At 42.1% G+C, this 231,481-nt stretch overlaps 3 protein-coding genes and 1 long non-coding RNA gene across 10 annotated transcripts; 2 read left to right on the top strand and 2 right to left on the bottom strand.

Moving 5' to 3' along the window:
- Positions 1–17,664: 17,664 nt before the first annotated feature.
- On the top strand, positions 17,665–27,545 carry LOC118388251 (phosphatidylinositol 3-kinase regulatory subunit gamma-like). Its single transcript, XM_035777111.2, has 12 exons — positions 17,665–18,187; positions 18,485–18,686; positions 19,371–19,450; positions 20,828–20,933; positions 21,082–21,180; positions 21,356–21,536; positions 21,937–22,062; positions 22,162–22,304; positions 22,441–22,617; positions 22,819–22,890; positions 22,993–23,190; positions 25,152–27,545. The coding sequence occupies exons 1-12, from the start codon at positions 18,064–18,066 to the stop codon at positions 25,342–25,344; spliced, it is 1,701 nt and encodes a 566-aa protein (XP_035633004.1). The 5' UTR covers positions 17,665–18,063; the 3' UTR covers positions 25,345–27,545.
- Positions 27,546–32,744: 5,199 nt separating this feature from the next.
- On the top strand, positions 32,745–35,632 carry LOC118396633 (gamma-interferon-inducible lysosomal thiol reductase-like). The gene is made up of 5 exons (XM_052521378.1): positions 32,745–32,750; positions 34,178–34,397; positions 34,560–34,642; positions 34,940–35,092; positions 35,331–35,632. The coding sequence occupies exons 1-5, from the start codon at positions 32,745–32,747 to the stop codon at positions 35,430–35,432; spliced, it is 564 nt and encodes a 187-aa protein (XP_052377338.1). The 3' UTR covers positions 35,433–35,632.
- A 9,006-nt stretch (positions 35,633–44,638) lies between these two features.
- On the bottom strand, positions 44,639–222,502 carry LOC118388227 (cAMP-specific 3',5'-cyclic phosphodiesterase 4D-like). Of its 7 annotated transcripts, none has more exons than XM_052528059.1 (20): positions 222,301–222,502; positions 213,263–213,646; positions 212,856–213,016; positions 210,544–212,521; positions 206,890–206,958; positions 160,251–160,453; positions 79,504–79,695; positions 78,991–79,032; positions 78,338–78,374; positions 77,017–77,146; positions 75,222–75,334; positions 67,787–67,880; positions 60,511–60,683; positions 59,674–59,772; positions 59,328–59,492; positions 57,359–57,458; positions 57,015–57,169; positions 54,541–54,663; positions 46,581–46,763; positions 44,639–45,628 (listed from the first exon to the last, which is right to left on the bottom strand). In XM_052528059.1, exons 5-20 carry the CDS (start codon positions 206,908–206,910, stop codon positions 45,065–45,067), a joined length of 2,394 nt encoding a protein of 797 aa, XP_052384019.1. In that variant the 5' UTR covers positions 206,911–206,958; positions 210,544–212,521; positions 212,856–213,016; positions 213,263–213,646; positions 222,301–222,502; the 3' UTR covers positions 44,639–45,064. The 7 variants fall into 7 exon arrangements, 6 of the variants coding, with proteins under 6 accessions (XP_052384019.1, XP_035632958.1, XP_035632967.1 ...); XM_035777065.2 differs by lacking the exon at positions 222,301–222,502 and adding an exon at positions 216,735–217,906; XM_035777074.2 differs by lacking the exons at positions 78,991–79,032; positions 222,301–222,502 and adding an exon at positions 216,735–217,906.
- LOC127932453 (uncharacterized) lies at positions 163,259–167,484 on the bottom strand. The gene is made up of 2 exons (XR_008145385.1): positions 166,266–167,484; positions 163,259–165,786 (listed from the first exon to the last, which is right to left on the bottom strand). It is a non-coding gene; the product is annotated as an uncharacterized LOC127932453 (long non-coding RNA).
- Positions 222,503–231,481: the final 8,979 nt, after the last annotated feature.

Genomic DNA, 231,481 nt, shown 5'->3' with positions numbered 1-231,481 from the left:
AGTTGTCTCGTCACAGTTTCATTTCAATAACAACGTTTTAGTTTCTCAAAAACATTGTCACAAGGTTACAAAAATGACTGAGAAGCTCAGCTTAGTAGTAGTGGTGATCAGAAATCAGACATCCCCAAATGGGCGCTTTCCGACCTCACTACTTCAACATTAACAGGACAGAGAAACGAACCAGACACATGCTCATTGCTCACATGAGGTGTGATTCCAGACAGAGTTAAGCATGTGTGTAAATGGAACGTAATTCCCTTTGTATGCTGTTTTCTCTCAGTGCTTATTGTGAGCTTGAATTTAAGCATGAGAATAGCATGCTGTTCACCTGCTATTCGTTTTGAGTGGAGATCGAATACATCAAGGTGTGGCTGAAGTGTCTACATATACTGTACGCCGTTTTCTGACCTTGATTTAATTAATTCCCGAATAATTCCACCTCCTTTACGCGCAAGGAAGTCATGAATAAGGTATTGCGAACCAAATGGAAAAAACATCTATATTATTTTTTACGATAACAGCTATGTAAACTAGTAATCCGTTTGGATAAGGGAATTGTAAATATAAATGACACTTGTTTTAGATACATTTTACCTTTATAATCGCTGGAGACACATGTGAAACCAGTCATATGGCAGCAAACGCAAGCATATAAACGTATCAACTTTCCAATAGTAAAGTTTATGAAATACTGTGCCATTATGCAGCATTTAAATTGTACAGCCTTTTAGCTTGCAGGGATGGACACTCTCGAAACGTTTTAATTATCGGCTACCACGACTTTCCCTGTTTCCTATTTCTATCAAGGTATTGACTGTCAGTAGGCCTAATAACCACACATATCCAACTGCCAATTTACTTTTAGCCCGCTTCAGTTGGTTTAGCCTAGATTGTTATTTCATTTAATGACATTGTTTTCTTTACTTTCATGTGCTTCCTCTGTAAACTTCGTAACGGCCATGTGATTGTTGCCGATGATCATTAGTATCATATTTAAAAAAATACTTGTAGGCTAATTTAAATCACTTCGGAGCCGATCGCAGACCAAGCCGAGTTTGAACCCAACGCGTGTCGCAATACTTCGCTGTCATTACACAGTTCCAGGGTTTGTCCAGGCAATCGAGCAGGGTATAGAGCGGCAGGTTTGTCATATGCGGAAGATGTCATGTCTGAGATTTAACACTATTGCCAACACTATTGTCCCTATTATAATTAGATTTACGCTAATCTTCCAACATTAAGAACATTATTTGTGTGTTTTAGCATTCCTATTGAGACCAAGGACTCTTGCAACTCACAATTACACCAAAATCCCAATCACGGCATTATAGTGGCGCAGCGGTCTAAGGCGTCACTACAGAACCTGTTTCGATCCTGGGCGCACAATTGGCCCAGCGTCGTCCGGGTTAAAGGAGGGTTTGGCCAGGGTAGGCCGTCATTGTTAATAAGAATTTGTTAAGTGTTTTTTTTATACTGTTAAGTACATTTAAAAAATTAAAAAATACCCCAAGGGAAAACAACTATCACAAAGAACAACCACATTCCTCAGCAAAGAGGTCCTCAAACAACAGTCTTGTGCTGATGACGTCGCCATAGTCAAGGACTGGGAGAAACGGAGGAGAGGAGGTGAGTAGAGGAAACATGGAAACAAATGCGGCTGAAATGAGACATTCCTTCTCCACTAGCGAGTCATCAGGCAAATTAGTTCAGAAGGTAAGGGGCCAACGTCAAGAGACCAGGTTGCTCCCAAAGGAGGTGGTGGTGGCCATCTCCCTCTCCTGTAGGAGACAGCGAGACCGAGAGAAAGAGGCAGGGGTGGTGTATGATTTCAGAAAGCATTAGCAGTCGTCATCTGAGCCCCCGACCTCTCGTTAATAGGACTCTATCTTCATTTGAGTTCTCATCTACAGAATCATCAAAAATATCCACTTCTCCCAGAATGAGCTTGTGGTAGGTATTCCTGGTGTTGACTTCGTCTTGTGTCAGGTCACTCTTCTCAATCTTCTCTTCAGGTGGCAGAAGGCCATTCCTCCCTCCCTCTGACAACTCCACTGCATTGCCCAAAAGTCACATTTAAAGCACTAAATTATTTAAAATTCCATTACACAAAATAAAAGTGTGGAAGGTATTTGTATAGCAAGACAAAAAGTTCAGTCCAAAAATAGTATAAACTTCAATTTACTCAGACCTTGCAGCTGTAGGGACAGTGCCGCCAGAGTTCTAACTGCTCTTTGTAGGCTTCCCCAGTGCCTCTTCATCTCCTGCACCAGGATCCTCTCTTCCTCTTGCAGTCTGTTCACCAACATCAGTGGCGTGGCGAGAATCTGTCTCCTCACCACGCGCTCTCACCACTGGTGTCCCCCATGGCTCTGTTCTAGGCCCTCTCCTATTCTCGCTATACACCAAGTTACTTGGCTCTGTCATAACCTCACATGGTCTCTCCTATCATTGCTATGCAGACGACACACAATTAATCTTCTCCTTTCCCCCTTCTGATGACCAGGTGGCGAATCGCATCTCTGCATGTCTGGCAGACATATCAGTGTGGATGACGGATCACCACCTCAAGCTGAACCTCGGCAAGACGGAGCTGCTCTTCCTCCCGGGGAAGGACTGCCCATTCCATGATCTCGCCATCACGGTTGACAACTCCATTGTGTCCTCCTCCCAGAGCGCTAAGAACCTTGGCGTGATCCTGGACAACACCCTGTCGTTCTCAACTAACATCAAGGCGGTGGCCCGTTCCTGTAGGTTCATGCTCTACAACATCCGCAGAGTACGACCCTGCCTCACACAGGAAGCGGCGCAGGTCCTAATCCAGGCACTTGTCATCTCCCGTCTGGATTACTGCAACTCGCTGTTGGCTGGGCTCCCTGCCTGTGCCATTAAACCCCTACAACTCATCCAGAACGCCGCAGCCCGTCTGGTGTTCAACCTTCCCAAGTTCTCTCACGTCACCCCGCTCCTCCGCTCTCTCCACTGGCTTCCAGTTGAAGCTCGCATCCGCTACAAGACCATGGTGCTTGCCTACGGAGCTGTGAGGGGAACGGCACCTCAGTACCTCCAGCCTCTGATCAGGCCCTACACCCAAACAAGGGCACTGCGTTCATCCACCTCTGGCCTGCTCGCCTCCCTACCACTGAGGAAGTACAGTTCCCGCTCAGCCCAGTCAAAACTGTTCGCTGCTCTGGCCCCCCAATGGTGGAACAAACTCCCTCACGACGCCAGGACAGCGGAGTCAATCACCACCTTCCGGAGACACCTGAAACCCCACCTCTTTAAGGAATACCTAGGATAGGATAAAGTAATCCTTCTCACCCCCCCCCCTTAAAAGATTTAGATGCACTATTGTAAAGTGGCTGTTCCACTGGATGTCATAAGGTGAATGCACCAATTTGTAAGTCGCTCTGGATAAGAGCGTCTGCTAAATGACTTAAATGTAAATGTAAATGTAATCAGTCTGTAAAAGATTGCCTTTTTGATGGCAAGATGGCTGTTGCCTGTGAGATGTAAGCTCACAGAGGTATATAACAGAACAGCGATGATTGCAGCCTACGGTGAAGGTAAACATTCAATCACAATAGAAACCTTCTGCAATCATACACTTTCCGTTGTCAAGTCTCTCCCATGACCACACAAAGTTGTCAGTATTGAGCAGCTCATCCACTGCGGGGAGCCTAAACTTTGCCTGCTGCTCGTGAAGTTGAACAATGGCAGTTGTCAAGGCCTTGTCCTCAACTATTTTTATCCGAATCTGATGCCTCCTCTTGTTGCCGTCTGAATAAAAAGGGGTGATTAGACTGACTGGGGGCTCCCGAGTGGCGTAGCGGTCTAAGGAACTGCATCTCAGTGCTTGAGGTGTCACTACAGACCCTGGTTAGATTCCAGGCTGTATCACAACCGGCAGTGATTGAGAATCCCATAGGGCGGCACACAATTGGCCCAGCATCGTCCGGGTTTGGGTTTGGGCGGGGTAGGCCGTCATTGTAAATAAGAATTTGTTCTTAACTGACTTGCCTAGTTAAATAAAGGTTAATTAAATACGTAATAAATCAGATATATTACATTACTAAAAGTTATATAGCTACTGTAGAGGCACAAACAAAGAAAGTACAAATCAATTAACTCAGTTCGAAAGCATTTGTCATGCAGTTAGAACATTACACAAGGCATGCACAGTTGTGGCTCACAAGTTGATCTGTTGTTTATGGTCACGTAATTTCTCAGTTGAATGAAATGTTTAGCATTAGATCAATTGATAACATAGGTCATGCCTACATTTGATCATCAACATGGTCTGATGTGCATGACTAATGCATTTTCTTTCACAAATCAGTTTTACTGCTTGATTAATAATGTGTTTGAGGTCATATTGTTGTTGGGGCTTACCTGTCCAACGGTAGAGGTAGTGTTTCCTCTGTCTCACACTGTCAAGCCCCTCAGTCTTCTTCTGGAGATGCCGTGTCTGCCCTGTCTGACTATCCTGAAGTGTGGCTGTCAAACATAGAACAAGTTACAAACATGACTCCACTGACATCAACGCAATTCTGAGGTTGAGAGACAGAAACATTCCCTTTTCTTTCCTGCCCATTGGATTCTGGCTTGAAATATACTTATTCCTGTCACCATATTAGAACGTATTGATTACTTTACATGTATACGAAATGTACAGTTGAAGTTGGAAGTTTACATACATCTTAGCCAAATACACCTAAACTTTTTTTCACAATTCCTGACATTTAATCCTAGTAACAATTCCCTGTCTTACATCAGTTAGGAGCACCACTTTATTTTAAGAATGTGAAAGGTCAGAATAATAGCAGAGATAATTATTTCAGCTTTTATTTCTTTCATCACATTCCCAGTGGGTCAGAAGTTCACATACACTCAATTAGTATTTGGTAGCATTGCCTTTATATTGTTTAACTTGGGTCAAACGTTTAGGGTAGCCTTCCACAAGCTTCCCCATTAATCCTGACAGAGCTGGTGTAACTGAGTCAGGTTTGTAGGCCTCCTCACTCGCATATGCCTTTTCAGTTCTGCCTACAAATTTTCTATAGGATTGAGGTCAGGGCTTTGTGATGATCACTCCAATATATTTACTTTGTTGTCCTTAAGCCATTTTGCCACAACTTTGGAAGTATGCTTGGGGTCATTGTCCATTTGGAAGACCCATTTGCGACCAAGGTTTAACTTCCTGACTGATGTCTTGAGATGTTGCTTCAATATATCCACGTAATTTTCCTCTTCATGATGCCATCTATTTTGTGAAGTGCACCAGTCCCTCCTGCAGCAAAGCATCCCCACAACATGATGCTGCCACCCCTGTGCTTCACGGTTGGGATGGTGTTCTTCGGCTTGCAAGCCTCCCCTTTTTTCTCCAAACATAACGATGGTCATTAAGGCCAAACAGTCTGGCTTTTTTATGGCGATTTTGGAGCAGTGGCTTCTTCCTTGCTGAGCGGCCTTTCAGGTTATGCCGATATAGGACTCGTTTTACTGTGGACATATATACTTTTGTACCGGTTTCATCCAGCATCTTCACAAGGTCATTTGCTGTTGTTCTGGGATTGATTTGCACTTTTCCGCACCAAAGTACATTCATCTCTAGGAGACAGAACGCGTCTCCTTCCTGAGCGGTATGACGGCTGCGTGGTCCCATGGTGTTTATACTTGCACACTATTGTTTGTACAGAAGAATGTGGTACCTTCAGGCGTTTGGAAATTGCTTTTAAGGATGAACCAGACTTGTGGAGGTCTACAATTCTTTTTTGAGGTCTTGGCTGATTTAAAAAAAAAATCCCATGATGTCAAGCAAAGAGGCACTGAGTTTGAAGGTCGGCCTTGAAATACATCCACAGGTACACCTCCAATTGACTCAAATTATGTCAATTAGCCTATCAGAAGCTTCTAAAGCCATGACTTCATTTTCTGGAATTTTCCAAGCTGTTTAAAGGCACAGTCAACTTAGTGTATGTAAACTTCTGACCCACTGGAATTGTGATACAGTGAGTTAAGTGAAATAATCTGTCTGTAAACAATTGTTGGAAAAATTACTTGTAAATACCCATTCAATTGCTGGGAGATTATACATGGAGTGTGCGACTTTCTTTATTTTGCTAGTTTATTGGAAAAATTAGAAGTAGATGTTCTAGCCGACTTGCCAAAACTATAGTTTGTTATTAAAAATAAATTTGTGGAGTGGTTGAAAAACAAGTTTTAATGACTCCAACCTGAGTGTATGTAAACTTTCAACTTCAACTGTATATGTTGGGGGTCAATGAAGGATGAACAGGAACTTTGGGTATGGAAAGTTACTGAGTGAGACTATGGGAGGGTCAGAAAGTTCATATTCTGTTCAAACAGGTTATTGCTGAATATTAATATTTCTAAGGAAGGAGGCAAAGGGTAGCAGTTTGGTTTTACTTCCTGATAAGGCAGGCCAGTTGCTGTGGAACTAGGACAAGGAGGGATGTGAAACTCAACTCGAGATAAGGTTAGCAGTTGAAGAGAGAAGACATTGCTGGGAAGGGGCCATAGGGGCCCACCCCGAAAACCATCTGACTACAGTCCTATCCCATACACAAACACTTCCACCCCCATGAGGGTCCTAGACTTAGGTAGGCCATGACAATACCAGGAAACGGAACATATTGTGTTTCTGTCTAACAACAGGGAAGGAGTGTTTACCAAAGACATGCAAGGTGGCAACTCCGCCCAGTTTGAAGGTATAAATATATGCTTGTGGGTAGAATAAACTTGGTTTGAGTGTTTTCTGGTTGTCCGTTTCAGCTTTTGCTCTATTTGTTCAGAACCTAAGATACCTTCAGGCCACTGCTGGACCTCAGCAACCCACTCCTGAAGCACAGCGTGGTTGATGTCCAGCTCTGCCCGCTTTTCTTCAAGGAGGCTGGTTGTCTCTTTCAGTCTTTTGACATTCTGAAAAAAATTCAATTCAATTAAGGAATAACATTACGTGAAGCTTTTAACCAGAAGGGGACTAGGGTTCCAATTTTGGAACACCCCCCACGTTCAGCTGGAAGGTGGCGCATGGAACGCAAAAATATTCCTAAAAATATTTAACCTCCACACATTAACAAGTCCAATGGCTCAAATGAAAGATAAACACCTTGTTTATCTACCCAGCGAGTCAGATTTCTAAAATGTTTTACGGCGAAAACATAGCACATATTTATGTCAAACCACCACCGAAGACAGCTAATTTGCATAGCCAAGTTGAAAAAAATATGCAATCAACAAACGCAGGATTAAAAGAAAAATAATGCACTAACCTTTTGAAATCTTCATCAGATGGCAGTAATATAACATGTTACACAGTACATTTGTTTTTTTTCAATAATATGCTATATATATCCATAAATCTCTGTTTACAATGATGCATCGTTCAAAAAAATGCTACTCAAATGTCCTGAGAAATGACGATAGCTCCGGCAGATAACGTCAGCTAACAAGGAATACACATCATAAACTTTGACTAAATATGCATGTTCTACATATATATAGTTAGATACACTTCTTCTGAATGCAATCGCTGTGTTACATTTATTTTTAACGTTACAGGTTTCGTTCACTAGGCTATACTATGAGTCGGCGCTCAAAAAGTAGCATTATGGCTCCTCTATCTTGGAGTCCACATAAACCCAAATTTACCACATAAATATTCCCTTACCTTTGCTGTTCTTCCATCAGAAGACCTGGAAGGAATTATACTTACCAAAAACAGCGTTTAGTTTTGCAGTCTGTGTCTTTCGGTTCTCAAACACGACACATTTCGGTTGAAATGTAGCCAAAAGTCAAGTGGATGCGCACCAAAACGTCGAACTTACATATTATATGTCGACTAAACTTATCAAACTAAGTTCACAATCAAGCTTTAACATGTTATAAAGGTGTACAGCAATCGTGAGGACGAACAGAAACGCATGCATTGTATAATCGATCTTGGAAAAAAGACAGGACCGGAGCAGAGTGCGCATGAGAGTGACCTGTTTTTTCGCGTTTCGGCCCGCCAAAACTCTCGTGAGCGCGCGATTCTCACAATGTGAATCCCCATTGAAAGCTGAGATCGCGCTGACGACATAGAGACTGTTCCCAGACCTGTCGGTGCTTGGGCAGGGTGGGGGCGATGACGTCAAAGTTGGGCCAACTTTTCTGATGACAAGAGAGAGTTTGGGAGAATGACTGCCCTGAGAGTTCTGCTTTACATACAGACATAATTTAAACGGTTTTAGAAGCTTTAGAGTGTTTTCTATTCAATAATATTTTGTATTTGCATATATTAGCAACTTTTGACAAAAAAAAAAGTTATGTTTACTATGGGCACGCAATTACTCCAGTGGGGGCAGTAAACAGCCCTATCCCCAAGAGGTTTATGTCAAGTGAATCACACTAAAATATTTTACTTTAATGTATATAGTTTTCCTACATCAAGATGACTAATAGAATAATTAAAAGCTGAGCCAGGAATGCACACAGAAGATCAGACATGTAGAAATAGATAAACAAGAACAAACAAATAAATATTATGAAAGCACCCCCCCCCATCAAAGAAAACCCTTCATCTTCAGTCAGCTATCAGCTATTCTAATAATGTACTACCGTGTACCTAACCAATCAACATAAAGATTGCTATTACAGTCGTGTAAGATACAAAATATCAACATTACATCACATCATCGTAGCATCATCAGTTAAACTCAGAATGTGTGCAGCTTGACTAAAAAGTGTGTATTGCAGGAGATGCTATCAGATTTAATTTGAAACACCAAAACAATAAACACACACCGTGCTCCTGGAAGGTAAGGGACCACGCATCATCCTGATGAATTACGGTGGTTGGGGACAAGGGGCGATAAAACCCTTCAAACAGAGGACTCATGTTGTGCAAAACCTTGGTGCTATGGGTGGCTATGTCACATGCGGCACAGATACGATGCCTGGACAGGCTATCCTCACTGTTTCAATACTAACACTGGCCCAACACAGTACCTTCAGCAGAGAGCATGCTGTCCACCATTGCCTCAATCCTTTCTCCCAACTTTTGTCTGCCTCTCTGCCCAAGTCACCTTTGGGGTTACGTGACAATCTGGCCCCATGAAACTCCCCATCAGCTCCTGTAGGTCCTGCATCAGGGAGTCTTGTGGAGATGTAAAAAAAATGTGAATACAAAATTATGACAGAACTCATGAACAGAATAGCTTGGCTGTATTAAAAACATGTTAAAGTTAGCATGGTATTTGTTTGGCATTCTGTACCTGAATCTTGTGGGGATAGGTGCAGGAGCATGGTACTGCAGGAGTATGGGTACTGGTACTGGAAACTATTAAATAAAAATGGTGTTATATTTCTTCATCAACGCAACTTAAGTATAACTTAGTATAACTGTGTTGATTGGGTGATGAGATGAGAATCCACTCTGACAGATATTTCATGAAATTATGATATACATGTCCTGTACATCATTATATTAGATATGTCATTATATTACTTGTGCATAACTATGTGGTTTTAATGTACATTAGCAGTGGTTCTTCTTATTTTGAGAGTAATATCCTATTTTGAATCTATTTTCAATACATGCAACCTAAGAGGTTACAGTCAATCGGTCTGAGGATTTTAAAGTTTTATAGCACTACTTTGTATTGAAATGAAAGCCAGTGAGCCAGCAAATAAATTGGTCAGTATATTGCAACAGCATTCAGTAGTAGTTATAAATGTCCTAACAAGGTAGTCATGCTGCCTGACAGTTGAACGACACTAGCCTTGATGAGGCCCTTACTCTTTTTGGGGTTTGTTGTGTGTTGTGTGATTTCCTCAGGTTCAAGCGACCTGGCTTCATGCCTACCTCAGGTTAACACCCCCTCCTACCATTCGCTACTCTGATGAGCAGAAGTAGGACAGTGTATGATGCTCAAAAGCATGTCCTGTTCAGGCGTGAGGGATTTGTGATAGAGAAGCACAGGTTGTGTTTTCTGAACTGAGGGAGTAGTGTAACACTCCTAGCCATGATAAGTCTAAATCAGGTATGGCAATTTAGGGTTAAAACAAAAATGTGAAACTTCTGGGGGGGCCAGTAGAGAGGGTTGGGAAACACTGTTTTAGGGTCAGATGCCCCAGGATTAAGCTCAGTGGAGAGGGTTGGGAAACACTGTTTTAGGGTCAGATGCCCCAGGGTTAAGCTCAGTGGAGAGGGTTGGGAAACACTGTTTTAGGGTCAGATGCCCCAGGGTTAAGCTCAGTGGAGAGGGTTGGGAAACACTGTTTTAGGGTCAGATGCCCCAGGGTTAAGCTCAGTGGAGAGGGTTGGGAAACACTGTTTTAGGGTCAGATGCCCCAGGGTTAAGCTCTATTTAAGGCAGTATTCACCTGTTCCGGGAAGGTCCATGTCCTCCGCTGAGACTTTTGCTGACAATAATATAGAATTAACATGAGGCAGCCAGGACTGGCATATGTTATCTATTTACAAAAAATGGTTACACTTTACATGTGAAAACAAACACACAACTAAAAGGGCACATAACACTTACCATGGCTTGAGGCCTTCTTAGTCCAGGTCTCTGGTGAATTATGTTGCCTCTTCTGTCCCTATCTATCCATTGGACAGGGACAAGGCTTGTGGCAGGAGCAGGTGACTGTCGCTTTGCAGCTCGCTCTTTCTGATCCTAAAGTATTTATGCAACTCAAACATAGAATGGAAATATATCTGCGATTCAAATTACAACACAACAACTGTGGTATGTACCCACAATTCAACTGCCCTAAAAATATACTGTGGAAATGGGAAGAAATATCACTTATGTTGAAATTGTAATGCTGTGCGATAGCTTTCTCGAAGAGCCTCCTCAAATGCCACCCGTGCCGCATCCCGCTCTTTGCTCAAGCTCATTTCTCTATTTGGTGTGAACATAAACATTATTGTATGTTAACGTAGAAACATAAAAAAGTAACTAAACGTGTGATCATATACTGTGAGACAATCAAATATATATATATATATATATATATATATATAGTAGATTCACACATGATAGAAGTACATTGGTATACATTGTGGATGGTTGATTTTCATTATCGTGAGAACTGCGTTATATTGTGCAAAAGCAAAAGGCAAAGCCTCCATAGTTAACACTCAAATGTTTATTATTTATCTGCTTTAATTCACTCAGTTGTGAACAAAACTAGTATTATTATTTATGAACTAGATGTGTATTCATATTTACACAATTGACATACAGACAGCAAAAAGAGAATTACAGTTAACAGTTTAAAATGTGTAGATACGTGTAGCTATGTAATCATATTTATATGGGAGACACACAGGCCATAAATAAACTAGCTACACCATCAAATATCTAATTAAAAGGCCAAATAGATTATTCCGTTATATGTTATGTATTCAGTGCAGAGTAATTCTTTATTTTAAGTTGGGTGCGTTCGGTGTTCAACACAACCACAGGTATAATAAGAACGAACACAATGGTCAGTTCCGGTACAAATGATAAAACGTCAGTTTCGGAACTACGGAATCATGGGAGATTGAGTTTCACAGTCAGACACTTTTAATTCATGAAATAAATACCTCAATAATTTGCAAAAATGTATTTCCATGTGCTTACACAATTGATATTATTGTATTTTTATATAATTAATAACGCCGCGCAGCTAACCGGCGGGAACCAAAAAGCTAACGATAGCATACAAGATACTGTTGAGCGAAAAAATATCACTTCCTGCCTAGAAGTTGAACCAATATACGTAACTGATTGAAATAAATTACGTTTAGAAATATGCGGGCTGAAAAACAGAAAATACTAGATTATTTGTCACTTCTTGTCCAATAACTTACCTCGTTCTAGCTAGCTTCAAACAAATAAGCGGTTATGTTAATTTGTACTAATAACGCAAACTCAGGGTGCATCCAGTTTAAAGGGATTCGGAAGGGGTGTGCCCATTAGCAGCATCTGGTGTTGAGTTCGATGCATAAGTTTGCTTTTAGTACATAAAACATTGTGCTCATTTGTATATATAGTACATACTTAATGATACTGCGTTGTGAATACTATATGCGTTTGTACTTGCTTTTAACCAAAGCATCAAATCGTTACAGCTCTGATGTTTACAAACAATGTTATTCAATTCAAAATGTTAGCTAGATATTTCAACTCTGTATGGCAAGCGTGAATGTCTGACTGAAAACGTTTAATGGGCTAAATTACACATTCTGTTAATATATGACCCCAACCTGATCTGTTGTTGCAATTTCTATTCTATCACATTTCAGATTTAGATATAATAATTTATAACGATGAAGTTTGGATGTAGTGAACTCCCTTCAAAGTATCTTTAGTTAAGTAAACTATATTTTTCTTAACATGCTGAACAGTCCTCTCGCGCTTGTACGTAGTTTCAGTACCAGGAGATGATACAGCCTGACATGATACTCTCAATTGTGCATCTGTAAAGGTTTGTGAGGGTTTTAGATGACAAGCCAAATTTCGTCAGCCTCCCGAGGTTGAAGAGGCTCTGTTGCGCCTTCTTCACCACACTGTCTGTGTGGGTGGACCATTTCAGTTTGTCCGTGATGTGTACGCTGAGGAATTTAAAATCTCCAATATGGATAGGGGGTTGCTCCCTCCTCTGTTTCCTGAAGTCCACGGTAGCTTGCCGTTGCAAGCTAATTTGTCCTGGGATATAAACATTGGGTTGTTATTTTACCTGAAATACACAATGTCCTCTACTCTGACAAATAAATGTTAGTTTCTAGTTTTGTAAATTTCTTCATTGCCTTTTGTTTGGAATGCAGACTTACCTTATGAAGGTGCTTCAGGGTTATATGCGTGGTTCTCTTGCACGTGCTGAATAAATCTAATTCAAATGCTGAAAACCCACTTGCTGGCCAACAGATTTTCTCTTGGAGTTTTCAGTACATTTATATTGAGCCATCCCTTTAAATATTTTGTTGACAGAATCAATAGAATATATCGAGAGAACGGATTCAGAATATTTGGGATCAATGAATGAAAATCCATCTAAATATTCATATCTGTTGAAGCACCGTTACATTTTAAAAAAATACTCTAATATTTAAGTTTATGTTTATTTAAGTTTATGAAAGTATTTATTAAATCATACAAAACAGGTTTGGAGAGCCTTTATGCACGAAGAAAAACGGTGGTTTGATTCATTCTAAAAATGGCTACGTTCAGTTACTTGTAAATTAATAAATGCATTAAGCCCTAACAGCTCTGAGTGTGTGTTTCAATCCATCCATTGTTTTGATGTAATAAAAAGTGTTGGTGGAGCATGCGGCAAGCCATTGCTGCTCCTTGCAACATTGTAAATACAACATCATCTTGCTAATCTGATATTGAGTGGAATGTACTGTTGCCCAGCCCATATATTGCAGCAGTGCATTGTACCCTACACCATCATTTCAAACGGTAGGACATATGTCCTGTTAAAGCTTACTGGCTGAAGAAGGACAATAACGTAGGTTGCCTATTTAGAGCAGCTTATGATGTACTAGTTGTTTTACAAAAATGTATTGACGTCAATTGATATATTCATGGTATAAACAAAATATAGAATTTTACATTATAAAGTTCACAAACTATAGCCTACTAAGATAGACACCTGGCACAGTGCTGATTGATATAGGTTATGAGCAGTGGATTGGTCTGAACCACTTTAGTAGGCCTAATGAGTTATGAGAAAACAATCAGAAAGTGATGGGAATATTACATTTTGAAAAGCAAATACTTAAGATTGAATATGTAGGCAAATGCCGACGTCAGTGGACCTGTGTGAGGGATGTTATGAATAATTAGGGAGTTTTGAAGGGGCTGATACACTGTTGTACTGTTTAGGCCAAGCAGGGCTCCTGTTACCATTTGTAACAGGGAACAACTTATTATAGCTTATTATATTGCCAACTGACCTTCAAATAGGCTCTGCAATATAAGGCCATTTGGGATAATAAGCGCATCTTCATAGAAGAGTTTATTATAGGCCTATAATAGGCTAGATTAAAATACATACAGTTCCAGTCAAAAGTTCCAGACACACTTACTCATTTAATGGTTTTTCTTTATTTTGACTATTTTCTACACTGTAAAATAGTGAAGACATCAAAACTGTGAAATAACACATATGGAATCATGTAGTAACCAAAAAAGTGTTAAACAAATTAAAATATATTTTATATTTGAGATTCTTGAATGTAGCTACCTTGCCTTGAAGACAGCTTTGCACATTCTCAACCAGCTTTATGAGGTAGTCACCTGGAATGCAATTAACAGATGTGCCTTGTTAAAAGTCCATTTATGGAATTTCTTTCCTTCTTAATGCATTTGAGCCAATCAGTTGTGTTGTGACAAGGTAGGGGTGGTATACAGAAGATAACCTTGTTAGGTAAAAGACCAAGTCCATATTATGTCAAGAACAGCTCAAATAAGCAAAGAGAAACGAAAGTCCATCATTGCTTTAAGACATGAAGGACAGTCAATCCGGAAAACTTCAAGAACATTATACATTTCTTCAAGTGCAGTCGCAAAAGCCATCAAGCGCTACGGTGTAGTAGTTTTCATTGATTTTAAACAACATCAAGGCCTATCCAACAGCATTTATTTTTATTTATCTGTTATTTTACCAGGTAAGTTGACTGAGAACACGTTCTCATTTGCAGCAACGACCTGGGGAATAGTTAGAGGGTTGGGATTAATGAGCCAAATGTAAACTGGGGATTATTAGGTGACTGTGATGGTTTGAGGACCAGATTGGGAATTTAGCCAGGACACTCGAGATATATTTTTATTTAGACCAGAGGAAATAGTGACTCCTACTTTCCCTCCAACACCACTTCCAGCAGCCTCTGGTCTCCCATCCAGGAACTGACCAGGACCAACCCTGCTTAGCTTCAGAAGCAAGCCAGCAGTGGTATGTAGGGTGGTATGCTGCTGGCATCAAGCTGGGATGATTAGGCAAATTCATACCACCCTGCATCCCACTGCTGGCTTGCTTCTGAAGCTAAGCAGGGTTGGTCCTGGATGGGAGAACAGATGCTGCTGGAAGTGGTGTTGGAGGGCCAGTAGGAGGCATCCTTTCCTCTGGTCCCAAAAATATTCCAATGTCCCAGGGCAGTGATTGGGGACATTGCCCTGTGTAGGATGCGGTCTTTTGGAGGGGACGTTAAATGGGTGTCCTGACTCTTTGTGTTCACTAAAGATCCCATGACACTTATTGTAGGGGTGTTAACCCTGGTGTCGTGGCTAGATTCCAAATCTATCCCTCATACCATCATGGACACCTAATCATCCCAGCTTAGAAATAGCTCATTCATCCCTCACCTCTCACCTGTAACTATCCCCCAGGTTGTTCCTGTAAATGAGAATGTGTTCGCAGTCAACTCACTTTGGGGACGTTGGTAGAGGCCATTGAGAGAAAAGGTAAGATGGCTGTGTAATATCAGAACACTTGATTCTGGGGTGTTTTAGTACAAGGAATTTGCCAAGATAAATAGCAGCATTGCCCAGAAAATATGCCACATAGTGCTTTCAATTTGGCACGAATGTATCAGTTATCCATACTTACATGTAAAACCAATGCTTTGGTAGGGGATATTTTATGTATGACATGACATGTGTATACATATATTTATTTAGATTTTATGATCGACATCGATCCCAATGGTATAGAAACAGTGACTTTTGAAAGTGTTTATCAGCTAGGTGAGACGCTTGGGATTTGATAGGAATTCACCTTTCCGCTCACACCTCTACTCCTGAATACCAGTCAACCTTTCCTCCCGCCATCTGGTCAGACCCAGACTCAGCACTCCTAAAAGGGGCTCCTTGGCCTCTGGGTAGCATGTCAAAGGCCAGGTTAGCGTTGAAACATGCCGTGTTCCAGTTAGCGTCTTGCCCATGTGTTTTTAGCTCCGGGTGATGTATTTTGGATGTTTATATATGTGTTACTGACCCACTAATCCAGGCATGCCAGGAGAGAAGAGACTATTTCAGAAGGGTAAGTTAACTTGTGTGTGTGGTGTGTGTGTGAGAAACTCGTGCAGATTCGGAGTGTGAGACTCTGAATAGGCCACCTGGCTCCTTGGCTGCTGGCAGTCAGAGACAGAGCCTGAATGTTGGTAAGACCCACTTACATTAATCTTTTGCTGAGCTACAGAAGTTGGTATAGTTTGTTACCATGGTCGGATAGAGTCATCCATTCCAATGGGATAAAAAGGGATTTACTCCCAACCCTGTGACTTCAGTGATCTGTGCTGCTGTTCATACTATAGCCTTGCCTATTGAGTTCGGTTAAATAGGTTAAATTCCAACTTAACTCGAGGGTTATTAGCATGCTGCCCTTGTGTCTCCCACTCCTGGAGGATCCACTGCATGCGCTATTTATCTTTGCTCTATTTCGACAGTGGGCCAATAACACAGCCTGTGTTAGTGTAGAGAAATAGGCCAGCCTGTTTAAAAACCAGGCTCTGCTGTTCTCCCCTCTAAAGACAATCCAGGGATTTTCCTGCCGTTGAAGTACTTGGGTGCTCCCAATGAAATACTTTTTTCGGGTCATTACACATGTGCACCTTGTGTTAGGGACAATAAAAGGCCACAGATGTCTCAAGTTTTGAGGTAGCATGCAATTGGCATGCTGACTGCATGAATGTCCACCAGAGCTGTTTCCAGATAATTGAATGTTAATTTCTTTACCATAAGCATTGTTTTAGAGAATTTGGCAATACGTCCAACCGGCCTCACAATCACAGAACACGTGTAACCATGTCAGCCCAGGTCCTCCACATCTGGCTTCTTCATTTGCGGGCTCGTCTTGAGACAGCCGAAGAATTTCTGCACACACGGTCAGAAACCGTCTCAGGGAAGCTCATCTGCGTGCTCGTTGTCCTCACAAGGATCTTGACCTGACTACAGTTCAACGTCGTAACCGACTTCGGTGGGCAAATGCTCACCTTCGATAGCCACTGGCATGCTGAAGAAGTGTGCTCTTCACGGATGAATCCCGGTTTCAACTGTACCGGGAAGATGGCAGACAGCATTGAGCAACTTCACACAGCCAGTGAAGAGGAGTGGGACAACATTTCACAGGCCACATTCAACAGCCTGATCAACTCTATGTGAAGGAGGTGTCGCGCTGCATGAGGTAAATGGAGGTCAAACCAGATACTGACTGGTTTTCTGATCCACGACCTTAACTTTTTTTTTTTAAAGGTGTCTGTGACCAACAGATGCATATCTGTATTCCCTGTCATGTGAAATCCATAGATTAGGGCCCAATTCAGTTATTTCAATTGACTGATTTCCTCAGAGGAACTCAGTCAAATTGGCAGTACGATTGCATTAAATGCAATAGAATTGTCTCTACAAGTTCATGTTCCGATTGATATAAGTGTATATCTATAATTGCATGACAGTTTGTTTCGACTGGAGAAAGTGAACAGTGTGTGTTTTGTAAGATCTGTTTTACGTGGAGAGGCTGTTCCTAGAGTTCATGTGACCTGGGACTTGCTGCATGTGCAGACAGAACAGGTGTAAGCTAGACCCCCCCACCCACCCACCCACCCACACATACCTTTAACATGACACAGACAGATAGAACAACTCAGATTCTCCCCTCCTTGTGCTCACACATGCCAGACACTTTCCCCACAGTCTATCTGCTCAGATAGAGAGACGTCGGCCGAGCCAGGCAGGCCTTTTCAGACAGCTGTTGTTTGCTAGCTGAGGCGTGACAGAGCAGTAAACAGCACCCAGCCAGTCTGGTCTGCCTGCCTGTCGCAGCGGTGGAAGAGAAGGAGGACGTTATTTTAGGCACTCAGACACTGTCACCTGTCGTAGGACGAGTCTGGACACTGTCTCCCAGACAGCACACTTAGCCGCACCAGTAACACTTGCCACACCACAACAACACTCTCTGGAGACCTTACCACAGAACAGGAGAACCAGCGATGTACACAAACGGACTCTGCAGTGTCTGAATTAACGACTAAATTGGTCTTTTACAGAGATCTCTGGTCCTGAGATGGGCCAGTACGACACCCAGGCTCTCTCAGAGACCCTGATGGGATTCCTGCAGGACCTGCCATCCCCCGTCATCCCAAAGTCTATCTATCCCAGCCTGAAGACTACCCTGCAAGAGGAAGAAGGTAACAGCACCTTTAGCACTCACATGCTTCTTCATGTATCTCGTCAAGAACTGATGCAATGAGCATATTCTACTTGGTGGCCAACAAAGCTAAGAAAAACTATTTAAATGCCATCATTGAAGCACACTATCAGGACTGTCAAAAGAATTGTGTATATTTTGGAATCCCTTAGAAATGCAAAGCAAAATATGTTAATTTGGCATTGGATAGAAAATAATGTTGCTTACTTACCATTGTGTCTCACAGCCAAGCCACTAAGATTGTCACTCAATCTCCTTGTTGGTTCTTGTATCCAAGAGTTGTCTGTCTGGGAGACAGGCAGGCGTTTGCTGAAGGCTCTGGAGCCCCCGGCTGTGCCCCTGCCGAGTCTGCATTACCTGCTCAGACACCTGGACCGAGTGGGCCAGGGCTTGGCCCACAACGGCCAGAGCTCGGCCCACAACGGCCTGGACCCCCACACCCTCGCATTCCTCTTCAGCCCTCTTCTGCTCACCACTGGGTCAGTTTCACATTTAAACAAAAATACTGTACCTATGTTGGTCATAAAACTTTCAGACAAAATATTTGTTTTTACTTAAACTCAAATTTAGACTAATCTTGAAGGGGGATTAAAAACCTGCCATCTTCATATACGGCAGGTCCCTCTGCCACTTTCACGAGGGCTTTGTTGTGCCAGCGAGAGAGGGAGAGAGACACTGGCCAGCCCACAGACACAGAGAGGAAGAGAATGCATTAACAGTGCCAGCATCTTCTTGAGCGCATGCTGTTGTCAGTCTACAGAGTTCTGGCTGTAGGAATGGGCCTCAGATGGAGCCAGAAAGAGATTGAAGCCATAACACCTGTCTGTTCCATAACACTATTCTCTATAGTCAGCAGAGTATACGTCCCCTCAGCACCTTTCCAATGTCCCACATGTTAGTAACTGAAGTCCTATTATGGCACCCATCCATCTGGTACTAATGTAAAATATGAACCCCCCCACCCCCTTATCGCATTGAACAACTCTCGCTACCTTAATTCATTGTAATAGCAAAGCTTTCCACCGTCAAATCAAAATCAAATCCAATTTATTTACGTAGCCCTTGCTGATATCTCAAAGTCCTGTACAGAAACCCAGCCTAAAACCCCAAACAGCAACCGTCCTCTGAATGACTTACGTATGAGTGTATTTATTTGTGTCCAGGTCAGAAGAAGGTCATCAGGTTCAGGTGCTGGAGAGGCTGCTGGTGGAGAGGGCCTGGGAGCTGGACCAGATGTCATCAGGTAAACACACAAGCTCACAACAATTTAGCACACTCATTCAGCCTCACCAGGCTCGAATGTGACTCTCACCATATTACCGTAGAATATCTGAACAGCATGGGGTATTAGGTGAGAAGGACATCTCCAATACGAATCCCTATTGTAAAACTCGCTAAGGATATGACAGAGTGTTAACTTCAGATAGAATGATTATAGATGTTTTGTTGTTATATAAGGATGTGCTTTCCCATGCATCAAATTAAACTGAAACAGTAATTGACTCCACCAATGCAACAGACATAAGGGTAAAGATGTGTATTATCACATTTTCAATGTACCACATCAAAATAAATCAAAAGAATAAACCCCAATGAGTCGTGCACAACCCATGTCCAAAATTACTTCCTACCCGTAGTGCTCCAAAAACATTATACCATACATAAAGTCCCGAAGCGCCCCACCGTTGTAGTTACTCACTACTCGTTGATATTTCCTCACTGAAGTATAGCAGTTCCCAGCAGGTGTCCTCACAAGATCCACAGCAAGCACAGCTATCAATGCCGACAGTACTCCTTAGCAGCAACAGATATCCCCTGGAAACATGAACTCGTTAATCTTCCACAAGCAATTCCCTCCAGGTCTCGCACTATCCGAGGCTAACCTCGAGCTGTCAAATACCTCCACGACGCGACGGTAGCTTCAGCCTCCAAGTGTTTCTTCACAAAAATAATAATAACTCTTATCAAATCCGTATGTCCCTTCAAAACTCGTTAGAGATGGGTTTTGTTCTATTTTTTTAATCGTCTTTCATAGTGTAATGATCCTGGGTTCATAAGCGCTGAAATCGACCCTGCCGTCCGAGGATACTTTTGCGGTACAGTCGATAGCGCGCCGGACTTCGGGCTTGAAGGTCGAGTGTTCGAGACCTGCTCCCTGATGTTTCATTACATTGGTGTCAGAAGTGGGATCAGAAGTAGGTCGTTACAATAGTTTTTGTTCACCAACACTGATAATATCTCTACATTTCTCTGTCAATGTCTCTCCCTCTCTTTTTCAACGTCTCTTTTTCCCAGGCTTCCTGTTAACCAGGTCAACTCTATCATTGGTCACAGTTTAACAAGCTACCTTATTGATAAAAACTTAAACTTAAAAGTAAATCAGCCTATTCACTTGTACATTAAATAAATATTTATAAAAAATAAATGCATTAATGGCATTACAATTCAGGAGCAATTCAATCATCTTTTAAACCTAATACCAATTAATTATAACAAATAAACTCTATACTTGGTTTTAATAAGGTTATTACACTAAAAACCCATCTTTGCCTCCTGGGTAGGTTTTGATTGGATGTCCCACTGTATTTGTAACACCACCACCTATTGATTCCTTTGACAGCCCTAACTTCCAAGCCTTCCAAAACCAAAGCCATGGCCTCTTCTGTCATCAATGGGGATGGCAGCAAGATGGCTGATGCAGAGTGGTACTGGGGAGACATTTCCAGGTAAAATGTATAAATAATGGATATCCACACTTGGTTATTTACAGTTGAAACCACGATCTTCTGTTTCAAGAAGAAAATCTTGTCACTCGTCTTACTCAACCATCTTTAATTATATAATCATGCTATATATTTGTATACATTTTTCCAGAGATGAGGTGAATGACAAGATGAGAGACACACCAGATGGCACTTTCTTGGTCCGAGATGCCTCAAGCAAGGTGCAAGGAGAATATACATTGACTCTCAGGTAATAATGAAGTCTTTCTAAAAGTGACTATTTTGTCCCTCCTAAAATACACTCCAAGTTTGAGCTTGCCTAGTCACTCATTTGAAGTGCAATGGCATTTTACCACTTTGTATAGCTTCCAGAGTCTTTCATAGAACCTCAGTAATGTTGTACAACGTCTCGGGGACTTTTCTAGGAAAGGAGGAAACAACCAGCTGATCAAGATCTTCCACCAAGGAGGCAAGTACGGCTTCTCTGAGCCGCTGACCTTTGCTTCTGTGGTGGAACTCATCCTGTATTATCACCACGAGTCGCTGGCCCAGTACAACCCCAAGCTGGACTCACGGCTACTGTACCCAATCTCCAAATATCCGCAGGTAGGCTCATTCTGTTATTATTATTATTATAGTGTTCTGTATCCTGTTCTGAAGGGACTCAGTCTTGGTTTGGCTTCTGGGACATATCTTAATGGGACTCCTTGGTTTTTAAACGGAGATGTTATAAGAGATAAGGAATGTAGCCATCGAACAGCTCTCCGATGCTTTCTGGAAGGCCCTACAGTTCTTATGGCACATTGCGCAAAGGAAAATAACCCATGGCATTCCCAAGAGCACTTACGCTTGTTTGAAATGTCCCCAAACAATTCTGTTTAGGTGAGAACAGTTTGCTTGCTGCCCTTCTCTATTTGAAATGCACTGAGCCCATATTGAATGCACCTTATCTCAACATCTCAAGTGCTGTGGTCAGTTAGTGACTTGTGGTCTCTGCTGTTTCCAGGATCAGGTGGTAAAAGGGGACAGCGTGGAAGCAGTAGGAGAGCAACTGAAGGTGTACCACGAACACTGCCAGGAGACGAGCCAGGAATATGACGTCTTGTATGAAGAGTATACTCGCACCTCTCAGGTACATATCCAACACTTATGTTTTTCACTGTCCCATTTGGGTCTGGGCTCCATAGCATTTGAAATGAGCACAATATCGTCTGTTTTCCCTGTACATCAGGAGTTACAGATGAACCGCACGGCCATCGAGGCCTTCAACGAGACCATCAAGATCTTCGAGGAGCAGTGCGAGACCCAAGAAGGCTATAGCAAGGAGAACATTGACCAGTTCCTCAGGGAGGGAAACAGCAAAGATACTGAGAGGTATCCACAATGGCTTGCTCTAGGAATTTCCTGTTGTGATACAGGCTTTGAACGAGCCCTCTGATTGACTATCAAGCTGGTCGTGATCATGATTTTAAAGTGGGGGACCTAACAATGTTGCCGCTCCATCTCCCAGAATCCAAAGTAATTGGGATAAGCTGAAGTCGCGGGTGACTGAGATCCATGACAGGAAGAGGAAGCTAGGGCAGGACCTGAAGGAGCATGCGATGGACAACCGAGAGATCGATAAGAAGATGAGTAGCCTGAAAACGGACCTTGTGCAGCTGAAAAAGATTAGAGACCAGTACCTGGTGTAAGTTATACCCTTCTACCACACACACACACACACACACACACACACACACACACACACACACACACACACACACACACACACACACACACACACACACACACACACACACACACACACACACACACACACACACACACACACACACAGCAATATTTAGGAACATGGCAGTCCAACAGTTTGCTTGTGTTAACGTCCCAGGTGGCTCAATCAGAAGGGCACCAGACAGAAAAAGATTAACGAGTGGCTGGGGATCAAAAATGACATGGAAGGGTGAGTGAAACCAACGTGGCCTTTAGCCAGTTGTAATGTATTACCACGTATTATCATGTCGTATCGTGTATCGTATTGACACTGGTTTCCTCCCCATGTCAGCTGTTCCTCCCATCTACCTCCCAGCCTGTATTCTCTGGTGGATGAGGAGGAAGACCTGCCGCACCTCGACGAGCGCACTTGGTACGTGGGCGACATCACGCGCAGCCAAGCCGAGGAGTTGCTGAGGGGAAAGGGTGACGGCACTTTCCTGATCCGAGACAGCCAGTCCCAGAAGGGCTCCTACGCCTGCTCTGTAGTGTGAGTCCCGTTAGCCTGACCTGGGGTCTGCAAAGCCTTGTTAACACTGGCAGTTTGAAGTGACTCAAAAAAAAATTGCATATAAGGGCTGGGAATTTACGATACAATATTAACATGATAGTTAGGTGCTGATACGATATGTATTGCGATTCTCACAATTCTATATGTATTGTGATTCAATACTGTGATTTTATTGCAATACAATGTTACAAAATATTGCTTCTGCAGAGTGGCAAGAGAGAGCCATGAGCAAACAAGTTTAGCTCAGTCATGGAAATAAAAGTGCTGAAAACATATTGGGTCCCTATTTCAAAAGAAGATGGAGAACAGGCTATGAAGGAAGAATACTGGCATTTTGGTGCAGGTACAGAAAACTAGCGCAAACATAATATTGCGATATTGCCAAAACGATACGATATATCATCAAAAATAATATCCGATATGTAACTATTGATTTTTTTCCGCAATCAGTATTGCATATCCAATTTCAATCTGTTTTTATCCCCTTGCAGTCTGAACAGCCAAAAAGCACATGGAAACAAATATTTCAAACCACATTTCAAACCACCTTCGTAGGTGGTTTAAAATCAGATACCAATCTGATTCCTGGCCATGCAACTTGTGTCTGTACGGTCAAATCTAATTTATTTGCCCTTGTGTGGTTTTTAGACTGTTATTTGGCATATATTGTTGCTTGCTAGCTACTCTGTTGACAGTTTGACAATAACATGTGGTATCTAACTAGCTTGTTAATTGTTTACAAACAAATGAGTGAATGTGCTAGAAAGCTAAACATATACCTAGCTAGCTAGTTGACTGCTGTGGCTAGCCAAAAAGGACTTGTTTTGAAAGTTCATCTTATCCTTTGAGGCTTTACATGTTTTCTTACACTATCATTTTGAACATTCAAAGCAACTGGGAGACGTCCATGGCAGGCATTGTTGTCACCACCTTAGCTAGCTACATCATTTCTGAGTGATAGGAAGCACGAGCACCACCACCAATCAAACTACACCACTGCACACATACCCGTCATTAGGATTACATCTCGCATAGCCATGTCAACAAATGACTGCTGTCTGAACACACACAAATGCAATTTGGTCACTTGTAACTTGCTGTTTGACAGTCAGTATTCCAAAACAGATTTGAAAAACAAAACTGATTTGAGCATTAAGGCTTGCCGTGTGAACAAAAGGCTTTAGTGAACGCATAATGATTCGGGTTGGAATACGGCTAGACAGTTGGGTGGGGTTTAGCCAGATTTATCAGATGGTTTCCGGCCTCACCTGCCGAGATGCTGAAAATCTCAAATGCATAGGAAATATCGGGACCATCTAAAAACATGGTTGGCCAATCTTATCCTCAAAGGGCCGTTATGGGTGCAGGTTTTTGTTCCAGCAAGCAGTAACACAACTAATTCAGCTCGTCCAAACCTACGGGATTGCAGAACATTTGGGAATGGTATTTGGTATTTATTTATTTTGATCCAAAGCCGCGAATGAGTGCTGCAAAAAGCTTTGTGCTGCCAAATAGCCTACAAAATATGCCTAACCTAAACATACATTTAGTTGCCTAAATAAACCAGTACAGTTCATAAGTAAATTAATAAATAGCTCAGGCCTGGAAAACACTGTGGTAAATAAAGCAATTATTTTTGCGGGGGGAGGGAGAGAAACCAAAAGCATAAGCCAGCGTTCTACCTCCCCCTTGTGATAGTGTGGCGCAATGACAGAACGAGGCAATTTACCACAATCTGCCACCATCTACCACAAACACGGCCAGCGTAAGGAACCACTGTAGCAGGAACGTTTATGGCGTGTAGATCTTGATAGTAGTCCACTTCTGAGGTCTTGAAAAACATTTGACAATCTGTGGTTTTGGGGTGAAATATCACTTTTACTGCTGTGTTTCGGCTAACCAAAGGTTCTGTTCTTGACTTCACATATCTGTACATGCAGTGTGGACGGGGACATCAAGCACTGTGTGATATTCAAGACCTCCACGGGCTACGGCTTTGCCGAGCCCTACGACCTGTACAGCTCCCTGAGAGAGCTGGTGCTTCACTATAGACACACCTCCCTGGTCCAGCACAATGACTTGCTGAATGTAACTCTGGCATGTCCTGTCCTAACCCAGCAGCAACCCAGATGAGACGCAAGATAACCCGGACAGGGCCTGGCACACACAGAGGAAACACACAGAGGAAACACACAGAGGAAACACACAGAGGAAACACACAGAGGAAACACACAGTGGAAACACACAGAGGAAACACACAGAACTCATAAAGACCACAAACCATACAAGAAAACAAAAAAGCAACCGTCTTTCTGCGCGTTGGGTTTGAGAGGAGGGCGGAGTGGATTTTGACATGGAAGAGCACATTCACATGTTCTATTTTTTGTTAAATCTCTACAACACTACACCGTTTTTTGGAGAAACCAAAAAAAAGTAATTGCTGTAGATTCTTTTGAAATCGACTTTGAAATGTATTTCTTTATTTTTCTGTTACTTTTTTCTACAGTTAAAGAGGGGCTTTTTGCGAGAGGGTTTGATATTCAAGACATGGAGAACAAAAAGACCTGCCAGCGCTTTTCTGTTTACATTAAGCCTTGCTCACATTGTCCACTGTGGTAAAATGCTTAAAGGGATTCTCCCGTACTTTTGACTACTTTTTAGCCAGCAGTTCTGAAAGAAGCGCTCACAAGCCAAAATTGCGCACTACGTCTATGTGCACCACGTCATTCCTTTCTGTCTCGCTCATTTGCAACTTGCTAGCTGTTACTGACATGGCGAGGGGCTGAAGCTCATTGGTTGAACTCAAATTACTAGGGGGCTTGCACAGGAGGGGGAGGATTTTGGGGAAAATGGCGCAGCACAGCTTCCAGAAAAACAGTTGCTTTCAAACTAGGGATTTTGTGGCTAATTGAGGGAGAACAGTAATTATTAACTGTCAATGTTTTATTTCTTTACTTCAAGTACATATTACTACAAACACAAAATCCACAGCGTTGGGTAGCACACACACACAAAGAAAGCATTCTATCTGCTCTCTGTGTAACCTTTCATGCTTATGTGCCCTTTCACAGTAGAACATGGTGGAACACATGGTGGTGAAAGTGCCTTCTGTTCTAATCCTCTGTCTTCCATTATTTCTCTGTAAATCAGAGTCCGTGTGGATGCCTGGCCCCAATCAGATGCCAAGTGTTTTGTACAGCACTGTGTGTGAAACTGGAAATCTGAAATGGACCTCACTATTGATTGCCTTAGAGCAGATGGGCAACTCCCTCAGAGTTGTACCTGGCACTACTGCCACTGCCTGCTCAGAGTGCACACTTCTGGTTTCCCAGGTCTCAATCAGTTGCTGATTTAAAGGAAAGACACTATGAAGACGAAACTTGCCCACCCCTGCATTAGTGTGTGTATGATGGTGGTGTTGGAATTGTCCATGTTGAAAATTGATTTATGTTCACATTTTTCGAGTCGATCATTGGTAAATCTCGTCGGGGGGATGAGTTGCTTGCGGTTGACATTAGGTTATGTATGCTGTATGAACGGAGGTATTTGTCAGTCTCTCGTTAAGGTATAAGTAGCCTATTTCAATGATTCAAAACGCATTTTCCTTCATTGGATCATACCTGACACACTTTATGAATGCACTTATTTCTCAGGGCACAAGCTTCCAAATCTGTTTTGTGATGCTAACATACACAAGATATTCTTGTTAGATTTCGAACAAACTACTTTGACAAACTGATTAGTACTATGCAGCGAGTTCGGAGACCACTTGATGACGCCTCGTTATCGACATTGATAACCCTCACACTTGTCGTGCATGAATCAGACCTTTAAACAAAACTAGAGGAGGTATTGAGGTAGAAATCCAACGGCAGGGACACAGAAGGTCATAAATCATTAGCTTTTGCACGCAAGAATCTCACTTGATTTAGAGATCTTGTATGGTATTATTATCATGTTCTTAACCTAACCAGAAGCAGGAGTGACGGGGTTATTGGTGCTAGAAGTGGACGATGTCTTGTATATTATGATGACATTGCATTGGTGCATTTTATTGCCCACTATTAGGAGTGATTCTATTGCCCAGCATGTTGGGATTGGTGAAAATGTACGTTTCATAACTGTCAACATCGTTTGTTTTGTGTGTCATGTTAATCTGGTAAACCTGTTTCTTACGTGTATCTGGTAGTTAGGAGAAAAGGTCTCTCTGGAGAGAGATGACAGATGAATGGTCTGTGTACTATTTACTGAACATAGCATTTCAGCCAGAGTCCTGCTCAGTTTGGCTACCCTTCAGGTCAAAGGATCTTTGAAAACTGTGAGATTGCATTTTTTTTTGGCATGTGAGAGAGTAGTGTATGTAAATAGAGAGAGCAATCCAAAAACAGTTTCCGGTTGATTTTGAAATTGCACTTGCAGTGTAAGTCTATAATTGTTCTCCAACGTGTAGACTGTCTTTTCAACGTGAGCCAGGCTCAGAGGAATTGTTATATATTTCCCCTGGCCTTTTCTGTGTGCTTGGGCCCATATTGGAGATTATGACTATCGTCCATTGATTGCCCCACAGACTGTTATGACAGTGCAGCATAAAACACCAAACGCTTCTTCAGCTTGTGAGAGAAAGTGTGTGAGTGGGTAAATGTTTGAGGTTTGAGTCGGGAGGTTGCCTTGCCAATATTTATAATCTGGGACTGTATATGCACCACAAAGACATGAATATGTTTCAGGAGTTTTATTACAATTGGACTTGAACATGCTCATTTATTTATTTACAATAACCGGCTATGATAGGTCAGGAACACACCTCATCGTGGACATCTCATTCATTGTAAGACAAGGATGCTATCATTGAAGAGGCACTTTTAAGGGTCTGGTTGAAATGGGTTTTTATGAAAGGCCGTTTTAAACCCTGTGTTTCAGTGTTTTTGTTATTCGTTCATCATAACCTGAACAGATTTAATTGAAGAAGCTCATGTGCATTTTTGGGATCTTCTTTACATTTAATGTGTTTACAATCTCTAAATAAGCAAATAGATTAAAAAGACTGTTTTCTAACGATCTATTTGTCTGCTCAAAAGCTTATCTTGAGTGAAATTCTGTCGTAGTGTTTGTTGTATCTTGACTTTCAAATGTTTTTAAGACTGCTGGGTTTTTAACTTTTGCACTTGTGAAACTGTAATTTATACAACCTTGACATAGGTTGGAGTTAAGTACTTTGAAACATGGAAGAAAAAAAAAACATGGAAAAAAATGCACTTTAAAATGGGCTGTAAGCAACATTAGTCCAACTCTGTAAAATGGGCTGTAAGCAACATTAGTCCAACTCTGTAAAATGGACTGTAAGCAACATTAGTCCAACTCTGTAAAATGGGCTGTAAGCAACATTAGTCCAACTCTGTAAAATGGGCTGTAAGCAACATTAGTCCAACTCTGTAAAATGGACTGTAAGCAACATTTGTCCAACTCTGTAAAATGGGCTGTAAGCAACATTAGTCCAACTCTGTAAAATGGGCTGTAAGCAACATTAGTCCAACTCTGTAAAATGGACTGTAAGCAACATTAGTCCAACTCTGTAAAATGGGCTGTAAGCAACATTAGTCCAACTCTGTAAAATGGGCTGTAAGCAACATTAGTCCAACTCTGTAAAATGGACTGTAAGCAACATTAGTCCAACTCTGTAAAATGGACTGTAAGCAACATTAGTCCAACTCTGTAAAATGGGCTGTAAGCAACATTTGTCCAACTCTGTAAAATGGGCTGTAAGCAACATTAGTCCAACTCTGTAAAATGGGCTGTAAGCAACATTAGTCCAACTCTGTAAAATGGACTGTAAGCAACATTAGTCCAACTCTGTAAAATGGGCTGTAAGCAACATTAGTCCAACTCTGTAAAATGGGCTGTAAGCAACATTAGTCCAACTCTGTAAAATGGACTGTAAGCAACATTAGTCCAACTCTGTAAAATGGACTGTAAGCAACATTAGTCCAACTCTGTAAAATGGGCTGTAAGCAACATTAGTCCAACTCTGTAAAATGGACTGTAAGCAACATTAGTCCAACTCTGTAAAATGGACTGTAAACAACATTAGTCCAACTCTGTAAAATGGACTGTAAGCAACATTAGTCCAACTCTGTAAAATGGACTGTAAGCAACATTAGTCCAACTCTGTAAAATGGACTGTAAGCAACATTAGTCCAACTCTGTAAAATGGACTGTAAGCAACATTAGTCCAACTCTGTAAAATGGACTGTAAACAACATTAGTCCAACTCTGTAAAATGGACTGTAAGCAACATTAGTCCAACTCTGTAAAATGGACTGTAAGCAACATTAGTCCAACTCTGTAAAATGGACTGTAAGCAACATTAGTCCAACTCTGTAAAATGGACTGTAAGCAACATTAGTCCAACTCTGTAAAATGGACTGTAAAACATTAGTCCAACTCTGTAAAATGGGCTGTAAGCAACATTAGTCCAACTCTGTAAAATGGGCTGTAAGCAACATTAGTCCAACTCTGTAAAATGGACTGTAAGCAACATTTGTCCAACTCTGTAAAATGGGCTGTAAGCAACATTAGTCCAACTCTGTAAAATGGGCTGTAAGCAACATTAGTCCAACTCTGTAAAATGGACTGTAAGCAACATTAGTCCAACTCTGTAAAATGGGCTGTAAGCAACATTAGTCCAACTCTGTAAAATGGGCTGTAACAACATTAGTCCAACTCTGTAAAATGGACTGGCAACTTAGTCCAACTCTGTAAAATGGACTGTAACATTAGTCCAACTCTGTAAAATGGGCTGTAAGCAACATTTGTCCAACTCTGTAAAATGGGCTGTAAGCAACATTAGTCCAACTCTGTAAAATGGGCTGTAAGCAACATTTGTCCAACTCTGTAAAATGGGCTGTAACAACATTAGTCCAACTCTGTAAAATGGGCTGTAAGCAACATTAGTCCAACTCTGTAAAATGGACTGTAAGCAACATTAGTCCAACTCTGTAAAATGGGCTGTAAGCAACATTAGTCCAACTCTGTAAAATGGGCTGTAAGCAACATTAGTCCAACTCTGTAAAATGGACTGTAAGCAACATTAGTCCAACTCTGTAAAATGGACTGTAAGCAACATTAGTCCAACTCTGTAAAATGGGCTGTAAGCAACATTAGTCCAACTCTGTAAAATGGACTGTAAGCAACATTAGTCCAACTCTGTAAAATGGACTGTAAACAACATTAGTCCAACTCTGTAAAATGGACTGTAAGCAACATTAGTCCAACTCTGTAAAATGGACTGTAAGCAACATTAGTCCAACTCTGTAAAATGGACTGTAAGCAACATTAGTCCAACTCTGTAAAATGGACTGTAAGCAACATTAGTCCAACTCTGTAAAATGGACTGTAAGCAACATTAGTCCAACTCTGTAAAATGGACTGTAAGCAACATTAGTCCAACTCTGTAAAATGGACTGTAAACAACATGAGTCCAACTCTGTAAAATGGACTGTAAGCAACATTAGTCAAACTCTGTAAAATTGACTGTAAGCAACATTAGTCCAACTCTGTAAAATGGACTGTAAGCAACATTAGTCCAACTCTGTAAAATGGACTGTAAACAACATGAGTCCAACTCTGTAAAATGGACTGTAAGCAACATTAGTCAAACTCTGTAAAATTGACTGTAAGCAACATTAGTCCAACTCTGTAAAATGGACTGTAAACAACATTAGTCCAACTCTGTAAAATGGACTGTAAGCAACATTAGTCCAACTCTGTAAAATGGACTGTAAACAACATTAGTCCAACTCTGTAAAATGGACTGTAAGCAACATTAGTCCAACTCTGTAAAATGGACTGTAAGCAACATTAGTCCAATGTAAAATGGACTGTAAACAACATTAGTCCAACTCTGTAAAATGGGCTGTAAACAACATTAGTCCAACTCTGTAAAATGGACTGTAAGCAACATTAGTCCAACTCTGTAAAATGGGCTGTAAACAACATTAGTCCAACTCTGTAAAATGGACTGTAAGCAACATTAGTCCAACTCTGTAAAATGGACTGTAAGCAACATTAGTCCAACTCTGTAAAATGGGCTGTAAACAACATTAGTCCAACTCTGTAAAATGGACTGTAAGCAACATTAGTCCAACTCTGTAAAATGGGCTGTAAACAACATTAGTCCAACTCTGTAAAATGGACTGTAAGCAACATTAGTCCAACTCTGTAAAATGGACTGTAAGCAACATTAGTCCAATGTAAAATGGACTGTAAACAACATTAGTCCAACTCTGTAAAATGGGCTGTAAACAACATTAGTCCAACTCTGTAAAATGGACTGTAAGCAACATTAGTCCAACTCTGTAAAATGGGCTGTAAACAACATTAGTCCAACTCTGTAAAATGGGCTGTAAGCAACATTAGTCCAACTCTGTAAAATGGACTGTAAGCAACATTAGTCCAACTCTGTAAAATGGACTGTAAGCAATATTAGTCCAACTCTGTAAAATGGACTGTAAGCAACATTAGTCCAACTCTGTAAAATGGACTGTAAGCAACATTTGTCCAACTCTGTAAAATGGACTGTAAGCAACATTTGTCCAACTCTGTAAAATGGACTGTAAGCAACATTAGTCCAACTCTGTAAAATGGACTGTAAGCAACATTAGTCCAACTCTGTAAAATGGACTGTAAGCAACATTAGTCCAACTCTGTAAAATGGACTGTAAGCAACATTAGTCCAACTCTGTAAAATTGACTGTAAGCAACATTAGTCCAACTCTGTAACATGGGCTGTAAACAACATTAGTCCAACTCTGTAAAATGGGCTGTAAGCAACATTTGTCCAACTCTGTAAAATGGGCTATAAGCAACATTTGTCCAACTCTGTAAAATTGACTGTAAGCAACATTAGTCCAACTCTGTAAAATGGACTGTAAACAACATTAGTCCAACTCTGTAAAATTGTTATTGCATTACTTTCTGGCTGCACATAAACAATGGTATGTTTTCATGTTGTATTTGTTAGACTGGTAGTTTTGTATAGGCCTAAATTAACCATTTATTAAAAAGAGTATAGTTGTCAAAATACCTTTTTGTTGACATTTTTACTGACAGTTTTCTGAGAAAAGCAATCCCTTGCTCAGAATGCAATTGAGTGTAAACGTTGGGAGAATTGTGATATCTACTGTCAAAATGTGGTCAGGTGGTCTATGATGTTCCTCACTGTTGTCTTGGCAATTTTCTGTGAAGTTAGTCACTACTGATGATGGACTGCTTTATTTAGGTACTGCTTTGATGTTGTGACTGTATGTATGTTATTAATTATCTATTAGATAATTAATTAATCAATTAAGAAGGCTGTTACTCTGGCCTAAGTTTTACGTTTGTTCTTCTGCCTGTTTTGCCAACCAATTTGTCTCCAAGTAAAGAGAAGTGGTTGAAGAGATGATATGGCTGTTGTAATTGCTGTGGGATGTCCAATGAGAGAGTTTGGCTTCTCAAGTGGTCACAAAAATCCATCTCGTTAGCACATCCTGAGGATGATCGTAATCATTGGTGGGAGGAGCTCCAACCCACTGGCTTTTCAAATTGGTCAGCGTGTTGTCTGAGATAAGTGTCAAGGAAGGCTTTGGCTTCAGTACCTGTAAGCAACATGACGTTTGCACCTGTGTTTGTCATTCTTCTTCTGCTCTACTTTCAAGAAATCCCAAGGAAAGTCGAAGCCCAAACCGGCTAGTGAAGGGATCATCAAGGATGATCATCAAGTTTGAATAACTGCACTGAGACATTATTATAATGACAACTGCTGGGCTCAGTTTAGGTTTGTTTTATCAAATCTATTCAAGATTTTTTTTTTCTTGATTCTGTCTTGAAGTATTTCATCTGTCGCAGTTGAATGATTAAAGTGTCCTTTTCTACAAAAATCAAATGTCCTTTTTGTGTGTAATATCACCAGGCATTAAGACATTCTCCTGCAATTATATGTAAATGTCAGTGTATATCCCATATTCCCAAACATTGTTTCACAGGATTGTGGGTTCAGTTTAAATTGATGTTCAAAGAGTTCCTTGTCCATGATTGAATGAGTCATGCTTTCGAAATTGAGCACCAGAGGTCCTACATTTCGTGAGGGCATGTGACTGAAGCCAAATGTCAATGAGAGATGTGACGCCAACAAGCTGTTTTGTTTCGGTTCAAGTTATCCCTTAAATGTGTCTTCATGAGTATTTTAAAGCCCTCCATTTTACTATGATTTCTAAACATTCAACATGTAACTGGGGGTTGGAAGTTGTTTTGGTTCCCACAATATTCACTATCAGGTCAATTCCAGGCAAGTCATTATTTTCTCTAATTGAAACAGTAAGCCTGCCGTGTGTGAGAAGATACATTTCAAGATTATGTTATAATACTGTTATTGCATCAAATGGTTGTTTAATGCAACAGAACAGGTGGTTCTCAAAACACTTTAATCTATGTGTGTTCTACTGAGGATGGGCCTTTGGGAGATTTAACGCTGACAGAAGATTTACCATGTCTTTGGGTGATAAGCCAAACAAGACTGCATTCCATAGCATGAGTTAATGTTTCTGTACTGGGGGAACCAGGGGGGCTGGGGGCCAGACTGGTTTCTACACATTGACACATTACACAGTTTTTACAGCATGTACTGTTTGCTGTCAATTATTAGTATCTTTCATACAAATGTTATCCTTGTGACCCATTTCCATACATCTGTTTGTCATGAACATCCAGGAGGGACTTTGCTATAAAATACTGTGGTATAGTCCTGCTGGTTGGGCTCTCAATGAATCACCAATGGGGGGGCTAGTTGACAAGCTCCATTACTGCAGTAATTAAATATTAAAGTGGACTTGATTTTGAAGAAATGTAAGTCTCTCCTTTTGATTAGAATGATTCCACGACACGTGCTCTCCCTGAACATGTATCACACGTGTTCATGGATCCTGTCTAGGTTCAGAAGCAGTGTCTAGAGCTCAATGCCACCAGGCCCAACTTGGCGGTACCCCGAGTGGAGGTGACCCTGTACTATGAGAGCCTGTGTCCAGGCTGCAGGGCCTTCCTCACCCAGCAGCTCTTTCCCACCTGGGCCATGCTCCAAGACATCATGGACGTCAAATTGGTGCCCTACGGCAATGCACAGGTAGGCCTCTTCTCGAAGTGGAGAGCACTGGGTCAGGTTCAGTAGGGCACATTTTAAAAAGTGAAGTTCAGGTTGTACCTCCGTTTAGGCCTTTTGATGGATCCGTGTTCAGTTAGACTACTGAGTGAATAAGAACATTAGAGAAATCAACCGTAATCACAGAAGTGAATCTTGTGTTGTGTTAATGCTGCAGTCTTATTCCTGGTGTTCTTTCACGGGAGCTTCCCTCAGGGAATTCTCCCTTCACCTGTCAACATGGAGAACCAGAGTGTCATGGTAACACGATTGAGGTGCGCCTGCCAATCAAATGGCAAACTGCTTGTAACCTGAAATATTGTTCATTCATGATTTAATACCTTCCGCTTAGGCATGTTTTCTACATTCAGTGGGTCGGTACTCAGCATTCCAAGTCATTTACTGCATGGAATCTGCAGCTAACTTTCTTGATGCTGCCCAACCTGTGAGTATTGTACTGTTTTTAACTTAATGTTTTAGCTGTTGCATATTTCGTCATTCAAAATGCATTTGTGCACTTGTTTACATCAAGGGCTCTGGTTGCATTCTGTTCTCTAGTGCTTACAGCTGCACATCCCATCCATGATGTGGGACAGTGTAACGTCCTGTGTGAAGGGAGAGCTCGGCTTCAAACTGATGCATGAGAACGCCCTGAAGACCAAAGCTCTCAGTCCGGCCAAAACACACGTCCCCTGGGTGACTATTAATGGGGTAAGAAGACCGTTCCGGGACTGAAACTAGGTGCACAATGTAGATAACATGGCTATAGTACAACCAGGGGTGAGTATCTACTGGTTATCAACAATGGGGTTACCGAGTAATGTTTTTCTGAGCGGATACAGTGCTACTTAAAACTCTTAAGTGTATAGCCGGTCATGCAATTAAACACTGTGCCGATGTCAAGCCTGTACATTGACTTTCCACTTCCTCCTCCTTTGCTGCTTTGCAGGAATACACGGAGGACTTTCAGGACAAAGCAATGTCATCGCTTTTCAACTTGGTCTGCAAAATGTACAAGATGAGTAGCAGGGGGTTACTGGTCCTTGTTTGAGGTTTAATATGAATTACATTTAAAGTCATAAACTGTGGTCAACATGTACTTGGTCATGGGCTAGGCTAAAATGTAATGACCACCCATATTTGTCCACGGGGAGGTAAGCCCCCTGCCTGGACTGGGGCACAGAAGAAACTACTGTACTGAAACCAACAGTCATGTTTTTAAATATTTTGTTACAATATAAGTACCAGCTTCCCTGATTAACTTGAATGGTCTTTCAAAAACATCAGTTGCTGAACTGTATTTCATGAATTGAAAGATTAAAAAATATAAATATATTTTGTCAGTGTGTACAATACTGTGTTAAATAACTCCCTATGTATTGATAAATAAACCCAATGCTAACAAATTGAGGTTCATTGTTTTGTATGAACAGTTTGTAAATATCTTTCAAGCCTTCATCCAGAAAGCTTAACCCTCAAGCTACCAACATATTTGACATGCATCGATGACCAACTTGGGGTCATTTTGAAGCTATTGGAAAAAGCAACAATCATGGCAGAATATCAACTTCTTGTCAACATCATTAGACATGTAATGTTATCTGTGGAAAAACCTTTGACTTATTTTAAAATGAATTAGCATATTCTGGAGAACAATGTTCCTTTTATGTGCAGCTTTTTTCAAAAGTACAGGTAACATAGTGTCTAAATATGGTTTTGGGCCACCACAAGCCGCTAGAACAGCTTCAATGCGCCTTGAGGTAGATTCTACAAGTAATTCTATAGTTTGGTTGAAAATGCTATTTTAGGCGCTGCTCCAAAAAGTGTTATTGCATTGATCGGGTGACTGACACACCCTTTAAACAATGTATGGTCCTTTTGAGACCCCTCTTTCAAAGTCATAAATCTCTTTTTCTAGCAATGGCATCCAAAAGACTGGGCACAACCTAATTATTTTGCACACGTTTGTTAGCGTTTCTCCTTTGCCAAGATAATCCATCCACCTGACAGATGTGGCATATCAAGAAGCTGATATAACAGCATGATCATTACACAGGTTCACCTTGTGCTGGGGACAAGGCCATTCTAAAATGTTCCGTTTTGTCACAAAACACAATGCCACAGATGTCTTAAGCGTGATCATTGCACAGGTGCACCTTGTGTTGGGGACAATAAAAGGCCACAGATGTCTCAAGTTGAGAGGAATGTCCACCACAGCTGTAGCCAGAGAATTGAATGTTCATTTCTCTACCATAAACTGCCTCTAACGTCTTTTTTGAAAATTTGGCAGTATGTCCAACCGGCCTCTCAACCGCAGACCATGTGTAACCATGCCAGCACAGGACCTCATCTGCCTTCTTCACCTGCGGAATTGTCTTAGACCAGCCCCCCGGAAGTATTTCTGTCTTTAATAAAGCTCTTTAGTGGGGAAAAACTCCTGATTGACTGGGCCTTGCTCCCAAGTGGGTGGGCCTATGCTTCCCCAGGCCCACCCACGGCTGTGCCCATGCACAGTCATGTGAAATCCATAGATTGGGGCCAATCAATTGACTGATTTCCTTATGAACTCTAACTCAGTAAAATCGTTAATTGTTGAATGTTGCGTTTTATATTTTTGTTCAGTATAAGTGTTTCTAAAATCCTCGATGGGGAAAAATAATTGGAAACATTTCCTTGTTTGACCTCTAGATTTTATGGGTATTATGACTCATACTGTGGTTGGTTATTTGAAACAGCTGTATAGTGCTTGGGTAAAAAACAAAACCTGCCCCCAGGGTCGTGCCCCAGGACAGAGTTTGGGAAACCCTGCTCTTTAGAGCCCTAAATCTAGACCCAACCAAGATTTATTATATTGAAAAGATAGTTGAAGTGATCGCTCTAACATTGGAAAGGTCCTCAAAAATGGAAGGCAGGCAGGAGGAGGCGAGATCAGGTGGGACCAGTGGCGACTCGTCATTCAGGGCGTTTTGAGCGGCCTGTTTTGCTTGTTATTTTGCCATTAATACATGTCACATATCAGTTTGCGAACAATGTTTTAAAAAAAAAGTGAGTTCACAGGCAACTCCAAAATGCAGGTGTTTCAGCCTAGCTCAGTGCTTTGTGGTGGTGGGGCTAACCAGCAGAAATACAGAGCGTTGCACCTGATTGGCTCTGTTTTCTGTCACTCATGGGACAGTACGTCATCCCCAATTCTAAGGTTAGAGCTTTGAAATTTGATCCCTTTGGGTCCTGCCATTGAGTTATATTAGAAGTGCCCATCCAAAAAGGCTCAATGTCATTGGCCACAGAATGACATCAAATGAGTCGTTTGGAAGGAATCAGTGGCTAACTGCAAGCGTTGCAAAGAAACCACTAAAGTTAGTGGTTCCCACCATAGAAAACCACTAAAGTTAGTGGTTCCCACCATAAATCCAAAGAATGCCAGACTTTGACAAAGGACTGCTACGAGTCCAACAATGTAATGTATGCTGCTGCATAAATGATGTAATATGCAAGGGAGAAATGTATACTGTAGCTAAGTAATACTAAGTGTATGTTGGGCTACTAACAGCTTACTACACATGTGCCTCACGCAAATATGTTGGTCTATTTTCACCAATGCAGTATTGTAAACACACTGACTACTTGTTTTGTACAGCTTTGACAGTGCTACTGATAGAAATGGTGGTGCTTGGCTTGCACGTGCAAATTCAGCACACACAACATTCTATAATATAATTGTGTGTTTTACGTGTTAAATTAAAAGCCCTTTTAAAACACGAAAATAGTGTTATATGACGTGTATCTTTTTTGACACGCAAAGACCCAAACGACGTTCAATGTCCCTCACGCTAATAATTTGGTCTATTTCTCACCTCTTTAATTTCACCTGCTGTTCTAACTTGGTGGTGCACAAATAGCCTATAAACTGTTTTAGATAAATGTAATAATCGATGATTGTAAGAGCTTTCATTGTCTGTTTATATGCCCCATGTGTTTATCCCACGGTTCTGACGTGTACAGGGAGAACACTGTAAGAACAGCCCATGTTCTTAAGGATGGCCTCTTATCCGCGTGTCATCCCCCTATGCCATAGTTTGTACATCTCAATTGTCAGTATGTGTAGTGGTTTTGCTGACATTGCGTCCCACTTTTTTTGTTGTTTGCCCCATCAATATTTACATGCTAAAATGGCCACTGGGTGGGACCATTCTAGACAATAAGAGCATGCACAACTGCGATATAAAGTCTTCTTTTTTTTAAAGTTGCCGAAATACCATGCGTCTACTTATATCAGTGCATTCGTAACAAACTAACTATCCCGAATCGTCTACTTTATTCGATCAAAAAAAATCAACACGTAACAAATTAGCAATTGCATTTTTATCGTTGACCTCCATGCAAAAAAAATCTTCACTTCGTGGTCTTATTTTCGTGAACAGACTTGGGGCGTCGTAAACCCATGGCTTAATAATAAAAAATAATTAAAAAGGTCTGCTATGCAGTTGTCGGTTAACGCGGAGCGACACAAGCAGCAGTTCACGGTGAATGATCTCTGCACACGCAGGTACACTACCTTTAAAAGCTGCATTGCAAATAATATCCCGCGTTCAAATTGACATGTAGAATAAAGCTTGAATCAAAGATTAGGCCGGGATTCAATAAAACAGAAATGAACTATTTGCGCACAGACAGATTTAAGAATAGGCACAAAAAACGATCCATTTAATAGGCATACAGGTTTTCATATTTATTGGCATTTTCACTTTGAACAACTTGTACTCCAGAAACTTTGGGCTTTAAAAATGATAAACAAAACGAAGCAAATTCTCGAAACAAATATTGGAGCGATAGATGTATACATTTTGAAAGGTATTACTTGATTTTTTTTTAGGCTCCAGAAAAATGTATTGAAAGCTAGAATCCTTAATTGAAACAACAATGTAACTAAATAAATAAATAAAAAAAGGAATGGGCCTGGAGAAATGTACCCACACTCTAATTCATAGACTGAGCTATGGATGCAAGGGACTGACCCTCCACGCTATCAAAATTATAGTTTGAACCATGTTTTGAGGCTATACAGTGTTTGTTTACATTTACATTGTTTACAAACATCGGAGTAAAACAAGCTTATATTTGTGGTTCTGATGGGAATATATTAGTCCAAAAATGCATGTCACAACTACAGATTCTATCGTTAAGATCTCTTTTTACAGTACTTACATTTTGACAGACAAATATACTAGGAATAAATATCGGACTTGGAACAACATTGAGGATGAGGAGACGGACATAGAACAGAAGTACAACAGTAATGGCATGCCGTCGTGTGTCACTGTTTCAGAGCAAAGCAATACAAAGGGACCAAGGGAACAAATGATCACCATTCTAACTTCTCAGCCAACACGTTTAACACTGAATGGCACTGATTTATGTACGTTTTACCCTCAATACAGTTGAGCTCCTCCCCATCACAATTTAAGGTTCTTATTTCAGCTGTTTGCTTGTTCATGACCAAACAGCTGAGTGAATGGAATACTGTCAAAGTACAGTATGTATGAATACTAATGTACTCTTCTCCTGCCTTACCAGGAAAAAAGTAAGGGGAGTAAAGAGTAATAGAGAGTAAGAGTAAAGAGTAATACTTTGTAGTGTTAGTTCCCAGGCAAGTTAACCAAGCTGGAGCTGTTGAACTTTTTTGGAAGTACTGTTCATTTCAAATTTCACTGTCCTATCGCTTTAAAATGGGAGGTATTCTTATCACAGGAGGTTGGTTGCACCTTAATTGGGGAGGACGAGCTCGTGATAATGGTTGGAGCGGAATAAGTGGAATGGTATCAAACACATGGTTCCCATATGGTTTCCGTCATTCCATTCGCTCCGTTCCAGCCAGCATTATGAGCCGTCCTCTCCACAGCAGCCTCCACTGATTCTTCTCTATGTACAGTACCAGTCAAAAGTTTAGACACCTACTCATTCAAGGGTGTTTAATTGTACTATTTTCTACATTGTAGAATAATAGTGAAGACAAACTATTAACACATATGGAATCATGTAGCAACCTGGAATACATTTGAATTAACAGGTGTGCCTTGTTAAATGTTAACATGTGTAATTTCTTTCCTTCTTAATGCGTTTGTGACAAGGTAGGGGTTGTATACAGAAGATATCCCTATTTGATAAAAGACCAAGTCCATATTATGTCAAGAACAGCTCAAATAAGCAAAGAGAAACGAAAGTCCATCATTACTTTAAGACATGAATTCGGAAAATTTCAAGAACTTTGTTGGTTTTTGCGACTGCACTTGAAGAAACTATCAAGTGCGATGATGAAACTAGCTCTCATGAGGACCGCAACAGGAAAGGAAAACCCAGAGTTACCTCTGCTGCAGAGGATAAGTCCATTAGAGTTAACTGCACCTCAGATGGCAGGCCAAGTAAATGCTTCACAGAGTTCAAGTAACAGACACATCTCAACATCAACTGTTCAGAGGAGACTGTGTGAATCAGGCCTTCAAGGTCAAATTTCTGCAAAGAAACCACTACTAAAGGACACCAATAAGAAGAAGAGACTTGCTTGGGCCAAGAAACACAAGCAATGGACATTAGACCAGTGGAAATATGTGCTTTGGTCTGATGAGTCCAAATTTGAGATTTTTGATTCCAACTGCTGTGACATTGTGAGACACAGAGTAGGTGAACAGATGATCTCTGCATGTGTGGTTCCCACCGTGAAGCATGGAGGAGGTGTGATGGTGCTTTGCTGGTGACTCTGTCTGTGATTTATTTAGAATTCAAGGCACAAGTAACCAGCATGGCTACCACAGCATTCAGCGACACGCCATCCCATCTGGTTTGCGCTTAGTGTGACTATAATTTGTTTTTCAACAGGACAATGACTCAAAACACACATCTAGGCTGTGTAAGAGCTATTTGACCAAGGAGTTGCTGCATCAGATGACCTGGCATCCATAATCACCAGACCTCAACCCAGTTTGAGATGGTTTGGGATGAGTTGGACCGAAGAGTGAAGGAAAAGCAGCCAACAAGTGCTCAGAATATACAGTTGAAGTCAGAAGTTTACATAAACTTAGGTTGGAGTCATTAAAACTTATTTTTCAACAACTCCACAAACTTCTTAACAAACTAGAGTTTTGGCAAGTCGGTTAGGACATCTACTTTGTGCATGACAAGTAATTGTTCCAACAATTGTTTACAGACAGATTATTTCACTTATAACTCACTGTATCACAATTCCAGTGAGTCAGAAGTTTACATACACTAAGTTGACTGTGCCTTTAAACAGCTTGGAAAAGTTCCAGAAAATGAAGTCATGGCGTTTGAAGCTTCCGATAGGCTAATTGACATAAATTGACTGAATTGGAGGTGTACCTGTGGATGTATTTCAAGGCCTACCTTCAATCTCAGTGCCTCTTTGCTTGACATCATGGGAAAATCAAAAGAAATCAGCCAAGACCTCAGAAAAAAATTTGTGGACCTCCACAATATAACCTGAAATGCTTCTTAGCAAGGAAGAAGCCACTTCTCCAAACCCACCATAAAAATACTATGGTTTGCAATTGCACATGGGGACAAAGATTGCACTTATGGAGAAATCTTCCTGGGTCTGATGAAACAAAAATAGAACTGTTTGGCCATAATGACCATTGTTATGTTTGGCGGAAAATGGGGGAGGCTTGCAAGCCAAAGATCACCATCCTAACCGGTGGTGGCAACATCATGTTGTGGGGGTGCTTTGCTGCAGGAGGGACTGGTGCACTTCACAAAATAGATGGCTTCATGAGGAAGCAAAAGTATGTGGATATATTGAAGCAACATCTCAAGACATCAGTCAGGAAGTTAAAGCTTGGTCGCAAAATTGGTCTTTTACAAATGTACAATGACCCCAAGCATACTTCCAAAGTTGTGGCGAAATGGCTTAAGGTCAACAAAGTCATGGTATTGGAGTGGCCATCACAAAGCCCTGGCCTCAATCCCATAGCAAATGTGTGTGGGGAACTGAAAAAGCGTGTGCGAGAAAGGAGGCCAACAAACCTGACTCAGTTACACCAGCTCTGTTTGGAGGAATTGGCCAAACCACCCAACTTATTGTGGGATGCTTGTGGAAGGCTACCTGAAACATTTGACCCAAGTTAAGCAATTGAGTGTATGTAAACTTCTGACCCACTGGGAATGTGATGAAAGAAATAAAAGCTGAAATAAATCATTCTCTCTACTATTATTCTGACATTTCACATTAAAATAAAGTGGTGAACCCAACTGACCTAAGACAGGGAATTTTTTACAAGGATTAAATGTCAGGAATTGTGACAAACTGAGTTTAAATGTATTTGGTGTATGTAAACTTCCGACTTCAACTGTATATCTAGGAACTCCAAGACTGTTGGAAAAGCATTCCTCATGAAGCTGTTTGCGAGAATGCCAAGAGTGTACAAAGCTGTCATCAAGGCAAAGCTTGGATACTTTGAAGAATCTAAAATATATTTTTTAGTTACTACATGAATCCATATGTGTTCATAGTTTTGACGTCTTCGCTGTTATTCTACAATGTAGTAAATAGTAAAAAATAAAGAAAAACCCTTGAATGAGATGGTGTCCAAACTTTTGACTAGTACTGTACATCTGGGGTACAAGCATATTCTCCAACGTCTTACAATTCCTGTTGGTCCTTCCCTGTAGCATACTTGTTGAAAGTTATACAGCATTGGTGGAAAATGGATGTTTCAGTGTTTTGCTGTGGTCAATTGGCATTCACATACTGTAGATAAAAGCTGTATCCCTGTGAAGAGCAGAACATGAATCAACTTGACAAAATTGAATGAGGCATTTAAGTCGAAGCATTTACATCCAACGTATTAAGGTGCGACATTTTTCCCATGAAAAAAATTAGCATAATTCTAACAATTGATCAAATAACATGAATACAATCAACAGTTCAGAGAGAACATTGTGTTAAACCTTTCATAATGACTTAGGCTGGCAGATGCTTTGGTTCAAATTCCAAACACTTGTGGCACAATTTTCCCTATAAACTTGTTTCCCCTCAAGAACAAATTAAACAAGACATTAGGGGCTTATTCAGGCAAATTGGAAGTTATCAAATGTCAATACGGAAATTATTTTCTGTTGTGTTTTACAGGGAATCATATCATCTCTGTTCACTACATTTCTATCTGCAACTTTCAAAGCATCGCACCCTACTGGACAAAAACCCTTATTAGTCTACTCTGCGGCCCTGTCCAGAAACAACCCATAGCCCCTAGACACTTGTGGAGATCTGACAGGATTTCATAGGTTTAAGCTACAGTACATGACAATTTAACCACTCTGATAGGTTAGGTGGAATTATTACCACATTTATTACACCTATCCATTCCTCTCAGATCTACACAACCTTCAGTAAGCTGTCTAGTAGAATCATGGTTTGGCTCAAGCGCTTCAGAACTGAATTAATTTACAACAGAGATTGTAAAGTGCTACTGGATGGTGGAGGCACCCTGATAACTATGCTTACAAAGCACAGAGACAAACAGACATAATGAAGACATCCCAAATATATAAAAGAAAACAACCATTTCATATCATATTTAAAAATGTGACACAAACGTAAAACATGACCCCATAAAAAGAAATACAATGTTACGAATATGAGTGTAGTGGTGGTGTTTGTCTAGATTTAAAACAACCCAATCAACCACAGTACTTCAGGAAATGTTTAAATGCTTGACTTGTATAGAGTGGGGTCTGAAATTATTGACACCCTTGATAAAGAATAGCAATACTGACTGTATAAAATAAATAATAAAAATACTGAGCTATATTTTGTGCTAAAAAATGACTCCCCCTAAAAGGTAGGGGTCATAATTATTGACACCCCTAAAGATTTCCTGTTTGTTTCTTACTCCATACTTATTAACTTGCTTTCGTTCTCAAACTCTTCATTTAGATCAATAGAGGGCGCCAAACACATGTCAACCAGTTATGTATTTTTGTGTAACTTGAACCTCTTGAAGTTCTAAGAAACGTTTCTTGTCAGCGACAAAACTCGAAACAGGCAGTCTAGGTTAATTAAGGGGCACCCAAGAAGTCTGTGCTACATTAAAATCATTTCTCTCTACATACCCTGAGGTTTAAGTCACAATTATCTCACTATTCAGGTACATACTGGATTTGGTTAAACTTATCATTCACAGAACTCTCAGAAACTAAATCAAATATACTAGTTTATGCTTACTGAAATCAAACAAATGCAACAGTTCTAAGACCCTGTAAATTGATCACAATCCTTACAATATTCCATTGAATAGATCTATATTCCATCATTTTGAGGAAGACATTTTCTCAGTAGAATTCCTTGCTCCATCAGGAGACGTTGGTGAGACTGGTTAGCCATGTAATTAGTTCTACCTTTGATCAGCTAGACATATACAGCAGTCTGTTTCTGACACTTTACCCCTAGAATCAATTTACAGAAGGAGAAAAAAAGAGGATATAACGATACTTCTTGTTCTACAAGATTAAACGGAGGGAAAGTGGTCAGTGTAAAGGTGTCTTCAGTGTAAAGGGACTGTTGTCATTACAGACTGTTGTCAAAAAACCCACCCTGCACGTCCAATTGCTGCTGGGACCCACGAACCAAGGCAGGGACTGAATGAGGTGTTGGGTGGGCTAGGGTTGGTGTTACGTGCCAAGCCGTAGGTACGCTACACTATTGCCTTCCTGACCCAGTTCTCTGTCCATATCATCTCTGTCGTCCCCGTCCAGCCCGGGGCTCAACGTCCTGAGATGGCCGGGGCTCCTAACTGACATGGTGGTCAGACTGAGGGCCCGGCCAGGGTGAGGGGAGGGGGGCCGGTGTCTGGTGCTGCTGCTGCTGCTGGGCTCTGGGGATTGAGACAGGGCCGGGGTCTTCCTAGAAGTCTCTCCCTCCAGTGCCATCTCTTCCTCGGGTGAGCTCTCCAGGTCTGACTCGACGTCGCCCTCCTCCTCCTCCTCCTCCAGGGTGAGTTCAAACTGGAACTTGTCCCCTGTGGAGGTGCAGCAGCCCCCCGCCATGACCTCCAGGGCCCCTGGTCCCCCGTCAAGGTCCCTGTCCTCGAGGGTGGGTGAGGGGCTGCGCTGTATCATACTCTGGTACCACTCCCGGTTGTCCTCCAGCGTGTCCAGAATGTCCTGGGCGTCAGGGTGGACCAGGTCTGCCCACGTCTCCCACAGAGGGTGGACAATGTAGTCTATGAATCCCACCTGCAGGGGGGAGTAAATATGTGAGATGTAAATGCACAAAGACCCATACTTTTGAACTTTTGCTAAGACCATTGGTTTAAACCATTGGTCTCAAATGGCTAGTTGCTAGCTTTTCTCATAAACCATGCTGGCAAAATTTGCCACAATGCAATATCCAGCAACAAAATTCTTATCAGCCAATTAAAATTGTCTACGTAGTTGGATCTGATCCCAATACTTTCTCACTAAAGTATCCATTGAACTTTTAGCCAACTGTCTTAGCGAACTGTGACCCCAATCAGTCATAATGGTTTGGAAAAAATACAACCAGTTGACAAGACCTCCATCTTCAATTTATTTTTACGGTGGATGTAGCTAAAAATATAAACGCATAATCCCCGTAAAAGCACATGGATGTGTATGAAACGGTGAGCAAAAACTTGGAATTTGGTCATATATGCAGAAATGTGCCTTACTGCCTTTCGAACTTTGTGGAACATCAATAGCTTAGCCATGGAAGCATCATGTAAAATATATTGGAACACTCCACTTAACCAAGCAGTTGGATGGTTTAACAATCTCACTCTGGTGGTCAAATTGACCTGTTTAACAAATACAATTTCATGGTGGCTATACCGTTTAAGGTTTCCGGATCGAATTATCTGCTCAGCTGGCCGTCCCCAGCATCGTGGCAATTTTTGCCAGGTTGGCCTATGAGAAAATCTAACAGCTAGAAATGTAAGACCAATGATTTAAACCAATGGTTTTAGCAAAAGTTCACGAGTATGGCCCCACACTGTTTGATAGGTTCAAACAGACAGTATGACAATAACTTGTAAGCAACTGGGTCTGTTAAGCAGTGCCAAAGATCTGCGGGTGGGTTTGCAGATTTGCGTGAGTGAGAGAGCCTGCTCGCCTTCGCCTGCGTGCACACTACTTGTATGCTATGCACATGCGCTGTACATTACAGTACCTGGGTCTTCTCGACAGAGGCATTGTGTTTGTCACACATAGGGCTGATCTCCATGCCCTTGTCCCTCTCTCTGTCCCCCTGAGTGAAGAACTCCATCATGATGCGGTCCGTCCACTGGCGGTAGACGGCCAGTGGCTTGGTGGGGTTACTCAGGTCAGCACAGTGAACCATGTTCTGCAGGACCTTGAGACAAGCACAAAGGACCCCGTTAATCTATTGCTTTGATCTGTTCAGAATATCTTTTTAAATTACATATACACTACTTGTCAAAATTTTTAGAACACTTACATTGTAGAATACTAGGTATGACATCAAAACTGTGAAATAACACATATGGAATCATGTAATAACCAAAAAAGTGTTTTATATTTGAGATTCTTCAAATAGCCACACTTTGCCTTGATGACAGCTTTGCACACTCTTGGCATTCTCTCAACCAGCTTCATGGGGTAGTCACCTGGAATGCAATTAACAGATGTGTCTTGTTAAAAGTTAATTTGTCAAATTTCTTTCCTTAAAGCGTTTGAGCCAATCAGTTGTTGTGAAATGGTAGGGGGGAATACAGAAGATAGCCCTATTTGGTAAAAGACCAAGTCCATATTATGGCAAGAACCGCTCAAATAAGCAAAGAGAACCCATCATTACTTTAAGACATGAAGGTCGGTCAATACGGAACATTTCAAGAACTTTGAAAGTTTCTTCAATTGTAGTTGCAAAAACCATCAAGCGCTATGATGAAACTGGCTCTCCTGAGGACCGCAACAGGAATGGAAGACCCAGAGTTACGTCTGCTGCAGAGGATACGTTCATTAGAGTTAACTGCACCTCAGAATTTGTCCTCTGGTCTGGAGTCCATGTCTTTGTGAGAAGCGATGTGGGTCACCAGATGATCTCCGCATATGTATTTCCAACCATAAAGCATGGAGGAGGAGGTGTTATGATGTTGGGGTGCTTTGATGGTGACACTGTCTGTGATTTATTTAGAATTCAAGGCACACTTAACCAACATAGCTACAACAGCATTCTGCAGTGATACACCATTCCATCAGGTTTGGGCTAAGTGGGGCTTGTTTTTTTTGTGTTTAATTTGCTTTTCAACAGGACAATGACCCAACACACATCCAGGCTGTATAAGGGCTATTTTACCAAGAAGAAGAGCGATGGAGTGCTGCATCAGATTGACCTGGCATCCACAATCACCTGACCTCACCCCAATTGAGATGGTTTGGGATGAGTCAGACCGCAGAGTGAAGAAAAAGCAGCCAACAAGTGCTCAGCATATGTGGGAACTCCTTCAAGACTGTTGTAAAAGCATTACAGGTGAAGATGGTTGAGAGAATGATAAGAGTGTACAAAGCTGTAATCAAGGCAAAGGGTGGCAATTTGAAGAATCTCAAATATCAAATATACAGTGGTGGGAACAAGTATTTGATACACTGTCGATTTTGCAGGTTTTCCTACTTACAAAGCAAAAAAATACATTATTGTAATTTCGCTCATTACCTGTATTAACTGCACCTGTTTGAACTCGTTACCTGTATAAAAGACACCTGTCCACACACTCAATCAAACAGACTCCAACTTCTCCACAATGGCCAAGACCAGAGAGCTGTGTAAGGACATCAGGGTTCAAATTGTAGACCTGCACAAGGTTGGGATGGGCTACAGGACAATAGGCAAGCATCTTGGTGAGAGGGCAACAACTGTTGGCGCTATTATTAGAAAATGGAAGGAGTTCAAGATGACGGTCAATCACCCTCGGTCTGGGGCCCCATGCAAGAGCTCACCTTGTGGGGCATCAATGATCATGAGGAAGGTGAGGGATCAGCCCAGAACTACACGGCAGGACCTGGTCAATGACCAGAAGAGAGCTGGGACCACAGTCTCAAAGAAAACGATTAGTAACACACTACGCCGTCATGGATTAAAATCCTGCAGCGCACGCAAGGTCCCCCTGCTCAAGCCAGTCCAGGCCCATCTAAAGTTTGCCAATGACCATCTGGATGATCCAGAGGAGGAATGGGAGAAGGTCATGTGGTCTGGTGAGACAAAAATTTAGCTTTTTGGTCTAAACTCCACTCGCCGTGGTTGGAGGAAGAAGAAGGATGAATACAACCCCAAGAACATCATCCCAACCCAACCGTGAAGCATGGAGGTGGAAACATCATTCTTTGGGGATGCTTTTCTGCAAAGGGGACAGGACGACTGCACCGTATTGAGGGGAGGATGGATGGGGCCATGTATTGTGAGATCTTGGCCAACAACCTCCTTCCCTCAGTAAGAGCATTGAAGATGGGTCGTGGCTGGGTCTTCCAGCATGACAACGACCCGAAACACACAGCCAGGGCAACTAAGGAGTGGCTCCGTAAGAAGCATCTCAAGGTCCTGGAGTGGCCTAGCCAGTCTCCAGACCTGAACCCAATAGAAAATCTTTGGAGGGAGCTGAAAGTCCGTATTGCCCAGCGACAGCCCCAAAACCTGAAGGATCTGGAGAAGGTCTGTATGGAGGAGTGGGCCAAAATCTCTGCTGCAGTGTGTGCAAACCTGGTCAAGAACTACAGGAAACGTATGATCTCTGTAATTGCAAACAAAGGTTTCTGTACCAAATATTAAGTTCTGCTTTTCTGATGTATCAAATACTTATGTCATGCAATAAAATGCAAATTAATGACTTAAAAATCATACAATGTGATTTTCTGGATTTTAGTTTTAGATTCCATTCCACAGTTGAAGTGTACCTATGATAAAAAAAATTACAGACCTCTACATGCTTTGTAAGTAGGAAAACCTGCAAAATCGGCAGTGTATCAAATACTTGTTCTCTCCACTGTATATTGATTTGTTTAACACTTTTTTGGTTACTACATGATTCCACATGTGCTATTTCATAGATTTGATGTCTTCACTATTATTCTACAATGTAGAAAATAGTAAAAAGAAAGAAAAACCCTTGAATGAGTAGGTGTTCTAAAACTTTTGACTTTTGTCATTTCTACTTCAGGCATTTATGTAGAAACCTATATATATATATAGGTTTCTATATATATATATATGTGGACACCCCTTCAAATTAGTGGATTCGTCTATTTCAGCCACACCTTTTGCTGACAGGCATATAAAAGCGAGCACAGCCATGCAATCTCCATAGACAAACATTGTCAGTAGAATGGCCTTACTGAAGAGCTCAATGACTTTCAACGTGGCACCATCATAGGAGGACACCTTTCCAACAAGTCAGTTAGTCATATTTCTGCTCCGTTAGACCTGCACCGGTCAACTGTAAGTGTTGTTATTGTGAAGTGGAGACGTCTAGGAGCAACAATGGCTCAGCCGCAAAGTGGTAGGCAACACAACCTCACAGAACGGGACCGCCAAGGGCTGAAGCTCGCAGCGCATAAAAATTGTCTGTCCTTGGTTGGAACACACACTAATGTGTTCCAAACTGCCTCTTGAAGCAATGTCAGCACAAGAACTGTTCATCGGGAGCTTCATGAAATGGGTTTCCATTACCGAGCAGCAGCACATAAGCCTAAGATCACCATGTGCAATGGCACAAAGTGGTGTAAAGCTCGCCGCCATTGGAATTTGGTGCAGTGGAAACACGTTCTCTGGAGTGATGACTCACGTGTCAACATCTAGCACGCTACCTGCCCGAAAAGGAGTGCAAGCTTTCATCGTTGCCGTTTCTACAGAAGTGTTTGGCGATAGACTAGGAATGCCTTGAAGATCGACCAGTCATTCGTGATCGACCGGTTATCAAAGTTTGAGCTTTGAAATAAACTCAGCAAAAAAAGAAACGTCCCTTTTTCAGGACCCTGTCATTCAAAGATAATTCTTAAAAATCCAAATAACTTCACAGATCTTTATTGTAAAGGCTTTAAACACGGTTTCCCATGCTTGTTCAATATACCATAAACAATTAATGAACATGCACCTGGTCGTTAACATGAACATGCACATGGTCATTAAGACACTAACAGCTTACAGAGGTAGGCAATTAAGGTCACAGTGATGAAAACTTAGGACAGTAAAGAGGCCTTTCTACTGACTCTGAAAAACACCAAAAGAAAGATTCCCAGGGTCATCTGCGTGAACGTGCCATAGGCATGCTGCATGGAGGCATGAGGACTGCAGATGTGGTCAGGGCAATAAATTGTAATGTCCGTACTGTGAGATGCCTAAGACAGCGCTACAGGGAGACAGGACGGACAGCTGATCATCCTCTCAGTGGCAGACCATGTGTAACAACACCTGCACAGGATCAGTACATCTGAACATCACACCTGCGGGACAGGTACAGGATGGCAACAACAACTGCCCGAGTTACACCAGGATGCACAATCCTTCCATCAGTGCTCAGACTGTTCGCAATAGGCTGAGAGAGGCTGGACTGAGGGCTTGTAGGTCTGTTGTAAGGCAGGTCCTCACCAGACACCCCCGCAACAACGTTGCCTATGGTCACAAACCCACCGTCATTGGACTAGACAGGACTGGCGGTTTTGTCTTACATTACATTACATTTAAGTCATTTAGCAGACGCTCTTATCCAGAGCGACTTACAAATTGGTGCATTCACCTTATGACATCCAGTGGAACAGCCACTTTACAATAGTGCATCTAAATCTTTTAAGAGGGGGGGGGGTGAGAAGGATTACTTTATCCTATCCTAGGTATTCCTTAAAGAGGTGGGGTTTCAGGTGTCTCCGGAAGGTGGTGATTGACTCCGCTGTCCTGGCGTCGTGAGGGAGTGTGTTCCACCATTGGGGAGCCAGAGCAGCGAACAGTTTTGACTGGGCTGAGCGGGAACTGTACTTCCTCAGTGGTAGGGAGGCGAGCAGGCCAGAGGTGGATGAACGCAGTGCCCTTGTTTGGGTGTAGGGCCTGATCAGAGCCTGGAGGTACTGAGGTGCCGTTCCCCTCACAGCTCCGTAGGCAAGCACCATGGTCTTGTAGCGGATGCGAGCTTCAACTGGAAGCCAGTGGAGAGAGCGGAGGAGCGGGGTGACGTGAGAGAACTTGGGAAGGTTGAACACCAGACGGGCTGCGGCGTTCTGGATGAGTTGTAGGGGTTTAATGGCACAGGCAGGGAGCCCAGCCAACAGCGAGTTGCAGTAATCCAGACGGGAGATGACAAGTGCCTGGATTAGGACCTGCGCCGCTTCCTGTGTGAGGCAGGGTCGTACTCTGCGGATGTTGTAGAGCATGAACCTACAGGAACGGGCCACCGCCTTGATGTTAGTCTTACCAGGGGTGATGGTCGGATTTGCGTTTATCGTCGAAGGAATGAGCGTTACACCGAGGCCTGTACCCTGGAGCGAGATGGATTTGGAGGTGGAGGGTCCGTCATGGTCTGGGGGCAGTGTGTCACAGCATAATCAGACTGAGCTTGATGTCATTGCAGGCAATCCCAATGCTGTGCGTTTACAGGGAAGACATCCTCCTCCCTCATGTGGTACCCTTACTGCAGGCTCATATTGACATGACCCTCCAGCATGACAATGCCACCAGCTATACTGCTCATTCTGTGCATGATTTCCTGTAAGAAAGGAATGTCAGTGTTCTGCCATGGCCAGCGAAGAGCCCGGATCCCATTGAGCACGTCTGGGACCTGTTGGATCGGAGGGTGAGGGCTAGGGCCATTCCCCCCAGAAATGTCCGGGAACTTGCAGGTGCCTTGGTGGAAGTGTGGGGTAACATCTCACAGCAAGAACTGGCAAATCTGGTGCAGTCCATGAAGAGGAGATGCATTGCAGTACTTAATGCAGCTGGTGGCCACACCAGATACTGACTGTTACTTTTGATTTTGACACCCCCTTTATTCAGGGAAAACATTCCAGTTCTGTTAATCACATGTCTGTGGAACTTGTTCAGTTTTTGTCTCAGTTTTTGAATCTTGTTATGTTCATTGAAATACATGTTAAGTTTGCTGAAAATAAACACAGTTGACAGTGAGAGGACGTTTATTTTTTTGCTGAGTTTATAACATGGTCTGAGAATAACAATATTGGCGGGCCAGGCATATAGCCAATATGCTGTGATAATGTAGTAGACCTACCGCACAAACCTCATTCCTACAAAACTGTAGGTTAATGTTACATTTTTTAAGTCATGCGAAAGTGAACTGCATTGGGATCAGTTGTCACCAACCTTTTCTAAGTGATTGATAGTTGGTATTCAGCAGTCTTAAAAGTATGCCTTATTTACTTTGAAGAACTACTATAAAAGTGATTTTGTCAGACAGCATAGGCAGCAGGTCTATATAGATTATTTGATGACTTTGAATGAAATATTATATTAATTATTTGAGTAAAACTAATGTTGTATATGCAACAACTGAAATATTTTATTAAAGTAAAGTGAATAAATGATGGTTAATAAATGCTAAGTAGCAATGGGCAGCCACTACCATCATGGAACTTGTTTTAATTGTTTTATTCTGTGTTGTTGCAGCATTCAGCCCACATAAAGCATTGTGCAATTAATAAAAAAAATTAAAAACAACATTTTAAAAAACTTGGTGATATTATAATAATCTAACCAAAACCGAACCGAACTCAAAAATCAAAAATTGCTCAGCACTAGTCAGGGGCGGACTTAGTGATTTAGAGGCCCCATGCTGAGGCACCCCCATGTCTATTCAACAAAAGCCGGCTTTAAAAAGAGCCGGCTTTATTTAGGTGAATGGAGCAGAATGAAAAGCCTAACTGAAAACACTTGAAATGTCCTTCACGAGTAACGGTTTTGTATCACCACATACTGTAGAACAGGGGTGGTCAATCATTTTGTCTCGAGCCACATCGGGTTGTCAGAATTCAACAGCGGGCCGCACAATTTTTTTTCCAGATAGATTTGTTAGTCAAAAGAACATTTGCAGGCCATAAAAGGGCAGTTATTTTAAAACAGGCTTATACAGTGTCCTTTATCATTTCAACATACTTTCTATCTCATTTTAGGGATGCACTGATGTGGAAATTCTGGGGCCAATACCTGATGTGATATTTTCATTGGAATATCGACCTTTTTCTCCCCAATTTCGTGGTATCCAATTGGTAGTTACAGTCTTGTCTCATCGCTGCAACTTGGACTCGGTAGAGGCGAAGGTCGAGAGCCGTGTCCTCAGGATCACAACCCAACCAAGCCACACTGCTTCTTGACACAATGCCCACTTAACCCACTTAGCCAGCTGCACCAATGTGTCGGAGGAATCATCGTACACCTGGCGACCATGTCAGTGTGCACTACGCCCGGCCCGCCACAGGAGTCACTAGTGCATGACGGGACAAGGACATCCCTGCCGGCCAAACCCTTCCCTAACCCGGACGACGCTGGCCCAATTGTGTGCCTCCCCATGGGTCTCCCGGTCGCGGCCGGCTGCGACGGAGCCTGGACTCGAACCCAGACTCTCTAGTGGCACCGCTAGCACTGCGTTGCAGTGTCTTAGACCACTGCGCCACTCGGGAGGTCTACATTTGATGGCCTTTTTAACCATTCTAGCACATATACAAACTACAACCAATTTTCAGAAAATATGTTAAATTAGTTGAATATGAGAAAGGTGTACATTTTTATTTGCAAAAAAATGAGTGAAATGCATCGTAAAGTTATGCTAATGGAATGTTCGGGAAAATCTAATCATGGTAATAATGGGTGTAGAAAGAAAAGATATGCATTGGTTTTCAATTGTGCTTTTCTCACAGTCCCTTCTAATGTGTCCTTCCAGCTTAATGAGTTTAGTAGAGGAAAATAGAAAGAGTCTTAGCTTTCAGGAATTGGGTCATAACAGCTAATAGACCCAAGTGTTCAAAAGTTAAGATAACAGAGAAATGATGTATTATTAAACAAATTGATGCCAAGTTCAGAAGAACCCTAATGATATGAGGCCCTGGGCAATTGCCTGAGTTGCCTAATGGTAAGTCCACCACTGCCTGTGGCGTCTACTAATCTAGGAATGACCTCTGACCTGGATGCGGTCTGAGTAGTTGTCCAGCAGCAGCACTCCCAGACTGGTCACCTTCTTGGTCTCCACCATGGTCTTCAGGTCAGCCAGGAAGTTCATGTGCTTGGACATGTCAGTGGCCAACACCTGCAGAGGACAATACCCATTGATCACACTTACTTCAGTCACTAATTCCAATGGCTCAGTGGGTTAGAGCATGGTGCTGCACATCCAGGTTTGTGTTGTGGGTTTGATTCCCATATGGGCCACATGCTGAATATACCGAGTGTACAAAACATTAGGAACACCTTTCTAATATTGAGTTGCAGCCCCTTTTGGCCTCAGAACAGCCTCAATTTGTCAGGGCATCAAACCAAATCTTATTTGTCACATACACATGGTTAGCAGATGTGTAGCGAAATGCTTGTGCTTCTAGTTCCGACAATGCAGTAATATCTAACAAGTAATCTAACATAACAATTTCACAACTACCTTATACACACACAAGTGTAAAGGAATTAATGCACATAAAAATATGTGAATGAGTGATGGCCGAAAAGCATAGGCAAGATGCAGTAGATGGTATAGAGTACAGTATATACATATGAGATGAGTAATGTAGGGTATGTAAACATTATATAAAGTGGCATTGTTTAAAGTGGCTAGAAATACATGTATTACATCAAGATGGCAAGATGCAGTAGATGGTTTAGAGTACAGTATATACATATGAGATGAGTAATGTAAACATTATATAAAGAGGCATTGTTTAAAGTGGCTAGTGATACATTTATTACATATATTTTCCATTATTAAATGACTAGAGTTTAGTCAGTATGTTGGCAGCAGCCACTCAATGTTAGTGATGGCTGTTTAACAGTCTGATGGCCTTGAGATAGAAGCTGTTTTTCAGTCTCTCGGTCCCAGCTTTGATGCACCTGTACTGACCTCTCCTTCTGGCTGATAGCGGGGTGAACAGGCAATGGCTCAGGTGGTTGTTGTCCTTGATTATCTTTTTGGCCTTCCTGTGACATTGGGTGGTGTAGGTGTCCTGGAGGGCAGGTAGTTTGCTCCAGGTGATGCGTTGTGCAGACCTCACTACCCTCTGGAGAGCCTTATGGGCGGAGCAGTTGCCATACCAGGCGGTGATACAGTCCGACAGGATGCTCTCGATTGTGCATCTGTAAAAGTTTGCGAGTGTTTTTCGTGACAAGCTGAATTTCTTCAGCCTCCTGAGGTTGAAGAGGCGCTGCTGCGCCTTCTTCACCACGCTGTCTGTATGGGTGGACCATTTCAGTTTGTCCGTGATGTGTACGCCGAGGAACTTAAAACTTTCCATCCTCTCCACTACTGTCCCATCGATGTGGATAGGGGGCTGCTCCCTCTGCTTTTTCCTGAAGTCCATGATCATCTCCTTTGATTTGTTGACATTGAGTGTGAGGTTATTTTCCTGACACCGCACTCCGAGGGCCCTCACCTCCTCCCCGTAGGCCGTCTCGTCGTTGTTGGTAATCAAGCCTACCACTGTAGTGTCGTCTGCAAACTTGGGAATTGAGTTGGAGGCGTGCATGGCCACGCAGTCGTGGGTGAACAGGGAGTACAGGAGAGGGCTGAGAACGCACCCTTGTGGGGCCCCAGTGTTGAGGATCAGCGGGGTGGAGATGTTGTTACATACCCTCACCACCTGGGGGCGGCCCGTCAGGAAGTCCAGGACCCAGTTGCACAGGGCATGGTCGAGACCCAGGATCTCTCGAGCTTAATGACGAGTTTGGAGGGTACTATGGTGTTAAATGCTGAGCTGTAGTGATGAACAGCATTCTTACATAGGTATTCCTCTTGTCCAGATGTGTTAAGGCAGTGTGTAGTGTGATTGCGATTGCGTCTTCTGTGGACCTTTTGGGGCGGTAAGCAAATTGAAGTGGGTCTAGGGTGTCAGGTAGGGTGGAGGTGATATGGTCCTTGACTAGTCTCTCAAAGCACTTCATGATGACAGAAGTGAGTGCTATGGGGAGGGGTAGTCATTTAGCCCAGTTACCTTAGCTTTCTTGGGACCATGGTGGCCCTCTTGAAGCACTCAAACCGGTGTACCTGGCACCTACTGCCATACCCCGTTCAAAGGCCCTTAAATATTTTGTCTTGTCCATTCACCCTCTGACTGGCATACACAATCTATATCTCAAGGCATAAACATCCTTCTCTAACCTGTCTCCTCCTCTTCATCTATACTGATTGAAGTGGATTTAACAGGTGACATGAATAAGGGATCATATCTTTCACCTTGATTCACCTGGTCAGTCAATGTCATGGAACGAGTAAGTTCCTAATGTTTTGTGTGTGTTAAATGTACCGTTAAGTGACTTTGGGAAAAAGGTTTTGCTAAATGGCCATGTTATTATGATGTTAGCTAATTCATTATCATGTTTAACTATGATAACAGAGAGTTGTGTAGATATAATGTTATTTATATCTGATTCCAATTCATTCAGTCAGTGTCTCACCATGTCGATGACCATCTTCCTGAGGGACTGTCCCTGTTTCTTGCTGAGGCTCTGGAAGATGTCACAGTTGTCCTCCTGCAGCAGCTTGAAGCCCACGGCCAGGTGGTGGTTCTCCAGGACAGAGGCGTCGTTGTACATCAGAGCCAGCTCAGAGTCTACAGTAGGAACACCCACAACTATAGTAAAGCAACAACAATTCCAAGGCACTCCTGTATTCAGTGATGTAACGCCTTACAGATGCTATAATGTAGTCTTCACAGTAGTAGATCCAAGGCACATTTTGCGCCAAAAGACATATCCTTTATATCTAATCAGTGAGATTGCTAGTGAGGGATGGAACTGACTTGTGTTGATGAGGAACTGGTTGGACACTCCGGGGTGATCCACGTCATGTATGGCACTGCTAAACAGAGCAGCCATGATCTCCAGGTCAGTGAAGACAGCCTGAAAACAATCAACACACACTTTTGTGTTACTACTACTGTTAAGTGTATGTTAAGTGCCTAGTTAAATAAAGGTTAAAAAAAACAAGTGTTACTAAGTACACTGCTAAAAAAAATAAAGGGAACACTTAAACACAACACAATGTAACTCCAAGTCAATCACACTGTGAAATCAAACTGTTCACTTAGGAAGCAACACTCATTGACAATACATTTTACATGCTGTTGTGCAAATGGAATAGACCACAGGTGGAAATTATAGGCAATTAGCAAGACACCCCCAATAAAGGAGTGGTTCTGCAGGTGGTGACCACAGACCACTTCTCAGTTCCTATGCTTCCTGGCTGATGTTTTGGTCACTTTTGAATGCTGGCGGTGCTTTCACTCTAGTGGTAGCATGAGACGGAGTCTACAACCAACACAAGTGGCTCAGGTAGTGCAGCTCATCCAGGATGGCACATCAATGCGAGCTATGGCAAGAAGGTTTGCTGTGTCTGTCAGCGTAGTGTCCAGAGCATGGAGGCGCTACCAGGAGACAGGCCAGTACATCAGGAGACGTGGAGGAGGCCGTAGGAGGGCAACAACCCAGCAGCAGGACCGCTACCTCCGCCTTTGTGCAAGGAGGAGCAGGAGGAGCACTGTCAGAACCCTGCAAAATTACCTCTAGCAGGCCACAAATGTGCATGTGTCTGCTCAAAGGGTCAGAAACAGACTCCATGAGGGTGGTTTGAGGGCCCGACCTTCACAGGTGGGGGTTGTGCTTACAGCCCAACACAGTGCAGGATGTTTGGCATTTGTCAGAGAACACCAAGATTGGCAAATTCGCCACTGGCGCCCTGTGCTCTTCACAGATGAAAGCAGGTTCACACTGAGCACATGTGACAGACGTGACAGAGTCTGGAGACGCCGTGGAGAACCTTCTGCTGCCTGCAACATCCTCCAGCATGACCGGTTTGGCGGTGGGTAAGACATGGTGTGGGGTGGCATTTCTTTGGGGGGCCGCACAGCCCTCCATGTGTTCGCCAGAGGTAGCCTGACTGCCATTAGGTACCGAGATGAGATCCTCAGATCCCTTGTGTGACCATATGCTGGTGCGGTTGGCCCTGGGTTCCTCCTAATGGCAAGACAATGCTAGACCTCATGTGGCTGGAGTGTGTCAGCAGTTCCTGCAAGAGGAAGGCATTGATGCTATGGACTGCCCCGCCCGTTCCCCAGACCTGAATCCAATTGAGCACATCTGGGACATCATGTCTCGCTCCATCCACCAACTCCACGTTGCACCACAGACTGTCCAGGAGTTGGCGGATGCTTTAGTCCAGGTCTGGGAGGAGATCCCTCAGGAGACCATCCGCCACCTCATCAGGAGCATGCCCAGGCGTTGTAGGGAGGTCATACAGGCACGTGGAGGCCACACACACTACTGAGCCTCATTTTACCTTGTTTTAAGGACATTACCATTATCAAAGTTGGATCAGCCTGTAGTGTGGTTTTCCACTTTAATTTTGAGTGTGACTCCAAATCCAGACCTCCATGGGTTGATCAATTTGATTTCCATTGATCATTTTTGTGTGATTTTGTTGTCAGCACATTCAACTATGTCAAGAAAAAGGTATTTCATAAGAATATTTCATTCATTCAGATCTAGGATGTGTTATTTTAGTGTTCCCTTTATTTTTTTGAGCAGTGTATTTTTTTAACCTTATCTTTACTATTAAAACCATGAACAAATGCCTTCTCCCTCAATATGCATTGATAAAGTTGATGACATCCAAAGCCATGCACAGGGCAAGTCAACTAACTGGATTAGAATATAGAATATGGCTGAACATCAATCATCCTGTAATCTTCCTCATAATGGAGCGTCGCATACCTCCAGGGCAGGGGTGGAGAGGAGGATGTGAGTGGACTGTACCACGTCGGCAGCATGGATGTTGTTGTGGTAGGCCACGTCGGTGTGGTAGTGGTCCTCCAGGGTCATCATGAAGGTGACGAAGGTGTCGGCTGGGATCTTAAAGTTCTTCAGCAGCTCTCGCTCCTGAGTTTGGGGAGCAACAGAAACCAGGCTCACAGAAGAGTAAACCAAATACGTAAGAAACATAGGGGTAAAGTATTGCAGCGAATTTCGGGGTAGCCAAGACCGGGACTCAAACACTAAGAGATTCAAACGCCTCGGTGAGAATGCTAGAAAATGCTACAAAGTAATGGGATACTCATACCTGGAAAATGGAGTACATCACCACGGTCAAAGGCCGATTCCCAGAGTATTCAGCTATCTTGAAAATATCTAGACCCCATCTGTTGATGTCTTCAAATTCCTAGAATGACAACAACATTCAGTGAGAAAAAGTCTGGCATGGCAAAAATATTTGATTTATCTAACTTTTTTAACATGCATAGCAAAATACATGAAAATGGCACAAAAAAGTCTGACTTTTTCCAATTGCGATCCTCCAGAGGGCAGATGATGTGACGAGTGATAATGCTTTATAACACGTCACTGACGGCAGTAGATTGTAACGGCATTACATAAATGACATTAAAGGTCAAGCAATAAGCATTAAAGTACAGTAACTTATCCATTCTTCACTGTAACATGGGGTAAACAAACTCAGTCGCTACGCAATACCACTCATACATTACAGTATTCGACGCTGCTATATTGTTTATGACCATTATTATTATTACCATGGGTATTTATCCTGCTAACAGCGACTTTACATGTACATTCCTTCCTCATTCCCTCCAGTACCCCTGCACATTGAAATAACGCTACTGGCACTGCACTGACCTGTATAGTATATAACTGTTTCTTTATTACTATAGTTAGTACTGTTTTACACCTGATGTATCTTGTGCATGTGACAATAAAACTTGAGACGTAATGTGTTTTTCTTCACATATAGTAATACGGTCACTAAGCAGACGTTTTTATCCAAAGGTCTGTCATCCATGCGGGAAACAAACCATTAAGCTGCCAACACCATGCTCTAACCCACTGAGCTTGGAGTGTGTTTGTGTCCGTCTGTGTAAGTGTGTGTGTGCTTGGCACCCACCGTTGCCAGTAGACCCTCATGGAGGGTGGTGACCCCAAAGCGGGGGATCTGGGTAGGGGCAAGGCTGGGGCTGAGGGCAGGTTTCTTCACCGCAACAATCTGGGACATGGGCCTCTTCTTCTTGTCCTTGTCTTTAAGAGGCCCAGACATAATCTCCACATCTTGCTGCTTTTCTACAAACACACACACAGAGACAGAGACAAAGAGACAGAGAGAGAGAGAGTTTTCTTTCAACCAATATAGGGGGACACAGTTGATAATTGTTAATATTAATAACTATAGCTAATCTAATCTTTTTTCCATCACAAATCAGGTGAGCAATCAATTAGACTAGGAATACGGCTTTGACCGATAACTCTGCAGCAAATGTAATCTCTCAACCAAGAATGATTCCTGGTAGTCAGACAGTGACAAATATAACAAGCTCTATTTTCATGTCATCCGACCATAGCACCGCCTGGAGTTTGATAAATGGCATTGGCACTTGGATTGAAACCAATGCTATGGTTCGACAACATGAAAATAGAGCTCTTGTGGTGTGGAGTTGCTTACCAAGATGACATTGAATGTTCCTGAGTGGCCTAGTTACAGTTTTGACTTAACATTGGCTTGATAATCTATGGAAAGACTTGAAAATGGCTGTCTAGCAATGATCAACAACCAACTTGACAGATCTTGAACATTTTTTAGAGAATGATGTGCAAATATTTTACAATCGAGGTGTGCAAAGCTCTTAGAGACTTATCCAGAAAGACTCACAGCTGTAATCGCTGCCAAAGGTGATTCCAACATGAATTGACCCAGGGGTGTGAATACTTACGTAAATTAGATTTCTGTATTTTATTTTCAATACATTTGGAAACGTTTCTTAAAACACGTTTTCACTTTGTCATTATTAGGCATTGTGTGTAGAAGGGTGAGGAGGAAACCTATTTAATCAATTTTGAATTCAGGCTGTAACAACAAAATATGGAATAAGTCACGAGGTATGAATAATTTCTGTAGGCACTGTATAACAAAACATTATAGAGAACTATAAACTTTGGTGAGCATCCACAACAGCGGGCAGTTTATCATTGATTGTTCTGCAGTAGCCTACACCTGTCAATCAACTGATCAACGCATTCTAATGCAGGCTGTAGGCCTATTAATAATGTGGTAGCACAGACCATTCAGTGTGTGTTCATTGTCATAGTGACAACTGCAAATTGTCCTTCGATGTAAATGTAACGAAAAAATAATGTAGAAACTCGTATTTAAATGTAGCAATTTAACAACAAATGCTGTTGAGCCTATGTATTTTTTACATCATGTTATTGCTTGCCTCGTTGCTTAAGTGGTTGGAAGTGATTTCCATTTTTCGAATGATTGTCAATTTGTTTGAATCTTCTTTTTCACTGTGCTCATCTCTCTGTATATCCTGTGCAATCATTTGCAATGCATCAGTGCAATAATGTTATCATCACTGGCCAAAGATCCCACCAACGCGCACTCCTAAGATTTCCACAACAGTTAATTTGGCCTAGACCTATTTTACATTCAGCAATCAGCAGCCCTGCTTCTCTCCACAAAAAGGCTATTGGGCATAGTTTTAAATATATTATAGCTTTTGTAGCTTATAGCTTTTCCTGGGATTTCAAGAGAAGAGGAATAGCGGAGAGGCTTGCCTCCATAAAGCCAATTGCACACGGGAACGGCTGGAAGAGAAAAAGGCTGGAGCTGTGTAGCCGAAGTAAGAAGCTAAATATTAGCTAGATAGGCCATTCATTAGCTAGATACTAGGGCTATACATATTTACCTGTCAAAGAAAAACAGGTTGACAGATTATAAAATGGCAGATCAGTGTATTCATCCAGGCCGTGTTTTGCAGTCCCCGGGCACGCAAAGCTCCACTATTGATTAGGCCTACGTTTTTTAGACAATACCATTTTCTACCTAGGCTACAACACAGTGAAATGTGGGCTTTTTTTATTGTTATCAATTGAGTACACAAGTATTGTCTAGGGCTGTAAACTGCAGCTATGTAGGCTAATTTGAATAACCACTCAAACGTTCTGGTTTGAATGCTTCATGCCAAAATTACTGCATCCAGCCTAGGCCTGATTTTGCAACCATTTGGATCAGTTATGTATCTATTCTCTACAGTTTACAAGGTCCAGAAAGGTACATTAGCAGACTAATCATTCAAGCTAATGTAGTCTAGCTTTTCCTGGGACTCCAAGAGCTAAAGACGAATAGCTGCCTGTAGCTGAAAGGACCCATGAAGACAGACTACAGAAGTGTAGCCTAAATAAATTAGCAAAATATTAGGCCTAATATTACAGTGAATAGCCTTTACCCAAAGATTTTACACAGTGAAAGTTTTTTTTTTAATCAGATAACGAAATGACAAGTAGCCTGGGATAGGCTACTGTGTGCTCCCCTGTCTGAGCTCCCAGTCCGACTGGGACAAGAAAATTATCATTATCATACAATAATGCATTTTATCCGATTTTTTTCTAGTCAGTAAATCACTCTAGTCTAGGCTGTTAATTAACTGCATTGAATATGGCATTTCAATAATCATTTTGAATGCATGTTTCATTACGAAATAATAATAATTTCGCCTAGTCTTTTAGACAGTTTAGGTCTAAGGTCCAGAAGGGCACATTAGCAGGCCAGTCATAGTGCACATTTTGTCAGGATGTATCGTGCGTTAACATACACTATCTGAAAATAGGGCCTTCTCATACTGATATGCAAGTTTGTTGTGGATCATCATTCTCCCAATTCGTCCGATATCAGGCAAGTTTGCCGCTCGTTCTGCCTTCTCGCCTCGCGCTCCAGGAACCAATAATGCTTCTATTGAACAACTTTTTGATTGGTTGTTAATGTTTTATCGTCGGGGGGACAGGTGGATCACTCAGAAAATTATCCAAACGATAGCCATTGTTATCGTTCTCCACTCTTTTTGTAGTTATCGTTTAGTGTGAAAGCTCCTGTTCACTTGAATGAGAGTTGTCTTTGATTTGTATTTATTTCAAATGTTTTTATAACACAAAAAGATTGCTATTTTTCCATTCACTATAATGGGGGATCCTGTCTTCTGCTAACAATGCCTGCAGTACAGCGATCGGTCTTGAACTTCCGAGGCTGCAATGAGAGGGGGCAGTTGTGCTGCCACATTATTAGTTAAAGCATGCGTTAGTAAATTCACTCTGGCTATCTACTCTGATTTCAGAGCACTCTGTCTGCACTCTGAGCCTAACCACCTCTACTAGGACGAGTAAAATGGTCAGAGTGGTGTTTTCTCCTTTGTGTCTAAAAGTAGCTAGCAAGCTAGACAACTTTAGCCAGTTAGCTTAGGTGCCTGACTGCCATTGTAAGGTCAGAACGCTCGGATCAATAAGCTCTTAATTTACAAACTCCCAGAGCGTCCTCTGGCACTCCAGAGGGAATTTACGATCATACACGTCCTGATGCAAAAGGCAGCCTAATAATATTATGGTCTCCATGGCAATGCCACACAATGTGTCCAGTAATGCCAGGCTGACATGCTAATAGGCTAGAAGACATGCAGAACTAAATGTGCATATTTGTGTACTCTTATGCAGGGGCACAACTTTTATTATAAATGAGAATACAGTTGAAGTTGGAAGTTTACATACACGTTGGTTGGAGTCATTAAAACTAGTTTTTCAACCACTTCACAAATTTCTTGTTAACAAACTATAGTTTGGGCAAGTTGTTTAGAACATCTACTTTGTGCATGACAAGTAATTTTTCCAACAATTGTTTACAGACAGATTATTTCACTTATAACTCACTGTATCACAAGTCCAGTGGGTCAGAAGTTTACATACACTAAGTTAACTGTGCCTTTAAACAGCTTGGAAAATTCCAGAAAATTATGTCATGGCTTTAGAAGCTTCTGATAGGCTAATTGACATAATTTGAGTCAATTGGAGGTGTACCTGTAGATGTATTTCAAGGCCTACCTTCAAACTCAGTGTCTCTTTGCTTGACATCATGGGAAAATCAAAAGAAATCTAACATCTAACCATTACAATAACAGGGGAGGTGAGCATTTTTTGGGGGTATGATATTTGTGCAGTAGCATCCACATTCATGTAGAAGTGTTTAGAAACATATTATATTATTTACAATAAGTGACCACAAAATTACCCAAAAAAGGGTCATATTAGATTGTGTAGAAATTCAGGAAATGAGCTTTAAATGCCCCCAAAAACTGACAGAGCTCCAGAGTTCCCCCGGACCCCACACCAGGTTGTGTCCCCCCACTGTGCAACCTATGTTCACCCCCTGAATATGTTGGCCTGTTCAGTACTCCAACACATTATATCCTGTACATTAGGAAAGTGTTCAGACCCCTTCCCCTTTTCCACATTTTGTTACTTTACAGCTTTATTCTAAAATGGATCTAACAATTTTTTAAAACTTAATCTACACACAATACCCCATAATGAGAGCAACAACCTTTTTAGAATTATTTTTGCAAATGTATGTAACTGACAGTTAGACTTACAGGTTATGTCGTTGTCTTTTGTTTGAATTGTTTATGTGTCCGCTGTGCGGGGGAAATGATAATACAAGCGGAACTACGTAGCTAATACTGTTGTAACGGGGATCCTTATTGTAGCAACACACCTTTGGAGGGAAGGCAATCCTGCGCTGCGTTAGCTAAGTTTTCATGTCATTGGGTGTAGTTCATAATGGTTGAAGAGTGTATGTTAGGATGAAGTGTGAATTCATGCCAGGAATAATAAGTGTGAAGTTTAAAATAAGCAGCCAATGAGGTATTTGTTCCTTTATTCATGTGTTAATCTGAACCTGTTATAACGCCGGTTAAACTGTTATGTATAAGCACTTCAGAGTTATACCAAGCTAATAAGTCACTCGTAAGATAAGGTCGTAAGAGTGTGCTTAACTGTATTTTTCATTTACTTTATAGTTCTCACGGAAGGTGATAATTCTGACTAAAACTACAGAATAAAGCCGCCAGTTAAAATCAAGGAACGGTTGTGCTCGTGGTTACTGAAGGGAGCTACAATGTATTAAAAATAAAAAAACAGAAATCCCTTATTTACATAAGTATTCAGACCCTTTGCTATGAGACTTGACATTGAGCTCAAGTGCATCCTGTTTCCATTGATCATCCTTGATGCTTCTACAACTTGATTGGAGTCCACCTGTGGTAAATTAAATTGGTTGGACATGATTTGGAAAGGCACACACCTGTCTATATAAGGTCCCACAGCTGACAGTGCATGTCAAAGCAAAAACCAAGCCAAGAGGTCGAAGGAATTGTCAGTAGAACTCTGAGACTGTGTCAAGGCACAGATCTGAGGAAGGTTAACATAACATTTCTGCAGCATTGAAGGTCCCGAAGAACACAGTGGCCTCCAACATTCTTAAATGGAATAAGTTTGGAACCAATAAGACTCTTCCTAGAGATGGCCGCCCGGCCAAACTGAACAATCGGGGGGAGAAGGCCCTTGGTCACGGAGGTAACCAAGAACCCGATGGTCACTCTGACAGAGCTCCAGAGTTCCTCTGTGGAGATGGGAGAACCTTCCAGAAGTCCAACCTTCTCTGCAGCACTCCACCAATCAGGCCTTCATGGTAGAGTGGTCAGACAGAAGCCACTCCTCAGTAAAAGGCACAAAACAGCCCGCTTGGAGTTTTCCAAAAGCACCAGAAGGACTCTCAGACAATGAGAAACAAGATTCTCCGGTCTGATGAAACCAAGATTGAACTCTTTGGCCTGAATGCCAAGCGTCACGTCTGGAGGAGACCTGGCACCATCCCTACAGTGAAGCATGGTGGTGGCAGCATAATGCTGTGGGGATATTTATCAGTGGCAAGGACTGAGAGACTAGTCAGGATTGAGGGAAAGATGAACAAAGCAAATTACAGAGAGATCCTTGGTGAAAACCTGCTCCAGAGCACTCAAGACCTCAGACTGGGGCGAAGGTTCACCATCCAACAGGACCCTAATCACACAGCCAAGACAACGCAGTAGTGGCTTCGGGACAAGTCTATGAATGTCCTTGAGTGGCCCTGCCAGTGCCCGGACTTGAACCCGATCTAACGTCTCTGGAGAGACCTGAAAATATCCGTGCAGCGATGCTCCCCATATAACATGACAGAGTTTGAGAGGATCTACACAGAAGAATGGGACAAACTCCCAAAATACAGCTGTGACAAGCTTGTAGCATCATACCAAAGAAGACTCGAGGCTGTGAAAGGTGCTTCGCCTTGAAAGGTGCTTCAACAAATTACTGAGTAAAGGGTCTGAATACTTATGGGTGCCTGCTATCTCTATCTAGAGTGGTGCAGCAGTGCTAGGCATTGCATCTCAGTGCAAGTGGCGTCACTACAGTCCCTGGTTCGAATCCAGGCTGTATCACATCCGGCCGTGATTGGGAGTCCCATAGGGCGGCGCACAATTGGCCCAGCGTCGTCCGGGTTTGGCCAGGGTAGGCCGTCATTGTAAATACGAGTTTGTTCTTAAGTGTCTTGCCTAGTTAAATAAAAATCAAATCTAGAAGGGGGCGCTGAGTATGAGAGTGTATGTATGAATGTTTGTCCTTTATTTTACTGATCAGTATCCATATTTCTTCAACGTACAGTTATATGCATACTTTATTCACATTATTCTTAAGTATTTGCATGAATGTGAGATGAAATGTCATTATGTCGTTCTCTCTTTGTTGCCTCTCTCTCTTCCCTCATCACAGGTGACGAACTGCACCTGTGACCAGTGGGAATGGTATATAGTGGAGTGCTATGGGGTGGGGCTTCAAGTCTCCTGGTTCAAGGCCTGGGAGAACAGGAGTGAATGTGTCTCTGTGAGGAGGCCACTTGTACCATGTGTTTGTTATTTTCAGCCTGAGGGCCATGTATTTGTAATACATATTCCTTAACTTTGCATCAGACAAAGTCATCCTGCGATTCCTTTCATAGATATGGCCTGTCCGTGACAATTTCCTATGAATACCCTCTTCATAATGCATTCTAAGTGCATTTATAATACCTTATGAGCTATCCATAATAATGCACAACTCATGAACATCTTTGACTACATTTATAGAGCATTATGACCAAGGCTGTATAACGCCTTATAAAGCAAATAAATATTGTATTATGTAACAGAATTTGAGCAGGATGAATGCTTTACATCAATTCCTATTTGGCAGTAGGGTCAAAATAAATACCTTGCATGGCCATTTTAATGCCTGGTCAGGAGCCATTCAGGAGCGCTGTTGTCACTCACCTAGGAAAGTGTTGGCGATAAACTCTGAGACTTGGTTTCCTGACCGGCTGGTTTCTGACAACTGCGTGAGCTCTCTGTTCAGCATCCTTTTGAACTGGGGGACAAGATCAGACACCAGGCATCAGTAACACAAGTTCATACATGGACATACTGTACAGTGTGGAAAGTAGAAAATACCTCAGTAGAACAAGTGTAATGTGGATGACTGACTTATCTCTCTTTTTGCATAAACAATTTGTGAAATGATAAATTAATAAAACAAAATGAGAGTTCAAAATGGCCCCAAAAATATTTTTACATGATGTTTGGTGTGACTTTTTTACACCACACATTAAAGTGTCAGGAGTAACTAACAAGTAAATCAAATGACAGTAGTGATTTCCTTGATCACATCAAAATAAATGTGTGATATTAATAGACTAATAGTAGTCAAGTAATACACCATATCACTAGCAGACAGTGCAGCACCCAGTCCAGACAGAAAGAAGTGGAACATTATTTTTCAAACAGAGCAGTGTGGTTGCCATGGTGAATCATGGTACACAGAGGCAGCAGTGCTCAGTGAGTGGTTCATTGAGAGTGAGCGCAGGGCATTTGGGAAGGGAGGGTAGGGCACAACGTCTTCAGCTGTGCTCAGCCCGTTATGTAATCACGTGGGTACGAGATGGCGGAGCGCACAACGCCAGCCATACAAACCACCATATGGTCTTCTTAGGGCTGCAATCCCGTTAACGGGATTGATATGACAACAGCCAGTGAAAGTGCAGAGCGCCAAATTCAAACAACAGAAATCTCATAATTAAAATTCCTCACACATACATGTATCTTATACCATTTAAAGGTAATCTTGTTGTTAATCCCACCAAAGTGTTCAATTTCAAATAGGCTTTACAGCAAAAGCACCACAAACGATTATGTTAGGTCAGCGCCAAGCCACAGAAAAACACAGCCCTTTTTCCAGCCAAAGAGAGGAGTCACAAAAAGCAAAAATAGAGAAAATGAATCACTAACCTTTGATGATCTTCATCAGATGACAATCATAGGACTTCATGTTACAGGATACATGTATGTTTTGTTCGATAAAGTGCATATTTATATAAAAGAATCTCAGTATACATTGGCGCGTTATGTTCACTAGTTCCAAAAACATCCGGTGAGATTGCAGAGAGCCACGTCATTTTACAGAAATACTCATTATAAATGTTGATGAAAATACAATTGTTAGACATGGAAATATAGATACACTTCTCCTTAATGCAACCGCTGTATCAGATTTCAAAAAAGCTTTACGGAAAAAGCAAACCATGCAATAATCTGAGTACAGCTTTCAGACAACAAAGCAGCCAAAAAGATATCTGCCATATTGGGTAGTCAACACTAGTCATAAATAGCATTATAAATATTCACTTACCTTTGATGATCTTCATTCGAATGCACTCCCAGGAATTCAAGTTCCACATTAAACATTTGATTTGTTCAATAATGTCCATAATTTTTGTCCAAAGAGCTACTTTTGTTAGCACGTTTGGTAAACAAATCCAAAGTCATGAAGCGCGTTCCCTAGTTGCAGATGAAATGTCCAAAAGTTCTGTTACTGTCCGTAGAAACATGTCAAACGATGTATGGAATCAATCTTTAGGATGTTTTTAACATAAAACTTAAATAATATTCCAACCGGAGAATTCCTTTGTCTTCAGAAAACCAAAGGAACACAGCTACCTCTCATGGGAAATGCGCCTGACCATGCGTGACTGCTGGCAGACCTGACTCAAACCTCTCTCATTCGGTCCCACTTCACAGTAGAATCCTCAAACAAGTTTCTAAAGACGGGTGACATCTAGTGGAAGCCTTAGGAAGTGCAACATAACCAATATCCCACTGCGTATTCAATAGGGGCTGGGTTGAAAATCGACCAACCTCAGATTTCCCACTTCCTGTTTGGATTTCTTCTCAGGTGTTTGCCTGCCATATGAGTTCTGTTATATTCACAGACATCATTCAAACATATTTAGAAACAGAGTGTTTTCTATCCAATACTAATAATAATATGCATATATCGCAACTGGGACTGAGGAGCAGGCAGTTTACTCTGGACAAACATTGGCAGTAGAATGGCCCGTACTGAAAAGCTCAGTGACTTTCAACGTGGCACCGTCATAGGATGCCACCTTTCCAACAAGTCAGTTTGTCAAATTCCTGGTTTGTTAGGAGCTTTATGAAATGGGTTTCCGTGGCCGAGCAGCCGCACACAAGCCGAAGCTCGCCACGGGTAATGCCAAGCGTCGACGGAGTGTAAAGTCCACACAGCAATGGTCCAACATCGAGTGGAAAGCCTTCCCAGAAGAGTGGAGGCTGTTATAGCAGCAAAGGGGGAACCAACTCCATATGAATACCCATGATTTTGGAATCAGATGTTCAACGAGCAGGTGTCCACATACTTTTGTAGTGTACCATCTCACTGACATAATATGCTAAAACACAGATACATCCAAAAACATACTGTTCTACAGTGCACCAAATCACACTTATCGTTATACAGACCCATTAAGAAGTTTGCAATGCAATAACAGAAAATGAAATTCTGACACCCTTACACCTTGAGCCCACACACATTCCTGTGCACTCACCTGTATGAGTGTCCAAGACACAGAGAACAAAGTGAATTCGGCCAACCCAGTGGACACATGTTAAATCAAAAACAAAGACGAGTGAGCAGTAAAAACCAACTCGGATGAATAAAATCCAGTAGCAGATTCTATGGATCTACAGTTCTGTCACAACCTGACAGTCTGTAGGTCCGAGATTGAAAGAGGGGAAAAGATCTAACAGTGGTCAGCCAAAGACGAGGTGTGCCCGTAGCCCTGAGCTGAGTAAGGAGGACAGAGGGCACAGAGGGGACATGGGGAACGGGCGATGCAGAGCAAGAGGACAGACAGTCCAGCTAGGTGCAGGACACCAGAGCGCATGGCTGACTGCTGCTCCTTCATCCACCATCCCACTCTCGATGTAAATACAGAGACCGAGGGGAAGGAGTGAGAGATGGAGGGAGGGAGGGATGGGGAGAGTATGAGTGAGGAAAGTCTCTCCCTCCCTGTGTGTATCTCCCCTTGAACTGCCTACATGTGCGATGCCCCCTAGCCAATCAGCTACACAGGCTGGAGGGATGCGAGGGATATGATTGGTTGTGGGTGTAAAGGGGAGGGGAGTGTGAGAGGTGGAGGCTGAGAGAGAGGGGGATACATAATGCATCCAGGAGGAGTGGAGTGGAAAGAAGGGATGGGAATCCATGCGACTGGTTAACTCCTTCAATGGGAAGGATGGGCTCCATTCATGTGTTGGTGTGTGTTTGTGTCTGAATGGGAGGGCGTGTGCATCAGCCCAATGCTCTTTGTATGCCCAAATATTAAGCAGAGGGAGAATGCAACAGCAGTTCAACTGCCTACATCTGTAAAAATGTAAATACTGCAACGCAACAAGAACCGACCTCCTTGGTCCAAATAATGGTCATATCTGTGAAGTGGTCATATCTGTGAATCTGTGGTTGCCATGGCGCTGTGAGGTCGCATATGCAGAAAGCTCTGTAAATATTGAACATATTTTAATAGTTGTAGGTGTTTCTGGACAGAATTTTAGATAAAATATTTATTTTGTTAGGTAATTAAGTTTTGATTGTATATACACTGAACCAGAATATAAATGCAACATCTAAGTGTTGGTCCCATGTTTCATGAGCTGAAATAAAATATCCCAGAAATGTTCCATATGCACAAGAAGCTTATTTCTCAAAAATGTTGTGCACAAATTTGTTTACATCCCTGTTAGTGAGCATACCTCCTTTCCAAGATAATCCATTCACCTGACAGGTGTGGCATATCAAGAAGCTTGAATAAACTGCATGATCATTAGAAAGGTGCACCTTGTGCTGAGGACTATAAAAAGGCCACTCTAAATTGTGCAATTTTGGCACAACACAATGCCACAATCTCAAGTTTTGAAGGAGCGTGCAATTGGCATGCTGACGGCCAGAGAATGTAATGTTAATTTATCTACTATAAGCTGCCTCCAACGTCATTTTAGAGAATTTGGCGGTACATCCATCCAGCCTCACAACTGCAGACCATGTGTATGTCGTTGTGTGGGCGAGCGGATTGCTGATGTCAACAGAGTGCCCCAAGGTGGCGGTGGGGTTATGGTATAGGCAGGTATAAGCTACGGGTAACAAACACAATTGCATTTTATCGATGGCAATTTTAATGCACAGAGATACTGTGACAAAATCCTGAGGCCCATTGTCGTGCCATTCATCCACTGCCATCACCTCATGTTTCAGCAGGGTAATGCACGGCCAGCCCCATGTCACAAGGATCTGTACACAATTCCTGGGAGCTGAACATTTCCCAGTTCTTCCATGGCCTGCGTATTCACCAGACATGTCACCCATTATGCATGTTAGGGCTGCTCTGGATGGACCTGAACGATGGCATGTTCCAGTTCCTGCCAATATCCAGCAACTTCGCACAGCCATTGAAGAGGAGTCGAAAAACATTCCACAGGCCACAATCAACAGCCTGATCAACTCTATGCGAAGGAGATGTGTCGCACTGCATGAGGCATATGGTGGTCACACCAGATATGACTGGATTTCTGATAAACTCCCCTACCTTTTAAAAAAAAGTATCTGTGACCAACAGATGCATATCTGTATTCCCAGTCATGTGAAATCCATAGATTAGGGCCTAATGAAAGTATTTCAATTGACTGATTTCCTTATATGAACTGTAAGTCAGTAAAATCTTTGAAATTGTTGCATGTTGTATTTATATATTGATCCACAGCAGTGCAAGACTGTCAAGTCAGTTATTTATCAACTGAACTGAGAAGCTTGCTATTTAGCTATCTAGCCATCTAACTGTTTTCATTTGAAACAACGAGATGACAGAGGCTTGGCGACTGTTGAATATGGCAGAGGATCCCTAAAGTTTTTCCACAATGGTTTATTTCAAGGTGGACTGTAGTGTTGACTGTAGTGTTGACTGTAGTGAGCTTCAAGCGCCTTAAGCTTAGTGGCTGCATGGCTTCAGACAGGTGGGTTTCGGAGGAGTTTACCAAGGAGTCTACGACTGGGGATGGAAAGGTGTCCTGGCTTCTGACTAGTTTCCCCCCTGGATCTGACCATCGTTTCCCCCCAGCTCAACCCTTCATCTGGGCCTCCACAGGAAGGTGCGCATGGAGAGTGGATCAGACATATGTTGTGACCCGTTGGACTTCCACCTCCCTCTGTGGATGACTGTGGAAGATCTTCCACCCAGAACAGAAAATCGCTATACAAATTAAATCTATTATTATTATGTATTTTAGACATTTCCTTGACCTTGGCATTCCAGCTGTTACAGTGCATTCAGAATGTATTCAGACCCCTTTGACATTTTCAAAATGTTGTTACGTTACAGCCTTATTCTAATATGTATTAAATCTATTCACAATACCCCATAATGACAAAGCGAAAACAGGTTTTTAGAAATGTTAGCAAATGTATCAAAAATAAAAAACCTAAATATCACATTTACATAAGTATTCAGACCCTTTACTCAGTACTTTGTTGAAACACCTTTGGCAGTGATTACAGCCTCGAGTCTTAGGTATGACGATACCTAAGCTTGGCTCACCTGTATTTGGGGAGTTTCTCCAATTCTTCTCTGCAGGTCCTCTCAAGCTCTGTCAGGTTGGATGGGGAGCATCACTGCAAAGCTATTTTTAGGTCTATACTGAGATGTTAGATCGGGTTCAAGTTCGGGCTCTGGCTGGGCCACTCAAGGACATTCAGAGACTTGTCCCAAAGCCACTCCTGTGTTGTCTTGGCTGTGTGCTTAGGGTCGTTGTCCTGTTAGAAGGTGAACATTCGCCCCAGTCAGAGCTTAGGAGCAGGTTTTCATCAAGGATATCTCAGTACTTTGCTCCGTTCATATTTTCCTCAATCCTGACTAGTCTCCCAGTCCCTGCCACGGTAAAACATCCCCACAGCAAGATGCTGCCACCACCATGATTCACTGTGGGGATGGTGCCAGGTTTCCTCCAGACATGACGCTTGGCATTCAGGCCAAAGAGTTCAATCTTGGTTTCATCAGACCAGATCATCTTGGTTTTCATGGTCTGAGTCCTTTAGGTGCCTTTTGGCTCCAAGAGGGCTGTGATGTGCCTTTTACTGAGGAGTGGCTTCCGTTTCGCCACTCTACAATAAAGGCCTGATTGGTGTAGTGCTGCAGAGATGGTTGTCTTTCTGGAGGGTTCTCCCATCTCCACAGAAGAAATCTGGAGCTCTGTCAGAGTGACCATCGGGTTCTTGGTCACCTCCCTGAGCTCAGTTTGACTATGGGGCCAGCTCTAGGAAGAGTCTTGGTGGTTCCAAACTTCTTCCATTTACAAATGGAGGCCACTGTGTTCTTGAGGACCTTCAATCAATGCTGCAGAAATGTTTTGGTACCGTTCCCAAGATCTCTGCCTCGACACAATCCTGTCTCGGAGCTGCACGGACAATTCCTTCGACCTCATGGCTTGGTTGTTGCTCTGACATGCACTGTCAACTGTGGGACCTCAAGTTGTAGAACATCTCAAGGATGATCAATGGAAACAGGATGCACCTGATATCAATTTCGATTCTCATAGCAAAGGGTTTGAATACCTTTATTTTTACTATATTTGCAAAAATTCTAAATACCTGTTTTCGCTTTGTCATTATGGTGTAGTGTGTGTAGATTGATGAGGAAAAATAATAGTTTCATCCAACTAATGTAAAAAAAATGTGGAAAAAGTCAAGTCTGAATACTTTACGAATGCACTGTATACTGTGCCATTTTCAAAAGCTATTGAGATGGCATAGCGAACAGAAGCATCATATCACTTCAATCAACCACTGTCCTGATGCATTAAGGAAAGCAGCATATGCTACACCAGGAACTCAATTCTCCAATCTAATACACTGTACAGGTAAAGAATGACATCACTTTGTAAATCTTAAACATAAGACATGTGATCGACATGAACACAGGGCAATGGTATTCAAAGTTGGGTTTGCGACCTTTAGTGGGTTCACAGGGGAAGTGCAGTGGGGTCACGTTATTGTATGGGATAATATACAAATGTTTTTGAGAAAGATAATTTGAGAAAAAAATAATAATAATTATTGAGTAAAAATGTATTTATTGGTTTATTTCCATTTTGACAAGAGATTCAAATTCAATGAATTGAAGGTTATTTGTTGATGTAAAAATCCAATTTTACGGTTGTGTCATCAGATTTGGGGTGGGTTTGCGAGAAATTCTTGGGGGAAAAAATGGGGTCCCTGCTGAAAAAGTTTGAATACCACTCACTGCTTTAAAGCAATCATTCCCAGGTTGTTACTGTAGATGAGGCTCAGTTCAAATGCAACACAGCTCACCTTGTTGGAAGCCATCTCGCTGACTGAGTGACGGGTCTGCAGGGTCTCCAGCTGGTCCAGACACCAGTCCAGCTCCTCCAGTGTCTCTATGGCCAGCTTCTGGTAGGGCTCCTCTGAGGGGGTCAAAGGTCATTATGCTGTTAAAGCCCTGAGAGAGACCACCAGAGACCATCCCATCCAGGCCCTAGTCTAGACTGAGCCCCAGATCCTTTGGTTCATGTCCAAACCCTCAAACAGGGGGGTGCAAAGACATCTATATTGTCCGCTAATACAGGACTAGTGAAGGTCCAGTGAGGTACTTTTGTTAATTTTTTGTAAACTAAATGTATTGTATTTCAGTGTTTACCAGCATTTGTAATTAGAGTCTGGTAATTATCTGTAGAAAACAGTTAATCTGCTTCATATAGCTCATGTCAATACGATACAATACAGTACTTTGCAAATCCAACTTATTTCTTTGTGGAAACTGAAAAGGTATATTCGTTCCTTTTCCATTTTAGTAGACACTCTTATCCAGAGCAATTTACAGTAGTGAGTGCATACATTTTCATACTTTTTCATATTGGTCCCCCCGTGGGAATCGAACCCAAAACCCTACTGTTCCAAGCGCCATGCTCTACCAACTGAGCCACATCATCACAAACCACTTGATGCCTCAATGTACTCAATTACTGTATTGTACATTGTTTTTCATCATTGTGAGGGAAAGTCGACAGGTACAAACATAGATGACCAGCATATGTACAATACAGTAATGTACATTTACATTAAGTGGTTTGTAAGGATGGTAAATTAATACTGAACAAAAATAGATTGTTTTCCATGTTATTTGATCAAGAAATGTAATTTGATGTGGATGTTTTGGGTCATTTCCCATAACTTTGCACCTTTCGATGTAAATGTTTGAGGACAGAGTTTTGTTCTTTCTGGGTTCCATTAGAATGATGATCACAGAGAAAGGGACAGGGCAACAACTCTGTTGACTGTTGACCCCTGCAAGACAACTTTCTTAATTATCTTAAAAACAATTTTTGTTTGCCAAAGCTGAGATGCTAAAACCATTTTTTGCCCGCTAAAGACGTCTATATTGGTCCGCTAATACAGGAGTAGTAAATGCCCAGTGTACTACTGACGTGAAAAAAATATTTACTTACATTTTATTTTTTAATTTTATTAATCAGATTTTTCAGGGGGTGCTGCAGCACCCTCAGCACCCCTACTTCCCACAGCTATGAACACTTTCTCTTTATTTTACCCTAGTCCCACAGACTGTAGCCCTGACCCCTGTGTTCAGTTATCTGGCATCAGACAGTAAGGCTCCATCTCAAACCAGAGACTATACAATTCATTGTCTAGACATCTCTTGCATATTTTCTCTGGTTTGTTATCAGTGAAAAATAATTCTCAAACCATGGCAGCTTCAAATACTACAAATGTCCTCCTGAGTACTTGTATCGAGCTATGACATTTTGGATTGCCATAGAAAATAGGACCAGTGCCCCCCCCCCACCCCCCAAAAGGATGGATATAGAGACAGATATTTTATTCTGTATGTCTCTTTACATCTTTTCATTCACACTGCACTGCCCTTACCAACATAAAGCTGACAGATACGCAATACTTGCAATTATGGCAGTAACATCAAACCAATCTTACGGTTAGGTCGTAGGGCAAGCTGTATTTTCAGTTCTTGTGAACTTACCATTTTCACAGAGTGCAACAGACACTAGGGAACAACAAAACCAATTGTTGTGAAGTAATGTAAGAGATATAATCAGATGCGTAACCTACTGACCTGGTATGCTTGGATTGGTATGAGTAGGCATTGAGGGAGTGTTGCTGCCTGACGGCCGCCTGTTGGGCCGATCCTGCAGATGAGTTATGACGGCAAAGTTGCTTCTGACTGTTCGGAGACTGGCGAGCACCTTAAGAGAGGGGGGGGAAGGGAGACTGATTTAGTGGTATGATGCATTATGTCCATGATATTCTACGCACAATATCCGGATTTCCTAAAACATAAGATTTCGTTTGCGTTTCTTCGATTTTTAAATGGGAGCTATGTCTGTCCCAAGACAATCAAATGAAAATCAGAATGTTACGGTTTTGTAATTTTGATGCCAACATAGAGGGTAGTTGATCAAACTCTGGCTCTGTAGCCTGGTGCCAGTTCTGTTTGGGCTGTATAGCCTGCACCTATCGTGACAATGACCAGTTGGCTATACTGCACAAAAAGTACTGGGACCAGGCTAATGGCTCTGTCTTTGGCATGTGCAGGTCGTACATAATTGTACATTTTAGTAATTTAGCAGACACTCTTATCTGAAGCGACTTAGTGGAGAAATTAGGGTGAAGTGCCTTGCTCAAGGGCACATCAACAGCTTTTTCACCTAGTCAGCTTGGGGATTCAAACCAGCAACCTTTCCGTTACTGGCCCAACACTCTTTACCGCTAGGCTACCTGCCGCCACTCAGGTATTATACACCTATCACACACGTGAGCTCTAGTGAGACACTGAAATGCACAGGGGTACAAAACATCCCTAAACACCTGTCTCAGGGACTTTGTGTGCCTTCATGTTGCAACTCAAGACTGCTCCGAGTTCAAAATGTCACCCCGGTGAAAAATCGAGGGGGCAGTCGGCACATAAAAGATCTCTCCTTTCCAAACCCTTGAAGATTTGACATCTGTCCGGCTCTGCTTACGACGCATGTCAATATTGGACTCCTCACTTGTTTTGTAACCCTAGTTGAGTTGTGACACACAATGACACGCACTACGTGCAGACGGGTTATTGCAGCAAAAGCCGGTGGTCTGGGTTGGAAGAGTATCGCTGGCACACAGATGTCGTCACAGCTACGTTAAAGTAGGCCCGTGTGTTCAGACCTTTGAAATGTTTGAATCCTTCCCGACTGTAATGTGCTTTGTGGATTCAAATAAAGTATTTCATGTGTGTGTGTTTGTGTGTAATGAATGGCGCCCTACCACTTAAAACACCACCAAGACAGCACTGTGCATCATATGATTTTCCACGCAAGAAGTACATAAAGGCTGGCTCACTGTACTGCACACAATATTACCATGCACTTAAAGAGAAAACGCATGAACAAAGCACTGACCTGTGCAAATGGTGTCACAATCATGTCTTCTCCATGTCTAAACGGACAGAAGAAAACAAAAACACTGGGTTAGATACTACATCTTCAACAAATAGGTGAAGAACAGAATATCACCATCTTACAAGGGCAATATTGATATAATATACTGTATACTGGGGCTCTATGGTACGCCCTGAGTGTATGGCCTGAACACCCATATAATCCTGTATCAGTTAACACATTGGACACATGGAGAGGAAACAAGTGACATGCACACAACTGACTGTGAGAACTGTGGGAAAAACAAACAAAATCCTTTGAAATTGTGCTTTATATATTATCATGCACATAATGTGTGGTCGAGCCTTTCTGTTAAGATTATAGGCCTCAGGCTATCCATGCAGCACCCAAACAGCAGCAGGCTGAACTCAGATGCAAGGCCTGTGGGGTTTTTCTTTTGGGATGGTTCGGGAGGAAAAGGGGGTGAGGGATGCGTGCATGTGTGTGTGTATGGGCTGGGGGGGTTAAAGGTTATGTGTTGGGGCAGGAGGTGGGTGGGGGTGTGTGAAGGGGTTAAGGGGTTTGTGAGGGCAGGAAGTGTCTGAAACCTAAAAATGCAGTGGGTCTTTAAAGGGGAAGTTAAATAGAACAAATGTGTCACACGCATCTCTCACCGCGGCAGCCAACCGACTTCCCAGTGCTTCAAGCCCTCTTCCCTTTAAATACATAGAGCGAGAGTCCAGTGACTAAGCTAGACTTGACATGGGTAAACAGACTGTGACATGGCCTCCGATCTCCAGAAACAAACATCAACAATATGAGACAGGAAGGTTATGTTTTTAGGGACCTCTGTGGGAATCATAGTTGAAGGGTTAGCTATGACAGTATAAATATAAGAGAGTAGACATGTATTGGTTAGTGAAACAGCAAGGTTGGGGGGGCAACAACGACAAAAAGAGAGACAGAAAGGTCAGAAAAAAATATTCAGAAAGAGCGAGAGAGTGAGAGTGAGAGTGAGAGTGAGAGAGAGAGAGAGAGAGAGAGAGAGAGAGAGAGAGAGAGAGAGAGAGAGAGAGAGAGAGAGAGAGAGAGAGAGAGAGAGAGAGAGAGAGAGAGATAGAGAGAGAGAGAGAGAGAAGGGGTAAGGTTAGGAAGGTCATGCATCACTTTGGTCCATTGGTACTTACAGCTCACTGGCCATGGAGGAGTTGCGGGACATGGCTTTTGGTGAGAGGTCGAAGTCTGAGTCGGAGCGGTAGAGGAAGGACTCGCGGCGCTGGCTGTGGGGGTAGTTGGCCTGCAGGACCAGGCCGGAGCTGGGGCTGGCCTGGGGGTCCAGAGGGCTGCGTCCCACCGGCAGCCCATTCTCCACATCAAAACTTAGGGTGAGAGATGAGAAAGAGAAGGGAAGATTCATGTGAATAGGTGTCTGGAGCAGCGGAGCAGGAAGACAAGATGTCATTGTCCCTTCTTTTATTCTGTCCAGTGTGATGACAGAGGTATAGAAGTCTGACAAAATGTGTGAATCTTCAATCCGAAATCATCATTGTAGTTATCGTCGTCAAAAAACACCACTGACCAATCTCTGCCTGCCTCATAGCTAATACACAGTATATTGAGAATAGAAAAGAGTTGACCTAGTGATAGCAGGCCTAGAGCAGCAGCCATTCTCTACAACCCCCCACACCATTTATTTGAACATAATCACGCTAGTGTCAGCACTGACTTCACCACGTACGTCAGCAGAGTGCCAAAGTCTTCCGCCTCTGTCAGGGCCCTGGGTAGCACTAAAACTAATGGCGCCGCTGGCACCTCTCCACCTCTACAGCCAGACCCTGACCCCAAAATGTCAGGGGGATCAGTCCATAGTCATCCAATCTCATAATAGGGCTGACTGTGTGATGGGACAGTGGAACTCCTCTCTCCTTTTCATATTTTGAGAATGCAATTAGACGTTCAGTTAGGAGATCGGAGGGGGAGAAAGGCAAGTGGGAGATACAGCGGGAATGCTGGATGTGGGGATTGAACCAAAGTCTCTGGAAGGAAGTCATCTAAGCTACAGTATGTGTCAAGAGCTGGAATTGTTACCAATCAACCACAGGCTCTGCATGAGCAAAGTATATCCAATACAACAGGGACTTTACAGATACCGCAGTCGGCAGGTGAATGCTTACGAAGTTCAAATACTACAATAACCTCCTCCTTTAGGCTCTTTGGTAGGAATACGTGACCGTGCGTCTGACCTGTGTGACTCTCCTTTGTCCAATCCAACTCCAGAAGCGGAGTTTGATCCAGGGGGCGGTGCCACGGTATACAGGCAGCAGCTGCAAGGTCAGGCTGAGGTGGAGTTGGGAGAGAGTGGTTCTAAGAATAGCCCTCTGTCATTGATGGAAGTACATGCGAGAGGGCTATACATAGCCTGAAACATACGGCACCCCCCTCCCCCCTGGCTAGAGTCTGATATAATTACGTTAGGCTGAAACCTTCACCCAATACGGTACATACCCTTTCAATCGACTTCAAGTTCAACACATAGTGAATAGAAAGTGCTGCAGATTTTGTTGTTGTCATGATTTCCAAACAAGTTATTATTTGCCAGCACTGTGTGGTGTGCAAATTTCTTTTTGAGTAAAACTATTCCTGAATGTCTCCGAGGCACCTGCAACAACCACCTGTGGATGTACGAGTGCATTTCACTCCTCTCACAACAGCAGTCAAACCTGCATGCCTCTGTATGGTGTGTGTTGTGTTGTGACGTATGCACCCTAAATACAACGAGGCTCAGTATTTTGCCTAAATCAACATTTAAAAACAAACCTGCACCATACTCTGGCAGTGACTGACATCATTAATCAGAAACAATGAGAGGGAGAGCAACACAGAGAGAGAGTGAAAGATAGGTTTGCATTTCGACGGCTCAATGCAGCGTTTTAACAAGCTCCACCTGATTGGTGAGGAGGTGCCACGGAGGAGGAGCTGCAGTATAAAAGCATCAGTGCCAGGGCTTGCCTTATTACCCAACCTCTCCTCCTCCCTTTCCTCCCTGATTGGTGGGGAGAGCCCCAGGGGGAGGGGCTTGCCTTATTACCCCACCTCTCCTCCTCCCGTCCCTCCCTTTTTCTCACCCTTCCCTTCATCTAATTTTCAAAGATCCGTCCGTCCCCTCGGAGCGATTTGGGCCATCTCTGAGGGTGGGATGTCATCAATCACGGGGCCAATGGCATCAGCAGCTATGAATAGCTCTATCCAAAATAACAAATTAACCCCCAAAAACACTCACACGTGAAACAAAACTCGCCCATTAGAACTGAAATCCACGTCATTCACATGAAATGTTAATGTTTGTTTAAACTATCAGAACCTGAGGCTTGGAGATATCGGAGTACACTTATGGACTGTGGCGATCTCCTTCCCAGCTGCAGGCGGCTTCTCTTCTCAACAACGTTCCCACTCACTTCTATTTCCAGAAGCAATACAGTGCGGTCGATGAAGGTGCATATTTTCCCAAGAAAACCACCTGGGCAAAGTTCAAGAAATGCCACTAGGAAAAACCTGGGATTATCAGACTGAGTGGGAGGACAAGTGTCCATAAACAGTGGTATTCATACTGTTAGTTCCCTCGACTGGGCTCCCGAGTGGCGCAGCGGTCTAAGGCACTGCATCTCAGCGCTAGAGGCATCACTGCAGACCCTGGTTCGATCCCGGGTTGTATCACAACCGGCTGTGCTCTGGAGTGACATAAGGCGGCTGGGGTAAGGCCATCATTGTAAAAAAAAAAAAGAAAAAGGTTCTTAACTGACTTGCCTAGTTAAATAAAGGTTCAATAAAAAATACTGGAAACAGAATGGGCTTCTGAGTGTCAGGTAGCACCATCTACTGGAGACAGAAATATAACTCATCACTGTGCCAGTCAGTGCATGTTCCCCAGCACACCAGTGTCTCTATACAGAGCAATTGGACCACTGTTTAAAGTACATACATCTTAAATGTCAGCCAGAGAACAGGTAAGATGAAGTTTTTGCCTCAATGTGGATTGGGTGGTAGCCTAGAGGTTAGGCAAGTAACTGAAAGGTTGCTGGTTCGAATCCACGAGCTAACTAGGTGAAATCTGCCGATGTGCCCTTGAGCAAGGTGCTTAATCCTAATTGCTCTGGATAAGTGTGTTTGCTACTGTAAATTTGTATAACATGTAAATGACCAAAAAAATCTGATGTTACACAGACACTACACTCAACATGGAGGATATGTATCATGTATCACACCAGCATTAAACCAATTGTGCCATTCCACTGAATAAACCTTTGAATCAATCATTTTTTATTATGGTGATGTTCTATGAGGTGCTCTTTGTCTGGTAGGTCATAACTGTCGATAGTGACCTTGGTGTTGTCATTGTTCTCAGGCTCTGACGTCAGTCAGTGTCTCCTCTCCCTTCTCTTTGAGTCTGGACTACCGTCAGAACTCGTGGGAGACAGGCCTCCCTGTATCCCACTGTGGCACACACCCTTCTGGGGTGTCTCCCGAGGAGACCACTGGCACATATACACACGCACACACACAAACATTTGGTGCAGACTAATCACTAAATGACTATCTTATACTGAAGCGGAAAGTTGATATTTCGAAACGTCATCTGATTTCCACAAACACAAAGATAATCCTCCATGTTTCCTTTCCTCTTCAAATGTGGGAAAAAGAGCAAATCCATTAGTTCCTGGATAAAAGGATGAGCCCCCCTCAGGATTCAAATTAAATCAAACTTTATTTGTCACATGCGCTGAATACAACAAGTGTTGACCTTACCTTGAAATTCTTACTTACAAGCCCTTAAACAACAGTGCAGTTCAAGAAAGAGTTAAGACAATGTATACCAAATAAACTAAAAAATAAGAAGAAGTAACACAATAAAATAACAATAACGAGGCTATATACAGGGGTTACAGTTAGTCGAGGTAATTTGTACAAGGAGGTAGGGGTTACTAGTGACTAGTGATTCAGAGGAAACTCAAAGAAGCCTTCAGGTCTGTGTCATTCAGACAAAGGAAGAATGGACATTAAGGTCGTTCCCCAAATACCGCTTTTGGCTAATAAAAAGTCCAATCCCCTTTCTGTTTTCTTTCCGAGTGGCGTGAGAACCAGCTCCGGGGGCCTCGCCGACCTATGACAATCAAAGTGTGTGTGTTTGTCTCGGGGAAGTTCCCGCAGCCCTTACACGCCAGGAAAGAAGGGAGTGGAGGCAGAGAATGTTGGAAAACAGAGGAGTGGACCTTTTTTTGGTGTGTGTGTTCCTGGTGATGCATAAGCTTTGTACTGGGGGGGGGCACCTAGTTTGGGAAAGGGGGATGTTAGTGTTGCACCTCTCACCCCATTGTGAGCGACCTGACACCCGTTGCAAAACAACGCGGTGCACCACCAAAAACAAGAAAAAAAATAATGTATCTGAAACTGCACATCTAAACACAGCTTACGTATAAAGACAGAGCATTAGCACAAAACTGACTTTTTATTTGAGGTCCCACGTGCCAGTCTAGAGTAAACAATTTCAACACTTCCTATTAAACCTATGTCAAACACTCAACTTTTGAACACAAAAGCCATGGTTAACGTGTAAATGAGGCTATATAAACCTCTTTGCCCTATATACTTTTGTACCGGGTCTAGCCAAAGGTCTTTTAGATAGGTTACTGACTATTCTTCTCTTATCTGGTCTAGCTTCTGGTGTTTATAAGTCATTTCTGGATACTGATAAACATGTTATACACGTTATTTATCATCTCAACAGCAGAACAAAATGTAACCCCACAACATAATACATTCACTGTGTATCAATTCATATAAGTTGACCAAAAGAGAAAAATGTTCTGTATCCAGCAACATAAGATACAGCCATGAGCATATGTTTTCTAAAAATAGCCCTTGAAGTTGTTGCACGAGAACAGAGATGGAGTCATCAGAGAACCGTCTGTGGATATTTCTCCAAACACCACAACTTGACTACTGTCAACAGGGTAAGAGAGACCCAACTTTACTGGTAACAAGCAGTTCTGAAGTTCTGAACACATACACGTTCCACCCTCCATATACATGCACAATACTTCGGGACTTTAACTGGCTTGACCAAATGGATTAAGAATAATATGATTTTTTAAATAATAATCATCATTTTTTATAAACAGTGTAATCCAGATAAGCAGATTAACCTAATATGACAAATATGTGAGCTTATGACATTTAGCGGTTTATAAAAGGAAATGTTTGGCCTAGTAAGTTGGTGTGGCACAGCTGAACAAAAGTTGAATGTACCACTTGAGCCAATAAGATAATAGAACCCATATCGTCTCACATACATCATAAATAAAGTGAAATGTTAAGAACGAAAGGAACTGAGAAACTTTTGGAAAGATCTCCAAAGCAAAGCCAAAAGATAGTCCTTCTTTGTTTTTGTTCACCGCCAACTGACTATACTGTTCCGCACTGTGGCTGAACTCTTACCGGAACAAGCCTCTGTACCAGCCAACAAGAATCAGAGGTGGAAAAAAACTTCAGCTATTAAAACCGCTTCAAAAATCTACAGGATGTATACATGAAGAGTGAGAGTGTAGAAGTAACCGATATAACAGATACAAATAAATACACACGCATACCACCCATACCAGTACAGTATCACCCCCCCCCACCTCCCACAAACACACCCACTCACACACTTTGGCTTCACTTACTCCAGGGGGAACTGGAGGATCCTATCCTATCCAGCAGTGGTCCTGTGGTAACACACAAGCAGCCATGTATCAGATGCGCACCACAACGGCTCCAGAATGCCACCATCCGTATACCCATATACTCTGGCCGGGGCCGTGACGTCAGAGGCGCTTGTGACAGACGACTGGGAGAGGTAGATAAGCTACTGTGGTGGGCCCTGCTCAGGCCTGTCAAGAGAGTGCTACAACCCAATGGCTACACAGCTCAATCCTCTCACATCTAATGTGGAACCAACTTCTCGTGGCCTTACTTTCACCCGTCTCTCGTGGCCTCACTTTCACCCCTGCCTCTCATGGACTCACTTTCACCCCTGCCTCTCGTGGACTCACTTTCACCCCTGCCTCTCGTGGACTCACTTTCACCCCTGCCTCTCGTGGACTCACTTTCACCCCTGCCTCTCGTGGACTCACTTTCACCCCTGCCTCTCGTGGACTCACTTTCACCCCTGCCTCTCGTGGACTCACTTTCACCCCTGCCTCTCGTGGACTCTTGTGCTTTTGGAGAGGAAATAACCCCCCTCAAATGTTGAAAGAAACATCTGTGAAAATTGAAGTCCAAGCTCTTTAAAAGACTTGCATTTACCTGAAGTGCTTTTCTCTTGGTTTTGAAGTGCTCTTCTATGGCAGTAACTCACCCAAACCACCACCCATCTGTATTGCCATCTGCTTTCATTTGCTATGACACAAACATTACTCATTGGGACATTGCCAACCTGCAACTCATGACTACTTACTATGATACCATCAGCTCTGCTCAATCCCATGACCTAGGCGAGGAGTCAAGAAGGCATAAAATGAATGAAGTGTCATGAAGTGAAAAAAAGTGGTATTCCAGCATAAGCCCTTTCCCCTATCTCTACAGGTGGGTATTACAGTATGGAACGTTAGCCGGTAGGACTCTGCTTGCGTGCTGGGTATCTGTTAGCAATTAGCTAGTGCTAGTCCTCTCAAATCTCTCCATCAGAGGAGACCAGCCTTGGCTTGACCTCTGTGGTATGACCCTCTTCTTTCTCTCCCGTGTTTCATTACTGTCCTCATGCTCTTTCCCAATGGAAAGGGGGAAAGAAATCACACTGTTTCTACCTCACAGTCCAAACAAGGTGCATTAAAATCAAGAACAAACTGGATCGGCGAGAGATATTCAGCCATTCTTGGAGGAAAATGGAAGTTCATTAAAAGCTCATCAGGCAAAAGACACGTATTTATCTGTCAAGCTCTCCGTGTGAATGACACAAAGTTTCACAGACTGTGATGTCATCAGTGGAAGTGAAAGCGCTGGCCATGAGAGAAAATACAAATAGTTGTTTCTTGAAAGTGATTTCCCTGTCTTTGCAGTCTATGGGAGGAATGTTGATAATATGTTGTGTGGAAAAAACACTCCCTTGTAAAAGAAAATGAAGAAAGGAAAAAAATGAAGGGTGTGGCATTGGCTGCATGGAGGCATATGAGGGGGAAAAAACAGGAGCGGTAAACATTTGGTTAAAGGAGGGAGGGAGGGAGGGGTGGGTTGGAGGGAGGGAGGGAAGGGTGGAGAGCCAAGGCAGGGAGGCTCTGATCTCTGCTCCCACATCAAAGGGAGAGAGTGTGTGTGTGTCCTGTCTGTAAGCGGGGACTCCCGTTTGAAGGTGGCTTGTATGTCGTGAGACTGACGTCAATCACATCTGGATGAGTCATCATGTAAAGCCACAGATGTAAGCCAGAGAGCGGGCCAGCTGCTCATAGGCACATTTAGACACCCACTAAGATACAGCACACACACTTCGGGGGTAGTACGAGTTGACGATGTAGTCAGACGTAAACCTTGAGGTTTGTTCAATTCAATACCTTTTCCAATTGGAAATAGGATATTTCAATGTGTTGAAATGGACCTGAACCAAGTGCTTATGGTCTTGGCCAATCTGAAAGGGATTCAGCTACAGGGATAGGACTTTGGTGACTACATACACTATATATAGTTGAATTCGGAAGTTTACATACACTTAGTTTGGAGTCTTTAAAACTAGTTTTTCAACCACTCCACAAATTTCTCATTAACAAACTATCGTTTTGGCAAGTCGGTTTGTGCATAACCCAAGTCATTTTTCCAACAATTGTTTACAGACAGATTATTTAACTTATAATTCACTGTATCACAATTCCAGTGGGTCAGAACTTTAGATACACCAAGCTGACTGCGCTTTTAAACAGCTTAGAAAATTCCAGAAAATTATGTCATGGCTTTCAAAGCTTCTGATAGGCTAATTGAGATCATTTGAGTCAATTGGAGGTGACCCTGTGGATGTATTTCAAGGCCTACCTTCAAACTCAGTGCCTCTTTGCTTGACATCATGGAAAAATCTAAAGAAATCAGCCAAGACCTCAGAAAAACAATTGTAGACCTCTACAAGTCTGGTTCATCCTTGGGAGCAATTTCCAAATGCCTGAAGGTACCACGCTCATCTGTACAAACAATAGTACGTAAGTATAAACACCATGGGACCACGCAGCCATCATACCGCTCAGGAAGGAGAAACGTTCTGTCTCCTAGAGATGAATGTACTTTGGTGCGAAAAGTGCAAATCAATCCCAGAACAACAGCAAAGGACCTTGTGAAGATGCTGGAGGAAACCGGTACAAAAATATCTATAGCCACAGTAAAACAAATCCTATATCGACATAACCTGAACGGCCGCTCAGAAAGGAAGAAGCCACTGCTCTAAAACCGCCATAAAAACGCCAGACTATGAGATTTGCAACTGCAAATCATACTTTTTTGGAGAAATGTCCTCTGGTCTGATGAAACAAAAATAGAACTGTTTGGCCATAATGACCATCGTTATGTTTGGAGGAAAAAGGGGGATGCTTGCAAGCCGAAGAATACCATCCCAACCGTGAAGCACGGGGTGGCAAAATCATGTTGTGTGGGTGCTTTGCTGCAGGAGGGACTGGTGCACTTCACAAATAGATTGCATCATGAGCAAGGAAAAATATGTTGATATATTGAAGCAACATCGCAAGATATCAGTGAGGAAGTTAAAGCTTGGTCGCAAATGGATCTTCCAAATGGACCCGAAGCATACTTCCAAAGTTGTGGACAACAAAGTCAAGATACTGGAGTGGCCATCACAAAACCCTGTCCTCAATCCTATAGACAATATGTTGGCGAGTGCGAGCAAGGCCTACAAACCTGACTCAGTTACACCAGCTTTGTCAGCTTTGTCAGGAGGAATGGGCCAAAATTCACCCAAATTATTGTGGGAACCTTGTGGAAGGCTACCCGAAATGTTTGACCCAAGTTAAACAATTTGAAGGCAATGCTACCAAATACTAATTGAGTGTATGTAAACTTCTGACCCACTGAGAATGTGATGAAAGAAATAAAAGCTGAAATAAATCCTTCTCTCTACTATAATTCTGACATTTCACATTCTTAAAATAAAGTGGTGATCCTAACTGACCTAATTTTTTACTAGGATTAAATGTCAGGAATTGGGAAAAACTGAGTTTAAATGTATTTGGCTTAGGTGTATGTAAACTTCCGACTTCAACTGTATACAAGTATGTGGACACCCCTTCAAATTAGTTGATTTGGCTATTGCACACACACCCATTGCTGACAGGTGTATAAAATCGAGCACACAGTCATGCAATCTCCATTGAAAAACATTAGCAGTAGAATGGCCTTACTAAAGAGCTCAGTGACTTTCAACATGGCGCCTTCATAATATGCCAGCTTTCCAACAAGTCAGTTCATCAAATGTCTGCCCTGGTCAACTGTACTTGTTGATAGTGTGAAGTGGAAATGTCTAGGAGCAACAACGGCTCAGCCGCGTAGTGGTAGGCTACAGAAGCACACAGAACGGGACTGCAGAGTGCTGAAGCATGTAGCGAGTAGAAATCGTCTGTCCTCGGTTGCCACATTCGCTACCGAATTCCAAACTGCCTCTGGAAGCAACGTCAGTACAAGAACTGCTCGTCGGGAGCTTCATGAAATGGGTTTCCATGGCCGAGCAGCAGCACACAAGCCGAAGATCACCATGCGTAATGCCAAGCGTCGGCTGGAGTGGTTTAAAGCTCCCCGCCATTGGACTCTGGAACAGTGGAAACGTGTTCTCTGGAGTGATGAATCACGCTTCAACATCTATCAGTCCGACGGACGTATCTGAGTTTGCCGGATTCAATGCTGCATAGTGCTAACTGTAAAGTTTAATGGAGGAGGAATAATGGTCTAGGACTGTTTTTCATGGCTGTTATAGCAGCAAGGAGGGACCAACTCCATATTAATGCCCATGATTTTGGAATGAGATGTTCGACGAGCAGATGTCCACATACTTTTGATAATGTAGTGTAAGTAGGCCTGACTCATCTTATTGATTATGTTGGGTACGGTACGTGGGGAACTGATTAGCACTAACATGGAAACTCTTAATCTAATGGCACACCGTGTAAGGATGAGGTGATTGCCATTAACTTGTGCTGAATGGTTAAGGGATGATACATGGGTTAGACTGCTCAGGTCATAAACTAATTAAGCCCTATCAGAAACCTGCAGCCCTCTTCCCACAAGTTATATTGATGAGTAAACCCCCCAACCATGTACTCAGAATAGACACACACACACACACACACACACACACACACACACACACACACACACACAAAACCTCCCTTCCCCCCACACACCATCCACAAACACACACCCTCTGCGTCCTGCCAGCTGAGTCTGATTAGGGCCCCAGCGGGCCAGGTCTTGATTTGGCCCTTTGCATCGACCCCCTTTGCATCTACCCCCGAGCGGCCACAATTAGGCAGGTCGGGCCATGGAACATGAGCGCTCAACGGGCAGAGCAGGACTCAGAGCAGGGCTCTCCATGGAACAAACAAGCTCAGGGGAGCAGGGGTGCTCTCCTCTAACAAGACTCATATGGCTTTAATAGGTGCCTTTCAATAAACAAGTGATTGAGCCCTGGTGTGAGGCAGGTTCCTCCACTTCCTTTTCACATTAAGACTTCGCAGCCAAGAAGAGGAAGACTGAGGCACACTGGGCATGATGTCCTCTTGTCACATGTGCCTGGTGTCTCTTAGGAAGGAAACATAGAATTGTCTGTCCTCTTTCTGTGAGAATGTTTGTTTGATGAGACCCTCAAACCCTGAGCAAATTGTTGGTCTTGTGAGTGGAAACTTGAATGTTGTAAGAATTTTGTACAACTTCCAGAGCACGTTTACAGTGAACATTGAGGCTGTACCATTACAGTTTTAGACAGTAGCCAATAGGCTATTGTGGCTATTTAAGCATAATGTAGGCCTATCAACAAAACCAATGGAGCAAATCACATAACATTTTCACACGGAAATAGCTTTTGATTTCTATGAAATAGCCTACAGTATATGTGGTGTTCAATGCAGGCCTACATTGCATGAGACTTTTAGAAACGTTTTTACATTATGAAGGGCTTGACTAATGATTTTTGACTTGGTCTGTAACACCATGGGCCATATAGGTGACTGCAAATTACATTGTATAGTGTAATATGATGCAAGAAACCACTTTTAAAAATAAAATGTATTAGTTTTACCATACAGCGAATTAGACAATGTAGGCTACCCCTCTTCCTATTGGCTTATGTGCATATTCACGCCGGTCTCAAAATACAACACTGCCCCTTTAATTAAGACACAAGCTTTTTACCTGACTGGCTTTTCTACGAGCTTGAAATGTAGCCTACACGTTTTGTGCTCTTGTATGAAGCAGTAACTCTCCATTGCTGACCTATACGTATCTATAACTGGGCTAATAACTCGCTATCTAGCAAAGAATATCAACAAATGTCCACACGCGCGGCTCTGATCTGAAAAGCGCATTCACTCGCGGGTGATTGAAAGACCGCTCGTGGGCTACACCCGCCAATAGAATTATACTCCTTTGCGCTCTGGCTCTGCGTACAACAAAATAACAGACTAAATCTTGCAAAGTTAGATTTGTTTTGGCTTGTTGCATTGAAAAGTGGCTGATATCATTTTGATTCGATCACAGCAAAAACGTTGATCAATATAGTGCAAACTAATGGGGCGAACTCAGTGATGTTAAATCTCTTGCGTCTCCGCGCGGCATGGCATTTCTTCTGGGCGGCAGTCCTGGAGGAGGTGTGCGGGTGCGCAGGCGCGCAGTTTTGAGAGAATATTATTGTTGGTGACAGTGTTGAGAGTTTGGGCAGAAAGTGTAGACAGAGAGGCTAGTCTGCGGTGGCTTGTGTGTGTTGTTATATTCTCAAACAAGCACATCCGCACACACACACACACATCAACACACAAGCATGCACACACTTTCTCACAGTCCTACTTGTCTCCCTATCTGTGCCAGAGGCCCCAAGTCATTGACCACAGAGGTTGAGGCGTCTGAGAGTGGGTGTGTGTTGACGTCACCAGTGGTTTCTGAGTCGTTGGAGCAAGTCTGTGCAGATAAACTAGCACAGTGGGGCTTGATGGACACCAGATAAGACCACTCCACAGGTTTTAACCCAGTCAGCATGGCGCATTGTTTGCTACCAAATTTGTTCTTGTTATGCAAAACGGAACTGCTGACGTCAAAGCATTCTGTCCAAACCAGTAAGCAGGTAGCTTGGATGAGTCAAATGTACTCAACAAAACAATGACTGTACAGGGGAACAAAAGAAAACTCAATATCTTCTTGGAAATTCAGACATTTTGATGCAAGTGTTTGTCTCATCCTAATAGCTAAGGTATTGGTTTTGACTGAGTAGTCAAGAAGATAGAGGGAATGGCATTGAAAGAAAGTATTCACACCCCTCGACTTTTTCCAAATGTTGTTGTGTTACAGCCTGCATTTAAAATTGATTAAATTGAGATTTTTTTTTGTCACTGGCCTACACACAATACCCCATAAAGTCAAAGGGGAATTATGTTTTCCAAAATGTGTACTAATTATTTAAAAAATGAAAAGCTGAAACATTTTGAGTCAATAAGTATTCAACCCCTTTGTTATGGCAAGCCTAAAAAAGTTCAGGAGTAAAATTTTGCTTAACAAGTCAAATAATAAGTTGCATGGACTCACGGTGTGTACAACAATAGTTTTTAATTAACATTATTTTGAATGACTACCTCATCTCTGTACCCCACACTTACTATTATCTGTAAGGTCTCTCAGTCGAGCAGTACATTTCAAACACAGATTCAACCACACAGATTCAACTCGCAAAGAAGGATCACTATTGGTAGTTGGGTAAAAAATGACATTGAATATCCCTTTGAGCATGGTGAAATAATTAATCATACTTTGGTTGGTGTATTAATATACCCAGTCACTACAAAGATACAGGAGTCCTTCCTAACTCAGTTGCCGGAGAGGAAGGAAACCACTCAGGGATTTCACCATCAGGTCAATAGTGACTAAAACAGTTACAGAGGTTAATGACTGATGGGAGAAAACTGAGAATGGATCAACAACATTGTAGTTACTCCACAATACTAACCTAATTGATAGAGGGAAAAGAAGGGAACCTGTACAGAATAAAAAATATTCCAAAACATCCATCCCGTTTGTACCACTTCCTGAGTGGCCTAGTTACAGTTTTGACTTAAATCAGCTTGAAAATCTATGGCAAGACTTGAAAATGTCTAGCAATGATCCTCTTTGACGCCATAGTACGATGGTAGTACGAAGAGGATGGCTGACATTTTACATGCTCCTAACCAACTGTGCTATTTTGTTATTTTTTTTTACGTTGTTTGTAACTTTTATTTTAAATTATTTTGTACATAATGTTGCTGCTACCGTCTCTTAGAACAGCAATTACTCACCACGAACTGGAATAAACTTTTTCCTGAGTTCGACGAGAAGGATATATTGCTTTCCCAGGAACATGCTCAAATCCCAGTCATTTGCATGAAGAAAAGATAGAGGAAAAGGGGGCGCAGGTCGGGCTTCCTCCTGAGAATCCGTAGGCGAGCGAGTAAACTCCTAAATCCATCCGTTCTCCTGGTTACCATGCAATCATTGGAAAATAAAATTGATGAACCTACAATTCTGCCCGTATAGAAGTCTCGAGGTATTGCTCGCCTGAGGTAGAGTACCTGATGATAAGCTGTAGACAACACTATCTACCAACAGTTCTCATCTATATTATTCGTAGCCGTCTATTTACTACCACAGACCGATGCTGGCACTAAGATCGCACTAAACCAACTCTATAAGGCCATAAGCATACAAGAAAATGCTCATCCAGAAGCGGCACTCCTAGTGGTGGCCTGGAACTTTAATGCAGGCAAATTTAAATCAGTTTAACAAATTTTTTTACCAGAATATCACGTGCAACCAGAGGGGGAAAAAACTCTAGACCACCTTTACTCCACACACAGAGATGCATACAAAGCTCTCCCCCGCCATCCATTCGGCAAATCTGACCATAATTCTATCCTCCACATTCCTGCTTACAAGCTTAAACTAAAGCAGGCAGTACCAGTGACTTGCTCAATACGGAAGTGGTCAGATGACACGGATGCTACACTACAGGACTGTTTTGCTAACACAGACTGTAATATGGTGCGGGATTCATCCAATGGCATTGAGGAGTATATCACCTCAGTCATTGGCTCCATCAATAAGTGCATCGACGATGTCATCCCCACAGTGACTGTACGTACATATCCCAACCAAAAGCCATGGATTACAGGCAACATCCACATCGAGCTAAAGGCTAGAGCTACCACTTTCTAATTCAGACGCTTAAAAGAGATCCCGCTATGCTCTCAAACGAACCATCAAACAAGCAAAGTGTCAATACAGTATTCAGGTTGAATCCTAATTACACCGGCTCTGAAGCTCGTCGGATGTGGCAGGGCTTGTAAACTATTACAGACTACAAAGGGAAAGCCAGACGCGAGCTTCCCAGTGACGCGAGCCTACCAGAAGAGCTAAATGCATTTTATGGCCCTTCGAGGCAAGCAACACTGAAGCATGCACGAGAGCACCAGCTGTTCTGGATGACTGTGTAATAACACTCTTGGTAGCCAATCTGAGCAAGACCTTTAAACAGTTCAACATTCACAAAGCTGCGGGGCCAGACGCATTACCAGGACGTGTACTCAAAGCATGCGCGGACCAACTGGCAAGTGTCTTCACTGAAATTTTCAACCTCTCCCTGACAGAGTCTGTAATACCAACATGTTTCAAGCAGACCGCCATAGTCCCTGTGCCCAAGGAAGCCAAGGTAACCTGCCTCAATGATTAGCGGCCAGTAGCACTCACGTCGGTAGCCATGTAGTGCTTTGAAAGGCTGGTCATGGCTCACAACAACATCCTTCCGGATACCCTAGACCCACTCCAATTTGCATACCGCCCCAACAGATCCACAGATGACGCAATCTCAATAGCACTCCACACTGCCCTTTCCCACCTGGACAAAACGAACACCTATGTGAGAATGCTATTCATTGACTACAGCTCAACATTCAACACCATAGTGCCCACGAAGCTAATCACTAAGCTAAGGACCCTGGGACTAAACATCTCCCTCTGCCACTGGATCCTGGACTTCCTGATGGGCCCGCCCCCAGGTGGTAAGGGTAGGCAACAACACGTCTGTCACGCTGATCCTCAACACTGGGGCCCCTCAGTGGTGTGTACTTAGTCCCCTCCTGTACTCCCTGTTGTCCCATGACTGCGTGGCCAAACACAACTCCAACACCATCATTAAGATTGCTGACAACATAACAGTGGTAGGCCTGATCACCGACAACTATGAGACAGCCTATATAGAGGAGGTCAGAGAACTGGCAGTGTGGTGCCAGAACAACAACCTCTCCCTCAGCATTAACTATAAATAATCTATTCCTACTCATGGCTTAATCAAGTTGTGCCCAAAGCATTAATATTGAAAAGCACAGCATTGGAAGGAGGGCTGCTTGTTGGCATTAGCGGAAACTAAAATGATGAGAGGCTAGTTAGAGGATTTGGAAGATTATACAGTATGCATAGTTTTTGTCTAAACAGATTTTTACTGTGTTATTAGTTGCATATGTTCAATTCATCGGCCCACCACACTGGTCTATAAATACGCCTGACTCAACGTTCATTAGACGTTGCCTTTGAAGTGTTTTAAACATTTGGGCCTGACATTATAAACAGACTTTGTTTCTGCGGTGAAGGGGTTTGTCGTCATGCGTTTTCAAATGTCAGATACAGAATTAGTCCTATTTCCATTTTGCTTCTTTAAACTGGAGCACTGAGACTAACGTGAACGAGAGTCCCTGGGGTACAAACTATATAGCTAACATAATGGTCTCGTTCACATATTGCCATCTGTTGAGTGTGGTGTGGTGTGAACGTGTGTGTGTGGTGTGAATGCCAGTAGTGGTAATAAGTCTGTCACAGACCAGAAGACCTCTGATTTAACCTGTGCTGAGAAGCCATGTGTTCTTCATTAAAAAAAACCCTCTGGCCACATCATTCTAGCCTGACAGTCGTAGTCCAGTCACAGTCATGGCTATATCCACAGCTACGTCACTGAGAAGCATCCTAATACCGAACAAAGTCATAAAAACTTCAACAACAAAAAAGCTCCCACGACTACTAAGATTCAGCATAGCTTGTGGTAACAAAGGGTGACACAAAACCCACACCAAGATAGGATGAAAGAGCTGTGTTAAAGTGAAACTGGCCTAAAAGCACACAGATGTGTGTGGGTGCTGAAAATGAAACTGTAAAGTCTGCGTCCAACTCACACTCTCAAACATTTAGATCCCCGGAACGCAGCCCACTTTTCCAGCTCACTCTCCAGATCCCAATTACTGGAATTCTAATCACCTGTTCACACACCTGCATGTCATCATCCCACACTATTTCGTTCAGTTCCTTGCACCCCATCACTGTGGGGGTGTTGTTTGTTTTGAGACACACTTCTTTCAGAGTGCTGTTTTTTCCCCGTCCCTCACTCCTCCCGTGTATGATAATTTTTGCCTGCCTCACTCACAACTCTTTTTTGCCTATTCCTTGCCTGTACTGTTGCCATTTTGGACCTACTGTGTATGACATTCTGCCTGCCCCTGGACCCTACCTCCTCCTATGGTCCCTTCCAATAAACACCTGCTGCGCTCTGCACTTGAAACCAGCTCTGTCTCCTATCATGTTCATTACAGACACATGGACAATTCCAGGGTAAAGGAATTGCGCTGAGACTCACTTTAAATTTATACCAAACAAAATCCATTGATTTCAAAGTTTAACAAACCATACAACTCTACCCATAAGGACTACTTTTAACAATTTGAACAGAACATTTTACAAAAACACATTTACTGGAAGAATTGTGCCGATCAAAGTTTGGGAACAGAATTTCATTTTTTTTTGTGTTACCACGTTTTCCAAAACATTTTACATATCTGCTCCGAATTAAGATAAAAAAAATGTCTGCAGAAAAAAATGGGGTGTCAGCTATGATATTACATCTGTTCTCTTTTGGTTATTGAACTACAGTAAGTGAAGTGGACTTACACTTGGTAATGGTTTGCTGTAACGGAATTTCATCAGGTGTCCCTGATCTGTACTACCCAGAAATGCATAATTATGGATATGAACATAACTCTCTTCATGGTGATGTATCTTAAACAGGTACAAAATACCCTCCTTTGCATATGTGGGTATTATTATATGCAATGGCTGTTATTTTAATGAGCTTTGCCCCCAAACAAGACCAAATTTGGGACCGGACCAAATCTAAACCAATCATAGACATCTATGTTTTACAAGTTTGGACATCAAAGCACAACACAGTAGAGCACAGTAGAGTACAGTTCAGTACAATACAGTACAGTACAGTATACTGTACTCAACTCTAGTGTGCTCTACTGAACTATACTCAACTCTTTTTGTTTTTACTTTACTGTACTCTACTGTGCTCTCCACACTTGTGAAACATAGGCATCTATGATTGGTTCAGATTTGGTCCGGTCCAGCTGAGACAAATCTAAACGAATCATGGAGGTCTATGTTTGCGCCATATCAAGGCTGGTCCGGGAACTGACCAAAAATCAACCTCTGTAGATATTGAAATTAAAACTGGTCCGGACCGGACAATACCCCCAAAAAAAACAACGTCTGTGTATGTTGGAATCAAGGCCAGGGCAGACTGACCAAATTTCAACTACTTTTCAATGAACATGGAAGTCCAGTGTCAGCCGGTAAGGATGATGGTTACAGTAAATGGAAAGAGAGGGGGTCATGAGTAGGTGTGAGTAAGAGCCGGGAGAGGTGACATTAACTGGAGAGAGAGAAGAGAGAGAGGAGAGAGGCAGATCGAGAGAGGAGAGAGGCAGATCGAGAGAGAGAGGGAGGGAGGGTTTGTGGTTCTTTACACTCTTGCTTTGAACACCAGATGACAGAAACAGAAAGAAAACGGTTATGAGCTGTACATATAGTACCAGTATGCCAGTGGAAGGGAGGACTGTAGCAGGTGACTCAACTGTGGTTTGTGCCTACTATGATTTCCCACTGTAGCCAATTCAATTGCAGTAATTCCATTACAGATTTTTCAGAAATTCCATTACCAGTTTAGTAACGGAATTTCACATTTTAATTTAATAATTCATAATTTAACTTAATTCATAAACCAAATAGATATCCCTAAAAACACAATAACTAATTGTTAGGTCAACCTTTACTTACTTCTGTGACCTTTCATTATCCTCCCTCCTGATAAAAGAGAGAAATTAGAAAATATCTTAAAGATATGTGGGTTTTTGCTAACAGAATTTCAAGGCACAGGGCAATGTTTCTAAAAAATTAAACAAGGCAAGTCATCTCTCCAAAACTAAATATAAGTGTTGATATTAGTTGGCAAGGGTCTTTAATTCAGCATTATTGTGTTTTTATGTATTTATAATACCTTTTAAGATGTTTTTAAGGCCCCTCTTCTATCTGTTTGACCATATATAAAAGCCTCTGCTAATTCCTAATATTTAGGATAGAACATGGTTGACACATTTATATATGCCTTAATTTCTATAAAAAACAGACTCTTATCTTTCATTTGACATGCTCCTATAAACCTCACATGTTGGTCTTCATTGGTCTTTTTACATGGAAATGATTACATGCAGCATCTGGGCCAATAGGTGAGAGGGAATAATAAGGTGGTGCATTTACCGCCTGCGCTTCTGGACAATGTCAATGGGCCGGTTGACTGCGCACAGGGATCCACAGATATTCCCATTCCGCACTTTGAACGACCGGTCCGTGGTGGGGGCCATGAATACACAGTTTGTTGGCAAACTCATATTTCTCCCCCCTTTATTCACTCCTCCTCTCGCTCCCTCTTTTCCCCCCTTTCTACTTTTTTCTCTGCTTTCCTTAGTTTCCTTCTCCTTTTGAAAGCTACGGTGGGAACATTAGAGTGCTCTTGTCCGTCTCCTTTCGCGCGACCCTGCTGCTTTCCTCACGCCGCACCTGGTTCCCATTGCCGCTCAAACGAATGATATGTCAAACAGAGAGGACCGAAGATGCCGCAATTACAAGAAAAGCCAAAACAGCAAGACAATCCCTGCGAGAATCTGGGAGAAAGTCTGAGGCTTTGAGGGAAATCCTCCTTGGTATTTCCCACCAACATTCCTGTCAAAAACATTGAAAAATCCGCCTCTTGAAAAGCTGTTGTGTGTTTCAAAAAGTCAATTTTCTTCTCCCGGGTAACATCCTTAGATGTGGTTGAGGGACAGAACGAGTTGAGTTTGTCACCAAGCACATGTTCAACAGTTGTAGAAGCAAGAGTGAAGCTCCCTTAAACGGACAATATGGAATTCCTTTTCTATCCAGATGAAGGTCAAAATAAACAAAATGCAGATTAACTAGCTTGATTTTGTCCTTTCCATTCCTATGTCTGGCTCTCACTGTCTTTTTGAACAATCTCTACATGAAGGCTTGATCAGAAAGCTCTCCCAGTCTCCCCTTCTGTCTCACTCCTCATCAGTGTCTTTCTCTCCTCAGCAATTCTTCTTAACCCAGTCTTCCACCTCTAAGTCTCAACTCCCTCTGACAGCTGAAGACATGGACCCTCTTGAAAACTCAATAAGTGTCTGTTTGTGTGCAAGTCTTGCTATATCATGTGTCTGTGTGCCTGTGCTAGTGTTCCCTTCCTGTGTATGTGTATGCCAGTTGAACTGTGAGGTCAGAAAAAACAGGGGCGGTCTCAGAGGCAGCATGGCTCCTACCCTCTCAGTATCTCCAGGTTTAACTCTTTAAATGCTCTATATGCTATATACCATGCATCTAAATACCATAAATACCTGAAATATGTGCATACAGACATATTAATATATCAACTCTCACATGACATTGCTTAAGACTTCTGTCCTTTTTTCAAGAGAGAAAAATACACTATGACAGTAACACATTGAAGTGTGTCACAATAAAACTGAGAACAATTTCTACTGACAAAAGCCTGAATGGAAGACAATGATTAGTTGAGATTAGTAGTATGGGGTGTGTTGCTACTTGTCTGGGGAAAAATCCTGCACCCATATCAGCCCTCACCATCGGAGATCACCCACTCCTGTTTTAGCATGTTTACTACATGACAGTCTTCACCTGATCCCAGACAAGAAAATCTCCAAAAGTCATCTGCCCAGACCTAGAGCCAGAGCCCAGATCAATAAGGTCAGAGAAAGCAGTGGACTGAAACGGCCCATGAGCTCACAAAGCGTTACTAATGAAATCAGGGGTAAATATTTGTATACTGGGGAAGAGGGCACAGAGCCCGGGGTGGCATGTTGGCAGACATGTTGGAGGGGAATTGAAAATGGGAGCCTTTTGAAAGTCACGCAAGTGTGAAAACACAGTGTTAGAAAAAAACACACATTTTTGTTTTCCATTGCAAAATGTTTTCCATTCAGTGCCTAATGAACACAACCCAGGTATATGACCTCTGACCTTCTCTTTCTGCTAAGGAGATGGGAACGACGACGACATAAATCTGTCACACACACCAATGACAGGCACAGTGCTGAGCGATTAAAATAGAATTTCCATGTCTGCAATCTTGCTGGTACTGCCAGCCATCTGGGGAAAACCGGGAGAGAACATTTATCACTAAAAAAGTAAATATAAAAAATATATCCAAAGCTAATACCATAAAGTATAACATGGTTCAATTAAATGTGATCAAATCTAGTCAGGGTTCAATAAAATACAATACACTGGTCCGAACATTGAAGACCTGACCTACAGAAAGAGACATTCCTGAAACATCAACAAAAACTAAAGCCATCAGCAGCAGTTGAGCACTGAGGGTAAATACATTCCAGTTAGCATGACTGTTGAAGGCATCTTATAGATCTGGACAATCTATGACAGACAGGGACATACGTAAGCTGCATACATCGGACCCTCTGATCATTGAGCAACGTGCCTGAAAAACGTGCTGGGTCTTGAAAAAGACACTGGGCTGGGTGGCTTTCAAAGAATGTGCCTCTGTGCCATGCTGCGTTCCCTCCCCTATGAGGAGCCACATCTAGATCAGAGTGCTCCGTGCTATGCATTGTCACCCTCTGTGGACTGGCTGGAGTACCGTTGGGTAGCCACTGGATCACCATGTGCCTGCCTAGTGGAGTGGAGTCGAGCGAACCGTACGTGCCCTTCATCCAAAAATCTAAGCCCATTATTTTGTTCAATTGCTTGACAATGGAATGTTTTATTTCTGTTGTTTTAATGACAAAGTCTAATTATTAAAGGCTTATCATTTAGGTACTGATGTTCTAGCACCCTTTTATGGAGATCAATTCACAACTAACAGTGCACCTACATAGGAAATCTGTATACTTTTTACATTGTGTTTTTGGAAAAGCATATTATTATTCTCAGAAATGTGGTTCATTTTAGAAAGTAAAGATGGACAGGTGACTATGATCGCAAAGAGTCTTCCAAAAGTCACGAATGAAAACACTCACTGGAATTGATGCTACTCCCCTGAGATTCCTGTGAGTCTGCCTTTCAAAACATCTCACATTTCTAAACTTCTCAAAACCTCTTTGGAATTGACCAATTCTTTCATGTGAAATGCAAACCAAGAGGCTGTAACCAGTAGATGTCACTCCATACCAAAATACCAAATAATAACCTCCCCCTGGCACAATATTCAATGCCCCTCTGAAACATCAAAACCATGGCATAATAAAACATACACCTCCTAGAGCCGGGCATGGAGGAATCAATAGGTTTCTGAGAGTAAGAGGAGGGGGAGGAGTGTGATGGGGAAGGGCGGTCATGCTGAATACATGGAGCTGGAGTAGTGACGCACATGAGCCACTGTTGCGGCCCCCCTGGTGAGATCTGGGAACTATTCCAGGCTCGGGGCTTTATTTCGGGGGGACAGACCGGGAGTGTTGTGTTATTGCTGCCTTGATTAGCATTCCAGTTCTCTTTGGGCTGCATGGCTGCCTGGGAGAGCATGGGTCGTGTTCAGAAGGCACGAACGTGAACCAATAAGAACACAGAGTGCAATGTTCTGTTTCAAAGCATTTTGCTACATTATGCATGCAACAACTCTCTCTCTTCGTGGAAAACTAGACTTGAAGGGGCTGTTTGAAACGTGAATGGCTGATCGAGATATGACATGGACAAACTCTCTGGTCTAACTGTAATCTCAGTCTGGAGACTCTCCAGTGCCCAGAGCCACCTGGATGACATGCTTTGGGTCTCTCCCAGTGTGGCAGTAGTCAGCAGATCAGACTGACAGGCACCCAGAGACACTGACCAGACCACAGCTTGTATTAACAGTGATGGCAGTAGTGTCTGAACATCACTTGGGCACTGATAGAGGCTTTGAGGGGGTAGCAGGCCAGGGAGAGGCAAGTTACAGCCAATGCTTCGTTAGTTGAAGCCTCTCATTATTGAGTCACACTCGAAGCAAAACCTTTCAAAGGAATTGAAAAATAAACCATGTGGGGTCCGATGGTTGATGAAGCACCAACTTGGTGTTTTGCTTTGAAACATATAAAGCCAATCTCCATCAAGTACCCCAACACTCCCGCCAAATGATGTGACTGGCAGTTGCCTGACCCCTTGTTTATCGCAACTGATTAAACAAATGGCATAACTGCTAAGCAATATAAAGTATGAGGTTTATTATGTGCCCTCTTCCTCAGTGCACATCTGAAAATGGCACCACTGTACTTCCCCAATAGCTCTGCCGCTGCAGGAATGTGGGCAGCCCTCCTGTGAAGATCATAACTGTGGTGGCCATAGTTATTTGGTAATTCACATCGGTCAGTGGCCTTGGGATTGTACGGGCTCTCTCAAACGCTCATGTGACGATGACATCAGCACATCTGGAAAGCATTGGTGGGGGGCTCCTTCAGGTATTGGACCAAGACAACAGGGGTGTGTGTGTGTGTGTGGGGGGGGGGTGATGATCTGAACGTCCCCAAACGTCTGATCATATGTTAATGTTATAAGGGATCCATATAGTCTGGGCCATTGATTAGCATTACACATAAAGTAAATAATCTAAGCATATGAGGGGCACAGAAGAAATGTGTGAACAGATTTGCACTATAGAGACACAGTACTAACAAAGTAAGATATTAAAACTCTAAGGTAACTCTACTTCCTATATTGTATTTCCTTTGCCACCATGGCCTTTTTTTGCCTTTACCTCCCTCATCTCACCTCATTTGCTCACATCGCATATAGACTTGTTTATACTGTATTATTGACTGTATGTTTGTTTTACTCCATGTGTAACTCTGTGTCGTTGTATGTGTCGAACTGCTTTGCTTTATCTTGGCCAGGTCGCAATTGTAAATGAGAACTTGTTCTCAACTTGCCTACCTGGTTAAATAAAGGTGAAATAAAATAAATTAAATAAATAAAGGTAGCCCGGAATAAAAAATAAAAAAAATAGACGAAAACAAACAAATCACAAACATAATCCCAGAATACTGCCCATCTGAACCCGAGGGCACTTTCAGACTATGCTCAGGCCTCTGTCAGTGGTGGTGTTAGAATCTATGATCAGTGGACGAGTTACTGGTGACCCCAGCCAACTGTTGATCTGGAGAGGCTAATACCACATTGTACCACCCATCCCAGTGGTGCCTCCCTCCTAATAGGAGACGTGTGGGTGAAAGCACATTCAGTATACGAATACAAACCAGTGTGCAGGATGGCTCCATAGGAGAATGGTGTGGCTAATCACACACCCATCTCGGAAACACACACCAATCACACACACGCACACAGTGAGCAAAGTGTGCTCCACCAGTGTTACTCACTGCACCCCATCCCAGTTGTGAAATCAGCAGACAGGGATGGTGCTATCGATCCTATTCTCCTTTCCCCAAGGCTGGTACAGCACAGTACACAGAGCAGTGAAAGTACACATGTACACACGTACACACAGATACACACATATACTAGAGCTGTGACGGTCACAGAATTTTGGATGACGGTTATTGGTAAGCCAAATGACTGCGGTCACCGTTATAATCGTTTAAATAGCAACAAAAAAAGATCTATATTTATTTGTATTTTTATTTAACCTTTATTTAACTAGGCAAGTCAGTGAAGAACAAATACTTATTTACAATGACGGCCTACAATGGCCAAACCCAGACCGATGCTGGGCCAATTGTGCGCCCCCCTATCGGACTCCCAATAACGGCCGGTTGTGATACAGCCTGGATTCGAACCAAGGTGTCTGTAGTGACGCCTCTAGAGCAGCGGTAAGCAGAGAGGAACTGGGTCTACAACAGACCCACATTTGGAACGCCTGTTTAATAATACCATCCTTTTGATATTGTCTCAAATTCCCCCCACCGGCAGAGTAGCTAAGTTAAAACAGAATTGTATTTAACTTCTGGCTTCCTGCGGACTGTTTTTGTGCAATTGAAAGCAACGCTAGTGTATCTAAATACACCCGCGTTACTAAAAGCAGCTATTGTAGTACTGGCTGGCTTGCTTGGTCTATAAAAAAGTGGTCAGATGAAGCAGATGCTAAATGACAGGACTGTTTTGCTAGCACAGACTGGAATATGTTCCGGGATTCTTCTGATGGCATTAAGGAGTACACCACATCAGTCACTGGCTTTATCAATAAGTGCATCGAGGACATCGTCCCCACAGTGACTGTGCGTACATACCCCAACCAGAAGCCATGGATTACAGGCAACATTCGCAATGTGTCAGGGTTGCAAACTATTACAAACTATTACAGACTACAAAAGGGAAGCACAGCTGAGAGCTGCCCAGTGACACGAGCCTACCAGACGAGCTAAATAGCTTCTATGCTCGCTTCGAGGCAAGTAATACTGAAACATGCACAAGAGCATCAGCTGTTCTGGACGACTGTGTGATCACACTCTCCGCAGCCGATGTGACTAATACCTTTAAACAGGTCAACATTCACAAGGCTGCTGGGCCAGACGGATTACCAGGACGTGTACTCTGACCAACTGGCAAGTATCTTCACTGATATTTTCAACCTCTCCCTGTCTGAGTCGGTAATACCAACATGTTTCAAGCAGACCACCACAGTCCCTGTTCCCAAGAACACTAAGGTAACCTGCCTAAATGACTACCGACCCGTAGCACTCACGGCTGTAGCCATGAAATGCTTTGAAAGGCTGGTCATGGCCCACATCAACACCATTATCCTAGAAACCCTAGATCCACTCTAATTTGCATACCGCTCCAACAGATACACAGATGATGCAATCTCTATTGCACTCCATATGGCCCCTTCCCACCTGGACGAAAGGAACACCTATATGACAATGCTATTAATTGGCCACAGCTCAGTGTTCAACACCATAGTGCCCTCAAAGCTCATCACTATGCTAAGGACCCTGGGACTAAACACCTCCCTCTGCAACTGGATCCTGGACTTTCTGACAGGCCACCCCCAGGAGGTAAGGGTAGGTAACAACACATCCTCCACGCTGATCCTCAACATGGGGGCCCCTCAGGGATGCGTGCTCAGTTCCCTCCTGTACTCCCTGTTCACTGACAATGATGAGACAGCCTATAGGGAGGAGGTCAGAGACCTGACCGTGTGGTGTAAGGACAACAACCTCTCCCTCAACGTTATCAAGACAAAGGAGATGATTGTGGACTACAGGAAAAGGAGAACCAAGCACGCCCCCATTCTAATTGACGGGGCTATAGTGGAGCATGTTGAGAGCTTCAAGTTCCTTGGCATCCACATCACCAACAAACTAACATGGTCCAAGCACACCAAGACAGTAGTGAAGTCTGCCCCTCAGGAGACTGAAAAGATTTGGCATGGGTCCTCAGATCCTCAAAAGGTTCTACAGCTGCACCATCGAGAGCATCCTGACGGGTTGCATCACTGCCTGGTATAAAAGCTGCTCGGCCTCCGACCGCAAGGCACTACAGAGGGCAGCAGGTACGGCCCAGTACATCACTGGGGCCAAGCATCCTGCCATCCAGGACCTCTAGACCAGGCGGTGTCAAAGGAAGGCCCTAAAAATTGTCAAAGACTCCAGCCACCCTAGTCATAGACAGTTCTCTCTGCTACCGCACGGCAAGCGGTACCGGAGCGCCATGTCTATAACTACCTACATAATTATCTAAATGACCTCAACACCGGTGCCCCTGCACATTGACACTGTACCGGTACCCCCTGTATATGGCCACGCTATTGTTATTTACTGCTGCTCTTTAATGATTTGTTATTCTTATCTAATACTTTTTGGGGGATTTTCTTAAACTGCATTGTTGGTTATGGTCTTAGAAGTAAGCATTTCACTGTAAGGTCTACTACACCTGTTGTATTTGTCGCATGTGACAAATACAATTTGATTTGATTACGCAGCTAGCTAAATTAGCTAGCTTATCAAACTGACAGTAGAAAGTCGATTTCAGTTAACCTAACATTAGCGGCTGATAATCTAACTTTAGATACGTGAGCAAAATAGATAGTTAGCAAGCAAGTATCATGCAACGTCAGTTTGTGCTAACTGAAATGGAGACACCGGTAGACCAAAACAACTAGCTAGCAAGCTAATTAGCCAGCTAGCTAACGTTAGCTGGCTGAGTAGATGCAGAGTAGGTGAACGGATGATCTCCGCATGTGTGGTTCCCACCGTGAAGCATGGAAGAGGAGGTGTGGTGGTGCTTTGCTGGTGACACTGTCAGTGATTTGTTTAGAATTCAAGGCACACTTAACCTACATGATTCCATATGTGTTATTTCATAGTTTTTATGTCTTTGCTATTATTCTACAATGTTGAAAATAGTACAAATAAAGAAAAACCCTGGAATGAGTAGGTGTGTCCAAACGTTACCTGCCCCAATTCAAAGTGCCAACTGTAACGTTTGGTGGAAGAGGAATAATGGTCTGGGGCTATTTTTCAAGGTTCGGGCTAGGCCCTTTAGTTCCAGTGAAGGGAAATCGTAATACTTCAGCATACAATAACACTCTAGACGACTCTGTGCTTCGAACTTTGTGGCAACAGTTTGGGGAAGGCCCTTTCCTGTTTCAGCATGACAATGCCCCCGTGCACAGAGCGAGGTCCATACAGAAATTGTTTGTTGAGAACGGTGTGGAAGAACTTGACTGGCCTGCACAGAGCCCTGACCTCAACCCCATCGAACACCTTTGGGATGAATTTGAATACCGACTGCGAAGAAGGCCTAATCGCCCATCATCAGTGCCCGACCCCACTAACGCTCTTGTGGCTGAACAGAAGCAAATCCCTGCAGTGATGTTCCAACATCTAATGGAAAGCCTTCCCAGAAAAGTGGGAAGTCTCCCAGTCCCTGCCACTGAAAAACATCCCCACAACATGATGTTACCACAACCATGCTTCACCGTAAGGATGGTGCCAGGTTTCCTCCAGATGTGACTCTTAGCATTAAGGAACTCTGGAGCTCTGTCAAAGTGACCAATGGGTCCTTGGTCACCTCCCTGACCAAGGCCATTCTCCCCTGATTGCTCAGTTTGGCCGGGTGGCCAGCTCTAGGAAGAGTCTTGGTGGTTCCAAACGTCTTCCATTTAAGAATGATGGAGGCCACTGTGTTCTTGTGGACCTTCAATGCTGCAGAATTTTTTGGTACACTTCCCCAGATCTGTGCCTCGACACAATCCTGTCTCGGAGCTCTACGGACAATTCCTTCGACCTCATTGCTTGGATTTTGCTCTGACATGCAACGTCAACTGTGGGACCTTATATAAATCCGGGGTGTAGCTTTCCAAAACATGTCCAGTCAATTGAATTTACCACAGGTGGACTCCAATCATGTTGTAGAAACATCTTTAAGGATGATAAATGGAAACAGGATGCACCTGAGCTCAATTTCGAGTTTCATAGAAAGGGTATTCTTTCTGTTTAAAAGAATAAATAAAGTAGCAACATTTCTACAAACCTGTTTTTGCTTAGTCATTAGTGGGTATATGGTATTCTATTAGGATCCCCATTAGATGTAGCAAAAGCAGCAGCTACTCTTCCTGGGGTCCACACAAAACATGAAACATCATACATAATACAGAACATCATTAGACAAGAACAGCTCAAGGACAGAACTACATACATTTTTAAAAAGGCACACGAACCCTACATATCAATGCATGCACACAAACTATCTCGGTTAAATAGGGGGGCATTGTGCCACGAGGTGTTGCTTTATCTGTTTTTTTAAACAAGGTTTTCTGTTTATTTGAGCAATATGAGATGGAAGGAAGTTCCATGCAATAAGGACTCTGTATATCATACTGTAGGTTTTCTTGAATTTTTTTTCTGGATGTGGTGTGTCAGAGCTGTGTGTAAGTTGACTATGCAAACAATTTGGGATTTTCAACACATTAATGTTTCTTATAAAAAGAGGAAGGGATGCAGTCAGTCTCTCCTCAACTCTTAGCCAAGAGAGACTGGCATGTATAGTATCTGTTTCAGCCCTCTGATTACAATTAAGAGCAAAAGTGCCAATCTGTTCTGGGCCAGCTGCCGCTTAACTAGGTCTTTCCTTGCAGCACTGGACCACATGACTGGACAATAATCAAGATTACACAAAACCAGAGCCTGCAGAAGGTAAAGTCAAGTAATTTAGTCTCAACTTGTTCAACAACCACACCATTCATTACCAGATTCCTCTGAGGTCTAGCACTTAGGGAATTATATGTACCAAATACAATGCTCTTAGTTTTAGAGATGTTCAGGACCAGTTTATTACTGGCCACCCATTCCAAAACAGACTCCAACTCTTTGTTAAGGGTTTCAGTGACTTCATTAGCTATGGTTGCTGATGCGTATATGGTTGAATCATCAGCATACATGGACACACATGCTTTGTTGAATGCTAGTGGCAGTAGAGGGCCGAGAGAGCTGGCCTGCGGTACACCACACTTTACATGTTTGACATTAAAGAAAATCCTTTGAGTTCTATTAGACAGATAGCTCTGAATCCACGATATTGAAGAGGTTGAAAAGCCATAGCACTTAAGATTTTTCAACAAGAGGTTATGGTCAATAATATCAAAGGCTGCACTGAAATCTAACAGTACAGCTCCCACAATCTTTTTATTATCAATTTCTTTCAACCAATCATCAGTCATTTGTGTCAGTGCAGTACATGCTGAAAGTATGCATGCTGAAAGTCTGTTGTTAATTTGTTTACAGAGAAATAGCATTGTATTTGGTCAAACACATTTTTTTCAACAGTTTGCTAAGACCTGGCAGCAAGCTTATAGGTCTGCTGTTAGAACCATTAAAAGGCCGCTCCAGGCCTGAGGACAAAGACTTTCCTCTAGGTTCAGATTAAAAATATGACAGATAGGAGTGGCTACAGAGTCAGCCACCATCTTCATTAGCTTTCCATCGAAGTTGTCAATGCCAGGAGGTTTGTCATTATTGATCGTTAATAATAATTTTTCCCCCTCTACCACACTAACTTCACAAAATTCAAACTTGCTGTTATGGATCCCTCTGGAACTTTTATTACGCACACCTGTCTCCCATTCCGACTGACTGTATTTGTACAGTTGAAGTCAGATGTTTACATACACTCAGGTTGGAGTCATTAAAACTTGTTTTTCAACTACTCAACAAATTTCTTGTTAACAAACTAGAGTTTTGGTAAGTCGGTTAGGACATCTACTTTGTGCATGACAAGTAATTGTTCCAACAATTGTTTACAGACAGAATATTTCACTTATAATTCACTGTATCACAATTCCAGTGGGTCAGAAGTTTACATACACTAAATTGACTGTGCCTTTAAACAGCTTGGAAAATTCCAGAAAATTATGTCATGGCTTTAGAAGCTTCTGTTAGGCTAATTGACATAATTTGAGTCAATTGGAGGTATACATGTGGATCTATTTCAAGGCCTACCTTCCTACCGAATCTCTTCATACCAACGTGACAGAATAATCGACCATTGAGAGAGACAGCAGGAATGGCCCGTCTAAGGACGCTGTGACTGGTCCGTCCGGCGCCGCCGCAACTTCAGCAACTTCAACTGGCCTGTCCGATGACGACGTAACTTTGGCAGCTGCATCGGTTGCACTGCTGGTGCGTCAGGGGGGGTACTGTCACGGAACTTTCATTATGCACACCTGTCCCCTATTCCCACTGATTGTATTTGTATATATGTGCCCTTTGGTTACCATTGGGTAGTCGATTATTGTTACTATGTCCATTGGTGCGTGTGAGTACCTGTGCTGTGTGTTTTGGGCTTTCGTGCCCTTGTGGATTGCGCAGATGATTACGGGTCTCGTCCCGTGTGTTATTTATTCAAGGTACTCCTCGCTCTTTTGTTTTGTGTTTCTACCCGTGTTTTGTTTCATGTTTGTTTGGTCTTCATCCCTGTGCCTTTACACGGCACGCCGTAATTTGGGCTTAATAAAAAAACGATTACGCATTCCTGCGCCTGTCTCCCGAATCTCTTCATACCAACGTGACACTTGCACTGCTTTCCTTTCATTATTAGTTTTTTTATGCATGAATATAATTGCTCACTGTTTGTCTTGGGCATTTCGATGAAAGATGGAGTTGAATTAGTCTTTAGTCTGCCCATAATTTCGTTAAGTACTCCAAAGTTTTTTTCCCATCATTCTTTATATCATTGATCTTGGCTTCATAATAAAGTTTCTTCTTTTTTTTTGAGTTTAGTCACATAATTTCTCAATTTACAGTAAGTAAGCCAGTTAGATGTACAGCCAGACTTATTAGCCACACCGTTTGCCCCATCTCTTTCAACTATATAGTATTTCAATTCCTCATCTATCCGTGGAGCCTTAACAGTTCTAACAGTCAGGTGCATGTTTATCAATAATTGGAAGAAGCAATTTCATAAATTCATCAAGTGCAGCGTCTGGATGCTACTCATTAATCACATTAGACCAGAAAATATTTTTTAAATCATCCACAAAAGAGTCACAGCAAAATCTTTTGTATGATCTCTTATATACTATTTTAGGCCCAGCTGTTGGAACTTTACGTTGTAAAGAGTCCATAGTTACAGCGGAAACTGATTCGATGCCCGGCTGTCCCATCTTCAGTCAGCTGTTCGCTCCACACAATATTTTTTTAAATAAAAAAATGTATGGTTATTTTATTTTCATGACATAATCTTCGGTAACACAATTCTACAAAAACTTATGCCCAGACTAGAGGTCAGCCGATTATGATTTTTTAAAGCCGATACCGATTATTGGAGGACCAAAAAAGGCAATACCGATTAATCGGACAATTTTTACATTTGATTTATTTGTAATAATGACAATTACAACAATACTGAATGAACACTTATTTTAACTTAATATAATACATCAATAAAATCAAATGAGCCTCAAGTAAATAATGAAACATGTTCAATTTGGTTTAAATAATGCAAAAACAAAGTGTTGGAGAAGAAAGTAAAAGTGCAATATGTGCTATGTAAGAAAGCTAATGTTTCAGTTCCTTGCTCAGAACATGAGAACATATGAAAGCTGGTGGTTCCTTTTAACATGAGTCTTCAAAATTCCCAGGTAAGAAGTTTTAGGTTGTAGTTATTATAGAATTATAGGACTCTTTCCCTCTATACCATTTCTATTTCATTAACCTTTGACTATTGGATGTTCTTATAGGCACTTTAGTATTGCCAGTGTAACAGTATAGCTTCTGTCCCTCTCCTCGCTCCTCCCTGTGCTCTTACCAGCAACACAACGACAACAGCCACCATGCAGAGCAAGGGGAACAACTACTTGAAGGCTCAGAGCGAGTGATGTTTGAAACGCTATTAGCGCACGCTAACTACCTAGCCATTTCACTTTGGTTACACCAGCTTCATCTCGGGAGTTGATAGGCTTGAAGTCATAAACAGCGCAATGCTTGACGCACAACGGAGAGCTGCTGGCAAAACGCACGTGCCGTTTGAATTAATGTTTACGCGCCTGCTTCTGCATACCACCGCTCAGTCAGATATTTAGATACTTGTATGCTTGTATGCTCAGTCAGATTATGTGCAAGGCAGGACACGCTAGATAATGCCTAGTAACCATGTGTAGTAACTAGTGATTATGATTGATTGTTTTTTATAAGATAAGTTTTTTATAAGATAAGTTTAATGCTAGCTAGCAACTTACCTTGGCTTACTGCATTCGCGTAACAGGCAGTCTCCTTGTGGAGTGCAACGAGAGAGAGGCAGGTCGTTATTGCGTTGACTAGTTAACTGCAAGATTGGATCCCCCGAGCAGACAAGGTGAAAATCTGTCGTTCTGTCGAGGCAGTTAACCCATCGTTCCTAGACCATCACTGAAAATAAGAATGTATTCTTAACTGACTTGCCTAGTTAAATAAAGGTATAAACAAAAATAAAAAAATAGGCAAATCGGCGCCCCAAAAAACGATTTCCGATTGTTATAAAAACTTGAAATCGGTCCTAATTAATCGGCCATTCCGATTAAGCGGTCGACCTCTAGCCCAGACATTTAAACATAAACGTGACATACACCATGCATTCACAGACACATCTGATATCCAGTCCACACAGCACAGATCGTACACACTGCGACACCCAACACTTTTCTGTGTATTAAAACATACACTGCGACCCCACATACAACATAAGACAACACAAAAATAGTAATTTCTCAAGCTGAACACATTACAACAAATTCTACAGTGTTGCTCCAGTTAACCACAAAAAATAGGAAGTCACTTGGCGAAAGTGTGATTTTGTGTTTGAGAAATAGAAAATGTTTTGCTATTTTTCTTTCTACTTGCTTCCTCTTAACCCTTTACACTCGTAGGAATTGACCTATATGGATAGGTCTAAATTAAAAACATTCTTAGAGAAGAAATATGAAAAGCATATGCATAACCATGGTAGCAATTAGAAGGGAACAGTTTGGAAATTATGGGAAAGACTCAATCCACTGTTGATTTTCTGTGCATTTAACATTCACTATATTTGTTAATAACAAACTCTAGAATTCTCTGGATACATTTAGAAACATGATAAAAAAATATCCCTGGAAAATGTGGGTTAGGTGCAACATAAGACAAAGAAATTACAGTTCGAGTGAAAGGACTAACTGGTGTCTCCAATCACCCACACACCTCTCCAAAGTGTGCACAGTTCCTAAGTCATTTCAATGCACTTTCATGGCTCAAAGAAGAGTGTTCAACTATACGTTTTTTTGGAGCTCTCCTACTGTAACTGTGCCATTGGGGAACTAGAGCAAGCACACTTGTAGTTGTTTTGCTTGGAACACAACCCTGCATCTCCCATCACAAAATTACTGTTGTTGTTTACGCAATCCAAGAAGTCCATTATAAATCACAATCTGGGTCAGGTGGGTATCATTTGAAAGCCTGTTATCAAATACAATATTACAGTGTTAGGATTTCACAATGTAATTCAGGGAAAGAGATCATTATTTTTGTACGCATATAAAGGAGTCATGAGTGCATTCAGGTGCGTGTCGTAGAAAATTAGAATAGACAATAGACAAACATTCAGAACAACTCAGGGTATGACGCCATGTAACCTTGTAGCTGAACATTGAACAGAGTGATCATAAACGTTGACACTGTGCATGACATAGAAAACTGCACATTTGGATTGCTTGTAGGACATCAAAGTGCTATTTATTATAATCCTCAACGTCTCATCTTTCAAAAAAACGTCTCCTCTTAAAGATGCACTATACAGAAATCACTCCATGTCCTGACAAAAATTCTAAAAGTTGGCCTAATTTCAGTTTGTGACAAAACAAGCGAGTATAGTGGAGAGAATCACGGTACCATCTAAACCGCTGTGAAATATATTTTTGTTGTATTTTCAGCTGGTGTACTGTACAATCCCAAAAGTAAAAGACGCAAAAACCAAACACAAGAACGCGTAGCATAGAAATAGCACACATAGAACTGGTCTACCACTACTTAGACTTGCTTTCAATGAGAATGACACATCTACAACACACATTTCTGTGTGAATTTGGTCAGGCCACCCAAAAAGGTACATATTGCAGCTTTAATTTACAGTATTTCTCTCACTCAGACAACAAAACACTTGCAAAAGTTGCCCAATTAGCGGGAGGAATGGTGGCAACTTCTTGTCTTGCATGGTGCTCAAGATCAGAACAGCTGTCAATCAAAACACATACAGCTCTGTGAAGGGCAGAGCCAGAGCTCTGTCGTCATGTTACTGTACAGACACTGCGTTGTACATGAACCAGAAAAATACAACACTTGAAATACAGTCTGAAACCACAACTGCATGATATGAGGTGGAACTGACTGCAAAAAACAAAAACGGAATAAAACAGTCAAGATACTCACATACCCCCACACAAGATCCAGTTCTACATACATACCCTAAGCAGGAGTGTCTTCGACCGTGGCTGTTGGGGCCATAGCTGAACTGGCTCCCCTTCCTGGGGAATCGGTGATCTTTGTTCATTGTGGGTCAAGTTTTTGGCTGCTATAAGTCTATGTATGACTTGCTGGGCTAACAAAGAAAAAGAGGCTACACACCCACAACAACAGCTGGGAGACGAGCTGGAGCTCAGGTGGAGCTCATCCTCTCCGAAGGGTTCTTCAGCCGGGGCTGTACCCACCACATGCTGCTACCGCCTGGGGAGACTCAAGGAGCGGTGGGTGGGTAGGTGGGTGTCCCCCGATCACAGGTATGCTGGGGATACTGGGGTAGCTGTAGATCAGGAGAAGGGGAGAGGCTGAAAATGTAGGAGTCCCAAGTGCTGTAGGATACGCAGGTCTCAACAAGACCAGTGGTATTCAGTGCTCCAGATAGCTTTCTTGATTTGCTGTATTAGGATTGCGTCTCTGCTGTCGTCCAAAATTCAGAGAGACCGGTTCTTAAACACAAAGTTTCTCACAGAGTCTCTCTCAGACTCTCTGTCTGTCTCTATAGAAAGGGGAAATCCTGCGTGATACAGTAACCAATGTGAGGGAGAAGGGAATGAGGTTTGAGCGCGGAGGGCAGAGCGAGCGTTGACCTCTCTCCGCAGTGTGGGAGAGCTTGCGCTGTCCCCAGAGGTTCTGGCTGTGGGGGCTGCACCCAGGGCCCATCCAAGCCCCCACAACTGTTTAGAGATTTTTTAGGATATCTACAGTAAAAGTGAAACAGCCTGCAAACACAAGCCTTCAGTTAAGGAGGAACTTGATGAAATTGAGGAAGCGTTGGCATCTTCCGAGGAAAGGAGAACCGAAGACTTCAGATAAGTATGCCAGAAGCAAACGGTCAAGTTAAAAAGATATGAGAGTTATACCTACCATATTCCCAAGTGCATGGATAATTATTTTATACTGAATAAGAAAAAAATAACAGTTTAAAGGTTTTCTGATGCATTCTGATCGAGTTGCCATAGATTAGCTTTGTACGTCTGGACTTGTCTGTGGGTTTCTTCTGCTACTGGGTCTCTCTGGTGCCTGGCAGCCCTAACCTAGCACAGGCCGACACGTGGGATCGACATGCCTCCCAATGTGGCACGCCCTTCGTTCCCCCTTAAGCTAAACAATGACATTGTGTATTGTTAGCTTCCACGAATAAGGGGTAGTGAGGGGGCACTCCGATGTAGTTCCTGGGGTCTAGGGTCTAGCACAGCACATGCACAAACCTGCGCAAAGAAACACGCACAGAAACATGCACACAGGAAAAGTACACTCAGTCTGTGGTCAGTGATAAAAACATCACTGGACGGCAGTTAGCCCAGCAGTTAGCCCAGCAGTTAGCCCAGCAGTTAGCCCAGCAGTTAAAGCATTGGGACGGTCATCAAAAGGTGAATGGTTTCGAAATCACGAGCCGATTAGGTGAAAAAACTGTTGCCGTGCCCTTGACCAGCAAGGCATTTAACCCTTATTGCTACTGTAAGTTACTATGGATAAGTGTGTCGGATAAATTACAAAAATGTACATTACAAAAATGCTTTCAAGCCCTGCAGTTGAGAAACTCCAGGAAACTGCTACCCACAACACACACTATGCAATGTCACCCTTGCACAAAGTGAGTCCACCAATATAAGTACATAACACATTTGATGTACCTGTAGATGACACTGTAATTGAGACAACTTTTTTGTTGTTGCACTGTGCCACAGACATGCCAGGGCTGGAATAAAAGCCTGCACACCCAGTAGCTCTCCAGGTTTCATAGAACAGGCAATCTCAGGAAAACTCATAATCACACCACCTGCAGGTACTCATTAAAAGAGCACAGTAATAACCATCCACCCTGGATTGTACTATGCACAACCTGTCAGCTACAACACAACCTGCTCCCTCACCTCACCACTTTCCTAGACACCACACACACACACACACACACCGAAGTGTTAAATAAATGTGTTTGATCTGGAACTTCTATCTAAACGACAGCCTCCTTTACCTATGTGCAAGTATTTGGGTGATAAGGAGTGAGATCTCACCTCTAATGAGCTGGGTCGTTAAAATGTTCAGCAGGGAATGTTTGGTTTCATTTGAATTGGCCTTCCCACACTACGTGTCCCTGCAAGAACGTCTCTAGTCGATTGTGTCGTTTGGGACGTTTTCTTTTTGGAAATAAGCTACAGTAATATCCAACTCTGCCGCAATGTTTACAGTATGTTGTGCATGCTCCATGGTAAATAAACAGATATCCAAGTAACTATTATTTTATCTGTTTAATTATGAGGCAGAGATGATGCAGTTAATCATCTCTGCCCAATAATTAAACAGATAGATAAAATAATAGCTACTTGGATATCTGTTTATTTACCATGGAGCATGGTAAAAGTGAACGATGGTGCTCCAATCGAGCTCACTCGTATCAGCTGTATCTGGGCAGGACGAATACAATACACAACAATACAACACAGGCCAGTGTGACAGACTAAAATAATAATTTTACACTCAAGTGACCCTTATCAGGGTCACTTGTCCTGGGATCAATCCCAATTCCCCCCCTGAGCAAAGGGGGAAACAGGGTTAGCTAATGTATTTACTGCAAATTTAATGTACAATTTTGTAAGCTTGCCTTGCTGTTCAATAAAAAGTATTTCCAAGTCAATCACTTGTCATTGGTCTTTATTGTAGTAGCGTAAGGTCAGAGATTGAAGATATTTGCCAACGCATGTAATGTAGCAGTAGCTAACTATTTTATTGTAATTGTATAGCTGAGGATAAAAAAACCTGTACGCTATGGATGTGTAGCTATGTAGCCGATCTGTGCATGGACCCTAAACCGTTTGGTATAAATATTAGTTTAGAACCGCGGGTTTAATTGTTCTAGCTACAACGCTTCCACTGGTAATGACTGAGTGAAGGAAATATGACAGTTACATTTCAAACTGCTACGGAATGAAAGTCCTGCTTCAGTACTATTCCACATTGAACCACAGCCAAAGGCTGGGTACATTGTTGTTCTGATGTTCTCATTGGTTGCGCATATGGTGCTAATTTGTTGCATGAGGCATTTTTTGAATTTTGGATTCTCACCGACTGTCGAATTTTTATTTTGGTGCTTGTTAGTTCTAAGTTCTTTTTAAAACAATACACAGCGCCATTATCTTTGCTACATACTTTATATCTGGTTTGAGTCGTTTATGTTTACACTAAAAAAACGTTTTACCATCCCGAAAATGTATCCTCCCCCAGAGCTGCCCGTCGCTGCTAAATTAAACTAGGGGAAACATTGAAATATAAGGACTGTTGCCAGTACAGGCATTGAGAAAAACACAAGGCTCCTGTGATGTGGTGATGTCCCATTCCCTAAGCCTAATTTAGCTCTCCCTACCACTAGTTGCTCTGTTTTCGAGTCCCTACCCCCACGAGAGACACTCGAAAACAAAAGGGGAGGGCTAAGCGGGGGGTATTGGGATTGAGCCCTGGAGTGTGTCAGAGTGTGTCCCCTCCTCTGCATGGCCCTGAGTCAGAACAGGGCAGAACAGACCCCTTAGGCCCTCAGGCCCCCGTCAGACAGCCTCATTAAAGCATGAAACACACCAAACACGCTATTCGATCTGTTAATCGGCTACAGCGGGGAAACAGTCAGAGGGGGAGAGAGAGGAGAAGAGGATGGGGAGGTCTGTAGGGTGGAGCTGCTGCCAAAGAGAACATGGGAGGCCAGATATTAAACCAGGAGACCAGATGGAACCATGGATGTGACATGGGGCATGACACAGACCTGGTTTCAAATACTATTTCGTACATCTGTATATGTAAGAGCCTGTGCCTGCCTCCCAAAAAGTGTGTGAGTGTGTGTTCTGTCCTTTTGCTAGGCCTGGCAGGGACATCAGTGCCTGTCACAGCAAGTACAAGGTGTGTGTAGCGTTTGGAAGCTGTGAGTGTGATAGCAAACAGAATGAATATGAGCAGCATCTGTAAAACTGTTCACAGATAGCCAAATCTGGGTGCGACAATCAAGTAGAAAAGGTGTAGGCCTACAGAGTAAAAAAGAGCCTCTTCTGCAGGAATTAAGAAGTCATCATTACACAGATTTAAGTCACATACAATGGCATAGAAGAATACTGTTCTGTATGAAAAGTATGTTAGATACAAAGGATGCCATCATAACTGCAGCATTAATCAGCCCTATTGTGTAAACACCGCATGCTCTGTCTGGTAAATGTCTGGCCAGTACAGGAAGAGAATCTAAAGAGCTCTGGACAAATGCAGCTTATCTGAAGCATTTTCTCTTCTCTCGGCTGCCAACACATACCTTATGACGGTTCCCCCTTGTGTTTATCTTCTGCAAGGCCTCACAGTACACACTCCATGCACTGCCAGAGGTATAATCTATTTTCTGTGACTCGTTAAAACGAGTTAATTTATACCAGCCGCAAGCTTTCTTGCGTGTATCATCATCTGCTTAATGCCAAGTTTCCTGACGCACAAATGTTGTAATTTTTCCTAACCTTGTGGCTTGAAGACCCGCACAAAAGGCTACTCTCTCTAATACACAAACTAGGGATTGTCAGCATTGTCAAAAGGATTATACATTAAACCCTAAAACAATTCAAACTGCTATCCAAGTGTCCAGGGTAAACATTGTTTTGGAGGATGTTTTTGGGGAACACTGTTTTTACTTGGTTGGAACGAATAGGGTCCAAAGTAGATAAAGAGAAGAGCCAGTGAGGAAACTGCATGAGGATTCTCATCTGTGATGATGGCCCAGTACACACCCCTCTGTGTAATCAACCTAAACTCCAGTGTTAATTAATCCTGGCCCATCTGTGAATCATAATGGGAAAAGAAGCATAGATCATTCCATTTTACATTGGCTGTTGCTTTTAACAATTTCATGCTAAAAAAAGCCAGGGGACCAGGGTTCCGCTCTGGAATCACGCTTTTCACTGTGCTCAGAGGACACTTTCGGTACAGCAGTTTAGCTGAAGTCGAGCCCAAAAGGACAATTCCCATAGACGGCCCCCATAGAGAAGTCAAATTTAAAAATCCTAACAAGAAACTTTCGTTATCACCTTTGTGCCGAAAATATTCATAGAACTTTTCAAGTAATTGTCTCGGGGACACATTTTTTTTTCTTCATCACTCACAGCCGAATATGTTAACATTTATATCAATCCACTATCTGTTATGTTTCTGGATGACGTCGTTGCTGCTCGTCCTGCTTCCAGTGCGCACTGAGTGCTGGTGCACTGCCGTTCTCGGATCTGTAAAGCAGATGCCAACCGCCATGAAACGGCGTATGCGAACATGAGTAGATTATGTTGAAAACAACGGTCGGCCATCTCGAACATTGTCTCAAGTTCATATATATATATATATACACTGAACAAAAATATAAACGCAACATGTAAAGTGTTGGTCCCATGTTTCATGAGCTGAAATAAAAGATCCCATAAATGTTCCATATGCACAAGAACATTATTGTATTTATTCTTTACATACCTGTAAGTGAGCATTTTATCCTTTATCCAGATGTGGCATATCAAGAAGCTGATTAAACAGCATTATCATTACACAGGTGCACCTTGTGCTGGGGACAATAAAAGGTCACTCTAAAATATGCAGTTTTGTCACACAACACAATGGCACAGATGTCTGAGGTTTTGAGGGAGGATGCAATTGGCATGCTAACTGCGGGAATGTCCACCAGAGCTGTTGTCAGAGAATTGAATATTAATTTCTCTACCATAAGCCGCCACCAACTTCGTTTTAGACAATTTGACAGTACGTCCAACCGGTCTCACAACCGCAGACTACGTGTAACCACGCCAGCCCAGGAGCTCCACATCCGACTTCTTCACCTGCGGGATCATCATGGCTGTGTCCCTGCCCAGTTATGTGAACTCCATAGATTAGGGCCTAATTTATTTATTTCAATTGACTGATTTCCTTATATGAACTTATATGAATTGTAACTCATCAAAATCTTTGAAATTGTTGCATATGCAGTGCATTCGGAAAGTATTCAGACCCCTTGACTTTTTACAAATGTTGTTACATTACAGCCTTATTCTAAAAAATGATTATTATTTTTTTTAATTCTCAGCAATCTAAACACAATACCCCATAACAACAAAGTAAAAACAGATTTTTATTTATTTTAGCAAATGTATTCAAAATAAAAAAGTATTCAGACACTTTGCTATGATACTTGAATTTGAGCTCAGGTGCATCCTGTTTCAATTGATCATTCTTGAGATGTTTCTAGAACTTGATTGGAGTCCACCTGTGGTAAATTCAATTGTTTGGGCATGATTTGGAAAGGCACACAACAGCTGACAGTGCATGTCACAGCAAAAACCAAACCATGAGGTCAAAGGAATTGTCCTTATAGCTCAGAGACAGGATTGTGTTGAGGCACAAATCAGGGGAAGAGTACCAAAGAATGTTGGTAGCATTTAAGGTCCCCAAGAACACAGTGGCCTCCATCATTCTTAAATGGAAGAAGTTTGGAACCATCAAGAATCTTCCTAGAGCTGGCTGCCCGGCCAAACTGAGCAATCGGGGGAGAAGGGCCTTGGTCAGGGAGGTGACCAAGAACTTGATGGTGACTCTGACAGAGCTCTAGAGTTCCTCTGTGGAGATGGGAGAACCTTCCAGAAGGACAACCACCTCTGCAGCACTCCACCAATCAGGCCTTTATTGTAGAGTGGCCAGACGGAAGCCACTCCTCAGTAAAAGGCACATGACAGACCGCTTGGAGTTTGCCCAAAAGCACCTAAAGACTCTTGGACCATGAAAAACAAGATTCTCTGGTCTGATGAAAACAAGATTGAACACTTTGACCTGAATGCCATATGTCACATCTGGAGGAAACCTGGCACCATCCCTTCGGTGAAGCATAGTGATAGCAGCATAATGCGGATGTTTTTCAGCGGCAAGAATTGGGAGACTTGTCAGGATCGAGGCAAAGATGACTGGAGCAAAGTACAGAGATCCTTGATGAAAACCTGCTCCAGAGCGCTCAGGACCTCAGACTGGGGCGAAGGTTCACCTTCCAACAGGACAACGACCCCAAGCACACAGCCAATACAATGCAGGAGTGGCTTCAGAACAAGTCTCTGAATGTCCTTCAGTGGCCCAGTGAGAGCCCAAACTTGAACCCAATCGAACATCTCTAAAAAGACCTGAAAATAGCTGTGCAGCAACACTACCCATCCAACCTGACAGAGTTTGAAAGGATCTGCAGAGAAGAATGTGAGAAACCTCCCAAATACAGATGTGAATGTTCTTGGGTGACTCTGAATTCTGAAATTCAACTGAAATCTATGATACATACTGCACAAACAAAGTATTTGCCAACAGTGATTGTGAAAACATACAGTAATTAAATGCCAAAAAAGTAGACAGTTCACAAGTCACTTTAAAGAAACTCAAAAACTAGAAGCAGATAAGAGTTTCTCAATCCATTTGTACAGGAAAAATAATCAGTTGAGGGGAATTGGTATAGCATGTTGTGTAAAGAGAGGTTTTAGAGGGTTTGGCTCACTTTATTTGCTTCATCAAGTTTCCCCTGCAGGTTATGACCCTGGCCATCAAAAATTAATCTTTGACGCCACCAAAAGCCAGAAAAGACTGCTAATTGTTTTGGGAAATCTAGCTTTGGATCACTGTGGTCATCCATAGCTCTTGGAAATCTATGAAGTTCTTCCTGAGCTACTTTTATAGCTCTTGTAGAGTTAGTATGATTTGGCCAGTGACATTCCACCTGTGCTGACATCACAGTGATATCACGGGTAGCATCAAAGTAGACCAATAATAAGACACAGATTTAAAAAAAAAAAAAAACTCATGTGAAGAGATGTCTCTTCTTTTGTTTTGCCAGGATGGTAAGTAGATAAGACATTGGTACATCAGACACATAGCACAGTGCTGACCTATGGTTGGCCTGCTGAACAGTACTGAACACCTGAGGCAGAAGATGAGAGGCTTGTCTGCCACACCACGAACAAAAGGCTTCATTGAGATGCCGACACAAGAGACATTAACCCATGATTTTGACTCAGGAGTTACCTTCAGACTTGGCCAGGAGGCTGCGTTAGCGAGCAGACCCCATGACAACTACATGATGCGGAACAGCAAGCGCTAGCAGTGTGACGGCTCCAAAACAAAGCCCTATTGCATTATCTATTAGCTCCTCAATTGACTTCCTTGGCATCTTATAGAGAATTCAAAGGGCATCTTATAGAGAATTCTGGCATCTTAATTTCATTTACATTTTTTATTGAACCTTTATTTTGCTAGGCAAGTCAGTTAAGAACAAATTCTTATTTACAATGACAGCCTAGGAACAGTGGGTTAACTGTCTTGTTCAGGGGCAGAACGACAGATTTTTACCTTGTCAGCTCAGGGATTCGATCTAGCAACCTTTCGGTTACTGGCCCAATGCTCTAAACACTAAGCTACCTGTCACCCCAAAATGCCTTCAAGGGGTAATTATCAGGCATCATACAAAGAACTGCAGATAAACAAGAGGCTGCATGGATTGCGCTGTGAACCATCTAAAAACACCCTCCAACAGAACAAATCTTTCATGCAACAATCAAGTATTCACCCAGCAAGGAATCAGACCACCGTTTGGGAAAGACAGCTCTGACAAATGGACAACTGTTGTATCATAAAGCATTGCATCGTAAAGTTTCTCATTGTCACGTATCGTAATGTAAAAAGTATTGTATCGTTAACTGGGTGTGTGAGACAAGGTGAAGTGCCTAGGGTGACGCTGCGGTTTGAGCTTAACCAACAACACAGATCAAGAAAGAGATAAGAAAATATTTACCAAATAAACTAAAGTAATAAAAAGTAACAAAATAACAATAACGAGGCTATATACAGGGGGTATTCAATGTGCAGGGTTACAGGTTAGTGGAGGTAATTTGTTCATGTAGGTAGGGGTAAAGTGACTATGTCTAGATAATAAACAGCGAGTAGCAGCCGTGTAAAAACAAATTGGGGGTGCCATGTAAATAGTCCAGGTGGCCATTTGATTAATTATTCAGCAGTCTTATGGCTTGGGGGTAGAAGCTCTTAAGGAGCCTTTTGGTCCTAGACTTGGCACTCCCGTACCACTTGCCGTGCGGTTGCAGAGAGAACAGTCTGACTTGGGTGACTGGAGTCTGACCATTTTTGGGTCTTTCCTCTTACACCGCCTAGTATATAGGTCCTGGATGGCAGGAAGCTGTGGCGCAGCGGTCTAAGGCACTGCATCTCAGTGCTAAAGGAGTCACTACAGACCCTGGTTTGATTCCAGGCTGTATCACAACCGGCCGTGATTGGGAGTCCCATAGGTCGGTGCACAATTGGCACATCATCGTCCGGGTTAGGATTTGGCTGGGGGAGGCCGTCATTGCAAATAAGAATTTGTTCATAACTGGCTTGCCTAGTTAAATAAAGGTAAAATTCAAAATAATTCAAGCTTTACATCACCCCAGTGATGTACTGGGTCATATGTACTATCCTCTGTAGCGCCTTATGGTCAAATGCCGAGCAGCTGCCATACCAGGCAGTGATGTAACCGGTCACGATGCTCTCGATGGTGCAGCTGTAGAACTTTTTGAGGATCTAGGGACCAACATCAAATATTTTCAGTCTCCTGAGGGGGGAAAGGTGTTGTCGTGCCCTCTTCAAGAATGTCTTGGTGTGTTTGGACCATGATAGTTTGTTGGTTATGTGGACACCAAGGAACTTGAAACTCTCAAATGCTCGCCTGAATCTTGCACATTTCACCCCAAATTCTCATTATTGAAATGAGTCTCAGGTCATCTAACGTATTTGAATAAAACACAAAATATGTTGCTGTAGTTTGTCCATAAATCATAAAAATTGTACACTAGTTGAAGTTTACGTTAAAGTATAATATTTATCACATACAAACAAAAATGTGTTTCATTACTGTAATACTTTTTCAAGTTCCTGTAAAAACTCCAATCAGTTTTTAAATAAAGTTTTATTCACCCATGATGAATCATCTAGAGTAGTAGAGGTTAAGTTAACTTGTTCCCTTATATGCCTTCAGAATAGGGGGGGGTTACTTTAAAATGATTTCCTTTTTCAGTCAATCGGCCTGTAAACATTAACCAGTCAGAGCCACATTTTCACTCTCCCTCAACAAAACACATGGCTGAGCTGCTGTGATCAGGCTCAGGAACAGGTCTTAGCTGACAAGGCCTGTTTTGTTCTTCATTATGCTTAGTTAGCAAGGCAAAGTTACATCGTCCGACCATAAAAAAATGAGAGAGGAAGATAAAGTTTGTAGAGGAGCACAAGCGATCATAAGCTTGTGTCTCAAATGGAGATTCTGCCTTCCCCCATGGGGTTGGTGGATGATGGAAAAAATAGACCATCTTGTGTCCTCTTTTGACCCAGTGGGTGGCCAGTGACCCATTCCTCATCTACTCCACACAAGGCCTCTAGAAACCAGCTGCACAAGGGCTAGGCAATTTCCACTGCAACACTATATACACTGAGAACACAAAACATTAACACCACCTGCTCTTTCCATGACATAGACCAGTGGTTCCCAACCTTTTTTGCTTACTCTACCATCAACTGAATTTTGCTCTGCCCTGAGTAATCCTGAAATACCACCTCATGTGCATTTTACCATTAGGCCTATGGTCTTATCAGTCTTCTCGAGTACCCCTGTGGATAGGCCAAGCACCCCCAGAATGACCAAGTGAATCCAAGTGAAACCCCTTATTGATGTCACTTGTTAAATCCACTTAAACTAGTGTTGATGAAGGGTCGGAGTTAAAGAAGGATTTTTAAGCTTTGAGACAATTGAGACATAGATTGTGTACGTGTGAGATTTGAGTGCCTTTGAACAGGATATAGTTGTAGGTGCCAGGCGTAGGGCTGTTACAGTGACCATATTACCGCCACACTGGACGTCACGGGGTCATGATGGCAGTCAAATTCCACGTGACCGCTTAGTCACGGTAACTAGGCTTCTCCAAGCTCTGATGCTGCTGATGGTCATTTAGTAACCTACCAAACGTGCTAACTGCCCGGTACTCAACATTCTATTGTCCCTCTAATCACTCTGACATCAATGCAAATGTAATCGAAAATCTAATCAACACTTCATGAGAGCCCATGAGCTCATGTTGCACAACATTTCTTTAGGCTATGCAATTGCGTGAGAAAACAGAGGCCTCTATTAAAAAGAGAGGGATCCAATCGGCTTTCTATAGGCTAGGCCTACTATATTTATTTCTCAACTTTCCTAATATTAAGCACATTGCTTCTCTTTTACAACAGGATGGCATGACATTTAACCACGGGGATAGTGTCCTCCATTCACTATTTAAGTGCATAGACAACATGTATTTTTTCCCCTGCTCCTTTTTTGAGACAGGTGCATGATAATGGTCCATTTAAAATCAACACATTTCACACATATATTATTTAGTATATGTAAAAACAAGATTAAATCAGGAATAGTCTGATGGGTGACAATATTAGCCTATCACTTGTGAATGATATATTTGCTGCTGGGCGTTAACGGCATTATCAAGTGCTTGTGAAATGGTGAATGGGGGACTGATGGAGTGGGTACAGCCTGGGAGAAAAACAAAGCAGAGCACATGCCTTTCATGCGACTTTTTTCAAATCATCATTAGAGTCGCATCATGCAGTCTTAGAATGTATTAAAAATCAAAACATATACTGTAGCCCAACGTTTGTATCACAACTAATAGTGGCTAAATAACTTCTTAAAATTAAGCACATTAATCTGCTTTAGAACGGGTGTAGAGCCTAAACTGGCATAGATATGCGTCGCGTGCGTTTCATGTTTGGGGTTAGATCATTTTCACCGTAAAAATGTACCTTTATAATAAAAGCATTACATGCATAATGGCATTTGTGGTCACTTTTGAGAATGGTGTTTTCCTGCTAATGGAACATTTGCGCTTATAGCCTACTGCCATGGGCTCGTTGATGCGCTTACAACGTGAAGAAATAGCCTAATAGTGTATCAACATTTTAAGCAGAACGTTCTCATCTGTTGCGTCAGGATCATTGCTTAAATTTATGTTTGGAATATTTAGTTCTCGCACAGAATAGGTCAACTGTTGTACTATGCGGGATAGAAGGCTAGTGCTTATGCTGTTCGTTAGGCCTACTCATTTTGTTGGCTGGCGAAAAGTAAATGTGGATAGTTCTTCCAACATCTTCAATATGCACCTCAGAATTGGTTAAAGACGTTGAGAACTGAGATGCAGTGCCACTCGGGAGCCCACTCGGGAGTCTTCACTTGTAGCCTGTGAGAAAGACCTGATCAGGTGATGGAGAGCCATGTGAGTGAGAGGTGCTTCAGAGCATCCAGCTAGGAGAAGGGAATTATAATTCTTATATTCAGCCCACTGGACGCAAAAGGCATGGATTTCTTTAGGGGGCATTATGGCCACACAAAGGGGATGCCGGCGGGAAGTTCAAGGCATTATCAAGTGCTTGTCAAATTGTGAATGAGAGACTGATGAAGTGTACAACCTGCGCAAAAATGCCTTAGAATGTATTAAAAATCAAAACACATAGCCCAATGTTTGTATCACAACTAAAGTTACATAAATAACTATAAATTAAGCATATAATCAAATAAAATGTTATTAGTCACAATCGCAGAATACAACAGTTGTAGACCTTACAGTGAAATGCTTACATATGAGCCCCTAACCAACAATGCAGTTTAAAAAAAATACGGATAAGAGTAAGAGATAAAAGTAACAATTAATAAACAACAGCGAGACTATATACAGAGGGGTACCAATACAGAGGCAATGTGCGGAGGAAGCGGTTAGTTGAGGAAGTACAGTGGGGCAAAAAAGTATTTAGTCAGCCACCAATTGTGCAAGTTCTCCCACTTAAAAAGATGAGAGGCTTGCAATTTTCATCATAGGTACACTTCAACTATGACAGACAAAATGAGAAAAAAATTCCAGAAAATCACATTATAGGATTTTTTATTTATTTATTTGCAAATTATGGTGGAAAATAAGTAATTGGTCAATAACAAAAGTTTATCTCAATACTTTGTTATATACCCTTTGTTGGCAATGACAGAGGTCAAACGTTTTCTGTAAGTCTTCACAAGGTTCTCACACACTGTTGCTGGTATTTTGGCCAATTCCTCCATGCAGATCTCCTCTAGAGCAGTGATGTTTTGGGGCTGTTGCTGGGCAATACGAACTTTCAACTCCCTCCAAAGATTTTCTATGGGGTTGAGATCTGGAGACTGGCTCGGCCACTCCAGGACCTTGAAATGCTTCTTACGAAGCCACTCCTTCATTGCCCGGGCGGTGTGTTTGGGATCATTGTCATGCTGAAAGACCCAGCCACGTTTCACATGACTGTAAGTCGCTTTGGATAAAAGCGTCTGCTAAATGGCATATATTATTATTATTATTATTATTATCTTCAATGCCCTTGCTGATGGAAGGAGGTTTTCACTCAAAATCTCACGATACATGGCCCCATTCATTTTTTCCTTTACACGGATCAGTTGTCCTGATCCCTTTGCAGAAAAACAGCCCCAAAGCATGATGTTTCCACCCCCATGCTTCACAGTAGGTATGGTGTTCTTTGGATGCAACTCAGCATTCTTTGTCCTCCAAACACAACGAGTTGAGATTTTACCAAAAAGTTCTATTTTGGTTTCATTCTCCCAATCTTCTTCTAGATCATCCAAATGCTCTCTAGCAAACTTCAGATGGGCCTGGACATGTACTGGCTTAATCAGGGGGACACGTCTGGCACTGCAGGATTTGAGTCCCTGGCGGTGTAGTGTGTTACTGATGGTAGGCTTTGTTACTTTGGTCCCAGCTATCTGCAGGTCATTCACTAGGTCCCCCGTGTGGTTCTGGGATTTTTGCTCACTGTTCTTGCGATCATTTTGACCCCACGGGGTGAGATCTTGCGTGGAGCCCCAGATCGAGGGAGATTATCAGTGGTCATTCATGTCTTCCATTTCCTAATAATTACTCCCACAGTTGATTTTCTCAAACCAAGCTCCTTACCTATTGCAGATTCAGTCTTCCCAGCCTAGTGCAAGTCTACAATTTTGTTTCTGGTGTCCTTTGACAGCTCTTTGGTCTTGGCCATAGTGGAGTTTGGAGTGTGACTGTTTGAGGTTGTGGACAGGTGTCTTTTATACTGATAACAAGTTCAAACAGGTGCCATTAATACAGGTAACAAGTGGAGGACAGAGGAGCCTCTTAAAGAAGTTACAGGTCTGTGAGAGCCAGAAATCTTGCTTGTTTGTAGGTGACCAAATGCTTATTTTCCACCATAATTTGCAAATTAATTAATTAAAAATCCTACATTGTGATTTTCTGGATTTATTTTCTCATTTTGTCTGTCATAGTTGAAGTGTACCTATGATGAAAATTACTGGCCTCTCTCATCTTTTTAAGTGGGAGAACTTGCACAATTGGTGGCTGACTAAATACTTTTTTGCCCCACTGTATATACATGTAGGTAGAGTTATTAAAGTGACTATGCATAGATGACAACAGAGAGTAGCAGTGGTGTAAAGAGGGAGTGAGGGGGAGGGGGGCTCTGCAAATAGTCTGGATAGCCATTTGACTAGATGTAAAGGAATCTTAAGGTTTGGGGGGGTAACAGTTGTTTAGAAGCCTCTTGAACCTAGACTTGGCGATCCGGTACCGCTTGTCGTGCGGTAGCAGAGAGAACAGTCTTTAACTAGGTTCACTGGAGTCTTTGACAATTTTTAGGGCCTTCCTCTGACACAGCCTGGTATAGAGGTCCTGGATGCCCTGGATGCCAGGAAGCTTGGCCCCAGTGGTGTACTGGGCCAATCAAACTACACTCTGTAGTGCCTTGCGGTCGTAGGCCGAGCAGTTTCCATACCAGGCAGCGATGCAATCAGTCAAGATGCTCTCAATGGCGCAGCTGTAGAACCTTTTGAGCATCTGAGGACCCATGCCAAATCTTTTCAGTCTCCTGAGGGGGAATAGGTTTTTTCGTGCCCTCTTCACAACTGTCTTGGTGTGCTTGGACCACGTTAGTTTGTTGGTGATGTGGACGGCAAGGAACTTGAAGCTCTCAACCTGCTCCACTGCAGCCCCGTCGATGAGAATGGGGACGTAATCGGTCCTCTTTTTCCTGTAGTCCACGATCATCTCCTTTGACTTGATCATGTTGAGAGAGAGGTTGTTGCTCCTTATAGGCTATCTCATCATTGTTGGTGATCAGGTCTACCACTGTTGTGTCATCGGCAAATTTAATGGTGTTGGAGACCTGCCTGGCCGTGCAGTCATGAGTGAACAGGGAGAACAGGAGGGAAGTGAGTACGCACCCCTGAAGGGCCCCTGTGTTGAGGATCAGCGTTGAGGATCTGTTTGTTACCTACCCTTACCACCTGGGGGCGGCCCGTCAGGAAATCCAGGATCCAGTTGCAGAGGGAGGTGTTTAGCCCCTGGGTCCTTAGCTTATTGATGAGCTTTGAGGGCACTATGGTGATGAATACCATTCTCACATAGGTGTTCCTTTTGTCCAGATGGGAAAGGGCAGTTTGGAGTGCAATAGAGATTGCATCCTCTGTGGATCTGTTGGGGCAGTATGCAAAAAGAGTGGGTCAAGGATTTCTGGGATGATGGTGTTTATGTGAGCCATGACCAGCCTTTCAAAGCACTTCATGGCTACAGACGTGAGTGCTACGGGTCGGTAGTCATTTAGGCAGGTTACCTTAGTGTTCTTGGGCACAGGGACTATGGTGGTCTGCTTAAAACATGTTGGTATTAGAGACTCAGACAGGGAGCGGTTGAAAAGGTCTGGGAAGACACTTGCAAGTTGGTCAGCGCATACTCGGAGTACACGTCCTGGTAATCCGTCTGGCTCTGCGGCCTTGTGAATGTTGACCTGTTTAAAGGTCTAACTCACATCGGCTGCGGAGAGCGTGATCACACAGTCTTCCGGAACAGCTAGTGCTCTCATGCATGTTTCAGTGTTATTTGACTCGAAGCGAGCATAGAAGTAGTTTAGCTCGTCTGGTAGGCTCGTGTCACTGGGCAGCTCTCGGCTGTGCCTCCCTTTGTGGTCTGTAATGGTTTGCAAGCCCTGCCACATCTGACGAGCGTCAGAGCCGGTGTAGTACGACTCGATCTTAGTCCTGTATTGATGCTTTGCCTGTATGATGGTTCGTTGGAGGGCATAGCGGGATTTCTTATAAGCTTCCGGGTTAGAGTCCAGCTCCTTGAAAGCAGAAGCTCTAGCCTTTAGCACAGTGCGGATGCTGCCTGTAATCCACGGCTTCTGGTTGGTGTATGTACGTACGGTCACTGTCGGGATGATGTCATCGATGCACTTATTGATGAAGCCAATGACTAATGTGGTGTGCTCCTCAATGCCAACAGAAGTATCCCGGGAACATATTCCAGTCTGTGGAAGCAAAACATTCCTGTAGCTTAGCATCGGTTTCATCAGACCTCTCTTTTTATTGATCTAGTCACGGGTGCTTCCTTCTTTAATTTTTGCTTGGAAGCAGGAATCAGGAGGATAGAATTATGGTCAGATTTGCCAAATGGAGGGCGAGGGAGAGCTTTGTATGCGTCTCTGTGTGATGGTTCTAACCCAGCGGTGGGAAAAATAACCTTGTCTGGCCCGAAAATTGATTTTGACAAGCAAATATGTGCAGCCCTGAAGCCAAAACATGTGCCCACCCGTTCTAACCAATATCTTGTAACTTAGGTAATATGGAGGGTAGATGAGGAACAATACGACTTTTATATTTACAAAGTAAAAATAACACATTCTGTGCCACCTAGAAAGAATAACATGCTTTTATAAAGAGGGCCAGGAAAAAGCAGGCTATAATTGGCTGAATATGCTAAGGGAAAACTGAAATTCGAGTTTGTCCTGATGCTTACAGTACTGTATCTACAACTCATAAGCCAGCATCAGACCTATCCAAATACGGCCCTTAGACTAAAATACTCCTGAAAGTTCAGTCTGAAAAGGAATGTAGAAGGCTGAATTTAATCATATTTCTTTAGTCAAACAAATTGTGATCCTATTTTATGCAATTATTTAAATTAAAAAGTACACATTTCCAAAGTCTTTTTATACTATATTTGAAAAGTATCCTAAATCTGAATTACTGGAATTTGGGAGATTTAAGATTTAATAGTACAGTAAATAATTATTTGAGACTGCCAACAATGTCCGTCTGTATTGTTAATGCTATGACAACATCTGGTAAAATCAAAAAACAACTCTCATTGTCATAAGCTCTCTCTATCACCTACTCATACTGTATGTGGACAGGGTTGTAAGTGAAGATATTGCAGTCATTTGCAACTCAATGCTCTTCTCTTCGTTGTCAATATCTATGAAACATGAAAGTGATGAGGTGGCCTTACTACAGTTCTGTGGTCCGTCTCAGGACGGCCCCCTAGACAGGGCTGATCTAATGCACGCGGGTCAGGGGATCAACGTACTGGAATGAGCTCACTTATCCACACACAGCTGCTGTGTGAACCTTTGCCAAATGCAACCAGCAGATGGTGCACTCTGAGTTTTCCCAGCCCCGCTACAGGGCCCCCACCCCTCCCTGCACACAGGGCCGTTACGGTCAACACATTCCGGCCCGGAACACTCACAAAGCAGGGTTGAGTGTTCTAGGATCACAACTAAACAAATACTGTGCGTCTGTGAGGAATTAAGGACAGACACCAGACCCACGCAACAGGCCAACTTTAGAACGGTTGAAGATTGCAGATGTATGCGAGGGACAGAGCACCAAAAAGAGTATGTGGGACTTCCAATAGCCTGGTCCCAGATCTGTATGGATTTTAACTCCTCTGATGGTAGTTGGGTAAAGCCCATACAGATCTAGGACCAGGGTAACTTCAAATACTATATCACAATGGCATAACACCACTGTAATAGTTTTTTCCGTTATTTCTTTAAAAGGTGGTACTATGGACGAGGTAATCCATTAAATTGAGTACTGTGTTCATTCATATGTAAGCAAGAATCAATAATGCTAGCGGCCATCATGGCGTGTTGTGTATCCAATATGCATGAATAGAATGTAGCAAATGCAATTGGATGACCAAGTATTAACAGCTTAGAGGGATACTTCAGCATTTTGGCAATGAATTTGTCCCTTTACCTACTTCCCCAGAGTCAGATGAACTCGTGGATACCAGTTTTATGTCTCTATTATTTTTTTTATTTTTATTGAACCTTTATTTAAGTCAGTGAAGAACAAATTCTAATTTACAATGACGGCCTGACCAAAATGCAAAAGGCCTTCTGTGGGGACTGGGGCTAAAATAAAATAAAAAATAATCATAATCTGCGTGCAGTTTGAAGGAAGTTGCTTACTAGCGTTAGCGCAATGACTAGAATATGGTCACTGCTAGTATTCTAGTAATTGTGCTAACACTAGTTAACATTGGCTCACGAAACTGCCTCTAACTTCATTCATACTGGCTGCAGAGACATACAAATGGTATCTATGAGATCTGACTCTGGGGAAGAAGATATGTCCTCATTGCCAAAATCCCGAAGTATCCCTTTAAGATTAGATTGACTTTCTCTATTGCACTTTGAGGACAGTACATAGTGCCCTATTTGGTTGTGAGGGCTGTACACCCTTCTAGGACTGATTCCCAATAGGATAATAAGGATTTATCAGCTGTTTGGTTATTTTGAGTCACCAGGAATGCAGAGGACTGTACCAGATCTTATGTCCACTAAATTACTGACCTCTGAATGCGCGTTAAACTATTAATTTCAATGCTAAGTCACTTAACTGCCACCCTTTACTGTTGCACAAACACAACATACCACACACAGTTTCAAATCCAGAGTTTCAAACCCACACACCCATGCTGACATACACATAGCAGCCCACACAGTTCTAAACACGTACATTACATATACCATATCACAAACATACACCGTTTCACACAAACTCACAGGCTTACACACATACACGGTTTCAATAAAGACTCCAAGGGGAGGATAACCTTCAGAGTGATTTGATTTTTGACAGTCCAATTACAGTACATTAGCCCTCTAAGATGTGTCTTCATGTGGAGGAAAACTGCACAAGTGTTTCGATTTTTTAAAGACCAATTACAGTGCCTTCAGAAAGTATTCATACCCCTTGACTTACTCCACATTTGGTTGTGTTACAGCCTGAATTCAAAGTGGATTTTCTCAACCATCTACACTCAATAACCCATTATGACAAAGTAAAAACATGTTTTTAGAAATGCTTGCAGTAATATCTCATTTACACTATCATTCAAAAGTTCAGGGTCACTTAGAAATATCCATGTTTTTGAAAGAAAAGCTCATTTTTTGTCCATTTAAAATAACATAAAATTGATCAGAAATACAGTGTAGACATAGTTAATGTTGTAAATGACTATTTAAGTTGGAAACTGCAGATTCTTTATGGATTATCTACATAGGCGTACAGAGGCCCATTATCAGCAACCATCATTCCTGTGTTCCAATAGCATGTTGCGTTAGCTAATCCAAGTTTATAATTTTAAAAGTCTAATTGATCATTAGAAAAATATTTTGCAATTATGTTAGCACAGCTAAAACTGAAAGCTGAAAAATATTGTGCTGGTTCAAGAAGCAATAAAACTGGCCTTCTTTAGACTAGTTGTGTATCTGGAGCATCAGCATTTGTGGGTTCGATTACAGGCTCAAAATGGCCAGAAACAAAGACTTTCTTCTGAAACTTGTCAGTCTATTCTTGTTCTGAGAAATGAAGGTTATTCCATGCAAGAAATTGCCAAGAAACTGAGAATCTCGTACAATGCTGTGTACTACTCCCTTCACAGTACAGCGCAAACTGTCTCTAACCAGAATAGAACTAAGAGTGGGAGGCCCTGGTGCACAACTGAGCAAGAGGACAAGTACATTAGTGTCTAGTTTGAGAAACAGACGTCTCACAAGTCCTCAACTGGCAGCTTCATTAAATAGTACCCGCAAAACACCAGTCTCAATATCAACAGTGAAGAGGTGACTCCGGGATGCTGGCTTTCTATGCAGAGTTGCAAAGAAAATGCCGGCCAATAAAAAGAAAAGATTAAGATGGGCAAAAGAACACAGCCACTGGGCAAAAAAACAAAGACACTGGACAAAGGAACTCCGGAAAACCTCCCTGGTCTTTGTGGTTGACTGACGGACCTACAGATAATTGTATGTGTGGGGTACATAGATGAGATAGTCATGAAAAAAATATGTTAAACACCATTATTGCACACAAAGTGAGTCCATGCCACTTATGTGACTTGTTAAGTACATGCTTAATCCTGAACATACACTACACAGTCCAAAAGTATGTGGACACCCCTTCAAATTAGTGGATTTGGCTATTTCAGCCATACTGACAGGTGTCTAAAATTGAGCACACAGGCATGCAATCTCCATAGACAAACATTGGCAGTATAATGGCCTAACTGAAGAGCTCAGTGACTTTCAACATGGCACCATCATAGGATGCCACCTTTCCAACAAGTCAGTTCATCAAATGTCTGCCCTGCTAGAGCTGACCCCCTCAACTGTAAGTATTGTTATTGTGAAGTGGAAATTTCTAGGACCAACAACAGCTCTGCCGCTGTTGCAGAACAGGACCAGAGGTCACAGAACAGGACCAGAGTGCTGAAGCATGTAGCAAGTGAAAATTGTCTGTCCTCGGAAGCAACGTCAGAACAAGAACTGTTTGTCGGGAGCTTCATGAAATGGGTTTCCATGGCCGAGCAGTCAAACACAAGCCAAAAATCACCACGCACAATGCCAAGCGGCGGCTTGAGTGGTGTAAAGCTTGCAGACATTAGACTCTGGAGCAGTGGAAACGTGTTCTCTGGAGTGATGAATAAACGCTTCACTATCTGTCAGTCTGCGGGACGAATCTGTAATTGGCGGATGCCAGGATAATGCTACTTGCCCAAATGCATAGGAGGAGGAATGATGGTCTGGGACTGTTTTTCATGGTTCAGGCTAGGCCCCTTAGTTCCAGTGAAGGGAAATCTTAACTCCTCAGCATACAATGACATCCTAGACAATTCTGTGCTTCGAACTTTGTGGCAACAGTTTGGCGAAGGCCCCTTCCTGATTCAGCATGACAATCCCCCATTCACAAAGCTAGGTCCATACAGAAATGGTTTGTCAAGATCGGTGTGGAAGAACTTGACTGGCCTGCACAGAGCCCTGACCTCAACCCCATCGAACGCCTTTGGGATGAATTGGTATTTAAGCTTGCCATATCAAAGGGGTTGAATGCTTATTGACTGAAGACATTTTAGCTTTTCATTTTTTATTAATTTGTAAAAATGTCTACAAACATAATTACACCTTGACATTATGGGGTATTGTGTGTAGGCCAGTGACAAAAAAAACTAAATTTAATACATTTTAAATTCAGGCGGTACAACAAAATGTGGAATAAGTCAAGGGGTGTGAATACTTTCTGAAGGCAGTGTATGTTAGCTAAAGAGTAACTTGGAAAGATCAAGGAGTGGAAGAGATGGTCTCAGAATGTAGTGCAGCAAATGTAAAAAAGTACAGAACACAGAACTTTCAAGGTAAAAGCCCAGATGGAACAATCAAATAATCGTAAAATCCTCTTGGAACCAAGGGTATAGGGGTGGGTGCAATGCGACGATCTCCTTTGGAAAAGACAAGAACTTGGAAAGAACTGTCTGTGTGTCACTGATTGTCAGCAAGTGATGGCAAAGAGAAGCCTCTATGGACTAGAGCAGGCAAGCCCTGGCACGGCTGTCCCTGGCATGGGTATATGCTCGCAAGAGGAAGAGTCAGTGGGCCAGATTGTGGATACAAAATGTGCACCTGTTATATTAAGTGGGGATTATTTATTTTTTAATCCAATGCTTCATCACGAAGGAATGGTTATCCATGAAATAAGAGCCAGATTAACCTACTCCTTGACTAAAAAGCATTCTCATTGGAGAATCTTGAATCGGGACAAGTAAGGTATTCGCTTAATATTCACATTTTTGATGAACGTTTTAACTGCTCTCTGTTATCAGTGAGCACAAACATAGCACCAGTGCATATGTTTAGTAAAGTATGGTTATTGAGTTCAGTAGGTAGTGTGTTACAAGACACTGTGAAGACCTGGATGTCATTACCACACCACAGGCATGCTCTACCATAGCAGCCTTCACCATGTTGCATAATCACATCCTCCTGTCTGTTACACCCTGCAACATCTCCTAGGCAACCAACAGCTTCTCAAAAGCAAAAAGTGTGTATTTATTCAAAAGGACAGCTAGAGCTAAGGATATGGCAGTGACCTTCCTTGTACCTGCATCTGCAATGAGTGTGCTATTAAAGGAAACCCTCCACGCACAAAACTATCATTTATTTAAATTAGTCCACCCAAAAGGTTTTGCATGTCAGCAATCAAATTTTCAAGATATAGGATTTTGTCACTGCCACATCAAGTGACATTCTGGGACTGTATTAACAGTGGACTATACCAAAATATAGTTTGAGTGGATATTTCCTTTAAGGGTGCCCAGTACAGATGAATGGTGCGGCACTGTGGAAGTAATTACCATGGTTACGACTACAGTATGTACACAAACAGACTAGCACTGAGTGCACGTATATTCAGTGGCTCATTCATATTGAGAATTTCAAAAAGTAAGCCTTTTCTCCCTTCTGCTCAGATGTTACATCCCTTGCTGCCCCCTTGTGGTTATCAAAAGCTCAAATGTGAAAAAAAACAAGCTTTCATTCAACTTCAAAAAAGGCCAGTGAGTGCATGTAATCTTAAGGGAAACTTCCATACAAAAGAACCGTACAGTCAGTAGATTTCTAGCTGCAGGGGTGTCCTTTCTACTTCCCCACTCATATCCCAGTCCCACAGGTGCAGTGTAGAAACTGAGCAGTATAATAAGAGGCTGGTAGCAGCAGCTGTGATCTGTGTGTTACATGATTGTATATGTGCTCCTTTGTTTCGCTGACGTTGAGGGTTGTCATGACACAATGCCAGTTCACTTACCTCCTCCCTTTCCTGTATCAAAAGGTTGGCTGGTCCTCATTAAAGTGCCGTAGATCACTTCATTACTCCTGTTTGTTTACAAAGCTCTACTATACAAGCTACCAGGATTGGTTAACTTTCCCAAGTTCCTTTGGTCTCCACCAAATTAGGTAAATCCGCGTTTAACGCTCCCCATTTTTTGGAATCACTTATAATATTAATTACATTTGGATTCCATGATGCCACGAAGGCATTTTAAAAACTGATGCTGATTTCCGATGCAGATTTCATTGTTTTGATTGATTGACTTTAAAAACTTGTTTGTGATGGCTGTGATGTTCTAATGTTATGTACGTGTTATTTTATCTGCAAGGGCCGCGGCTTTTGTGGCGCGATGGGTAACGATGCTTGGTGGATGTCAGTTGTCGATGTGTGCAGAGGGTCCCTGGTTCGAGCCCAGGTAGGGGCGGGGAGAAGGACGGAAGCTATGGTCCTTCTGTGGCTCAGTTGGTAGAGCATGGCGCTTGTAACGCCAGGGTAGTGGGTTCGATTCCCGGGACCACCCATACGTAGAATGTATGCACACATGACTGTAAGTCGCTTTGGATAAAAGCGTCAGCTAAATGGCATATATTATATTATTATTATTATACTGTTACATAGGCGCTAATTTACAAATGCAGACACTGAAAAAAACATCTGCTCGTACTGCATGTTCCACCAACTACAGAAATGAAACCAACCTCTCGGTGCAGTCAAAAACTTGACGTTCCTGTGTTTTATATACGGTATATTTCCACACTATGAGGTTGGAATAATACTGTGAAACTGTGAAAATTATGTTAATGCCCTTTTAGTGTAAGAGCTGTTTGAAAAGACCGTCTGGAATTTCAGTCTGTTTTGACATTGAGATAAAAAAAAAAAAATCCAGCTGCATTGGACCTTTAAGTTCATCTTAATTATGGCTTCCCTAAGCGGAGACCATTTCCACTTAATTTCTTAAGTACTTCACATACACAGCATTAAATCTATTGTTAATAAATAGGTACTATTAGAGTGCTCAGTGCTGGTCTGGTGCACATATTAGTACGAAGGGAAGACTGTGTATGACCCAAATAGATAAACATACAAAAGATTAGAGTGGCATGTCTCTGCAAGATTAGAGATTTTGCATAAAGGTGTTTGAAATTGTTTCTGAGACATGCCAGAACAAGCAGCTAACAATGACAGTGCCATTAAGATGCCTCCGTGAATTTCCTGCTATTTCAAGACTTTTCAGTGAATAGAAGCTGAATGACACGGTGCAGGTTAAAGAAAATACAAATATGTACGCTGTTTTAACTCTCCCGAAGCTGGTTGCTTGATGTGTCCACCCTAGTCTCTGTCTGAAGATAGAGGATGACAAAAATGTTGCCAAGTTGTCATCAATAAATAAACAAACACATTTGGAAGTGTTAACCCTATCAGTCCCGAGATCCCAGCTTTTCATTAATCTGACTTCCATTGATGTCCAGCCCTTATATTTAGCCTCACAATTAAGTATTTTACCATTTTCTTTTCAGGACAACAAGGGCTACAAGTAGAACACAAAACAATTTGACAAAAACAGTAGCATTCATGAGTTTTGACGAATGTCAATAAAAAAAAACAATACAGTCCGCCACAGCAAAAACCTCATAAAAAGGTATTTATATTAATGCTGTAAGTACATAATTTTTCTCTCACTGGGAAATGAATATCCAACAAGTCAAAGTCAACTGTGTGGAGTTTATGACAGCGATTATGTGAGCTTAACACAGAATTATAGGCAATATGCCCTGGGATTTCCAATGACCTATGTTGAAGAACTCCTTACCTTCTTCAGACGCCTCACTGGCAGCTTCATGAAATAGGACCCGCAAAACACCAGTCTCAACGTCAACAGTGAAGAGGCGACTATGGCATGCTGGCCTTCTAGGCAGAGTTCCGCTGTCCAGTGGCTGTGTTCTTGAGCCCATCTTAATCTTTTATTTTTATTGGCCAGTCTGAGATAGGTATTTTTCTTTGCAACTCTGCCTAGATGGCCAGCATCCCGGAGTCGCCTCTTCACTGTTGACGTTGAGACTAGTGTTTTGCACTATAGACACTCTAATGTACTTGTCCTCTTGCTCAGTTGTTCACCAGGGCCTCCCACTCCTCTTTATATTCTGGTTAGGGCCAGTTTGCTCTGTTCTGTGAAGGGAGTAGTGCACAGCATTGTACGAGATCTTCAGTTTCTTAGCAATTTCTCACATGGAATAGCCTTCATTTCTCAACAAGAATAGACTGATGAGTTTCAGAAGAAAGTCTTTGTTTCTGGCCCTTTTGAGCCGGTAATCGAACCCACGAATGCTGATACTCCAGATACTCACCTAGAACAAATGTTTTCAGCTGTGCTAACATAATTGCAAAAGGGTTTTCTAATGATCAATTAGCCTTTTGAAATGATAAACTTGGATTAGCTAACACAATGTGCCATTGGAACACAAGAGTGATGGTTGCTGATAATGGGCCTCTGTACGTGTATGTAGATATTCCATGAAAAATCAGCCGTTTCCAGCTACAATAGTCATTTACAACATTAGCAATGTCTACACTGTATTTCTGATCAATTTGATGTTATTTTAAATGGACAAAAAAAGAAGCTTTTCTTTCAAAAACCAAGGACATTTCTACGTGGCCCCGAACTTTTGAACGGTAGTGTGTGTGTGTGTGTGTGTGTGTGAGCTACAAACTCAGGATCCGCCCTTGTCTCACAAACACCGCTCTAGCTCAGCCTCCATTATTAATCACACAGACTAATGGTTGGTATCTACGGGTGCAGAATAAATAGACAAATCCAATGGTACAACCCTGTAGCTTAAACACACAACGTTTAAAAGGGGTTAGAAGTCCAAAATGAGCAGGCGATACGGTTGGACTGATTGGGTTAAAAGCCGTTTAAGAGCAGTTCTTTCTTATGTCCTTTCTCTGGATTTTGAGCTCGACTCAGATTGCCTTAGACTGAAGCCAAAATATACAGTAGTAATGAAGGTAACTTAAATTTCATCTTATACCATGCAGCTCGTGTTGTGTGTGTGTGTGTGTGTGCGTGCGTGTGCGTGTGCGTGCGTGTGTGTGTGTGTGTGTGTGTGAGAAGAGACTCAATGCATATAACGAATACCTGCCAGTAGCTCAAGTGTATCAGTCTGCCTGGGATGACAGAGAGACTTGACTGAAAATGGGTGAGAAAGTGTAGCCTTTGTATGAGTCATCCAAGCACTCAAGTTTTCACAGATCGTTTAAAGAGTGCGACTGGAAGTTAAGGTTGTAACACATGATGACTGACGAGGTGACAAATATGTGTGCCCTATGTGCTAAAATGCTATACGTGCTAAAAGTCCAACCTAAAAACATAAATTGGAAAAACCAAAACCTGTAACAGTTGGCCGCATGTCAATGTCAACAAAACGAATGGAGCTGATCGTGTTACTACAGGAGACAGCAGAGAGAGCACGCCCCCATCCACACTGATGGGGCTGCAGTGGAGTTGGTGAAAAACTTGAAAGTTCCTCGGCGTGCACATCACTGATGACCTGAAATGGTCCATTCACACAGACAGTGTGGTGATAAAGGCGCAACAGGGCCTCTTCAACCTCAGGAGGCTGAATAAATTGGTCTTGGCCCTTAAAACCCTTACAAACCTCTACAGATGCACCCCTGAGAGCATCCTGACAGGCTGTGTGTTGGTCACCCCTGTTTCACACTGTGTATTTAAATACTGTATCCCAAACATAGCTTATGCTAATACTTCTACTGTACATTGTATTTTAGTTACACCGTTTATACACACCACATATTTATTTATGTACTGAATTCTTGATATAGCTCATTCTAATACATCTACTGCTGCACATATTCCCTCGGTGTACATACTGTACGTATAGATTGCATTTTGATACTGCTACAGTGCTATTTGGGATGTTAATTGGATTCATTTTGCCGCTCTTGATTTCTTCACATAATTTTGTTGTATTTTTCTTTACATTAAGAGATGTTTGACATTTGACTGCATTGTTAGGAACAAGTCACATAAGCATTTCGCTACACCACTATGACACCTTCTGAACTCTGTACGCGACCAATAAACGTTGATTTTATGTCCTGTATCAGCATTGCGTGTTCGCTCCCAGCTTCATGGTTTGAACGAGGTGCGTAATTCAAGTCCACATAATACAGTACAACAGAATACAGAAATACAGTCCACACTCAAAGACTACGGACGCTTGTTTCATTCATTTACCCGAGCGAGCATACATCTATGGGCTTTCATGTTTTTCCACCTTGCGTAATGTAGCCTATAACCTATCCTATTGGATAACGACACAATCCTTTGGCCTTTTTTGGCCTTGAGCTCATAAAATGTCTCATGTAGGGCCCATAAAATGTATTTAATGTAGGGTTCATCTGTCTCAGGAAGCATCAGAATTAACATGCCGATCAAAGCTTGAATCGAATCCAGACACATTTATATGGTTTAGAATGACACTTACGGTTTTGGCGGTAAATACTGGGTTACCTGGGAGAAAAGTGATTTATTCTCAGGATGGAACATGTGTAAAATACCATGAAAATATTCAACCGTAGGGCACACTGATGAATTGTGTAATTTTGTCCATCTGCTTGCAGGCAGATTGGAGTCAGCATGACCTCGATTTACAAGGTACAGGTCAAACAAACGTAATTACAGCGGTTGTGAAGCTTGTGTGCACATGTGAACAGTTAGACCTTTGTGTTTGTGTGTGCGCGCGCACGCATGTGAACAGTAGATCTATGCATGTAGATTATTTAGTATTTTTAACAAAAACATCATGGTACTGAGTGAAGGAATATTAGTAGACATATTGATATTGTTGGGTTTGCCAACCCTGAAGAAGACACAGTGATGCCGAAACATTTTTTTTTTTAATGTATTACTGGGAGGATATACATATGGCGTGTGTGACTCTGTTTTTATAGCTTACAGTTTTATTCTCCGCCAGTCAGCACCTCTACACTAAATAAATGTTCTCTGGGTGTGCGCCAGCTCATGCTGGGTTTGTGACCCAAAACATATTTTATCAGAGCTAAAAGTATGGTATTGGACCAGGGTCTTGTTTATACTAAAAGTTTTCTGCAATTTCCCCAAAATTATAATTGTGTTTGTATCTGATAGAGGGGACTACACCGGCCCTAAAAACTGTCCACACAAATCTCCCCTTTTCCAGAGCATGTCACTGCACTGCAAAGGCAAAAGTTAATGGGCTTGTAAATGCACTGAAACAAATGCGGCTAGAATCTTCTCCCAAAAATATGTATGGATCTCAGTGTAAGACATAACTAATGCGGAGTCTGACTTTTCGAAGGCTTCAAAACGCAATTTATTTTTATATTTCTGAGATCAATTTCCCTACATTACATTTTATCTTGAGTGTCTAACCAGGTTTCCATCCAACGTGAATGTTGGAAGAAAAAAAAATGTTCTGACAGGCCTGATGGAAACAGCAAATTTGTCGGTAAACTTTCCAAATGTAGACAAAACAAAATCTGCTAGACAAGGTGTGATATTAATGTGTCTGTAAAATGTATTATGCAAGAAATGGCTGTGGAAACGCTTTTACGCGCAAAAATGTATATAATAACCATCATATCAAAATAAACTCACGCGATGACGTGTGGTCCTCCCACTGTGACTCGTGAAAGCATGCAGTTTATGAGGCTACAGATTAAATAAATAATGAAATTCACAGGGTGGTGGAAGTGCAAGGTGATGAGCTTGATACTCCTTTCCAATAAATATCTAGGGTCTAATTCTGGTGACTTGCTGATCAATGCTTGGCTGCCATTTGACCAAAAAAAACATTATCTTGCTCTTTTGTTCATAATAATCTCATCATGTAAGCCAGGGGTACTCAACTCTTACCCTACGAGGCCCGGAGCCTGCTGGTTTTCTGTTCTACCTGATAATTAATTGCATAGACCTGGTGTCCCAGGTCTAAATCAGTCCCTGATTAGAGGGGAACAATGAAGAAATGCAGTGGAATTGGCTTCGAGGTCCAGAGTTGAGTTAGATAGTAGGCTGTAACTGCATTGTATCTGTGAGCTGTTGGCTAGAGCGCGTATACCAAGACCAGAGTGGCCACATTCACTATACAACACAAAACATGTTGTGACAAAACCATCTGTAGAGTTGAAAATACAATGGAAATCCTTTTAACTTGTATTTTTTATTCAGAACATGGGAATTTAACCGTAAAAGTAATCATTATGCACAGCCTTTCATCCGCAACAAGTACATTTGATGGATTTTAGAATATTTGCATTAAAATCTGTTGCCAATTGGATGGAAACCTAGCTAATGACAGAAATAACAACTTCAATAAATCTGGGCCCAGTTTCCTCGATAGCGATGGAATTTAGGCTTACGAGTGCTTAAACAATGCATCTTCCCTACAACAGCCGAAGATGTAGCGGACATGCGTTTCTCAAAACAGCACGCAGAGAGAACAGTCGCTAGGTATGTCAATGAAGCATTGCTAGTTACAGTATAGCCTAGCTTTCAGCTAGCTAGCGGCTCTGTAAAGCTAGCTTGACTTGCTAGAAAGTAATAGATTGAGGAAAAAGTAGCTAAACTAAACATGTTGTATTATCAACTGAAACAGTATCTATCACATACGTTTGCTGCACATATGATGAAATCACGGCTGATGAAACCATAGCACTGTTCAAGATTATGTTATTTAAAGATGCACTACGCAGAAATTGCTCTACCATTTCATGGTTGCTAAAATATTAATAGTTTGCCTAATTTCAGTTTATGCAATAAAATAAGCAGGTATTCTGTAGAGAATCATTGCACCATCTAAACCGTTGTAAAATATATTTTCCATAAGCAAAAATATTGGATTTTCAGCCGTTTGAAGCTGGTGTAAAAAACCATGGTGTATTTTTTTAACCGTATTATTTTTATTATATATTTTTTTACACCAGATACAAAAGAATAACAATGAGTAAATAATATATTCTTTCTGGGAATGCTATGAAGTCCAAAAGTTATGGGCGGCTAGAAATTGGCTGTCAGAAGTATTACAATGTAATGTTATACTTTTAAATCGGTCTGTCTGCATATTTCAAGACATGGCATATGTGGGTGTCGTGAGACACCCAATGGGCTGGACGATTCTCTTCTCATTACTCATTCTGAAAAAAAAACATACACTAAACACTTGGAAAATCAATCAATCCACCATCATTAACACAATAGAATAATCAAATGATCTATTATTGAAATGTTGAAATAGCATGGGCAACCGAGAAAAAAATAATTGGTACAATTTAAGGCCATGTGGCAAACAACAGTGCAGTCACAAGAGATGGGAGTGAGAGCATGTGTGTCTGGGCAGATGAGATGTATTTGTTGTTTGTGCACGTGTGTAAGTTATTGTTCGTATGTGTATGTTTGTAAGTGGTGTAAAAAAAAAATATATATAATGATCCGGAAGAAAAAAAACACACCATGGCTTGTTGCCGGGTGAAGCAGTGTTCAACAATGATATACATTATTTTTTAAAACCTCCTTGGTTTTGCCGTCGTTGGAGGACACCCTCTAAAGTGAGCTTCTGATATAGAATGTCTTCATCCCTCTCTCCCCCCTGCAAACAGAGCTCCATTTCCTTTCCCCAGAATCACGAGTGCTCACTGTAGACTCCCGGCCCTACTCATCACAGCATGGTCTTTTGGCTGATGCAAGCACAACACAGTGCTCACTGATAACCCTGCCAGGCCCCCATTTCGCATTCATCACACACACTCCTGGGCGGGCTGGCGCCTTGGACGTTCCAAAGAAATCACCACCAAAAAGACTTGGCTCAACAAGAGGAGGATGACAAGGCTTTGCTCTCATGTCCATGTCAAATCAAATCAAAGTTTATTTGTCACGTGTGCCGAATACAACAGGTGTAGACCTTAAAGTGAAATGCTTACTTACAGGCTCTAACCAATAGTGCAAAAAAGGTATTTGGTGAACAATAGGTAAGTGAAGAAATAAAACAACAGTAAAAAGACAGGCTATATACAGTAGCGAGGCTATATACAGACACCAGTTAGTCAGGCTGATTGAGGTAGTATGTACATGTAGATATAGTTAAAGTGACTATGCATATATGATGAACAGAGAGTAGCAGTAGCGTAAAAGAGGGGTTGGCGGGTGGTGGGTTGCGGGACACAATGTAGATAGCCCGGTTAGCCAATGTTGCAGGAGCACTGGTTTGTCGGCCCAATTGAGGTAGTATGTACATGAATGTATAGTTTAAGTGACTATGCATATATGCTAAACAAAGAGTGGCAGCAGCGTAAAAAGAGGGGTTGGGGGGGGGCACATAATACAAATAGTCCGGGTAGCCATTTGATTACGTTTTCATGAGTTTTATGGCTTGGGGCTAAAAACTGTTGAGAAGCAATTTTGTCCTAGACTTGGCACTCCGGTACCGCTTGCCATGCGGTAGCAGAGAGAACAGTTTATGACTGGGGTGGCTGGGGTCTTTGACAATTTTTAGGGCCTTCCTCTGACACCGCCTGGTGTTGAGGTCTTGGATGGCAGGCAGCATAGCCCCCCGTACACACTAACCTCTGTAGTGCCTTGCAGTCAGAGGCCGAGCAATTGTCGTACCAGGCAGTGATGCAACCAGTCGGAAAGTTCTCGATGTTGCAGCTGTACAACCTTTTGAGGATCTCAGGACTCATGCCAAATATTTTTAGTTTCCCGAGGGAGAAAAGGCTTTGTCGTGCCCTCTTCACAACTGTCTTGGTGTGTTTGGACCATTCTAGTTTGTTGTTGATGTGGACACCAAGGAACTCGAAGCTCTCAACCTGCTCCACTACAGCCCCGTCGATGAGAATGGGGGCATGCTCGGTCCTCCTATAGTCCACAATCATCTCCTTAGTCTTGGTTAAGTTGAGGGATAGGTTGTTATTCTGGCACCACCCGGCCAGGTCTCTGACCTCCTCCCTATAGGCTGTCTCGTCGTTGTCTGTTGCTAATGAGATAATTGAGTTTAAAAAAAGGTTCAATATATCTGCCTATGGAGACAATGGTGTTGTCCAGGTGACACAAAGGTAAGTTCTAATCTATTACACCAGGCTGACTCACCGGCTAAGAAATCAGCATGTTTACAGCTACGGGCCATAGTCATTTGGCTGGAAAGGTGGGAAAACAAACCCTGGCCTTCATTGAGACAATTAAGGGGGGTTTTAGTTTCATATTTGACAGACCCATCTTGAAGATAGGTATCCTTTTTACGAGTCGTTCTTGGTTATCCTTGTAAGCAGAGCAATTTATGTCAAAGTACCAATATAAAAGTCATCTGAATACAGGTATCAGGTAACATTGAGTCATAAAATAGAAACAGACAAGACCATAGTACTATAGCTACCAGGTACAGATTTTTCCATGAGCAATTGGACAACTTGGTAGGTATTGAGTAAACACTGTATTGAATGTGGATCTCTGTACAGCTTCAGGGTAGCTCTGCAGTTCTCTTGTCACAAATCTTCAAATCAAATTGTATTTGTCACATGCGCCAAATAGAACAGATGTAGACCTTACAGTGAAATGCTTACTTACAAGCCCTTAACCAATAATGCAGTTTTAAAGAAAGAAAAAGTATTTACTAAAATAAACTGAAGTAAAAAAATGTATCTTGGGGTGAGAATGAAGAGACAGTTTTTGTTGCTATACTATAATACTGGGCTGCCACCCTAGGGAAACAAATAGCCCAAACAAATCTGAATCACTAGAGGTCCTGGTCACCCATACATAAAGACCATTAAACCTGAACCATTAGTATTTTGATTGCACTGCTTTGTCAATAGCCAACAGAAAGAGCATAAGAAAAATAAACAAGGCATTGGGTCTCGGAAAGCTCTTGATAGAGTAGAACAAATGATGTGCATTAACTCCTAGCCTTCACGAGACAATGGGAGTGATTCTAATCAAATAATTACCTGGAACGTTTCCATGGCCATGAGTAAAGAAGAAGACAAACGGTGCTAATGCTTAAGACCAGGCGACCCAAGCCCCTTACAAAAACACTGATATAAATGCAAACACATATTTTCAAGTGGAAGAACTTAGAACCTCGTCAAGCTTTGAGAAGGACCATTTTAATGGGCTTAATGTGCAAGGATTAGAACCTAATTTGCACCTCATCAGAAAAAAACTCCCGACCTGCCATGAATGAGAGAATCGGAGAGCAAATGAGAAATGATCTCTCTGATGATGACCACTTCTGAGGGGGGAACACGGTATGCATGATACACCTATGGCCAGTATTTGTAGAGAAACTGCTCTGGCGAGATGGACCATTTTGGGACCCAGCGAGAATATCAGTACGACACTACAACCTCCCATCCTGACCTCGCTCTCTAACAGCGCACTGGACTTCCTTTCGTCACTACTCATCTGGCTTGTGATCAAGCAGAGGCTTCCTCCTTAATCTTCTAATGCTCGGCTGGCTTCCGTCCGACACAGTGCTTAATTTGTAAATTGAGAGGTGCTGGAACAAAAAGTGCTCAGAGAGGGGGGTGACCACTGGGACACCAGAACGCAAGAAAAAAAACACTTAGAATAAAGCATTGCATGCATTATCATCGCTATTGCGTAGTGGCATTGAGCACTATAGCCGAGGGGCTTGCAGAAGTTGCACACACGGGGAAGATTTTTTTAAGCCGAGGGTCCAGGAAAATGTGGCCTTTTATAAAACACATTTCATAGAATTCTACATCATTTTTGATGACTGGAGACCTTAGCAGAATATTTTTTAATACCTCACAAATGATTCAAATGATTGAAAGGAAATGACCCTGTCCTGAATCAAATAAATAGCCCAGGCCTAACTGTGTGGAGACACACATATTGTCCAACGAGGAGGAAGTAAGTCCAACAAAAAAAAGCTTTCCAGTTCCACTCAGTCACCCAGTGATGCGCAGTTCCAATCACCGGTGACAGTCGATGCGCAAAGTGACAAAAGCCTATCCCCTCTCTTGTTTTACTTTGTAAAACAATGCTGTTCGCTCAATAGGCCTAATTTGGAAGTTGATAAAAAATATACATTTTTGCAGCCTACAGACTGATAAGTATTTTCTTTCCAACCTGTGTTTTCCAGCGATTGTATTCAAAATATTGCAAAAGGCCTGTTTTGGCTGCATGCTGTTCACTGACAGACTTGCCGCTTGCTCCTGACTGTAGGCCTGACTTGTGATTGGGCTACACACAATCCACAGCTACGCTACTGTGGGTCAATTATAGGCCTGGTGTAGTATTCGGAATGATTTCATTTTGTTCTGAACAGACTTTGGCAAATGTATTTCAATTTCTCAGGGGTGCTGCAGCACCCTTCCTGCGGCTATGATTCTATAAGGAAATAAATGATGTGCAACTCTGGAGAGATGAGAGTGGCAGGCTCATGTCTATTAGAGTAGAGAGAGGGAGAGAGATCATAGACCTTGAATCTCATTCTAGTTCTGGGTGAGATACAGGCAAGCTTCTCTCTCTCATCACAGCAATGGCCGCAAGTTGGTCTATAGGCAACAATTTCGCGCATTTAATAATGTAGAATAATAGTGAAGAAATCAAAACTATGAAAATAACACATATGGAATCATTTAGTAACCCCCCCAAAAAAAAAGTGTTAGTGAATGAGTAGGGGAATGGATGATCTCTGCATGTGTGGTTTCCACTGTGAAGCATGGAGGTGGTGGTGTGATGGTGCTTTTCTGGTTACACTGTCTGTGATTTATTTAGAATTCAAGGCACACTTAACCAGCATGGCTATCCCATCTGGTTTGCGCTTAGTGGGACTATCATTTGTTTTTCAACAGGACAATGACCCAAAACACACCTCCAGGCTGTGTAAGGGCTATTTGACCAAGGAGAGTGATGGAGTGCTACATCAGATGACCTGGCCTCCACAATCACCCAACCTCAACCCAATTGAGATGGTTTGGGATGAGTTGGACAGCAGAGTGAAGGAAAAGCAGCCAACAAAAGCTCAGCATATGTGGGAACTCCTTCAAGAGTGTTGGAAAAGCATTCCAGGTGGAGCTGGTTGAGAGAATGCCAAGAGTGTGCAAAGCAGTCATCAAGGCAAAGAGAGGCTACTTTGAAGAATATCAAATATATTTTGATCTGTTTAACACTTTTTTGGTTACTACATGATTACATATGTGTTATTTGATAGTTGTGATGTCTTCACTATTATTCTACAATGTAGAAACTAGTAAAACAATTAAGGAACACCCTTGAATGAGTAGGTGCGTCCAAACTTTTGACTGGTACTGTAATGATGATGATTCATGATTTTGACTGGCTGAGAAAAGCTGCCTGCCTGCCCGTCTCGGAGGAGACAGACTGCAAGGTTTATACAAATCTCCACTATTGAAAACCAATTGCTAGTCTAAAAGAAATTGGAGATAATTTCTAGGTTATTTTTACAGCGGAGATCAAGTTTATAAATTATCTGACAGGGCTGATGAGACTGTGGATTGCGCAGTGAGATGGAACAGAGTAAATAGGCATTTCAACATCATAGCTTTAGCCGGTGGTAACTTCTGGAATAGACACTGGCTGGAATGGAGTTTTAACCAATCAGCATCCAGGATTATAATACAAGGCTCATGTCAAATACCAGGGCATGTACCAGTAGTGATTGGGGAGAAAAATTGATAGTTACATTTCGCAATATTATTTTGGCACAATATTCTATTGATATTAGTCAAAGTATCGATTTGTACTAATAAATAAACTCCATAACAGCAGTAGGTTTTCATCCTATAGCTTGTTCTCCATCTTTGTAAATAGTGAGCCAACATGTTTTCAGCACATTTATTTCCCTGACTGATCAAAACTAATTTTATCATGCTCTCTCTCGTCTCTCTGCAGCAGACATACAGTATAGTGAGCAATATGTTCGGGAACATCAAATCACAATAGAAGGGTCGCAGGGTCGAATCGCAATATATATAGAATCATGAGAATCAAAATACATATTGTGAGGTGACTGGCAATCCCCAGCCCTATGTACCAGGACATCCAAATCAGTAATGCAACAGCTGGCATTTGCAGGTCACCCCATTAGAACATAGCACCCATAAGCTTTTATAAATTCTCGAATATAACACATATTCTGCACACTGAAACCGTTTCTATGCTCAATGTTAACATTGGCTAGTTTAATCATAAACCAGTAGATTTAAAACTGGGGCTTGATAACCCCTTTCCAACACAGACCTTTAGCCATTATCACTCGAAAACAGATGGGTGCCATGGCAACATCATCCATGGAATGGCTAATCCTTCCACTGTCTCAGTGTTAAAAGTGCTTTAAAAGCAAACAGAGCGTCTGAGTAAAACGGCAGCAGCACTGACCACATATGGGTCACTCTTCCCAGAAGCATGACCTCATACAGCCCAGCTGGGGAGCACTGACAGAGAGGCAGCGTCTGAGGCGGTCCACGGGCCTGGCTCAGCTCAGCAGCACTAACACAGACCTTTATTAAAGGCTCTGTTTCCTCACGGCCAACATGTGAACGGCATAGAGACACCGGCAAGCGGCTTGGGTAGACAGCAAGAAGCAGGCTACATTCAGGAACATTTGAGGATTTGCGCCATTTTGTCAACACACCTCAATCCTCAAACAAATGCTGTTCTTAGGCCCTTATCTAATCAGAACCATAAAAAAAAAACACACAACACAGTTTCCATCAGCAAAGTCAGGAGCATCCCTCACACCTCAGCCACGGAGCAGTCCGTTCATCTCTCTCTACCTTGCCCATGTGAACTGAGTCATCAGTGTGGGATAGCTGCATTCATTCATACATAAATACGAGGCACCGGGGAGGCAGAATGCAGGGAGTGAGTCACGTCTCTACTCCTACCTGAAGCCTGCAGTGATTTCAATGCCATACTATCCTCAATGCCAAACAGCCAGCGGCAGTCAGTAGGCAGCTTTCATGGCAGTGGGCCCCTCCAGAGTGGATAACTGAGGTGAAATGTGACGTGAAACGTTGCAATGCTATAATGGTAGGCCCCAGTCATGAACCATTACTGACCCCAGTACAACATGTTTCCAGCCCAAAAAGCCAGGGTCACAAAGATCACAGGAAATCACAGCTGAATGGGTTGAAGGTGTCACTTCAATCTGATGTAAATTGATGATGGATGATGATGTCAATGATTTGAATGAATGTCTGATCTTATTTTAAAGTGACCATGTAATGTTAGCCTACACGTGGCTTACAGAAGAAAGGGATTCAGCCACAACACAACCCTCTCACGCTGGTTAGTCCAATATCTACAGACAGTTAATGAAAAGCAACCAAACAACAAGAAACATTTCCCCCAGGATCAAACTTAAGACTGCAGACAGATGACCTCATAGACCACAGAGACGGGGAAGGTCCCTTTGCAATATTCTCTCACTTTAGTAGGCCAACGCTGTTCTTGCGCAAACTACCCCTAGCCACACTGTCTTTCCAGGGGAAATGCTCAGCAACCCAGTGTGTGTTTGTGTGCGTGTCTGATTGCAAAATTAAGTAATGTAAAAAATAAAGGCTCTTTTGTTGCATCATAACAACAAAAGATAATTACAGGGATAGTTTGAATTGATGTTGGTGGTTAGGAGAACTAACAACAAAGGCAAGGATAATTTATATAACAAGTTAGGTGAATTTGGTTAAGGCTAGAAAAAGGGTTGGGTTAAGGGGTAGCTAAAATGCTACAGTTGGCCCGGATGTGACTAGAACACACAACCTTTGGATTTCTAGACTGTTAAGCACTGAAGTACATATGAACAGGAGATAGCTTCCAAGATGGCAGACCATTGTTTTTAACATAATCTGCTCACATTCGCATACGCCGTGTCATGCTGGTTGCCATCTGCTTTACAGAGCCGATAACGCCTGCAAACTAGCACTCAGTGCACACTGAAGCAGTGTGAGCAACGACGACGTCATCACGTCAGAAACATGACAGACATTGGATGAATATAAAATGTCCATATTTTCCTCTTTGAGTAACGGAATACAAATCGGTATCAAATAATTACTTGAATAAGTAAATGGATATTTTTTTTGCCACAAAAGTGATGAAAAAAAGTGTATTTTTTTGTATTTTTGAATTGGGACTTCTCTATGGGGCAGTCTATGGGAATTGTATTTTTGGCTTGACTAAACTGCAATACCGAAAGTGTCCTCTGAGCACAGTGGAAAGTGTGCTTCTCGACCAGAACCCTGGGGCCTTGGGTACACGCCCACCAGTGGAGGCTGGTGGGAGGAGCTGTTTGATCTGTTTGATAGCGTTCCATTTATTCCATTCCAGCCATTACAATGAGCCCATCCTCCTATAGCTCCCCCCACCAGCCTCCACTGACACCCACCCATCCTCCGCTGACCAACCTCCCTCCAATCATTTCTGCCTTCAGTAACCTTCTGTCTTTGGTAACCATACCAAACGTAACATATCACACTTATTGGAGGTGCAAGGATTTACGTGAAATACCAAACGTCTGTCCAATGAGCCCAGTCTGGTCAAAGAGGTAGTTCCTTTTATTCTGGAATTATGCACACACTTCAATCAGCATGAGCTCAATATCTTTCTGTGTTAAGAGCTAAATCAGTGCATCCTAGCTGACTTTACTTCACACAAAATGGAGAGTGTGGGGAGGATATTGGCATTCTAATTAAGTGGAGTAGCTTGCAGAGACACCGCCATTAAATTGAGCACTTTTATCCCTCTCATTTATTATGAACTTTGGAAGTGACAATAAGGCAGTTGCAAAAAGAGATCAAGAGATTAGTAAGGCTATTTAAAACACCATTAATAATGACGCATTACAATTACCGTTTAAATGCGGATGGCCACGACAATCGTGGCTTTTTCAGCCCAGGGCGATCCTTCTCCATAGTTCTGTTGCGAGTCAGGTAACGCTCTGTGTCAGAGTGAAAACGCTGCTTGATTCGGATGTGAGTTCTTGGTTGTCGCCACAAGTGTTTGGGTGCCTTGGCGGAACCAGCACTTTCTCTACTTAGACCTGTGCACTCCATCTTTTCGGTTGTTCCCTCCAACATCAGTGGGCTACCTCTTCGTATGAAACTTCAATGTGCGCTACAGGCGATGGCACATTGTGCTGTCCACGACACGAGGTGCTGAAACGAGGGAATGTCAGATAGGAAAGTTCTTCTGCGTCAATATCGACATAACCCCAGGGGATATAAAAGCCACAAACAAATAATATTAACTCTTCAAATATTATACGAAACTATTCATTTGATACTCTTTTCTATCGCTGCCTTTCAATCTATGGAGATTCATCGGTTGTCAAAAATGTTTTTGCAATCCTCGTTCTCTCAATGTAGCCTACATGTGCGTATAAGAGTAAAAGAAAACAACTTTTTCGCCCATTTCAGAAACCTCTTCAAACCGCAGGATGTCGGAGTGAGAGGAGCATCTATCGATAGGTGAACTCACTCCGCTGCTTGTGTTGTTGGGCTCCCATCTGCGCGCGTTATGAAGCAGTTCAGCCAACCGTTGGGACCGCGCGAGCACGACTGACGCGAGGTATTCATCACATTACATCATCGGGTGAGCAACATTGACGAGGAATTCAGGAAACTATTCATCCTTATGTGAAATAAAACATTGATTTGTTATGTTATCAATTTTGGACACTTTCAAGTTGGCTTCTTCATGGGGTTCAAATCATTAAAGTGAAAATTGCCCCCAGTTTTCTGTGATTCAATTGAAGGGATTATGTTTTTTTTTTAAAAACACTCAAATCATTTCCGTATATTTTGTTCAGTTAAAAACAGACTACAAAAGATATTCAGTCACTCAAGGGGGGCAAGGAAAGTTTAAAGTCAGTTCATTCCTATTAAATGTGTTTCTTTATAATGCAGGTAAATGATTTCAATGAAAAGGGAACAGCTTTTATTTAACTTTCATTTCCCTCCAAGATAGATAGAATACAATGAATTGCACTTGCAGTTCCAGTTTGTTCTCTTTCATTTCCTTCACCATGATACTACCTTTGGACTGTGACATATCAACATTGTTTCTTCATCTCATTATCAGTTTATGGTCACTGCTATGAATAAAATGGTATTCTACTATTGATAAAAATATGACTCAGAGTTGATATAGCCCTCTACAGACTTCTATACCATGTGATGCTCAACATGAAAAGGCAATAACACTCTCCATACACTCCACATAGCCCTGACATCCAGTCATTTTTATTTGACAGTAATAGACCTTTGAATACATTCTGTACCAAAAAGCCCTGCATAATTGCACAAAGTTTTCAAATTAATTACCAAGGATTCAGCCATTCATTTTCTCTCTAGATCTGAGCATGTCACTGTGCCCTTTTCCCAGCTTTGCAAACATGATGGGCTCTTATTGGAATAGGAGAGAGAGCGCAAGCAATATGAAGAGAGGGAAAGACGTGAGACAACTAAAAAATGAGAGAAACCCAAGAGGGCAGAGAGGAAGAAAGAAAAAAGGGAGAAAAATGGAGAGAAAGACATGACAAACAGACATGGAGAGAGAGAGAGCAAGAGAACCAGGCAAGACTCTCCCCCTCCCCATATCTTCTCTGACCTTTCTCCCACTTGCCTCTTCCAGGCCATTCCAGTAATTACCCATCAATTCATAAGGAGAAAGGAGAATCATTAACACCCGTAACACAGCAACAACAAACAACAAAAGCCCATCATACAGAATCCTGCCTCCTTTCCTGTCATCTTGCCTCTGTGAGGCCTGCGATGCCGAGAAGCAGACGGTAGAGGCGTCAGCTCAGAGAGGATACATGTACCGCCGGGCCATAACGAAATTTATGGATAAACAAACACATACACAATAAAGCAGGTGACCTCCGTTGACCTGAGGCTGGGAGAGGGAGAGGCGGGAAGCAGCCGTCAGACAGAAGGCTTTTCTTAACCCCCTCTGGGCTTAGAGAGATACAGGATTCAGAGAGATTCCACCTTCATATTATTGACTGAGCGGAATCTGGGCCACAAAGATAAATAGGGGCAGGGAGGCGTGATAGGAAGGCACTGTGTGAGTGAGTGCATAAACACTGGGACAAACACAGACATAATGATAACTGCCAAAATAAAGGACACAATTTAGTAAATTAGGGATAAAAAGTATATTTAAAGCAGATACCTCCACACAGGTGTGGTTCCTGAGTTAATTAAGCAATTAACATCATGGTTCCTGTAGGCGGTGGCCCGTTCCTGTAGGTTCATGCTCTACAACATCCGCAGAGTACGACCCTGCCTCACACAGGAAGCGGCGCAGGTCCTAATCCAGGCACTTGTCATCTCCCGTCTGGATTACTGCAACTCGCTGTTGGCTGGGCTCCCTGCCTGTGCCATTAAACCCCTACAACTCATCCAGAACGCCGCAGCCCGTCTGGTGTTCAACCTTCCCAAGTTCTCTCACGTCACCCCGCTCCTCCGCTCTCTCCACTGGCTTCCAGTTGAAGCTCGCATCCGCTACAAGACCATGGTGCTTGCCTACGGAGCTGTGAGGGGAACGGCACCTCAGTACCTCCAGGCTCTGATCAGGCCCTACACCCAAACAAGGGCACTGCGTTCATCCACCTCTGGCCTGCTCGCCTCCCTACCACTGAGGAAGTACAGTTCCCGCTCAGCCCAGTCAAAACTGTTCGCTGCTCTGGCCCCCCAATGGTGGAACAAACTCCCTCACGACGCCAGGACAGCGGAGTCAATCACCACCTTCCGGAGACACCTGAAACCTCACCTCTTTAAGGAATACCTAGGATAGGATAAAGTAATCCTTCTCACCCCCTTAAAAGATTTAGATGCACTATTGTAAAGTGGCTGTTCCACTGGATGTCATAAGGTGAATGCACCAATTTGTAAGTCGCTCTGGATAAGAGCGTCTGCTAAATGACTTAAATGTAATGTAAATGTCATGTATAAAATGCCCAGTTACCCATTATTTTGGCTACCATGACGAGAAGAAGATCTCAGTGACTTTGATAGAGAGGTCTCAAAGGAGCATAGGGTTTTTAAAAAGGTGTGTGTTTATGTGTGTGTCTCAGTCAGTCACCAGATCTCAACCCAACTGAACACTTATGGGAGATTCTGGAGTGGCGCTTGAAACAGCAACAAATTATCAGCAAAACACAACATTTTGGAATTTCTTGTGGAAGAATGGTGTCGCATAGATAGACATCCATAGACTTCCAATAGAATACCAGACACTTGTAGAATCTAAGCCAAGGTGCACTGAAGCTGTTACGGCGGCTTGTGGCGGCCCGATGCCCTATGAAGACACTTTATATTGGGGTTTCCTTTATTTTGGAAGTTACCTGTACGTCCAAGCACACGCACACACATCCACAAACGTTATTCAGTCTCCGCTTCCCTCAGCCTTGGCTAGATTAGCTTGATGTGAAAACCAAGTGTCACAGGTGCAGTGCAGTTTCCATCCCAGTTAATTTGACTGCTTTGAAAGAAAGTCAGTTGACAGTCTGTCCTTCTGACATGACATACTGTAACATTCTCCTGAAGTGTGGAGAAAATTCAAACCCTTGCAGCAGACATAAATATCACACAGTAGCCTTCTCAATGAATCACACTGCAGACCTCTCATGGCTTGTTGAGCACATAGAGGGAGAGAAACGAGATATTGTGCAGGGTCGGGGAGTAACGGAGCGAATCTGACAAGTCGGCGGCCACTATGACACAGCACGTGTTTGATGGATCACAGGGAAAAAGCCGGAATAGGCTTTTTTAGGCTACAGTTCAAGCTATGTCTTCCAATGGTGCGACAGCTGTCGGCATCCAAAGATTATTCAACTTCAATAAATGCCTGGAGGTAAGGACACCGGCGGTGGTGTAGCCTAAGGGCGATACGGATATCACTTATTATTGATATCTACATAGTGCAATGATGTGAATCACACTGCTTCTCTTTCATTTCGCCATTTGTGCCTTACGGATTGTGGTTATTGTGGATGGCTGTTCACTAATGTACGTGTATTTTAACCCAAAAATGGTTGACGTGAACTTAACAATGCCTCACTAATTCAACTGTCACACCACATGAGAATCCAAAATATAAGATTGTTTTTCTCCAATGTTAAAAAACATGGTAAATGTAAACAAACAGTATATAGCCTCAAAACATGGTTAAAACAATCATTTTGATATCATGGATGGTCAGTCCTTCTTCCATAGCTCTGTCTATTACCTTAGAAACATTTCTCCAGAAACATCCCTCAGCTTTTTACCAAAACAGAGGCGGGGTTTCGCTTTGTTGTTGTTTCAACTGTGGATTCGTCCTTTAAACAGCTGCAAATTATCGAGATATCAAAGTGTCACCAACAGCATATGGCATACTTTTGTCACATGCAAATAGCACTTTTCGGTAGTGCTCAAAGCATGCCATTTCATGATAACATAAAAAATGGCGGTGCAATGGATAGCAGCCACTTTACGGGCTATTTTGTGTTTTTTTTTGCGCTGATCTTAACTTTGTAGGGTAGATGTCTCCGCCATCGTTTCCTATGACTGAAAAGAGCGTCTGGACATCAGAACAGCGACCACGCACCTCGATTTGGATGAAGGTTTTTGCTTCAGCGAGTCGGAGGCACAGGACATACTGCTCAGCCCGGACCAGGCCCTAATCCCCGAGACTCGGAAAAAGAAAAAGGTGGAGTAAGAGAGGCCGATCACGGGCATACATAAAACGCCTCTACCCTCCATTCTATTGGCAAATATATCATTGGAGAACAATCACTGGAGAACAAACTGAACAAGCTCCGTTCGAGACTATCCTATCAACGGGACCTGAAGAACTGTAATACCCTACGTTTCTCAGAGTCATGGCTGAACAAGGACATGGATAATATACTGAACATCTAACTGTTTTTTCTATGCAACGGCAGTGTCGGGTAATCTCAAGTGGGGAGGTGTGTGTCTCTTTGTTAACAACAGCTGGTGTGTAATCTCTGATATTAAGGAGGTCTCGAGGTTCTGCTCACCTGTGTTAAAATACCACATGGGCCTCCTGAGTGACACTGCGGTCTAAGGCACTGCATTGCCGTGCTAGAGGTGTCACTACAGACCCGGGTTTGATCCCGGGCTGTGTCGCAGGCGGCCGCGACCGGGAGACCCATGAGGCAGCGCACAATTGGCCCAGTGTCGTCCGGGTTGGGGGAAGGTTTGGCCGGCCGGGATGTCCTTGTCCCATCGCGTTCTAGTGTCCCCTTGTGGGGGGGCGGGGCGCATGCACGCTGACTTCTGTCGACAGCTGTACGGCGTTTCCTCCGACACATTGGTGCGGTTCGCTTCCGGGTTAAGCGAGCAGTGTGTCAAGAAGCAGTGCGGCTTTTGGCAGGGTTGTTTCGGAGGACGCATGGCTCTCGACCTTCGCTTCTCCCAAGCACGCACGCGCACACACACACACACGCACACACACACACACACACACACACACACACCTCATGATAAGCTGTAGACCACAGTATTTATAACAAGAGGAGTTTTCATCTATATTTCTATATGGCACTTAGACCACACTCAAGGAGCTGTATAGGGCCATAAGCAAACAAGAAAATGCTCATCCATAGGCGGTGCTCCTAGTGGCCAGAAAAACTGAAATCCATTTTACCAAATTTCTACCAGCATGTCACCTGTGCAACCTTTACTCCACACACAGAAATGCATACAAAGCTCTCCCTCGCCCTTCATTTGGCAGATCTGACTAGAACTCTACCCTCATGATTCGAAGCAAAAACTCAAACAGGAAGTACCAGTGACCCGCTCAATATAGAAGTGGTCTGATGAAACGGATGCTAAGCTAGCACAGACTGAAATATGTTCCGGGATTCATCCAATGGCATTGAGGCGTTTACCACATCAGTCACCGACTTCATTAATAAGTGCATCGACGACCTCATCCCCACAGTGATTGTAAATACCTATTCCATCCAGAAGCTAGAGATTAGAAGCAACATCCGAACTGAGCTAGAGCTGCCACTTTCAAGGAGCAGGACACTCATCTGTAGGCGTGTAAGAAATCCCGCTACTACCATCAAACAGGCAAAGCGTCAACAGGACTAAGATCGAATCCTACTACACCGGCTCTGATGCTCGTCGGACGTGTCAGGGCTTACAAACTACCATCGATTACAAACGGAAAGCCAGCCGCGAGCTTCCAAGTGATGTGAGCCTACCAGATGACCTAAATGTCTTCTATTCTCACTTCAAGGCAAGAAACACTGGACCATGCATGAGAGCAAACAGCTGTTCCGGACGACTGTATGATCATGCTCTCTGTAGCTGATATGAGTAAGACCTTTAAACAGGTTAACATTCTGACGGATTAACAGTACACCAAGGTAAAATATCTAAATGACTATCGCCCCGTAGCACTCACATCTGTAGCCATGAGATGCTTTAAAAGGCTGGTCATAGCTCACATCAACACCATCATCAAAGAGCCACAGGTGACGAAATCTCTATTGCACTCCACACTGCCCTATACCACCTGGACAACTAAATCATAAACAACAGAGTAGGCTAATAGGTCCTGTAGTTGTGGGGTTATGCCCAGGTAGAACAATCTGTCTAATCTATACTTCCATATTTCCAATTCCTATTTTTGAAGATCAAGGGGTATTAAATGAATTGGAATGACTGGAAATCTGACAGACTTAGCTTTTAATGTAAATATATAACAATTCATATAATTATCTGTAGTAGAAAGCAATTGGTTAAAAGAAGCCTACATAACCAACCCATAAAGTAAAATGCAACATCAATTTATGGCCAGTAAACTCTAACATTGATTTATCCTGCAATAGATGTCATTCAATTGGTAATATTCATTTTTGTCTTCTTCTAATGCCTCTTAATGGGAAAGTAATCTAAAATTAACTGAAAGTAAGCAAATTACAATACTGAGTTTGATAATCAAAAATGTACATTACTGATTACAATTCTGGACAGGTAACTAGCAACTAACGGATTACATTTAGAAAGTAAACTACCCAACCCTGAGATTGTGAGTACTCGAGTGACAGAGTGAGAAATAAAGAGAGGCAGCTCTCGACAGAGCAAGTGTTTCTAATGAAATGAGAGAGAACGAAAAACAAAGAGACGGAAACAGACAGAGCATTACAGAGACATAGTTGAAAGAGTAATAAACTGCTCCACTGACTTGGAGTTGTTGATGGTCTCCAGGCTCGTGGCAGCCACACTGGCAAGGGCATTCCTGTAGAGGGCCTCCAGGTCCAGCAGCCTGCGGTGGTCCTGGGTGTGGGTGGAGTGGCGCCGAGACAGTGGGGGCAGCAGTATTGTCCCTGAGAAACGCCGCCGCACTGCATAGCTGAGGTTGGCCGTGGGTAGAGAGTCCCTCAGACTCTGTGGAGGAAACAAAATACAATCAGAGGATAGGTATTCTGATCAATTATAAAATAATTAATAAGAAAGGATTTTTGACATATTTCTATTGACATTTCTGTCCGCAAGGGATATTATTTAGCTAAGTTTCAGGAAAAGCAATCACTTAGATTTTTCTTTTATTGTTGAGTAAAATATGAAGGGAATTTGAGAACATCTACAAGTAATACCTTGTCCAGGATATCACAATGTTGTTGCATTTATGAGAAGCTAAAACTTATGAAAAGCTAAAATGTAATTTCTTTGGACCACAAAGTAATACAATTCTCAATGTAAGATCTTCCACAGCTAGGTTACAGCGTCCTGACAAATAGCATGACGACACTCAGACACTAAACAATGGATTCTCACAACAGGGCAATGACTGCAAGGGTCAAATGTATCAACTCAACTGGAACCAGTGAATGTAACATGCCTCTGTGTATACATGTGGGACAACAAGGCTCAGAGAATGAGTTGATGTGATGTGTCAGACCATTTCAAAAGTGTGTCATAAGTTCAACACAAAAAGCCTCACTCATGAACACATCTTCACCCAATGCCAAAAACACAATTACCAGAGTGACAAAGTGGACTCAGCTCAATACATATATTTCCTAATTATTGAGTGCACTAACCCAAACCATGCTTGACTGGTCTCCTTGTGTTCTAAGGAGTGACAATTCAGAGACCGGACGAGTATTGATTCCTGCCTTGTTGTTAACACCTGAGGCCTGAGTCGTTAACTGCCTTAAGCCTGGCATTAATCAAGTTTCCCATCAATGAAGGGTTTCAAAGTGAAGTCAAGCCATCTGTGTGTTTGTGGTGTACCCATTTAGATTTTTCTTTTGTCCAAAAAGTTACATATTGCAGCTTTAAAGTGGTAATTCATATTTAATATGTGTTTGATGAGTTCGATACAATTCCATTTATTCAGTTCCAGCCAATACTATGAGCCCCTCCTCCCCAATTAAGGTGCCACCAACCTCCTGTGCTAAACAGTGCATGGGTTAAATTGGCTGGTGTGAAGTAGCCTGCCAGAATATACTATTCCATTTCTACTGCGCCATCTGGATATATTGTTACCTGGTGTTATTTTGAGCCTGTGGTTGCAAAAAGGGAACATACGGAGGGGAAATACATAGATATGTCTAATTCAGTATATTCTTGCTTTGAGAAGTTGAGATTGGTTGCAATTAAAATTAATAGAAATGAAAAACAAAGCACTTTCTTCTGAAACGCGTCAGTCTATTCTTCTTCTGAGAAATGAAGGCTATTCCATGCGAGAAATTGCCAAGAAACTGAAGATCTCGTACAATGCTGTGTACTACTCCCTTCACAGAACAGCGCAAACTGGCCTTAACCAGACTAGAAAGCGGAATGGGAGGCCATGGTGCACAACTGAGCAAGAGGACAAGTGACATTAGTGTCTAGTTTGAGAAACAGAAGCCTCAAGTCCTCAACTGGCAGCTTCATGAAATAGGACCTGCAAAACACCAGTCTCAACGTCAACAGTGAAGAGGAGACTCTGGGATGCTGGCCTTCTAGAGGCAGAGTTCCTCTGTCCAGTTTCTGTTTTTTTGCCCATCTTAATCTTTTCTTTTTATTGGCCAGTCTAAGATATGGCTTTTTCTTTGCAACTCTGCAAAACTCTAAAACAAGTTTTAATGACTCCAACCTAAGCGTATGTAAACTTCCGACTTCAACTGTATATTTTTGTCTTCCCTACCATCCCATCCTCTTCCTTTTCCTACACACAATCAAGATAAAATGTTGGATTTCAAATAATTAATTTGTATTGCCTGCATTTCGGAACATACATCAACGTCAGACAATTGTCCACAAAGTACAAGAATATCTTTTTTAAAAATGTAAATAGCACCCCGAAACAAATCCATATTGTTTATGTGTTATTTCATAAGATAAACAATCCTATCTTATGAAATCTTAAAATGGATGTATATTATTTCATGAACCCAACAGTCCAAACATCAGACTAAAGCCTCAGCTGAACTTGATGTTCACACTCAGATTGCAATCTGATAAAAACAAAGCATGAGAGCGTGTGACACTGTCGTAAGTTGTATTAACACAGATACAGTTGAAGTCAGAAGTTTACATACACTTAGGTTGGAGTCATTAAAACTTGTTTTTCAACCACTCCACAAATTTCTTGTTAACTAACTATAGATTTGGAAAGTCGGTTAGGACATCTACTTTGTGCATGACACAAGCAATTTTTCAAAAACATTTTTACAGACAGATTATTTCACTTAATCACAATTCCAGTGGGTCAGAAGTTTACATACACCAAATTGACTGTGCCTTTAAACAGCTTGGAAAATTCCAGATAATGAAGTCATGGCTTTAGATGCTCCTGATAGGCTAATTGACATCATTTGAGTCAATTGGAGGTGTACCTGTGGATGTATTTCAAGGTCTACCTTCAAACTCAGTGCCTCTTCTTTCAAAATAAATCAGCCAAGACTTACATACAGAGGAGGAACTTTTTGAAGCAATTACATTTTTTCAGTCTGGAAAAACACCAGGGCTCAATGGTATACCAAAGACCTTCTTTGTTGTACTCAAAGATCCATTATTAGCATGTTTTAATTACTCCTATAAAAGTGGTATACTTTTAGGTACTCAACAAGAAGGTCTGATTTAAATACTACTGAAACAGGAGCCAGGTGGTAAGTATAAAGATCTAATTCATTTAAGGCTTCTTACACTTCAATGTTGTGATGCAGAAATCCTGACCAAATGCATAGCACATAGAATAAAAAAAAGGTTTTACCAGATGTTGTTTATATTGCAGATAATGGACAACAATTACTTGAAACAATTGAACATTATGAAACATCAAAAGACACCAGGCCTGGTCTTCATAGCAGATTTTGAAAAGGCGTTTGATAAAGTACGACTCTAATTTCTATATAAATGCCTGGATTACTTTAATTTCGGTGAATCTCTTACACAATGAGTTAAAGTTATGTACAACAACCCCAGGTGTAAAACAGTAAATAATGGTTACTTGTCAGAACGTATTGAGCTTTTACAGAGGAGTAAAACAAGGCTGTCCGTTGTCTCCATATCTATTTATTATGGCCATTCATAGCTATCTATTAAATAAGAAAAAACTTGAGTCATCGGCATACATTGACACTATTGTTTTTATCCCCTGGATTTCTAACCCTTGGATGTTCTTGTTGGATCTAAAGTCCGTAATCTGGATCCCTGCACATCCTTATTGAAGATCTTGATCACTTTTCTAGCCTCTCTGGACTAAAACCCAATTATTAAAAGTGTACCATATTACGTATTGAATCATTAAAAGAGTGTTTACACGACCTTGTAGTTTACCAATAAAATGGGCGGATGGTGAAGTAGACATACTTACTTAGTATTCATAGCTCAAAAAACATAAATTAACTTACCACAATCAATTTCAATAGAAAGTTAGCAAAAATAGATAAGATTCTGCAACCATGGAGAGCTAAATACTTGTCTATTTATGGAAACATCACATTTACTTTTTTAAATCATATGAGAGAAAAAGGTTATTTTATTTGGAATGCTAAGCCAGACAAAATTAAACATGCTTATTTACAGTTGAAGTCGGAAGTTTACATACACTTAGGTTGGAGTCATTAACTCGTTTTTCAACCACTCCACAAATTTCATGTTAAAAAACTATAGTTTTGGCAAGTCGGTTCGGACATCTAGTAATTTTGCCAACAATTGTTTACAGACAGATTATTTCACTTATAATTCACAGTATCACAATTCCAGTTGGTCAGAAGTTTACATACACTAAGTTGACTGTGCTTTTAAATAGCTTGGAAAATTCCAGATAATGATGTCATGGCTTTAGAAGCTTCTGAAAGGCTAAATGACATCAATTGAGTCAAGAAATCGGTATACCTCCACAAGTCTGGTTCATCCTTGGGAGCAATTTCTAAACGCCTGAAGGTACCACGTTCATCTGTACAAACAATAGTACGCAAGTATAAATACCATGGGACCATGCAGCCGTCATACCTCTCAGGAAGGAGACGCGTCCTGTCTCCTAGAGATTAATGTACTTTGGTGCGAAAAGTGTCAATAAATCCCAGAACAACAGCAAAGGACCTTGTGAAGATGCTGGAAGAAACAATACAAAACTATCTATATCCACAGTAAAACAAGTCCTATATCGACATAGCCTGAAAGGCCCCTCAGCAAGGACGAAGCCACTGCTCCAAAACCATGATAAAAAAAAGCCATACTACGGTACATGGGGACAAAGATCGTACTTTTTGGAGAAATGTCCTCTGGTCTGATGAAACAAAAATAGAACTGTTTGGACATAAAAGGGGGAGGCTTGCATGCCGAAGAACACCATCTCAACCAGGAAGCACAGGGGTGGCAGAATCATGTTGTGGGGGTGCTTTGCTGCAGGAGGGACTGGTGCACTTCACAAAATAGATGGCATCACGAGGAGGACAATTATGTGGATATATTGAAGCAACATCTCAAGACATCAGTCAGGAAGTTAAACCTTGGACGCAAATGGGTCTTCCAAAATGGACAATGACCCCAAGCATACTTCCAAAGTTGTGGCAAAATGGCTTAAGGACAACAAAGTCAAGGTGGCCATCACAAAGCCCTGACCTCAATCCTATAGAAAATGTGTGGGTAGAACTGAAAAAGTGTGTGTGAGCAAGGAGGCCTATAAACCTGACTCAGTTACACCAGCTCTGTTTGGAGAAATGGGCCAAAATTTACCCAACTTATTGTGGAATGCTTGTGGAAGGCTACCCGAAACGTTTGACCCAAGTTAAACTATTTGAAGGCAATTCTACCAAATACTAATTGAGTGTATGTGAACTTCTGACCCACTGGGAATGTAATGAAAGAAATCATTCTCTCTACTATTATTCTGACATTTCACATTCTTAAAATAAAGTGGTGATCCTAACTGACCTAAAACAGAGAATATTTACTAGGAATTGTCGGGAATTGTGAAACTGAGTTTAAATGTATTTGGCTAAGGTGTATGTAAATGTACGACTTCAAATGTATGTCTCCCAGACAGTGCCAGAGCACTGAACAAAAATATAGATGCAACATGTAAAGTGTTGGTTTCATGAGTCGAAATAAAAGATCTCAGAAATGTACCATAGGCAAAAAAATATTTAGCTAAACAATCCAGTGCCCCAAGCAATGTCCCTTGCTCCAATGCCTGTCCACTTATGGCCGTAAACACCTGTGAGCAGTCCCCAAGAGCCAACATAAATGGATAGGGTTTTGGTCATCGCCATGTTGGTCCCAACCTGTCAGATAGAAATCACTCGATTTTAGAATGAGGACTTTTACAAATCATGGACTATATAACAATTTACACATCAATATAAACACCCAATCCTAGTTTGATGCCTACATTTTTCATTCATTTGGGGCTGAGGCTCATTTACACAATGTCTTGGAGTGTGCAGTTCTCCGATTTTGGAATGCTGTTCCTGTCATTCAAGGTTTACAAATTATTTCATTTAATTTCTCCAACAATCTCCATATGCCTATCCGCGTACAGGCTGCAAGTCAATTAAGAATTTTCTGGTCTTTTGGAAGCTGGGTCAGAATTCATCCTGCCATTCTTGTAGACTGGTGTTGGGAGGACCATTGTCAAAAGTCTTAAAGCGATGTCACATTGTGTATCTGGAGAGAATAATGTTTAGTGAATAACTTGATTGTTTCAAACAAAAAAATGAATGAGCATATGAGGTTCCACCAGCAGGGCTATTTCAAACTATACCTGCAATTCAAAGAGAAAATCTTGGGCCTGCTTCTCTCAGTTGTCGAAGCAAAGTTTTTTTGTCCTTTAAGACCGCAATCCAGTTCTCAGCGAGTTTCCCCGAGCAGTCTGGGTTTAAAACGGGAAAGTCCTGGGCAATCTGTAGTAAAGCAGACAAACATTTTATTTTCCATTAGTCATTAGCTTGGCTAACACCTAAGTCCTCCTGACCTCAGTCTGGAATGGCTCTTTGATGTTGTCGGCACAATGCGTCAATAACGAAGGGAGCTGTGATTTTACTTATTGGCTCTCCACTGTGTCTTTCTCACACAAATCTCTCTAGGACAAGGTGACTATTTACTCCCTAAAAAGGAAACGCTAATTAGCTGCTAATGTGGCTATTATAAAGAGAACTACAATACTGGTTTGCAAATATGTCAGATAGAAATGTGGAGGGGCTTGCAGGGATTTGTAGTCTTGCATGACATCTACTTTGATGCTAATTAACATTTTAGAATTGGAGTAAATAGAGAAGACTATATTGATAAGTCACTTTGGCCAAGAGAGATTTACATAGTTATCAAAATGTCACGCAAGAGTAAGCCCACACAAAACACAGCCCTTATTTTAGGTGTTTCTAAAATACCCTATCAGAAAATGGAATGGTGGAAAAACGATTGGAACCATTTCCTTTTTTAACCGCTAGGTTTTATAGGTATTATGACACCTCCACTGTGGGGCTCTATCCAGCAGACGAGGATGCTCTCGGGCTATCTCAACTGTCTTGGCCCCATTCTGACTGGTCCTCTGAGCCCTCTGGATTGCGTTCTATTTCAAGTACTCTGCAACTTGAATTGCCGGCCAGATGTTGTTCTTCACCCACTCGGTCAGCTGGGCTGCACTCTCACATTTGACAATGTTTTGAGCACAAAGCATTAAATTAATTATATATTAATTTTTAAACAATCAGTTTTCAAAATAAACAACATGTACCTAGCAAGATCTGGCTACTGCTCAAGCTTGGCGTGTCTCTTTGTGTGTCTACAGTCCTATGTATTCATGTGTGTGCCGAGGACCTCCACTTATGTATAAAAAAGGTGGCGTTTACAGAATACTCACTGTGTTAGTCTTTCATGTTCTGCTTTAACTTCAGGCTATAGTCGAGTCGTCCAAAAGCAAGAGCATTACCTTGTCTATCTCCTCCGTTGCAGAAGAGAAAGGGGGTACCAAGTCGGTTGTACAACTGGTCCTTCTGTAGCTCAGTTGGTAGAGCATGGCGCTTGTAACGCTTGTAACGCCAGGGTAGTGGGTTCGATCCCCGGGACCACCCATACGTAGAATGTATGCACACATGACTGTAAGTCGCTTTGGATAAAAGCGTCTGCTAAATGGCATAGATATTAGATAGATAGATATAGACAACTGAATTCATTCATCCAAAATGTGTCTAATGCAATTAACCCAACCCCTCTAAATCAGAGAAGTGAGGGTAGGGTGCTTTTAATTTGACAGCCACGTCTTCGGTGCCTGACCTCTGCATTTAAGTACATAAATAAAAACATGTTAGAAACATCGCTAGCTAGTTTGAACCTTTCTAGGGCAGGCGGAATCCCTCGACAACATTCCGCTGAAAAGGCAGCGTGCGAAATTCAAAAATATTTTTGAGAAATATGTAACTTTCACACATTACAAGTCCAATACAGCAAATGAAAGAAACTTCTTGTTAATCTACCCATCGTGTCCGATTTCAACAATGCTTTACAGCGAAAGCACATATGATTGTTAGATCACCGCCAAGTCAAAAAAACACACAGCCATCTTTCCAGCCAAACATAGGAGTTACAAAAAGCAAAAATATAGATACAATTAATCACTAAACTTTGATCTTCATCAGATGACACTCATAGGACATCATGTTACACAATACATGTATGTTTTGTTCGATAATGTGCATATTTATATCAAAAAATCTCAGTTTACATTTTCGCGTTACGTGCAGTAATGTTTTGATTCCAAAACATCCGGTGATATTGCAGAAATACTCATAATAAACATTGATAAAAGATACAAGTGTTATTCACAGAATTAAAGATAGACTTCTCCTTAATACAACCGCTGTGTCAGATTTTAAGAAAGCTTTACGGAAAAAGCATAATCTGAGAACGGCGCTCAGAGCCCAATTTAGCCAGAGAAATATCCTCCATTTTGGAGTCAACAGAAGTTAAAAATTACAACAGAAATATTCACTTACCTTTGATGATCTTCATCAGAAGGCACTCCCAGGAATCCCAGTTCGACAATAAATGATTGATTTGTTCCATAAAGTCCATCATTTATGCCCAAATAGCCACTTGTGTTCAGCCCAGTAATCCATCTTCATGAGGCGTGAGCACTTCGTCCAGACAAAAACTCGAAAAGTTCCGTTACAGGTCGTAGAAACAAGTCAAACGATGTAAGGAATCAATCTTTAGGATGTTTTTAACATAAATCATCAATAAGGTTCCAACTGGAGAATTCCTATGTCTGAAGAAAAGCACTGGAACGAGAGCTAACTCTCTCGTGACTGCACGTCATGAGACCAAGGCACTCTGCCAGACCACTGACTCAAACAGGTCTCATGAGCCCCTCCTTTATAGTAGAATTCTCAAACAAGTTTCTAAAGATAGTTGACATCTAGTGGAAGCCGTAGGAAGTGAAACTTGACTCCATAGAGCTCGGTAGGCCTTGACTCCATAGAGCTCGGTAGGCCTTGACTCCAAAGCTCGGTAGGCCAAGCTTTGAAAAACTACAAACCTCAGATTTTTCTCAGGTTTTCGCCTGCCATATGAGTTATGTTATACCCACAGACCTCATTCAAACAGTTTTAGAAATTTCAGAGTTATCTATTCAATACTAATAATAATATGCATATATTAGCATCTGGGATAGAGTAGGAGGCAGTTCACTTTGGGCACGCTATTCATCCAAAAGTGAAAATGCTGCCCCCTATCCCAAAGAGGATTTATACTAACTTGGCTACATGAAATTTAAGGTCAATTCTAACATTAGATAGCTAAAATAATTTGCACAACTAAAGCTGCCACTGTTAGAAACCATTGAAAACCAGTACAGTAACTGTACTGTAACTGATTGCTTTGAGAACGAGAGAACAAACAACATGACCTTGCTAGTACTAGCAATAAAAAAGTTGAATTGTTAAAGAATTAATGTATGGTTTACATTTGAGAATACATGCATTTTCTTACCTTATCAATCTTGAAGACCACACTTTTTTGGAGCAATAAATGAGCGTATTATGAGTGCACCACAAACTACTTCCAGGATGTTGATGCATCCTCCTCCCAGCCTCCTCCAACACCACAGGTAGGGGAAGGGCATCCATCTGCAAAAGTGAAGTTTTGCTTTGACCTCATATCAACTCAAATTGTTGCTACCTTAGTTGTTGTGCTAGCTAACATTCTACTGAACCATGACACTAGCATTTTGACATGGATATTGGTATTCAGACTGCAATGTATCCACAAATAAATATGTGTTTAGGCAAATCAGTTTGGTAGCTACCTATCACATTAATTGTGCAAAAATATAATAGCTAAACGCTAGCCAGTCAGTGGTGCTGACAGATTGAAATTGGTATCAACAAAAAGAGTTTCACTCTATCCCATAAAACATGACATTGCCATCTAGGCATCATTTAGCTAATAAAATGTTAAAGTTTATTAGGACGTTTAATTAATAAGTTAGACACTCACCGGACAGCATTTGTAGGTAGCTACTGTAGCTAGATAGCTTGGTTTCCATTTTTCAATATATGTTTCTAATCCCCCGGATTTGTCATCAATGGTTACGGGTTTTGGAACTTGTTGCCACAGATTAAAATTGAATCTTGAAAGAATTCTCTGCCAGGTTTGCTGCATACTCACCATTAGCGTCAAACATTTGCAAACTTACAGTATGGCAACATTTTGTGGCACACTATTTAGTTTGCAGGAAATTTGCCACAAACTAGCAGGAAGTTTTCCGCAACAAATTCATTTTTGTAATTTTCTCATAGGAAGTTATTATAGTCCACAAAGTTCTAAAAGTCAGTAGTTGGACTATGCGTGTGAAATGTTTGATAATGTTATATCAACAGAAAAGGTATATTTTCTGGGTAACCTAAATATTGACTGCTTGTCATCAAGCTATCCACTCAAAAATAAGCTTTTTTGCATTGTTTGCTGTTTTCTTCTCTTTTTTTGTGTTCATTCTCTTGGTTGTTGGTGCATTGAGGTGGGGGTTCTTGGGGGTGGGGAATAATTGTATTTTTTATTCTTGTGGGCAGGGGACTGTGGGGGGGGGGTCTTGAATGTTTGAGGGGCTATTGGGGAACTTGGAGGGTTCAGGTTCACGTTTTTTGGCCTGGTGGTAGATCGGTCAATGTGCCCTTGACCAGGGTATTGACCCTGGATGCTTCTGTGTGTCGCTCTGAATTGGAATCTGTTGGATGACCGGTGGCTTCACTGCAAGTATATTGTATGTTTCGAATATTCAATAAATGTAAAAATACATTTCAATAGAGAAGCTTCAAGCTGTAACCTGAACCAGATTGCAAGTATCGGTTATCAGTCAACCTACCAGGGTATTTAGAAACAGAGAAGGAACTAAATCATCCACGTGCGTTGATCACATCTTTACTAATGCTGCATAAATCTGCTCTTAAGCAGTATCCAAACCCATTGAATGTAGGGATCATAATAAACAGTGCCTTCGGAAAGTATTCAGACCATTTACTCAGTACTTTGTTGAAGCACCTTTGGCAGCGATTACAGCCTCAAGTCTTCTTGGGTATGATGCTACAAACTTGGCACACCTGTATTTGGGGAGTTTCTCCCATTCTTCTCTACAGATCCTCTCAAGCTCTGTCAGGTTGGATAGGGAGTGTTGCTAAACAGCTATTTTAAGGTCTCTCCAGAGATATTTGATCGCATCGACACAATCCTGTCTCAGAGCTCTATGGATAATTCCTTCGACCTCATTGCTTGGTTTTCGCTCTGACATGCACTGTCAACTGTGGGACCTTATATAGACAGATGTGTGCTTTTCCAAATCATGTCCAATCAATTGAAACACAAGCAATGTTTTTGCGCCTGCACTTGAAGAAACTTTCAAAGTTCTTGAAAGATTCCAGATTGACTGATCTTCCCGTCTTAAGTAATGATGGACTGTTGTTTCTCTTTGCTTATTTGAGCTGTTCTTGCTGTAATATGGACTTGTTTTTTTACCAAATAGGGCCATCTTCTGTATTCCACTCGTAGCTTGTCACAACACAACCGATTGGCTCAAACGCATAAAAGGAAAGAAATTCCACAAATTATCTTTTAATAGGGCACATCTGTTACTTGAAATGCCTTGCAGGTGACTACCTCATGAAGTTGGTTGATAGAATGCCAAGAGTGTGCAAAGCTGTCATCAAGGCAAAAGGTGGCTACTTTGAAGAATCTCAAATATAAAATATATTAAATTTTTTTCAATACTTTATGAATCCGTATGTGTTATTTCATAGTTTGTTTTGTAAAGATAAAGAAAAACACTTGAATGAGTAGGTATGTCCAAACTTTTGACTGGTACTGTACATAAAGAATTAAAGTAAAAAGCTCTGGCGTACCTGAAAGTAAATTCTAAGTAAAAAAAAAAAAAGCTAACTCGGCTCCATCCTTCATTAGGGCAAATGGCAAGTCAATATCAAAACCCTTTGATATTGCCAACCACTTTAATATGTTTTTTTGTTGTTGACAAGATTAGCAAATGTATGCATGACAAGCAAACAAACACTGAGCCTTCATATTCATGCATAATGGACCAAAAGAATGAAACACAAGGTCTGTAGTTTTGAGTTCTACAAAGTGGGTGTGGAAGAGGAACAAATTATTGCTATCCATAAATTACATACCACCTGGTACCAACAACCTGGATGGTAAATTGCTCAGGTTGGCAGCGGAAAATATTGTGAGTCCTGTTTGCCACATCTTCAATTTGAGCCTAGAAGACGGTAAGACCCTCAGGCCTGAAGAGGCAAAGGTCATACTGCTGCCCAAGAATAGCAGAGCACCATTTAATGGTTCAAACAGCTGACCAATCAGCCTGTTACCGGTGTTTAGCAAACTTTTGGAAAAAATAGTGTTTGACCAAATGTAAAGTTATTTTACAGAAAACAATCAAAACAGACTTTCAGCATCCTTACAGTATAGGGAAAGGCACTCAACATGCTCGGCACTGACACAAACGACTGATGATTGGCTGAAAGAAATAGATAGTAAGAAGATTGGGAAGCTGTTTTGTTAGACTTCAGTGCAGCTTTCGAAAGAATTGATCATAAACTAATTGCTGAAAAAAACCTAACTGTTATGGATTTGCATCCTCTGCCCTAAACGCAATCTAGATCTATTATTAATTAATGTGGCGATTGAGCAAGTGAAGGAGACTAAACTGCTGGGTGCAATCCTAGATAGCAAGCTGTCATAGTCAAAACATATAGACTCAATGGTTGCTAAAATGGGAAGAGGTCTATCCATGATAAGGCTTTGGTCTGCTTTCTTGACAGGTCCTAAAGGCCCCAGTTTTGTCACACCTTTACTACTGCCCAGTTGTGTGGTCATGTGCGGCAAAGAGGGAGATGGGTAAATTGCAGTTGGTCCAGAACAGAGCAGCACGTGTTGCATTTAGATGTACACAGAGGGCGAGTGACAGTCACATGCACGTCAATCTCTCCGGGCTCAAAGTTGAGGAGAGATTGACTGACTGTATCACTATTGGTCTTCATGTGAGGTGTTGAAGGTACGGAACTGTCGGTTCAAGCAGTTGGCACACAGTTCGGACACTCATCGGTACAACATAAGACATGCAATCAGAGGTCTCTCCACTGTCCCAAAGTCCAGAACAGAGGCTGGGAAACGCACAGTATTAAATAGTCATGACTACCGCAGGTAACTCAAGCTGGCAATAAAACCAGATAAAATAAATGATAAAAGAACACCTCACGGCGCAAAGGGGACTGTGAAGACACAGCCATTTGTATTGTAATTTGCACTGTATTATTTATTGTATAATAAGGTGGGAGGCCTTGAACGAATCTTTGGCTTGTGCGAGCCGGAACAGCTCATCTCCTGTTTCTGAAGCGTGAGGCAGAAGCAGGAGATCATGTAGTATTATGCAGTGTTATGTAATTTTATGCATGTTTGTTTCCTTTTTGGACATTTACATTTACATTTAAGTCATTTAGCAGACGCTCTTATCCAGAGCGACTTACAAATTGGTGCATTCACCTTATGACATCCAGTGGAACAGCCACTTTACAATAGTGCATCTAAATCTTTTAAGGGGGGGGGGGACCACAGGAAGAGTAAAGTAATTGGGGATCCCAATAAATACTAATACTGTCACACCTACTCCTGCTCCCTCCCTCCCTCCGGTGCTCAACGTTACTGGTCTACTAACTACAGGCCCTGGCAACTATGATTACCACACCTGCTCCCCATCATTATGGACAACTGGTCTTCATTTTCTCTGCGATTATTCCCCCTTTATTTAGCCCTCACTTGACACCAGTCATTAGGTAGTATTGTTTTCTCTCATGTTCAATACACTTCTCATGTGTGTTCATCTGTTTCTTTTCATTATTAAACTCACCTTCTGCACCTGCTTCCTAACTCACGTTTACAACTACTAAAATACTACTTGCGAGTTCAGGGCAATAATAAGTACAGATAAACCATAAATAATATCTTATACGGTTCCCGTTGTAATCGACAGTACACCTGCATTCTTCAACCCTCGACTCTTAACAATACTGATGAGCAGTGGCTGGGTTGTTATAAGATCATGGTTGAGAGTAGAGGACACACGATGCTTTACAGTATGCCATTCTGTCTGTTCTTGTTACAGTGAATGTTTTGGCTCTGATAGAGACAGTGAGACTTCCCTTAATGCGCCAGCCGTGGCTTTGTGACAGCAGAGAGACTTAAAACCATGCGGGCCTACTGGGAAGAGCTATGCACACATTGGCACCGAGGACTGACTGTTCTCCCATATGCCCTGTACAAACAATACACACACCCTCTTACGAATACACAAGCACACACACACACAGTGTATTCGGAAAGTATTCAGACCCCTGGACTTTTCCCACATTTTGTTACTTTACAGCCTTACTCTAAAATGGATTAACTAAATACAAATTCTCAATCTACACACAATACCCCATGATGACTAAGTGAAAACAGGTTTTTAGAAATTGTTGCTAATTTATTAAATAAAAAACATACCTTATTTACATAAGTATTCAGACCCTTTGCTATGAGACTTGAAGTTTAGCTAAGGTGCATCCTCTTTCCATTGATCATCCTTGAGATGTTTCTACAACTTGGATGGAGTCCACCTGTGGTAAATACAATTGATTTGACATGATTTGGAAAGGCACACACCTGTCTATAGAAAAGGCCACAGTTGACAGTGCATGTCAAAACAAAAACCAAGTCATGAGGTCGACGAAATTGTCCTAAGAGCTCCGAGACAGGATTATGTCGAAGCACAGGTCTAGGAAAGGGTACCGAAAAAATTATGCAATATTGAAGGTCCCCGAGAACAGTGGCCTACATCATTCTTAAATGAAATAAGTTTGGAATCACCAAAACTCTTGGTCTGGGAGGTGACCACGGACCCGATGGTCACTGACAGAGCTCCAGAGTTTGTCTGTGGAGATGGGAGAACGTTCCAGAAGGAAAACCATCTCTGCAGCACTCCACCAATCAGGCCTTCATGGTAGAGTGGCCAGATGGAAGCCACTACTCGGTAAAAAGCACTTGACAGTCCGCTTGGAGTTTGCCAAAAAGCACCTAAACGACTCTCAGACCATGACAAACAATATTTTCTGGTCTGATGAAACCCAGATTGAACTCTTTGATGTCACGTCTGGAGGAAACCTGGCACAATCCCTACGGTGAAGCATGGTAGTTGTGGCAGCATCATGCTTTGGGGATATTTTTCAGCGGCAGGGACTGAGAGACTAGTCAGGATCGAGGGAGAGATGGATGGAGCAAAGTACAGAGACATCCTTGATGAAACTCTGCTCCAGAGAGCTCAGGACCTCAGACTGGGGTGAATGTTCACCTTCCAACAGGACAACGACCTTAAGCACACAGCCAACACAACGCAGGAGTGGCTTTGGGACAAGTCTCCGAATATCCTTAAGTGGCCCAGCCAGAGCCCAACAGACATGGCAGCTCGGATTCTAGCTCCTAAACAACTTTGCAGAATTTTGTTTTTTTGTATGTTATTTCTTACATTATTAGCCCAGAACATATTACATATATTATAGTGGTGGTAACTCACCAGCATTACGACCAGGAATATGACTTTCCGAATTGGATCCTTTGTTCACACCCCCCAGGGCAATTGAACTTCTCAGAGGCTGCTCCAAGACACCGCCGGCAGAGAACGGGTATACAGAGTTTATACAGAGTCAGACTCAGGAGGCAGGCACACCATCCACCACTTACGAATATATTACTCACTAATGTTCCATCTCTGGACAATAAAGTAGACAAGCTCAGGGTGAGGATCTCCTTCCAGAGAGACATCAGGGACTGTAACATACCCTGTTTTACGGAATTGTCGTGTCTTTGGCATCATTAAACTGAAGACTTATCAAATCAATTCTCTAATTATTATTACGTGATTAAACTAATCATGTAAATGTAATTAACTAGGAAGTCGGGGCACCAAGGAAATCTTCAGATTAAAGTTAACTTTCAGACATTTTAATATCTGATCAATTCGTCTTCTAATTAATGTATTATTCTTTACCTCACGTTAGTCTTCCAAACGTCGTAAATTGTTGGTTATCTGCACGAACCCAGTCTTCACTATGAATCATCCATACATCAATTGTCTCAATTTATTTCTTTATTAACAAAATCACAGAAATGCAAACAAACAAAGTAGATATGGTTACAAGGAAATGATAGGGGGTGTGCCCTAGTGGGCTAAACCGGTATGGCGGCTTGGTAAACAAAGGGACTGAGAAGGGCGCAAAAGACAAGAGACATTACACAGTTGATAATTATGACAAATTGAAATGCTAATCCTTTGCACATGAATGCTCACTCATTCGGGAATAATTGCAATCAATATACACTGCTCCAAAAAATAAAGGGAACACTAAAATAACACATCCTAGATCTGAATGAATGAAATATTCTTATTAAATACTTTTTTCATTCCATAGTTGAATGTGCTGACAACAAAGTAACACAAAAATTATCAATGGAAATCAAATTGATCAACCCATGGAGGTATAGATTTGGAGTCACACTCAAAATTAAAGTGGAAAACCACACTACAGGCTGATCCAACTTTGATGTAATGTCCTTAAAACAAGTCAAAATGAGGCTCAGTAGTGTGTGTGGCCTCCATGTGCCTGTATGACCTCCCTACAACGCCTGGGCATGCTCCTGATGAGGTGGCGGATGGTCTCCTGAGGGATCTCCTCCCAGACCTGGACTAAAGCATCCACCAACTCCTGGACAGTCTGTGGTGCAACGTGGCGTTGGTGGATGGAGCAAGACATGATGTCCCAGATGTGCTCAATTGGATTCAGGTCTGGGGAACGGGCGGGCCAGTCCATAGCATCAATGCCTTCCTCTTGCAGGAACTTCTGACACACTCCAGCCACATGAGGTCTAGCATTGTCTTGCATTAGGAGGAACCCAGGGCCAACCGCACCAGCATATGGTCTCACAAGGGGTCTGAGGATCTCATCTCGGTACCTAATGGCAGTCAGGCTACCTCTGGCGAGCACATGGAGGGCTGTGCGGCCCCCCAAAGAAATGCTACCCCACACCATGACTGACCCACCGCCAAATCGGTCATGCTGGAGGATGTTGCAGGCAGCAGAACGTTCTCCACAGCGTCTCCAGTCTGTCACGTTTGTCACATGTGCTCAGTGTGAACCTGCTTTCATCTGTGAAGAGCACAGGGCGCCAGTGGCGAATTTGCTAATCTTGGTGTTCTCTGGCAAATGCCAAACGTCCTGCACGGTGTTGGGCTGTAAGCACAACCCCCACCTGTGGACGTTGGGCCCTCATACCACCCTCATGGAGTCTGTTTCTGACCGTTTGAGCAGACACATGCACATTTGTGGCTTGCTGGAGGTCCTTTTTCAGGGCTCTGGCAGTGCTCCTCCTTGCACAAAGGCGGAGGTAGCAGTCCTGCTGCTGGGTTGTTGCCCTCCTACGGCATCCTCCACGTCTCCTGATGTACTGGCCTGTCTCCTGGTAGTGCCTCCATGCTCTGGACACTATGCTGACAGACACAGCAAACCTTTTTGCCACAGCTCGCATTGATGTTCCATCCTGGATGAGCTGCACTACCTGAGCCACTTGTGTGGGTTGTAGACTCCGTCTCATGCTACCACTAGAGTGAAAGCACCGCCAGCATTCAAAAGTGACCAAAACATCAGCCAGGAAGCATAGGAACTGAGAAGTGGTCTGTGGTCACCACCTGCAGAACCACTCCTTTATTGGAGGTGTCTTGCTAATTGCCTATCATTTCCACCTGTTGTCTATTACATTTGCACAACAGCATGTGACATTTATGGTCAATCAGTGTTACTTCCTAAGTGGACAGTTTGATTTCACAGAAGTGTGATTGACTTGGAGTTACATTGTGTTGTTTAAGTGTTCCCTTTATTTTTTTGAGCAGTGTATATATTTACGCTCAGTGTGTCATTGGAATCGTCCTTCTTTCTGTTGGAAGTTCATCCGCCAGTCATTTGTGATTAGAATGGATACTTCAGAGTCCCATTCAGAAATATTCCTATAGATGTTGACGGTTGTCGGCCTTCACATTCAATGGTACATAATTCCTCGCTGCAGACTAGTAATAATAATAATAATATATGCCATTTAGCAGACGCTTTTATCCAAAGCGACTTACAGTCATGTGTGCATACATTCTACGTATGGGTGGTCCCGGGGATCGAACCCACTACCCTGGCGTTACAAGCGCCATGCTCTACCAACTGAGCTACAGGACCAGTAATTGGTATCGAAGATTTGCTCTTATTCTGTCGGATTCGATGTCTCGGAGTTTCAACAACCATTACAACCTGAGCTAATACTCAAGTTTTATGGTGTTTACTTAACCTGTTGCGACGAGCAATCCCGTATCCGGGATCCTATTTATAGCCTCAAGCTCATTACATTTACATTACATTTAAGTCATTTAGCAGACGCTCTTATCCAGAGCGACTTACAAATTGGTGCATTCACCTTATGACATCCAGTGTAACAGCCACTTTACAATAGTGCATCTAAATCTTTTAAGGGGGGGGGGGGTGAGAAGGATTACTTTATCCTATCCTAGGTATTCCTTAAAGAGGTGGGGTTTCAGGTGTCTCCGGAAGGTGGTGATTGACTCCACTGTCCTGGCGTCGTGAGGGAGTTTGTTCCACCATTGGGGGCCAGAGCAGCGAACAGTTTTGACTGGGCTGAGCGGGAACTGTACTTCCTCAGTGGTAGGGAGGCGAGCAGGCCAGAGGTGGATGAACGCAGTGCCCTTGTTTGGGTGTAGGGCCTGATCAGAGCCTGGAGGTACTGAGGTGCCGTTCCCCTCACAGCTCCGTAGGCAAGCACCATGGTCTTGTAGCGGATGCGAGCTTCAACTGGAAGCCAGTGGAGAGAGCGGAGGAGCGGGGTGACGTGAGAGAACTTGGGAAGGTTGAACACCAGACGGGCTGCGGCGTTCTGGATGAGTTGTAGGGGTTTAATGGCACAGGCAGGGAGCCCAGCCAACAGCGAGTTGCAGTAATCCAGACGGGAGATGACAAGTGCCTGGATTAGGACCTGCGCCGCTTCCTGTGTGAGGCAGGGTCGTACTCTGCGGATGTTGTAGAGCATAAACCTACAGGAACGGGCCACCACCTTGATGTTAGTTGAGAACGACAGGGTGTTGTCCAGGATCACGCCAAGGTTCTTAGCGCTCTGGGAGGAGGACACAATGGAGTTGTCAACCGTGATGGCGAGATCATGGAACGGGCAGTCCTTCCTCGGGAGGAAGAGCAGCTCCGTCTTGCCGAGGTTCAGCTTGAGGTGGTGATCCGTCATCCACACTGATATGTCTGCCAGACATGCAGAGATGCGATTCGCCACCTGGTCATCAGAAGGGGGAAAGGAGAAGATTAATTGTGTGTCGTCTGCATAGCAATGATAGGAGAGACCATGTGAGGTTATGACAGAGCCAAGTGACTTGGTGTATAGCGAGAATAGGAGAGGGCCTAGAACAGAGCCCTGGGGGACACATTACCATAACGCAACGTTAACTATTCATGAAAATCACAAATGAAATGAAATAAATATATTTGCTCTCAAGCTTAGCCTTTTGTTAACAACACTGTCATCTCAGATTTTCAAAATATGCTTTTGAACCATAGCTAAACAAGCATTTGTGTAAGAGTATTGATAGCCTAGCATAGCATTAAGCCTAGCATTCAGCATGCAACATTTTCACAAAAACAAGAAAAGCATTCAAATAAAATCATTTACCTTTGAAGAACTTCAGGTGTTTTCAATGAGGAGACTCTGTTAAATAGCAAATGTTCAGTTTTTCCAAAAATATTATTTGTGTAGGACAAATCGCTCCTTTTTTTCCATCACGTTTGGGTAAGAAAAAACCCAAAAATTAAGTCATTACAACGCAAACTTTTTTCCAAATTAACTCCATAATATCGACAGAAACATGGCAAACGTTTTTTAGAATCAATCCTCAAGGTGTTTTTCACATATCTATCGATGATAAATCATTCGTGGCAGTTTGGTTTCTCCTCTGAAGAAAATGGAACGCGCATGGACCTGGAGATTACGCAATAATTTCGACGGAGGACACCGGGCGGACACCTGGTAAATGTAGTCTCTCAATCTTCCACTGATATGCCTACAAATACGTCACAATGCTGCAGACACCTTGGGGAAACGACAGAAAATGCAGGCTCATTCCTGGCGCATTCACAGCCATATAAGGAGACATTGGAACACAGGGCATTCAAAATCTGGACCATTTCCTGTATGATATTTTATCTTGGTTTCGCCTGTAGCATTAGTTCTGGGGCACTCACAGATAATATCTTTGCAGTTTTGGAAACTTCAGAGTTTTTTCTTTCCAAAGCTGTCAATTACATGCATAGTCGAGCATCTTTTCGTGAGAAAATATCTTGTTTAAAACGGGAACGTTTTTTATCCAAAAATTAAAAGAGCTATCTCGAAGAAGTTCAACCTTAGCCTCTCGGTAATCGAGGTAAGCATGGTCTGCCGGGAAATTCCCAAGGTGGGGGTTATATCCAGAACAGTAGGTAAGAGCTGTCCCATGACGCCAGATTAATGTCTGTGCACATGGGGCGGGCCTATGATTTAGTTACACTCCAAAGGGAATTGGAGTTTCCTTCATTAAACCTTTTATAATCATATTACATAATTTCACAAATAGTTTCATCTTTACTCATTCATTTTATACAACAATTAGATCCAAGCCTCACAACTGAGACTCTTGTATAACCAGAGTTATGGTAATATGGCTGTATTGTCTCATGAGTTTCACAAACATTAAACAAAATGGACCAGTCATAGCTGGATTCTCCCCCTACCATGTACACATTCTCCAAAACATGGACATTGTTCAGTTCAAGTTTTATGATGAAGAGTTTCCTTTGTTCTCCTGTGAAACCTTCTCTCTATATACTGCCTGGCCATGAAGAGACTCCTCTAGGAATTTATGACCTGCAATAACAGAGCCTGGGTGTAGGGGGAAGAGAGAGGTGGTGAGAGGGGATGGTGCTCGCTATACCCAAAGAGGGCAACGCCATGACAGAATCATGTCTCTCTCCGGATATACTGTCCCTGTCCATACAGCCAGCTGGGTTCTTAGTACAGCGCGCGTACAGGAATAAAGAACTCTCCGGGAAGAAGAAGGGCGGTGGTGTATGTTTCATGATTAACCATTGTCTCATTGTGATAACGTACAGAAACGTGTGATAACGTCCTTTTGTTCACCCGACCTAGAATACCTCACAATCAAATGCAGACCGTATTACCTCCCAAGATAATTCCCTTACATTATAGTCACAGCCATGTATATTCCTCCTCAAGCCGACACCACGACGGCCCTCAAAGAACTACACTTTATGCACACTGGAAACCACATATCCTGAGACAGTTTTTTTGTAGCTGGGGATTTTAACAAAGCAAATTTGAAGAAAATGCTAACGAAGTTCTATCAACACATTGGCTGTAGTACTTGCAATGGGAAAACACTAGACCACTGCTATTCTCTCTTCCGGGCTGCCTACAAGGCCCTCCCCCGCCCTCCATTTGGCAAATCAGATCACAACTCCATTTTGCTTCTTCCTATAGGAAGAAACTCAAACAGGAGGTACCCGTGCTAAGATCTAGTCAGCGCTGGACTGACCAATTGGAATCCACACTTCAAGACTGTTTTGATCACGTGGACTGGGATATGTTCCAGGTTGCTTCTGAGAATAACATTGATGTATACACAGCCACTGAGTTCATCAGTAAGTGTATAGGGGATGTTGTTCCCACTGACTATTAAAACCTACCCAAACCAGAAACAGTGGATAGGTGGAAGCATTCGCGCTAAACTGAAAGCTCGAACCACCGCATTTAACCATGACAAGGTGACTGGAAATATGGCCGAATACAAAACGTGTAGTTATTCCCTCCGTAAGAGAGAGTTTCTGCAGAGAAGAATGGGAGAAACCCCCAAATACAGGTGTGTCAATCTTGTAGTGTCATACCCAAGAAGACTCGAGGCTGTCATTGCTGCCAAACATCCTTCAACAAAGTACTGAGTAAAGTGTCTGAATACATAAATTATTAAAAACCTGTTTTTGCTTTGTCATTATGGGGTATTGTGTGTAGATGGATAAAAAATATATATAAATGTCATCAATTTTAGAATAAGTTGATAACAAAATGTGGAAAAAGTCCATCTGAATACTTTCCGAATGCACTGCATGTACAAGGACGCACACACACACACTCAAACTCGCATACGCACACACTTAAAATAGCTATGATGTTTTAAGACAGAGATACAGTTTAAAATAAACCATCTAAAACACATTTAACATCAAAACCAAACATTGCACACCTTAAAGCTAAGTAGTTGACTTTATTTGTTTCTCCCAGCTGCATGACTTGATATTACCATTGGGAGCATTAGAGTGTGAAACAGTCTTAATTCAGAAAATAAATATTGATTCTTAAAATCATCCCCTTGCGAGAGATGAGAGAAATAATTTGGAGCACACTGGTTAACTACAGCCACAGGGAGGCTGATACGAACCATTTGCTTTTTGTAATAATTACCCCTCACCTGCATTTGCATCCGGAGGGTAAAACACTTGAACTGGTAGCTATGGATTTAATGCCAAATTTACATAAATCCGCATACAGCTATTTTAAGTGTCTGTGTGTGCGCGCACGCATATATATGTGTCTCACACTCTCTTACAGCTCCACCTCCGGGGGAAATCAGCAGGAGGCCTCTTGACTAAATGCTCAAAGAGAGTTCTGTTCAATCAGTTGGTTTGTTTGTCTCAGTACCATTGTGTATGCATGTGTGTTTGTTTTGGAAAAAAGCTATTTTAGGATTATCAGTTATGATTAGGGTTAAGGGTTAGGGCTGTTACGGTGACCGCATTATCGCCACACCGGTGGTCAGGAGTCATGACAGCAGTCAAATTCTATGTGACCGTTTAGTCACAGTAATTAGGCTTCTCCGAGCTCTGATGCAGCTGATGGTCATTAGTAGCCTACCAAACTCGCTAACTGCCTGGTACTCAGCACTGTGTTGTTCTCTAATCACTCTGACATCAATGCAAATGTAATCAAAAATCTAATCAAACACTTCATGAGAGCCCAAGAGCTCATGTTCTTTCCTATAGGCTATGCAATTGCATGAGAAAAGAGTGATGGCTGCTACTAAAAAGAGGATCCCATCAGCTTTCCATAGGCTAGGCCTACTATATTTATTTCTCAACTTTCCTAATATTGAGCACATTGCTTCTCTTTACAACAGGAGAATAGCCTACCTGACTGACATGAAAATAAACCACGGGAAAGCGTCCTCCATTCACTATTTAACTGCATAGACGACATGTACCCCCCCCGCTTCGAGATGCATGATAATGGTCCATTATGAATGAATAAAATTTCACACACATACAGTACCAGTCAAAAGTTTGGACAAACCTACTCATTCAAGGGTTTCTCTTTATTTTTTACTATTTTCTACATTGTAGAATAATAGTGAAGACAAAACTCTGAAACAACACATATGGAATCCTGTAGTAACCAAGTGTTAATTAAATAAATAAAAATAGCCATCATTTGCCTTGACAGCTTTGCACACACTTGGCATTCTTTCAACCAACTTCACGAGGAATGCTTTTCCAACAGTCTTGAAGGAGTTCCCATATATGCTGGGCACTTGTTGGCTACTTTTCCTTAACTCTGCGTTCCAACTTATCCCAAACCATCTCAATTGGGTTGTGGATATTGTGGAGGCCAGGTCATCTGATGCAGCACGCTCCTTTGTCAAAGAGCCTTTACACAGCCTTGAGGTGTGTTTTGGGTGATTGTCCTGTTGAAAAACAAATGACTGACCTAGTTTGCTTTTAGTGGGACTGACAGCGTATCGCTGCAGAATGCTGTGGTTGCCATGCTGGTTAAGTGTGCCTTGAAAACTAAATAAATCAGTGTCAGCAGCAAAGCACCCCCACACCATCACACCTCCTCCTCCATGCTTCACGGTGGGAACCACACATGCAGAGATCATCCGTTCACCTACTCTGCGTCTCACAAAGACATGGTGCTTGGAAGCAAAAATATCACATTTGGACTCATCAGACGAAAGGACAGAGTTCCACCGGTCTAATGTCAATTGCTGGTGTTTCTTGGCCCAAGCAATTTTCTTCTTATTGGTGTCCTTTAGTAGTGGTATCTTTGCAGCAATTCGAACATGAAGGCCTGATTCACTCGGTCTCCTCTGAACAGTTGATGTGGAGATGTGTCTGTTACATGAACTCTGAAGCATTTATTTGGACTGTAATCTGAGGTTCAGTTAACTCGAATGTACTTACAGTATCCTCTGCAGCAGAGGTAACTCTGGGTCTTCCTTTCCTGTGGTGGTTCCAGTTTCATCATAGCGCTTGATGGTTTTTCGGCTGCACTTGAAGAAACTTTCAAACTTCTTGACATTTTCCCGTATTTGAGCAGTTCTTGCCATAATATGGACTTGGTATTTTACCAAATAGGGCTATCAGCAAGATGGCGCCGAGAGACATGTGAGCTCTGCTTCAGCTCCTAAGGACCTTTGTGTCATCAAGGACATAAACCACCCGAGCCACGGACTGTTCACCCCACTACCATCCAGAAGGTGAGGTCAGTACAGGTGCATCAAAGCTGGGACCGAGAGACTGAAAAACAGCTTCTATCTCAAGGCCATCAGACTGTTACAGTGGCAAAAAAAAGTATGTGAACCCTTTGAAATGACCTGTATTTCTGCATAAATTGGTCCTAAATTTGGATCTGATCTTCATCTAAGTCACAACAATAGACAAACACAGTCTGCTTAATCTAATAACACACAAACAATTATACGTTGTCATGTCTTTATTGAACACACCGTGTAAACATTCACAGTGTAGGGTGAGAAAAGTATGTGAATCCTTGGATTTAATAACTGGTTGACCCTCTTTTGACAGTAATAATCTCAACCAAACGTTTTCTGTAGTTGCAGATCAGACCAGCACAATGGTCAGGAGGAAGACCATTCCTCTTTACAAAACTGTTTCAGTTCAGAAATATCCTTGAGATGTCTGGTGTGAACCGCTCAAGGTCATGCCACAGCATCTCAAATTGGGTTGAGGTCACGACTCTGACTGGGCCACTCCAGAAGGCATATTGAGCCAACCAGTCTACTGTTGAAGCCATTCGGTTGTTGATTTAGTATTGTGTTTTGGGTCGTTGTCTTGTTGCATCACCCAACTTCTGTTGAGCTTCAATTGGCAGACAGATCGCCTTACATTCTCCTGCAAAATGTCTTGATAAACATGGGAATTTATTATTCCATCAATGATAGCAAGCTGTCCAGGCTCTGAGGCAGCAAAGCAGCCCAAACCATGATGCTCCCTTCACCATACTTTACAGTTGGGATGAGGTTGATGTTGGTGTGCTGTGCCTTTTTTTCTCCACACTGTGTTCCTTCCAAACAACACAACTTTAGTGTAATCTGTCCACAGAATATTTTGCCAGTCGTGCTGTGGAACATCCAGGTGCTCTTTTGCGAACTTCAGACGTGCAGCAAATGTTTTTTTGAACAGAAGTTGCTGCTTCCGTGGTGTTCTCCCATGAACACCATTCTTGTTTATTGTTTTACGTATCGTAGATCCGTCAACAGAGATGTTATCATTTTCCAGAGATTTCTGTAAGTATTTAGCTGACACTCTAGGATTCTTAACCTCATTGAGCATTCTGCGCTGTGCTCTTGCAGTTATCTTTGCAGGACGGCCACTCCTAGGGAGAGTAGCAACAGACCTGAACTTTCTCCATTTATAGACAATTTGTCTTACCGTGACCTGATGAACATTAAGGCTTTTAGATATACATTTGTAACCCTTTCCAGCTTTACGCAAGGCAACAATTCTTAATATTTGGTCTTCTGAGATCTCTTTTGTTCGAGGCATGGTTCACATCAGGCAATGCTTCATGTGAATAGCAAACTCACATTTTGTGAGTGTTTTTTATATTGCAGGGCAGCTCTAACCAACATCGCCAATCTCGTCTCATTGATTGGACTCCAGGTTAGCTGACTCCTGACTCCAATTATCTTTGGAGAAGTCATTAGCCTCGGGGTTCACATACTTTTTCCAACCTACACTGAATGTTTAAATTATGTATTCAATATAAATACAATAATTTGTGTGTTATTGCACACTGTGTTTGTCTATTGTTGTGACATAGTGGAAGATCAGATAACATTTTTTGACCAATTTATGCAGAAATCCAGGTAATTCCAAAGGGTTAATATACTTTTTCTTGCAACTGTAAATAGCCATCACTAGCCAGCTACCACCCGGTTACTCAACTCTGCACCTTTGAGGCTGCTGCCCTATATACATGGAATCACTGGCCACTTTAATAATGGAACACTAGTCACTTTAATAATGTTTACATACTGCTTTACTCATTTCATATGCATCTACTTTATTCTATTTTACTGTATTTTAGTCAATGCCACTCCAAAATTGCTCATCCTAATATATATATATTTCTTAATTCCATTATTTTACTTTTAGATTTCTGTGTATTGTTGTGAATTATTAGATATTACTGCACTGTTGGAGCTAAGAACATAAGCATATCACTACACCCACAATAACATCTGCTCAATATGTGTATGTGATCAATACAATTATATTTTAAATCTTATCTTCTGTATACCACCCCTGTATACCAATACAACTGGTTGGCTCAAATGCATTAAAGTTCAAGTTTAACAAGGTACACCTATATTTTGATTTGTTTAACACTTTTTTTGGTTACTACATGATTCCATGTGTTTTTATGTATTCACCATTGTTCTACAATGTAGAAAATAGTAAAAATAAAGAAAAACCCTGGAATGAGTAGGTGTGTTCATACTTTTGACTGGTACTGTATGATTTAGTATATGTAAAGACAAGATTAAATTCAGTATAGTCTGATGGGTGACAATATGAGCCTATCTGTCATGTACTTCTAGAAGTAGTGAGTCAGGCGCAGAGAGCAGGGTAGTTGATATGCGGAATGTTTATTCCAAAAACAACAGTCGGTCAACGCCACACACACGGGCGCAATAAGACCCAGTCCAAAAACAACAGGACGAAACGGTTCGAGAACAAAATACTTCCACAGAAATCACACATATCAAATAACAGAAAACAAGCCCGCACAAAAGCCGGTGGGCCTACCGGGTTTAAAAAGCCCAAAACCAAAACAAGAAACAGGTGCAACTAATCAGACAAAACGAAATTAAACAGGAAAGGAGATCGGTGGCAGCTAGTAGGCCGGCGACGACGACCGCCGAGCGCCGCCCGAACAGGAAGAGGCACCATCTTCGGCGGGATTCGTTACACTATCACTTGTGAATTATGCCCAGCTTGTGTACAGTAAGGCAATAAACAGCATGATTTTTTTGCAACTTTTTCTCCATCATAGTCGCACACCTCATGTAGCCGAGCCCATAGGCCTATATGTTTTGATAAGGTTTGTATCACAACTAAAGTGGCTAAATAACTTCTTAAAATTCAGCACATCAATTCGCTTTACAACGGCATACATACGCAGCATGAGTTTCAAGCTTGGGGAAGATAATTTAAGATAAACATTCTGATCGACAGCGTCAGCCTTATCACTTCTAAAATATTTTTGATGCTAGTGATTGTATTCATTTATGATCTATTGCATCCCACAACTGTCCCAGATTATGTTTGGATATTTATTTATTGCTTAGAATGGGTCAACTTTTGTAATATAGAGCATAGTAGATTGACATAGGCTAGTGCTTTTGCTGTTCGTTTGGCCTACTCATCCTGTTGGCTGATGAAAAGTAAATGTGGACAGTTTTTCAACATCTTCAATATGCGTCTCAGAATTTGATAAGGACGCGCAGTTGCATCCTCAATGTGTCGGTGTTCACTTGTAGCCTGTGAGAAGGACCCAATCACGTGACTGGCATTGGCTAATAAGAATTGAGATACCTGAGAGAGCCGTGTGAGTGAGAGGTACTTCGGAGCACGCAGCCAGGAAAAATAAATTATCATTATTCTATTCAACCCAAGGGCACAACGGCCACTGGCTGCAAAAAAACATGGATTTTTTTTAGAGGGCATTACGGCCACACAAAGGGGATGCCACCGGGAAATTCGAGGCGTTATCAAGTTTGTCAAATTGTAAATAGGAGACTGATGAAGTGTGTGTAGCCTGCGCAAAAAAGAAAGCAGAGCTCATGCCTTTTATGCAACTTTTTTCAAATCATAATTTGAGTCGCATAACGCAGCCTTAGAATATATTAAAAATCAAAACATATATCCCAACATTTGATGGCAACTAATGTTGCATAAATAACTCTAAATTAAGGATATAGGAGGACCTGCTTCTTTGTTAACTACTCAACACAGAATATCCGCATGTGCGCACTCCCTCAAATCGTTTGGAGAAAATATCCATTCTATTTTAGTCAGCTATGTTCAATTGTATTCTTCCTACTATAAAATAATGGCACGAAATTCTAAGAAAATTTTGTTTGAATTGGTGTAGCCCACAGCCATATGGCATAGCAAAAGGACAACATAGTATGCTTTTCTGTTCTTCTGAAATAGACTACATCATGTTTCTTTAGACCGGTCTAAAATAAATAATGGATTTATATTACATGGATTGAGACTTTTTAAAATGTAGATGTTCCAAAGGTCTAAATCAGTGGCTTGTAGGATACATGTGGAAACCTGGAGATGCTAAATGTATTCATGTTAATTAATTGTCAACTACCGTGAGACGACCAGTTATTTTCTTGACAATCACCAGCTGACAAAATTTCATGACCGCCACACAGCCCTAATTTGGGAAATAGGATTTTGATGGTGTGTGTGTGTGTGTGTGTGTGTGTGTGTGTGTGTGTGTGTGTGTCTCGCTCTCTCTTACAGCTCCACCTCCTGGGGAAATCAGCAGGAGGCCTCTTGACTAAATGTACAAAGAGAGTTCTGTTCAATCAGTGGGTTTGTTTGTCTCAGTAACATTGTGTGTGTATGTATTTGTGTGTGTGTTGTGGGTTTTACTATCCTTGTGGGGACCAGAAGAGGGACATTTCGCCAGCCCCACAAGGAAAAAAGACTTAGGGTTAGAATTAGGGGTTATGTTTAGGAGTTAGGGTTAGGTTAAGGGGTTAGGGAAAATAGTGTTTTGATGGTGTTTGTGTGTCTAGCTCACTCTTACAGCTCCACTTTCTGGGGAAATCAGCAGGAGGCCTCAATTAAATATCACAATCAAAATAATTGATTTTATAAGTAGGAATGAAAAACACGACTGATAATGAGAACATGAGCTGTGGCGTCAAGAGGTGGGCACATCAGTGTTAAATTTGAAATCACCATTATTTACGAGAATTCAACACATTAATTCACAGCTCTCATCCTCTCCAAATCTGAAATAAATAACTTTTCCCCATTTAATTATGCTAGCAAGAACAGAAAAATTACATTTTCCTCGATGGAACATGGAGCTGAAAATATTCCGGTACAGAACACAATCCTCCGACACCTCAAAGTTGACATAACAGCCTTTGAGTCTAGTAAAAATCACTTCACCCTGGACCCCAGAGTTTCAGAGTGCTGTGTGTGAGCATGCTTTGGAACAGCAGGGCAGAGCCCCATGTCAAGAATGAGGAATGCCCCAGACGTGCAGATAAGACTATGACGGAAGGGCCTTTCAAGTCTACCCACAATCACACACATACTTAAGCAAGACATTTGACAGAGATAGTAAAGCATTAATAAATTGACAAATTGCATCCAGTGACGCTATAAAGAGCAAGCAGTAGAATCGTCTGAGACTTATGCTTTGTCCTTATGGCCCAAGTTTATCACAAAAGGAGTCTTTCAGTAGGGCTGGCACAATTACCATATAACTGTGTAACCGAAGGTTATGGGTGAAGATTGTCATGAAAATAAAATAACCACCATAACCCGTGCTAAATCTATAAATTGGAAGGTACCGGAACCAAAAGTGAGCCTGAGAGGGGGGTGACCTGGGGGGGCTCTGAGGCACAAGAACTCATTTTAATTTTTTTAATAATAAAGCATTGCATGCAATATCTTCACTTTTGAGTGCTGACATAGAACAGTGGAGTAGAGAGAGGTGCTTGCAGAAGTTGCACACATGGGGAAAATAAATTGTAGCCTAGGGTCCAGGAAAAATATGGCCTTTATAAATATATTTTATGCAATTCTAAACCTTTTTTTTTTTATTACCTCACAAATTATTGAAATGACAGGCAACAGTGCATGTTCAGACCTCTTAACTTTTTCCACATTTCGTGATGTTACAGCCTTATTCTAAAATGGATTCAATTGTTTTTTCCCTCATCAATCTTCACACAATACCCCATAATAACAATGCAAAAACAGATATATCACATTTATATAGTATTTATACCCTTTGTTGAAACACCTCTGGCAGCGATTACAGCCTCGAATCTTCTTGGGTATGATGTTACAAGCTTGTGTCATGACGTGCCCCTGAGGGGAAGATAAAAGCGCCCCCCCCCTCCCCCCTTTCTCTCTCTCTCTCTCTCCACAGTTTTATGATGGTCCTAAATACTCTGCTTCTGGGTCTGTAGTATTGGGATTGGAATGTCTGACTGTGGGACACAGAGAGAGACTTGGCCAAACTTTAACATAAAAAAAAGTTGAATGATGAAACAGTATTTCTGGACAGTTCGAATGGTTGGTGGGAAATCAAGGAATGACCTTTTGCCCGAATTTGTTTCATTTGGTGACCTCATGAAAGACAGGAGACCCACATTACTGTATCTTTGTTTGTATACACTTCTAAATTATGGGGTTTGCATCTAAATGTTGTATAAAATAAATGCTAAAGTATAAGAATACTTTTGGAAAGATAATGTGATTTTAGTCTTCTAAATGAGAATTGTTTTTCATAGTAACTTATGGTCATTCAGTGGCCACCCCCCGTGAGCACAGACATTTACATCGGCGTCATGGAACGCCCCTTCTCTACTCCAGTATAAAACCCACTTTCGGCAAAACGTACATTAGACCAAAACATTGGTTGCTGCCGGTGTGTGAAGTGGTTCTAGCTATGACCTGAATAATCAACCATTGAGACCAGAGAGCATGGAGCGGTAGCAACATGTTGAAATGGTTGGCAATTGAAATACAGACCAGAGGACGTAGGGACGCAGTCCATACGTTACAAAAGGTGAAGAAGAAAATCTCTACAACTGAAGACTACGCATTCAGTCTGCAGCTGTTGGAGTACTTTAGTCTGGTAAAAGCGAGCGATCGAACGACCAAATGGTACTCTGAAAGATCCATTCTAAAAGAACATTTCACTATCAAACTACCACTTGTACGCCTGGCGTATTCATTATAACAAGCTACGACTACGAAAGACTTTGATCGCTGGTGGACGAACCTGAGACTTTTTGTTGACTGACTATCCAGAAGACGGACCGGTCGATCACAGAAAGGGACAAAGGCATACACTCGTAAATTGCTATTTATTTTTGAACGAACAGCTGCTCATGTGCAAAAGGGTTAGCATTTCCATGAGCGTGGTTATCAACTGTATGTACGTGTCCACTCTGCCTTTCCCGCTCTTGAGCTGTCCCCAACCCTTTTCTTTGTCTATTTAGCCGTCATATCGGTTTCATCCACTAGGGACTTTTCTTTGTATCATGTTAGTAACCAATGTATGATCTATTGTGTGTGTGTTTATGTAATTGTGTGTGTGTGATTATTTAGTTAGTAAAGCCAATTTCTATATCGTTGATTCATAATTTATGCTAGGGTTCGTGCCAATATCCAAGGGTTTGCGACATTAATAAGTGACTGTAATCGATAAGATATGAAAATATCTGAATAGAGTTCAATTCTGGAAATAGTAACTGTTTAAACATTTTCCCATGGTGCCCTGACTTCCTAGTTAATTACTATTCCATGATTTGTTTAATAATTAATTAATTACACAGAGAATTGTTTTCATAATATAACAGTCTTCACATTTATTGACAGCCAACATTACGACACTTGGCACACCTGTATTTGGGGAGTTTCTCCCATTCTTCTCTGCAGATCTTCTCTGTCAGGTTGGATGGGGAGCTTCGCTGCACGGCTATTTTCAGGGCTCTCCAGAGACTTCTGCATTGTCTCCAATACTCCTGCATTGTCTTGGCTGTGCCCTTAGGGTCGTTGTCCTGTTAGAAGGTGAACCGTCGCCCCAGTCTGAGCTTGGACCAGGTTTTCATCAAGGATCTGTTTGTACTTTGTTCATCTTTCCCTTGATTCTGTCTTCCAGTCCTTGCTGCTGAAAAACATCCCCACAGCATGATGCTGCCACCACCATAGCGATGGTGCCAGGTTTCCTCCAGACGTGACGCTTGGCATTCAGGCCAAAGAGTTCAATATTGGTTTCATCAGACCAGAGCATCTTGTTTGTCATGGTCTGGGAGTTCTTTAGCAAACTCCAAGCAGGCTGTCAAGTGCCTTTTACTGACGAGTGGCTTCCATTGGCCACTACCATAAATGCCTGATTGGTGGGGTGCTGCAGAGATGGGAGAACTTTCCAGAAGGACAACCATCTCCACAGAGTAACTTTGAAGCCCTGTCAGAGTGACCTTCGGGTTCTTGGTCACCTCCCTGACTTAGGCCCTTCTCCCCCCCATTGCTCAGTTTGGGCGGGCGGTCAGCCCTAGGAAATGTCTTGGTGGTTCCAAACTTTTTCCATTAAGAATGATGGAGGCCACTGTGTTCTTGGGGACCTTCAATGCTGCAGACATTTTTTGGAACCCTTCCCCAGATCTGTGCCTCGACACAATCCTGTCTCGGAGCTCTACGGACAATTCCTTTGACCGCACGGCTTGGTTTCTGCTCTGAAATGCAATGTCAACTGTGGTACAGTATACAGACAGGTGTGTGCCTTTCCAAATCATGTCCAATCAATTGAATTTCCTACAGATGGACTCCCAATGAAGTTGTAGAAACATCAAGGATGATCAATGGAAACAGGACGCACCTGAGCTCAATTTGGAGTCTTATTGCAAAGGGTCTGAAAACTTATGTAAATAAGGCATTTGTTCGTTTAAAAAAAAAACATTTTTGCTTTGTCATTGAGTATTATTGAGTGTCTAGATTGAATAGGATTTTATTTAATCCATTTTAAAATAAGGCTGTAATGTAACAAAATGTGTAAAAAGTCAAAGGGTCTGAATATTTTCTGAATGCACTGTAGTTTGACACTGACAAACTAAGAATCTGACATCAATAAAATCAACCTTGCCTTGAATCTATCAATAGCCTAGGCCTACATGTGTGGAGACACATATATTGTACATTGATGAGGTAGTTAGTCCAACAAAACAAAAAAGCTTTCCAGTTTCACTGACTCACCCAATAATGCACAGCTCACTTATAGGCGGTGGCCGATGCACTCGTGCCAAAAGCTTATCTTTCTTGTTTAGAAGTTGATAACTTGGTAGCCTACAGACAGATTAGTCTTTTCTTTTCAGCAGGATCCATTTGCTTTCCAACCTCTGTTTTCCCTTGATTGCATTTAAAAGAATACGAAAGGCCTGTTTTGGCTGCATGCTGTTCACTGACAGATTTGCCACACCGTTCCCGACTGTAAGCATGCCTTGTGATTGGGCTACACACAATCCACAGATTACATTTTGTTTTAAATAGCCTATTGAACATCTGTGCCTAAATTATAGGCCTACTCATTGGTGTCGTATTCTGAATGATGTAATTTATTTTTTAATAGACAGCAGTAATTCTAGAACTTTGGCAAATATATCTCAATTTAATCAAATCAATTATGAAGAGGGGGAGAGAGATGAAAGAAAGAGAATGTCATTCTAGTTCTGTGAGAGATACAGGCTTGCTTCTCTCTCTCTCACCACTGCAATGGCCACGCATTGGTTTATATGCTACAATGTTGCGCAAACCATGAGGACCAACACAAATCAATTCTTAGAATATTAGGCACTATTTTCACAGAATGTTTTTTTTTAGGGAGGCAGCCAGGTGAATTACAGAGGAGTCAACTTGGATGACCTGTGGTTGTTTTTATTAGGATTTCGACATCGCAAAATATTTTTCATGCCACGCGATGTGCCATATCCTGACAAATGGGTTCCGGAACAAATCAGTCCAAAACAGAGGTCAAATTAAGCACGGGGTCCTAACTGTTTAAAAAATATATATACATACTGCCTTCAGAAAGAATTCACAACCCATGACTTATTCCACATTTTGTTGTGTTACAGGATGAATTTAAAATGGATTACATTTAGATTTTGTGTCACTGGAAAACACACAATACCCCATATTGTCAAAGTGGAATTATGTTTTTAGACATTTTTACAGATGTATTGAGATCTATTTTTGAATCAATAAGTATTCAACCCCTTTGTTATGGCAAGCCTAAGTAAAAATGTTCTTCGCAAGTCAAGTAATAGGCTTCAATTTCAGCTGGCGTTTCAGCAGCACTTGCAATTTCATCATGCAAAAACTGTCACACTGGCATTTTCCAGCAATATACCTGTCTTATATCAGCTCGCTTGTGCCCAGATAGGCAGGGTGGAAATATTTGAGGTGCATTCCTAAAAACATGATCCAAAGTGATCATTTCAGGTAGTGATGATAGTGGGCTGGATAGTGATATTTAAGACCAACCAGTAACGGAGTTGGTTATGGCATGACTTTTGACAGCGGAAAGGCAGCCTATCCAGCCATGACGCACACTGCCCATATGCACATTGAACAAGAGTAGCCTAATGTGCTTTTGGTGCCTGTATACTTCGTATTTTTGTCTGCCCAATGAAATTGCGAAGCCGATAAAGGGTTTGGCTACTGAGACAGCTTGCAAATACATCTTAAATCACCAAAGCTTTATTAAAATATCAAGTTTGAGAGGAGTAAAACAGTGAGCCGACATTCCCTTTTTAATCTATGCATTGTAGGCAGGCCCACATTCATTTAGCCATACAGGTCCCGTTTTGGTTGTGCGTAAAAACCCCTCCATGATGTAGGCTGCATGTCCATCATGAGAGATGAGAACCTCGGTGAATACCAGTGAACCTCATATTTAGAAGTTCTGTAACCTGTAACAACGGCTTGTTTTCCCATTTCATACGTTCAAAACCCAAGACCTCCCTTAGGGCCTACTATAAGACTGGTTCAACAGCAGTGACGGTCTCTTTTATCCTGCCCATTTTATGACTACTTATTTGTTGTTGTTTAAAATGTTATTCAAACCCAATTTATTAGAATGATTCACCTTTCTGGTATTGCGGTGACAACGTCCTTGGCGCGCTTGCAATGCAACTTCTGGAGATGGTTCCGATTATGTTCATAAAACATAGGCCAATTTGGGAAGAGTATAACGGTGAGTGAACATTCTCCCTTTCTCCTTATATTGGATCTTTGTCCAGCTACTTTGACAAGTTTGGATGCGCATAAAACCCTCAATAGTCTGCATTGTTTTAATATTATATGCCCACAGGGAGAAATGATGGTGCCTGTAAGTGTGACTTAGCCTATTTAAAACAAGTTGTCATGTTTAGTTTACAATTTTATTAGAATTATTCATTGTCTTTTTAGGCCTTATCAATGTTTAATTTAGCTTATTGACAATGTCTCTGGCATGTCCATGCTGAGCCATAATGTAATTTACAGTAGGCCTAGCCACTACCGTATATCAGTGTGAATGCTACTGAAGCCATGCAATTACTTAGAACAATATGGACTGCAAATGGGTTCAAGTTAATGTATTTAGCAAATATTGTTCTACATTTTGTTATTTCATATCTGTAAGCCATTTAACAAACTATAACGGACTAATATTAGACTTGGGAGTTGATTCCAAGGCAATACATTGGTTTGTTAAAATAGAGCCCAATAAGTTGCATGGACTAACTCTGTGTGCAATAGTATTTAACATTATTTTTGAATGACTACCTCATCTCTGTACCCAACACATTCAATTATCTGTAAGGTCCCTCAGTTGACCAGTGAATTTCAAACACAGATTCAACCACAAAAGACCAGGGAGGTTTTCCAATGCCTCGCAAAGAAGGGCACCTATTGGTAGATGGGTAAACATAAAAAAGCAGACAAAGAATATCCCTTTGAGCATGGTGAAGTGATTAATTACACTTTGGATGGTGTCAGTACACCCAGTCACTACAAAGACGTCCTTTCTAACTCAGTTGCCAGAGAGGAAGGAAACCACTCAGGGATTTCACCATGAGGCCAATGGTGACTTTAAAATAGAGTTTAATGGCTGTGATAGGAGAAAACTGAGAATGGATCAACAAAATCGTATTTACTCCATGGCACTAACCTAAATGACAAGAGTGAAAAGAAGGAAGCCTGTACAGAATAACAAACATTCCAAAACATGCATCCTGTTTGAAATAAGTCACTACATTGAAAACGGAAATAAATGTGGCAAAGTAATTAAGTTCATGTCCTGAATACAAAGTGTTATGTTTGGGGCAAATCTAACAAAACACATCACCGAGTACCACTCTTCATATTTTCAAACATGGTGGTGGCTGCATCATGTTATGGGTACTGTATGCTTGCCATCGGCAAGGACTAGGGAGTGTTTTTAGGATTAAAAGAAAGAATAGAGCTAAGCACAGGCAAAACCACAGTAACCTAAAGCACAACGGCAAATATACACTGGAGTTGCCTAGTTAATGTTTAGACTTAAATTGTCTTAGAAATCTATGGCAAGACTTGAAAATGGCTGTCTAGCGAGGATTAACATCCAACTTGACAGAGCTTGAAGAACATGGAAAAAATGTGCACATTTTGTACAATCCAGGTGTACAAAGTTCTTATAGACTTACCCAGAAAGACAGAGCTGTAAACGCTGCCAAAAGGTGATTCTAGCATGTATTGACTCAGGGGTGAGAATACTTATGTAAATTTGATATTTCTGCTTTCCATTTTCAATACATTTTCCACTTTGTCATTATGGGGTATTATGTGTATATGGTTGACAAAGAAAACGATTCAATCTATTTTGAATTCAGGCTGTAACACAAAACAAATCTGGAATTTAATTAATTAATTAACCTTTATTTAACTAGGCAAGATCAGTTAAGAACAAATTCTTATTTTCAATGACGGCCTAGGAACAGTGGGTTAACTGCCTGTTCAGGTGCAGAACGACAGATTTGTACCTTGTCAGCTCGGGGGTTTGAACTTGCAACCTTCCGGTTACTAGTCCAACGCTCTAACCACCAGGCTACCCTGCCGCCCCAATAAGTCAAGGGGTATGAATACTTTCTGAAGGCAGAGTCTTCACATCTGCTGATTTAAAATTACATTTAAAAAAATATATATTCAGAAGACTTAGGCTGGGCTTTGCTCCTTTCATATTTATTTTGAAACCGGCCTCAGTCCTCTGAATACCTAACCCGGGGATAGTTTCCTTTTTCATCTGGATTACACACATTTTAATGCCAAAGACACACTAGAATTGTCACGCCTTGGTCTTAGTATTTTGTGTTTTCATTAATTATTTGTTCAGGCCAGGGTGTGACATGGGTTTATTGTATTGTTGTATTGGGGTTTTTGTAGGCATTGGGATTGTGGTTGATTAGGGGTGTGTCTAGTATAGGCTTGGCTGCCTGAGGCGGTTCTCAATCAGAGTCAGGTGATTCTTGTTGTCTCTGATGGGGAACCGTATTTAGGTAGCCTGGGTTTCACTGTGTATTTCGTGGGTGATTGTTCCTGTCTCTGTGTAGTTCACCAGATAGGCTGTAATTAGGTTTCACGTTCCGTTTGTTGTTTTTGTATATGTATAGTTATTTCATGTGTCACTTTTTTCATTAAAGTCATGAGTAACCACCACGCTGCATTTCGGTCCGACTCTCTTTCTACAAACGAAGAACGCCGTTACAGAATCACCCACCACACTCGGACCGAGCAGCGTGTTAACAGGCAGCAGCGAAGGGAGGACGTTATGGACAGCAGAGGCTTGGAGTATACGACGTGGGAAGAAATAGACAGGTGGGCGGCCGACCCAGAGAGAATGCTGGAGCCCACCTGGGATTTGCTGGAGCAGTGCGAAGAGGGCTATAGGAGAATGGAGTCGAAAAGAAAGACACGGCGGCGCAGAGCGAAACCCGAAAGTCACCCCCAAATATTTATTGGGGGAGGGCTCAGGGAGAGAGTAGCAGAGTCAGGAGTCAGACCTGAGCTTACTCTCCCTGTTAATTGTGAGGAGCAGCGATCAAAGGACTTCTGGACTTGGGAGGAGATATTAGACGGAAAAGGACCCTGGGCTCAGCCTGGAGAATATCGCCGTCCCAAGGAAGAACTAGAGGCGGCTAAAGCGGAGAGGCACTGGTATGAGGAGGCAGCACGGCGACGCGGATGGAAGCCCGAAAAGCAGCCCAAAAAAATTATTGGGGGGGGGGGGCTTAAAGGGAGTATGGCTATGCCAGGTAGGAGACCTGCGCAAACTCCCTGTGCTTACCGGTGGGCTAGAGAGACCGGGCAGACACTGTGTTATGCTATGGAGCGCACGGTGTTTCCAGTGAGGGTGCATAGCCCGGTGCGGTTCATACCAGCCCTTCGTATTGGTCGGGCTAGAGTGGGCATCGAGCCAGGTAAGCTTGGGCAGGCTCGGTGCTCAAGAGCTCCAGTGCGCCTGCACGGTCCGGTCTATCCAGAGCCACCTCCACACACCAGTCCTCCGGTAGCAGCTCCCCGCACCAGGCTTCCTGTGTGTGTCCTCTCTCCAGTAGCACCAGTTCCAGCACCACACACCAGGCCTTCAGTGCGCCTCGCCTGTTCAGCACAGCCAGAGCCTTCCTTCCCTCCTGCGCTGTCGGAGTCTCCCACCTGTTCAGCGCTTTCAGAGCCTTCCTCCTCTACAGCGCTGCCGGAGCCTCCTGCCTGTTCGGAGCAGCCTGAGCTGCCAGTCTGCAGGGAGCTGTCAGTCTGCAAGGTGCAGTCAGTCTGCATGAAGCAACCAGAGCTGTCAGTCTGCATGAAGCAACCAGAGCTGTCAGTCTGCAAAGAGCTGCCAGTCTGCAAGGAGCTGTCAGTCTGCAAGGAGCTGTCAGTCTGCAAAGTCTGCAAGGAGCTGCCAGTCTGCAGGGTGCTGTCAGCCTGCATGGAGCAGTCAGAGCTGTCAGTCTGCATGAAGCAGCCAGAGCTGTCAGTCTGCATAAAGCAGCCAGAGCTGTCAGTCTGCAAAGAGCTGTCAGTCTGCAGGGTGCCGTCAGCCTGCATGGAGCAGCTAGATCCGCCAGTCAGCCATGATCTTCTAGATCTGCCAGTCAACCAGATTCTTCCAGATCTGCCAGTCAGCCATGATCTTCTAGATCTGCCAGTCAACCAGATTCTACCAGATCTGCCAGTCAACCAGATTCTACCAGATCTGCCAGTCAACCAGATTCTACCAGATCTGCCAGTCAACCAGATTCTACCAGATCTGCCAGTCAACCAGAATCTTCCAGATCTGCTAGTCAACCAGAATCTTCCAGATCCACCAGCCAGCCAGGATCTACCGGAGCCTACTACCTGCCTGAGCTTCATCTCAGTACTGGGCTTCCTCTCGGTCCCGGGCTGCCCCTCGGTCCCGAGCTGCCCCTCGGTCCCGAGCTGCCCCTCAGTCACGAGCTGCTCCTCAGTTCAGTGGGGTTCTGGGTGAGGACTATTAGGCCATGGTCGACGGCAAGGGTGGATTATCCCAGGACGCGAAGGGGAGGAACTAGGACATTAATGGAGTGGGGTCCACGTCCCGAGCCGGAACCGCCACCATGGACAGACGCCCACCCGGACCCTCCCTATGGTTTTGAGGTGCGTCCGGGAGTCCTCACCCTAGGGGGGGGGGGGGTTCTGTCACGCCTTGGTCTTAGTATTTTGTGTTTTCTTTAATTATTTGTTCAGGCCAGGGTGTGACATGGGTTTATTGTATTGTCGTATTGGGGTTTTTGTAGGCATTGGGATTGTGGTTGATTAGGGGTGTGTCTAGTATAGGCTTGGCTGCCTGAGGCGGTTCTCAATCAGAGTCAGGTGATTCTTGTTGTCTCTGATGGGGAACCGTATTTAGGTAGCCTGGGTTTCACTGTGTATTTCGTGGGTGATTGTTCCTGTCTCTGTGTAGTTAACCAGATAGGCTGCAATTAGGTTTCACGTTCCGTTTGTTGTTTTTGTATATGTATAGTTATTTCATGTGTCACTTTTTTCATTAAAGTCATGAGTAACCACCACGCTGCATTTCGGTCCGACTCTCTTTCTACAAACGAAGAACGCCGTTACAAGAATGGCTTTCCAAGAGGTTTTGAGTGTTCGTGATTGGTCCTGTCTAAGCCCTGACTTAGAACTGCTTGAAAAATCGGAAATAAAGTTTTAATAGTGCTGTCCATCAGTTTCCCAACCACATTTTCTGCACTTTATTTAACTAGGCAAGTCAATTAAGAACAAATTCTTATTTACAATGACGGCCTATACTGGCCAAACTCGGACGACGCAGGGCCAATCAGAAATCGGGGGCCCGCATGGAGACTGAACACAAACATAGGTTTGTCCCAGGTGGGCAGCCCAATTGAAAATCACATTCACAGCCTAGTTATTGCCCATATAGGTCTCACTATACACCCATCCTTTACCCAGATGTACAGTGCATTCGGAAAGTATTCAGACTGCTTGACTTTTTTTAACGTTACAGCCTTACTCTAAAATGGATTAAAAACATTTTAAAAATCATCAATGTACACACAATACCCCATAATGAGAAAGCAAAAACAGGTTTTTATAAATGTACATTTATTAAAAATAAAAATATCTTATCTACATACAGTTGAAGTCGGAAGTTTACATAAACTTAGGTTGGAGTCATTAAAACTCGTTTTTCAAACACTCCACAAATGTTTTGTTAACAAACTATTGTTCTGGCAAGTCGGTTAGGACATCTACTTTGAGCATGACACAAATAATTTTTCCAACAATTGTTTACAGACAGATTATTTCACTGTATCACAATTCCAGTGGGTGAGAAGTTTACATACACTAAGTTGACTGTGCCTTTAAACAGCTTGGAAAATTCCAGAAAATGATGTCATGGCTTTAGATGCTTCTGATAGGATAATTGACATCATTTGAGTCAATTGGAGATGTACCTGTGGGATGTATTTCAAGGCCTACCTTCAAATGCAGTGCCTCTTTGCTTGACATCATGTGTAAATCAAAAGAAATCAGCCAAGACATCAGAAAAAAAATTGTAGACCTCCACAAGTCTGGTTCATCCTTGGGAGCAATTCCCAAATGCCTGAAGGTACCACGTTTATCTGTACAAACAATAGTATGCAGTAAGTAAGTATAAACACCATGGGACCACGCAGCCGTCATACCGCTCAGGAAAGAGAAGCATTTGGTCTCCTAGAGATGAACGTAATTCGGTGCGAAAAGTGCAAATCAATCTCAGAACAACAACAAAGGACCTTGTGACGATGCTGGAGTAAACAGGTACAAAAATATCTATATCTAGAGTAAAATGAGTCCTATATCGACATAACCTGAAAAGCCGCTCAGCAAAGATGAAGCCACTGCTCCAGTACTGCCATTAAAAAAGCCCGACTACGGTTTGCAACTGCACACAGGGACAAAGATCGTACCTTTTGGAGAAATGTCCTCTGGTCTGATGAAACAAAAATAGAACTGTTTGGCTATAATGACCATCGTTATGTTTGGAGGAAAAAGGGGGAGGCTTGCAAGCTGAAGAAGACCATCCCAACCGTGAAGCACGGGGATGGCAGTATCATGTTGTGGGGGTGCTTTGCTGCAGGAAGGACTGGTGCACTTCACAAAATAGATGGCATCATGAGGAGAACAATTATGTGGATATATTGAAGCAACATCTCAAGACATCAGTCAGGAAGTTTAAGCTTGGTTGCAAATGGGTCTTCCAAATGGACAATGATCCCAAGCATACTTCCAAAGCTGTGGCAAAATGGCTTAAGGACAACAAATCAAGGTATTGGAGTGACCATCACAAAGCCCCTCAATCCCATAGAACATTTGTGGGCAGAACTGAAAAAGTGTGTGCAAGCAAGGAGGCCTTACAAACCTGACTCAGTTACACCAGCTTTGTCAGGAGGAATGGGCCAAAATTCCCCCAGCTTATTGTGGGAAGCTTATGGAAGGCTACCCGAAATGTTTGACCCAAGTTAAACAATTTAAAGGCAATGCTACCAATTACTTATTGAGTGTATGTGAACTTCTGACCCACTGGGAATGTGATGAAAGAAATAAAAGCTGAACTAAATCATTCTCTCTACTATTATTCTGACATTTTACATTCTTAAAATTAATTGGTGATCCTAACTGACCTAAAACAGGGCATTTTTACTGGGATTAAATGTCAGGAATAGTGAAAAACTGAGTTTAAATGTATTTGGCTAAGGTGTATGTAGGTATTCAGACCATTTGCTATGAGACTTGAAATTGAGCTCAGCTGCATCCAGTTTCCATTGATCAGCCTCGAGATGTTTTTCAACTTGGATGGAGTCCACCTGTAGTAAATTCAATTGATTGGACATGATTTGGAATGGCACACACAGGACTATAGAAAAGGTCCCACAGTTGATAGTGCATGTCAAAACAAAAACCAAGTCATGAGGTCGGGAAGGGTACCAAAACAATTACCACAGCATTGACAAACTAAGCAATCTGGGGGAAAGGGCCTTGGTCAGGGAAGTGACCAATAACCAGATGGTCATTCTGACAGAGCTCCAGAGTTCCTCTGAGGAGATGGGAGAACCTTCCACAAGGACAACCATCTCTGCAGCACTCCACCAATCAGGTGGAGTAGAGTGGCCAGTCAGAAGCCACTCCTCAGTAAAAAGGCACATGACAGCCCGCTTGGAATTTGCCAAAAAGCACCTAAAGGACTCTGACCATGAGAAACAAGATTCTCTGGTCTGATGAAACCAAGATCGAACTCTTTGCCCTGAATGCCAAGTGTCACATCTGGAGGAAACCTGGTACCATCCCTATTGTGAAGCATGGTGGTGGCAACATCATGCTGTGGGGATTTGTTTCAGCGGCAGGAAATGCGAGACTAGTCAAGTTCGAGTGAGAGATGAATGGAGCAAAGTACAGAGGGATCATTGATGAAAACGTGCCCCAGAGTGCTCAGGACCTCAGACTGGTGCGAAGGTTCACCTTCCAACGGGACAATGACCTTAAGCACACAGCCAAGAAAATGCAGGAGTGGCTTTGGGACAAATCTCTGAATGTCCTTAAGTGGCCCAACAAGAGCTCAGGCCTGAACCCGATCTAACATCTCTGGAGAGACCTGAAAATTGCTATGCAGCGACGCTCCCCATCCAATCCTCGAGAGGATCTGCAGAGAAGAATGGGAGGAACTCCCCAAATATAGGTGGGCACGCTTGTAGCGTCGTACCGAAGGTTGCACATTTTCAGTAATATTCTGAGGTGGAAACTTTCTGTGGGAATATATGGGAATTAACTGGAATATATGCAAACTAATATTAATACCATTTAAATGTAGATTTTTTTTTGCATTGGATATATTTACCATATCATACGGAGACTGAAACATAAACCTTTTACCTTATCATAAGTAGGCTTTATTTGCAAATGATTCAATCCTTCCAATTTAGTTAAATGAGTTGACTCTTCGAGCTGTGCTGCTTTTACGCCAAACATAACGTTTTGCATTGTTGCCAAAAAGTTCCATTTTGGTTTCATCTGACCAGAGCACCTTCTTCCACATGTTTGGTGTGTCTCCCAGGTGGCTTGTGGCAAACTTTAAACAACACTTTTTTTGGATATCTTTAAGAAATGGCTTTCTTCTTGCCACTCTTCCACAAAGGCCAGATTTGTGCAATATACGACTGATTGTTGTCCTATGGACAGAGTCTCCCACCTCAGCTGTAGATCTCTGCAGTTCATCCAGAGTGATCATGGGCCTCTTGGCTGCATCTCTGATCAGACTTCTCCTTGTATGAGCTGAAAGTTTAGAGGGACGGCCAGGTCTTGGTAGATTTGCAGTGGTCTGATACTCCTTCCATTTCAATATTATCGCTTGCACAGTGCTCCTTGGGATGTTTAAAGCTTGGGAAATCTTTTTGTATCCAAATCCGGCTTTAAACTTCTTCACAACAGTATCTCGGACCTGCCTGGTGTGTTCCTTGTTCTTCATGATGCTCTCTGCGCTTTTAACGGACCTCTGAGACTATCACAGTGCAGGTGCATTTATACGGAGACTTGATTACACACAGGTGGATTGTATTCATCATCAGTCATTTAGGTCAACATTGGATCATTCAGAGATCCTCACTGAACTTCTGGAGAGAGTTTGCTGCACTGAAAGTAAAGGGGCTGAATAATTTTGCACGCCCAATTTTTCAGTTTTATGATTTGTTAAAAAAGTTTGAAATATCCAATAAATGTCGTTCCACTTCATGATTGTGTCCCACTTGTTGTTGATTCTTCACAAAAAAATACAGTTTTATATCTTGTTTGAAGCCTGAAATGTGGCAAAAAGTCGCAAAGTTCAAGGGGGCGAATACTTTCGCAAGGCACTGTACATCTGTAAAATAATGGTCTAGAAACTAAGGCTTTGGTAGTCTTCCTCTCAGGCTTCCATTTCTTCTCTCTGGACCACCTCATTGTCCACCTCTTGAACATCAGACTCTGGGCCTCATCTTCACTGTCACTTTCCAACCTTGTTGAGGATGATTCGTTGCCAGGTGAAAAAAATACTCAAATTTCCCCAGATGGTCACCAATTTTTCAACCCTTGTATTGGTCAGTTTGTTGCGTGCTTTGGTGTGTGTGTCCAAAACAAGGACCAGTTGCGCTCTGAGGAAGATGTTGGTGTGATTTGGAGGATGATGGAGGCATCAGGTGAGAGCCTCAGATCCACAAAGTCCCGTCCACCAGGTGGCTGATGAGATATGTTGGCACGACTGCCATATTGCATTTCTATCTCAAAGCCCTTGTTTGGAAGTGTACTTCGCCAGACTGCCAAGAACATTGCGCTCATCCAGGCCAAGGTAGTGAGACATGGTAGTGATGACACCATAGGCCTTGTTGATCTCTGCACCAGACAGGATGCTCTTGCCAGCATACTTGGGGTTCAACATGTACCCTATGGCGTGTATGGTCTTCAGGCAGAAGTCTTCACGCTTTTTGATGTATTTCAGAACTGCAGTTGCCCCTGCTTGGAGCAACAGTGAAGTGGGCAGGGCAGTACGGATTTCTAATCTTACATCTGCAAGCAGAGTCTGAACATCAGACAGGATGGCATTGTCTCCCTAAATCTGTGCAATGGCTACTGCTATACATTTCAGGAGTTTTAGGCTGCTTACCATGCTCTCCCAAAATACATAATCTAGGAGGATCCTCTTGATGGGGCTGTCCATATCAGCAGACTGTGATATGGCCATTTCTTTGAGACTCCTTCCCCTCCAGGAGACTATCAAACATGACAACACCACCCCAACGGGTGTTGCTGGGCAGCTTCAATGTGGTGCTCTTATTCTGCTCACTTTGCTTGGTGAGGTAGATTGCTGCTTTAACTTGATGACCCTTCACATACCTAACCATTTCCTTGGCTCTCTTGTAGAGTGTATCCAATGCTTTCAGTGCCATGATGTCCTTGAAGAGCAGATTCAATGCATGAGCAGCACAGCCAATGGGTGTGATGTGAGGGTAGGACTCCTCCACTTTTGACCAAGCAGCCTTCATGTTCTAAGTATTGTCTGTCACCAATGCAAATACCTTCTGAGGTTCAAGGTCATTGGCGACTGCCAATTATTTACTAAATAACAAAAAAATCATGTATGTCATATACAATATATTCACCCCACCCAGTATTGTAATCAAAACTTACCAGAAAGCATGTAGTCCTTGGCTCAGACAGTGTAGTAGTGTGGGCTCAATAGCATCTCATTAGTGTGCAAGATCTTGAGACTCAGCTGTTCATGTGATGGAAGAATGCACCTTGCATGCAATTGGGGATAGTTTAACCAAAATATGCCACAAGACCTAGAATTGCCTTATGTGTATCCCACAAAAAAAAGGTTCACTGTTATTAGCTTACTTTTTAAAATGAATTTAAGCAAAATTCCCGGGCTTAATTTCTCATGGAAAATTTCAGGAACAATTCCGTCAATTTACCGGAAAGTTTCCAACCCTTTGCAACACTAGTCATACCAAAGAAGAATCAAGGCTGTAATCGCTGCCTAGTGTGCTTCAACAAAGTACTGAGTAAAGGGTCTACCACTTATGTAAATGTGATATTTACTTTTTTGCTTTATCATTATGGGGTATTGTGTATAGATTGAGGGGGAAAAAACAATTGAATCCATTTTAGAATAAGGCTATAACATGAAAAATGTAAAAGTCAAGGGGTCTGAATAATTTCCAAATGCACTGTAATCCATTTGGGTAAACCACTAGGGCAACTTATGAAGCCCAACATGGCAACCACGTGGGGCAAATGTGGATACTGAGGACAAAACCTTGTGGGTCCCCGTTGTGTTTCCCTCATGGGGCCCGTGAAACAGCCCTCCATTACCCATATAGGCCCCACATGGAAATGTTAGCTGGGTTATTTTGGTGAGTTGGTCATTTGGCTGACCAATTAAGCATCCTCCAAAATTCCATGACCGTCACAGCCATACCTCTTGGGGCGATAAGGTAAGGAAGTGGTGAGGGTGTGGTGGGAGGGAACACAGCTTTAAATCTTAATTACCTCAGCCAACAGCCAAGACATTGACACAGAAGCTCTGGGACGCCTTCACCTGGTATGGCAAGACCGCAGCTGAGGGAGGCAAACAGAGAGTTGGGTTGAGATACCTTGTCATCACTTTTCTACCCTAATTTTTTCAGATCTTACTTATACAGCTGAAGAAAATACATATTCTACCAGTGCAGAATATATCATTATTCCACAAGAACCTCAAAATAGCTCAGGATGAGCTACTCTGTTCAACAAACTTTCACAATGGATTCTAGGGAATAAGTACACTGGTGAATAGTGGGCCTATTTCTCACTGGGGGCCTTTTTCTCCAAGAAAAAGAGGTTAATGAACCAGAACAGACAGTTATTACATACAGTGCCTTTGCGAAAGTATTCGGCCCCCTTGAACTTTGCGACCTTTTGCCACATGTCAGGCTTCAAACATAAAGATATAAAACTGTATTTTTTGTGAAGAATCAACAAGTGGGACACAATCATGAAGTGGAACGACATTTATTGGATATTTCAAACTTTTTTAACAAATCAAAAACTGAAAAATTGGGCGTGCAAAATTGTCGAGGTGATTGAGGTAATATGTACATGTAGGTAGGGTTATTAAAGTGATGATAACAACAGAGAGTAGCAGCGGTGTAAAAGAGGGGGGGGGGGTCTGGGTAGCCATTTGGGTAACCATTTGATTAGATATTCAGGAGTCCTATAGCTTGGGGGTAGAAGCTGTTTTAGAAGCCTCTTGGACCTAAACAGTGCCCTCTGCACTATCCCACCGTAAGTAACCCAAGTTACGTAAAATACAGTTTTCATACCGTGCATTTATTTTGTGGTTTATTTTCCCACATTACATCTCTGTATCAAATTAAAGCCTGCTGTTGTGATTGACATCAATTGCCAAGTAGTGTATGCAAACTGAATCTGACATATCCAATGATGGTGAAACCAAATAAATGTTTATCTTCATTATACAGCTTGTCACACAGGCTGCCAAACTACAAACACTGCATATTTGGGCATCAGTTTTGTAAATATTTCCTAAGCGTCAGTCAAGCTCAGATTGCACATTTTGTTCCATGGCAATTGGAAAAATATGTTGAAAAGCAGTAGTACCCCATCTACAGGACACAAAAAGTAATCTTTATCAGAAGACTACCATACACTGTGCATTCTAGTTACTGCCCCTCACAATCATTAAGTACTGCGTATAGGCTACTACTGTAAAAAATAATCGACTTTATTTGTAAAGCGCTTGTCAACATAGTGCTCGAAGATCCAAATAATAAGCTGCCATCTAAGCTGTTAAACGTTTCCCCATTCAAAAGGTACTACAATAACATACTGACAGTATATTGACCAGACAGGGGGATTATGTCTGTGAAACAGTAAATTGTTGTTAACTACATATGTATGCGACCCCATGTGAAATGTTTGTACAGGATGCGAAGGGACACATTTTTGTCATACCACAGACCATGCTGTCCCACACTGCCTATCCATGACTGACTGAGCAGAAGAGCTACTATGAATGTCTGAATGGGATACAGATGTACAATTGTTAGCTTAGTTCCTTGGCACTGCATGCAAACTCCAGCAGAGGCTGAGGACCTTCTATTTATACTCAATCAGCAGTAAGTTTGATAGTGTGAGTGAGTGAGTGAGTGAGTGAGTGAGTGAGTGAGTGAGTGAGTGAGTGAGTGAGTGAGTGAGTGAGTGAGTGAGTGTGTGAGAGAGTGTGTGAGAGAGGGACGGAGAGATAAATTAGTTGAACAGGAAGAGGGGAAGATAAAGAGAGGAGGGCAGGATTGTATAAATATTTTCTGGGAAATTCATTCTAAATTCATATGGTAATGATGGCCTTCCAAACAGCCATTAAGCGCTGTTCATAAAAATGTCTGAATGTTCAGTATCAGTACTCATAATGTAAACAGTCTTCTTTGCCAAATATAATAATCATGCTTGCACAATCTAAAGTCTCTGAACTTCTTAGCAAAATCTGTCAATTGGAATAACCTGAACAATAAATGTGGCCCAAGTTACAATGAAGGAACAGATACGAAAGGATATTTCAGAAAAAATCTTCAGAAGTTTACTGAAGAACTCGTTTCGAAATGTGTTAATTCCGCGAGCTACAATTAATATATGATCAGTTACACTGATGCCTAATTCATTTCTAGCTAGGCCTACACCATGTAGGCTACATAAATAATAGAACAAGATGACCAAGAAATAAAAATACAATTATTGGACCAATAGATAGGTCTATATTTCAACCCTATTAAAATACCAAGAGAATATTGACAAACAAGTTTGGGGAGTATTCTGATTACATGAAAATGAACTGTAATCAGTTAAATTACCAGCAAAAATATTGTAATCAGATTACAGATACTTTTGACAAACTAGATGATTTTGTTTAAATTCAGAAAGGATGTTTGCTAAAAAACACATTATGACACCTTTCAGTTCTCTCAATGATATTCAATTAGACACTGAAAAAAAGCACAAGTTTAAGTATGGTCCACCTGAGCGAGTCTGACCACAAGTCAGGGACCACTATGATGACACACCAAATGTGTCTGATGGATCCTTTGTCTTCTTCTAATGCCTTAAGAATAAATTAATCCACAAGTAACTGAAAGTAATCTGATTACGTTACTGAGTTTGGGTAATCCAACATTTACTTCACTGATTACCAGTGGCGCAAAATACTTAAGTAAACATACTTTAAAATACTACTTAAGTAGTTTTTGGGATATCTGTACTTTACTATTTATATTGTTGACAACGTTCACTTTTACTCCACTACATTCCTAAAGAAAATAATGTACTTTTTACTCCTAACATTTTCTCTGCCTCCCAAAAGTACTTGTTACAATTTGAATGCTTAGCAGGACAGAAATAGTGAAATTCACACACTTATCAAGATGTCATCTCTACTGCCTCTGATCTGCCGGACTCAATAAACACAAATGCTTCATTTGTAAATTATGTCTGAGTGTTGGAGTGTGCCCCAGGCTATCCATAAATAAATAAAAACATCTGGTTTGCTTAATTTAAGGAATATGAAATAGTAATACTTTTACATTTTATACTTCAGTATTTTTTAGCAATTACATTTACTTTTGATACTTAAGTAGATTTAAAACCAAACACTTTTAGACATTGACTCAAGTAGTATTTTACTGGGTGAATTTCACTTTTACTTGAGTCATTTTCTATTAAATTATCTTTACTTTTACTAAAGTATGACATTTGGGGACTTTTTCCACAAGGGATTACAATTTTGGACAGGTAACTAGTAACAAATGGATTGCGTTCAGAAAGTAACCTTCCCAACCCTGTATAAACTGGATAAAGGCAAGACACAAATGACACACCTGCCAGAATTGAGTAAGGCACGTAGGCTCAACTTTAAGATTTCCAGTTAGTGGAAGACACATTTTGGAAATTGAAAGAGTTTAAGAGAGCCATTATTGAGGTATTCCCCCTGCATTTGTAGGCTATAGCCAATTACAACCAAAACATACTTTATTTAATTCCTTGACAAATGTAAATCCCACATTTCACTGTCTGTTTTCGAAATGTAGTGTTCCTTTTTAAAAAAGTCTCCTGCCGTCAACACGTAACGTTATTTGAAAAGTTTCACTTTCCTACCTTTGGTCGACTTTAGTATTTCAGATAAGAAAGACACCAACAACTGCAGCTTATGAGGGAAAATGTAGTTCTGTTTCTTCATTGAAGTTCGTTGTCTTTATCACCGAACTTTTTTTATTGTTGCTTTTTAGACTTGAAACTCTGTCTGTGCTGCCTTCGTTGCGAACGGCTTTCAGTCACATGCCAGGAAATGTTTGTGGCTGTAAACAATGTTCGCGTGCAACCGAGCAGATACGCAGTTCAGTCAAATTATGGGAGGCTGGAAGCTGAACAGTGAGCAGCTAAATCGTTTTTTTTTCGCTCGAACTTCACCGTTTTGTCAATGACAACAAGCCTGGAGTTTATTGAGAAAGCGACCTATTATTGTCAATTGTCCCGGTTGTTGTCATAGCATTACTTTAGTTAACACAGGTAAACAAACAAAAATTGTGCTATTGACTAGCTGTTTGTGGGTCACTTAAAAAAATGTCTTAGAATAACAATTTATATAACCCTACCCCTAAATATATATATATAACACGTCTGGAGAACAGAAAACATAATTCAAACCATTCAAAAATTAGGCCATTGAGTATTTTCAAGAAGCAGAGAATTTGGAGCCGCTTTATTTATAATGATACCTGACACATTGGCTGCATTTACACTGGGGCGTATTCATTATAGAAACCGTTTGCCATTTAAAACAAAACGGAAGCAAACCGTGCAAAAGGAACGAAACGAATACCCGAATTGTCCAATAGAAACTATCGTTTGCGTCTTCTGTTTGGAGTAAACGGTTTATTTTAAAATACTTTACCGGTTGTCCATGCGGGTGGTCTTTTTGCAGGTAGGACTGTGAGACATCCACAGTAAAGTATAATTAAATAAACGTTTCAAAGCGCTGGTAGAGCGTTAAGTATGCTATAATCACTTGAAGCATGCCACTTGCCAAACTCATGCACGCGTTTACATAGTTCGGTGCATGCTTCAGGTGATAGAAATCGGAACACACTACCAGTGCTTTGGTAACTTTATTGGATTATACTTTCCTGCGGATATATTGTCCAAAGGTCAAAAGAACCAACAGCGGGTAGAGTATGGTTTCCCAAACTTTTTAGGCTGCTAACCCCATTAGATAAAATAAAAAAATAAATGTAATCAACAGCCAATGTTTACTTTTTAAATTGGAGCTATGACAGTCTATTACAAATCAGTTGGACAGTACTTTTGACATGATTACAATCTGATGGAAGTATGGTTTGAAGTGACTGAAATGCATCAACAAGGTATTGGGAAGTTCAGAAGATCATCTGGCAATAAACAATATGCAATAAACATTTTGGAGTTTCTCTCAGGACCCCATTTTCTAATCTGGCCATGACCCCTAGTTTGAGTAAATTTAAATGTTGTTTTATTTAACATGCTGTCTTGTAGAGGTTATGAGAGGAAACTTTCCTTATCCAAACACATTTCTACCAGACGTAGAATTCCAGATAACCCAATTCTGTACATTTGCCAATAATTGGGCTTTTGACAAATCAGATCTGATCTTTTTGCAATAATTGGACAAAAGAGCAGAATTGGGCTGCCTGTGTAAGCGCAGCCATTGTCTGTGCATCTTCTACATTATGGTTCTTGACGCATCCATCCATCTGTGAATGAATAGTACTTCACCTTGGGCCAATGATCAACTTTAGTATGCTGCTGACCAACCTCAGAGTAGATATTCCGTACTACATCACAGGATTGATTGTAGCCCTTGGGCTATACTGATTTCTTTCAAACATTTGTCACTTTCCAGCAGCCAGACAAAACAAACAAAGATAGGGAAAAAACACGATGGTGGATGACATGTCATGAACGGCACCATCTGAACCCAAACAAAAGACTGATTTACATTCTATCAGTTCTGGGTCAATGGCTTTGTCTCATGATGTGTTATCTTTCAGAATTGTTTTGTTGGATAACGGGCAAATGGAGACTCTTCATTCATCTTGCCCTGAAAATAGGAATGAAAAGGAGTTCGAATTAATTTGGATTCAAAGATTTCTACCTTTTGAACACATTGTATGAGAGAGAAAAAGGACTGGAGCATAAAAAGTGCTTAAAGCACAACATATAGAAAAGTAAACCATCTTTGCATATAATTAAAAGTCAATTTAATTTATCTGATAAATTCTCCTAATTCTCATATGTTAACATCCATTTTGGTTTGGTTTCCTGTGCGTTACACAGCATTTATTCTATATCACATCCATATCTGAATGTCCTGTACATTCAACGGAAAGCTCTTTTGCATGCAATATGCTATCCTCACAGAAACATTTACTCACCATTGGCACATCTTCGAGCCTCTCAAACTTTGAACCTCTGGAATTAATGAACTTTGCAATCCCAACAGCCAGTAGAAGACCCAGACAGATGCAAAATATGCATAGGACTGCTACAAGACCCGGACTCCTTGATAAGTCATGGCTCCCATCACTTTGTAAAGCTAAAGAATAAATTACAGTGAAAAAGTATAGTTACGCAAATATATGAATCAGTTGTCTTAAAAGTTGTCAACTGTATTGATTAATTCTGTGGCATTTACAAAACATGAAAATGCTGTTATCTTGAAAACTTAATTATAATAGAACCTAGGTGCCCATTGGTAACAGCTTTACCGCTAAGACTCACTGTCTGCAGGGATTCATTTGATGAATAATAATAATATACTATTTGAATCTGAAACACACACCTGTGCTTGAGCTCATGTTCCCTGTGGTAAAATCAGAGTTTGGTGACAAAGTTGACGAGAAGTTTGAGGATGTGGAGTCATGAGAAGTTGTTCCAGTTAGGGTCTCATTTGTAGAAGTGTCAGCTGTAAAACCTGCAGAGGTGGTGCTACCATCAGATGCTTGTGATGGAGTCAGTGTCTGAGAGGATTGGGAAGGCTCAGTTGTCGGTGATGATTCCAATGGGACTTCAGTGTTACCAGTAGGAGCTGAGTCAGATGTTTCACTGACTATGAGACTTGTTATACTGGCTTTTGAGGCAGGGACCACTGTGGTGATGACAGGCAATGTTGGGGTAGTCTTGTTGGTATCCTTCAATGAAGACAAGTTTGGGGCTCCAGTGGACCCTGCATTAAAATATTGTTTTTATTGAATCATTTCACATTTACAAACTAGGCATGCATACATATATTTATCATATTTAGTTATGCTCTGCAACTGGCTCATCCCTGTTAACAAATCTGTATCGGAGTTCAATGTTTTGAGACAATTTTTTTGTTGTTAAACACATTGAGACAAAACCTGGTATGCATTCGGGTAGTCTCTCGTGATAGACTGTTACTGGCCAGCGCACAAGCAACATTTGGTTCTGTACTTGGTCGATCTGGGGTGTCAAAAAGAAATGTAATGTGGAAAAGTCTAGTTCCCTTCTGTTTTTCTAATGAAAAACAACACTTCACATTTGCATATAATGAAAGTAATATCCCCGTCATTTGCATTGAAGAAGAGACGGAGATGTTGGGGTGCCTTGTAAGGATCCGACGGCGAGTGAGTAATCCGACTCTACCATCAGTCCTATTTGCCAACATGCAATCATTGGATAATAAAATGGATGAGGTCCGATCAAGACTATCCTACCAACGGGACATTAAATACTGTAATATATTATGTTTCACTGAGTCATGGCTGAACGACAACATCTATAACATACAACTGGCTAGGTTTTCAGTGCATCAGCAAGATAGAACAGCTGCCTCCAGTAAGACGAAGGGTGGCGGTCTATGTCTATTTGTAAATAACAGGTGTTCCATGAAATCTAGTATTAAGGAGCTCTTAAGGTTTTGCTCACCTGAGGTAGATTATCTCATGATAAGCTGTAGACCACACTATTTACCAAGGAATTTTTCAACAATATTTTTCGTGGCTGTCTATTTACCACCACAAACCGATGCTGGCACCAAGACCGCACTCAACAAGCGGTATAAGCAAACAAGAAAATGCTCATCCAAAGTGGCCTGGGGACTTTGATGCAGGGAAACGTAAATCTGTTTTACATCATTTCTACCAGCATGTTACATGTGCAACCAGAGGAGAAAAAAAACTCCAGACCACCTTTATTCCACTCACAGAGAAGCGACAAAGCTCGCCCTCCATTTGGCAAATCTGACCATAACTCTATCTTCCTGATTCCTGCTTACAAGCAAAAAATAAAACTAAATTACTATGGCATTGAGGAGTACACCACATCAGTCACTGGCTTCATCAATAAGTGCATCAGTGACATCATCCCCACATTGACCGTACGTACATACCCCAACCAGAAGCCATGGATTACAGGTAACATCCGCATGGAGCTAAAGGGTAGAGCTGCCGCTTTCAAGGAGCGGGACTCTAACCCGGGCGCTTATAAGAAATCCCGCTATGTCCTCCGACAGGCAAAGCGTCAATACAAGACTAAGATCGAATTGTACTACACCGGCTCCGGCGTTCGTCGGATGTGGCACGGCTTGCAAACTATTACGGACTATAAAGGGAAGCACATCCGCGAGCTGCCCAGTGACACAAGCCTACCAGATGAGTGAAATTACTTCTATGCTCGCTTCAAGGCAAGCAACACTGAAGCATGCATGAGCGCATCAGCTGTTCCAGACGACTGTGTGATCACACTTTCCGTAGCCAATGTGAGTAAGACCTTTAAACAGGTCAACATTCACAAGGCCGCAGGGCCAGACATATTTTTTTGCATACCGCCCCAACAGGTCCACAGATAATACAATCTCTATTGCCCTCCACACTGCCCTTTCCCACCTGGACCAAAGGAACACCTATGTGAGAACGCTATTCATTGACTACAGCTCAGCGTTCAACACCATAGTGCCCTCAAAGCTCATCACTAAGCTAAGGATCCTGAGACTAAACACCTCCCTCTGCAACTAGATCCTTGGACTTGCTGACGGGCTTCCCCCCAGGTGGTAAGGGAAGGTAACAACACATCTGCCACACTGATCCTCAACACGGGGCCCCTCAGGGGTGCATGCTCAGTCCACTCATGTACTTCCTGTTCACCCATTGACTGGCTTTGCGAAGCACAACTCCAACACTATCATTAAGTTTGCAGAAAACACAACAGTGGTAGGCCTGATTACCGACAACGATGAAACAGACTTTAGGGAGGTCAAAGACCTGTGGTGCAAGGATAACAACCTCTCTCTCAACGTGATCAAGACAAAGGAGATGATTGTGGACGACAGGAAAAGGAGGACCGAGCACGCACCCATTCTCATCGACGGGGCTGTAGTGGAGAAGGTTGAGATCTTCAAGTTCCTTGGTGTCCACATCACCAACAAACTATCGTGGTCGAAACACACCAAGACAGTCGTAAAGAGGGCACAAAAATGCCTATTCACCCTCAGGAGACCCCCCACCCCGATTTTTACGCTGCTGCTACTCTCTGTTTATTGTCTATGCATAGTTACTTTACCTCTACCTACGTGTACATATTTCCTCAATTACCTTGACTAGCCTGTGGCCCCGCACCTTGACTCTGTACCGGTAGCCCCTGTATCTAGCCTCGCTACTGTTATTTTATTGTTCCTCTTTAATTATTTATTTTTCAATTTTGTATTGTTTTTTACTTCAGTTTATTTGAGTAAATACTTGAACACTTATTTTTCTTAACTGCATTGTTGGTTAAGGGCTTGTAAGTAAGCCTTTCATTATAAGGTCTACTACACCTGTTGTTATCGGCGCATGTGACAAATGACATTTGATTTGATTTAAAACGGTAAGATGTAAAAATACTTAGTGATTACCAAAGTTCTAGAGCAGGACTTTAACAGACAACCATCGATTCAACTCATCCCAAACTCATATTTGCTTGGACACACACCACTGGCCCTTTAGTTGTTGCTGCAACTTTCTTCATTAGTGACCTAATGTTCTATGGCGTAAGAAAATCTATTGGTTAAATTCAGATCTTTTATTTAATACTTTGTAGCTGCTTTTATGTGCAATATCCAGAAATAAATCTATTTCACTTGACTTAAACCACAATGTCCTGTATACATATTTCCTGGTCATGGTTGTTTTACGGTGTGACCATAACCTCCCTGTTTTGCATAATTTTGCAGTTACAACGGAGCTCTCCATACAGTTTAGGTAAATTATTCTCTAAGGGAATAGGTTTTACGAAGAAGATTTTAAATATTGACTTACCTAGAGTGACGGCTACCAAAACAAAAGGTAGAAATATAGCGACACTCATTGCTCCCGCCATGTTTCCCTAGAGGTATAGACGTGATGGTCAACTTGACAGCATGCCCACATTAATACATCCTTGAAAGCAGGATGTTGGTGAATGGCCAGGGCGATCTGCATCTTTTATTCAGTGCATATTCAATGCCTGGAGCTGGCGAGTCACTGTTTGAACAAGTATGTTTGCTCAATAATGAAACTAACCACCCTAAGAGCTGAGGGAGTTGAATGACAGTCTACAGTCAAGAGGCATTAAACTGGGATACATTTTTCCACAAAACAATTCATATCCTTCAAACACCCATTCACAGGATAACTTTCTTAATGCATATTTAGTTCCGTCACCTATTATTTAATATCTACTGTTTTAAAATGATTAGAAAAAAATATAAAACCACTTGATTTCCTAAAAATACAAGTAAAACACAAAAATAAAGCAGCATTGCATTGTCTGAGAAGATAATCACAGTTGAACATGAGGACCCTTGAAACATAATTTGCTGTCCCTTCTTACTGATTACATGTATTCTGCCCATCCCACAACAGTGTACGTAGATTAGTAGAACATTGACAAAAGTAAATGATTGAGTAATCAGAGAAACTACTTGCATAGGATTTCACAGGTTTCTTGGGTCCTTCCTGTTTGAAATACACTAGTTTAGTGGATAAGGAAGTTGAACGTTGTCTTAGGATTCTTAGTCAACAGGCGGAGGAATTCCTCACTACACAAGGGTGTTTATGGATTAAATGTTGTAATACCAGAATCTATAACCCCCAGTCATACCAGAAATGTGGGTTTTTAAATCTGTGCCACATCGACCCTTTGATCCCTTTCATACAAATTCATATAAGTAGAAGTGCAATGTATTATGAAGGTACGACAACTTCACATACATTTTTTAAGTTTGGTATTTTCTCCTAAAAATAACATGACATGTTATTCATGTTTCAAATGTTAATTACAGCATTTAACTTGAACTTTTTCCATGTGCCTACGCTAATACAAGATCATCAAATTATATGTATTATAGACGGACTGTGCATAATCTATCATTTCCATTCTTCAACACATTTGCCATAAATGACCAACTATGTAATAAATACATCACATTCCTCCATTGACTTTTGATTCTGTAAATCCTTTTCAGTGTCGATTTTAACATGTTAATCTTAGTGGGGGGTGGGGGGTGTAATGCATGCCAGCAAAGCCACTACACAAAACTAAACAATACATGAATTGCACAATAACGGTGACAAACGGTGCCCACAAACTGTTAAGACCTACATAAAGCTGTCCCAACAGCAGTCCCAACATCTTACCACTGTTACACCTGGTTATCAGCGAAGCCTTGTCTGGCAGTGAAACAGTTCATTCAGCCTCATTTACTGTCTTTAAAAAAACATAGCTGATATTGTTGACTTGCTTAAACAAATGTGGTTTTTAATGACAATTGAGATTTTCAAACTATGTCATAAGGGGACGACAAGTGGATAAGAGGAAATCCGTCATTTCGATTTAAGACATTAATGAGCGAGCTCGGACGGACGTAGTCTATATGACTATTTGTTTAGCAGTTTTGAAATGTACAGTGACAGAATTCAGAACATGGGCCGTTCTTACAGTGTTCTCCCTGTACACCAAGTTAGAACCATAGGATAAATAAATGGGGCATATAAGCAGACAATGAAAGCTCTTACAATATTCAATGATTACATTTATCGAAAACAGGTTATAGGCTACATGTGCACCACCAAGTCAGAACAATAGGTGAAATTAAGAGGGGTAAATATATCAAATTATTATGGTGAGGTACATGGGCTACTAACATCTTACTGCACAACATACACTTTCTTAGCTACAGTATACATATCTCCCTGGCATATTAAATCAGTTGTTTTGAGCGTGGCACAAATCATGCTTCATTGACAGCATGGCCAATGTTGATTGTTTATCATTTTAAACTTGGAAAAGAGCACCTTAATCCCAGATTTTGGACCACACAGCCACTATCACTGATTCCTTCCAAGCCACTCATTGTTGCATTTGCGATTTCCAAATTGTTGTGTAATATCCAATGGCCGATGAGCACTGATATGTTTTATCTATAATTTATCTTCATTATTTCTCTTCACATGACAAGGATTAACAAGGATTTGCCAGTAGATTGTCGACTTGATTCATGATGATGACTGCTAGCTAAGATTTTGAAAGTATGATGTTGACATGATCAGTCCAATCAAAGCTACTGTACATATACCGTGATTTGACGTCATATTATCTGTGGCCAATGACCTTGAGCCTTCTTGGATGGGCACTTCTAATTTAACTCTATGGCAGCACCCAAGGGGCTAGAATTTTTTAGGTCTAACCTAAGACTTGGCGGTGACGTAGTGTCCCTATGAGCGACAGAACACTGAGCCATACACGGCGCAGTGCTCTATATTTTCTGGTGGCTAGCCCCAACACCACAGAAAGCACTGAGCTAGGCTGAAACAACTGCATTTTGGAGCTGCCTTACTCAAGAAAACAAAGAGACCATCTTGTATTCTTTATTAACTCAACGATAAATATATATATATATATATATGTTTTAACATTGTTTGCAAACTGATATGGGACATATTAATGCCAAAATAACATGCAAATCAGGCAAGTCAAAAATGTGGGGCTTAAAACAGCTGGGGCTCTGAATGACGGGTCAAGGGCAAGATTGGTATCTTAACCAGTAGGATACCATTACGTGAATATTACACCAGAAAAGTTCTGCAATACATAAAAATGCACATATAATCATACACACATTTAAATTATACACCCTGCAGTGTGCAAGAGACAACTGTTCCAAGAATGAAACATTGATATTCAACTCTTTGGAGTTCAGTATTGAGTTCAGTACTAGGGCAATCAGACCACACCAATCAGCCTATAGTTAGACATAACAAACAAACGGTTACAATCAGACCCTAGGATTCCAAATGTCACAATCTCAGTCAAATCAACCCTCTACATTCTCTGTCATCAGATACAATATAACATATAAAGTGGTATAATTTGTAATGTAGTGAACTTTATGCCATAATCCAGTCCATGTATTTGTACTGTGGGATTCCAGTTCCATGTTTTACAACAGCCAGATGGTGGGAGGGATATGATATGTGAACTATGTAATGCCAGCATACTTCTGAGTAAAGTTAAACTAAAGTATACGAACGCCCCGACCTCAATTCTTATAAACATAAGCAATCTAAATAACTGAATGTTACATAATTAAACAACAAACACATTCTACACATCATACAAGACTGTAGTACTTAGCTTATAGAACTCCCAGAACTTGTCTTTGAATTCCTGTGTGCCTTTAGATAGACTGTGTACTTCCATTACTCCCATGCCTGCAATCAGCAAAGGGGACGGATTGGTGCATTTACTATGTAAAAGTCTGGGATGTCTACTAAAAGATTTAACAGTACATAGTAAGTATAACAATGGAACACATACAGATGACATCCTATCACCATAGTATGCCATTTGTCATAAAGCCAAGGTAACCTTTGACTGAATCTTTAATGTCTAGTTTTGACGTACACAAACCCTTTTCTTACTTCACTAGTGTCTTGAAGGAATTGAACTTTGACTCCACACACACACACACACACACACTTAAGGTAAACATGCACAAGGCGTTTTCACATTCAGTGCCAGGTTTCCCGATAGCGATGGAACTTAGGCTTATGAGTGTTTAAAGGAGTCATCTTCCCTACAATGGCCGAAGATGTAACATGTGTTTCCCAAAACACCAGTCGCTAAGCTTTCTCAATTCCAATCTTACCTTAACATTATAATTATTTCACAATAATAACATCAGCTCCGAGAGAGATTCCTTACAAAACAGTTTACCAGAAGTTGTTTCTGGTGAACACAAGTTCTAAGACCAGTAACAGTTGATAACCAATCATGGGGATTAGAAAAATGGAAACCAAGCTATCTAGCTAGCTACCTACAAAAGTTGTTCAGTGAGTGTCTAACTTATTAATTAGACATGCTAATAAACTTGAACATTGTATTAGCTAAATTATGCCTAGTTAGCAATGTCATGTTTTATGAGAGAGTGAAACATTTTGTTGATACCAATTTCAATCTGTCAGTGCCACTGACTGGCTAGCGCTTAGCTAGCTCATGTTAGCAATCATATTTTTGCACAACACACTTGAAATATATTTGCGGTGCACTCACTCATTACACTTTTTTTTGAGTGATAAATTAGTTTATCGTCTTCAACATTGATAAGGTAAGCAAATGCATGTAGCCCATACATTCATTCTTTAACAATGACATCTTTCATGTATTTAAACTAGTAGCTAGCACATTTTGATCATGTATTGTTCCTTATCTCTTTTTAGAATCAAATCAGTTACAAATACAGGCAAAAATACAGATTGAGGCCTCAAATCTAACTGAGGACAGAGAAATATGTATGCATGGCTTTAAAATTGAAGTTACATTAAAAAAATGCTTGGTTGTTTGGATGACCCAATTGCTGAGTTGCAGGCATAGTTTGGTTGTTTTCTGTAAAAAGAGCAAGTTTGGGTTGTTGGTGCTGGGTTATTAAAGTTGTATACTGATATTTAACCGAGCCAATGGGTTAATTCTCCCGCCACCAGCACGTGAAGTCCTCCAAAATGTGAGCAAGTGTGAAGACGTGGCAACTTTCTATTTTTGTATTTATTTTTTAATAATCCATCTATCACCCCCCCTCTTTGGAGGACACATATTTTTTTATATATTTTTTTTACAGCTTTTCTGTTACATACATATACATTTGACATACACATTTTACATACATGGTACTTTTATATACCACAATCACATAACAATAATACATTACTGAACATAAGCTCCTTCATCTCACCCCTCAGCCACTCTCAGCCCATCCCACCCATCACCATAGACCCCCCTCGTTTGGTTTCCATGTGCCATATATTTTTCAATTGTGCTGTGATGTTTTACATACATTTTGAACCTTCCTAATTGTATAGTAGCCATAGATGAAAGATGAAAACCTTTCCTATGAGTATTATTTATTGACTGACTATGGCTTTCCAAATCGCCCAACACTGCTATTTGTAAGGTTAATTTTAAGTAAATGTTGTGATGTTTTATCTGTTCCTGAACCTGTGACCAGAAACAAGCTACATAGAGGCAATACCATAATAAATTATGTAGTGATACTGTCTCTTCATAGCAAAATCTACAGAGCTGAGATTATTGTATGTAGCATTCTGTTGGTGGCAAGAATGTTGTATAATAATTTAAATGGAAAAACTCTAAGTGTTGAATCGAAGTGTTGTTTTTTGTATCAGTTCATAAACCATGTGCCATGGAATTGGTACATCATTTATTTTGCAATCTGTATGGTGCAGCAGTCAAAACTTTTGTTCTCAAAAAACCTGGTATATTTTTCTATTTATGCCAATTATTTTCAGCCAATTTGTATCTTAAAAAATGTCAGACAAACAAGTTCCCTACCTTCTTCCACTTGCCTCCTCCATTTTTGTGGTAATTGTAACAATCTGAGTGTAGTGGGTGAGAAGTCAGGTGCAGGAAGCAGAGAGTTCAGGGGAGTGCTATTTTAATGCACAAAGAAACGGCGAACATAAGCCAACCCCACGAAAACACAGGGCGTAATGAACAAACAAACGCCCCAAACAGGGGGACTTAAACTGTCCAGGAAAAACCACAAAAATGGGAAATCACGAAACCCATAGACGTGCACACAAGTACACCAAACAGACGGTCACAATAATTAATCCCGCACAAGGAACCAGGCGGGCCGGCTGACTAATAAAGCCTCACTATTATATTACCTAACTCAAAACAGGTGCACTCAATAAACACATAAGGAGGGGGAGGAAATAATCAGTGGCAGCTAGTAGGCCGGCGACGACGACCGCCGAGCGCCACCCGAACGGGAAGGGAAGCGTCCTTCAATCAGAGTCGCGACAGTACCCCACCCTTGACGCGCGGCTCCCGCAGCGCGCCGACACCGGCCTCGAGGTCGACCTGGAGGACGAGGCGCAGGGCGATCCGGATGGAGGCGATGGAAATCCCTCAACATTGACGGATCCAAAATGTCCCCCACCGGTACCCAGCACCTCTCCTTCGGACCGTACCCCTCCCAGTCCACGAGGTACTGCAGGCCCCTCACCCGCCGTCTCGAGTCCAGAATGGCCCGTATCGTATACGCCGGGGACCCCTCGATGTCCAGAGGGGGAGGAGGGACCTCCGGCACCTCACCGTCCTGTAGGGGACCAGCTACCACCGGCCTGAGGAGAGACACATGAAACGAGGGGTTAATACGATAATAGGAAGGGAGTTGTAATCGATAACACACCTCGTTTATTCTCCTCATGACTTTGAAAGGCCCTACACACTGCGGCCCAAGCTTCCGGCAGGGCACGCGGAGGGGCAGGTTTCGGATCGAGAGCCAGACCCTGTCCCCCGGTACAAACACGGGGGCCTCACTGCGGTGGCGGTCAGCACTCCTTTTCTGCCATCCACTAGCCTGTTGAAGGGATTCCTGGACGGCCCTCCAGGTCTCTTTGGAGCGCTGCACCCATTCCTCCACCGCAGGGGCCTCGGTCTGGCTCGGATGCCATGGTGCCAGGACCGGCTGGTACCCCAACACACACTGAAAGGGGGACACATTAGTAGAGCAGTGGCGTAGTGAGTTCTGGGCCATTTCGGCCCAGGGGATGTATCTCGCCCACTCCCCTGGCCGGTCCTGGCAGTACAACCGCAGAAACCTACCCACCTCCTGGTTTACTCTCTCCACCTGCCCATTACTTTCGGGGTGATAACCGGAGGTCAGGCTGACCGAGACCCCCAGACGCTCCATGAACGCCCTCCATACTCGGGACGTGAACTGGGGGCCCCGATCAGAAACGATGTCCTCCGGCACCCCGTAGTGCCGGAAGACGTGGGTGAATAATGCCTCCGCAGTCTGTAGGGCTGTAGGGATACCGGGCAACGGGAGGAGACGGCAGGACTTAGAGAACCGATCCACAATCACCAGAACCGTGGTGTTGCCCTGAGACGGGGGAAGGTCGGTCAGGAAGTCTACGAATAGATGTGACCATGGCCGTTGTGGAACGGGGAGGGGTTGTAACTTCTCTCTAGGAAGGTGCCTAGGAGCCTTACTCTGAGCGCATACCGAACAGGAGGAGACATAAACCTTAACGTCCCTAGCCAAGGTACGGAACTCCAACGCGTAATCCTGGGCGCTCCTCTTCTCCTGCCGGAGATGGAATAGTCGTTCTCCCGCCGCTCGGCCATCTGGAGGGTGGTCAAATACGGCGCGGAAGCGGCGAGAAAACTCGGGGTAGTGCTCCTTCGCTGAGTCTGGGCCATTCCAGACTGCGTTTGCCCACTCCAGAGCACGACCCGTGAGGCAGGAGATGAGGACACTCACCCTCTCCGCTCCCGAGGGAGTGGGTCTGATGGTGGCCAGGTACAGTTCTAGCTGGAGTAAGAACCACTGGCACCCTGCCGCCGCTCCATCATAGACCCTCGGGAGCGTAAGACGGAGGGTGCTGGAGTCGGGAGATGGGGAGTCCTGAGGGGGGCGAAGGTGGAGAGAGGAGACCGCTTCTCTCCCATCGGTCTATTCTCTCCATCACCAGATCCATAGCCGTTCCGATCCGATGGAGAACGGTGGTATGATGTAGAACCCTCTCCTCCATCGATGGGAGGGGAGTGGCTGTTGCTCCTGCTGACTCCATTCCTCGGTGTGCGGGATTCTGTAACGATCTGAGTGTATTGGGTGAGAAGTCAGGCACAGGAAGCAGAGAGTTCAGGGGAGTGCTATTTTAATGCACAAAGAAACGGCGAACATAAGCCAACCCCACGAAAACACAGGGCGTAATGAACAAACAAACGCCCCAAACAGGGGGACTTAAACTGTCCAGGAAAAACCACAAAAATGGGAAACCACGAAACCCATAGACGTGTACACAAGTACACCAAACAGACGGTCACAATAATTAATCCTGCACAAGGAACCAGGCAGGCCGGCTAACTAATAAAGCCTCACTACTGTATTACCTAACTCAAAACAGGTGCACTCAATAAACACATAAGGAGGGGGAGGAAATAATCAGTGGCAGCTAGTAGGCCGGCGACGACGACCGCCGAGCGCCACCCGAACGGGAAGGGAAGCGTCCTTCGGTCGGAGTCGTGACAGTAATGCTGCAATCAGATGGTTATAAGTTTGGATTTAGCAGACATTCCATTTATTTCCATTAGCTGCATGTTCTATTCATAATATCATTAATAAATATACAAAAAAAATCTATATATATATCCAGAAAGAATGTTTTTTTATTAATCAGTATATTTGCGCTTAACCATAATATTTTTTATCTTTTCTGGAGGATTAAAAAAAAATTGTAACCAGCTTTGTATGGCTTGTTTAAAAAGGGTGATACTTTAAACAACATTTCAGTTTAAATTCATCAGAAATGAGAAGTTGTCATCTGTATAAAGGCAAAAAGTGTAACGGCCATTGGTGGAAGAAGGTGAAGACCAAGATGCAGCGTGGTACGTGTTTGTCATTTATTTAATTTAACTGAACACTGAATAACCAAAACAACAAAAGAACAACCGAAACAGCTCCGTCAGGTGCAAAACACTCTAAACAGAAAATAACTGCCTACAAAACCCATGTGGGCAACAGCTACCTGAGTATGGTTCTCAATCAGAGACAACGACAGACAGCTGTCCCTGATTGAGAACCATACCCGGACAAAAACAAAGAAATACAAAAACATAGAAAAAAGAATATAGAATGCCCACCCTAGTCACACCATGGCCTAACCAAAATAGAGAATAAAAATCCTCTATGGCCAGGGCGTGACTGACAGGCGGCTCCGGCATCTCCGGACAGACGGGCGGCTCCGGACAGGAGGGCGGCTCCGGCAGCTCCGGACAGGAGGGCGGTTCCGGCAGCTCCGGACAGGAGGGCGGCTCTGGCAGCTCCGGACTGGAGGGAGACTCTGGCAGATCCGGACTGGAGGGAGAATTGGTTCTGGGAGCAGGCACAGGCCTCACCAGGCTGGGGAGACATACAGGCGGCCTCTTCCTTGGCCGAGGCACCAGATACACAGGGCTGTGGAGGCGCACTGGTGGTCTCGACCGCATAGCTGATTGATTTGTAATACATTGTAAGGCTGTATGATGCAACTGTAATGAGGATTTGAAAAATGCCGCTTGAAAGGCATGAGCTCAGCTTTTTTTTCTTTCCAGGCTGTACACACTCCATTAGTCTCTCATTCACAATTTGACAAGCACTTGATAATGCCTCGAATTTCCCGACTGCATCCCCTTTGTCACTCTAATGCACCCTAAAACAAATCCATGCCTTTTGCGGCCAGTGGCCGTTGTGCTCCTGGACCGGATTGTTGCTTTATGCCCTTCTCCCTGAGTGCTGCCTCTCACTTACATGGCTCTCCATCACGTGATCGGGTCTTTCTCACAGGCTACAAGTGAAGACTATGCGTGTCCTTATCCAATACCTAGGTGGATATTGAAGATATTGGAAGAACTGTCCACATTTACTTTCGACAGCCAACAAGATGAGTAGGCCTAACAAACAGCAGAAGCACTAGCCTATGTCAATATACGACATTGTACAAAAGTCAACCTATTCTATTCTGTACGAGAAATAAATATTCCAAACAGTCTGGGACAGTTGTGGGGTGCAATAGATCCCAAATTAATACAACCACTAGCATTAAACTTTTTTACGCAACATGGCTGACGCAACTGATCATAACATTTAGCTTAAAATGTTGCTAAACTACTTCTTCAAATTATAAGTGCAGCAATGCGCACATGGCAGTAGGCTATAAGCGCAAATGTTCCATGAGCAGGAAAACACCATTATCAAAGGTTACAGCAAATGCAATTATGCATTTAATGCTTTTATTATAAAAGGTGCATTTTTATGGTGAGAATTATCTTCCCCAAACTTGAAACTAATGCGCTACTTATGTATGCCAGTGAGGCTCTAAACCCAGTGTAATGTGGATTGATGTGCTTAATTCTAAGAATTTATGTTGCAACTTTAGTTGTGATACAAACCTTATCATAACATATAGGCCTATGGGCTAGGCTACATAAGGTGTGCGACTATGATTTTTGAAAGAAAAATACATTTTTTCCCCCATTAAAATAACATCAAATTAATCAGAAATACAGTTTTTAACATTGTTAATGTTGTAAATTATTACTGTAGCTGGAAAAGGCAGATTTTTTATGGAATATCTACATAGGCGTACAGAGGCCCATTATCAGCAAACATCACTCCTGTGTTCCAATGGCACGTTGTGTCAGCTAATCCAAGTTTACCATTTTAAAAGGCTAATTGATCATTAGAAAACCCTTTTGCAATTATGTTAGCACAGCTGAAAACTGTTGTTCTGAATAAAGAAGCAATAAAACAGACCTTCTTTAGACCAGTTGAGTGTCTGGAGCATCAGCATTTGTGGGTTGGATTACAGCCTCAAAATGGCCAGAAACAGACTTTCTTCTGAAACTCGTCAGTCTATGCTTGTTCTGAGAAATGAAGGCTATTCCATGCGAGAAATTGCCAAGAAACTGAAGATCTCATACAATGCTGTGTACTACTCCCTTCACAGAACAACGCAAATTGGCTCTAAGCAGAATAGAAAGGAGTGGGAGGCCCCGGTACCACTTAAGACAGACTGTCTCACACACGCATGCTTTGCACATCAAGTTCAGCTGAGGCTTTAGTCTGATGTTTGGACTGTTTGGTTCATGAAATAATATAAATGAATTTTAATAATCAATCCTATCTTATGAAATAACATAATAGGCCAATAGGGCTTTGTGTCAATTTGCTATACATGTTTTCATTTCTATGTACAATTCTCTGACGTGATGTATGTTCTGAAATTCAGGCAATACAAATTAATTAACATTGTATCTTGATTGTGTGTAGGAAAAGGAACAGGGTGGGATGGTAGAGAAATCAAAAATATATAAGCAAAATTGAAATTAGGATTACACTGAAAATAACCCAGCTGGGTTGATTTAACCCAATTCTTTGTTTTGCCAATATTGACCCAGTGCTGGGTTGTCAAAATTACCCGAAATGTTATCAGTATCCAAATTTTGTGTTTTCTGATTGTTTCAGGCAATAGTTCTGAACTGGGTTTAATTGAGTTTTTGTTTGAATTATTACACATTTGTTAGTTATCTTTTAAACTTCCATTGGTTGAAATATATTGCTCATCTATCACTCGTCTCATGTAAATAACTCTGTAGTTGTCCCTTTAAACATCCTAAGGTCAACATCCCCATAGTGTTCACATTTCTTTCATGTAAAATGGTGTAGCTTCATAAACATTAAACCATTTATTTGGGAAATATCCAGTCTTTGCTCTTTTCTTTACTTACCATGATGATGATTTCAAGTTGTCTTGGATTTATTTGATCTGTTAAGACATTGAATATGTGTATATTTACAACATTTTGTATGTTTTGTTTTTTCTCTGAGAAGTTCATTTAAAGTCATATGTGATTTGGTTTATGTATATAACATATTTGAAATGTTTTAACACACATTAACCACAAACATTATCTAATTTGCATATTGATAGTTAGTTTTGCGGCAAATTTGCATCAAACAGTAGATATGCAAATATTGAGGCGGCTTATTCTAATGCTTACCTTAAGACTACACATCATTAAATATATTGAGACAAATTAGACAGTAGCCTACAAGTAGCAAAATATAACTCAATTTATTGAACATGAAAGGTATTTCAATATGATTGAAATAGGCCTATAGAGCCTACTGTAATTATATTTGAATGCAGTCCTCTTGGTTTTAATTTGGATCCCCATTAGCTTCTGCCGAGGCTGTAGCTACTCTTCCTGGGTCTACAAAAAAACACAAAACAAGTACCAAAACACTGATAGACAAGGAAAGTCACACAACTTGCTTCCATCTAGCCACAACAGCATTAGTGAGGTTGGACACTGATGCTGGGCAATTATGCCTGGCTTGCAGTCGGCGTTCCAAATCATCCCAAAGGTGTTCGATGGGGTTGAGGTCAGTGCTCTGTGCAGGCCAATCAAGTTCTTTCACACCGATCTCGACAAACCATTTGTGCAAGGGGGAATTGACATGCTGAACCAGGAAAGGGCCTTCCCCAAACTGTTGCCACAAAATTGGAAGCACAGAATTGTCTGGAATATCATTGTATGCTGTAGCATTAAATCAAATCTATTTGTCACATACACATGGTTAGCAGATGTTAATGCGAGTGTAGCGAAATGCTTGTGCTTCTAGTTCCGACAATGCAGTAATAACCAACGAGTAATCTAACTAACAATTCTAAAACTACTACCTTATACACACAAGTGTAAAGGGATAAAGAATATGTACATAAAGATATATGAATGAGTGATGGTACAGAGCGGCATAGGCAAGATGCAGTAGATGGTATCGAGTACAGTATATACATATGAGATGAGTAATGTAGGGTATGTAAACAAAGTGGCATAGTTTAAAGTGGCTAGTGATACATGTATTACATAAAGATGCAGTAGATGATATAGAGTACAGTATATACGTATACATATGAGATGAATAATGTAGGGTATGTAAACATTATATTAAGTTGTATTGTTTAAAGTGGCTAGTGATATATTTTACATCAATTCCCATTATTAAAGTGGTTGGAGTTGAGTCAATGTGTTGGCAGCAGCCACTCAATGTTAGTGGTGGCTGTTTAACAGTCTGATGGCCTTGAGATAGAAGCTGTTTTTCAGTCTCTCTGTCCCAGCTTTGATGCACCTGTACTGACCTCGCCTTCTGGATGATAGCGGGGTGAACAGGCAGTGGCTCAGGTGGTTGTTGTCCTTGATGATCTTTATGGCCTTCCTGTGACATCAGGTGGTGTAGGTGTCCTGGAGGGCAGGTAGTTTGCCCCCGGTGATGCGTTGTGCAGACCTCACTACCCTCTGGAGAGCCTTACGGTTGTGGGCGGAGCAGTTGCCGTACCAGGCGGTGATACAGCCCGACAGGATGCTCTCGATTGTGCATCTGTAGAAGTTTGTGAGTGCTTTTGGTGACAAGCCGAATTTCTTCAGCCTCCTGATTTCCCTTCACTGGAACTAAGGGGCCTAGACCAAACCATGAAAAATAGCCCCAGACCATTATTCCTCCTCTGCCAAACTTAACAGTTGGCACTATGCATTTGTGCAGATAGCATTCTCCTGGCATCTGCCAACCCCACATTCGTCCGTCAGACTGCAAGATGGTGAAGCGTGATTCATCATCTCCAGAGAACGTGTTTCCACTGCTTCAGAGTCCAATGGCGGCGAGCTTTACACCACTCCAGCCGACATTTGCCATTGCGCATGGTGATCTTAGGCTTGTGTACGTACGGCTGCTTGGTCATGGAATTGACTTGTTGGAAAGGTGGCATCCTATGATGGTTCGATGTTGAAAGTCACTGAGCTCTTCAGTAAGGTCATTCTACTGCCAATGTTTGTCTATTGAGATTATATGGCTGTGTGCTCGATTTTATACACCTGTCAGCAACGGGTGTGGCTTCACTAGCCGAATCCACTAATTTGAAGGTGTGTCCACATACTACTGTAAATATTTTTGTATTTCACTGCATCAATTTGCCATTGGATATTCTCACCTCTGCGACTCCAGTCACAAATTATAACATGATCTTTCCTTTTCTCCCTGATTTGCTGTATGATATCTCCCAGAGACAACATACACTCTCAGCGGAGGTCTTATGTTAATATGACCAATCATCAAGCTTGATTTGCAGAGGACAAGTTATCTACAAATCATTAGCTAGCTAGCTAACTAATGCTCATGCCTGACTGGCAAAAGGTTGCCCACCCTCACGGTTAATCAATATATTTTTTGGAAGTATAGAAGTCGACCACATCTGATGTGGCAATTTAGCTGACAAAGACACATTAGATGCGTTAAAATAGTCATTAAAACGTGACTTATCTTAATTACAACTGACTTACTTCCTCATCAACACAGGTTGGAGTTTCCCTGTCTTCCTGGCTGATATAAAGAGTCCTGAAATCACACAAAAGCCACAGCTACTGCCACCTAGTGCTGGCTGTAAAATGTTTAGTTAGACCCTGCAGCACTTGCAGCTAGTGCAAGTGATCACCTCAACGATACAATATTATGGAGTATATTTTACATCTGTGAATTATCTTTACTTACTGTACAGTACACTAAGGTCTACTGAATGCACAGTAACCATCTTATAAAGGAGATAGTGTTCTCTCTGCATGTCATCCTGGGGAAGCTACAAATCAACGATTATATTGCTGCTGTAGGCTGTGGCAACCAGTGGCTGTCACCAGTAATGTCATTCTGTCAGAAATGTAACAGGCCCTCTTGTTCTCCATATGGGGTATCTTATTGAAAAAATGGGGTCACGAGAAAATCGTATGAACCGATTCTATTTCATTAGATGTAGTGCTCGTGCCTATAGGGGTTCACATCCTCATTTAGTGTGTTCTATTTGACGTGAGCCCAGAGGGTTGTAATAGTAAAAGGCAACATTCTGCAATGTAAATTCCATTACCTGCTATCCTTGGGGTTAATCCTATGGTTTAACCCCAGTCTGGAAGG

Source organism: Oncorhynchus keta, chromosome 1 (assembly GCF_023373465.1).
Source record: "Oncorhynchus keta strain PuntledgeMale-10-30-2019 chromosome 1, Oket_V2, whole genome shotgun sequence".
Taxonomy (NCBI): Eukaryota; Metazoa; Chordata; class Actinopteri; order Salmoniformes; family Salmonidae; genus Oncorhynchus; species Oncorhynchus keta.
This window is presented reverse-complemented; position numbering and strand designations above follow the sequence as displayed.

Coding starts and splice junctions, on each gene's coding strand:
- LOC118388251 (XM_035777111.2), top strand. CDS start 18,064: ATGGGCCAGTACGACACCCAGGCTCTCTCAGAGACCCTGATGGGATTC. Junction 22,305..22,440: donor AACAGCAAAGATACTGAGAG/GTATCCACAATG, acceptor TCCATCTCCCAG/AATCCAAAGTAATTGGGATA. Junction 22,891..22,992: donor ATCAAAAATGACATGGAAGG/GTGAGTGAAACC, acceptor TCCCCATGTCAG/CTGTTCCTCCCATCTACCTC.
- LOC118396633 (XM_052521378.1), top strand. Junction 34,643..34,939: donor TGGAGAACCAGAGTGTCATG/GTAACACGATTG, acceptor TCTGTTCTCTAG/TGCTTACAGCTGCACATCCC. Junction 35,093..35,330: donor CCTGGGTGACTATTAATGGG/GTAAGAAGACCG, acceptor GCTGCTTTGCAG/GAATACACGGAGGACTTTCA.
- LOC118388227 (XM_052528059.1), bottom strand. CDS start 206,910: ATGTCTTGGCTGTTGGCTGAG. Junction 79,696..160,250: donor GAGACCATCAACAACTCCAA/GTCAGTGGAGCA, acceptor TCTCACCCTAAG/TTTTGATGTGGAGAATGGGC. Junction 79,033..79,503: donor TCCTCCATGGCCAGTGAGCT/GTAAGTACCAAT, acceptor ATGTATTTAAAG/GGAAGAGGGCTTGAAGCACT.